Here is a 285759-nt window from a genome sequence, read left to right as displayed (position 1 = left end):
ACTTCACCCACTATGACCCACCCAAGGTCTAGCCGCTGCGCATAAGGTGCACTGTTAGGTCCATTGATCTGCTCTCTCACTTTATGCAACTGCAGTATATCTCGACCCAGGAGCAGAAGGATGGGAGCATCTGGATCCACAGGCGGAATCTTGTCTGCAACTCGCTGTAGGTGTGAGTGATGACGTGCTACCTCAGGGGACGGAATCTCTCTGCGGTCATCAGGAATCATATCACATTCAATTAATTTTGGGAGGGGGAGTCGTATTTTTCCATCCTGTGATTCAATCATGAAGTTTTTAGCTCTTCTGCCCATAGCTGTGATTACGCCAGAGCAGGTTTTCAGTGTGTATGGGTCTGATGAGGTTGTGATGTTAAAAAGATGGAAAAACTCAGATTTGGCAAGTGACTTATTACTCTGCTCGTCAAGCACTGCGTACATTTTCCTTGCATCCTCTCTTTTTCCAGCAGGATACACTATCACAGGGCTGATTTTGGAGCATGAGCATTGAATATCTACATTACCACAAATCTCTGTGCATTTGGATGTGACTGGAGTGACTACATTTTCATTCACCTCCCCGCCATCACATGTTTTGGCTTCGATGGTTTCCTTTGCAGTGGGAGGAGGGCCAGGATGTAGCGCTGAAATGTGTCTTTCACTACCACACTCCATACACTTAATTGTCTCTCTGCAGTTTTTTGCCAGATGCTGCGTTGACCCACAACACTTGAAACAAATGTGCTTTTCCTTCAGGAATGATTTCCGCTCTTCCAAAGACTTAGCTCTGAAACTCCTACATTTTCTGAGAGGGTGGGGTTTTTTATGTATGGGGCATTGCATATCAGGACTTTCCATTTTCTTCTCAACAGAGCTACTCTGGATAGTTGAGGACTCTTGTGGAATGTCAGTTTTGTGTACATTTACACTAGCTCTGCTGCCACTTTTCATGTATTTCTCAGTTTTTGAACTCTGGTTGCTGGGTGGTGTAAAGGCAAAATTAGGGTCGTTTCTTATTTTTGCCTGCTGTCTTATAAAGCTGGAGAAAAAACTGAAAGGGGGAAATGCGACTCTGTGTTCCTCCTTATATCTAGAACCCGTGCCAATCCATTTCTCTTGTAAGCTGTGACGTAGCTTGTCCACAATGGGATTTACTCCACGAGCCGTGTCCATATAAGACAAGCCTGGCAGATATCCACCTTCTTTTGCACACTCTATCTCCTGAAGAATGTCACCCAACTCTCTTAGCTTGACATTATCTTTGTTGGTAAGTTTAGGAAAATCTTTAATCTTTTTTAGCAGTGCATGTTCAACTACTTCTGGTGACCCATAACTTTCTTCTAGTCGTTGCCAGACTAAGTGGAGGGCTGCTGCAGGGTTGAACACATGCACAGAGCGAATTCTTTTAGCCTGCTCTGAAGACTCTAAACCAAGCCATTTTACTAATAAATCTATTTCTTCTCTGGCTGAAAGGTGTAGGTTATTGGTAGCACTTTGAAATGATGCCTTCCATGACCAATAATTCTCAGGAAGGTCATCGAATTTGAGAAAACCTGCACTCATCATTTCGCGACGGATTAGATACTTTGTTATTTCTTGCACACCCTGAGGCTCGGATGTGGCCTCCCTTTGAGGGTAAAAAGACTGTCCTGTTGGTCGTGGGGAGTACATTTTAACTCCTAATTCCTCCCTTTGTTGTTCTTGTTTGACATTAGTTTGTCCTTTATCAGCATCTCTGTTTTTCTCATCATGTTGGGTGGCTGCTTCATTTAAGCCCATTTTACATTGCTCAAGCGCCATCTTGTGGCAGCCTAGAGGATCAACCTTGAATGGGATTTCCCCAGAGTATGCCTTTGAATGCTGCTGGACATAGTCAGAGGTGCGCTGGGCTGAACTGATAGGTAATTCTAGTAAATCTTGACTGAGTTCACTCATTACAGATTTACCAGCTTCTTCATAGGCAGCAGCTTCTGCTGTAGCGGCAGCGACAGCTCTTTGGCTTTGTAGACTATGAAGACTTGCTTCAAGGTCGGCTTTCTGTTTCATGATGCTAGCCTCCTTTTGTGCATAAGTAAGCTGAGCACGGGCAGCCTCCGCTTTGGCACAAGCTTTTAATGCTGAAGAACTGGCTGAGGAGGCTCGACTTGACCGCCTTGACGACTGTGAATGTGCTGACTTTGAGTGGGCATCAGCACTTTGATAAGATTCTTGCTGCTTTTCCCCTCCCTCTTCCTGTTGCTGAGGGGCTGGCTGATACTGTTTGCCTGACCGTAGACTCATTGTTGCTGCATACTGTGTTATCTTGTTTAATTGTGCCCGCTGTGCTCTTGTCCTTTTACTATACTGTCTTCGCAATGAGTAGTCTTTATCCAAAGCTAGACAGTTAGCCAACAGTCTGCAGTCCTCCAATAAACACAAGGCGTAACTTTTCTTGCATGTTTAATGAAGATCCACATTTACTGTAAAACTGCGACAAAGCACAAATGCAAACAGAAATCAGAATCTGAACAATATTCATTACACTGACATAGCTATGTAAGAAATAAAAATGCTGTGTCACTAAGCAAAACAGGTCAGCTAACAGGTTGCAGCTATGCTAGTCACCAATTTAGTCACCTCAAAACAAATACACAGCAAATATATGATGCATATAGTGTAAAGAAATCGCTAACACATAATAGACAAATAGTGTCCAAGGCAACAATGTTGAAAATAAATAGCTGCAGCAGATGCCGACACATGAGCTCTCTACTCTGTCTGGTTAGCTCTGGAGGAAACTTCCTGTTTTGTAACTACTTCTGTTGAATGATCAGGAGGGGGCACTGCAGAACACAAAAAACTACTTGCACTCAAACAAAGGGCAGAATAATAAGCAAAAGGAAAAAAAAGAGAAAATAAATTAAACATAAGGAAAAGTTAAAGAAAATGAACAAAAAGCTTAACCAAATCAATAAAACAACAAACTATACACTCCTCTGGCTCAGGGTTGCTATAACACCAGCAGTCAATACATCATAAATGATGTAGACCAGGTAACAGCAGAGCAGCAGCGGAGATTGCGTCGTAACAGCAGCGAAATGGAGGAGAACAGCAGCAACACCAGGACAGCAGCCCAGGCTGGGGGGCAGCAGGATGCCGCGGGATGCAGCCAGCAAGCAGAGGTGCAGCCTCCCAGGTACCAGGAGGAGAGTTACTGTGACTGCCGCAGCCCAAACACACTGACAGCAGCGATAAATTGCCCACGCTATGAGCTTCCACCAGGCCAAAAGACAGGCTCCACTTACAGACACCGGAGGGAGGCCAAAGTCCAGCACAGCCCCACTGCAAACACTGATGGCCCTAGTTCAGCCAGCAGCTCGTCACACAAAGACAGCAGCAAGGGAATGACAGTGCAGTATTTTAATCCCAACGCCGGGCCGCAATTAGTTGAGTGCCTACAGGTGTCAGTGGGCGGTACCGGGTGGAGAAGGAGGCAAGAGAAAAAAAGAAAGAAAAATTAAAGCTGCAAGCAGCGATGAACGGGCCCTCGCGCCTCCATGCATGTCGCACCAAAACGCAATCGAAGGTCCTCTGTCAGGGGCATGTAGACGTCTTCAGATCCGGGCTGTTTTCAGACAGTGCAAGAAGGAGATAAACATCACTTCCTCTGTTCACTGTTTTGCCTGCTGCTGGGGCTGCTTCGCTGAAATTTCGTAGGGGGCGCTATTCAGCCAGTTTGCATCACTGATGGAATATTGTCATGTAGTCGTTGGTCGCAACGGTTAAAAATATTGATGAATATTAATGAAATGAAATGAACCATGTTTTAAGGTGATATAAAGCACTGATGGATGTTTTTAATTGAAATATTGGTTATTGTACAATTGACATAAAGTTTAACAATGTGCAACAATAAAAAACATTTGGATAATTTACTTCAGTACAAACCAAACCTCTCAATAGATTGTAGGTCAAACAAGTAAAAAAACAATTATCAGTGCAGAGAGAAAATATTGAAACATGATGATACAAAGCTGCATATGTAGATTAATAAGTGTTTGTTAAAGAAAGCAGAAAAATATCAATCTTATCAGTATTCAAACAAATTGGCCAAAGTGGACAGTAACTAAACAAACCTTAAAATAAGAAGATCCATTATATACATTATACATATATTCTATTAATCAACTGTAGAGCTGCAACTAATGATTATTTTCCTTAACAATTAACCTTGTTTAAACCTGATTTAGAATCATTATTTAATCTATAAAATGTCAGAAAATAGTTCATCACAACTATTGTGAACTATTCATCACAGTTTCTAGAAGTTCAAGGTGTCTTTGAATGTTTTGTCTGACCAACAGTCCAAAACCCCAAAATATTCCAGTTACCATCATATAGAGCAGAGAGTAGCAGCAAAACCTCACATTTAAAAAGATGGAGCCTGAGAATGTTTGTCTGTCAAATAATTTAAACGATTATCAATCAATCAATTAATCTCTTGTTGTTCCGTTGTCATTAAGTGTTTCAGCACTTATTACAGCCTGTAAAATATTGACACATATTCTGTTGAGTCATGGTCTCGGCCGAACTCTACAATGAAGCTTTATGACACTGTGAAATATTCACACTTTGTTTTCTGTGGTTTCACTTCAAACTGAAAGTTTTGTTTTTTTGGAAACTTTGTGTTTTTCACTAGAAATGAAACTAAAGTTCTGTGGATTTGATCAGATGTTTAAATAGAGATTTTATTTTAAATAGAAATCCTAGTTTGTATTTTTTCTCATAATAAACAAGAATGTGTTTGTATATTTACTCTCTTCAAAAACAAAGACACATTTATGACATAAAACAGGTGATTACTCTACTCAGTTTGATTGACAGGACAGACGATCAGAGGGGCAGAGTTTTAACCACCATAATTAGGACCAGGACTGAAGGATGGGTAGAGTTTCTCAGTGAAGGAGCAGCCAGTAAAGGCGTAGATAAGAACTGCAGCATCTACGTCATAAAAGGAGACCCGACCCTCCTCATAATCCACAAATACCCCCACCTTCTGAGGCTGAGACTTCAGAGAGAGACGGACTGAAGGGCCAGCAAAAGCTTTGTACTCATTTCCATTTATCAAACATATAGTCCAGTAACCATCCTGAGGTCTAGCTGTGATTTGTCCCTTTCTGTTGATCGACTCTCTGGCCACTCCTAAAGCCCATTCAGTCTTCATTTTAACCTGATTCTCAAAGTAAACTCTGCCTGAAGAGAAACTCTGCTTTCCTAAAACATTTACATAACGAGTAAATCTCTCTGGGTTGTTTGGCAGATTCTTCCTCACATCACTATCATTTACTTGTTTCTCATCATCAGACAGGATGAGATCAGGATGTGCTGTATCAGGATCAAGAGTCACATCCATTGCATACTACTGGACCCTCTTCAGCTCTACCTCAGCGAGCAGCTTCTTCATCTCTTTACTGAGCGTCTCCTCCAGCTGAGTCACAGCTCTCACCACAGTCCCCTCACATGATGGTGGACGGACGCTGACCTCTGTCCAGTCTTTGGTGGGTGGAGCAGCTTTCAGGGACGGGAAGTTTTGGAGGAGGTGGAGGTGGTCTTCAGAGCGTGAGAGCTGCTTCACCTCAGAGCTTCTCTTCATCAGCTCAGAGATTTCCTGTTCCAGCTCTTTGATGAAGTCTTCAGCCTGTTTCTCTGTCGTTCTTTGCTTCTCTTCAATCATCTCAATGAGCTCATTCAGGCTTCTCTCAACAGACTCCTTCAGAGCGGTGAAGACCTGAACACCTTCTGCTTTCTCTCTGTCTGCATCTTCCTCACTGAGGTCAACTGCATGTTTGATCTCTTGAATATTCAGTCGTCTCTTCTGGATCATCTGCTGAATTTCAGCCTCTGTCTTCCCCAGCTCTGCCTTCTTTCCTTCATATTCTTCTTTCAGAGGAACAAACTCATGTGTCTTGTGGTCTAAAACAGAGCAGAGAACACAGACACATGTCTGGTCAGTCTTACAGAACAGCTCCAGAGGTTTATCGTGCTTCATACACATCCTGTCTTCCAGGTTCCACAGCTGATGTCTTTTCAGACATGAAGATGAGGCTCCAGGTGAGTCTCACAGTAGGAGATCAGACACACCAGACAGGACTTCAGGGCCTTCAGTTCGGTTCCAGTACAGACGTCACAAGGAACTTCTCCTGGTTTGGCAGCTTGTTGCTCTGAGCTGCTGCTGCTGGCTTTTTGTTGAGCTTCCTGTCTGAACCGAGAAACCATCTCAGTGAGCAATGTGTTGATGTGAAGCTCAGGTTTTGTGTAGAAAACCTTATTACACATGGGACACAGGTACTGGACATTACTGTTACAGTGTTCAGTGATGCAGTTTTTGCAGAAGTTGTGTCCACATGGTGTGGTGACTGGATCAGTGAACACATCAGTGAGCACAGAAACTGATCTTCAGATCGCAGACAGCTGGCAGCAGACATATCTACATATGTAGTGTGAAAAAGGACACATTTTGTTTAAAATTAAATTTCCATTACTTTTTCAAAAAGGATTAAGGATAATTACTGTTGTATTAAATAGAACGTGATATTAGGTAAAGTAATTGTATTTCGTGTGTTTGTTTCTTTCTTTCTTATTATGCCGCCACTTCAGACCTAAATTTGACCAAATTTGGCAAGACCAACAAATCATATGCTGACACCCCTGACCTAAATCCAACAGGAAGTCCGCAATTAGCCTGTCAATATAAGACTTTGCCTCAATTTTGGCCCCCGAACAAACGCTATCTCCTCCGAGGGCGTTAATGGTATCGATTTCAAAATTTGATACATGACTTATGACACTGTGCTAAAGATCATATTTTTTTGTAAGAAATTTGGTTACGAATCCACTGATACAGGTTTGAAAGTGGTCAGACTTATAGTTTAGATGTCAGAAGCCTCTGTTTGACACAAAGGTCATGCCTCTCCATTGCTTTACATTGTAAGGGTGATGTGGCACTGCAACTTTCGGGGCTTAGATAAAATCCAAACCGTTCAAGTTTTTAACAGTTTTTTACAGCACAGTGTCACAAGCCATGTATCAAAGTTTGAAATCAATACCATTAACGCTCTTGGAGGAGATAGCGTTGAAAATTGAGGCAAAGCCTTATATTTACAGGCTAATTGCAGACTTCCTGTTGGATTTAGGTCAGGGGTGTCATCGTAGATCTTGATAAGACGAATAAGTCGGTTTTCGTTAGATCTCTCTACGACATTGCTACGGGTCGTGGCAGTCATTTTAGTTACATAGGTAGCGCTAGAGAGCACATTTTCGCACTTTGGGGGTTAATTTTGACATTTTATCAAATTTTTTACCAGACCTGATGTGCGTGCCAAATTTGGTGAGTTTTTGAGCATGTTTAGGGGGTCAAATTTAGGTCCGAAGTGATGGAATAATAAGAAAGAAACAAACAAACACACAAAATACAATAGTGCCTTTGCACCTTTGGTGCTCAGGCCCTAATCAAAGCTGCAAGCAGCGTTGAACGGGCCCTCATGCCTCCTTGCATGTCGGGCAGTGGCGCAATCGAAGGGCTTCTGTCACGGCATATAGATGTCTTCAGACCCAGGCTGTTTTTAGACAGTGCAAGAAGGAGATAAACATCACTTCCTTTGTCCACTGTTTTGCCTGCTGCTGGAGCTGCTTCCCTGACATTTCGTAGGGGGCGCTATTCAGCTAGTTTGCATCATTGATGGAATATTGTCATGTAGACGTGTTCAGGCTGGGACTCTTATCAAACATGTAAAGTTTGGTGCAGACTGGAGCATTTACAATAAAGTTATAGCAACTTCCTCTGTCATGGCAAAGCATCAAATCTCAACGGTGCGAGGATGAGAATTTTCTGCAGGGTGAGACATGTCTGTCTTGCTCACACCTGTGGCATCAACATTATGCAAGTTTTGGGCCCATTCACTCGAATTTCAATTAGTAAACTGAAAACTCTTGATGAGTTTGTGTGTAAAACAAATTAATTTCCTAATTTTCATCAAATCTTTTTTTAGAAAAGTAAAGACTTTTAACCCTGATGACCTGGTCAAAGTTTGATTGAAATGTGTACTGTCAGGTGTGTAGAGACAATAAGTAACTGCAGCTGGACACAGAAAAATACTCATTCAACCCCCACACCCATGCCCCCCCTCCTATTCTCTCTCTCTCCCTCTCAGTTGGAGAGGAGAATGTCACTCTTCTTGTGAAATACCTTCATAAATCCCATGACTTTGGCCAAATCTTACATTAAAAATCACATTTCATTGTAGGAAATTTCATCATGAATCCATTGATATAGGTTTGAAAGTGGTCAGACTTATAGTTCAGACGTCAGAAGCCTCAGTTTGACACAAAGTCCATGCCCATAGATTTACATTTTACATTGCAAGGTGTGATATGGCACTGCAACTTTCAGGACTTATAAAATCTAAATCGCTTGAGTTATTACAAAGTTTTTAACAACTTTTGTTCAGCACAGTCTCATAAGTCATTGATCAAAGTTTGAAACCAATACCATTAACGCCCTCGGAGGAGATAGCATTTGTTCGGGGTCCAAAATTGGTGCAAAGTCGTACTTTGATGGGCTTATTGTGGACTTCCTGTTGGATTTAGGTCAGGGCTGTCAGTGTATGATTTTGTAGGTCTTGATGAGATGAATAATTGAGTTTTGGTTCGATCTCTCTACGACATTCCTATGGGCTGTGGCGGCCATATTAGTGACATAGGTGGTGCTAGAGAGCACATTTTGGCACTTTGGGGGTTATTTTTTACATTTTATCAAATTTTTCACCAGACCTGACGTGCGTGCCAAATTTGGTGAGTTTTTGAGCATGTTTAGGGGGTCAGATTTAGGGTTTAAGTGGTGGAATAATAAAGAAGAAAGAAGAAAGAAACAAACAGAACAAATACAAGAGGATCTTTGCCCCTTTGGGGCTCAGGCCTTAAAAATATGATTTTTAATGTAAGATTTGGCCAAAGTAATGGGATTTATGAGGAGATTTCACAAGAAGACTGCTCTGAAGTTTTCCTCTCCAACTGAGAGGGAGAGAGAGAGTAGGGAAGAAAGGGGGTGTGTGCCACACACAGTGGGGGCTCTGCCTATTTTGTGAGAGGCAAGAGGGAGATCAAAATATAAAAAAGAATATTTGGTTGAAATAAACCATTACTAAATCTCAGTATTATTTACAACATATTTTTTCTCTCTTCTTTGGAAGAGACACATAAAATGATGCTCCAAGGGAGGACGGCCTCCCTAACCAATCAACAACCAGAATGCAATATTAATATCAAGTTGGTCCGATGATAGTTTCCAGAATTCATCTTCAATTCTCTCCACTGTAAGGCAAAGTAGCAGCAGTAGATAGCTCCTTGCGTTAGCCAAAGCAACAGTTAGCTTGTTGCAGCAGCCTGAAGGACTCTTTATACATCCATGGAAGGACTATTAAGGACTGTTGTTAAGCTAATGGGAGAAACGATCTGGACTGTGCAGTGCAGCAGCAGCAGGACACCGCCAGGGGGCGGCTGGAGAGAGAAGCGACAGGAAAAACAACCAGGAGAGTTAGCTTGTTTGTCATTGTTGCTAATGATATCAGATTGGTTAAGCAGCAGCCATAAAGTTCTGTTAACTAACAAACAAGATGACCAACAGCAACAAATGGATGTTGTGACATGAATACTTCATCTCCATGATAGAAAGAAGAAGACATCAGATAACGTGAGTCAGACAAGTTACAGCTTCTCTCTCTCTGTCTCTTTTGTCTGTTTGGTGGCTTGTTCAACAAGCTGCAGGACAAGATGTGTGTTCATGTTTCTAAGTTATCATCAAGTTTTGATGATGTGGACAGAAGCTGTTTCATTCACTACCATGTTTAAAGAGGAAGGTATAATGCCTCATATTGCAATAATTGAGCATTGAATATTTCATATATTTTATTTTATTTTATTTAAACATTGGACATCTTAAATGTTGTTTGTCTTGAATGTTTTCATTTAAGACCATGGGCAAAAGTTCATTGGTGTTTCGTGCTGTAAGTGTGTTACAGAATAAATAGAAAACAAAGTTTTATTTGTCTCCCCTTTTTTTGCTGATCCTAAAAATCATCCGATCCGTGACTCAAATTCGTAATATGATCCGAACCGTGAGTTTTGTGATCCGTTGCACCCCTAGTATTAACATGTCAGCTTTGTAGACTATATTTTGTATGTCATGCACATAGATAAGAGTGTGTAAGTCATGTATTTGATACATGCATTAATACTTTCTGATGTGAACCTACACTTTTAGATCTGTGAATGTTTTTAGTGTTCAGTCTTTCTAGTATTCAGCACTGATCTGTTCCTGTATCACATTATAAGCTTTGTGGTACTTTATATATTTCTGTATGCTAAGGAAATACATGGGAAACACATGTAAATCATGTGATATCTTGTCTGCTTTTGATAAGAACATAAATCTGTTGTCACAATAGAACAATACTATAAATTTGAATTTCATTTTGTTGGTAAAATCACACATCTGAACCACTCCATGGCTATAATGAGCTCTTCTTTGTTTAGAAACAATATGTATATGCTAAATGTCTTTAAAGAAGTAGCCGTTACACCAGTCAGGGGTTTTTGTTTTTAAAAGCAAATTGTTTTATTGGCATATAAAATTGCCCCCCACCCCTCTGATTTCATCAGGTGGGGAACAATGATATAGTTTGATGCGGTTTGTTGTAAGATTCCATGTTGGTTTCCCTCCTGTTCTGTTGAATCACCAGCTGCCACTGGTGTGGGGGTTGAATGCAGCTCATTTTTGTAGGATACAGCAGAAAGGTCTATATACATACAGTACATTATATACAAACTTTGTATGAAGTTTGGTGTTATTATCATTTATTTTACAATAATTGTAGGTCTTATATTTATAATTCTGTAGTGGGGATGACCTATGAGGGGAAGGGAAAAAACAGAGTGAGGGTGACAGTTTAGTGATAAAGTGCTGTAGAAAAATACCATCAAAACTAAAATTTGTAGCTCTGTACTGCAGTTTTTCCTTTATTAGGGCCCGAGCACTTAGCGGTTCGCTCACACTCTCCATTCAAATATATGAGTATTTTTCTGTGTCCAGCTGCAGTATTATTGTCTCTACACACCTGACAGTACACATGTCAATCAAACTTTGACCAGTTCATGTGGGTCAAAAGTCTTTACTTTTCTAAAAATAGAGTTGATGACAATTAGAAAATTAATTTGTTTTACACACAAACTCATCAAGAGTTTTCAATTTACTAATTAAAATTCAAGTGAATGGGCCCAAAAGTTTTTTGACACAGGTGTGAGCAAGGCAGACATGTCTCACCCTGCAGAAAATTTTCATCCTCACACCGTTGAGATTTAATGTTTCGCCGTGACAGTTGAAGTTGCTATAACTTTATTGTAAATGCTCCAGTTTACATCAAACTTTACATGTTTGATAAGAGTCCCGGCCTGAACACGTCTACATGACAATATTCCATCAGCGATGCAAACTGTAGAAGAATAGCACTGCTAACAAAGCTCTGCTAACTTGATGACAAACACCTTTTATTCTCTGCAGCTGCTTCACAATAAAAGCTGCTGCTTGTTGGTAGAAAGCTTTTAATGTGAAACAGCTACAGGAAATAGAATGCAGTGTGTCTGTAGGAAGTGATCAGTAAATAGTAATAAGACCAGGAAGGTTGGAGTGAAGCTGAACTCCAAACCACAGAGATTCAGTTACAAGTTACAAAAGTCCTGAGAACTGACACAGAGAGACTGTTTAAAAAACAATTAAAGTTGTTTCACTGAATCTGTGTAAAAACATCTTTAGTTATATTGTCACTAATTTCACAAGTGTCAGTATGAAATGAAAAGAGTGGAACTTCCTGTCTGCTGTGTTAAAGCTGGTTGTTGAAACATTAAATTTGATCAGTTGTACTCACCAGTATTTGGCAGAGACTCTGCTGTGTTGTTGAGAAAGACTTGATGAACTCAGTTTAATTTTTATTTGGACAGAAGTGGAGAGACTCGACTGCAGCTCTGCTGTCGCTCTGACAAACTTTTAGTTTCATTTGTGTAGAATGTCAGTGAACCTGTCTGTCATGTCTCTCCAGTGTTGCTCCTCCTCTTACTGCAGCTCTGATTGTGAGTTTGTTTCCTCCTTCTGATTTACATGATTATTGTGAAATATCATGGAGCACAAGTGGCAATGTAAATAACAGGTGGGAAGCAGATTCTGCTTTATAAAGGATTTCAGGTAAATATCAGCTTAGTATTTACAGTGTTTCCCCTATTATAGTACAACAAAAAACACCGCCAGGTCAAAAAATAATTTTTTAAATGCCAAATATCCATTCATTTGGAAATCAACAGTGTTTGGGAGCCTCTGAGCAGCGCTCTTTCGAAACATGAGTCAACGTCTGTGTTGTTTCCTGGGAAACTGCAGGAAGCGTAACTCCTTTTCAGGAAGGGCACATAAGTGAGTGAGTGGTTAAGCGAGAGAGCGAGTGTCAGAAAAGTGACGGTGAATACGAGGGAAGCAGTGAAAAAGGTTATCAGTAAGTTGTCAATCTGACAGTAAATGTACAGAAGAGACTACAGTATGTGAGTTAACAAATGCTGCAGCTTGTCAAGACCAAGAAAAGTCACGTGTGTTGTTTCCCCAACAGCTGGAAAAGTGAAGGGGTTAGCTCAGACTCAACCTAGAGGAAACACTGATATACATTCTGATCGGACTGTCCTAAATATTTATGGTGAGGGGTGTAACTTAAAGGACGGGTTCACTATTTTTCAAGTGTGTCTTAAACCAGCAGTCAGGTGTCCTTATGAACAGTGAAAGAGGCTTTATAGCGTCCATATCATTAATTCATCACATGGACTGTAAACCATCGTCGGCAGTGATATCTCAGAAATATAATGATTAGTTTGTAGCGCTCATATCCAAACTGACTTTACAAGGTGTGTCACAACTAAGAAAGAAATATAAGAATAAAAACATTAAACACAAATGTCATTAATCAATGTTAACTTAAAATGTGCTTTTGATTGGCATTTTACAAATATGTGTGTAAACGCCAGTGCCATGTCAGTGCAGCTGGTTATTAACCTAAACAAACAATGTTTTACTAAAAGATTCCGTTTCTCACCTTATATTTCATCTCCACCTCATCACATCACCAGATCGCTTAGGACAAACATGTGTACACCCGGTCTAAAGGATGCGTGAGGTGCCCACATTCTCATCGCACATTCTGTTCATTAATACCAGTTTATGTGCGGGAAATGGTTTATGCCTGGTTTTTGTCTGTACATATTGTTTATGCATCTGGCCCCTGCTGTTTAAGGAAATACTGAGCCTTTAAATATATACATTTGTGAATTTTTTAAAGATTTACGTCTTAGTAACAACCAACGAGCTTGGAGCTGAGAGCTACAGACAGTAGCAAGGCACGTGATGTGTGAGTGGTCCCGCCGATTCTGGTGGAGCTGGGATGGCTGTCTAGAGATCACTAGGTGTAATGTGTGGCCATGTTTGTGAGTTGGCCCAGCAGTATGTTGTATGAAATCAAAAGAGTGTAACAGTTGCAAAAAGCCCATAACAATGTAGTCGTTATCGATATGCAAATTAAAATAACCAGTTATAAGAATCCTCTCATGGTTAGTAAAACAGACTGAAAGTAGTTCAGAGATGTCTGTTAAAAATGAGGCTGTATACTTAGATATTAATCAGCAGCACCGAAGTTTGACTTTCCAGTAACATTGCCTGGTATTCAAAAGATGAATAGCTACCAAGACTCAGTTTCTTGCACTTAAAAATGTCTGAAAAAATTGCAGCCAGTCCTCCTCCTCGCTTCCCTTCATGGATTTAGTGAATAAAAGTGTAGTTCGGAGGGAATGCTTCAATTAAGAGAGAGGTCCCATCTGAATTTAAAGATGTTTCAGTGAGGAAAATTAAATCTAATTTGTGTTCAATGATAAAATCATTTAAAAAAAAAAAAAGTCTTATTAGTAAGTGCCCGGATTTTTAAGAGAGCCATGTTTAGTTTCTTTTTATGTGCATCTTATTGGCTGGGCTGCAATTTTTTAGGGGTACAAAAATCAGGTTAGACCTTCTCTTCAAATTACCTTGAGTGACAATGCATTTGGGATGAAAACTGTTTTTCTTTATCCTGGTTAAAATGGGAATGATGATGAGATTGGAGCATCTCTCAGCTGGTTTTGGGGTCCATCAGAGCGTAGGGAGGTGGCAGTAGGGACTCCCAATCGCAAGGGGGGGTTGGGGGGGGGCAGTTGGGGGTTGTGGGGCTTGCAGGGGAGGAGGTGGTTTTCTTGCTGAGACCGGAAGTGACCGTGTGTACATGCAATGGCAGGTAGTCAGTTAGAGTGACAGTTCCCGATTATATAAAACAAATTGTCAGTCAAAATTTGTGAGCCCAGGCCATTGGGGTGAATACCATCTCAACGGAAGAAAGAAGGGCGATTCCAGAAGAGATTAAAATTGTCAACAAAAGCTATTTTCTGGGTTGCACAGGTTGAGTGCAGCCTGCTGTGGAAACCTAATGTGTGGCTGAAGTGACCCACGCTGTGGTTAAGTGGAGGGAGAGGACCAGAGATGTAGAGTCGCTTACGATGGACGGAGAGTGAGTCGAGAAGTTTGCTTAAGTCGCATTTGAGCATTTCTGAGGACTGACTTGGGATGTCATTACACCCAACATGAAGGACAACATGACAGGTGAGTGGATGATCTGCTAAGATGCTGGGGTTGGTGGTGTTGGTGACGGCCTGGGACTTAGGTTGCTTTCATCGAGTGGAGCAGTTAGAGTTTTTGTAAGGAGGTAGCGGTCCATCCTGGCAGCGAACTTCACTGCAGGTGCAGCAGGAGTGCAACACCTCACCTAGGATATTGACCTAAACTGGTAAAGATAAAATTATTTTTTTCGAATTTTTGGGGGCAATTTCTGCCCCTCGATCACGGTTTTTAGAGGCATTCTGAGATTTCTTGGGGCATTTTTGCCCTTGCCCCCCGCTAATTTCCGACGCTGACTTCAACTGTAGTATGGTGTTTTGTTTGTTTGGTTGAATAACTCCACAAATTGTATATATTCCCTTTTTTATTTTTCAGAAGCTGAGAGCCTAAGGTGTTGGGGTTGGTGCTTGTAGGTGGTGGTTCCTCCTTTCTTGTGTGCTGTGTTCATCTGAGCATCCCTGGGTTTGACCCTTCACCATTGTGTGTGTGCACGTGTGATTCAGGGTGACTCTCTTCTGGATGCCTCTCCTTCTCCCCCTCCACTGGTAAGCCTCAGCTCTGAATAATTCCCCTGCCCCTTTTTAATACATCAATCAATCAATCAATCAATTTTTATTTATATAGCGCCATATCACAACAAAAGTCATCTCAAGGCACTTTTCACATAGAGCAGGTCAAGACCGTACTCTTTAATTTACAGAGACCCAACAATTCCCCCATGAGCAGCACTTGGCGACAGTGGTAAGGAAAAACTCCCCTTTAACGGGTAGAAACCTCAAGCAGAACCCGGCTCTTGGTGGGTGGCCATCTGCTTTGACCGGTTGGGTTGAGAGAGAGAAAGAGAGAGGGAAAGGGGGAGGGGGGACAGCCAGGGAAGGACGCCATCAGAACTGTGACGGACCGCGAAGGCTCGGCCCAGAAACCAGGGTTTCTGGTGAGATGAGAAAGCACAAAAAACTCCGGGGAAGAAGCAAAGTTATTGACATGCATTGATGTTACATGAATGCATACAGATGGAGAGGAGGAGAGAGGAGCTCAGTGCATCATGGGAAGTCCCCCAGCAGTCTAGGCCTATAGCAGCATAACTAAGGGCTGATCCAAGGCGAGCCTGGTCGGCCCTAACTATAAGCTTTATCAAAAAGGAAAGTTTTAAGCCTACTCTTAAACATAGAGAGGGTGTCTGCACCCCGGACCGAATCTGGTAGATGGTTCCATAGAAGAGGAGCCTGATAGCTGAAGGCTCTGCCTCCCATTCTACTTTTAAAGACTGAAGGAACCACCAGTAGGCCTGCATTCTGGGAGCGCAGTGTTCTAGCGGGATAATACAGTATTAAGAGCTCTTCAAGATATGATGGTGCCTGACCATTAAGGGCTTTGTAAGTTAGGAGAAGGATTTTAAATTCTATTCTAGATTTTACAGGAAGCCAATGTAGTGAAGCTAAAATGGGAGAAATGTGGTCTCTTTTTCTAGTTTTAGTCAGTACACGTGCAGCTGCATTCTGGACCAGCTGGAGAGTCTTTAGAGACTTGTTAGAGCAGCCTGATAATAAGGAATTGCAATAATCCAGCCTAGAAGTAACAAATGCATGAACTAGTTTTTCTGCATCTTTTATGACAGGATGTGTCTGATTTTTGCGATATTACGTAAGTGAAAAAAGGCAGTCCTTGAAATTTGTTTTATGTGAGAGTTAAAGGACATATCCTGATCAAAGATAACTCCCAGATTCCTTACGGTGGTGCTGGAGGCCAGGGTAATGCCATCCAGAGTAGCTATATCATTAGATAGTGTGTTTCTAAGGTGTTTAGGGCCAAGCACAATAACTTCAGTTTTATCTGAGTTTAGTAGTAGAAAATTGCAGGTCATCCAGGTCTTTATGTCCTTAAGGCATGCTTGGAGTTTGTTTAACTGATTGGTTTCATCTGGCTTCATTGATAAATATAATTGGGTGTCATCTGCATAACAATGAAAATTTATGGAGTGTTTCCTAATAATATTACCTAAAGGAAGCATATACTATGTGAATAGAATTGGTCCAAGTACAGAACCTTGTGGAACTCCGTGTCTAACCCTTGCCTTCACGGAGGATTCATCATTAACATGTACAAACTGAAATCGGTCTGATAAATAGGATTTAAACCAGCTTAATGCAGTTCCTTTAATGCCAATTAAATGTTCCAGTCTCTGCAAAAGGATTTGATGGTCGATTGTGTCGAATGCGGCACTAAGATCTAACAGGACAAGTATAGAGACAAATCCTGTCCGATGCAGTCAGGAGGTCATTTGTAACTTTCACCAGTGCTGTCTCTGTGCTATGATGCCTCTAAATCCTGACTGAAAATCCTCAAATAAACTATTGTTATGTAGAAAGTCACATAACTGATTAGAGACTGCTTTCTCAAGGATCTTAGATAGAAATGGAAGGTTAGATATAGGTCTATAATTGGCTAAAGCACCTGCATCGAGAGTATGCTTCTTAAGAAGAGGTTTAATTAGAGCTACTTTAAAGGACTGTTACTAAAGACAGATTGATCATATCTAGTAAAGACGTGCTAACTAAGGGTACGGCTTCCTTAAGCAACCTAGTTGGGATGGGATCTAAGAGACAGGTTGATGGTTAGCTGAACAAATCATTGAAGTTAGTTCAGGAAAGTCGACTGGAGAAAAACAGTCCAAATATATGTCAGGATTTACAGCTGTTTCTAAGGTGCCTGTGTTTGGGGAGAGAACGGTGCCTGTTGAGGGCAGGAGGTGGTTAATTTTGTCTCTAATAGTTAGAATTTTATCATTAAAGAAGCTCATAAAGTCATTACTACTGAGAGCTATAGGAATACATGGATCAATAGAGTTATGACTCTTTGTCAGCCAAAGTCCTGAAAAGGAACCTAGGGCAGTTTTTATTCTCTTCTATTAATGATGAGTAATAGGCGGCTCTGGCATTACAGAGGGTCTTCCTATATGTTTTAAGACTATCTTGCCAGACTAAGCGAGATTCTTCTACTTTGGTGGAACGCCAAACCATGTGTGGATAGTATGTTTAATGGCTAATTTACTCATTTTTGCTATTGTTAAATAAAGAATTATTGATGAATGGAACCATGTCTCCTGCTTCTTAGTATAATGAACCTGATTCCCTCTTGGGTTATTGGTACTGGTCAGAGGTAACATTTGTCCTTGGGTAAAACCCCCAGGGTGGTATTGTCTCTTACCACAATAAGATTAAATTCAAAATTACAATCAGGATAGAAACATATTAACAAGGGTAGGTGTTGTGTTTCTCAGCAGTCATATTGCACTGGACTCACCTTTGATGTTTAGGATGTAGAGGGTTTTGTCGGTCTGGATGAAGATGTAGCCAGACTGGAAGGACACCATACGACTTTCTCCAGCACTCGGTCAGGGAACTGAGCTTGCAGGTACACATACTGCTTCATGTCAGGATCTTTACTGAAGTCCCCAGCAGGGATCTGAAACCAGAGACACAAGCATTGTGTGGGGATATGCGAGGATATATTATGAGCATTATGCTAAATAAAACATGTTAGAAAATGATTTCTTCAGACTAGATGATACACCCAGACAAAGCTTTGAAATAGCAATATATTTTGGTAATGTAACCAGGTTACAGTAACAAATATTTTAGCATTTCTACATTACCTTAATTTGTCTGAGGTCCTGGAATTTGTTTGTGCTGTTAAGGGTCACAGATGTGGATACCAGCATTTTAGTTTTGGTTGGATAGTTCATTGCCCTGATTTTGACCCTGATGTCATTATCTTCTGTGCAATCTTGACACTCCACAAAGGTGTTTTTTTGTGTTCCTACTCGCAACAAGTTGGGGGCAGACATCACTTGCCTGCAGAGCAGAAGGGAGAGAAAGACCAAATGTATTAAGTGTACAGAAAGAACCACATTGCTGCTCAGGATGTACTGACTTACTGACAAGCTGAGGAACACTGACGAACACATTTACTTATAACAAAGTTTGTTTTTTATGTTGCAAATATACAGTGTTAAGGCACTGAAAGCCACACACATACTAATAATAATGGATGGTTTTAGAGCTACTATTTTGTTTTTCTCAGTGGTTGTTAGAATGTGCTTAAGTTTCATTTCCCCCAATTTGCTAAAAAAAAAAAAAAAAAAGGAAAGAAAATCATCTGCTCCATCATGGACTTCACACACAATGAGTGATCTATTGATTATCTTGACCAAGATCCAGCACTTGCTCAATAGAACATTTCATCAGTTTTCTGGACTCTGTTCGCTGTGCCTGGTAGGATGCATCACTGTGCAAATTCAAAAATACACAAAACAAACTACTGGCGTTGTTTGAAAGATCACAATACCTTGATTAATGTGACACAAACTACAAACTAATTATGTAAGACACAGGTGAAACGGAGCTGAGTTAAACTAATATTCTCAATCTTTAATGATAGCCATTTATCAATAACTCTGGTCATATATATCTGGTCTTAACTGCATTAGTACATCTTCTTAAATACTGTTACAATCTCAAAATATTAGATACAATCATCACGTCCATTCATACTTTTCGTGTTAGGTGTAATACTCTATAATAATAAATATTTAAGCAGTGTTTCAAAGTGAAATAAATTCATCAATAAGTACATCACTGCCAACAAAATAAGCATTTTCATAAGCCAATAAAGACAAAAGTCTGATATGAATTCATCCACTGAAATTATGTTTCTGGTTTTCATTTGACACTGAGATTTACAATCACTCAGACTTCTTTATACAAATGCTAGTTTTACCAAAAATCTCTTTTTTCACCGTCAATGTACAAATTTCTGTTTGGTTTCCTGGCCTTACAGAGCTCCGTCTGGCTCAGGGACCATTGATAATGCATAATTGCATACACTACATTTGATATTGGCTTATACAAATATTGGCTTCTGTCTCTTTCAGGTCGTTTCCCTTTAACTACCTCTGCCTCTTAGAACAGACATTCAAGGCAGAAGGTGTGATGGAAAGCTGGGTCTACTTACAGTGGAGATCCACCAGCCAGGGAAGTCCTGGAGAAAAAAGCCAGTAGGCCAACAGCCAGAACAGAGTCTTACACATCCTCCCACCTCATCCCATATCACTTGTTATTGCAGACTCCTGCTCTCCGGCACCCTCCTTTTATATTTACCTCCCTCCTCTTGGACCTTTGTTTCTCCTCACTACTGTTCCAGTTTATTTCAAGGTAACTGAGATGAACTCCACAGTCCTCAGTCATAACAGCAAACAGTCACCGAATGTTACTGCAACTCTGAACTCTGGTTCTGAGGTAATTTAGCCTGGCTCTGTAACACATCTTGTAATGTTAACAAACAAAAACAGAGGCTGATTTCCACAAAACTTGGCACAAACATACATGGTTTCCAGATGATGAATCAGACTGAAACTGTGAGGTTGACATTTGTTTTGAGTTAAGTGTCAACAAAGTTGGGACGGGCAGGAGTGCTTTTGGTTATTAGTAATAATTCATAATTATCATAGATAATAAAAATAATAAAATAATAAATATTTCTGAAATGATCAGAAATGTAGAAGCAAGTACAAGTGTATCTTCCTCCTTCATAAAAAATCCTGTACATTTAGAGTTTTATTTTTGTGCGTAATCTTAAAATTTACCTTTTGTCTGGTATTTTCATGCCCAGCACAGCACACATAACACAGAGATGGGAGGAGAGGCACGACAGGTGCAAGTTTAATTCAAATGAGTCAGTTGTTGCAAGTTGTTGGTATTTTGGTAGAAACTGGGTCTTAGATATTGCACTGAGAACAGGTGAGAACCAGCTGCACAGTCACTCTGCAGACAATCTGGCGATGCTGTCAAAAAGGGCCAAATAATTACTTGGAGGAAATGGACAGCCATTATGACATGACGCTTAACAGTGTAAATAAATTTAAAGGCATTGACTTGTAGATGCATTTAAATTGGCATCAAAAATAAATGTTTGATATGATTATTGCAGAAAGGTCAGTACAGCAGTCTGTACTGATCAATAAATCGAAATAGACGCTGCTACATATTGTATGAAAACCCCCATCAGTTAATAAAATTCCTGCATCTATCTGTAGGCAGCAGGACAGATATGTGTGATAGTCTGCAGCTTCCTATTTAAAAAGTGATAAAGTTTATTTATTAACTAACACACAGCCTTCTTTATCTTTATTCTACTCCACTTCTTTTGCGCATGTGCTGCTGCACCTTCCACTTTGTCCTGGTCATTGCCTTTGTGTTGTTTAGATAATTTGATAATTTCCCTAAATGACTGCAGTACCAAATAAGACTTACAATGTAGGCATACCTGATTTACTCAAGTACAGAATACTGTATGCCAACCCAGTCTCACGCCACTTTGTGAAATAGTCATTTAATCTATAGATTTGGGTACATGGACATGAATTATCCTTTTTTTTTCGGGACACTCAACACGACTTTCAAACTAATTTATTTCAATTGGAATATCTTTTGTGCTCGCTGTCAGATGGGACTCTGGAGCACAGAAGCTGTGATAGCAACTGTTAAAATGTTTTGATGGTGATAATATTACAAGTGGAATACACAGAACACACAAACTCTCTGTCTTTGAATATCTATGAATGAGCCAATGATAAGGTAGGTTTTGCCTGTGGTCAGGTGTAAAGGCACCCAGCAGTGTGTATAACTGAGGAATGTCCGCAGTTTATCTCATGGACACACATCACAACTTCCTGTAATTAAAATACTGTATATAGAGAACATAATTAACTATATAACAGATGTCATGAAGGAGCATTACTGTTGTACTCACAAACACATCATGCATAAATGGGTAAGAATGTTTCTGCTTGGCTGGAAGAACCATTGGGAATATGGAAAATGGCCATAAACATTCAGAAATAGACAAAGAAATCTATCACTACGCCTCTTTAAAGGGGACATATTATGCACATTTCCAAGTCTATATTTTTAATCTGGGACTGGTACTGGAATATCTTTGTCAATTCTGAACCACAGGCTTGGACTCAAATGCAGACACAGACTCAGTATCAGGTCAAAATCAGTCCTTTTAATCAGGAGGTCGGTACACAGGTAATCAGTCAGCGAAGCAGCAGTGTGCAATCAGAAGGCAAAAAGGCAAAAACAGGTCAGGTAACTATCAGGCTCTAAGAAACTCACATAAGGAAAAATGCTGGAACGCTGTCACAAAGGAACAAGACCAACTGGCACAGAAGGAAGGGAACACCAGGGACGCTTTTCAATTCGCTAATTCTATGCTTCCTCATGGAGGATTTTCTGAACCTGATCCAAAATATGCAAGCGGACAATGTGAACAGCCTGTGGAACAACAACAACAACCTCAACATAGAACAGACGGTCATTTGTGACCGTGTGTGAACAATGTAATATCAGTTTGATGGGTAAGTAGCTGTAACTTTGCAAACAGGCTGAAACTCTGGTTTTTGACTTTCAGGGATCATTCTTATATATGTTCACCTCATGTTTTGGAACTTTGATCATGTTTAACTTAGACATCCGACATCATAACAGTATAAAAATAACAGAAAATCACATGATATGTCTCCTTTAACGCATGTGATGCATTTAGAGTTTTCTTTTTGCCAGTGGTCTTTCAATAGCTTAAAACGCCCCCTTTATTACTACTGCAGCTATCATTAATTGATCTATACGAGCTGTCAAATATTCTGAATCAGAACAGATTTGAAATTTGCTTCACTCTACATTGTTAAACGTCCTACATATCACTCCACTGAGCTCATCATGATCAAATATAGGTATCTTTTACATTGTTTTCTGTGTAAAACATGTTTTTCTCCATACTACATACACAAAAAAAGGGCAGGTAGCTGTGAAATACAAAAAAAGTGAGAGAATTTAATCGGCTCAATATGTGCACTGATATTAAGAACACAGAAAAGGCTCAGATCAGCAGACACTCTGGATTGCTCTTCTACTGGGCTCTTCATACCATCCTAAAAGTCTCAAAGACAATCTACCAGTGGGACAATTCTTAAGCCTGAGGTGATCATGTTCCAGCCTAACTGAGTTTATCACCAAATACATGGCTAAGAAGCATGGGTATTGTCTTCTCTGTATCAATAATGTGAACATCCCATTATTGTTTTGTATGATATACAGTATTTTCCTGCTTTTTCTCTATTTCTAGAGACATGTAAGCATAAACCTCTCGATGCTGCCTGAGGAAGAACACCAAGCTTGAAACGCGTTGCAATCCAGAGCTTCTGCTGATTCATGCCTTTTCTGTTCTTTATGTATTCATGCACATGCTGAGCATATCCAGTTCTCTCACTTTTTTTCTCCTGTACTGTTTTCTGAGTATTTTCACTGACCTGTTTGGGAAGCTTTTTCCACTCTTTTCCGTTTCTGTTTGTCAGACTACATACAGTATGTCGTTTGCAGTAATGATTTGTTTTTCTTTGGAACATGAATGTCAAATGCTGAAAGTTATTTATATGCTGTATTATCGTGTGTCATGTGATCCCATGTGGGATGGACCATTTTTTATGTTATGACATGAAAAAAAGTCAGAATTAATTAAACTTCCAGTTGAACTTACCAAAGGTTATTATACAGTAACCTGACAGTAATCACTACTGTAATTTTCTACATCTATATAAAACAGACGATGGGAATAAGACCATTACATTTTAATCAACAGTGTAACATTTTAACTTTTACATCACTTATATCTTGTAGCAGTTTAAGTTTTAGACAAAACAGCTAATTTCAAAAAAACATTTTATTTCCTTGAATTTCACTACGACAGACATCCAAAGTCTTGGTACGTCACGACCAACTCCTCAATGCCCATACAGGTTGTTCTGTATTCTGCAGTCTGACACTCTGTGTCCGTAGGCCAGTACTCGATCCAGGTTCTCTCACTAAGCACATACTGATACCTGAGGAGAGCAAAGTTAAAAAACATATTGTATGTTCATGTGGTCAGCTACCTGTAGTAATCTAGATTTAACTTTTTGGATTGAAATATAAACAGATGAAAAAGCATGACTCCCTCCCTTTCATAACAGGTAATATAGCAACAAACTAAGCTGCACATGACAGGCAAACCTGATTTTGTGTGGTAAAAATGTTGAAACTGAGATGATGCTATGAGGGGGGTGCACACACACAAAGAACAAACTTACGATTGCCTCTCCTCATCTCTGTGAATATCTTCGGATATGCCCATGATAAGGAAGGTTTTGCCAATTCCCAGATTTAAAGCCTCTCTGCAGTGTAGATAACTGAGGAATGTGCGCTGGGAACCCTCAGGATTCACATCATAATGTCCTGTAATTACAATGTAGGAGAAGAGAAAGAAGATCTTTTAACAAACAACTCAATCAAAACAATAATAAAAGACAGAGTTTGATGACGTCGTGGGATTGTGGGAGTTGCTGTTTTCATTGTTAAACAACCACCTTTTGTTAAAAACAGTTCGGATTACTCCAGTGTTCATCGTTCAGCATGTTTCTACCAGGAGATGAATTATCCGCAGAGGTCTCCTCCTCTCCAAAACAAATGTACATGGGGATTAAAACGGGCAAAAACATGGAATAAAGCAGTTTCACGTAAATAAATCTTTATTTCTACGACGCTGTTCGGCGGGCACAGGACGTCAGCCGAGCTGCAGCTAACATTTGCTCAGCTTTTGTATCTGATACCTTAAAACCCAGACATCCAATGACTAAAATACTTCATCCAGTTGAAAGATATAGTTCATAATGGCCGGGATCTACAAAGTTTATTGTAAAAATGTGGCTAAATACCGAATAAAAGTCAATTTATGACAGTTTCTGGCAAACAACCACAACGCTGATGTATCATCTTGCAGGCGTGTACTCTTCAGTGGGCGCCATTGTGGCAGACAAATACAATGTCATACAATGCTGGGTATGAACCATGGGGGTGCACCAGACTATTTCTTGACCAGGACCAGTAACTTCCTGCAGTCTCCATTAGTTACCTGCCAATGCAAGCTAAACTATCCAGCTGCTGGCTGTAGCTTCCTGAGAGTGGTATCAATCATCTAATCTCACTTGGTAAGAAAGCAATTTCCCAAATATTTCCCAAAATGTCAAACTCTCCCCAAATTTCAAATATCTAAGGTAGTGGCAAAAAATTGTCACCTTCAATTTTAAGGCACTTTTGTTTCGTTTTGAAGGTTCAAAGCAGATAAATACCCACCTTCCTTGATGACTTGCAGTATCTGCATTGTATAAATGTCGGTGGACCCAACGTCTTCAAAGTTTTCCACTCTCACTTTGTAAGCTGAGGACAGACAAGTTGCAGATGTTAGCTCACATACTTACTTCCTCTATCTCCTACTAACACAAATGCAGTCCATTTACATTCTCTTACCAAAATCAATTGCGGTCGGTGTCCTCTCACATAACATAGCTGTGCGCTGATTGTTGTTGATTTTACCCTTCTTCTGCATACTGCAGTTCTCTGGACACAGACAATGGGCACAAAACAAATACACAACTTATGACCTGATTAAATAAGCACATGTGCATATCTGTGAATAAGTTGATGGGTGAGTACAGCTGCAATCAAAGTCAGAACTTAATTTTGTAAGCTCGGAGCACTGCTCTGATCCTATAGGATCCAGCAGGTGCTTGCTGATAACTACAGTAATGTGCAAAGGTTTCAGGCACTTAACATGTTTAGATTCTTATCCATCACATATTACCATCTGGGAAATTAACGGTCCCAAATTCAACCTGCAGCATGAAAATGACTCCAAACATACAGCCAGAGTCACAAAGAGCTATCTTCAGTGAAAAGAACAAGGAGTCCTGCAACAGATGGTCCCCATGGAGCCTAAAACTTTTGTACAGTATTGTATGTTACCTTCAGGTGATTTACAGTAAACCAAATTCCGGGACCATCTCCTTTGCCAGATCTTAAAGGGGTACTTTACTGATTTTATGCATATTTACACATCTGAGGTGTACTACTCAGCTTGTGAAAACACGTCATCAAGGTTTGACCATTCTTTTTAGCCATATTAGCAATGTCTGTCAGTTGGTCCACTTCTTTGGTTCAGACTGAAATATTCCAACTATTGAATGGATTGCCATGAAATTTGGCACAGACATTAATGTTGCCCTCAGAATGAATTGTAATCAGTTTGGTGATCCCCAGCAGTCTCAGCTATACTTTGTGTTTTAGTGCTTATTAGCAAATATTAATTCTAAATCGCTGCAGTTTACAGACAAAGCAGAATGATCACCCCCCCAAACCACTGATCAAAATATGCTTTACCTCTTTGAAGCACATTGTTCGTGTTGTGTTTATGTGTTTCTTTTAGAAGAATTTTCGGTGTATGGTTTGCTTAGGTATGCTTGCTGTAGACAGATTTTTTCATCCGTGAGACTTCATCCTGCTTACCTTCAGCACATATGCATACATTATTTGTGCAGAGCCTCAAAAGCTGTCCAGCTCTTCTCTCCGGATGGTAGAATTTCACACAATGTGTCTCTGCAATGAGAAAGAAAGATATTTAAAAAATGTTTTCTGCCCATTGCTGTACATCACGAAATAATCATAAAATACTTTGAAAATCTAATAATTTCTGCTTATCCATCCTGTTAATTACTCTGAATTTTTATCAGCAGCAAAGAAAAATGAAGCTCATAGAGGCAGCATACAGTATAAGTGTCTTTGAGACTCACGTTCATAGTATTCATAGACAGACACAGCAGCTGGTTGTAAGATGCCCACTTTCAGCTTCTGATGGATCCTAAAAGTGATCTCCTCTGGATGTTGGTGAGAAACCTGTGGAGAGATGTAAGACAAAGGTGAGACAGATATAAATAGAGAAAGAACAAGGCAGAAAGAAAAGGGGTAGAGGGAGGTAATACTGATGCCTTGCCTTGTCCAGGTAGATGATGAGTGAGCCTCTGTCTGACAGGACTTTGTTCATCTCATATTTTGCAATGGTGCGGGCATGTCCTCTGGACAACTACACACACAAACATACACACAAACATGATTAGACAACTTCCTGGACCATAAAACACATCTTGTTTTCCTAACCCTAAATACTGACTTTTGAACTCTATATGAGTATGTGCACATCTGTAAAGACTCTTACTAAGTCAAGGTCTTTTGTGTTAGCGGTGAAGCCTGTTAGCAAGCCAATATCCAAGATTGACATGGTTGCATCGCGCTCCTTGTCCTTAAACCTGCACACAGAAAATGGACAGAGTATTTTAAAAAAAACAGAATAAAACACATGGAGAGAATGAAAGTGAGAAAGTGAAGCTTTATTAAATATCCTTACAAGGCCCCCATGAGCTGTTTTTTTTTCACAGACAGTGGGCTCCCTTAAATGGCTACATGGCTATATTTTATATAGCACTTTTATCCTATATTTTAGGTTAACTCATTTACCTGTCAGATGGATTTTGTTTACTTTAGTTAATCATTGGTTAGGTGGCGTATTGAAAGTTCCTGTTGGTGGAAATAATATGTTAACTCTCTACCCACACTATGCGCTAAAATGTTGATGAGAGCAGACGTAGAGAAGAGTGCGCAGTGAGTGAGAAATTCTTTGGATATTAAAAAGTGTAAAAAGTTAATAAATGTGTAATGTGTGTCTTGAGGACAGCAGACAAGTGAAGTGACAGAGTGAACAATCCAGGGACCTGCGTGCCGTAGGTTAACTATTCTTTTGTAACGTCTTGGTGAGTTAATTTTTTCTGCTAAGCTAGTGTAGCTAACTCCTGTAGCTGGCATGAGACAGTCAACATGTGGTTCTGCAGGGAGAGTGTGTATGTGCAATGCAGAATTGTGTGAGCAACATCTATTACATTTTACTGCTGTGAGATATTAGTGTCGACCTTAAGTTAAAGGGAAATTTCTGTGGTGTGAAAAACCTGAGATGTAAAATGTTGCTCACCAAGTACTTTTCCACTGTGTCATAATGGTGTTAATGTGCATAACAGAATAACAATTCTAGTTTCATACTGCTAGTGTGATAAACAATTTTATTTGTGCATAAGGATACAACATAGAAGTGAAAGCACTTAGCTAAATGTTACTTCTATCATAAAAACATAAGGTGTGTCAGTCCATGGTTAACAAAAGAATAAATTCATGTGAAATGTTATTTCTAAAATGTTAAAATGGTTAAAATGTGTGATCATAATTCATGATCGATGTTAAAAAGAGGAGAAACACGGTTCATAAAAGAAGATATTGTACAGTTAAAACTATTGAACTGATTGTTATTATGTTGTAGTGGGATATTGAGAGTTTAATGATGTGTTGATTTATCATAGCCACAGATAATGGAGACATGACCGTGAGTAATTGCCCTGTTGTCATACAGGCTAGGTTATTGAGACTCCCTCAAGATACCGTGCCTTGGACCTTGGATTCTGAATTTGCTCCTTGATGAAGAAGATGGCAAGCCACTATTTGTACTTCATCAACCCGGAGGAAGACACCTTTCCTTCATCCCCTTATGTGGTGGTGTGGTGGGACTGCGATCCCTTTGCTTTTATTAGCGGGTGCACCCAGAACTATAAACTGACCTAAACACTGAATAGACTGACTACAACTAAGGACTGATGAAACTTGAACATAACAAAGAACTGAACTTTGTTACACCATAAGGGACATTGCTTTAGAGGAACTAAACACGTCTACTGTACATGGTTTATTAAAATTGGTTATTAAAGTTGAATTGCTTTAAGTTATGTCTGTTATTGGTTTTAATAGTATATTTATCTGCTGAAATATGGGTCTGTAGGAGTATTAGTACTTTGAGCAGTGAGTTGCTGAGCAAGTGAGGATGTGATGAGATGTCTCAACCCAGAATGATCATTTGGCTTTGGGTCACAGATGTGCAGAGGTCCATTTGGGCTTTTGCTGGCTTCTTGTAAAACGTGTCAGTGGGGATTCAGGCTTGAGTCTCTTGTGATCTTTTGGTTAAATGCAGAATAAACTTTCCTGATTACGCTTTGTGTTTACTCTGGCTTGAAAGAAAACTTCAAATAAAAGACTATGAAAAATATGAAAATGCAAGGTTTAATCTTAAAAAGATCGATAACTGAACATGTTTTAAAAAGGTTTAAAATATGCGCTTACTTAGAAAAAGGAAAGAGAAGTCTTAAAGGGGTAGTTTCTTACTCATGAGGAGGAGGCCAGCTCAAAGAAAAATCTCTGTGAGGCTATTTTATAAGTTTCGACAAGAGTGGAGTAGTTTTGAATGTTTTTTAAACTGAACTAAGCTGAATTACTGATGAATATTCAATTTCTTTGTTCTCAAGGCCTGCAACTTCGGAAATAAGTGAACTTTTGGAAAAAGTCTAATTCTGTGTTTTTACACGCAAAAATCACACTTCAAGTCACTATGACCAAGTATTTCACATTAAAGTTGTAAACACATTCTTTTCATAACGTTCAAGTATTTCATAATATCTTCTGATTAATAACGATCCTGCTGTAATATAATGAATAAAAGAGTTAAAGCATTAATTCTGTGAGGTGAGAAACAAATATACATTCAACATAGTTATTTCATTACTTCTGTAACAAAGCATTCAAGGTGACTTCCTAGCTAATGTGCTAATCAATATATGATTAAAGTTAGGTCATTTTCAAGTAATATTGCATAGACTATATAAACACCAACAAGTGAGATTATTCAAGCCTATATTTCTAAACTTATCAAAAAGATGACAATATGATAAAATGTAAGATGACCAACTTTTTCAACATCTCACCAATATAACATAGTGCACTTATCAAAGTTACATCATTCTTTATGAATTTTTAAGGTAAACAATTTGACAGGGCCCATATACTGATTAAACGGCTAATTTCACAGTTATTAAGGTTTGGAATATAACAGGAGTTCATTTTGCAGTGTTGCAAAGGAATGTTCCTCTTGAGATTTGTAACCTTGGGATTGTGTAGATAAAAGGGTCTGTGTCCCATTTAAGGTAGGGCTTTTTGTTTTTTCTGTGGTCCAAGTGACCTTAGGGTCAGTTTTATGCTTTTAGTTCAGGCAATAATTTCAGGATGTTCAGTCAGAAATGGTCTCTTAGGAGGTCTTTCTAAGTCTGTTGAGCATCATTGATCAACCTCCACTTAGAGGGTTACAGTGGTCAGTTCTGCAGGTGTGATAAGTTAAAAGAATGATGCACTAAAAGGGCCATACAAGCTTAAAAAGGACAGTACACTTAAAATGCTGTGATAAGGTTAAAAAGATCATAGTCATGAGAAACAATTTATAAGATGTGTTTAAAATGGGTTAAAAAAAAAAAGCAGGAATTCATTATGTCAAAAGAGGTTAAATTTTTAAAAGGTCTTTAATTAATTCATTGTTCATTTCATCCTTTATTGTCAGAGGTTCGGCTATAATGGTATTATCAGTGATCCGCAAAGTAGTCTTAATCTACTAGCGTGAGATCGATTGCTTTTGTCTCCACCCACGTATCCAGGGGAACTCGCGGTGTTTTCTTCATTCGAGTAAACGCTGTCACTGAAGAAGCATTACCGTATCACTCTTGTGATTATTTCTCCCCGTTTCAGGTATGTTGTCGGCATTTGACACTATTAAGGTGGTTGTAATAAATTTTCTAATATGTTTGAGTGTCAAGTGAATGTATGTGTAACATTTCAAGTGAGTTAAAGTAAAGTTTGCCGAGTATGGTAAAGTGTCTGGCGAGCTAGCTCCCGCTTGTTAGCAGAGTTCAACCCGTAACTACGCCAATTGCTTCCGCCATTTTGTGAATCCAGTTGTCTACATATGCAGATGTATTTTACAGTTTTTCTATATTGTCTATTTAGTAACTTTTATAAGGTTATGAGAGGTTACTGAGTTACAGCAGTATATTATTTACCAGTAACAGTAGAGAGAATAGGAATTATGTCTCAAAGAAATACTGTATATTTGTGTAACTTGAATAGGGTATGTATGCTACTGTAACCAGCCTGTTAAGCAGGGTAGCCTATGTTTATTTGTAGATTGTGTATATGTTCAATTATTCATTCGGGTAAACGCTCTCACTGAAGAAACATTACCGTATCACTCTTGTGATTATTTCTCCCCGTTTCAGGGGCGTAACACAGGCCGAGGGTTTACTCTTACCAACTTTGGAATCCAGGCAAGATTACTTTAACACAACTAAAGAACAAGCAGTTGTCAAGGCCTGCTGTGAAACTGGTTCATTGTACCTGAAGAAGGTAAAAAAAAAAAAAGTTTTTCTTTTGTTAAAAATGTTTTTTTTATGTTTTTCACTGTATCATCTTATTTTCTTACAAAAGAAAAGTTTTAATGTAAGTAATGTCCTTTACCTATCTTCAACCCCTCCCTACGAACTTAGACACTGGTCCAATATCATTTAACTACCCTGTGGTCATTAGGCGTCGCAGGGGTTACATAACCAAGCGTCCTTAGTGGTTTTGCCATAGTCTGTATCAGTTATGAGATTGGCCAGCAGCTGTCCTATGATGACATCATTGATGACTTCGCTGCTAAAACATCTAGTTTTGAAGATGATGATGATGTTAACAATGCTAAGCTAAGTCCCTTAAATTAAAATAAGTTTTTTTATGTGTAAACAGCAGCATTTGGTCCCATTTATATGCATATGGAATATTGATGGCTGAAGAGCAAAACCTCCTATCTGAAAAATGCACGTTTTTGAGAAAACTAAAAAAAAACGTGTTGTTTTTTTTCGCAGAATGTTATTTGTTAAGGACACCCAACACATAATACACTGTTTTTGTACTATATTACTGTATTATATGTTAACAATACTGTAATAACTATACAAACATACAGTAAACAATACAGTAAACAATACCACAAATCCTTAACAAATAGCATTCTGCAAGAAAACAACAAGTTTTTTTTAACCCTCCTGTTGTCTTCCTGTCAATCATGTAACTTTTGTCCTCCGGAGTCAAAATTGACCCGGGAGGACAAAAGTCCCCAAAAACACCCAAAATTCAATGAAAGTGGTGATCATTACTTTTACTTGCAAAGTGTGTGTTATGGAACCATCCATGTAATTTTCAGGCGATTAGATGAAAGAAATTCATATTTCTGATATAAAAACATTTGAAAACGGGTCAAATTTGACCCGAAGACAACAGGAGGGTTAAACAAGTTTTCTCAAAAAAGTGCATTTTTCAGATAGGAAGTTTTGCTCTTCTGCCATCGATATGATGCAGCGATGAAATATGATCCAAAATGCTAGAAATGGCCCTTGATTGCAGGCAATTAAAATTATGGTAAAACTGAGAGGAGATAAATAGAAACAGAGCAGGGAAGAAGTGAAATATTGAAGGACCATAGCTGGCTAGAAAATTATCTGTATAAAGCCATGTTACTGAAACACAAGTCAGTGTTACGTCTTGATTGTACTCACAAAACTTCTATTTTCAGCTTGTATATCTTCTCATCATCTTCCATTCTATCTGGAGGAGCAAACAGTAGATGAGCATTAGTATTTTAAATAGTTTTTCTCATTAAAGAAAGATACTTAAAGAACATAAAAAGCAACAAATAAAGACTAATATATACAGTGGATGAGACAGAGGGCATCAAATTACCTGGGAGGAGCTGCACAGACAGGTTAAACTGTTGACAGTCACTCTCCTTCTCTTTAGGTAGAACGTAATACAGTGACACCATCTGTCACATAGACAAAAGTGCATTTTAATATTGCATTCATTGTGATAAATGAAATTAAATAATCTGGAATTCCAAAGGGACACATCAATACACAACAGATGATCAGAACAAAAATATTATCTTTTACTTACTGTCAGCGTTGCTTCTCCGGTGCCCTCGGCAGTCACTTTCACATCCTGGTTTATATTATGGAACTGTTGGGATTTAAATATGCACACAAACACACACACACGGGTCAGCGGGGAAATACACACAGAAAGCAGAATGCATGATGGTATGATATGTGTGTTTGTACATGATGTGTGTGTGTCTCACTGTAGATGTTCTGGTGATATGGTAGTTGTCCTTGTTGAAGTTGAACTTGTCAGGGAATGACATGCCTGGCAATAGGATGTCCACATTCAGATCGTACTCTGGTTCTTCTGCATTTGCCCAGTACTCAGCTACAGCCTGATACACTATCATGGTAGCCTGGAGGGAAAAAGAGTGTGGGGTGGGGGTGGTTGGGGGAAAGAAACTTGAGCCCATTTGACCTGAAAAAAAAAGTGCAGTTGATGCACAAATAGTGGTATATGAATATACAGTATCAAGGTTGACAGAGAGGTCTGTGCTACCTGAGTTGATCCATAGCCTCCGCCCACTTTCTGCTGTTTGTTGAACCATCTCACAACAGGTCTGGCATCCTCAAAGGCCTTTATTAACAGAAGGCAAGAAAAGGGTCGAAATCTGTGCGATTGACTGTGTATTTGATTTTTTAAATCTTAATTCTGTTACGGTTAAATTATTTCCTGTCAGTTTCTAAAGTGAACCATAGATTGTTAGATTACCGAATCAGTTTTTCCTATTATTATTATGACACAGTCATCTTGTTGAGACTTGAAACTTGTCTGATAGAATCAATCAATCACAATAAAGCATAATGTCTCCTTTATTTTTACATTTGACATTACTGAGAGACAAATTTCACTGACTTTGGTTTCCAGTCAGGGAAACGCCTCTCTTCACCAACCATCTGCCCTTTAAGTGAGCTAATAAGAATGATGACTCTCTTGTGTGTTTTCTGTAACATGACGTGCTGGTGAAACACACATAATTGGGACGTACCCACCTTGACCTTGACCAAAGCCAGAAGAGCATAAGCTGTGGTTTCAAGGGTGTACACCTGTCCCTTAGGTACAGGCCAGTGGGATAACTCTGAAGGAGACACAGACAAATATTTTTTATTGCTGTGCTTTACCTGTGAAAAGCTTAATCAACTATTAAATCTCCAATCCCTAATCTTAAAATATCTAACCTAATCTGTGAAAAATTAAATAAAAAGCCTGACTGATGAGGCCAGTACTGACATTGATATTTGAAAGTTAAATTATCAGATATTTGTCTTTTAATATTAACACCTAACATAACCAAACATTTCTGATAAAGATCAATTAAAACTTCAAAATTCTTATATTCGTACTGAGCAGTGGCAGATTGTAACTAAGTGCATTTACTCAAGTACTGTCCATAAATACACATTTGAGGTACTTGTACATTACATTAATACTTCCATTTTATGCTACTTTGTATTTCTACTTAATGTTGTTGTTTTTATTATTGAATTATTATTATTATTTTTACTTCACTACAATTCTTTGCCTCTAATAGTTACTGGTTGCTTTTAGATTAAGATTTTACATAAAATATTATATTTTAATATTCTAACTGTTGTTTAAATTGTCTGCTCTTTTCTGTTTAAAATTTGTTATGTACTTTGTGTGAAAGGTGCTATGTAAATAAACTTTATTACTAATATTATTATAATAAAGAAACATATGATTTTATGATGACACTTATATAATATGATGCAGACTATTAATCTATGATGAGATAAACTACAACATTAAAATGTTCTTACATGTATTTGTTAGCGATAAAAACAAACAGTATAATATAGGCTACCAATAAAATATAACACTCTAAAAGAAGCCAGTCTGCATTATGAATACTTTTACTTTTACTTGAAGTGTATTTAGCTGATAATACTTCTGTACTTTAACTTAAATAACATTTGTTCTGGTGGACAATCTATGTAAATGAGATACTACAATAATTGTTGTGTGACAACACCTGGAGAAACAAAGTTGTAGAGGATCTGCCGGTTCAGTTTGCCTTCATTGGCCAGGGCATATGATGTCATGGCAACAGCATATGGGTTGGTGAGGCTAGGCAGAAGCTTTTCCAAGTAGGCAACAGCTTTGTCTATACTGTCTAGTAGACTCTGGACAGTAGAAGAAGATGAGGGAAGGAGGAAGAAGAGAATGGGAGAACAGGCAGACAGGAAAAATGAACACAAAAGGCTTTAAAGCAACTAATTCATTTTCAATATCCACTCTGTATGTTAGAGCAGTATTTGAACCTGGGACAAGACTGGATTGTTCCCTCTCTTACCATCTTCTTTGCCTTATGAGCCATACTGAGCCTAGTTACTGAGTTACTGAGTTGGTTACTGTTGGGGTGTGGGGTAATGATGTTATGCATAAACACAAGAGAAAAAGAATGAGGAGTATGTGTTTATCTGCTCTATTGTTAGCTGCAATTGTTTGCATGTCTGTCTACAGTACTATCTACACTTTGGTGACGCTTTAGATTACAGCCCACAACGTACAGCTTAATTACTCCGTAGTTACAGTGAAATCTTTTGTACTAATGGTGTACCAGTACAGTGCATACAGATACATATACGTAGGTACAGGGGAACAAGATGTGACGCTATGGAATAAGGGGGCAACAATTAAGGTACTTATAAAGAATTTAAACTGTAGTTACTTTTTAACTGCTGGGTACCTATTCTATTAGAGTACCTATTCTTCTACAGAGTTCATTATGGTTCAGCTTTTCCAACTTGCTGCCATGGCTTGCCGTGTGACCATAGCAACCACAGAAACCATAGTTAGGGAAGAGCATTGGGAAACAATACAGGAGTTGATTTTACTGGCATCAGAGTTTCCTGAATGGTACACTTATACACTTGGTTGATATTAGCAGCCTGTGGTGTAGCCTACAGGTTGGAAGGATCGGAGGCAGCTGGGAGCCATTGTGGCTGCATTCTGCCCTGCCGATTCAAAACACAGACTATCAATGTTGTTCATTTGAAAGCAACTTTATAAAACTAGGACTAACTAGCTCTACAGCAAATGTTAGATTAATTATCTACTTTGCCACAGCTGATAAATTTGCTAGCTTGCAAAACTGATGGTCACTGGCTAGAAATTCTTTTGCCTGCTTTTATCTACTTCTGTCTCATAAACTTTCTGCAAATTTTCAATCTGTCACTGTTACCATTAAGTGCATTATCCACCTGTTGTACATTTTCAATTTGTGCATAAAAAACCCTGAAATTTTGAAAGAGTTTTTACATTTGGCTGAGGTGGAAAAGATGGTATATTGATAAAATCAAGATGCAACAAAGTACAATAGCAACCTGAAGCATGTGACTTAAATGTCATTTAAGCTTCTGCTTCATTGAAGAGACAACAAATACCATGTAGACAGATGAGGGGACTATACCGTTCCCCAGATTAGTGCATGTGACAAATATAAATGCCATATTTCCATCACATTTCCACATGGTTTTCCATTGTTTGAGGTTTGACTAGCGTTCTTTCAGTTATGTCAGCTTGTTGCACCCTCATCTTCTGCAATGGTTTCATAGCATCAAACTGGAGAATTAGCACCAGTAACTTTGTATCTTGATGTGCCCGATTCCTAACATTTGAAGTCAACAGTAGTTGACGGAAACATGCATTAAGGCATGCATTCTCATCTTCTTTAGCCAATTATCTGGAAACATGATTAAAATTTGTGCTACACTGAGTATTGTAAACCACATATGTGCCATGCAAGAATGGAAAGCTTGACAGGCTTACCAACAGTAACTAGGGGAACAGGGTTTAGCTAGCGGTGAATTGCTTAATGGTGGTTTGGTGACTGCAGAAAGCTTGCTTTCACTCATCATTAATTTGTAGTCACTGAATGAAAAAATAAAACTGGTGAGGGAAAAAGATGTTTGCAGGTGAGGTACTCACATTCACTGTGGCAGCACACAGTGTGCGTGACTCCTGCATAGCAACGAGGCAGAAGGCCGTCATGGAGGCATCTGAATCTGTGCCACGCACATCACCCTACACACACAGACACACAGTTGCCAGAACCATCATCAATATCAACAGCATGAACATCTCTTTGTGCATATACTGTAAGATCATAGTGATGTGATTGTTTTTGTCTCAGTTAGCTATTTTTAGCATCAATTAAAGACTGATGTAACTGAAATCATTGCACGCACAATCATCTCTCCATAGTACACTTTTCCAACTTCTCTAAACCGGCCATCAGGTTGTTGTGTGTTGAGAATTAGAAACTTGACAGCATCACAGATCTTATCTTTTTCCATTGCCACCAGACCGTTGGCCATGGTAAAAACCTTGGTAACATATGCTGTCAGCCTTAGAGAGGAGAGGAGAGGGTGTAAAAGTTTAGTTAAATTTATTTTCACATGAAATACACCCATCCTCACAAAGTTGGAATCTCAGTTAAGTAGGATGAGCAAACATTTACATATGTGTTTATGAATGTTTTGATGCCTCACCACGTGCTACTTTGGTGATTGGTCCAAACAGCAAAAGAACCATCCGACTTACGGTAATTAAGCTCGTTCTGGTAGCCTGCACACAAACAAAACCCACAACCTTTTCACTGACTGCCATCCAATTAATCTTATCCAATGGATGACAATTTGAGAAGTCTTGTGATCCTCGTTTAAAGTGTATAAGGTCATGTTTTTTTTCTGCAATTTATTGATATCATTTCTGCCAGTCAGTAATGTAGAAATCCAACAGATAGAGGTTTTTGTGCTAACTGTTGTATCTATGTGTGCCTACCGGCTTTGATGTGTTGCAGGGCTTCACCACGTTTCTGAAAGCCCACAGTCTCCCACTGGTTGGTTTTATCCAAATATGTGGTTGCAATGACAGGCAGGGTCATGTAGATCATGTTCGCCTCTCCATTGCCTGAGGGCTGGAAAATCAGACTACCCATTGATGTCCCACTAATGGCGTTCTCCACCAGTTGACTTACTTGCTCTCTCCCTGCATGCACACAGACACACAGAAACCATAACATTATAGACTGACTGGGAGAAACAACCAAACAAACATGTAAAGGTCCTGCACAACCAGTGAAGTCATTGCCAATGAGAGGCAACAACAGTAACAGTTTACACCAGTGCAGTTTTTTGTTTGCCCATACAACATTATATCTCACCTGTCACAGAGATCTGTGTTCTAGTAGGTGTGTCTGGAACCAAATCCTTCTTAGGAATTCTACTGTTGATAATTACTTCTTGTTTACCATCTAAAGGGACACACCATGGTCAAGTTGGAGGATTAATTACCAAGTGAAGAAAACATGATATTACTAAATTATTTTGTTGCTCCTATACTGCAGCCATTTAATGGGTAAACTCATCACACAAACCTTTAGGGTCCAGAGTTATGCTTTCTTTAGATTTAACCAGTACGCCTTCAGGCTGGAGAAACAACAGGACAAACATCAGAGAAAATATTGTTGAGTAATCTTTATAGGCTGGTGTGTAGGAAAATACAATGTGGCTTTCTTGTTCAAATATTGCTCTATCTTTCTCAGTCTGTTTTTCTTATTTTCAGTTGCATTTAAAAAGACTGATATACAGAAAACAGTTGTCTTCTAGACATGCATCAAAGTCAATCGAGTGGCTAAATAGGGCAACTGTACAAACTGATTGCAACTGGTTGAAAGCCTCTTACCACCACCCGCAGCATCTTCCGGATTCCATCACTGAGATACGAGTCTTTAACAGCTGCTTTAACCTCAATTGGGTATTGTCCCTCCTTCATGGGAATAATGATAAAGGGTACAGATCGTGTCGTTTCGGGCCCAACTTTAACCTCCTGACGATACTTTCCACGCTTAGAGGCTGAACTGCACACATGCTCTGCCTCAATCAGATCCACACGCACCTTGAAAACAAGACAAAGATGGAGAAAGAAACTGAGGTATGTGCAGTTGATTGAAGATGAGGATCCCCTCCCTGAGTAGAAGATTCTGAAATACTGTATGTTGATTCTTCTGAGCATCTGCACATAATTTCTTATCACTTTCAGCAATTTCAGCCACTGTGTTTCCTTATCTATAGAATAACAACAACATTATTTTTTCTTAAAGGACCAGTGTGTAGGATTTAGTGTCATCTAGTGGTGAGGTTGCAGATCACAACTAGTTGAATATCCCTCCCGCTCTAAGTGTGTAGGAACACCTATGGTGGACACGAAACTCGCCAAAAACGCAAAAGGCCCTCTCTAGAGCCAGTGTTTGGTTTGTCTATTCTGGGCTACTGCAGAAAAAAAATGTCAGTCTCTGCAGAGGAGGACCTGCTCCCTATGTAGATATATTCCATTTCTGCTAAGCCTGTTCTGCTACTTACCACTGAATTCTACACACTGCACCTTTAAATAGGGATTTGCATGATTATTGATAATAATAATGATCAGTATTAGTTTAAGTCAGTTAACGATGAAGACCCCATTTGAAGAAAATGTCATGCTTTAAACTGTTTCCTAAAAGATCAATTTGATCTTAAGAATGGAAAGGCACACAGCAGATATTGCAGTGAGACATCACAGTTATCACAGACTGGAGAAAGGATTGCTTCTTGCTTTACTTTCATTTATTATCTCTCTTTTTTTGCCACATGTTGAATGTCAATCCAATATTTACTTGTGTTTTTGCCCTTCTGTTTGCAAACTCTCCAGAAAAATAATATGATTTCATCAGCTTCCTGAATGTCCTTAAACACCAGAGCAGAGAAACATAGACTTACTGTGAGATAGTCTGGGCTGTAGTTGTGGAGAATTGCCTGAACTTCTACCTGCTCTCCACGGACAGCAGAGTAAGGCAGCCTGAGATCAATGAAGAAATCCTTCCGGACAATTACCTCTAACGGATCGCCAACACAGATTCCTTAAAGATGGGAGGGATTAAAAGAAACACAACAAAACAAGGGATGACAGAAGGAAAAACAAGTGTGAGGGATGGAGAGACAGTACAATAGAGGGCTTTTGGCTTTAAGGTTAAAGAGGCACAATTAAAGCACAAGACAGATTTTAGTCATTGAATCCTCACCATTGGTTCTTGACAGACTAATGCCAGTCAATTCCCAGGTTGTGATTGAGTCTTGCGAATGGATATTTCTATGATAGACTACTTTGTTACTGAAACATAGAAAAGTGTTATCAGGTTGACAGGTAAAAGGTCATTTTAAATTCAAGTGGTGTCACGAAATTAGTTATCAGTATATTTGTATGTGTTTATAGATGTCAGTTGACTCACCAATTAGGTTCTTGTGGAGGGCAAGCAGGCAGTGTGATATCTAACCACAGCCAACTTTCAGGGAATTTGGTGCGAGCAATAATCTCATTGCTGTCCATGTAACTGTTGTCATCTTCCTCACCTGATGAATACATTTAAAAAGGTTACTATTTTTAACTGGGAGACGGTGATTGTTTTCCAGCTTGGTGGTTATTGGGTCGTTTCAGCTGTGCTTCTTACTTAAGCTGGATGCGACGGCTGTAGTGGCACGTCTCCTCCTGCTGGGGGTCGGACATTTCAATTCTGGAAATGCAACACAGACTAAATCTTTAAATGATGATCAGTGGCTGACTGTTGAAGTCAACTTGGAAATGTCCCAAAAACTGCGGTTCACCCAAATTACATAAAACATATTTTCTCACTTTCCCTAGTGGTATTTGGCAGGTAGTTTTGGAGCTTATGATATCTGTTGCCTATTTTTTTGCAAATTTTGTTAGTTGTGCGGAGAGCATTAAAAAATTACATTAAGAAAAAACTTACTTCAGAGTCCCTGAAACTATCTGCATGGCAAGATACCTTATCTTGGCTGACCTCCAGTGGTTTAACTTCTTGATTTCAACAATAAAGTGAAATCAATCAAATACCACAAAAGGGAAATAGCATGTAATTTGGGTGAACAAACCATGTAAAGAGCAACTTAAAACTCCCTGAAAATCGTGTCTTTGCTGACCTCTGGTGGTTTAACTTCTTCTCTTCCTGCAGTGATGCACAGGTATACTCAATGACCCAGTGATATCACTGTTGGGTGTGGCTAAAGGTGCGCATTTCTGACCACAACCAAGCTGGGTTTGGTTGGGAATGGATGAATGAGATAAGTAGGAGGAGGGAAAACAATGAGACTACATATTTAGTAGTGTCACCTTGTCTATAGGGGGTCCCAGAAGCGGTGCTGGACTCGAATAACAGCCCAGCATCGTAGAACACACTCATGCTGTCCTTCCCTCCACCTGGTGTGCAGCCTGTGTCGTACTTCTCTATTTGGTCCCACACCTGAGCAGTAAAATACAAACATACAAGGGTTAAATTAAACAGACATATCAGTAAACTCACATGACAAATTGCATGCCAAAAATCTGCTGCATGAAAATATCCTACTGGATATTATTTGAAAGCACAGACTAACACACCTGTATACTCTGTATCTATTTTTAGAGAGAGTATTTATCTGTACTTTAGAAATACTGAAAAGGGAACGTGTATGTGTTATTTATGTCTTTATGTCGAGATTTTGCAATGAATCCCCTTTCAAATAGTTTGGAAAATACAGATGGAATAAAGAAATTGCCTTTTTCTGGGTGAGGCGGTGTTTGTTGTTTAGGGCATAGACGCCTTTGTCAACTGCCACCAGTCCCACTACGGCTCCTGGGTCTCCTGTGACCTTTAGACCAAACATCCTGCGAGGCTCATAGGTTGGAGCAGGTCTTGATGATTCCAGCTTCAGCTAGATGTGAAGGAAAGGACAATGAAGGAAACATGCAGATTTGTATTTGTTAAAGCAGTTACATTAAAATATATCCTAGAAGTTAAATCAGCTTGAGTGTGGGTGGATTTTTCATTAGTTTAACTACTTCAATGTTGTGTGCCTCACCGAGCCCATGCAGGAGTCCTTGACATCCACCCAAACAGAGTCTGATACCACTTCATTGTCAACTGTATGGTAGTAGGCTATGATGCGGAATGATGGCAGCATCTCTTTGGTGATGGGCAATGACAAGGAAATCAGTATTTGTCCTTTTAACTGGTGACGGCCATGTTTCACCAGCTGACCTCTGCTTAGGATCTGAGGGCACAGATTTGAACATCAGCACTCAGCCAACATGTATGTACATATTGGCAGATTGCAGGACACAAACATTCAAGTGTGTGCACAAACACACACACACACACACACACAGGTATGAAACATTTCTCACCAGGTATGTGATGTCTTGAGTTTGCTGCCTGTTGAGGATGAGGTTGATTTTCAAGTTGTCCCCTAATTCCATCTCAGCTGTATCCACCCCTACAAAAATTACATTCTGTGATTATTACTAGACACGGCAGAGATTTTGGCACTTAGGCAGCACTGCCGCTGCCATCCACATCTTTTTTTAAAACCTCATGTTGTTTCAGGATGCTTCTTACCTATGTGGATGTAGTTATTGTTTTTGGTAGTATATGGGAGAGCTACCATGGTGGCTGATGCTTGCCTTTCAGGTAAAATGCGAGGATCGCTGGTCTTTGCCTGCGTTTGGACACGCACATAAGTAAGTGTACACGCACAGTTAAATAAATATATGCACATGAAAACAATTAAAGAAATAGCAAAAAGATTTGTACCCATAGATGAACATCAGTTGACAGAACAGAAAAGGACCTACAGATAATGGAGTGACACAGTATAATAAAGGCCGGTTATCGCTGCCAAATTCAAAGTTTTTGAGCTTGCAAATATTACGGCTTTGTCCTATTTGAGGGCTGTTTTAAATCTTGCCACTTAATTGTTTTAAATAAAAAAGTGTTCCTTTTTCTCTCCTGAGTTAAGGCACTTTAAACTGACATCCAGCATCAACTGACGCTACAACTCAACTAGTATTATCAACAGCACTAACTTCACAGATAAACCTGTGCCTGGCTTTTTGTCAGTCATCTCCCCATTGAGTTTTGCCACCAGGGGGCAGAAAAACATCAACATACACAGCCTCCACATGCGGTATTACTGGCTTATAAATTTATAATGATGATAATGATGATAATATTGATCAACTTTCATATCCAGCAGACACAGAACCACATTAGCCTTTATTTGGAGTTACATTTCTGCCCACCTGATGAATGTGAACCTAATACTCATTCTCCTTTTAGCTTAAAAGTTGTAGATTTAAGCTTCTGTTTGCCAAACCTGGCTGTAAAGACTTTCAAAACATTTTGGAGACTTACAGTGATCGTCAGTCTTGGGGCCTGTACATCTGTATTGACGACAAGCTTGGCCATGCCATTGGATGCACTGATGCCCTGCGACAGGCCTGGATCGACTACCACAACAACATGTTGTGCTGGAGTCTCATCAGGATTCAGAACTTCAATCTGCCATCCAAGACACAAACAGCTGAACAATCAGAAAAGATCTAAATATCTCTAAAAAGACACATTATTAATGGTAATGTAATGCTATTAGATTACTTTGGCTGCAAACTGCATAAGCTGGGCACTAAATATTATGACTTAATATATAGTGACCCTGTGCGTTTATTTGTGAATTTCTACTGTCTAAAGATCTGTTTTACATCATAATGATCCAGACAAATTGAAGCATTGCACTAATCAGCTACAGTTTTATGGACATTTAGGGAGCATTAAACAGCGTGTGGCTTTTGAAACAAAAAATAAGAAAGAAAACCATAATTGATGATGTGAAAGTTGGGCTCAAACAGTGACTGTATTTCAGCTGTGAAATATTTTCTGGAAAGGGTTTATTTAAAGTAGAATCATTTACCGTCACTTCAAAGGACATTCCTGGTTTGAAATATTTGGGTGTTTTCTTGAAGTGGATGGTGTAAGGTGATGTGACAATCTGGATGCCTCTCAACTCTGCCTCCACCATTTCACTACCTGTGAGATTATGCAGAAATATATGCACGTGCACCAAAAAAACTGATTACTCAAGTTTTTTTACACCTTTTTGCTTCATTCATGATTAATTGATACAGAAACAATGTAAATCCATTAAATTTATTTATTTATCCCGATATGGCATTTTTCTTTTCTTTCTTTGTCTTTCTTGTGTTGGAAATTTTTAGACGTTACTGATGGTTAATTTGAGCCCTGTTGTGCTGCTAAGTCATATGATTCTCACATGATCAAACGTACTGAACAGGCAGAAACACAGTCTCTCTTTCTTACCGCTATCTGTCAGCACGCTGACAGCTACATATATGGACTTCCCCACCAGCTCATTGATGTTTGGGAAGGTCCGTGTGATGTGCTCTCTCCTCAATTTAACCTGTCCAAGACCATTCTCGACCTAATGTGACATAATACAGAAATGCATCTTGAAATACAGTGTACAAGTATACAGTGTAATATCAGTGTACAATTGATAGGAATTTAGTTGGGTGTGTAAATTCTTATGTTAATCTGGCTTAATTCTGAACATGAATACCTCTCTCTGAATATAACAATTATAACTGACATATGGACAACAGTAAAATCCCAGACATTTTTCATGTTGTGCAGTCTTGCAGATTTTGTAGCACTGGTAAAGGCCAGATTTGGGTTTGGCCAGATGTGCTTGTGCATATGAGAGATTAGACACACAGAGTATGACAGATAGAGATGCAGCAAAAGTGTTAGTATGCACTCACCGGCACTCTCTGAAGAGAGCTGGGAAAGCTGTACTTTTGACCCTCCTGCACAACCCCAAACACTACGTAGGCTGTCCCGTCCACCTCTATACCAAACAGATACCTAAAACCACAAGAGAAGGACACATTTTAATCAATCAAATAAAACAGGAGAGAGTTAGAATAGGAACTATTACAAAGAGATTAGTCAAAACACCTTTTACTTTCTCCTCTAATCCAATCTACCAATCAAACTCATTCTCCAAATCCACAAAACAAGAACCTGCACTTACGTAGCTTTAATGTCGACGGTGAAGTCTTTGCTGTCCGCATAGAAGAAAGCCGTAAGAGGCATCAGTTTAACCTCAAAACTGGGCAGCGCTGAAAAATTGAAAACATTTTATTGGATGTCTAATCAAGTGTAAGTTGTATAGGTTTTTAAATGACAGTTCAAGTAAAGAGGGACTCACTGTATTCTTTGACCTCAAACTGTGTAGAGAAGCTCTGCTGTGGGTTGCTCCGGAACCTGGTAACCACCTTCCACAGTCCGGGACTTAACACACACACACACACACACACACGGACAAATACTTCAATAATCAAGCAAAAGATTAAAATATTAGTAGTAATAGTCCAAACCTCAGATTCAAGTTATTTATGTCTTATACAAGTTTAGATATGAACAAATGAGCTGCTGCAACACACTTTTAGTGTCCTACATTCAGGTTGGCCGACAAACTACACAATTGTTAGAAAGGTACCTTTGTTTTACCCCTGTTTAGACTGATTATTTAATAGGATTAACTGTACTATGATTCATTTACAATAAATATTCAGATTGAAATAGGCTGGATATGATAAATTACCATACAATTAAAAGGAATAATTTTGGGAAACAAACAAAATTGCCTTCTGGTGGAGAGTTACATGAGAAAATTGATACTTTACCACTCTCATATCTGTACACTAAATATAAAGTTATAGCCAGCAGCCAGTTAGCTTAGCTTAAAAGACTGGAAACAAGGGGAAACAACTAGCCTGGCACAGTCCATAGATAACAAAATTCACATGTTCACTAGCTCACTAATTAACATGTTATATCTCATGTGTTTTGTTTGTACAATAACCTAAGTCTGAAAACAATAATTTGCCTGGGGGGTTGACCATTGGGCCAGAGCATTTCTTGCCTCCATGCAATAACCTCCTGGAGTCTGCGCTGGTTGCCTGTCAATTGCTAACTTTTTCCTTTCAGACTTAATGCAAACCAGACTAGCTGTTTCACCCGGTTTCCAGTCCAAATTGTTACATGTTAAAAATGTTAAATTCCCCACTAACACCTGCCAACCACAACAGAATGTACCGTAATGCAATTAAAGTAAAATAAAATACACACCTGACAATTTCACCCAGTCTGAACTTTCCAGAGTGGATGCCTGATTCCAGAGAAACTGGATCAAATGATCTAATGAAGCCTTCAGGGCTCTAAAAATATGCAACATTGAACAATCATTAAAAGATTAAAAATGAGCCTTGTCAGTTTATACATTTATTGAAATCATTCTATATTTTCAACAAGTCCTTTGTTTACTCTCCATAAATCTGATCAGTCCTTGGACACTGTCTTAAACATTTCTTAATTTTTTTTTTGTCTACCTCTCAGGGAGAGGCTGCAACACAACCACTAGAGGGAGACATTTATTTTTATGGGTGGGACGTGTGTGGGAAGAGATGAAACAAAGGAATACAAAGGTCATTCAGGTATTTAAGAAGCATGCAGGGAGAAAAAGTGGAAAGTGAAAAAGTGAGAAATGATCTCACCTACAGTTGAACAGTGACAGCTCATTACAATATAATGTTGAATCATTACCACAGTCTCAATGACAATGTAAGTATCAACTTGGGTTGCTGTATCTCTCTCTACTGGCTTCATACTGGGCGTCACTGCAAACATCCTGTAATGTACTGAGAGACAGAGAAGAAGTCATGGTGTATCTATTTTAAGTTTTCACTTTATTATTCCACTTATGTGAAAAGAAGGGTTCATTTTACTGTAGTTTTTTCATGCAGTCACTCTTGAAAAATGAAAGATGTGCTAGTCAAACTGTGATGCTCTCAGAGATGATTGGGATTTTTAGGACGGGAATATTAGGGGGAGCATTTCCTTTCTAGCAGGTGTTTGTATTCTCTATTTATTAAATATTTTTTCTCATTGTTAAAATGTATTTATCTCTTGCTTTAAAGACCTTAAAAATTATAGTTCATCTTAAGAAGTCTATTCTTCAATTTTGAAATTGATATTGTACATTATCAACACCAGTAAAAAATGCTTTCAAAATATCCTTTATGAACACTAAAGAAGTAGTTCATAATGTTTATTGTTCAATTTTGCAACAGCTTAATACATTCTACCATCTGACATAGATTGGGTGATATATTTTCTAGGGAGATACCTTAGCATACCTACAGATATTTTCACAAGGGTAGACGTATTTCTCAGCAATGATGCAAACTTACCTTCGCTGTCGGGGGTGTAGAGGGTCTTGTCGGTCTGGATGAAGATGTAGCCAGACTGGAAGGAGACTAAGACGACTTTCTCCAGCAGATGGTCAGGGAACTGAGCTTGCAGGTACACATACTGCTTCATGTTAGGATCCTTACTGAATTCCCCAGCAGGGATCTGAAACCAGAGACATAAACATTACGTGAGGAGCAGAATCGATATGTCATGAGCATTTATAAATGCTAAATCTATTGTTTGTGGTCTTGATAGAGAAAATGATTTCTACAAATTAGGTGATGAATGCAGGCAAAATACAAAAAGTCAAGTATTGTGTAAGAGTAACATACAGTATACAGTACATACAGTATTTATTTTTACCGTAATTTGTCCGAAGCTCTGGAAGCTGTTTGCTCCATTAAGGGTCACAGATGTGATTGCCAGCATTTTGGTTTTGGTTGGATGGCTCAACACTTTGATTTCGACCCTGATGTCACCTCCGGTGCAATCTTGACACTCCACAAAGATGTTTTCTGCTGTTCCTACCCGCAACAAGTTGGGGGCAGCCATCACTTTTCTGCAGAGCAGTGGGGACAGAGAGAGAGACAGTATCACTGCACTGAATCACACTGCTGCTCAGGATGCACTGACTTACTGACAAACATGGTCTTTTTTATTGTAAGGCACTATAACCCCCACATACATGCTAATGACAATGAGGTTTGTCACTATTTAAACACAAGATTTACTGCTGTAACCCTGTGACACATGTTAATGCCTTAGTGTGGACATTTTCTTACAATATTTGTTTCATTTAAAGGACTTTTACAGACTTAAAGAGGTAGAAATGTCCAGAATTTCACATTGTTTCCATATTTTTCCTTTCTTATTTCTTTAATTGTCTTATGACCCCTCAGGTTTAATTTGGAACCACTGCTTTGCAGCCTGAGGATCATCTGATCTAGCATGGACTTCACACACAATGAATAATCTATTTATTATCTTAACTAAAATCCAGCACTGGATCAGTAAAACTGTTTGCTGTGTGTGGTGTACTGCATCACTGTGCAAACTCAGAACAAATGTGGGCCAACTTACTGGCATAATTTGAAAGACCACATTACCTTGACTTATGAAACTGTAAACTGGTCCACTGACCATTTTGTAAGACACAAGTGAAATTAGCACTATGTAAAACTGATACACGCGCAATAAGTCCTTTATATCCATACACTTTTTAAATAAATTATAAATGTAGAGAACCACTGATCTTGTTGTTGTGCTCCTTACAGTTTCAGCACAACAATTTGAATATCAGGAAGCTGAGCAAACAAACTGCATATTTTGTATTTCTGTTTTGTCTGTGTTAATTAAATCTCAGGAAGAGTGTATGAGGGCAAGCTAGGTCTACTTACAATGGAGCTCCATCAGCCAGAGAAGCCAGGGAGGCAAAGGCCAGAGAGGCCAGCAGCCACAGTGCAGTTCTACACATCCTCCTACCCGATCCTGATCTGCTGTCAATGAAGACTCTAGCTCTGCAGCACTCTCCTTCTATCCTCTCACACCTCTACCTGTCCTCACTACCGTCTCATCCGTCCCCTTCTCAAAGGTTTCTGTACACATGTGTAAACACAACATACACATGATTTCCCAGCAACAGTTGAGAAACTGCTCAGTTCTGATAAACATTGAAGGGTAAACAGAAAAAATCAATGAGGGTTTACATACTTGACTAACTTCTAAACACTGTTGATTAAACAGTTCTTTGCAGAATTAAATAAAAACAGCAATTTCACATTTCTGATGTACATTTTCTAATATGATTCCCTTGTTTTTTTCTTGCTTGTAAAATTTGAGTCACCTATGGTTATTCTCAGCCTGCTGAATAAAAACACATAAAAATTTTGAACATGCACAAACACACAGACAACTGTTGAGGTAAAAGTCTATTTGGCAGGGTTTTTTGAGTTGCAACACCAAGGAATTTTCTCCAATGACAATCTGATTCAATAATTATGATCTATCATTTTAATGTTTATTTCTTTCTTGAATTATATGATTATATATTTTTCAATAATTCAGATAATACTATCTCTCAGTGGACTTAATGATTTGCATGTTGTATATACAAATATGTCAACCATCAGAGATTTTGCCTGTTTATACAAAGACATCTACCCCTTTAATTTGGTTGGTTGTATAAAGCCAACAAGGGCAATGTGGTAAATTTATGAGCAGGATTGCTTTATGTAAATTCTGGGTTTTTCCATCATGTTGACTTGTACTCTTCATGTTGTCAGGTATTTAATTTTCTGGATTTGTCAAAAACAGACATATCTCTCAGGTATTTTATCCATGAATTTTATATATTACAACTCTTTCATCTCTATTGATTGTAACAAAACATATTTTGTCAGGAAATTGGATTTGAGACATTTTTTTTTATTAACATGTCTTTTTAAAGAACAACAACAAAAAAAATAGAACATAGCAGCAAAAAGTGTTCATGTTTAGTATTGAGGTTGCAGTGGGTGGTGGTGCTGGTGTACTGGACTGCATTATATTTCGTCCACTCCAATTACATACATGAGAGGGGCAAAATATTAGGAACACTTTTCAATATAATACAATGTCAACAAAAACTGAAAATGTATAAGCCTCATAAAAGTAGAATTTATGGCAAAGCTGTTGTATTGAATTACATTAGATTGCACTAATTAGATTGCAGCATTTTCAACAGGTATTTATCTCACTTTGCACAGGAAAACTCTTCTCGATCACCAAGGTACATTATTTAAAATCTAAATTAATTTTCATCTGAAAAACTGCCTCCAGAACGTTGTGGACACTTCTCCAAAATGGCACCACAGTGAGGCAGTTCCAGAAAATGTGGAAGTGATTTGCCACAGCGCCTGCGCAGGACCTCCAGCAGACAGTTTGATTAGCATAGTTAGTAGTTTCAGCTGTAGTACAGAAGACTCAAATCACTTCCAGTTGAATTCTCTCCAGGAAGGAGAGATTGTCATTCAGGTCCTGTCTCATTTTTCTGTGTTACTGTGAAAATTTCATTAACAATACTTCCCGTGCTTAGAAGCTGCACTGCACATATGATCTGCCTCAGTCAAACGCACCTTGAAAACAAGACAAAATGGAAAAATGGACTGATGTATGTCTTCAAAGATGAACAATCCACCAACCACAGAGTGGATCGGCTTCTGAAAGTTTCAGGAAGTCTTTGTCATTACCTGTAGAATAAGAAAAACATTATTCTTGTCTAAAATAGAGATCCAGTGTCAGTACTGACTGAAGAATGTGGCCTTAACAACTCTACTGAAAAGTCATGATATCCTGTGAGAAAGAAATAATTAATTCAATGAGTATTCCATCTAGCATTATTTGCATCCATCCTCTTTTGAGCTATCGGTTGTACGTGTTGGGTTACTTTGGGTCTAGCCTAGGCCTTGAGGTCTCACTACAGTTCTTAAGTAGAAGTAGATGTTCTCTCCTCTCCTTGAGACTCGGAGTAACTGTCTGTGTTGTTTGGGGAAGTGAAAGCCTCTCTGATAAAGGGTGAATCAGCATTGCCATGGTTACCAAGGTCGCAGGTAGATAGGTAAGTGAGTAGATTCAATGGCATAATCAGACATTCAAACCAGAGTGTGCTGACGGTGACCTGAAGTTCCATGCAATGTGACCTGAACTGACACGGGTAAAGTGCAGTTCCTTGTTTAGAAACTAGTGAACCAATTGGACTAATTTTTCATATTGTAGGCTGATCTGTTGAGGTTAAAGACTAAGAGTCAGACCTTCAGAAGGCAGAACAGGCCATCGCTCAATATCTCCACAACAGTCCGGAAGTTGATTTCATGAAAAATACGGTCTTGTTGGCCCGACAACGACTTAGCAACGTCCCAAGTTGCACTGGGTGTGTTTTAGTGAAATATGTTTGCTTGTAACACTGTGAAACCCCATACTGTATCAAGCTTAACAGTGTCTCATCGTGTCTTCACAGTGCCATACTCTGAGAGACCCAACTTGGGCCCGACATGCTGAGTGGGCCCTATCTTACACTCATTGAGCCCTATCTTACACCCGGCACAAAGCGGCACCAAGCGCAATGCAAGTGTCTTTGCTAGTTTAAGACTGACACAGTTGTCATTTTCCCATCCAGCGCCCATGTTGTTTAAATAGCAATGGCACTTGTGCCCGTCTGAGCGCCCATGGGCATGTTGGTCTTAAAATGAGGTGTGGTCAGGCGCATTGTTGGCGCATTGCTATCTTGAGGCAGCAAAGAGCAATTGTGCTTTTGACCAACAAAAACCTGGTCTAAAGTCAATGGCACAGTGTTTCACTGTTATTTTAAGGGCACATTATTAGGACAGTAATGTGCGCCTACATAGACAAGTACACAACACGCGTACACTCTGCTTGTTACACGCACAGGGATGCGCAGCAGCACACAGACATTCAAAAGATGACAAATAAAAGGATAACAGTGTGAAAGATAATTATTGTGTACATTAACATATTTTTAAAAAATACATGTCATAATGGTTAGTCATAATATTTATCAGAATTAGGTAATCACAGTAATGACAGATAAAATTGTCTCATTATTTGACCAAATCATGGCAATACATGTAGACAGACGGACGACAACGGATCAAACACAGATCGACTTTCCTGCTACATCAATAAATGAGGACATGAGGAAATAAATAAGGTGAAAACAATGATTATACCAAAGAAGGAAATAAATCTGCACAGCTCCTAGCTGCTGCCAGCAGCAGGATCAGCACCTTTGAGAGTTCATCTGTTACTCCATGACTGAACAAAATGATTTTAAAGAAACCAAAGCTGTAACTGAAAAAAAAAACTTTTTCGAAAATCAAATGAAAATAAATTTGCAACAAATTAATGAACAGGACCTTGAGCTGGTGGTCTGGGGCTGGCCACTGGAGGGTCCAGGAGCAGCAGTGTGCTCGAGCAGATCCGCTTCGTCTGCAGAGAAGCGTTCTTTCTTACTACTTGGCAAATGCGCCATTATAATAGTAATCCACCAAGCTGCAAGCACACCTGGCTTTTAAAGGGAATGGGAGATGACACTCTCATTGGTTTAATGCATGTCACGCCCAAAACACACCCATGATTAATTAGGAGATTATGGACATCCCCTTTGAACCATGCGCCTGGCGCTGTGACCATTTTTTCCGCTGTTAAAATAGCAAAAGTGGATTTGGACTCACCCTAAATGCACCATACGCTTCAGACCGTGTGCTTTAGATCGTTAAAATAGGGCCCATTGCCTACATTTGCTAAGCATGGCTTTAACACAAAATATAATTAAGTAAATGCAGTTCTACCTGTTCTCAAAAGTTACAGTGATTGTCAGTGGTTCAGAGTTTTCTTCTGTATTGATGGTAAGCCTTGCCATGCCATTGGATGCAGTAATGACCAGCACCTTGTCCGCATTCACCACCACTTCAACACCTTCTGTGGGAGTGCCATCAGGATTCACAACTTCAGTCTGCCATCCAAGACACACACAGCTAAACATTTAAAAAAAACATCCAGCTAACTAAAGACCCAGTGGATGTGAAGTTCTAGTTTTCTCAGGAAACCTATCTGTTTGAGGAGGTTTGCATTTGCATCATAAGATGCATGACAGATGCAATCATAGCAGTAATAAAATATATTATAATGAAAGTATTAAACAGTGTGTGGATTTTACTTTTGTTTGGAAAATTAACATTTTGAGAGGAGATTTATATCACTTTAAAAAATGGTACATCACTAAAATGACTCAGGCATCAAAGAAATGTCTGTTGTCAGTTATTTAAAAAATAATACTATTTTTCAGGATATAGTCCTGTGTGATTTAAAAAAAAAAAGGCAATTAATGTGTTTTAATGTATACTGTATATATTAAGTCTTTGCTTTTTTTTATCTTTCTTGTTTGGAAAATTTCAACACTCATAGTACAAATGTTTGCTGCTGAAGCAATATGATCCACACATGATCAAACACACTGAATGTACACACAGGTAGAGATTAAGTTTATTTTAATATCTAGTATTTTAAGCAGTTTTAGGCACGTTATTATTTTTGGTGCTTAATTTCAGAGTGACAACAAAATATATTAAAACTGCGTTTCACTGTAAGAGGAGAATGTAAACTGTCAAGTGAACAGAATATACATGAAAAACAAGTTAAAGGAAAGGGAAAAGGAGAACAAAGAGCTAAAACCAACTGGCACATCATCTGTTTGGTCCTGTTTTATAGGCCTGGTCAACAAAGATGATGAAAAAGTTCTGACAAATAAGGCCAAACTTGGGAAAATCAGTAGGCCTAGTCTACAAGATTTATGAGTTTGGAATTTGATTCTCAGACGTTAAAGGTTTTATATGTAGAATTATGAATTATCCTTTTTTATTGTCAATGAATGAGAGGGTAGTAATGTAATTTAAAAAACAAGACCTTCCCCAACCTCCTCGGTTGTCTGTAACAACCTTTGGACTGATTTCTATGTGAAGGACCTGGGTGGGAGCGTCAAATATCAAAATGTATTATAGTAAAAATGATTGCACAATCCCAATGGCCTACTAGTGTTAATTGCCTGATACTACCAGGAGCAAGGGGGGGTCTCAATCACAGGGGAAACTGGACGAGAGAAGGGGAGAAAGCAAATAAATAAAACACCCACGTGTTCTCAAAAACCCAAACCACTCTGTACCGTGCACCACCACCAGGGGGAAAAGATCTCATCGGCCCGGCCTAGGCCCACAGCTCCTACAGGCAGAGGCAGAGAATTAATGCAGGCACATAAGGAGGGGGAACATATAACATGAGCCGACCAACCGTTGATACATGACTTATGACACTGTGCTAAAGATCATATTTTTTTGTAGGAAATTTGGTTGCGAATCCACTGATACAGGTTTGAAAGTGGTCAGACTTATAGTTTAGATGTCAGAAGCCTCTGTTTGACACAAAGGTCATGCCTCTCCATTGCTTTACATTGTAAGGGTGATGTGGCACTGCAACTTTCGGGGCTTATATAAAATCCAAACCGTTCAAGTTTTTAACAGTTTTTTTCAGCACAGTGTCACAAGCCATGTATCAAAGTTTGAAATCAATACCATTAACGCTCTTGGAGGAGATAGCGTTTGTTCGGGGGCCAAAATTGAGGCAAAGCCTTATATTTACAGGCTAATTGCGGACTTCCTGTTGGATTTAGGTCAGGGGTGTCAGTGTAGATCTTGATAAGACGAATAAGTCAGTTTTCGTTAGATCTCTCTACGACATTGCTACGGGTCATGGCAGTCATTTTAGTTACGTAGGTAGCGCTAGAGAGCTTTTATCAAGTTTTTTACCAGACCTGATTTGCGTGCCAAATTTGGTGAGTTTTTGAGCATGTTTAGGGGGTCAAATTTAGGTCCGAAGTGGCGGAATAATAAGAAAGAAAGAAACAAACACAAAATATAATAGTGCCTTTGCACCTTCGGTGCTCAGGCCCTAATCAAAGCTGCAAGCAGCATTGAACGGGCCCTCATGCCTCCTTGCATGTCAGGCAGCGGTGCAATGGAAGGGCTTCTGTCACGGCATTTAGATGTCTTCAGACCCGGGCTGTTTTCAGACAGTGCAAGAAGGAGATAAACATCATTTCCTTTGTCCACTGTTTTGCCTGCTGCTGGGGCTGCTTCCCTGACATTTCGTAAGAGGCGCTATTCAGCTAGTTTGCATCATTGATGGAATATTGTCATGTAGACGTGTTCAGGCTGGGACTCTTATCAAACATGTAAAGTTTGGTGCAGACTGGAGCATTTACAATAAAGTTATAGCAACTTCCTCTGTCATGGCAAAGCATCAAATCTCAATGGTGCGAGGATGACAATTTTCTGCAGGGTGAGACATGTCTGTCTTGCTCACACCTGTGGCATCAACATTATGCAAGTTTTGGGCCCATTCACTCGAATTTCAATTAGTAAACTGAAAACTCTTGATGAGTTTCTGTGTAAAACAAATTAATTTCCTAATTTTCATCAAATCTATTTTTAGAAAAGTAAAGACTTTTAACCCTGATGACCTGGTCAAAGTTTGATTGAAATGTGTACTGTCAGGTGTGTAGAGACAATAAGTAACTGCAGCTGGACACAGAAAAATACTCATTCAACCCCCACACCCATGCCCCCCCTCCTATTCTCTCTCTCTCCCTCTCAGTGGAGAGGAGAATGTCACTCTTCTTGTGAAATCCCTTCATAAATCCCATGACTTTGGCCAAATCTTACATTAAAAATCAAATTTCCTTGTAGGAAATTTCATCACGAATCCATTGATATAGGTTTGAAAGTGGTCAGACTTATAGTTCAGACATCAGAAGCCTCAGTTTGACACAAAGTCCATGCCCATAGATTTACATTTTACATTGTATGGTGTGATATGGCACTGCAACTTTCAGGACTTATAAAATCTAAATCGCTTGAGTTATTACAAAGTTTTTAACAACTTTTGTTCAACACAGTGTCATAAGTCATGGATCAAAGTTTGAAACCAATACCATTAACGCCCTCGGAGGAGATAGCATTTGTTCAGGGTCCAAAATTGGTGCAAAGTCGTACTTTGATGGGCTTATTGTGGACTTCCTGTTGGATTTAGGTCAGGGCTGTCAGTGTATGATTTGTAGGTCTTGATGAGATGAATAATTGAGTTTTGGTTCGATCTCTCTACGACATTCCTATGGGCTGTGGCGGCCATATTAGTGACATAGGTGGCGCTCTCGAGCACATTTTGGCACTTGGGGGTTATTTTTTACATTTTATCAAATTTTTCACCAGACCAGATGTGCATGCCAAATTTGGTGAGTTTTTGAGCATGTTTAGGGGGTCAGATTTAGGGTTTAAGTGTAGTAATAAAGAAGAAAGAAGAAAGAAACAAACAGAACAAATACAAGAGGATCTTTGCCCCTTTGGGGCTCAGGCCCAAAAAATATGATTTTTAATGTAAGATTTGGCCAAAGTAATGGGATTTATGAGGAGATTTCACAAGAAGACTGCTCTGAAGTTTTCCTCTCCAACTGAGAGGGAGAGAGAGAGTAGTGTCCACATGGTGTGGTGACTGGATCAGTGAACACATTCAGACAGATGGAGCACAGAAACTGATCTTCAGATCGCAGACAGCTGGCAGCAGACATATCTACATATGTAGTGTGAAAAAGGACACATTTTGTTTAAAATTAAATTTCCATTACTTTTTCAAAAAGGATTAAGGATAATTAAAGCTGCAAGCAGCGTTGAACGGGCCTTCGCACCCTTGCGCACAGCGGGCCGCGGCGCAGTCACCTAAGCTTCTGGGAACCAAGAAAACATTTGGAGATGATCATTGTGAGTGTCTTTTGACACACAATACTAACCAGTGTCTCTCTGTGAGCCCACCCCTCTGTTCACAGACAATTATGGATTATGAAATCAAAATATTGTTAACCTTAATCAATAATTCAGGCACCAACTGTAGGATCTGTGAGGAACACAGTTGAGTATTTGCTATAATTATCAATTATCAATAATGATTAATTATAACAATTAATAGAATTATTAATATGAACTAGCAAATACGGAGCACCACCCGGAAACCGGGACTAATAACCGAACAAGGTAATCTCATAAATGGGAGTTCACCTAGAATGTTAATATCTGAGAGATAAACATTCAAGGGTGAACAAAGAACGGTTGAATTCAAGCTCTGACTCCTTCAATCAGCCACTTTTCACAATATGTTACCAATAATGACAAAAGAACTTCTCTTTAAAGATATAACAGTGTTTATTAAACTTAACAAAATTAACAAAGTTAACAAATGCTTCATTCAATAAATAGCTATTCTAAAATCTAATTCTACCAAACAAAACACAAACAGCTTTGCACAGGGTTGGACACTTTTGTCCGACGTTATCTGACCATCAGATGTGCAAAACGATGTCGGCGCGTGTATCTGTGCACGCGAGTGTGGTGTTAGTCACAAGAGAGGGAGGAGGGAAAGCGATCGTGAGAGAGAGAGAAGCGGTTCTTTTTCCACAGAGAGCGCACGTACGGACGGCAGTCTGTAATGCACGTTGTCTGGTTTCAGATCGACAAATCAGTTTACTTTCTCACTCACGGCAGCACAAACACAGCAGTAGTCCCGAGCGGGACAAACACAAAATAGTCTAGCGTGGTGAACACAACTAACAGGCAGCAAACAGGCAGCAGCGGAGCGTTAACTGCAGCATGACCGAAAGAAGCACAACCAGTTAGCCTCTGCTAGCCTCTCAGCTAACCCCGGCTCTCTGTTTAGATCCAAACGGAGCACCGAGTCCCGATTTGTTATTTAGGTTAAAGCGGAGAGAATCAGCGGGTCTGTCGGCCAGCTGAGTGAAGTGAAACCTGCGGAAAAAACACCGTGACCATCATGGTAAAACAGTCCGTAGAGAACTACTGTGTTCAGCTGCACAGATAGGAAATCCCTCGGCTGACAGGATGTACCACTCTGTGAGGAAAAATATTTTACCCTCCCCTTTTTGGTTTTTAACAACGGTTGGCAACCAGCATATTAGGTGCATTACTGCCACCCTCTTCCTGAGTTTTTCCCTCATATCAGCTATAGTCTTTCTTGATCATTAGTGCAATATATGATCACATGTGTAATAGTCCCCTCAGCCAAGTTAGAAAAAATATGTGCATGTATGAACAACAGCAATTGGAGAAGATGACAGTCAAAAAGTAATCATGTTAAATAATCATGATCTCAATATTGAACAAAAATGATCGTGATTATAATTTTTGCCATAATCAAGGAACCCTTAAAATCAGCAAATTGTGATTTACATACACACACACACACACACACACACACAGTTTAAATATGTATGTGATAAATTGTAAATATGTATGTAATGAATTGTTTTCTGTAAGAAACTGTTACTTGAACATTTTTCAGTGTGCTCCTAAAGTTGTATGTATGCTCCTAATTTCTTTCATTTAGGAGCACATGTACTCCTTGAAAAAAAGTAAGGATTGAACACTGCTGTCAGATGTGTAGAAACACTAAGTAAGTGGAGTGTGGCACAGTCTAAGGGCTTCTGTCACAGGCAGTAGATGTTTACTTTACCCATCCCCCCCCTCCCATTCTCTCTCTCCCTCTGAGTTGGAAGGAAGGATTTCAAAGTGATCTTCTTGTGAAATATCCTCATAAATCCCATAACTTTGGCCAAATCCTACATAAAAATCACATTTTTTGTAGGAATTTTCGTCGCGAATCCATTGATACAGGTTTGAAAGTGGTCGGACTTATAGTTTAGACGCCAGATGCCCCAGTTTGGCACAAAGTCCATGCCCAGAGATTGCCTCCCCATTGGTTTACATTGTAAGGTGTAATGTCGCACTCCAACTTTCAGGGCTTACTAAATCTAAACTGTTCGAGTTATTACAAAGTTTTTAATAACTTTTGCTCAACACAATGTGAAGTTATGTATTAAAGTTTGAAGCCGATACCATTAACGCCCTAGGAGGAGATAGTGTTTATTCAAGGTCCAAAATTGGCCAAAAATCATACTTTGAAATTGAGATTGCGGACTTCCTGTTGGATTTAGGTCAGGGCTGTCAGTGTATGATTTGTAGGTCTTGATGAGACGAATAATTGAGTTTTGGTTCGATCTCTCTACGACATTCCTACGGGCCGTGGCGGCCGTTTTAGATACATAGGTGGCGCTCTCGAGCACATTTTGGCACTTCGGGGGTTAATTTTTACATTTTATCAAATTTTTCACCAGACCTGATGTGCGTGCCAAATTTGGTGAGTTTTTGAGCATGTTTAGGGGGTCAAATTTAGAGTTAAAGTGGCGTATTAATAAAGAATAATAATAAAGAAACAAACACACGAAAAACAATAGGGTCTTCGCCCTTTGGGCTCAGGCCCTAATTACTGTTGTATTAAGTATAACGTGATATTAGGTAAAGTAATTAGGGCCTGAGCAACAGTTAGCTTGTTGCAGCAGCCTGAAGGACTCTTTATACATCCATGGAAGGACTATTAAGGACTGTTGTTAAGCTAATGGGAAAAACAATCTGGACTGTGCAGCGCAGCAGCAGCAGGACACTGCCAGGGAGCGGCTGGAGAGAGAAGCAACCGGAAAAACAACCAGGAGAGTTAGCTTGTTTGTCATTGTTGCTAATGATAACAGATTGGTTAAGCAGCAGCCATAAAGTTCTGTTAACTAACAAACAAGATGACCAACAGCAACAAATGGATGTTGTGACATGAATACTTCATCTCCATTATAGAAAGAAGAAGACATCAGATAACGTGAGTCAGACAAGTTACAGCTTCTCTCTCTCTGTCTCTTTGGTCGCTAATTTCATCTCTGATGGTTAAATGTCTCTCTGTGTGGCTGTAGTGTGAATTTATCTCCTTAACAAGAATGCAGCAGAGATATATATATATATAATGTGTTGTGGGTAGTTTGCTTGTTGAAGTTACAGTGAGCTGTCTGGACTCACTCATTCATGTGGAATTGATCCCGTTTTTAATTGAGTGGTTGTTCAGTCACCTGTTGATGTCATATGATTAGTGTGCAGGAGGTCTGGCTGCTTGCTTCTGACAGTTTCTTTAGTTCATTTTTAAGCTGAGCCGTATATTGAGTAATAAGCTTAAAGTAACTAGAATAACAAGTGTTAACTAGTGGTGTAACTGCTTGTAGTTGATCCGTGACCCGTACGGATCGCCTCCCATGGTTCAGCAGGAATATGAACTGCAGATTAATTGCAAAATTTAATGTCTCATTTAAGACAAAGTAAACAAACTGCTGTAGGTACAAGTCATGGGCAGACAGCATGTCACTAACAGGGATTTTGAAGGGTAACGATCGAACCAGCATCTAATGGGTCCAAAGTGACATCTGTAGGTATGTTTACACGCTGTTTGATGAGCTGCAGCTGAGCAGCTAATTAGCATCTAGCTGCTAACTGACGTTAGCGGTGGTTTGGTGGCTTGTTCAACAAGCTGCAGGACAAGATGTGTGTTCATGTTTCTAAGTTATCATCAAGTTTTGATGATGTGGACAGAAGCTGTTTCATTCACTACTGTGTTTAAAGAGGAAGGTATAATGCCTCATATTGCAATAATTGAGCATTCAATATTTCATATATTTTATTTTATTTAAACATTGGACATCTTAAATGTTGTTTGTCTTGAATGTTTTCATTTAAGACCATGGGCAAAAGTTCATTGGTGTTTCATGCTGTAAGTGTGTTACAGAATAAATAGAAAACAAAGTTTTATTTGTCTCCCCTTTTTTTGCTGATCCTAAAAATCATCCGATCCGTGACTCAAATTCGTAATATGATCCGAACCGTGAGTTTTGTGATCCGTTGCACCCCTAATATTAACATGTCAGCTTTGTAGACTATATTTTGTATGTCATGCACATAGAGAAGAGTGTATAAGTCATGTATTTGATACATGCATTAATACTTTCTGATGTGAACCTACACTTTTAGATCTGTGAATGTTTTTAGTGTTCAGTCTTTCTAGTATTCAGTACTGATCTGTTCCTGTATCACATTATAAGCTTTGTGGTACTTAATATATTTCTGTATACTAAGAAAATACATGGGAAACACATGCAAATTACGTGATATCTTGTCTGCTTTTGATAAGAACATAAATCTGTTGTCACAATAGAACAATACTATAAATTAGAATTTCATTTTGTTGGTAAAATCACACATCTGAACCAGTCCATGGCTAAAATGAACTCTTCTTTGTTTAGAAACAATATGTATATGCTAAATGTCTTTAAAGAAGCAGCCGTTACACCAGTCAGGGGTTTTTGTTTTTAAAAGCAAATTGTTTTACTGGCATATAAAATTGCCCCCCACCCCTCCGATTTCATCAGGTGGGGAACAATGATATAGTTTGATGAGGTTTGTTGTAAGATTCCATGTTGGTTTCCCTCCTGTTCTGTTGAGTCACCAGCTGCCACTGGTGTGGGGGTTGAATGCAGCTCATTTTTGTAGGATACAGCAGAAAGGTCTATATACATACAGTACATTATATACAAACTTTGTATGAAGTTTGGTGTTATTATCATTTATTTTATAATAATTATAGGTCTTATATTTATAATTCAGAAGTGGGGATGACCTATGAGGGGAAGGGAAAAAATGGAGTGAGAGTGACAGTTTAGTGATAAACTTTTTTTACTTTTCTAAAAATAGAGTTGATGACAATTAGAAAATTAATTTGTTTTACACACAAACTCATCAAGAGTTTTCAATTTATTAATTGAAATTCAAGTGAATGGGCCCAAAACTTTTTTGACACAGGTGTGAGCAAGGCAGACATGTCTCACCCTGCAGAAAATTTTCATCCTCACACCGTTGAGATTTAATGTTTCGCCATGACAGTTGAAGTTGCTATAACTTTATTGTAAATGCTCCAGTTTGCATCAAACTTTACATGTTTGATAAGACTCCCGGCCTGAACACGTATACATGAAAATATTCCATCAGCGATGCAAACTGTAGAAGAATAGCACTGCTAACAAAGCTCTGCTAACTTGATGACAAACACCTTTTATTACCTGCAGCTGCTTCACAATAAAAGCTGCTGCTTGTTGGTAGAAAGCTTTTAATGTGAAACAGCTACAGGAAATAGAATGCAGTGTGTCTGTAGGAAGTGATCAGTAAATAGTAATAAGACTAGGAAGGTTGGAGTGAAGCTGAACTCCAAACCACAGAGATTCAGTTACAAGTTATAAAAGTCCTGAGAACTGACACAGAGAGACTGTTTAAAAAACAATTAAAGTTGTTTCACTGAATCTGTGTAAAAACATCTTTAGTTATATTGTTACTAATTTCACAAGTGTCAGTATGAAATGAAAAGAGTGGAACTTCCTGTCTGCTGTGTTAAAGCTGGTTGTTGAAACATTAAATATGATCAGTTGTACTCACCAGTGTTTGGCAGAGACTCTGCTGTGTTGTTGAGAAAGACTTGATGAACTCAGTTTAATTTTTATTTGGACAGAAGTGGAGAGACTCGACTGCAGCTCTGCTGTCGCTCTGACAAACTTATAGTTTCATTTCTGCAGAGTGACGTTGCAGCTCTCATCCTTCCGGTGTTTCTCCTCCTCTTACTGCAGCTCTGACTGTGAGTTTGTTTCCTCCTTCTGATTTACAGGATTATTGTGAAATATCATGGAGCAAATGTGGTACCCTTTTGCAGATTACAGCTGAAGACTTTTCTGTTTCCCTTTTATTAAACCAAATTTGAAAGTTACTATCTTACACTGTACTGTAACTTTTATTCTCCTGTTTTATGTCATATTCTATTTCAGCTTTTTATTTCCAAATTTAACTTTTTTATTGTATTCAAATGTTTTTTTCATATTGCCTTGTCTTGCTTCTATTTCCTTTATCACTCTATGTAAAGCACTTTGAATTGCATTGTTGTTGAAATGTGATATACAAATAAACTTTCCTTACCTTAATGTACCTGACAGGTGGAGGAGTTAGACATGAAAAGTTGTTGCTTTGCTTAATTAGTGTGTTGAAAGTTTGAGGTTTTTCACAACGTAATTTATTTTTGTCATAAGTGTTTTGGACAGAGTAAGGCAGATTCTGCTTTCCTAAATTTTAATGGTGACGGGTAACTTAAAGGACAGATTCACAATCTTTCCAGTGTGTCAACAGTCATGTGTCCATATGAGCAGTGAAAGAGGTTTTCCTCGCTGTAATCATTCCTCCTGTTCATACTGGATATTAAAAGATCCTTCAAATGTGCTTTCAATGGAAGTGATGGAGGCCAAAATCCACAGTGTGTCCACACAGTCATTTAAAAGTCTGTGTGAAGCTTATATTCAGCTTCAGCAGTCTGAGTTAGTCATATCAAGTGGATATCTGACACATTTACAGTCTTTTTAGCATCAAATTCCCTCTTTGTGTTTCCTCGGACAGTGTTTCCCTGTTGAGCTGCAGGTGGAAGTATAGTAACAAAAAGAGGAACTTTGGCACTAAAAAGACTGTAACGTTGAAAGATATCTACTTGATTTGACTCATTTGGACGCTGAAGCTTCATATTAGCTTCAGATAAACTTTTAAATACATTTTTACACAGAAGGAGGACTGTGGATTTTGTCCCCCATCACTTCCATCGTAAGTCGGTCAGTATGACTCAATTCGCAGTCCTGAAGAAGTAACAAATGTCATGTGAATGCCTCGTTCAGAAGTAGTATGACAAAGATATTGTTTATTGTTGTTCAGCAGCATGATGCAACTTTTCTTTACAAACAATCAGAAATCAAATGAGATGGAGGTAGAGAGGTATCCAGGTATCCAGGTGAGTATGAGTTCAGTGTTTGGAGGATCCTGCAGGTTTCTGTCCGTTCAGGATCTGCTCTGCAGGACTGAAGGGGAAGTCGTACAGCGGGACGCCAAGATCCTTCAGCCTCTCCTTACAGGTGTGCAGCAGGTTGTCGTACTCCTGTAGATCACACGTTTAACCCAACATATAAAACTGAAACACAAACACATGAAAACACTCTGAGTGACTGATGACTGACCTGACTGTCTCGGGCCAAGTCGTCCTGTAAGGCCTTGATGGCGACTCTTTTTGACTCCAGTATTTCCTACAAATTAAAAACATTTTCAGAGATTTGTTCATTTCGAACACGAGTAGAGAAAATCGGCCTTACATTTAGTCTCAACACTTCTTTAGAAATGTGGAAGTATTGTGGTTAAAAAATGACACTAGAGGAAAGTTCATCCTCTGGAGCAGCAATGTGATCAGTAAAGATTGTAATATTTGTTGTGTACATGTGATGATTTTGTCCTGATGTTGCGTTGGAGAAAAGCTCAGAGTCCTTGAAACTAAGAGGCTGGTGGTTGACTGTTTGGTTCTTTAAACTGTTGGACTCTGTTGGAAACATGAATATAACATCGTACCTCGAGTTTGATTGCGGCGCTGCCGGCTGTTTGGTCGACGTTGGAGGCAGAGAGCGCGGCGTAGAGCTGAGCCTCCTTCTTCTCCAGAGTTTCTGTCAGAGCGGCCAGCTTCCTCTCCAGCAGCAGCTCCTTCAGCCCGCTCTTCTGCTGAACGTCCAGAATGAGCTGCGTCTGCTTCTGCAGCAGCTCGTCACGCTCCCGCTGAACCTGCCGGAAAAAAACATTCACATCAACAGCACGGCAGACGGCGTTCTGCTCCGACAGCTGTACGCACCGAGGAGAGACTCTAGTTACCTTTTCAAAAGCCTGAAGCAGCAGCTCGTGCTGAATGGACAGATCTCTCAGCTCCTGCTCCACAACCCTCATACGAGCTCTGCTCATCTGTCAGACACAGCAGCAGCTGTCAATACTGAAACCACATCTTTTACGACGCCTGACTTTGAGAAATTAAGATGTTTGTTTTGTCAATTAACCAAAAAAAGTCAAAGTTCACAAATGTTGTTAAAACACCAGCAGATACATGAGAACTTTGTCTAAATAAAATACAATAAAAAACTGGTAAAAACTGATTAACGAGGTAAAGAACAGCACAAATCTGAGCGAGTATTTAACAGTTTTTGACACAACAGATACATTTTGGTCAATTCCAAAAAATATGAAATTATATTGAGATACTGACTGAAACACACAGATGTGTATGTATTGACAGTGTGTGGGACCTGATTTTTTTTTTTTTTTTTTAAAGTTTTAATATATTTATCTAAACTGTCCTTTACAAACGTTCACTAGATCAACGTTCAGCTGTCACACTTAATTACTTCACAACAGAAAAGAAAACACAAATTTGTGGTAAAATTGTATAACAGCTCTTTTCACTGAGAATATTTTTACTTGTTTTTATTGTTAAACATTATTTATATTCATCACCTGTCGTTTGTGGCACTTGTGTTTTCTCTTACCTTCTATTTTTTGATTGATCTGCACCACAACATCAGCGGCGAACCTGTTTCTGCTTCTGAAATAAACGGCTGAACCTGTGATGTTGTACAGGGAAGAAGCAGCTGTGCGGCGGACTCACCGCTCGCTCGGTTCTGGCCTGGTTGTGTTCCTCCAGCTGTTTGCGGAGCTTCGGCAGCTTCTGCTCGGCTTCCCGCAGACACTCTTGCAGACGTTTGTTCTCCCGCCGAGCTGCCGACAGCTGTCTGTCCGTTCGCACCTGCTGCTGCTTCACCTCTGCGAATTCCTCCTGCCGAACGACAGAACACCCAGAACACGTCAGACGAGAGCCTGCTGGGAAATCTTTCAGTTTTTATGAGCATCTCCAATACTTTCAGTGGGATTTAAAGGGACACGCCACCAATTTAACAAAGTCTTTTTATTCATCATGGAAATATAATGTATAATGTCTTCTGTGTCTCTGGAGGAACTTTGAGACTTGTTGGAAAATATCTGATTCTTTGATCAAAAGTCGAAGCCTGTGTACGTAAAAACTACGACTCCCAAGGTGCATTTCAGCAAGAAACAGTCAGACGGAGGCTAAAGATTACGCAGCCTGCGCTGAGTCTGTAACGTCTCTCACCCTCAGCTCCTTCTGGTCTACCAGCAGTTTGTTTTGAAGAGAAGAGTAATACTCCTCAGCGCTCCTGTACTTCTTGTCGTGGTCCTCCATCAGAGTCACGATGCGTTCTCTCATTTGCTCCTCGATCTCGACGACCTCAGCTCGTCTCTTTTTGTTCTCCGCCTCGGCCATCGTCTGCATTTTCTTGTGATATTTGATCTCGATTTCTATTTGAATAAGAACAGGTGGAACATGTTTATGGAAAGTAACTAAGTACATTTACTCAAGTACAGTTTTGAGGTACTTGTACTTTACTTGAGTATTTCCATGTGATGCTACTTTCTACATTTCAGAGGGAAATATTGTACTTTCTACTCCACTACATTTATTTGACAGCTTTAGTTACTTTTCAGATGAAGATTTGACACAATGGATAATATAACAAGCTTTTAAAATACAACACATTGTTAAAGATGAAACCAGTGGTTTCCAACCTTTTTGGCTTTTGACGTCTTACAAAAAGCAGTGTGTAGTCGGGGTCACATTTCACATGTCTATGAGTTGTTAACAGCTCCACCAAATAGTGATTTTTCCCTCTAAACTTCTCACATGCTTTCATTTCAATAAATGTTCAAATGATCCAATATTTCAGCAAAAATCAAAGATTAGAGAAAAAGTCCAAAAACTGAAAACAGATTTGTGTATCAGAACTTTGTTTTTTCTTCTTTCCTCTCCCATTAATCATCTCACCACCCCTCAGATTTATCTGCTGACCCTTTGGAGGGGCCCGACCCCTAGGTTGGGAACCACTGGACTAAACTAGCTAACTGTATATAAAGTAGTGTAAACTAGCTCCACCTCCAGCAGCTACAACAGTAACATGCTGCTCTAACACTGATGCTTCACTATTAATAATCTAATGATGTCATATATAATAATATATCAGTCAGAGGGACCAAACCACTACTTTTACTGCAATACTTTAACTACATCAAGCTCATAATACTTATGTACTTTTACTGCAATACTTTAACTACATCAAGCTCATAATACTTATGTACTTTTACTGCAATACTTTAACTACATCAAGCTCATAATACTTATGTACTTTTACTGTAGGAGGATTTTACTTGTAATGGAGTATTTTTATATTGCTGTATTAGAACTTTTACTGCAGTAAAGGATCTGAGTACTTCTTCTGGTTTAGAATAATTCAACTCAGAAATGTAAATCTGGTTTATTCACCTCTGACTCTCGTGTCGTAGTCGTTTGTCAGCTCCATTAACTCCACCTGATGTTTCTATTGAGAATCAGATGATGAAACGTTTCTGCTACAGAAATAAAACAGGAGAAAAACTGCAGAACCAAAAGTGTAAAAAAAAAAAAACGAAACACACAAACAAACAAAACTCACCAGCTCGAGCTCCTTGACGCAGTTGTCGTTGTGGCGCTCCTTCTCCCTGACGTCCGCCTGCAGGCCGTGAACGTCTCTGCGCAGCTTGAGCTCCGACTGGGTTTGCTGGTTGCGGGTCAGCGCGGTCGAGGCGACGCCGTTCATCTTCAGCTCGGAGACGATGTCGTGGTGTTCGGACAGGACGTGCTTCAGCTTCTGCTTGTACACCTGAACTCCGACCATCAAATGTTGTGATTAGAAATTCATTCAACTTCAGGACGTGGTTGAACCTTTTCTAACTTAACGACAACAAAACTAAGAAACTGAACTGAACACATGAAGGATTCTGTGATGTTATTTAACAAAAGTTGAACAGTTTCATATATTGATTACAAGGATTACAGCATATTGAATGCAATAAATATATTAAAATCCTTAAGATAAATAAAATGTGTTGATATTAATGAGAATAATATATTAATTTTAACCAAATCGTCCAGCTTTGAATGACAATATTTGCCTCCTTTTCAGCTTCTGACCCCTTAAAACAAATCAGTGTCTGTTTTCAGTCTTGAGCTGATTTTTCATTTGAAATATTTTCAGAGGCCTGAAATTATGGGATTAGATTTGTTTCATAATAAGTGAAACAAACAAAAAAAAAAGAAAGTGAATAAAAATAATTTGAAGCCAAAAAAAAAAAAAAAAAAAGTTCAATAAAACTAAACAAAAGTTCTACAATATTGTTCACTTTTCTTTCACTATTCAGGATTTCTCTTTTGTTGTCACTTTTTTTCCACTTTCACAGCTTAATCTTTTAGTTTTGTTCGCTTGTTGCTCCTCCGGATCATTGACCCGTCCCTCTAGAAGTAACTTTGTGGTAGCTTTGTTTGTATCTTTGTGTCAGAACCGAAAAATTCAGCTTCAAAACTGTGAAAAGTGACAACAAAAGAGAAATCTCCAGGTACTCTGATGCAAGTTAGACACTAAAGATAGCCACCGGACCCACAGGTTAACACACGTCTCCATGGTAACAAAACCGTCTGTTGATTGAAGATGTACAATTTTTTTACTTTTTAGGATTTTTATAGTGTATCATTTTTGGTTAGAACTGAAACGATCAGTCGATAAATCAATTAGTCCATCGACAGAAAATGAATTGGCAACTATTTTGATGATCAAAAATCATTTCAGTGTTTGTCGTTTGTTGGTTGCAGCTTCTCAAATGTTTGAATCTTTTGTCACATGTGATACATGATAGTAAACTGAATGTCTTTCTTTGGGTTTTGGACTGTTGGTCAGACAAAAACAAGACATTAGTAGCATTTAGGCTGTGAGAAATTATTATAATGGCCATTTTTCAATATTGACATTTTATTGACGAAACGATTATAATTAAAAAAATAATACAAATGAATAAATTTGTCAACGGATAATTTGTGGCTTTCTAAAATGAATAAACCTGTAAAGTGTGTGTGTGTGTGTGTGTGTAGCTCACAGTGATCTCCACTCGGTGGCGCTCCTCGGCCTCCTCTCTCTCCCTGCGTCTGTTCCTAAGCTCGGCCTTCGTCTCCTCCAGGTTCCTCTTGGAGATTTCCCAGAATGCCTGGATCTTGTCCCTCTCCAGCTGGAAGTAGCTCCTCTCCTCGCGCTCCCTGTCCAGCTCCTCCCTCAGACGCACGATGTGCTCCTCCAGCTGCGGGTCACAGACACGTAACGTCAGCGGCGTGCAGCTCAGCTGAGCCGAGGAATCAGTCACACTTTATTTCTGCATTTTATCTACTGAACAAGTCCAGTCAAAATGTATTTATAGAGCACATTTAAAAACAACAGGATTTGACCAAAGAGCTTTACAGGAAAATGTAAAATACAGTTAAATAATTAAAACAGAACTAAATAAATTGATAAGTAACTGTAATAGACAAAGTTAACAATTTCATCATGCTGTTAAAAATGAGACAGACTCAAAGGTGATTCTATAAAGGAGGATCTGACGGTGACTGTTCTGACAAACTGCTCCAGTCTAGGAGCAGCGATGATGGAAAAAGCTCAGTCACCTTTTGATTTTGACGTTAAACAGAGAGAAGTGACTGATTTAGAGGATCTGAGGGGTCTGGATGTGGAATATGGACTGAGGAGATCAGAGATGTAGATGTGTGTTAATCAGATGAATGAACATACTGACATACTACACACTAAAAGAATAAGGCATGTTGTAAAAGATAAACTTGCTATATACTGTCAAATTTAGGGTTCTTTTGGTTTTTTGGGAGGTAGTTAATGTTTCTAAATGTAGGCTCCTACTCAATCTTATTTATGGTATTTATCGTATTTATTGCGTGTGTATGTATACAGGGTTTGGATGTGTGTACGTATATCTGCACCTTTTTGTGTTTTGTAGTGGGAAGGGGGCTGTGTGTAGGAGTGTGAGTAATGGCACCATATTTGTGATTTTATGTTGACTATATATAATAAAATATACTTGAAAGAGATGTAGATGTTATCTTAAAATCAGTTCTCTGGTAACCAGTGGAGGGAGGCCAGTACACCAGCAGGGTGATGTGGTCTCACTGCTGCAGGTGAGACAGGGAGGACTGACTGACTCCCACAGAAAGGGAAAAAGCAGTGAAATCGCCCTTTTTTGCTGTTTTCATAGGCAAAATAAAGGTTTCACAAATGTGAAAGTGGGCTTAAACAGAGTTAAGGCTTTCTGCTACGATGCCTAACATTTTTTTTTTTACATCTTTATTTATTTTATATTAATGCTATCTTTCCCCTTAACTTCTGCGTCGTAGCTCATTGAACAGTGTGATTGTTTTGAGGCTAACTGAGGCTAGCTGTTAGCTGTTAGCTGTTAGCTGCTAGCTGTTAGCTGTTATCCTCCAGCAGCTCTGACCTGATCCTTTGACATCTCATCCGTTGAAAGACCGTCCACCACCGCGGAGGACTTGCCCTTCACAGCCTTCTTGCTTTTAGTCTTCGGAGGCTGGACAGAAAGGAAATAAACATTTGGAAAATTTTAACAGTTTTACCGTCAGCTGGTGTCTCTCTGATGCTAAGCTACCACATGCTAACAGCACTGTGCACCGTTATTATGATTAAAACTACAGTTTACTCACCATCGTGAAACACTGCGGGGACTCAAACACGTCTGTAGCGACGATGAGCTGTGAATGTAAAACTTTTAGCTAATCTGGCTACACACAGATCCACTGCTACATGGCTAATGTAAACAAGAGGCGCTGTCATGGCAACACGATCACGTGACGCCTGACACAGTTTTTTTTTCTTCAAGTGAATCTTTATTGAATGAAATGTTGCATCATTGACATTGACACAGTAAATTAAATTCTTACTCACATTAAATGAATCTCCATTATTCATTATTCATTAATATACGAGTCGTTTTCTAAGAAAAAAAGTCCAAATTATCTGGTTCCGGCAAATGTGAATATTTTCTGGTTTCTTTAGTCTCTAAACTGAATATCTTTGGGTTGTGGACAAAACAAGACATCTGAAGACGTCATCTCGGACTTTAGGAAACATTAATCGACATTTTATAGACCAAACAACTAATCGAGAAAATAGTTGACAGATGAATTGATCATGAAAATAATTGTTAGTTGAAGCTCTAGTATGCTGGAAACTGTGATAATGTTAGATATTTTTTTTTAAATATATAAATAAATAATTAAATACTATATCTAATCAAGTTTTAAAATCAATTAAGACATTTAAAAAGTACTTCAAATTAGTGCATTTATATGAAACTAAACATAACAAAAGCTCAACACAGCAAGGGGGACGACTATGAACTGGGGACAAACCAGTAAGGAAAATATTGTTACACACAAATATAAATTTAAAAAAATATTGTTTGTATTATATTATCTAATTCAACTTTTTAAAATCACATAAATGTCACATTTTCTACCCAGCAGCTTTCTTGTTTTGCGATGTCAAGTGCAGTAACTTTATTAACTTGATATTTATCAAGAAATCCATTTTGTGTCTATGATATCACAGACACAAAGTGTACTAAAAACAAAGTAGAAGCTATATCATGAAAAAGTCATACACTTCATTGCACACATATAGTACTTTTATTTGTGTAGATCAAAACACATGTAGAGCAGTACAATCTCGTCTGGATCCATATTTACACTGTGATTGGACCGACAATTTTGTTGGTAATCATCATCGGTCATAAATTCGCTAACAGCAAAGACATTGAATAAACCTCACAGTTACGATAAATGAATGAATGAATTTACTGAGAACTACCCTCCTAAAACTCTACATTTAAGGGAGAATTGTCACAATAACACAAAATGAAAATGAGACCCATGATGAAAAAACCTTAACATTTAAAGCAGATCTAATAAAATCAACAAAACTAATCTGATAAAAACAAAAACAACACTGATGTTTTATTACACATAAAATGTACCTTTTACCACAAACTTACATTTTCTTTTTTCTCAACTGCTTCAGTATAACTTTCCAAAATTGTGACTGTCCACCAGACACTGTCATAAATTGACTTTTTATCCAGTCTTAGGCCACATTTTTAGGATTCACTTTTCAGATCTTGGTTGTTTTTAACTATTAACCGAATGAAGGAATTTAGTCATCACATGTCTCAAGTTATCAGAGAAACAAGCAAACGTTAGAAGCAGCTCAGCTAACAGCCCCTACCAGATGTCCTGTGCCCGCCCGGCAAGGAAACACTGATTTCTAACGTGAAACTGCTTTATTCAGTGTTTTTACCGGTTTTAATCACCAGGTCTGTATGTTCTGGAGAGGAGGAGACCTCTGCAGATAATTCGGCTCCCGGTAAAAACATCCTGAACAATCAAGAATGAAGACAACTCCCATGATCCCACGCTACTTCACAACGTCATCAAACTCCGTCTTTTGTTGTTGCTTTGATTAGCGGCAGAAATGACATATCATGCATCTAATTCACTCTGGCAACCAGGTACTGCCACTTTAAGAGAAACACCTGTAGGCAGACAATTAATATTAATAAGTTCATGCATGGCGTAACACTGGAGGCACACGTTTCTGTTTCTTTTTGTTGTTAGCGTGATAATTGTTAATGTGGATAATTGGAGACAGCTTGATGCTAGTAAAGCCACTTTGCCTCAACACAAAATATATGTTTAATATTGTTGTTATTGGCATAAAAAATGTTAATCATCAAAAATAAAATGCACAACAGAGCCAGTGGAAGGAAACAGAGTCCAGGATCGTAGTAGTACAGTATTTAGATCTTAGTGGAGTTGAGACTATTTGTATCTGCAGTATCTACACTCGTGACCTTTGATGAAAAAAACAACCAAAATGAGCAATAAAGAAGAAAAAACCTAAAAACGGGAATTTGTACAGCTCAGCACTTGGAGTGTAAACAGGGTCTATTTTTATCTATCAGTCTACCAAGTGTGACAGATAAAGGGGCTGAATTTCGTAATGTTGCAAGAAAACAGGGACAGTCAGCACTAATACTGAGAACTTCCTTTCTGCACTGGATATTGGGCAAGAGAATACACACACTCATCACCGCATCCGTTAGTTTTCAGCTTGTTAACAGCGGTGTACAGATTATCAGTCGGTGTTGTGGAGGTGCTTGGAGTTTCAATGATGCTTGTCCAGTAGTGCGGATATTCAACATCAGATTCCCTCCTTGGCTGCATGTTGTCGTTTTCGATCTCCTCATAAATCACCTCGGTGACAGTTTTGTCCAAGTTGGTGCTTCTCTCTGCTCTCTTTTTTGTGCAGAATCTCAGGGTTAAAATGGCCAGAAGCATCAGCGCAGCACCTATGACTGCACCAACAGGTACTTTCCAAATGTCTGAGGATTCTGTGTCTGCAGCTTTTCCCTTCTGGTCTGGTGCAAGACCAAAACCCTGTATGTCATTTATTGGTGTGACTGGTACATTTACACCTTCCGGCTGAGCATTGGGAACCACCATGTTGGGATCTGTGATCACGTGCAGATATATCTCTTTGTGATTACAGTGATACATTGCAGAATCGTAGCTTTTGACGTTAGTTATAACCAGCGAATGATCTGCAAGGGAGCCATAACGTTTGTCTGTGATGATCTCTTGGCCATTTTTGATTGTGACAAGGGTCATCTTCTTGCCATTTATGTAGCGGCTCCATGTCACATCTCCCTCAGGATGAGGACAGGGCAGCGTAGCCACTGTGTTCTGCAGCACAAACCGTTCCACAGGAGTCGCTGTAAAGTAAAAAGGCAGCAATTAGTAACACATTTAGCTTTTGGTCAACTTTTCTCCCAATAATCTTGGTTATATGTTCTTTACTTTCATACTAGCACCTAGCATATTATGCTTTTATTATGCTGGTTTTCTGTTGTGTATATCCTGTTATGATGGTGTATGTTAAACATGCTCAAAGTTCCAAAACTTGAGGTATGCAGAAATGCTGCCTGCAAGTCAAAAGTCAGGGCTTCAACCTGCTCTGAATACTTCAGTTGCAACTTGTCTTTTTTTACAACATGCGACATGTACGGATGGATTTGAGAAGTTGACATTTGGAGTAAAGAAGGAGAAAAAGAAGTGAAATCTTGTTACTATAGTTTGTTTACGTAGCCTCCGGAGCCGGAGGAAGCTTCCTGAAGCTGACCAATCAGAACAGAGTGGGCTCATCAGGAGGCGGGGCCTTAAAGAGACAGGAGCTAAAACGGCCTGTTTCAGACAGAGGCTGAACTGAGGGGCTGAAAAAAATGTAATGTTCAAACTGTAATAAATTCAAAATCTACAGTCTAGCATTTGTAGTATTCGATATTGGTATCATGCTATTGTTCTCTTTGCTAACGTAAAATAGATGAAAATTGTAAAGTGCTGTGATTCAACATGAAACAGTGACACAAGTTGCCCCCAAAAAACACAAACTGATATTTTTGAATTATGTTCACAAACAAGCAAATAAGATACAAGCTGTTAATTAGCTTTAAAGTTGATGGTGGACATATTTTTGAACCTTAGAGAGAGCCAGGCTAGCTGTTTCCACGCTTCCAGCCACATATATTATTGAAAATTATTCAAACGTTCAATTAATTAAAACAATTTTGAATTCAAAAGTCTATAATGCTGTTTGAATTACGTAGTTTTCTTTGTACCCTTAGAGGAGGCATTCTTAAAATTGCCCGGTCAGTGAGCCATTTAGCTAACGTAAAGTAGGGGAAACTAGCAAGCTGTTGAGAAGTTCTGAAAGAATGGATAAACTGTTGTTCAGAAATAGCTCTATGCTAACTAAGGACAGAGAGTGGTGTCAATCAATCAATCAATCAATCAATCAATCAATCAATCAACCAATCAACCAATCAGTCAGTCACTCAATGAAATACTCAGAATAGCACAGATAGCATGATGAAGGTAGGGGCTGTTTACCAACTTGGTAAAAAGCAACTGCCATACAGAACCACAACAACAAATCTGAGCAACTGCCTTTTAGCACCCAGAAATAAGCAGAAAAACATAAGCAGGTCTCATATTTTTTGTAAATTTTTCAACATACATGATACTCACATCTTATATAAACAACAAATCAAACATTTACATATATTCATTATATTAGACAATTTGATTTGTTATGCTTTTCTCTCAGTCTTTCGGACACAGTTGCTAAGAAAGGGGGCTATAGTATTATACCTTAACCTCCAGGTCAGAGTTCAGAGAGCCTATTAAGTAATTATATTAATGTAAATGACTCCTTCAAATTTAGTCATTTTAAAAAGTGCAGTAGTCTTGAATGGATGAAGTGAAACTGTCTCTATATTTACAGAACACGAACTCTTTGGCAACAGATATAGACACCCACTTATCACAGTATGTTGTCGACAAACACCTATTATACAAAGTACTGGATCAGACTTAATTCAGACTTTTGTCAGAAGAATAATTTTTTGAATACGTCAACATATATACAGAGACTCTGCTTATGAAAATTACTGTCAATATTTGAGCAATTGTAGATGTTATGGTTTTAAAAGGACTTCTACATCAATCTCTTTTATTACTCACATATTATTTTTGTTTGTCTTTTTTATATTTTTATGGAAATAATCAGAGAACTAGAGACGCTGTAGTAGCCGAATGGTTGCAGCTATTTCTACATAGCAGCAACGTCCCTGGTTTGACTCAGCCTGGTAATGTTCGTTGCAAAACATAGCCATCTCTCTTCCCTTTGTTTCCTGTCTGCTTCTCTACTATGAACCGTCGAATAAGACAAAAAATGTCCAAACACATATCTTTAAAAAAAAGTAATCAGAAAAATGTCTTTATAATAAAAAGATTTGTGTACCTGACTAGATAATTAAAAGGTAAATGAATGGCCTGAAGCAAAAACCAAAGCTCTATAAATGTGATGTCAATAAAAGGCTAACAAACTAGATTTTCTTACCAGAAAAGCTGTGACAGAGGAATCCAGCAAGGACACAGTAGAGGTAAAGAAACATCTCTGCAACCTGTGAACCTCGTTATGTATGTATGCAGGATGAAACACACACACACACTGTTTTTATCTTAGAGGAACTTGTGACTAATAAATGTGACTGGCAGAAATGAAACTTGTGCCAATGGCTTTTGGTGTCTACATATTACTGTGCATACATCCAATTACTTATATTTTACAAATAAATGTATTTTAAAAGAAGGCTTTGGGTTTTTTTTGTTAAGTCTGGCATTCACTGAGCATTTTTATCTGTCATCTCAGGGGGATTTTAAACATGCAACAAAAAGCTTTGGGGTTTTCTCTGCTGCTGAAATCTGTGCTAATTTACATGTCAAGTTTTAGTCAATAGCTCGCATGGATTGGACCAGTTTCTCCATTTCTTTTGCACTTTTTAACTGTGGAACAGATGGTTTGGGATGAAGCTACCATACAAGGTCAAGTTGGGTCCAAATTTATAGTGCAAATTTTAACTAAATTTCCAGAAAATCTGCAAAAGAAAAGTAAATTAATATTCCATCCACTGGGAATATTAGGATTTAGTTTATAGTTTATCACATTGATTGTGTATAAATATACATAGTGTCTCTGCTTCCTGTCGCTACGCAAAAATGAAGCCAAAATATCTCCTTTCCGGGAGCGGCCATCTTGCTTGTGTAACGTCATTTGGAGCCAGAGTCTGCACAGTAGAGTTGGACGATGGGATAATGACGGCCCACGGGAAACGCTTGAGAAAACGTTTGAGAGTGGCTGTCACAGCTGTCAATCATGACGTCACACCCCCTTTTTATATCATCAAATAACTAATTAAAAACAAACTTATCAGAAAAATGAATACTTCGACAAACATTAGCGTGATAAGAGCTACCTAAAATGACAGAAACCATCTTTGGGAAAAATTTACTTGACGTGCACTTTGATTTTTTAGTTTGGCTCATGTCCCATCTGCTAACATGGAGGGGGCGGGACTTATGATCTATACTGCAGCCGGCCACCAGGGGGCAATCCAGATGTTTTGGCTTCACTTTTGGGGAGAGTAAATGCTAGATTGGATGGGCCGGAGGCAAACTCTTGCAAGTGTGGTTAGGGTTAGGGTGGGGCAGCCTGTTTGCCAGAATAAAACGTTGGCATTGTATCTACGTTTCAACACATGAAATACGTAGCATATTAACATTTCAACAAAACGTATTATGTCAACATTTCCAAAATACGTGTCATCTCAACATTTCTAAAGGGACACAGTTCACATGTGATCTATATGAGCTGATCTTTCCTATATATGAGGAGGAGGGGCAGGTGGACGGTTAGTAAGTTTATTGTTGGCAGCAAGTTGTAAATCGGCACCTTAAAACATCATTATTCAACGGGTAGAAATGTTAATATGATACGTAGTTCACGTGTTGAAACTTATATATTCAACGTTTCTGTGGTTTGCAGAAACGTTCAATGCCAACGTTTTCTTCTGGTGACTGGGTTGGGTGAGGTGAAGGTTAAGGTTAGGGTACAAATCTTCCAAGAGTTTCACAAATCATCCTTCTGGCCCATCCAATCTAACACAGGAACAACCTTTGAGGAGCTGTCATGATGTCCTTATTTTTCTCCAGCCGTTTGCCTGAAGAGTTTGCATGATCTCCCTGTGTTTCATCCCACCATCAAAGACATTTATGTTAGCGTTAATCAAGAAGACAAAAAACATCTTAAAGGATTAATTCACAACAGTTACACATATAATAACTTCTGCTTCTGAATCTGATGGATAAAAGCTGACTAGATAGTTCTTTACTGTTTCTGGGTTATTTGGAACAAACAAAAAGAGCATTTAGTATAAGCAACTGTAAAAATATCAACAGAAACCCAAACATTTTGAACAGAAAATTCAAGGAACAACACATTAATCCTACCAAGACTGTTTAAGTGAACTCTGGGAAATGCAGTGCAAAAACACTACGACAGTTAATGCTTGTCAGCAAAAATTGAGAAAAAAATTAAATAAATAAGAGCCGCTCAGAGGACGTTGATGAACACATGTTTGCACATAACTAGTCAACTCTCAGTTTGTTGCAACAGAACATCTGTCTCACCTGTGAGTCATGAGGCTTTTCCACACAATCGGCTTGAGGTTTCTTTCTTGAGCTGCATAAATAAAACTGAATTGAATTGAAAAAAAAATAGTTTAACAAAACAATAACCCTGAAACTCCTGCAGAACATGCCATCGAGTCCTGACAGTAACAGGAAAGATCTTCTGCGGTTTAAAAGTGTTGCCCACTGAAATGTAGCTCTAATGAAAAGTTACAGCCTAATGCAGACTCTTGGGCCACGATGGCACCTGGAAAAGATCAATAATATATCAACCAGACACTTTTATACTGAGCAAAACATGGAAAGCACTTCACTCTCTTTAGTCTGCAGTAGTTAAAGGAACTCTTCAACATTTTGGGAAATATGTAAAATAACATGTTCATTTTTGTGAAATAAATTGCTCTTACAATCAGTCAACACTTTTCCCCTCACACTAATGACAACGATGTCCACACTGTTCTGAAACTTTGTCTGCATGTAAAGGACTGCAGCTTGTGCCTAAGAAAGAGGAAGTGAAAACAAAGGACTCCAAACACGGACAGAGATTTGTCTATTTTAGGCTGGACTGATGTGTCAGTGTGGGTGATAATGAACAACAAGCACCAGATCTGGTTTGATACAGGAAACTCTGGCAACAACGGAAAAAATGAGGAGCTAGAAAACAGAAGTGTTGAAATAAAGCCTGAAGTGGCAACTGTCCCACCAAGATAAGGAATAAACCAAGTTTATATAAATGCATTTCAATGAACACCATGAAAAGACTGTATCTATATATATATATACACACATACATATATATATATATATATATATATATATATATAAAGGCTCAATAATTTCATAAAACAGCTGACCTCTGTAGTTTTTAAAGGATGGGTTCAATATTTTTCAAGTGTGTCTTAAAACAACAGTCAGGAGCCCAAATGAACATTAAACCTGTTTTTCTTGCTGTAATCATTCCTCCTGTTCATACTGACCATTAGAAGATCCCTTCATAATGACCTTACAATGGAAGTGATGGGGGACAAAATCCACAGTCCTCCTTCTGTGCAAAAATGTATTTAAACGTTTATCTGAAGCTAATATGAAGCTTCAGCGTCCAAATGAGTCAAATCAAGTAGATATCTTTCAACGTTACAGTCTTTTTAGTGCCAAAGTCCCTCTTTTTGTTACTATACTTCCACCTGCAGCTCAACAGGGAAACACTGTCCGAGGAAACACAAAGAGGGAATTTGATGCTAAAAAGACTGTAAATGTGTCAGATATCCACTTGATATGACTAACTCAGACTGCTGAAGCTGAATATAAGCTTCACACAGACTTTTAAATGACTGTGTGGACACACTGTGGATTTTGGCCTCCATCACTTCCATTGAAAGCACATTTGAAGGATCTTTTAATATCCAGTATGAACAGGAGGAATGATTACAGCGAGGAAAACTTCTTTCACTGCTCATATGGACACCTGACTGTTGTTGTAAGATAGACTTGAAAGATTGTGAACCGTCCTTTAAGTTACACCCCTCACCATTAACATTTAGGACAGTCTAATTAGAATTTATATGCTTTGAGTTATTAGCTGATATTTACTTGAAATCCTTTATAAAACAGAATCTTCTCCTACTTTTAAAACTCTTTTAAAAACTGTTGAGTAAACTTGACCTTTGTCTGCTGGAAATATTGTTTTTTCCATATCCTAGAGACACTGTGTTTACATCTTTTCAATTAAAGAAAATCACTAAAATATGTTATTTGTCAAAAGGTGCCCAAACTTTTGCATACAGCTGTATATACCTATACACTACAGGATCCTTCTCACTTAAATATTTGCACATTCACTTATACAGTTTAAGGTATTATAATATATATTGCATGTAGATTATTTTAATGAATAATTTAAATAATTTAATTTCTTATTTCAGTCTTGTTTATTTCATTAAATTAGGACTTCATCTATTTTCTTCCTGTAACTTGAATTTTCCCTCCAATGAAGAATAAAGTTTTATCTAATAAAAGGTTTCTGTTACTGCAATAAAAGTTTCATAAACAGGGAAGATCATTACAGTCATCAAGATTTACTAAAACAGGTTGAGGATTCAAACCATCCAACTCCTGCTAACAAACACTTTTTAATTCTTTAAATGTTCCAAACCTCAGATTGACAGCAGAGCTGCTGACATGACGTTAGCTCTGTGGCTAACAGGGTTCACACTACAACTCCCAAACTCTCAAAGGACAGTGCTGGCAGTGTGAAGCATCACTCAGTACAGAGATGATAGATTCTACATTTATCCCTGTCAGGACTGTGGTGGTTCACCACAAAACAGTCTCAACTAATCGGCTTTACAGCAAAGGAACAAATAAGGTAGAACATGAAGCAAAATATAGAAATCGTATCTGCATGAGATAAAATAAAATCATCCTTTGGTTGTTGTCGACTGTCTTTCACCTCATTTTGTGAAGTAAACTGGAAACTGTTTGTAGAAGTTAAAAAATGTGTTTTTGAAATAACTGTTGATTTAACATCAACGTTGACCAGACGACATTTGTTGAACTCAGTTCAAGATAAAGAGAAAAAAGAGTTAATAATTACATCAAAACTGGCTGCACAGTTCAGTGTTTGTATTTTAGTCTCTTGTGGCAAAAATAAGTCTAAAATCAGGGTTTATTTGTTTTTTGATCACGTTGTGGAAAACCTCAAAATTTCAACACACATAATTAAGCTGAGCAACATCTTTTCACATGTCTTACTCCTCCCACCTGTCAGGTACTTCAGATATTTCATAATAATCCTGTTAATCAGAGGGAGGAAACAAACTCACAGTCAGAGCTGCAGTAAGAGGAGGAGCAACACCGGAAAGAGAAGAGAGCTGCAACGTCACTCTGCAGAACTGAAACTTTAAGTTTGTCAGAGCGACAGCAGAGCTGCAGTCGAGTCTCTCCACTTCTGTCCAAATAAAAATTAAACTGAGTTCATCAAGTCTTTCTCAACAACACAGCAGAGTCTCTGCCAAACACTGGTGAGTACAACTGATCATATTTAATGTTTCAACAACCAGCTTTAACACAGCAGACAGGAAGTTCCACTCTTTTCATTTCATACTGACACTTGTGAAATTAGTGACGATATAACTAAAGATGTTTTTACACAGATTCAGTGAAACAACTTTAATTGTTTTTTAAACAGTCTCTCTGTGTCAGTTCTCAGGACTTTTGTAACTTGTAACTGAATCTCTGTGGTTTGGAGTTCAGCTTCACTCCAACCTTCCTGGTCTTATTACTATTTACTGATCACTTCCTACAGACACACTGCATTCTATTTCCTGTAGCTGTTTCACATTAAAAGCTTTCTACCAACAAGCAGCAGCTTTTATTGTGAAGCAGCTGCAGGTAATAAAAGGTGTTTGTCACCAAGTTAGCAGAGCTTTGTTAGCAGTGCTATTCTTCAATAACAGTTGGTCTACACAACAAGATATGGACATATTCTGTGTTATGTTGTCAGTGGTTCATTTTCAAGATTGTATGGAAGAATAGTACAAGCAGAAACAGCCACAATGAGCTGTTAGATAAAGAGCTGCAGATGACAGTCTCTTACTGTGTTTGTGTAAACCAGCTCACATAAAACATGTCATCAAAGTAAACAACAACTTTAAACTCACCATGCAGCCTTGTGGATAACTGTTTGAGCTGCCAGCACGACTTCAATGATCACGGTTGCTCACGACTCCGTTCACGTGTTCCCATCCCGATCAATAACAGAAATATGATTCAATATTACTTTACTTAACATCACATGTTATACTTGATACAACAATAATTATCCTTATTTCTTTTTGAACAAATAATTTAAATTTATTTTGAATAAATTGTGTCTTTTGTTTTTCACACTCAGTGTGTAGATATGTCTGCTGCCAGCTGTCTGCGATCTGAAGATCAGTTTCTGTGCTGCATCTGTCTGGATGTGTTCACTGATCCAGTCACCACACCATGTGGACACAACTTCTGCAAAAATTGCATCACTGAACACTGGAACAGTAATGACCAGTACCTGTGTCCCATCTGTAAAGAGGTTTTCTACACAAGACCTAAGTTGAAAGTGAATACTTTCATCTCTGAGATGGTCTCTCAGTTCAGACAAGAAGCTCAACAGAAAGCCAGCAGCAGCAGCTCAGAGCAACAAGCTGCCAAACCAGGAGAAGTTCCCTGTGACGTCTGTACTGGAACCAAACTGAAGGCCCTGAAGTCCTGTCTGGTGTGTCTGACCTCCTACTGTGAGACTCACCTGGAGCCTCATCTGACAGCTTCACGCCTGAAAAGACATCAGCTGATGGACCCTGTGGAGAACCTGGAAGACAGGATGTGTATGAAGCACGATAAACCTCTGGAGCTGTTCTGTAAGACCGACCAGACATGTGTCTGCATGCTCTGCTCTGTTTTAAACCACAAGACACATGATGTTGTTCCTCTGGAAGAAGAATATGAAGGAAAGAAGGCAGAGCTGGGGAAGACAGAGGCTGAAATTCAGCAGATGATTCAGAAGAGACGACTGAAGATTCGAAAGATCAAACGGTCAGTCAACCTCAGTAAGAAAGATGCAAACAGAGAGAAAGCAGAAGGTGTTCAGGTCTTCACCGCTCTGAAGGAGTCTGTTGAGAGAAGCCTGAATGAGCTCATTGAGACGATTGAAGAGAAGCAAAGAACGACAGAGAAACAGGCTGAAGACTTCATCAAAGAGCTGGAACAGGAAATCTCTGAGCTGATGAAGAGAAGGTCTGAGGTGAAGCAGCTCTCACGCTCTGAAGACCACCTCCACCTCCTCCAAAACTTCCCGTCCCTGAAAGCTGCTCCACCCACCAAAGACTGGACAGAGGTCAGCGTCCGTCCACCATCATATGAGGGGACTGTGGTGAGAGCTGTGACTCAGCTGGAGGAGACGCTCAGTAAAGAGATGAAGAAGCTGCTTGCTGAGGTCGAGCTGAAGAGGGTCCAGCAGTATGCAGTGGATGTGACTCTTGATCCTAATACAGCACATCCTAAACTCATCCTGTCTGATGATGCGAAACAAGTAAACTATGGTGATGTGAAGAAGAATCTCCCAGACAACCCAAAGAGATTTTCTAATTGTCCCTGTGTTTTAGGAAAGCAGAGTTTCTCTTCAGGTAGATTTTACTTTGAGGTTCAGGTTAAAGGGAAAACTGACTGGGCTTTAGGAGTGGCCAGAGAGTCGATCAACAGGAAGGGAAAAATCACACTGAGTCCTGAGGATGGTTACTGGACTATATGGTTGAGAAATAGAAATGAGTACAAAGCTCTCGCTGGTCCTTCAGTCTGTCTCTCTCTGAAGTCTCAGCCTCAGAAGGTGGGGGTGTTTGTGGATTATAAGGAGGGTCTGATCTCCTTTTATGACGTAGATGCTGCAGCTCTTATCTACTCCTTTACTGGCTGCTCCTTCACTGAGAAACTCTACCCATACTTCAGTCCCTCTCCTAATTTTGGTGGTAAAAACTCCGCCCCTCTGAGAATCTGTACAAAGGGAACTAAGAGAAAACACAAACTAGGATTTCTATTTAAATTTAAATCTCTATTTTAACATCTGATCAAATCCACAGAACTTTAGTTTCATTTCTAGTCAAAAACACAAAGTTTCCAAAAAAAACAAAACTTTCAGTTTGAAGTGAAACCACAGAAATCAAAGTGTGAATATTTCACAGTGTCATAAAGCTTCATTGTAGAGTTCGGCTGAGACCATGACTCCACAGAATATGTGTCAATATTTTACAGGCTGTAATAAGTGCTGAAACACTTAATGACAGAACAACAGAAATGAATTGATTGATTGATAATCATTTATATTATTTGTCAGACAAACATTCTCAGGCTCCATCTTTTTAAATGTGAGGTTTTGCTGCTACTCTCTGCTCTATATGATGGTAACTGGAATATTTTTGGGTTTTGGACTGTTGGTCAGACAAAACATTCAAAGACACCTTGAACTCTTAGAAACTGTGATGAATATTTTCACTATTTTCTGACATTTTATAAAGTAAATAATGATTCAAAAACAGGTTAAAACAGGATTTATTGTTAATGAAAATAATCATTAGTTGCAGCTCTACAGTTGATTAATAGAATATATGTATAATGTGTATAAAGGATTTTCTTATTGTGGTGTATTTTCATTGAAAGTCATGGTGTGCTAACAGACAATATTAAACTTTGCAGGGTGATTCATAAACCTTATAAGAAACAACGTGTTAAAATCTTATTGATGATGTATCTGTAATCTCATAAATCACATTTAATCACGATGAAAGTATAGAAGCACAGTAAAAGAATCATAATCATACACTGGATAAATTTGAGTGTGTTTGTATTACATGTCACTTTGCTTGGGTCTGCATTAAAGTCTTCACCTTTTTTAAAAATACACTTTGGAGAAGATCAAGAAATAAGGGTGTAAAGTGGCAAGAATAACTTATAAAAAAATAAAGGCCAGGAGACAACTTAAATGGTGTAAAATGATCCCCAATAATTACATAAAAAAATGGACATAACTAGATAGAACTGAATATGCCAGTACATATCCACATCAGCTCAAAACCTTGAAATCTTGAAGAGTTTTGACCAACAACGAGCGACGAAGATAAAATATAATGGTGTAATTGGCCAAAGATAAAAGAGGATGGACAATAGGTGTGACCTATGCAGACCCAAGGGTATAAAAACTACGCCCTGAAGGCAAGAACCTTCAGAGCAACCTGGTTCATCTTGTATGCACTAATTGCTCTCCTTTTTTGCCGGCATTAAAGAACACTTGGCTGCTTGGACCTCTGACTCCTGACTTTTTATCATCAAAGAGCAGTTTTTTTGATCTGGTGTTTTCTTCAACTGTCATCCATCGATCTGACACGATATTATTTTGTCTTAGGTTTGTTTAGTTTCTGTCCACTTTGGCCAATTTGTTTCTTTGAATACGGAATAGATTGATTATGATTTCAAGAAATCTGTAAATATGTGATTGTAAAAACCTGTAAACTAAACTATGTCTGTAGTTTTAATGTAAAGCTTTAAAAACATGGCCTGAGTAAGCAGTGACTTGTTGAACACCAAACACAAAAAATAAAACCTGGTTTACAGAGAAGCTGTGTTTGTGTTTCTGTTATAGTTCATTAACAATCACAAATGTTTTTCTGCTTTCTTTACCAAACACTTATTAGTCTACATATGCAGCTTTGTATCATCATGTTTCAACATTTTCTCTCTGCACAGATTTTTTTTTTTTTTACTTAATTGACCTACAATCTATTGAGAGGTTTGTTTTCTAGAGAAGCAAATTATCCATATGTTTTTATTGTTGCACATTGCTAAACTTTATGCCAACTGTACAGTAACCAGTATTTCAACTAAAACATCCATCAGTGCTTAATGTCACCTAAGATCATGACTACTACATTTTTATTCTGTTTCATTAAACATTTAACAGTTGCGACCTGTCCCATATACCTCAATATTCTGTATATGCGTCATTTTGATTTGGTCACCCTGCAGTTCTTCTTCTTCGAAAATGTTTCTCCATAAACACAAGGCCTAAATCATTCCCATCATGCACTTTGGCAGGCCAACATGGTTCAGACACTGTGTTTGGGAGAAACAACTGAGATAAATATGATGAAGGTCACATGACAGACAAGAGTAGCTAAATCACCAGGCTGCTCCTCCCTCCAGGTCTTCATGTCACATCTCTAATACCTTAACATAACAATCTCCTTACTTAAAACAGAAAACTATATGTTCAGTTGGGGTACAATGGAGTGAAAAGCTGTCTGTCATAGAGACCTAACAGCCTTCTGCATGTCTGACCACCTTTACATCACTTCCTGTTGCACTGCGGTAACAACAACAAGCTTCTCTGTGAGCCACTGACTGTTTATGACACAGAACGACCACTAGATGGAGCACAACACAAAGGAACAATGAGCCCAAAGTTACTGTACTGTTGCCAAGCAGCAAACACTGCCGATACATGTGAGTGAACACACTGTCTGTCATGTACAGGATAACCACTCATGTTGACCAAGGAGACATTATTACTGAGAGACACCATTTCCTCCGTCTTTACCAGTTTACAAAACAAATCAACTTGTTTCAAGAAAATTCTGGAGCCACGTCTCATCTTAAGTGCAATGATCTGTCATACTCTGTCTTGTTTCTAGACAGAAGCTGATTCCTTGAAAATCCTTGAAACAAATAGCCTGCACAGGTGAAAAGTAGAATTAACCCACATTTTGTGGTCCTCTTTTTAGAAATATAAATCTTGAGAATAAAATATTGATAGTAATGAACAGGCTTAAGCCCCAACCGAGTACCAGAGGTAATTTCCTTTGTGACTACATACAACGTAACACTGAATGACCTCTGTGCACGTTCACCTATTGTACCTGCAGCCTGGAAAATTGACAGCAATTTTACAGCAGACATTTTGACATGTTAAGACAGATAAAGCACGGATGCAATTAACAACACTGATTATGACTGAATCCCATGTAGTTTTGTAATGCACTACAATAGTATAGTTCATGATGTTTCACCAGTACAGCTTTCTTGGATACCTTAATGGAACTGTGATATCATTAATGTTATCAGTTCCACCTGTTCAATTCCTGCTATATATAAGTCAAAATATCTGCTGTGAACAAGGTCTATTATAGACTGATTTAGACTGATTGATTGCCTGACACGCCTTGTCTAAAATGTCCCAAAATGGCCACCATTACACTGCCGAAATTGTTCTGGCATGGTTTGAGGAACATGACAAACAGTTCAAGGTGTTGCCCTGGTCTCTAAATTCTAATTCCCTAGATATATATATATATATATATATATATATATATATATATATATATATATCTAGGGCTCTCTGCACATCCCTAATATGTATATATGTATATATGTATGTAAACATACATATATACATATTAGGGATGTGCAGAGAGCCCAGTATTTGTATTTGTATCTGTATTTGTTGAGGCAGCAAAATTATTTGTATTTGAATAAAAGTGGAAAGAGGCTTAAAAATCCTGTTTTTGTTTTTATAACGCTTTTAATTTTAGACTTTAAACTATCTAACGTTGGAGGTCCCCACACTGGGTCTTGACCTGGAGTCTCCCAGATCATAGATTACTGAGCTGACTACTGAGTTAAAACTTTACTCATTGACTCATTGCAGACAGACCTCTACCTATTTATACATCCATAACACAGAGACAGCACACCATGTAACATGTAGAGGAACTTCAAAAGCGATTCTTGCTTTGCACTTTTCATTTATTGCCTATTTTTTACAACCTAACTTTGTGGAAAGGAAAAGGGGAGCAACAGGTTATGGAGAGTCCCTTGGGACTTACCCCTGATAGATGCAACAGCTGAGCAGAGGAGAGATACTGAGATAACGATGTAACCGACCTGCAAATTGGTATTTGACATGTTTTGTTTTTTTTCTTCCCAAAAACAAATAATTTTTAAAATATTTGTATGAAACAAATATTCGTATGAAACCCACTATTTGTGCTTTGCCGAATAATGTATTTGTATTCGGGCACACCCCTAATATACATACTCAGCCCTGTAACCACTGACTCTACATTTTATCTCATGGTCTTCTCATGAATGCAAATAATTTTGCTTTTAATTTGACAATGGTGTAATGGTTTCACCCTGAACCCTCACTAGGATAATCAAAATAATTGATAGAAATATTGATGGCCAGTGGAAAGAAACAGACTCCAGGATCAAAAGAAGTACCAACAGTGCAACTGTACAGTATTTAGAGCTTTTTGTTTTTTGTATTAATTTCTTTAATAATGAGTACAGGTTTCAGTATTTAGATCTTAATGGAGTTGACTGTTTGTATCTATAGTATCTACACCAGTGATCTATCTATCAGACTACCAAGTGCAACAGATAAAGGGGCTGAATTTTGTAACCTTGCAAAAAAACAGCGACAGTCACTACAAATACTGAGAACTTCCTTTCTGCAGTGGATTTTCAGCAAGAGAATACACACACTCCTCATTACTGCATCCGTTAGTTTTCAGCTTGTTAACAGCAGTGTACAGATTATCAGTTGGTTGTGTGGAGGTGCTCGGTGTTTCAATGTGGACATTCAACATCAGATTCCCTCCTTGGCTGCATGTTGCCGTTTTCGATCTCCTCATGAATCACCTCGTTGACAGTTTTGTCCAAGTTGGTGTTTCTCTCTGCTCTCTTTTTTGACCAGAATCTCATGGCAAAACGTACCAGTGCAGCACATATGACTGCACTAACAGGTACTTTCCAAATGTCTGAGGATTGTTGGTCTTCTGCAACTGCAGCTTTTCCCCTCTGGTCTGGTCCAAGGGAGGGCAGCGTAGCCACTATGTTCTGCAGGACAACCTGCTTCAAGGGAGCCGCTGTAAAGTAAAAAGGCAGCAATTAGTGACACATCAGTCTTTGGTAAACTTTTGTGTCAATTATATATAGTATGTTAGCTTCTTTACTTCCATACTAACACCTAGCATAAACTGTGTTAAGTGGTAGTCTCCTTTCTAACACTTAAAGGGGACATATTATGCTGTTATTATGTTGGTTTTCTGTTAGCTAAATACTGTTATGATGTCGGATATCTATTTTAAACATGGTCAAAGTTCCAAAACTTGAGGTGAATGTCTGTAGATATGCTGCCTGCAAGTCAAAAGTCAGGGTTTCAATCTGCTCGGACTGCTTCATTTGCAATGTTTTTTTCTAAATTGCCAACAAACTGACGTCAACTTGTCGCACATGCCCATAAACAGCCGTTCATTCTGTAGCCTTGGCTGCTGAGGTGGTTTCTAAGGTGTGTTCTTCACATTGTCCACACTCATATTTCAGATGTGATTCAGCTCCAACATGTATGGATGGATTTGAGAAGTTGACATTTGGAGTAAAGAAGGAGAAAAAGAAGTGAAATCCTGCTACTATAGCTTGTTTACGTAGCCTCTGGAGCTGGAGGAAGCTTCCTGAAGCTGACCAATCAGAGCAGAGTGGGCTCATCGGGAGGGGGACCTTAAAGAGACAGGAGCTAAAATGGTCTGTTTCAGACAGAGGCTGAACTGAGGGGCTGCATAAAGGACCAGTATAAGTTAAATAAGGAGTTTTTAACTGTAAATCACGCAAAGATATTCCGGTAGAGCCCCAGAATATAAATATAGAGCTGGAAATGTGCAGAATATGTCCTCTTTAAGCAGAAACTATAATTCTAGTTCTAGGCTGGATCCGATAACTCGTTCACTCATTCACTACTCCCTTTAAAATAAAAAACATCAATAGTGAGCAGAAGTGACGCACAGGTCAGGGTTTTTTAATACTTGCACCCACCTGACCCGTTATGAGAGCTAATCCACACTGCCCAACTTGCAGTAATATGCGTTAATCAACCACCCAAACCCAACCTGACCACAAACCACCGTAATGTAGAGATACAGATACATACAGACCATAACATAGTCTGTAATGGTGTCATCGGACAGGACAACCTGGCTGAATCTCTCCCACACCTTACATTTTTGGCTCACTTGGCATACAACCTTAGCGTCACCTGTCTTTTGTTGGTCTTTCCAACCAAAAAAGAAAAAAAAAAGTTTTGGTGGAGTAAACAAAAGCAACAGATACCACTAAGGGAAAAAAACTCATAGGTGAAGCTTCAACACTCTAAAACACATCCACTGACCAAAACTACAATCACAAATTGATGATAAAGCTGCGTGTGTGTGTTTGAGAGAGAAAATGACAGAAAGAGGGGGAGAGAAGGAGGAAGGTGGACTAGTAATGCACAGCCTAGTCTATTGCATGCAGTGTTTCTTAAAGTTATTAATACTTACTCAGAATGCTGCTTTGTCACTTTTTATAAAACCGATAGTTCCGGTCCTTGATTATGATTGGCTGAGCAGCGTTTGAAGCCGTTATATATATATATACAAGCAGTAATATAAAATACTCTATAAACACACACCTGTGACCGCATTACAACAGTATTACTGTGCTAAACAAATTGTTTCAAAATGTCAGATTCTGTTGTTAATTTTGATTTACTGGGTGGGCTAAGCCTGGTGGAAAGAGATGGACAGCATGGAGGAGGAAGATAAAAAAGATAGGAGACACTGAAATAAATGAGAGAGACATTTAAGAGCTGGAAAGGTCAAGAAACAATGATGATGTGGTCCTTTTGCTGTTTTCAGACCTGGTGTGCTGAGATCTGGCTATTGATTTTAAATCAATCACCAAAATGGAGCTAAACCAGGCTCCCTGTCAGTTTTATGCCCCTGTGAAAAACGGAAAAGGTAACCTCCATGGTTTCAGCAGTTATGTTGACCTACGTGCTGGACTTAACCGGTGCATAAATGATCCACCATTCAGCCGATCCTGGTGTCTGTTGAAAGAACCTGAGTTTATCACTAGCAACAACTTCAAGAAGGACATGACAAAACATCCCACCACCAAGCGTTAATGGAGGCAGACTTTCAGAAAATCAAGCACTCTCAGACACTGAATCCAAACACACTTGAGGGTCTTGTCGACAAAGTCTGGTTTGATGTGCAGTTACATATGGGATGAAGAGCTAAAGAGGGCAACCACCAACTGAAGCCCAAGTCATTTATCATCCGCCAAGACACAAACAGTCAGAAAAATGCAACGCTGTCATTCAATAAATGCAAAAAACCCCACATAGATGCCGGCAAAAAAGACAAAGAGAGCTTACGGGGATTTATGTTTGAACAGCCAGGAAACCTACTGTCGCTTTGTTGGAGAAAGTATATCTCTATCCAAAGCGGAGAGCTGTAGTAAGTACAATCTTGTTTGAATTAAGTTGCCTAGTATTTCTAACATTGCCCCATCAGTACCACGCTATCGTTGTTCTCTTTGCTGACCCAAAATTGAGGAAATTTGCTTGTTGAGTATTGTTGTTGTTCTACATTAAACAGTTACACAAGTTGGCCACAAAAAATACAGATTTATTTTTGAACTTTGGAGAGAGCCCAGCTAGCTGTTTCCCTTTGCTTCCAATCACATATTCAAAATTATTCAGACATTTGATTAATTAAATTAAATATTTGATCTATCTCTCTCTCTCTCTACATATAATAAGGCTGTTTGAGTTAGTTTGCTTTCGGAGCATTCTTAAAATGCCCTATTAGCCATTTGGCTAATGGAAGATGGGGCTAAAACTAGTAAGCTGTTCAAAAGTTCTGAAAAGAATGGATCAACAGTTGTTGAGGAATAGCACATAACTGTCCCAAAAAACACATATTGTTTTCACAATTCTGTTTGTGTACTGATGTATTAATCAGTGAGATTTAAAGGTGTTGGTAGGTGTATTTTTGAACTCTGTAGAGTGCAAAGCTAGCTGTGTCCCCCTGCTTTCCATCTTCATGCTAACTTAGGCTAGGTTAGACTCCAACTCAGAATATCACAGATGGCAGGATGAAGGTAGGGCTGTTTTCTAACTTTGTAAAACACAACTGTCATGCAGTAACATTAGCACAACACCAAATCTGAGCAACTTCCTGTTAGCAAGTCACCCCTGTGAAGCAGTGGAGGCACAAATGAGCATAAAAATGTAACTTGTGTTGCATTTGAATTCAACTGAAAGAATTAGTCCTTAGAATTTTTGTAGATTTGTCATTAATATAATGACTCCTATCTAGTGCAGACAACAAATCAAACATTAACATGTCTTGTTATATTGTCTGCATTAGACAATTTGACTTGGTATCCCCAGTCTTCAGGACACGGTTGTTAAGAAGGGTGACTATAGTATTATATCATAACTTCCAGAGTTCAGAGAGCCTATATATTAATGTAAAAGACCCCTTCAAGGTTAGTCATTTTAAACAGTGCATTAGTCTAGTGTTTAATGGATGGAGAAACACTATCTCTCCATTTACAGAACATTAACTCTTTGGCAGCAGCGACAGACATAGACGCCCACATATTATGTTATTACAAACTTATACAAAGTACCAGATCAGGATTAATTCAGCTTTTGTCACAACACAAATAAACCCAAAACTCATGAACAATAACACACTCCCAAAAAGTATCGACCAAGTTATATCCTGTATAGTGTAACTGCAAAACAATGAAAGGTAAAAAAGTAGATTCCAATAACTTATTTAGTTAATTAGTTTTTTCTCCATAACATATAACTCATATTGAAGACTTTACATAATTGGCTTGTGACTCCTAATTTTCATATAAAACTGGATCACTTTTATTTACAGTAATAATCAAGTCCTCCATAGACTCTGCTCATAAAAGTTACTGTCAATATTTGAGCAATTGTAGACGTTATGGGTTTAAAAAGACTTCTACATCAATCTCTTTTGTTACTCACAAATTATTTTTGTTTGTCTTTTTGTATGTTTATGGAAATAATCAGGAAACTAGAGCTCTTTGGTAGCCGAATGGTTACAGCTCATTCCACATAACCGCAACATTACTTGTTTGATTCAGCCTGGGGACCTTCATTGCAAGTCATACCTGTCTCTCTTCCCCTTGTTTTCTATCTGCGTCACTACTATCAACTGTCAAATAAGACAAAAATGTCCAAAAACATATCTTAAAAAAAAGAAATAATCAGAAAACTGTGTTTATGATAAAAAGATTTTTGTACCTGACTAGATAAATAAAAGGTAAATAAATGAATCTTGGCTTAAAGCAAAAACCAAAGTTCTATAAATATGATGTCAATAAAAGGCTGACAAACTAGGATTTTCTTACCAGGAGAGCTGTGACAGAGGCATCCAGCAAGGAGAAAGTAGAGGTAAAGAAACATCTCAGCAACCATAACCTCGTTATGTAAAACAGGATGACAGACACGCACTGTTTTGATCTTAGAGGAACTTGTGACTAATAAATGTGGTAGGCGGAATTTAAACGTGTTATTGGCTGTAAGTGAGATCTCATATTCACACCTAGGAGTTCTACATAGAGGATTGTTGCAAAAACTATACTATATACTATACTGACGACAATGTAGATCTTGAAAACATGGAATCACACAAAGTGCCCCCGAAATATTGACAAAGCATATTAGTCCTCATCATGACTACATATTACTGTTCACTCTGTGGGTGAGGGGGCTGTAACCTATAATACATTCAACACTTACTACAAGAGACTTACTACAAGCACACATGACTGGCCTTATCGATATGGTGTTGGTAATATGGATGATAAAATTCCTCTTAGATAATTTAAGAACAATATGGCAATAATACGGAGGGGCACTCGGTTATATAACCTACCTCTCCAAGCAAGACTGGTCAATGCTATGCATGACAGGCCTGACTATAACCTTCCATAGAGTGTATTCTACCTGACCTACACACTCAAAACAAGATACAACAACTTAAACCACAGAACAGAAGCAGCAACTGCATTCAAGATGTGAGCACACAAACTATTAACCTCTATGCTTTCAGAATGTGACATGTCCAAACTTCTGTGCACAGAATCAATTAGGAGTTTCTGCTCTGACATTTTCAGTGGCAAAAATATTCACAGTGAGAAATAGGTTAATATATTACAACACAGTTACACTGTACGGAAGCAGCTTGACATAAACAATTAGTCTACCCTGCTGCACAGACTCAGGCTGTCTCAGGGGCAGGGGTGAAAAAATATGAAGGGAACCCCCACTTCACAATGTTTATCCCCCATACAGTGCACCCCATAGGGCACATTTTTTCACTGAAAGGGCACCCAATTCTGCACTTCAGTATGTCAGACTTAAGGGAACCCTAAATTGCACTTAATCCTTTTTTTCCATTTTTTTTTTGTTCACTAGGAGGGCACCCATACAGAACCTCCAGCTTACACCATTACAACAGCATCGTAGGGCACTGCATTACATCCTCTTCGTTTAAATGGAACATCATATTATCTTGTCTTTGGGGGTTCTTAACAGGGCACTATCACATTTCTTCCACTGAAAGAGCACCATGAGAGTACTTCATTCCAGATTGTCACATATGGATGTCCTCTATAGGGCATTTCATCCTGATTTACCCATAACTAGACAGTCATTACAGAATTTTTCTATGATTTGATGGGTCTCTGTAAATTAAAGAGTACGGTCTAGACCTGCTCCATATGAAAAGTGCCCTGAGATAACTTTTGTTATGATTTAGCGCTATATAAATAAAATTGAATTGAAATGAAAAAAAAAAAGAATTTGTGGGGCAACTTAGAGGGCATTTTATTTATTAATTTATATAATCTTCTGCCAGTGCCTAAATAACATTTCAGCCTGCCAAATCCATATGAAGACCAGGTAAAATCCATTTTCGTCACTTCCGAGATGAACTTGAAAAATGAGTGTGAGAACACTTGTCAGGTAATTTAGGGCAAAACCTGTAAGATACTGCAGTTGTGCTCCTTTGCTCAATGTGTTTGACAGTGAAAGTGATTTCAATGCAATAAGAAACTGAACTGCAAAAATGGCAGCATGGTGGCTCAGAGGTTTGCACTGTTGCCTCACAGCATGAAGGTCCTGCTCGGTTCAAACCCTGGCCGTCCCAGGTCTTTCCTGTGTGGAGTTTGCATGTTCCTACTGTGTTTGCGTGGATTTCTGCCAGGTGCTCCGGTTTCTCCCACCGTCAGAGACATGTATGTTAGGGTTAGAGACCATTGCAGCATTTGTTTTGCACTTGTTGGTTTTGAAACAGATGGTTTGGGGTAAAGCTACCGTACAAGATCAACCGGGGTTTCATCCAAATTTACAGAGCAAATTTTGACCAAATTTCCAGAAAATCTGCAAAAGAAAAATTAATTAATTAATATTTGTTTCCATCTAAGGTCAATATTAGGAGTTAATTTATCAAGATAAACAGTCAGTGCCATTAAACCATTACAGAAGAAGACACGAAATGACATCATTAAAACAGCGGCAATCAAAAGCTCAAACAATGGAAAACCATGTGGAAATATGACATTTCTACTGGCCAAAATTATGCTGAAATTAATATTGCACAATTATTAATAATTGCCAACAATACTCTGCCTCACACGGGGCACCATTTTGTTGGACCTTGGCTACAAGTTTGGCTATCAGCAATAATTAATGATTATCAAAGATAATTAATGATTATCTTTGATAATCATTAATTATCTTTAAAATCAATAAAACATGATTACAACCATCACTATCAAGACATGGATTTGTCTGTTTCTGAGTCCACTGGCTTGGCAGCACTGTCCAACTGTATTCTTCAGATGTTTGACCTCTGACCAGCCGTGATACTCTTCTGATTGAGGCTGCAGTGCAAAAAAATTCAACTCCTCAAGAGGTGAGATTGTTTTTGTTGTTTTTTGCAGTCTGCAAGCTCAATATAATCTATCTATCTATCTATCTATCTATCTATCTATCTATCTATCTATCTTGTGGGTAAATGAGTCAAGTCTTATTTTCTAATCAGCACACCAGTTGCTCTACATATCTAAAACTGAACTTCCTGTCAAAGGAAATGCAATAATCCCACACACCGCCTTCTTTGCTCAACTTTATTTCCAGAGAATTATTACAACACATCTATACTTAATCTGGCTACAAAACAGTGGGGTTTAAATAAAATATAGTATTTACAATCTTCATTATGTCAGCTGTTCAGTGGCTCAGAAGGTTCTATGACTTGTCTGTGTTGGTTGGCTGGCTGATCTTTGACAAATCCCCAAATGACACGTTGGCTGAGCCTCGCTTTGCTGGTTTGGCCTAATGAAGAAAACAAAACACATCTTAAAGGATTAATTCACAACAGTTACACATAAAAATACAAAAATGTCACCTCTGCTCCTGAATCTGATGGATAAACACTGACTTGATAGCTCTTTCCTGTTTCTGAATTATTTGGAATAAACAGAAAGATAAGATCTGGGTATTTAGCATAACTATAAAAATATCAACAGAAACTGAATGGCTTCAATAGAATATTCAAGGAACAACACATTAATCCTACCCAGACTGTTAAAAAGACAAGTGAACTCTGGGAAATGCAGTGCAAAAGCACTAAGACAATTATTGCTTGGAACCAAAGTTGGAGACAAAAACAAAATAACTAAGGACTTTGTTGAACACACAACTCTCAGTTTGCTGCAACAGAACATCTGTCTCACCTGTGAGTCATGAGGCTTCCAGCCAATCATGTAGAGGATCTCAAAGGTGGCAGGTATGGAGCCGTCCTCGTTACCATACATCTCTGAAACAGTTTCAATCAAACAGAGACATAGTTTAACCAAACAATAACACCAAACTCCTGCAAAACGTGTAATCAAGTCCTGACAGTAACAGGAAAGTTCTTCTTCTGTGGTTTAACAGTGTTACCCAGTGAAATCAGGGGCCACGATGGCACCTGGGAAAGATCAATAATGTAACAACCAGACACTTTTATACTGAGCAAAACATTACATGGAAAGCACTTCACTCTGTTTAGTCTGCAGTAGTTGAATGAACTGTTCAACATTTTGGAAATATGTAAAATAACATGTTCATTTTTGCAAAATAGGTTACTTTCACAATCAGTCAACACTTTCCGCACCTTCTACATAATCCCACACTGTTCCATGTTGTTGTGAAGCTTTGTCTGTGTGTAAAGGACTGCAGCTTGTGGCTAAGAGGGAGGAAGTGATAATTACTGAGATTTATAAAACTGTGCACATGTACGAAAGCAAGCATTTTTCCCTTTATAAATCACAATCAACTTGAAAATGTGCGCACAAGGACAAACCTCATGTCCCACCTCCTACACTCCCACAATTACCCAGAAATGTTCAAAGCAAAAGACCTCATGAATATTGACGTACATGTTGTTTCTGTGGATAACGGCAGCAGTAAGTTTGAGAGGCTGATGATGGCTGCAGCAGCTGGTAATGCAGTCGGTGCAACAAACGAAACCCAAATTAAACAAAGTGTTCAGACATGGATATAGATGCCAAGAAGTGCATTGCTGCACACTTTCAGTGTATGGAAGAGTGGAGACATGGGGACACCAAAGCTCATCACTCGGTATTTATTAAGTATCTACTGTATATGGACACAGACACGACTGATGAGACCACACACTCAATATCTAAAATACAATAAACACTGCATTCATTTATATTTACTCCAAAATCCAGCATAAAGGTGTTCCTCTAATTTACACAATCCATATATGAGTGCAGGTGGTGAAGATGTGAAGATGTGCCGGTGAGGTGGCTGGAGAAGACAGAGAGTGTGTGTGGCAGCTACTGCAGTGCCATGACTTGGTTTATCATCATGGAGGAGACTGACTATATCTATAGTCTATTCACCAACAGGTGGGGCTGAATGGTGTTAAAAGCTGATGAAAAATCAACAAAAAACAGCTTTGCATGAGTTTTACTGCTCTCCAGGTGTTTGAATAAAATGTCAAGCAAGGTGGCAGTAGCATTCTTTACGCAAACTGAAAAAAAAAAAAAATTCATATCTAACAAAAGGTTTCTGTTACTGCAATAATAGTTTCTTAAACAGGGAAGATCATTACAGTCATCAAGATTTACTAAAACAGGTTGAGGATTCAAACCATCCAACTCCTGCTAACAAACACTTTTTAATTCTTTAAATGTTCCAAACCTCAGATTGACAGCAGAGCTGCTGACATGACGTTAGCTCTGTGGCTAACAGGGTTCACACTACAACTCCCAAACTCCCATAGGACAGTGCTGGCAGTGTGAAGCATCACTCAGTACAGAGATGATAGATTCTACATTTATCCCTGTCAGGACTGTGGTGGTTCACCACAAAACAGTCTGAACTAATCTGCTTTACAGCAAAGGAACAAATAAGGTAGAACATGAAGCAAAATAAAGAAATCGTAACTGTATGAAATAAAATAAAATGATTGCCTGGTTGTTGTCAAAAGTCTTTCACCTCTTTTTGTGAAGTAAACTGGAAACCGTTTGTAGAAGTTAAAAAATGTGTTTTTGAAATAACTGTTGATTTAACATCAACGTTGACCAGATGACATTTATTGAACTCGATTCAAGGAACACAGATAAAGATGTTAATAGTTACATAAAAACTTCAGCAATAAAAACTGGCTGCCTGTTATTTACAGTCTCACCTTTGCTCCATGATATTTCACAATAATCCTGTAAGTAAGATGGAGGAAAACAACTCCCAATCAGAGCTGCAGTAAGAGGAGGAGCAACACTGGAAAGATAAGAGAGCTGCAACGTCACTCTCCTGAAATAAAACTATAAGTTTGTCAGAGCGACAGCAGAGCTGCAGTCGAGTCTCTCCACTTCTGTCCAAATAAAAATTAAACTGAGTTCATCAAGTCTTTCTCAACAACACAGCAGAGTCTCTGCCAAACACTGGTGAGTACAACTGATCATATTTAATGTTTCAACAACCAGCTTTAACACAGCAGACAGGAAGTTCCACTCTTTTCATTTCATACTGACACTTGTGAAATTAGTGACAATATAACTAAAGATGTTTTTACACAGATTCAGTGAAACAACTTTAATTGTTTTTTAAACAGTCTCTCTGTGTCAGTTCTCAGGACTTTTGTAACTTGTAACTGAATCTCTGTGGTTTGGAGTTCAGCTTCACTCCAACCTTCCTGGTCTTATTACTATTTACTGATCACTTCCTACAGACACACTGCATTCTATTTCCTGTAGCTGTTTCACATTAAAAGCTTTCTACCAACAAGCAGCAGCTTTTATTGTGAAGCAGCTGGATGTAATAAAAGGTGTTTGTCACCAAGTTAGCAGAGCTTTGTTAGCAGTGCTATTCTTCAATAACAGTTGGTCTACACAACAAGATATGGACATATTCTGTGTAATTTTGTCAGTGGTTCATTTTAAAGATTGTATGGAAGAATAGTACAAGCAGAAACAGCCACAATGAGCTCTTAGATAAAGAGCTGCAGATGACAGTCTCTTACTGTGTTACTGTGTTACTGTGTTTGTGCACATAAAACACGTCATCAAAGTAAACAACAACTTTAAACTCACCATGCAGCCTTGTGGATAACTGTTTGAGCTGCCAGCACGACTTCAATGATCACAGTTGCTCACAACTCCGTTCATGTGTTCCCATCCCGATCAATAACAGAAAATATAATTCATTACTTTACCTAATATCACATGTTATACTTAATACAACAATAATTATCTTTATTTGTTTTTTAACAAATAATGAAAAAAAAATGTGTCTTTTGTTTTCACTCAGTGTGTAGATATGTCTGCTGCCAGCTGTCTGCTATCTGAAGATCAGTTTCTGTGCTGCATCTGTCTGGATGTGTTCACTGATCCAGTCACCACACCATGTGGACACAACTTCTGCAGAAACTGCATCAATGAACACTGGAACAGTAATGTCCAGTACCTGTGTCCGATGTGTAAAAAGGTTTTCTACACAAGACCTGAGCTTCACGTCAACACTTTCATCTATGAGGTTGTTTCTCAGTTCAGACAGGAAGCTCAACAGGAAGCCAGCAGCAGCAGCTCAGAGCAACAAGCTGCCAAACCAGGAGAAGTTCCCTGTGACGTCTGTACTGGAACCAAACTGAAGGCCCTGAAATCCTGTCTGGTGTGTCTGGCCTCCTACTGTGAGACTCACCTGGAGCCTCATCTGACAGCTTCACGTCTGAAAAGACATCAGCTGATGGACCCTGTGGAGAACCTGGAAGACAGGATGTGTATGAAGCACGATAAACCTCTGAAGCTGTTCTGTAAGACCGACCAGACATGTGTCTGCGTGCTCTGCTCTGCTTTAGACCACAAGACACATGAGTTTGTTCCTCTGAAAGAAGGATATGAAGGAAAGAAGGCAGAGCTGGGGAAGACAGAGGCTGAAATTCAGCAAATGATCCAGAAGAGACGACTGAAGATTCAAGAGATCAAACACTCAGTTGACCTCAGTAAGGAAGATGCAGACAGAGAGAAAGCAGAAGGTCTTCAGGTCTTCACTGCTTTGATGAAGTCTGTTGACAGAAGCCTGAATGAGCTCATTGAGACGATTGAAGAGAAGCAAAGAACGACAGAGAAACAGGCTGAAAACTTCATCAAAGAGCTGGAACAGGAAATCTCTGAGCTGAACAAGAGAAGCTCTGAGGTGAAGCAACTCTCACTCTCTGAAGACCACCTCCACCTCCTCCAAAACTTGAAAGCTGCTCCACCCACCAAGGACTGGACAGAGGTCAGCCTCTGTCCACCATCTTATTGGAAGACTGTGAAGAGAGCTGTGACTCAGCTGGAGGAGACGCTCAGTAAAGAGATGAAGAAGCTGCTTGAGGCCGAGCTGAAGAGGATCCAGCAGTATGCAGTGGATGTGACTCTTGATCCTGATACAGCATATCCCGAACTCGTCCTGTCTGATGATGGGAAACGAGTAAATCATGGTGATGTGGAGAAGAATCTTCCAGACAACCCAAAGAGATTTTCTTACTGTGCCAATGTTTTAGGAAAGCAGAGTTTCTTATCAGGCAGATTTTACTTTGAGGTTCAAGTTAAAGGGAAAACTGAATGGGAATTAGGGCTGGCCAGAGAGTCGATCAACAGGAAAGGAGAAATCACACTGAGACCTCAGGATGGTTACTGGACTATATGGTTGAGAAATGGATATGAATACAAAGCTCTCGCTGGTCCTTCAGTCAGTCTCTCTCTGAAGTCTCAGCCTCAGAAGGTGGGGGTGTTTGTGGATTATGAGGAGGGTCTGGTCTCCTTTTACGACGTAGATGCTGCAGCTCTTATCTACTCCTTTACTGGCTGCTCCTTCACTGACAAACTCTACCCATACTTCAGTCCCTGTCCTAATGATGGTGGTAAAAACTCCGCCCCTCTGATCATCTGTCCTGTCAATCAAACTGAGTAGAGTAATCACCTGTTTTATGTCATAAATGTGTCTTTGTTTTTGAAGAGAGTAAATATACAAACACATTCTGGTTTATTATGAGACACAAAGTTTCCAAAAAAAACAAAAGTTTCAGTTTGAAGTGAAACCACAGAAAACAAAGTGAATATTTCACAGACAAACATTCTCAGGCTCCATCTTTTTAAATGTGAGGTTTTGATGCTACTCTCTGCTCTGTATGATGGTAACTGGATTATTTTTGGGTTTTGGACTGTTGGTCAGACAAAACATTCAGACAACATGAGCTCCTAGTTGCAGCTCTACAGTTGATTAATAGAATATGTGTATAATGTGTATAAAGGATTTTCTTATCTTGTCTGAGGTTTGTTTAGTTTCTGTCTACTTTGGCCAAATTGCTTGTTTGAATTCTGAATAGATTGATTATGATTTAAAGAAATCTGTAAATGATTGTAAAAATCTGTAAACTAAACTATGTCTGTAGTTTTAATGTAAAGCTTTAAAAACATGGCCTGAGTAAGCAGTGACTTGTTGAACACCAAACACAAAAAATAAAAGCTGGTTTACAGAGAAGCTGTGTTTGTGTTTCTGTTACAGTTCATTAACAATCACAAATGTTTTTCTGCTTTCTTTACCAAACACTTATTAGTCTACATATGCAGCTTTGTATCATCACGTTTCAATATTTTCTCTCTGCACTGATTATTGTTTTTTACTTAATTGACCTACAATCTATTGAGAGGTTTGTTTTCTGCTGAAGTAAATTATCCAAATGTTTTCTATTGTTTCACATTGTTAAACTTTACGCCAACTGTACAGTAACCAGTATTTCAATTAAAACACTCATCAGTGCTTTATATCACCTAAAATCATGGTTCCTACATTTTTATTCTGTTTCATTAAATATTTTTACCGTTGTGACCTGTTCCACAAAAAAAAAAGGAAAATACCTCAATATTCTGCATTTGCATCATTTTGATTTGGTCACCCTGCACTTCTTCCTCTTTGAAAATGTTTCTTCATGTACACAAGGTCTTAATCATTCCCATAATGCACTTGGGCAGCCCAACATGGGTCAGACACTGTGTTTAAGGGAGACAACTGAGACAAATATGAGAGTCACATGACAGACAAGAGTAGCTAAAACACCAGGCTGCTCCTACCTCCAGGTCTTCATGTCACATCTCTAATAACTTAATAAATGGTGCCTTTATGCACAGACTAACCAGGGTTAAGACCTGGACCCCCGACCAAAGACCAGGGGCCTCACGAGATATGAAAGTTTAAGTTCTGTATACAGCAGCGTATTGATGCCACCATGACAAAAAATATTTGCTTATAAGGAAGGTTCTTGCTATAACAACTTAACATGTTATAACGAGAAATTTTTGTTTAAATAAGATTAATTAATTCCATGAAATACTGAAGTTTTGTGATATAGATAGAAGATAAAGTCATGTGTTGTCATTACAAGAAAAGTTTCTTGTAAAAAGTGAATAATCTGGTATCTACAGTAATAACATGAAAAATATCGTTATAGTGTGAGAAGGATCTTGTTAAAAAACAAGAAAAGTTTCTCGTCAACTGAACAAATATTTTATTGTCATGGTGGCAGGAATACACTCCTGTAATAATATACATGTAAATCTTTTATATTCAGTATATATATAAAATAGATTATAAAAGGTGGTGTGTATAGAAGCTCAGTGGAACCACAGATCTTTCAGGGTCGTGTGTTTCAACCTTGTTACAGGTAAGTTTAGCAGCTGGTTTTTCTCTTCTTTGAAACTTACCTTTATAAATAGCTGCTGCTGCTAATATGGTGTCTCTGTGCAGCAGTGACCTCCGGTTCCAAGCACAGTTACTCTCACCCATACCTGCAGAGTATGGAAGTGAAACTTCATATAAGTTTGCAAATTATGTTGAATAAAAGTTGTCAAATTTGGTTTAGAGTCCCAAAAACTGCACATATCCAGTTTTACTCTCATACAATCATCACTTACTACAGCCTCAACAATGACCTTACAGTTTACACAGTGTCAACAAAAACTTTATTGACTCAACTTTATTTCATAAAGGCGGGATGTACTGTAGGGCCTCTATAGTTTGTAGTAGATTGGTTTAAATTGTATAATCAGGGCCTGAGCCCCAAAGGGGCTATTGTATTTCGTGTGTTTGTTTCTTTCTTCTTCCTCTTCTTCTTTCTTTATTATTACACCACTTCAACCCTTAATTTGATCCCCTAAACATGCTCAAAAACTCACCAAATTTGGAACGCACATCAGGTCTGGTGAAAAATTTGATAAAATATAAAAATGCTCCCCCAAAGTGCCAAAATGTGCTCTATAGCGCCACCTATGTATCTAATATGGCTGCCACGGCCCGTAGGAATGTCATAGAGAGATCGAACCAAAACTCAATTATTCGTCTCATCAAGACCTACAAATCATATGCTGACACCCCTGACCTAAATCCAACAGGAAGTCTGCGATATGCCCATCAAAGTACGACTTTGTGCCAATTTTGGACCCCCAAGAAACACTATCTCCTCCTAAGGTGTTAATGGTATCGGCGTATTAATTATTATTATTAATTATCTTATAGTCAATTATAAGCTTGATTTTATGCACCTAACTGAAACCTAGCTGGACATGAATGAACACTGCGACACTTACTGAGACCTGTCCACCAGATTACAGCTTTTATCAGTCAGCGAGACAGGAAAAAAGAGGGGGTGGAATTGATACTATCTACTCATAAAAGTTCAGCTGTACAAAGGTCAACCTGGGTAAATTCCCATCCTTTGAATATCTTGCCCTTGCGCTTAAAGCTGAACCAGCTGTAGTCATTATTACAATATACAGGCCTCCGGGGCACATATCACTATTTCTCCCGGGATTCTCCGAGCGGACTACTCTTATTATCACCAAATATGACAGGATAACTTCAACATTCACATTAATAACACTGCTGACTCCAAGGCTATGGAATTAATGAAACTGTTTGAAAACCTAGCAACCTCCAGGCCTGAAAAATGAAGCCAATGCAGAAGTGCCAAAAACTGCAGTTCCTTGAATGGCCACTTGAGACTCCAAAAGCGAGTCAATCCCCATAGACCCCCATGTTAAAATGTCCAACTTTACAGCAGAAATAAACATGTTTGCAGCCTGGTACAAAAAACGGTTTAGGTCTCTGTAGCTAATTTCCTCTTTCATGACAACTGTACGGGGTGAATTTTTTTATAACTCATCCGTTTAAATTTTATTAAGCCGTAAAGTTATGCATAATGAAGGACATGGCTGCTTTGAGTGACAGGTCTGCCAGCCGCTAGGTGGCTTGTTTCAGCCATTCGGCCCGCCTCTTTGCCCATTTTTGATTGGCTGGGAGTTAGGCAGCGTCACGTACTGCCAAGATGGCGACGGCCGGAGCGGCTCGCTTTGAGCTTCAAAACCGCTCGTCCGAAACCAACGGGTGACGTCACGGTAACTACGTCCATATTTTTATACAGTATATGGTTTTAAACTAGTTCCAGACATACATTACAGGAAGGAATTTTTTATTATTCTTGGAGGACATGTATCAGAAAAATATGACATAACTTTGCCTTTGCTATTCTCACTATATTATATATATATATATATATATGTTCCCCCTAGGTGATATCATCAGAGGACATAATGTTAGCTTCCACACCTATGCCGATGATACGCTATTGTACATATCTGTTGAACCGAGCGATCCAGATGCTTTAAAAATCACTCACTGCCTGTCTGTCCGCAATCAATAGATGGATGAGTAATAACTTTTTTAAAATTAAATGAGGAGAAAACAGAAATCTTAATTAATTGGCCCCAAAGAAAAAAGGGATGAGCTCTTTAAAAGACTTGGAAACCTTTAATCAAACCAGAGGAAACAAGCCTAGGAGTTATTTTAGACTCTGACTTGAGCTTTAAGTCCCATATAAACAAAGAAATAACCGAGGTTTGACCATTCCTAACTCAGCAAGATGCTGAAAAACTAATTTATGCTTTTATCTCAAGTAGGTTGGATTACTGCAATTCACTTTTTACGGGTCTTCCTAAAAAGTCCTTTGACAGATTACAGCTTATTCAGAACTCTGCTGCTTGACTATTAACAAAAACAAACAAGAGAGAACACATCACTCCAGTTTGGGCTGAACTACACTGGCACCTTGTGTCTTCCAGAATCGATTTTAAAGTCTTTCTACTTGTTCATAAAGCTCTCAATGGGTTAGAGCCCAGTTACATCACAGACTCCCTGTTGCTTTATGTTCCTTCATAAGCCCTTAGATCAGGGGTGTCAAAAAAATCTGCGGCCCGCTATCCATTTTTTATTGGCTTGTATCAAAAGTCTAAAAATATAATGGACTATGGCCCACACATAATATTTGTGCTTGACTGTGTTGTACTTCTTAGTCTAAACACTAGTTGGAGCTACTGTCTTGAACAAGGCAGCGTCTCCACAAAGAAGAACAATCAAAGAAAAAAATTTGCTCAGGGTTACCAGAAATGGTGGAACCAAAGAGACGCAAGATTGCAAGCGAGTGCAGAAAATTTCAGACTCCGTGGAAAAATGAATATTTTTTCATAGAAACCAAGGAGGAAGTGTGTTTGTTTGATTTGCAACGAGAGTGTCGCCGTGATGAAAGAGTACAGTGTACGAAGGCATTATGAAATGAAACATCAGATTTAGCAAGCCTGCAGTAGAAGATCTACGGCTTAGATCTTCTACTGGAGATGCAGCTTTCTTCAGTTATGCTCCAAAATTTTGGAACACCTTACCTAAAGACATTAGAGAGGCAGACCTTTAAAGGACACCTAAATACATCTTCTTAATCTATGGTAATCATACCATTTCTTGTGCACCATATCCCACCATGTTTAAGACTTTTTATTCCATTTTAAGGCATTTTTGTTCTATTTCATTGATTGATTATGTGCTTTACTAAAGAATTTTAGCCGTGTTTCCTTTTTATTGATGTCCTCTATTTAATGCAAAGTGATGTTTTTTCTTGTTTGCCTCCTTTTAATCTACTTATGTTTCCTGTTTAATGTTCTTAATGTCTGTTTTTTGCTTTTTATCTCTTAACTGTAAAGCACTTTGAGCTGCATTTTGTATGAAAGGTACTATAAAAATTAAGTTGATATTATTGTTGTTGTTATTATTATCATTATTATTATTATTATTGCCTGAAATGTCCCAAAATGGCCACCGTATAGTGTAAACTTTGCAATAAAAGGTTCAGAACATATACAGCTTTGAGATCCAGCTGGACGGAAGCCCTGCAGGTGTTTGAGGACTTCAATTCAGATACTTTACGACTTGGTTTTATGGTTTAGATCAATTAAACTGAGTCACACATCGACACTGAGTATTTTATACCTTGTAAATCGGTCATGACTTCAATGATTCCCGGATAGTGAACCTGAACTTCATCAGTATCCTGGAAGAGACGGAGAGAGAGAGAGAGAGAAAGCTGGGTTTGTATTTGATGAATTTGAAAACAGATTAAACACATTAAAAAAAAAAAAAAAAAAAATCAACAAGGGTGCATTAATGTGGTCTAATATCTACAAAAACACACACATACTCCTCCGGTTTCTAGGACTCTATGTTCTAATATCTTTTCCTTTGTCTTTCTTTATAGTCTTTATTTATCTTCCAGTGTGTTTTATCCAAATAAAAGAGAACTAGAACTACAACATTTCAGAATCATAATCATATACAGCATATACAGAATGTGTCTTGGCTCCCACAAACACAACATAGAAGAATAAAAATAGAACAACATTAAGATAATATAAATAATGAAATAAGCAAAAAAAGTAATATTTAAATTGATTTTAAAAATTATTTACAGAATGGAGCAACAACAGCTTTGAAATGGGATATAAAACTGGAAAGTAAATAAATGTGATGTGTAATAAATGATTAAATTATGTAGCGGTGGAGATTGAATGTAATATAAGTAATTTGCACTACAGTGTTGGTGTGATTCTCACCACAGTGAGCAGGTTGAAGCCGGCCTGGCCCAGCAGGTTGCCCAGGTCGGTGACGGCGGTGTAGGGGGAGACGTGCGGGGAGAATCCTCCCTCCCTCTCGGTCTCGGCCAGCTGGAGGGAACATCGCAGCTCGTACAGCGTCTCCCCGCCCACCATCGCCCCGATGAACACCCCGTCCGGCTTCAGCACCTGATGGATCTGAGAGGAGGAGGCGGTTATATATATATATATATAGTATAAAGAATATGGTCTAGACCCGCTCCATGTGAAAAGTGCCCTGAGATGACTTTTGTTGTGATTTGGCGCTATATAAATAAAATTGAAAAAAATTGAATAGTAAAAACTGAGCATGCTGCGGTTTTAAATGTTCATATGAACATAAAGTTTAATTAATAATTTAAGTAATATAAGTCCACAACATCCAGTCAAGGTTTATTAAAGGGTTAATTTACTGTTTAACTACATATAAGATAAAAAGAGACAAAAACAGATGAGTACAATTAAAAGTAGAAATGATGTACAATAACTAAAATACACTAAACAAATAAAGTAGAAGAATAAAAATAGATAGTAAAATAGAGTAACAAAAAACTGAGTAAAGACTGAAGATATAATACACATTTCCACCTACAAAACATACAAAAATACACAGATTGACAACATGAAAATAAAATAACTTACTCGGCTGCAACTAATGATTATTTTCATTATAGATTAGTCTGGTTAGCTGTTGGGTCTATAAAATGTACAGCTGCAATGATAAGTTGATTAATCAATTAGTTGATCAACTGAAAGTTAATCACCAACTATTTTGATAATCAATTAATTTTTTTTAAAGAAAAAATCTCCAAATTTTCTGGTTCAGCTTCTCAAATGTGAATATTTCCTGGTTTCTTTTGGTCCTCTATGACAGTAAACTTCTTCTCTGCATTTTGGGCTTTTTGAGAAACGGTGATCGACATTTTTCACCGTTTTGTTACATTTTATAGACCAAACAACTACTGACAAAAAATGAAAATACTTGTTAGTTGGAGCCCTGATAAAATGTTGATCACTGTTTCCCAAAAAGCCCAAGATGCAACTAAACATGTCTTGTTTTGTCAACACAAGGATGTGCAGTTTACTGTCAGAGACTAAAGAAACCAGCAAATATTCACATTTGAGAAACTAGAATTAGAGAAAATTACTTAAATTGTTTAGTCATTGAAACGTTAAAAAAAAAAAGTGGAATTACTCAGAGCTCACTGTGATGTCATATGACAAGGAAAAACTTAGATTTAAATTGTCACATTTGAGAAGGTGGAACCAAAAAACATTTGGCATTTTTGCTTGAAAAATGACTAAAACAATGAATCAATTATGAAATAGTTAGATCAATTTCTGTCAATCAACTAATGAATTGATAGAAGTGCAAAGAACACATGATGTTCAGTTAGAGTAATGGTAGTAATGACAGAAAAAAGCCAACAAGAAGAGTCTAAAATGGACGAGTTATCTCCTCAAATGAAAATAAAAGACTGAAGAGTGAAAAATGTTTCCTGCTCAGACAAATCAACAGCTGAGGAAACTACAACCTCTAGTGGACGATCACCAGAAAGCAAACAATCACAGATATGAACAAAAATCACTATAACTTGTAGAAAAGAATCATTTCCTTACAGCTGAATGAACATTTCCTCATAAGAGAAGACTGGTTGCTTTATATAATCAAACGATCAGAAATGTGTCTGTCTAACAGAGTGCTTCAAAGAAATAAATATATAAAAATGTAACTACGGGGAAGGAAAAAAGCCTTTATTGAAGTGGCTAAATCATTAAAACGCCAACATGTTTTGATCACTGTAGGTCTGCGTCAGGGCTTTAAAACAGACAATGAAACAGGGTGTAGCCTCACATATATTATAGTAGCAACAGCCAACGGGAAACAATCACATGACCCAGAGAATAACATGACAGGTCAAACAAATTGAAAATAATGAAAAAAAAAACATGAGATAACACAGAATAATATGGAAAATAAGCACCTATATATAGGTTTGACATATATATATATATATATACACATATATATTGCTTGTCATAAAACAATTCAGTGTAAACAAGTATTGTAGTTTCACGCTTACATGAACTGTTATATGTGTGTTTTCTCACCTGTTTCAGAGCTCCAGGTAGGTCATTAATCCAATGCAGACTGAGAGAAGAGAAAAAGACATTAAACACAGTGTTTAGTGCTTTGTTTAGTGTCTACAAACACACCATGTGTTCACCAATCAGATACAAGTTTAAAGCCCTCTGTGTACTTCAACACCGATGAATCACGACCACATTAAATTAGGACAAACAGACGGTTACTGAGCCGACTGTCAGGACTCTTTACGCTTTATTTTGTGGCAGCTGAGTTCAGTTTAGAGACTTTAAACTTTCAAAATATGAATTAAAATGGTTTAGATGTGAGTATCTACTGATGTGTCTGTTTTTGTGGTGGTGGTGTACCGGAGTGCATTAAATTGTAGAGTGTTCTTAACAAGGTTTAAGTACAGAGACGTGACTATTAATCACCTCAAGCTGCTCATCACCAGGTCAAAGGTGTTTTCTTTAAAAGGTAGAAACTCCTCATCAGCCAGAATGCAGTGTGTCGGGATCTCACTCTGTCTTCTCTGTTTCTAGAGATCACAGCCATAAAATCATTATTATTATATGAACATAACTGTAGTAAAATCACAAGGTAACATCCAGTATTTATTATTACAATTAAATCTGTCTTATAAGCCACAAAAAACAAATAACGCTTCACTTTCCTTCTAGAGCTGAACCGATATATCGGCTCATATTAGCTTATTGCAGATATATCACTGAAGGTGTCAGATAAATGAGAAGAAAATTTAAGTTGATAAATATATGATATGAAACGGTGTCACCATTGTACAGTTTATTATTTAACTGTAAACTGTCCTGTTCAGCACATTTCACCTTATCAAAAATGTTTGTATATATCATGAATTGTATAAAAACATAAAGTAATTAGCCCAAAAGGGTACGACACCATACTGCAAAAAAACTATAATAATAAATAGATAACGGAAAAGTCAGTTTCCTCTACAGTAAATTATATATATTAAATATATATGTATATATGTGTGTATATACACATATAAATACACACACACACATACATACACACACACACACATATATATATATATATATATATATATATATATATATATATATATATATATATATATATATATATATATTTTTTTTTTTTTTTTTTTTTTTAAATATTTTTATATGTTTATATGTATGATAGTTTTTATGATGAACGCTCACCAGAGTCGTCTCTGAGATGTCTGTCAGGAACAAACGCTCCACAATTTCCTGAAACACAAACAAACAAAAAATTTGTGTCTAAATGTAAATAATTTCAAGTTTTTGACTCAATAAATGAGTTATAATAATTATTTCACAGCTAAACCAACATATAAGATCTTCAGATATTCAGACTGTACTTTGCTTAAATGCTCTGCGATGTGACTTTTTCCGCCACCGATGTCCAACGCGAGAGGAAACGTCCTGAGGAGACAGGAAGAGGAAACAGCGTTAGACGAGGAACTTTGCTTCAAACATGGAAGCAGCTTTCTCGCCGTGAACCCACCGTGCGATGTCGTAGACGCGGTCGGCCACCTGACTGCCCACCTACAAATAAACACAACACAAAATCAAAACTTTAATTAATTAATGTGAGTAGTTTCTATGGAAACGTTGTAATTCTTCTAATTACAGAAGCATTTGTTTAGCAGCTGCTGGTTTTCATGTGTCATCGTCTGCTGAACAATCACTCAACATCATTTCTTCATCAATCTTTTCAGCACTGAAAACAATGAAAACTAAGAGTAAATTAAATTAAAGAAAAGTTCCCTGTAAACCATCCAAAGCCTGCAAACCAGTTTCCTTTATGCCATCAAGTTTTCTGTCTTCCTGATTTGTCCAGTTTTTGTTTATCCGACACATTTGTTTCCTCCACAGATTCCTCTGGCTCTTGTTTTTAATCACACAGCCTTGATCATAAAAGCTTTTTACCTTTTGGATCTTGATATTTTGGGGGACTCTGTTCCTTCTCTTGTTGACAGTAACTGAAAATCACCAATTTATACTAAAAAAATTCATCAAACTGATTAAAACGTCAACAGATGATGATGAAGAAGAAGAAGAGAACAATATGTCTTCCTGGGACTATCTGAGTGTCACAACTGCAGCTGAGAGCAGAGATCAGTCCAGTAGTCCTGGTCGGTCCTGGTCAGTCTTCTTCAGCCTCAGAGGACTGACCAAGACCAACTAGGACTAACCATGACCAACCAGGACTGACCAGGACTGACCAGGACTAATCAGGACTAATCAGGACTAACCAGGACCAACCAGGACCAACCAGGACTAACCATGACCAACCAGTACTGACCAGGACCAACCAGGAATGACCAGGACTAATCAGGACTAACCAAGACCAACTAGGACTAACCATGACCAACCAGGACTGACCAGGACCAACCAGGACTAATCAGAACTAACCAGGACCAACCAGGACTAACCAGGACCAACCAGGACTAACCAGGACCAACCAGGACTGACCAGGACTAATCAGGACTAAGCAGGACCAACCAGGACCAACCAGGACTAACCATGACCAACCAGGACTGACCAGGACCGACCAGGACTAATCAGGACTAACCAGGACCAACCATGACCAACCAGGACTGACCAGGACTGACCAGGACTAACCAGGACTAACCAGGACCAACCAGGACCAACCAGGACTAACCATGACCAACCAGGACTGACCAAGACCGACCAGGACTGACCAGGACTGACCAGGACCAACTAGGACTAATCATGACCAACCAGGACTGACCAGGACCGACCACGACTGACCAGGACTAATCAGGACCAACCAGGACTAACCATGACCAACCAGGACTGACCATGACCGTCCAGGACTGACCAGGACCGACCAGGACTAATCAGAACTAACCAGGACCAACCAGGACTAACCATGACCAACCAGGACTGACCAGGACTGACCATGACCGTCCAGGACTAATCAGGACTAACCAGGACCAACCAGGACTAACCATATCCAACCAGGACTGACCAGGACCAACCAGGACTGACCATGACCATCCAGGACTAATCAGGACTAACCATGACCAACCAGGACTGACCAGGACCGACCAGGACTAATCAGGACTAACCAGGACCAACCAGGACTAACCATGACCAACCAGGACTGACCAGGACCGTCCAGGACTGACCATGACCATCCAGGACTAATCAGGACTAACCATGACCAACCAGGACTGACCAGGACCGACCAGGACTAATCAGGACTAACCAGGACCAACCAGGACTAACCATGACCAACCAGGACTGACCAGGACCGACCAAGACTGACCAGGACTAATCAGGACTAACCAAGACCAACTAGGACTAACCATGACCAACCAGGACTGACCAGGACCAACCAGGACTGACCAGGACTAACCAGGACTAACCAGGACCAACCAGGACTGACCAGGACTAATCAGGACTAACCAGGACCAACCATGGCCAACCAGGACTGACCAAGACGGACCAGGACTGACCAGGACTAACCAAGACCAACTAGGACTAATCATGACCAACCAGGACTGACCAGGACCGACCAGGACTAATCAGGACTAACCAGGACCAACCAGGACTAACCATGACCAACCAGGACTGACCATGACCATCCAGGACTAATCAGGACTAACCAGGACCAACCAGGACTAACCATGACCAACCAGGACTGACCAGGACTGTCCAGGACTGACCATGACCATCCAGGACTAATCAGGACTAACCATGACCAACCAGGACTGACCATGACCATCCAGGACTAATCAGGACTAACCATGACCAACCAGGACTGACCATGACCGTCTAGGACTAATCAGGACTAACCATGACTTGATAAAACTAGCAAAGCGCTATATGCGTGCTGTCCAGTTATAAAAGAACTTTAAACAAATTGTTCTACAGGATTCTTTAGATGGAAATGACTTCAGCGTTTGAATTCTTTATGATAAAAATGTATCGTTGGGTTTCATCCTACTTTAATCATATCATAATCAATAAATCAGGACTATAATCGTCTCATTTTCAAGTATGAACTTTGAAACCAAACTAAAAAAAATTAGAATAAATAAAACATCTGGTGACAACTCTGCAAATTCTATCTGCTGATGAAGATCAGTAGTTTTCCTGCATCAAGTTTTAACTATTAACACCTGGTTCAAACTCTTACATCATAAGAGGTTAATGACATCATGTAAGTTACACAAGTTCAATCCAGGAATTACATCAAAGATTTTTTAGAAGAAAGTGATATTTTATGTGTTTCATACTGTTATGTTTATATTTTCAACTGTTTTGATGATGTTTTGTATGTCACATGACAAATATTCAAAACAGAATGAATACAATAGTTTAAAAAGAGGTTGTTCTCTTGCAGGATTATTGGCTGACAGTCTGAACTCACCTCGTCTCTCAGGTAGTCAAACTGGTGGCTTTCCTGCAGAGCTGCCGCCCAGTTCTTCTGCCTCCTCTTCATCGTCCTGTCGAACACATTCATGGTTCCTCTGCTTGCCACTGACAGCCCTCTGCATGGCTCACACCTCGGCCCTGCCTGCAGTCTGCAGCTCCAGCTGCCTGAGGAGGCTGCAGGGGGAGATCCGGCTGTCTGCAGCCTCTGCAGGACTCTCCCGCACACTCTGCTGCTCATGGTGCTGCTTTACAGAGCAGGTCAGCAAGTCAGCTGGGGATTAAAAACACAGATACTCTAATATCTGAGCATTGTGCAACATCTGAACCGACTTCTTCCTGTCCTCCACATTGAATGACCTCAGGGAAAAGAAGGACGGAAAATGCGGAACTGGATTATGAAGGTCTGAATGAAAACTACGGAACTGGATCACAGCCTGGAACTGGACCAAACATTTAAAAACGTCAATACAAATATGTAAACCACTATAGTTACCAGTGCAGTGACTTTTGCCACCACAAATACCAATTCTAATAAAAGTAGGGCTGCAACTAACAATCATTTCAACCATTGATTACTCTTTTGATTATTTTTATTATTAATCATTTATCAGGTTAGTCTATGAAACGTCCAAAAATAGTGTTTTCAATTATGTAAAATTAAATATTCACACATTTGAGACAATGAAACCACAGAATAATCTGCACTGTTGCCCTAGAAATGACTCCAGCAATTAAAACTTTATTTAAAAAAACATAGCTGACAATTAATTTTCATTAAATTAACTGGTGAATAATTTTAGCAAAAATTAACACTAATAATCAAAAGAAGTTAAAAGTACAAAAATACAGTTATACCATCATCCATAAGTCACAAGAGAACAGTGACATTATTATTTGATTAATAGTGCTTTAAAAGTGAAGAAGACGGTTGAACTGATTTTTATCTAAATAATTTAAACCCTTTAGATACGTACAGTAGTTTGTTAGGGCTTCATATGTTGCTGTGATCTGTAATTGTACATTTATCACCTTAAATTGCAAATACAATAAAAGTAAAAGTGTCGCAACGTCCCTCTCTACAAAAATAAAACAAGAATCATATTATATAAGCTGTCAAATAAATGTAGTGGAGTAGAAAGTACAATATTTCCCTCTGAAATGTAGTGGAGTGGAAGTATAAATTAGCATCACATGGAAATACTCAAGTTAAGTACAAGTACTTTATTGTAATTTAAGTACAGTACTTGAGTAAATGTAGTTAGTTACTTTCCATCTCTGAATATTAGTTTCTTGATGTGAAAAACTCGTATTTGTGGTCAGAGACGGCTCCTGTATCCTCAGTGCGCGTTTTCTTATGTTTGTCCCTCTTCGCTTGCCTTAGCAGCAAAGGGGCGGGCAGAGAGTTAGGTCACGGAAGCGTGGCATGCCGGGAAAACACGTGTAGCAGGAGACCGGAGAGATATCGGTAAAGATTTAAGCTTAACATTTTTAAAATGTTTAAAACTGATTTTAGTGTGCTTTTTTAAGGACGTGCATGCGCAGTGTTGTGTTTGCTGTTGTCTGGTTTTCCCGCCGTTACTATATGTTTACTGTTTACATTTTGTTTACATGTGAGGCGACACAAACACTTTATAACAGTAACTTCAGGCTTAAAGGACGAGTTCACAATGTGTCTTAAAACAACAGTCAGGAGCTCAAATGAACATTAAAGCTGTTTTTCTTGCTGTAATCATTCCTCCTGTTCATACTGACCATTAGAAGATCCCTTCATAATGACCTTACAATGGAAGTGATGGGGGACAAAATCCACAGTCCTCCATCTGTGTAAAAAATATATTTAAAAGTTTATCTGAAGCTAATATGAAGCTTCAGCGTCCAAATGAGTCAAATCAAGTAGATATCTTTCAACGTTACAGTCTTTTTAGTGCCAAAGTTCCTCTTTTTGTTACTATACTTCCACCTGCAGCTCAACAGGGAAACACTGTCCGAGGAAACACAAAGAGGGAATTTGATGCTAAAAAGACTGTAAATGTGTCAGATATCCACTTGATATGACTAACTCAGACTGCTGAAGCCGAATAGAAGCTTCACATCTACTTTTAAACGTATTGAAAGCACATTTGAAGGATCTTTTCATATCCAGTATGAACAGGAGGAATGATTACAGCGAGGAAAACCTCTTTCACTGTTCATATGGACACCTGACTGCTGGTTTAAGACACACTTGAACATTCTTGAACTTGTCTTTTCAACTTTTCAGATTTACTTGGTCCTCAGGGGTGTTTAAAGCCAGATTGCTAGTTAAATCAGGTGTATTTGAGGAAATTCAAATTAATAAATAAGGTTAATAAGTCTTAACTAAATTACCATTGAAACTAATCTCTACAGTAACCTGGACTTGTTAAATGTTTAATATGTGCTGCTTTGTGGCCACAAACAATCACTTTTGTCTTTATGATGTCTGTGTTTCTGAGTCAGTTTTTGAACCAGGCTTGACTCAAGTTGCTCACATTAGCTTTATGTTGCTTTATGAAACAGATGGTTCAGTTTTTTAGGCTCATTATGAAACTCTCCTCTGAATCCAGATCCTAAAACTATTGATTTCCATTAATAATTACCGATTGATTTAATTTTTTTTTTTAATTGTCAAGAGACAAGTTGTGTGCTAAAACAGCCTAGCTGCTCACTTTCTTACTTATTTTTACTACAGTTGATAACATAATTGATAATTTTCTTGGTATAAAAAAAAAATCACCTGTCAGTTTGTCCAGTTGATGTTCATCTCATCGGCTCTATTATTGATGATGGATGTCAAACACCTTTGATTTCAGAAAATATTCAAGCAGAACTAATAGTAGTCAACACATGTTTAGTGTTACTTTAAACTCCATACTTGTTTACCAGTAAAAAAAACACAGTAATTACAGTGATGATAAATGATATTTCTTAGGCTTTCAAAAAAATCACAAAATTACAGACAAGTTTTGTGCCTTTGACACCAGTTTAAATTAGTAAAATGACCAATTCCTAAAAAGTTTGAAACATGTAGAATCTGCTGGAGGCTGACAGAAGTAAAGACATTAAAAACAATTCAGGTTATTTAGATGGTTTTCATTGAATTCCATGAAACTGTTTGGAATTAAGACACTTGTCACTGTTGTCTTTGTTGTCCACGTTAACCAATATCTTGTCTTGTTTTTCTGGCAGGTGACGCTGTGATTTTCGCCGCCATGTCGTCCAAAAAGAAGCAGGGCGCCGATGAGCGTTTCCTGCGTGTGCAGAAAGACCCTCGCTTCTGGGAAATGCCCGAGAGAGAACGCAAAATCAAGATCGACAAGCGTTTCCAGTCCATGTTTCACGACGAGCGCTTCAAGGTGAAATACACCGTCGACAAACGAGGCCGTCCCATCAACCACACCTCCACCGAGGACCTGAAGCGCTTCTACAAACTCTCCGACTCAGAGGAGGAGGAAGAAGAAGAGGAGGGGGATGTGAAGAGGAAGAAGGCGGAGGGCAAGAAGAAGAAGAAGAAAAAAGTGAAGGAGAGTCTGATGAAGGCTGATGCAGACGTGAAGAAAGGAAAAGCAGCGCAGAGCAGAGACGTTAAAGCTGAAGTGAAGCAGCCTGAACGAGGAGTCCGAGTCTTTGAAGAAGGTGAGAAGATGTTTTCATGTTCGCTGATACAGACGTGAAGAAATGATCACAGATCGACAGAATCCAAAGGGATCAATAAGAGATTGATTATTGACGTGGTTATTATTGGTTACAGTTTTGATCCAGAAGAAGGAAATGTCTCTATAAATGTTTAAATGTTTAAATTGGAGGGAGTTTAGTTTATGGACAGAAAAACTGTAATTATCGTTCAGTTCATGTGTGAATCTGATTCGGCCTCAATGAAACAGTTTATTACATTTTGATAATTGAATAAGACGTTTATCGGTTTCAGCTTCGTGAGGATTTGATGCTTTTCTTTGTTGTTTGTTTGTTTTTGGGATTTAGATTGTTGATCAGACAAACAAGACTTGTAAAGATGGATTATGGATGCACAATATTGGATTTTTTGCCGATATTCCCAATCTACAATATTGCTCAAAAAAGAGAGTAGAGCAGCAAAGATTAGTTGATTAATCGATTAGTTGCCAACTTTTACAATTTTTTTAAACGTCCAAATTCTTTGATTTCAGCTCATTAAATGTGAATATTTTCTGGTTTCTTTAGTCTTTATGACAGTAAACTGAATGTCTTTGTGTTGTGGACAAAACATTTTATGGACCAAACAACTAATCGATTAATCGATAATGAAAATAATCGTTACTTGCAGCCCTACTGCTGGGAGTTGTGAGTGAAGAATTTCTAGCCACATTTTTAAAAACCTATTAAATCTAATAGGAATACTAAACTCTGCATTTTAAGGTCTTGTAAACGCAGCTGTTCCTGTTTCAGTTGCACCTTTTGAAAAACACTGAGAACAGCTGCAGTAAAGTGTCGCTGTAATAGGAAATAAAACATTATGGAAACGACCAAACTGATCACATCGTTCCTCGTTCTTGCTGACAGACTTTTTCTTCTTCTTTTGCTCCGGCTGCAGTTATATCTTTATGATGTCAAGATGTGAATCTGAACCTTGTAGCCTCTCACTTCACTCTCTTTTTATTATTTTCCTCAGGGGAAGAAGATGAGGAAGAGGAGCAGCGTCCTGCAGAGGAAGATGACCTTGGAGACAGTGTCACAGAGGGGAGCGAGGAGGAAGATGAGGATGATGATGCAGAGGAGGAGAGCGACGCGGGGAGCGGATCGGACGAGGAGGAGGAGGAGGAGTCCGGTCTGGATTCAGGGGACGACAGCGACAGCGGGCCGGATCTGGCCAGGGGGAAGGGCAACATAGAGACCAGCTCAGACGAAGACGACGACGACGACGACGTGGACGCCATCCTGCGGAGAGAGGAAGAGGAAATCGAACACGACTGGGGAGAGCTGTGCAAAGACGCTCCGCGGAGCGACGAGGTGAGCAGAGTCTCGGTCGTGTGACACGCTGAAGTAAAAAACGTAAAACCAGTGAAACTATGTTTGTTGTTTGTGTTTCAGGTTTCTGGCCGACTGGCCGTCTGCAACATGGACTGGGACCGGATGAAGGCCAAAGATCTGCTGGCTCTGCTCAACTCCTTCACACCTAAAGGAGGAGCTGTGCTGTCTGTCAAGGTAAAGCTGCTTCTAATCTGGAGATTACCGACACTTTTCAAACATGTTTTAATATGGTGGACAGGAGACTTTTGTCTGTGTGTAAGAGAGATAAACAGCAGTGCATGCTGGGTATTGTTGTCCAGATCTACCCGTCAGAGTTTGGGAAGGAGAGGTTGATGGTGGAGGAAACGCAGGGACCTCTGGAGCTGAAAGCGCTGCCTGACGACTCCGAGGACGACACAGAAGAAGAGAAGTAAAACACGTTTCCTGTTTCCTGTTTCCAACCTGTTTAGTTTAATCTGGTTTAATGAGACTCTGGTTGGTTTTCCTGCTAACATGCTAAACAGGACTTCATCACATCACTTATCTTTCTGCTGTGACAGATACAGCTGGATGTGATCTTCCTCTGGGTCTGATGTGTGTGTGTGCGTGTCCTCTCAGGGTTTACAGGGAGAAGATGCGTGACTACCAGTTCAAACGTCTGAAGTATTTCTACGCCGTGGTGGAGTGCGATTCGACCGACACGGCCGCCAAGATCTACGAGGAGTGTGACGGCTACGAGTACGAGAGCAGCTGCTCCGTTCTGGACCTCCGGTACGAGAAAAAAACAAACAAAACATGAAAACCATTAAAATCAGTCATTTAAAACTTCCAACACTCAAACACACAGTCAGAGAGAAGAAGAGCGTTTAATCTTTGTGTCAAAACTCAAACCTCCGTCGAACAGGTTTATCCCTGATGACGTCACGTTCGACGAGGAGCCCAAAGACGTGGCGACAGACGTGAACCTGACGGCCTACACGCCCAAACTCTTCACCTCAACCGCCGCCTCCACCTCGAAGGTAAGAAGACCGATGCTTCTTATCACATATCATTAAAGATGACGGTAAAAGTCAATATAAATAGAAACTAGAGCTGCTACTAATTATTATTATTAGCAGAAGCAGAAATGAGAGAAAAACAGTTAATCAATTAATAAAATTGTTGCAGATAATTGTCTGTCAATCAATTAATTGACTGATTGTTTTAGCTTCATGATGTAAAACTGTTTCTGTCTTAAAAACATTACAAACAGTAAAAGTGAGACACTTGTTTGAACCAATCAGGTGCAGCTAACGTGGGACGAGACAGATCACGATCGCGTCACCGCCCTGAACAGGAAGTTCGACAAGAAAGAGCTGCTGGACATGGACTTCAACGCCTACCTGGCCTCCTCCAGCGAAGAAGAAGAAGAGGAGGAGGAGGGTGAAGACAGAGGGTTTGTGTTCGGAGAGGAAGACGACACAGCGGAGGGTGAGACGATAAAACTTTACTTCAGTCACACATATTGTTTTAAACCTTTTGACGAGGTTTTTAATGTTTTAGTTGTTTCTGTAGCTGAACGGACGGACGAGCCCGTCGTAGAGGAGGAGGAGAAGAAGAAGAAGAAGAAGAAAAGTGAGGAGCAGATCTCCAAGTACAGACAGCTGCTGAAAGGCATCCAGGACAAAGAGAAGAAGATCCAGGAGGACAAAAGCATGGAGATGGAGATCACCTGGGTGCCAGGTAACGTCTCCGTGATCGCCTACGTCCACAAAACAGATCATATTTACACTGTAAAATGTTATTTATTATTTCATAACAAGAGATTCTCATCGAACACGAGTTTATGGAAATAACATGAGAATATCAGTCAATATATTGTTACAATAAGTTTCAGTCAAACTTTAATATCAGATCAATAATTGAATTGTTTTGAACCAGGACCTTCAGTATTTGGTTTAAGCAGCTGAAGGTTGTTTCAGTCTGTCAGACACGTACGGTGGCCCTGAAGTGCTGCACATCACAACGACAAATGACAAAACACAAAGCTTGTTGCTGATTGGACGGACGCGCTGTCTTGTCTTTTTAACAGGAAGGAGGCGCTGTCCGCCTTCATTTGGGGTCTGTGTAGTCTCCGCCCAAAGCTGTTCAACTTGATTCATAACAGGATAAACAATCAATGTATTACTTTGTTTTTCTGTTTTTCGTGTGACGTAAAAAAAACCCCAAAAAACTCCACATGCTTTCATATAGATAGATAGATAGATGGATGGATAGATGGATGGATGGATGGATAGATAGGACAGCGTCTCCTTCCTGTTAAAAAGACAGACAGTGCATCCGTCCAATCAGCAACAAGCTCTGTTGACAGCAGACCTTTTCCAGTAGAAGTTAATGTTGTTGTGTTTTCTGCTTTTCCGGTTATGTTTTGTTATTTGTCATTGTGATTTGTACTTCAGGGCCACCGTAGACACATTTTAAATCATCATTACATTTTTTTTTTGCTGCAATATAAATATTAATATCCGACTCTGTATCAGCAGATAACAAATATTTAAGGACTCAGATCAAGATTATGACATCATGTCGGCACAATTATTGAAAGGTTTCACACTATAAACATCCTGATACATACAAACAATGTAATGATCTATAAAAAAAATACAATTAACAGTTCCTGTAAGTTTGTCACCAAACAACAGCAGAAGTTCCTGTTTTTTAATGGTTTACTTTGTTTTTAGCGACAGTTAGCAGCTGGAGAATAAAATACCTGAACAGCTACTGGATGGTTTGACATGAATCCTTCTGACTTTTCCTCCAGCGTGATTTGAACATTTATGGTTTTGAGTGAAATATCTCAACAACTGTCGGATGGATTCAAGTGATATTTTATATTTATTTTATTTATTTGTTCCCCTCAGGATGAAGGATGTTTATTTGTAAATCCTCACAGAGCTGCCAGACAAAGTCTTCATCTCGTTGTTTTATCAAATAAGTCTCGTCCACGGTGACCTCTTTGACCTCTGTGGGTTTTTACAGGCTCTATAAGGCTCTGCCAGGTATTGTGAGGTATTGCGAGCCGCAGTCAGCTGACTGTGTATTTTTATGTGCGTGCAGGACTGAAGGAGACGACGGAGCAGCTGGTGAAGAAGAAGATGGAGGGGAAGGACAAGCTGACGCCCTGGGAGGAGTTCCTGGAGAAGAAGAAAGACAAGAAGAAGAAGAAGAAAACTCAGAAAAAACAGGTGAGTCTGCAGACAAGAAGCAGCATCACAGACACCCAATTAATAATTAACAAGTGTGTTTGAACACTGAACAATATTGATTTCAGATGATCCGTAGACAGAAATATTAATCAGACATCAGAAACACTTTATATGATATATTATATATTATATATGATATATTTTGTCTTGAATCAGGGAGCTGACGAGGAAGAGCTCAGCGATGACGAGCTTCCTCCAGACGTCGACCTCAGTGACCCGTTCTTCGCTGAGGAGCTCGGTGCTACAGGTGATCAATACTTTCAGTTTATCAATCAATCAATCAGACAGTCAGTCACAGCGGTGTTGTTGTCTTTGTGTTGGATGGCAGCGTCGGTCCAAACTGAAAGATCAACAACTATCGGATACATTTTAATGACGTTATTCACAAATATTGATTCAAACATTCAGAACATGATCAAAAAAGAGAAAAAAAAACAGGATGCAAGTACTAACAGACGTCTTTTTGTGTTTCCCTGAATGTTTATAACAGCTGAACAGAGTAAAGTTAGTGTGACTCACAGATCACATGTAGATTATTTATTATCTTATATAAAAATATACTGTTTATAATATAAATAATCTCAAACATATTGGTTGAATCTAACATGCAGATTTGGTCTCTTTGGAAAGTTCACTCTGAACGTTTGGTGACAGTTTGTGTAACAAAATAATCTCAGCTCAATAGTCCACTTACTTAAGATTATTATGAGATGCAGGTGAAAGTTTCCTTAAACTTAAGTAAGAGGACCTTTGAGTTCAGGTTGTTTAGTTATGTAGTGTGTTGATCATAAAGGTTCAGTATCGTGTTTGCTGATGTGTCTGCAGACCTGAAGAAGAAACCAAAGGGGAAGAAGAAGAAGCTGGAGGAGGAAGAGGAGCGGACACCTGAGGAGGAAGAGGAGCTGGAGAGACAAAAGGTCAGAGGTCAAACCCAGCTGAGCTCATCACCGAAAAAAATCAACAAACTCAAGTTGAGCTCCAGCTACATGTTAACATCTAAACCTGTGTGTGTGTGTGTGCGTGTGTGCGTGCGTGTGTGCGTGCGTGCGTGTGTGTGTGTGCAGGCTGAGATGGCTCTGCTGATGGAGGACGACGCAGACGACGTCAAACACAAACACTTCAACTACGACAAGATCGTAGAGCAGCAGAACCTGAGCAAGAAGAAGAAGAAGAAGCTGCTGAAGAAAGGCGAAGAGCCGCAGAACGACGACTTCCAGGTGAAACTTTCAGTCTGATTTTAACTGAAAACACAAAGTTTCATTTGTGAAACTGTTCAGGTTTGGACCATTTGATCAGTATGCAAATATAAAAAAACAAACATTATTAGGTGAAGTTCATCATCCATTGGCTAAAACTAGAAGATCCACTAATTTAAAAGGTAGAGTTTCAAACATGGAGAGACGAGGAAACTCATACAGATAAACTAAACTAAACTAAAAGGGAAATTATTTATTATTTATTTATTAGGGACCGAGCCCAAAAGGCAGAAGACTACTGTAAAATAGTAGTCCTATTGTTTTTCATGTGTTTGTTTGTTTCTTTATTATTACGCCACTTAAACCCTTAATTTGACCCCCTAAACATGCACAAACTCACCTAATTTGGCACACACATCAGGTCTGGTGAAAAATTTGATAAAATGTAAAAATTAACCCCTAAAGTGCCAAAATGTGCTCTCTAGCGCCACCTATGTAACTAAAATGGCTCATAGGATTTTTCTAAAATTAAAAGTGTCAGAAAAACAAAAACAGGATTTTTAAGCCTCTTTTCACTTTTATTCAGATACAAATTCAAATACTGGACTCTCTGCACATCCCTAGTCTCTGTTCCATCAGACGACTGAAAAACACGTCTGAAACACTTCGACTAAGACGAACATGATGTCAGATTCAGTCTGATTATGAGACCGACAGTTATAAACGGCAGAACTGTTAATCGATGATGTTTACAGACATCATCAATGATCTCAAATTGACAAAAATCTAACCTGCAGGTTTGTTTTCATGGATATGATGAAAGTTGTGACTCCTTGGATGGAAGGAAGTTTAAGACGAATGAAAATGTGCATAATTTATGATTAAATTTGGGTAAAACATGCAAAACAAGTGTTTTTTTTTATTTTATTTTGATCCTATCTTCTCGTGTCTCCAGGTGGATGTTAAAGACCCTCGTTTCCAGGCCATGTTCACCTCTCACCTGTTCAACCTGGACCCGTCTCACCCGAGCTACAAGAAGACCAAAGCCACGCAGAGCATCGAGGCCGAGAAGCAGCGACGGCGAGAGGACGAGCATCGCCGCATGGAGGACGCCGTCAGCGCTCCGAAGGCCGCCGCCGCACCCACACAGGTTGCGGAGGACGCCGCGGGTAAACGGCAAAAAGACTCTGACGCTCCGCCGCCGCCTGCGGACGCCTCGGCGAAGAAAGCGATGGACCCCGGACTGTCTCTGCTCGTCAAGTCCATCAAAAGCAAAACGGAGCAGTTTCAGGCTCGGAAGAAACAGAAGCTCATGTAGGTTCAACTCAACGGACACAAACTGCTTCTTTCTAAACTCAGACTCGGTGTTGACGGTCGTTGGTCGAACTCGTCAACATTTATGTCGGACTGCAGTGCTTCTTTCTTTCTTTCTTTTTTTTTTATGTGCCGGTTTGTACAGAAAAAATCCAACAACATGATGATAAAAACAATCAGATCACGTTGAAATGTTTTATTTATTTTATTTACTGGTTCAACATAGAAATCAGTGTCAAAGAATCACAGTTTAGTTAAACAAAGATCTGCAGTTATTTAAAGGATAATTCCAGTTTATTATAACTTGTCTTATTTGTGTAGTTTGAACATGATGACAAGTTTTATTAAAGCAGAATTATCCTTTTTAAAAGTCACAGTTGTTTTTAATGATGACAGCAATTAAAAAAAAAAAATACAAATTTTTCAAACAACATTCAGGTCATAAATTGGTCCTTTTCCTGATGGATCTTCACTGAATTACAAAAATCTGATCTTGACTCATAAACACCTGATTAATGCAGATCAATATCACTGAGTATTGATCAGCTACATTGAGTCAAAGGCACTTAATCACCTGATATCTGAACTGTGTCGTCTATACAGTTATTAACACCTACAGAGCAGCAGCTTAGTGACTCATTTAATTTACATGAATTAATAACGGACTCAACGGTGTTTGTGTGTGTGTTTGTGTGTGTGTGTGTATGTATGTTTGTGTGTATGAGGGGGAAAACTCGTACTGAGGAAAGCTAATGTTCTCCAAAATGCTGTAAAACATGAAACAAACTAAGGAGCCACTTATTTTCCTTCACAGGTTGAAGTTTTGTACCCTGTGTCTCTCTGGATTAATGAGCACAAAGTATTTACGAAACCCTTCGTCTTGCAAAGCTAATTATTATGTTATTAAATTCAAAATGCACCTTAATGCCTGACTATAAGACTACGAGACAACTCCAGTGTCTGCGCGATGCAGCGTCCGGGTGCTGAACATGTTATTAACTAATGAATAACAATATGTTATTTATGCCATTTGTTAAATCAGAATCATAGAAGATAAAAATCTCAATTCTCACAGTCTTGCAACCCAAACAAAATGCTTCCTTAAAAATATTCTTTTACTTAAAGGAACAAGTCCAACGCTTCTATTTCCAATTAGATTCTGTGTCTCAGGCTTTTACCAACAAACGTGCTGAACGTGTTTCCTTCCTCACAAAACTTTTGCAAAAGCAGATTTTTACACATATTTTGTAGCTTTCATTGAATTATTGTTTTCTTACTGATATAAAAACTGTCGACAGGAAGATGTTCTATTTAAAAACTCCACAGAGAAGCTTTACAGTGGGGCTGTAGTCTGCTGGTCGATTAGTTGGTCGATATGCTCTCGTTCGACTAAATTCTCATTGGTCGAATAATCTCCGTGTTATTTTCATAAGGAGAAAAGTGCTACATCAACAGCTTTCCAGGATTGATCCATTATTTCCTGCGGCGGGAGGGACAGACTAACAAATTACCTGTGAAAACAACGGGGGTGTATTCAAAACACCCCCGTTGTTTTCACAACTTTGAACTCGCCCAACCTAACGGAGACTGCTGGGTCTAACTGTACTCAACGTTTACTGAACGTTTACTGAATCTGTGTTTCTCCATCTTAACACAAAGAGAACTCCCGCCAGGACAAAAAATATTTATTATTTGATATCCGAATGAATATCCATTCATTTGAAAATCGACAGCGTTTGGGAGTCTCTGTGCAGCGCTGTTCACGTACGTGAGTCAACCTCTGTCGTTGCCTGGGAAACCACTGGTCGCGCGGCTCCGTTAAGGAGTATGTTTGCGTAGCGAGCGGGAAAGAGTGAGGGACAGAGAAGTGACGGTGGATACGAGCGGAGCAGAGGAAAAGGTTAGTAGTAAGTTGTCAGTCTGGCAGTAAATGTACAGTACAGACTACAGTGTTTCAGTTAATAAATGCTAAAAAGTCACGTCTGTTGTTTCCCCAAATGCTGGAAAAGTAAAGGAGGTTAGCTCCAAAGTTAGCAACAATGGGTTAGCATAACCTGAAGACACGAAACAGAAATGTGTGGCTTCAGGTAGTGTATCTCATGTAGCTCTTTGTTTTTGCTCTGCATGTCGTACAAACATGTGACTGACAGTGTGACTGCGTTCAATCACACTGCAGCCTGTAAACAACATCACAGAAATATTAAAAGGCTCTAAGAAGTCAGATTATTGGAGCGATTTTTAGAGATGAAATGACTCGTCAGACGGAGCTTTTACAGATTACCTCTCCGGTCTGAAAGGGGCTTCTAATCACAGTAACAGTGTTGGTTTGTGGTCGGTTCTTATGGTCCGGGGTATTCAAAGACAGCAGCGGCTCCCATCCCAGTCCCGATGCACATGGACACGACGCCGTACGCCCTACAGACGACATTCAGGGCAGGAAAACACAAGCAAAAAAGGGACAATAAGAACTTGTTTTTCCACACACACGTCTCAGTAAGAAGTGAGGTAAAAACGAACCTCCTGCCTCGGCGTCTGAGCTCGTTGAGCAGCGTCACCACCTGACGAGCTCCGGTGCAGCCCAGAGGATGACCCAGAGCGATGGCGCCGCCGTTAGGATTCACCTTCTCCATCGGGATCCCCAACTTCTCCACACAGTACACGGCCTGAGTAAGTGGTAAAGGTTCAGTTCACCCACATCTCCAAGAAACGTCTTCACACACTCAGAGGAAAAGTTTGTTTTTCCAGAGACTAAAGTCACCCCGTTGAGTTACTGGTTCTCTAGTTGCACTACGGAGCTTTTACTCTATAGTTCATTATCTGTTCATACAGCAGCCTCCACTCATGGGCGTCAACTAATGATCGTTTTCATCATCCATTAATCTGTTGATTATTTTCTCTATTAATTGATTGGTTGTTTGGTCCAAAAACTAAATTATGAAAATGTCAATCACTGTTTCCAAAAGTCCAAGATGACGTCTTCAAATGTCTTATTATTATTCAGTTTACTGTCACAGAGACTAAAGAAACCAGAAAATATTCACATCTGAGAAGCTGGAATCAGAGAATTTGGACTTTTTTTCCTTAAAAAAAATGACTCAAAAAAATTAATCGATTATCAAAATAGTTGGTGTTAATTGTTGGCAACTAATTGATTAATTGACTAATCGTTGCAGCTTTAGTGTCCACAGGAGTTGTTGACAAATATACAGATATCTGCAATAACTAAATTATAGTGTTATAAATGCTAAATGGGGGAAAATAGTGAAATAATAATGTGTTACCACATGGACAAATAAACAGTTTAAGGTGAAATGACCCTTTAACAGACGTCCATACAGAGAAAAACGTGACATTTCTGTTGTATCATCACAAACAACCTGAGCTTCTGCGGATCTCACCTGACTGGCAAAGGCCTCGTTGATTTCAAACACGTCAATATCAGCAACAGTGAGTCCTGAAGGAGAAACAGACAGACTCTGAGACGATGAAATGCTTATTACACTAAATAAAACTGCTGGATGGATGAACTGTGGAGACTTTTTGTTACGTCTCAGGCTCTAAACTGTCAGACTTTACTCAACATTCAGTCAGTTATCAATCATTATACATCATTATGTAGCGATTGTATGAAATATAATAATGACATTTATGTTCGATGCAGTTCACTGTTTTCACTGTTCTGCATAAGAACAAAGAAAACTCTTCAAACATTCAAAACAACACTAAACTATGTCCCAAATCCAGAATCCAAACTAATTCTGAGTATTAATTAAGTGTGTTCAATCTAGAAAACATGATAAAATTCAGTTTACTCAACCCAGACAGCACGCAGACTAAATGTGGTCTATTTAGTTTGCCGTGTAAGGACACTACTGTCCCAAACTGCAACACACAGCAGAAACAGACGAGGGGAAAACTGCACGTTTACGGAGCAGTGTCACGCGACTGGTGGCGTCCTGAAGAAAACGGACGAGGACGAGGTGACATCATATCATCTGTCTGAGGTCACAGATGATATGACGTCTGTCACGGGAAGTTTCGTGTTATTTACGCTTGTGTAGTCGGCTTCATTTGTTACCTACTAACTGCAAAAACAGAACATTCTAATTTTATTTTTGTGAAAAACAAAGATAGACTTTATCAGGGATAGAATGATAAACGATTTCTATATACACGTACACATAGAAGCAGTATGTAGTGTGGATTTGATGGATCCACGCTACGCTAGCTGCTCTGAGGCTGCACCTAAAGCTAAATGCTAACACATCTTAGCTGCTAATTAGCACTAAAATGAATTACAGACTTACTTTTACACATATTTTATTATAAAATTAAAATTGAGACCTGTTGTGGCACAAGAGGACAAGTCAGAGGATCACCAAAGTTATTACGATTCGTCCTCTGGGGAACATGAACATTGGTACCAAACTAAATCAATCCAGTCGTTGTTGTTAACGCGGCTAAAACCTCAGCTGGGGCGTAAAGTATACGTTACCCCTGCAGCCTCCGCAACGTAGGGTTCAGGTCATGATATTGTCTGTATTTTGAACGTAAAATAAAACAAATATTTAAAATAAAATAAAAACTTTACCGGTCAATAGTTTTCTTTGTTTGATACGTCAGGGATTTTTGGTCCAATTAAAACATTAGGCGGGAAATTCAAATCAGTACAGCTCAGTGACAGCATGGGTACCACTGTCAGAGACACTTAGAAAATGAAACAAAAACATCAAAGCGGTGCCCAAAAACGGCACAACAAGGAAAAATCAGTGGCATTTTTCTGCCAAACTTACGAAAATCACGACTATGACTGGAACGGTAAATCCTGTCAGACGTGAAGAAGGATGCAGTCTGTTAACAGGTGGGTTCCTGCATAGCTGACAGTGGTTAGCTACTATACAGTTATCGACCATTTTGGCAACAGCCTTATTGTGACGTTAGTTAGCCTGTATGTTATGCTGAGTTTTTTTCCAGAATAATATAATGTTATAAGGCTTTTATATAGCCGAACCTACGGGGAATTCGTCTTTAGGCACAAAAACGGCTATAGCCCACATACAGAGAAAAATATAGCTACTGCCACACAAGTGTCATAAATACAGGATAGGCTATTTCATAAATAAAAACACAAGCTATAATAAAAATGTTAACGGAATGTTCAGCTTCAGCACCAGGACAGGGAGAGCACATAAAGGCGCAAATTGCTTATAAAAGGGAAAAGCTTGTTCTTTCCTAACAGTACAGCTCTGTAATACTGTAGTACTCTGTAGTACTGAGTATTTGATTATTAAATCCTGCACTCTGCGACAATGTGTAATGGGGTCACATGCGCAGGACCATGGACAGGTCCTGTATCTTGCCTCAACCCCCGCACGGTTACGTTACGGCGCTGAACCTCAGTAACTTGTTTTAATTATAATTTGGGTGGAATCGTTACTTCGGTCGACAAAATTGGATTTAATCCCATTTAATGAATACATTAAATTATTGCCCAGCTGGAGGTTAAACCATATAAAAATAAATCACACACACATCTTACCGGCCTGCTGCAGAGCTGCTGGGATGGCGAACGCCGGCCCGATACCCATGACATCAGGAGGGACCCCCACCACCGCGCTGCCCCTCAGGACTCCCAGCACCGGCAGACCCAGAGCCTCGACTGCGGACCTGCGACCAATCAGCACGGCTGCTGCTCCGTCACTCACCTGACTGGAGTTACCTGAGACACAATAACATGTTTGTGTGAGTCATTCAGACTCATCGGTTCACCTGTTGCTTACAGCTGGAGGCTCACCCGCCGTGGTCGTCCCGTCAGGTTTGAAGGCCGGCCGGAGTTTGTTCAGTCCCGCCAATGTCGTTCCCGGTCGGATCCCGTCATCCTTAGCGACCGTCACGTCGCGCTCTTTACCCTCGTCGTCCACCAACTTAGTGGTGACCGGAACGATCTCCTGGTCGAACAGACCCGTGTTCTGCGCCTGCGCTGCTCTGTAGGAGGAAGAACCAGGCTGATAAACATGTTGGTGCTCGAGATGAAACGATTAGTCAATTAATCAATCAATCAAATCAACAGAGAAGTCGGTCATTTTTAAGCAAAAATGCCAAAAGATTTGCACGTTTCCGCTTTTCAAATGTGATGATTTTATGTTTTTCTTTGTCATACATGACAAAATACATGACTGAATATCTTGGAATGTTTTTCAGATCAGCTCAGTTTCTTGGGGTTTTTTGTGTGTTTTTTTTTAATTTTATTTATTTTTTATTTGGGTTATAGTGTCATGCAACAAAAAAAAAGTCATTATTTCATGAAAAAGCTCTCACATTATATAATAAAGCTTATTTAAATAGCACTTAAAAAGTTCTTTCCAAAGAGCAGGCATTAGGCAATAAAATAAGTGAAAGCTGTGAAACTTCTTGATCAAATATTTAGAATATGGGACCAAAAAAAGGATGTTTTATTACAACTTATTAAAAATAAAGAGAATGTTCTTGTTTAAACCAGAAATTGAGCTTTTTTTTTTGTCATTTTGGCAGCAATAAGCTGCCGTACACAGACAGACGTTAATGTCTTGACATTTACGTAAAAAAAAAAAACAAACAAACTACGTAATTACTTTTGGTGCGAACTGAGAGCGAAGGCATCCTGTTTCTCTCTGGAGATCCCGAATCTCTCCGCAACGTTCTCTGAGGTGATGCTGCAAAAACAAAAACACACACAGTTATTGATCCTGTCATATAAACACAAATCTGATCACAGTGAACAGCTGTACGGAGCTCGTCTAAAGAATTGAAATGAGCAAAGCAGTCTGGTCTATCGAGGTGTTTTAGTGGAGGATTATACATTAATTTCAAAAAGCTAACTGTATTAGATTTTGGAATTATAAAAGAAATTATGACCATACAACAAATTTTATTACACCAAAAATTTTGGGTGAGATGTTACAAATTGTGGGATTCTGACAAATTTTGACGTAATAAATGTTGCTTTTACACATCTTCTAATGATCATAATCAATTGAAAGTTAATCAAAATCTGGAATTATAACAAAATACATTTTGAGAGTGTTGTAACAGATTTCGGGCTAATTTGAGATTTTGGGTTGAACTTCCAACATAATTTCAAACAAATTTGATGCTTAGAATACAGTTTAAGATTAAACAAATGTTGATTTTTTTGGATTCTGGTAACACAATCTGAGGTCATACATTTTGTGTTTGCATTAAGAAATTTGGGGATTATAACAAATACATTTGGGATCCATAACAAAATTTGGGATTGTACTCAATTTGAGGTTTATCAACATTTGGAATTATAAATATATTTTGGGGTAAAATAAAGTAAAATATATATATATATATTTTGAGTGCTATAAAATGTTTGGAATTATAAACAGGTTTTAGGGATAAAACTGTTTTGGAATTACAGAACATTTTTGTAAAATGTAAAGACATTTTAGGGGAAGTACAACAAAATTTGGAATTATACCCAAAAGAGGGGAATAAACAAAATGTATGATTATTTAACAGAGTTTGGAATAATAAATGTTGGGGTTGCTATGACACATTTTGAAATACTAAATAGATCAATTTTGGGGCTAACCAATTGGAGGTTAATTTAAATTTGGGATTAATTACATTTTGTTAATGTTATAACAAATTTGGGGATTACAACACATTTTGGGGCTGCAGTAACACATTTCAGGATAAATGTTTTGTCATCATATAAATATATTTTAGGGCTGTATGGCAACATTTGGGAATATAACCAGTTGGAGGTTTCACACATTTTGGGATTATAAAGAAGATATTTGAGGGTGTTATAACAAATTTGAGGAGAAATTGGGTTGACAGATAACACAAAATTATAGTTTTATAACAAATTTATGGATTATAAATAACATTTTGAGAACAATCTGCCAGATTTGGGGGCACAAGAACAAATTTTGTGATTAAGACAAATAATTTTGTGGTGGTGTGACATTGAATTCTGGCATCATAGCATCAGATTAATTCCCCGAGTTAAAGTAGACATGATATCTACAGTTGTGTGAGCAGCAGTCTCACCCCATCGGGATGATGCAGTCTCTGGCCTTGTCGTTGTCCATCAGCCTGGAGCTCAGATCTCCAGGGTTTCCCATTGAACGCAACGACATGCTCTCGACTCTGACAGACAGAAACACATAAACAGTCACCTGACACCATTTTTACATTTTTAATGTGTATTAGTAGTAATAGTAGTAGTAATTTATTTGAACAAACTTCTCAGAATCACTCCTAGGAATCGCGCTGAAAGTTAATTTAGGACTAAATAAATCCTTCCTCAGAGTATGAAATGTTCCACTCTTACTTTCAGTGAGGAGAAGGAGGACTCAGAGAGTGAGACGTCACCACAAAATAAAATCTTATGATCTTTCAATACGCTTGTTCTCATCAAGATTTTATAAAACATCTGTCTTCTAACTGAATATCTCTGCCTGTACGACGTCTCCTGGAAACTCAGGATAGTTAGGAACAGGTTAGGACACTTCTGCAGCTCCTAAATATTGACTGAGACAGAAGTGATTTCCAAAGTTAAGAAAGTTGATAAAATACTTTTACTCCTCGTCCTAAAAGTGGGACCAAAAACGTGTCACTCTGAGAAGTTTTGGCCACTTATGAGTGATTTTGTTTGATGTTCTGTAAGTTTTATACTCAAAGAAACTTTATTTCACTTAAGCTTTTACAGCTGAAATTACAAATAAACCTTAAACTTCATGACTGATATCTGAGTCCAGATGTCGCAGATGTTGACTGACTTACCCACAGGCGAGTCCCAGATCAATGGACCTGCTCCTGATGGCTCCTGCAGAGACGGGGTTACAAACAGAGGGCTGTGTTACGTACACGCTGTTTATTTTGTGTGTTTTTAAATTTATAAAATCATAACAGAAGCATTCAGATTTACCTGCTATGTTAAACAGAGCCTGCAGGCCGGAGGAGCACTGCCTGTTGACGGTGTAGACGGGAACCGTCTCTGGAAACCCACTGAAATCAACACAGAGCAGTGAGACACACTGAGGCTGAATGACAGAGGTGTGAAGTAATGATTAGTAATCTGACCTGAGGAAGTGTGCCACTCTGGCCATCAGAGCACCGGCGCCGGGCTGCAACACGTTACCTGCAGCCAGAAACACACAGGGCAGAACAACAGTGAATTTAAACGAAGAACTACGTCAAAACATCTGATTTACAGACAGAGATTAATTAACTGATTTCCTGCAGGAACAGGAGAATCAGTCTAGGACTTAAATTAATCCTTCAATTAATTAATCTACCAATTATTTTCTTTCAAGGTTAGAAAATGGTGGAAAGTGTTTTTTATATTTTCCAACAGTCTTCAAATGTTTTGTTTTATCCGACCAACAGTCCAAAACTCAAAGATATTCAGTTTACTGTCATGTTTGACAAAGAAAAGCATCAAATTCTCACATTTGAGCAGCTGAAACCAGCAAATATTTGGCATTTTTACTTTAAAAAAAAGGAATAAAAGTGAATATTCAATTATAAAATTAGTTGCTCGAGTTTGTTTTGAGCACAGAATCATCAATCAGCTGCACTCTGTCCATCCACAGGTGTCCCACAAGGATCTATCCTGGGCCCATTGCTGTTTACATTATATATCAATGATTTGTCATCTGCACGTCCTTATACCAGCATCCAAGTGTATGCAGATGACACTGTAATTTATGTACATGGTAGCAATATGACACAAACACCATGGTTCATGTAACAGCATGGTTAAAGCAATGCTGTTTGTAACTAAACATGTCCAAAACTGTGTCAAGTCAAGACAAGCAAGTCAAGAGTTGAGCATATGTCTTTGCATCAGAGGGAGAGGCTACAGAGGAAGAACACATGGGCACCTGATTATTGCTTTAAAGGCAACATAACATGCTTTTTGTGAGAGATGACGTCAGCTCATCGAGCATGCCCATGAACTTGCATCTGTTCTGTAGGAGGTCGTTCACGTTGTTCACTCTCATATTTCAGATCTGGTTCAGCTCCAACATGTACGGATGGATTTGAGAAGTTGACATTTGGAGTAAAGAAGGAGAAAAAGAAGTGAAATCCTGCTACTATAGATTGTTTACGTAGCCTCCGGAGCCGGAGGAAGCTTCCTGAAGCTGACCAATCAGAACAGAGTTGGCTCATCAGGAGGCGGGGCCTTAAAGAGACAGGAGCTAAAACGTCCTGTTTCAGACAGAGGCTGAACTGAGGGGCTGCATAAAGGACCAGTAGAAGATAAATAAGGAGTTTTTAACTGGAAATCATGTAAAGATATTCCAGTAGAGCCCCAGAATGTAAATATAGAGCTGGAAATGTGCAGAGTATGTCCTCTTTAAGACAGACTTGAAAATTGTGAAACTGTCCTTTAAACCACAAGTTTTAAAAAGCTTTTGTTGGTTTTGGTTTGTTTGAAAACCAATTATTGATTAATGCGTCATGTGTTTTATGTGCTGAAACTGCTGAGAAATGAATCCATGCTTTTGTTTCATTGCAACTAGATTATTACTGTAACTCTTTATAATCTTGCCTCAGTCAAGGAACTGTAGCTCGTCTCCAGATGGTTCAAAATGTTGCAGCTCGTCTTCTTACAAAGACAAAGCACAGGGAGCAGTTTACTCCACTGGCTGCTAGTAGAGTTTAGTTATCATCTATCAGGCTCTACATGGTGCAGCCAGGGTACATTTCTGAATGGTTGTGTTCTTAAAGTAATTTAAAGTCTCTCAGGTCAGCTTAGCAGAGTCTACTAGATGTTCCAAGAGGTTGATTTAAGATGAAGGGAGACCATATTTGACCCTAAACTTTGGATTACCTCTTACTATTAGATTATCCAGCTCAAACCCACTTATATTCCCTCCCTTTTTAAACTAATGTTTGCTGTTTTGTAAATTCTATTTAACTGGTCATTAACTTGAGGGTTTTTTTTTTAAATTGTCAAATAGAAGAGATTATGTAATAGATGACATAAGAGCTGAAGGTCTTGTCTCACCCACACAAATGTCTCCCAGCTTGTCGGGTGATAGTCCAACATCTGTGAGCACAGCTGTCATCACTGCACTCAGCAGCTCGTCAGGTGTGGTGTCCTGAAACATCACATTCATATATGTTTAAAATTCTCTGTCGCTCAAAGTTACTACAGTTCAGCAGCTTCTTTCTTTAGTTTTCAGTGTCTAAACTCCCTCACAGTTGGCTACTACAGTAAAAGTACATAAGTATCATGAACTTGATGTAGTTAAAGTATTGCAGTAAAAGTACATAAGTATCATGAACTTGATGTAGTTAAAGTATTGCAGTAAAAGTACATAAGTATTATGAGCTTGATGTAGTTAAAGTATTGCAGTAAAAGTACATAAGTATTATGAGCTTGATGTAGTTAAAGTATTGCAGTAAAAGTACATAAGTATTATGAGCTTGATGTAGTTAAAGTATTGCAGTAAAAGTAGTGGTTTGGTCCCTCTGACTGATATATTATTATATATGATAGGTCCAGATAGTCCAGTGGTTCCCAACCTAGGGGTCATGGCCCCTCCAAAGGGTCAGCAGATAAATCTGAGGGGTGGTGAGATGATTAATGGGAGAGGAAAGAAGAAAAAACAAAGTTCTGATACACAAATCTGTTTTCAGTTTTTGGACTTTTTCTCTAATCTTTGATTTTTGCTGAAATATTGGATCATTTGAACATTTATTGAAATGAAAGCATGTGAGAAGTTTAGAGGGAAAAATCACTATTTGGTGGAGCTGTTAACAACTCATAGACATGTGAAATGTGACCCCGACTACACACTGCTTTTTGTAAGACGTCAAAAGACAAAAAGGTTGGAAACCACTGGTTTCATCTTTAACAATGTGTTGTATTTTAAAAGCTTGTTATATTATCCATTGTGTCAAATCTTCATCTGAAAAGTAACTAAAGCTGTCAAATAAATGTAGTGGAGTAGAAAGTACAATATTTCCCTCTGAAATGTAGAAAGTAGCATCACATGGAAATACTCAAGTAAAGTACAAGTACCTCAAAACTGTACTTGAGTAAATGTACTTTGCTACCTTGAACGCGCCTCTCTTCGCCCTCCCTACAGCCGTCCTCCGGCCGTGAACCAGCACCACGTCCTCCGGGCTGTTGGCCGCTGCGGCTCCGCACTCCGCGCTGCTTAAACTCCGCCTGTCAGAAGAACCAGCGGGAGACAAATGTCCCGAAATAATCTTTAATCTGTGCATTATGACGACAAAACAGCCGAGTTCAAGTCTGTAAAGAGACACAGCTGGTCTACTGTGAACTGTCAAACTGCAGCACTTCCTTCTTTATATAAACAGGACGGAAAGAGAAGCGGGACAAACTACAGCGGGCTGTATTGTCGCGTTTTTATTTTCACAAATTTAAAGACAAAAAATGTTTTCCAATACATTTAATGAGATTATTCGCCAAAATCAATACACATAGTCGCAAATATTGAAAAAACTCTTGAACTATTGAATCTTCTGCAAACAGCGTTTAAAACTTTGTAATACATAATTATTTTATTCTACATTACTGTTTAACAGTAAAATAATACATATTGGCAATTTACCTTTATTTTTTCTAATTTTTCTATATTTCTATATATTTTGTATTCATTGAAACTATTAAATGAAGTTGTAAACATATATTGTTTGACAAATAAATATAGTAGATATCTTATAGAGCTGTATTATCATTTTCTCAGTCAAACAGTTTTTTAAAATAAATATCAATAAATCAAATTCAAATATCCAGTGTGGGTCAGACCCAAGTCATTATAGACGGTCTATATATTACTGTTTAATAATAATAATAGTAATGTTATCAACCATTTACCTTTTTGTATATATTTATATCTACATATTTCATATATTAATTGAAACTATCAAATCAAAGTTGTATAAATATATAAAATTGTTTCCTCAGCGTTTTAATCATCATGAACACACGGTCATTATTTTTATTTATTGATCCATTTTTTTCTCTTATTTATTTCTTCTGTGTGCAATGCTGTTGTGTTTTTATGATTTTATCCCATTTTTATTTATTTTATTCTACACTTTTATTAATTTTCCCCTCGATCCTCATAACTAAATCTGTTTTTATTTGATTGTATATCTCAGTCTCTGTTCAACACTTTGACAAATTTTGTTTTTAAATCTGCTTTTTAAGTAAATTGACTTCACTAATAAAAAAATATCTTAAACACATATATTATCATAATTTTTTAAACTTAAATATCCGGTACACATGTCAGGCTGAAGTCGTCATGGTTTCAATTCACCATCCAGCAGATCAGCTGAGTTTTAACAACAGTCTCGTACTTGTTTCACAATCGGAAAAAGAATTTGGACGAATCGATTGAACCTTTTATTTCCAAATTTGTCACAACAACACATTCATAAGGCCACTGTCACCGACTCACTGCACATTCTGGTTGGAATCAGACAACAGGAAACAAAGACATCCAAAAATATGATTTTCTCCATATAGAATTATATAAAACTGCTTTTTTTGTTTTTTCCCTCCATTTTCAAAGAGATTAGATGAAGTAGTGCTTCAGGACACGGAAATATATTTACACAACTGAGACAATAATGACAAAAAAAAAAAAAAAAAAGATGTCGAAAGAAAAGCATAGGAACTGCTGAACATCTGTATCTGTGGGAGTGAAATAAGATGAATACTGTTCTTTAAATACAAACACAAAAACAGACGTACAGTCACACATAAAAATCCTTTCAGACAACCTGCAACGCTGCAGGCTGAACAGGTACATTTCAGGTGGATTATGGGTAAAACGGCCTCTTTAAAGTCGCCACATTTCATCAAAAAGAAAAAAAAACCCCAAGAAAGTAGTGTATAAACCGGAGTAACAGACAGGAGTGTAATATAAAACTCATTATTCAGCTTTAAATACTAAAACCTTTGACAGTAAACACCTGCGCGCGCACACACACACACACGCAGGGTAAAAATAATAATAGTGCTTCGTTCTGTTTTAAAGTCCTTCAGTTCTTCAGAAACAGCAGGAATGTGTTCAACTCTCTAAACGTCGTCACAGAAGGAAAAATCTGCACGTTTCTTTAAGGCAAGAAACTGAAAACCCCGTTCCTGTCTCGGAGAGAGAAGCCTTCAGAGGACGACGACAGTACATGAAACACCCAAACAGCTCAGGGTGAGTTCTTTATTTTATTTTATTATACTGTATGTGTTTATACTTCATGATTTAAACGCATTAAAATGCACGTTTACTGTAACTCAACGTACATTTTAATGTAAAGCACACTGATTTTAGTTGTAGTGAAATGTGCTTTATAAATAAAATTGTCTTGCCTGTAATTACAGCACATAAAGACATGATTAGTCAGTTAATTGATGAAATCTGATACTTGATTACGACTGTTTGAAGACGTCAGTTGGCCTCAAAAAACATAACTGACAGATAAATTTCCCCCCGAATTCGTTCAGAGACGTTCGCACAGCTGCTTTCTATACTTGTAAAGATTTGGGGTATAATGTTACAGGATTATTAGTGCTTTAATTTTTTTCTTATTGTCAACAAATCTCATGTTTCAACAATAAACTGATCTACTAACGAGTATCGTCTGTGATACATCTTATTCCTCTGTGTTGCAGACGTCCGTTATTGTTCATAAAATGATTAAAAACACGTCAATGAGCCACACGGCTGACTGAAATACTCACTACAGCACCAAATGTGGATTCATCCAAAAAAGTCCCAAGCAGCTGTTTTAGTAAACCTTTCTTAAAATTGAAACTATATATTTGTGCGGTGTTTATAAAGATTTACATCTTCAGTAGGAACCGGTGAGCTTGTAGTTGAGAATCACAGACGTAGAAGAGAAGACAGAAAATACTGAGACACCAACACATTGTTGAGATCTGCTGACAGTAAGAGAATTGTAGTGATACTCTCTGCAACGTGTTTACATGAACTCCCAACTTTAACTGTAACCAAGAGAAACAATGTTGACTAAAACTCAGAACAGCTGCTGCAAAAAAAAAGACAAAAAAACAACAACACAGGTGATGAAGGAATGTGAGGATTCAGCTTGTGTTCACTGTAATTGACTCTCGTGGTTTCAGTCAAACTGTCATCATGTCTCGGAGGCTCGGCAGAGTCCCTCCCTCTTCAAACAGCTTCCTGAGAACTCGTCTCCACGGTTTCAGATATAAAGTCTTCATGGCAGTGAAGCGGGAATCTCTGCGGCGAGTTTCCTCCGGGCCGGGCTCAGGCGTAGAAGATGAGTTCGGGGATCTGTCCTCCCTGCACTCCGGTGCCGTTGGTGCTGTCTGAGGAGCACTGGAACTGGAAGGTCACTTTCCCACACTGCACCTCTGTCATGCCCTCCTGGCCGAAGTAGCTGAGCTCGTTGCCGTCCAGCACCACGCTGGCGGTGTAGAAGGTGTCCGGCTCGATCTGCACCGGGTACTCGAAAAAGACGGGGAAGGTGCTGCTGGAGCCGTCTGAGAAGTACTTGATGATCCTCTGGGCCATCGGCACGCCCTGCCGCTTCAGCTCGATCTTGGCGTTGTACTCGGCCGAGCCGCAGCTGGAGCCGTACAGGCCGAAGCCGGCGATGAAGACGCGTTTGTCCACGGCGAACTGGATGCTGTCGCAGCGGCCTCGGTAACGCCACTGGTTGCTCCTGTAGGCGCAGGACTGGAAGCGGTGGCAGCGCTGCGGCGCCAGGCCTTTACGCGGTTTGGTGCAGAACAGCAGGTCAGGCTTCTTGGCGGCCGTGTACCACAGGAAGATGTCGTTGGTCTCGTTGAGCGTCAGCACACCGGACTGCGCCGCTCCGTTGGCGAAGTCCTCCAGCGCCATGGTGGGGATGCGGATCAGGTAGATGGCCTTCCCCAGCACCAGACGCTTGTTCTCGATGGTCGGTGTCAGGTCTTGTCGTTGGCACTCGGCCTCGGCCCAGTTCAGCGCCGCCTCGAACACCACCATCTCTTTGGCGTTAAGCGTCTCCCGCCGCAGGATGCTCTCCAGCGTCTGCGTGTCGATGTCGCAGAAGCCCTCGGAGCGCAGCGCCAGCTCAGCCTGGGCGTCGATCACCTCCCAGCAGCGCTGCGTCAGGTCGGGCTCCTCGAACAGGCAGCTCTGGGACAGCAGCACGCAGGCGTTCTTGGCGCTCAGGCTGGTTTCCAGGAAGTTGACGCAGGCACGGGCCAGGTGAGGCACGATGTACTTTTTGGCAGCGTAGAGGGTGGCCAGCACCGTGTCCGCACACAGGTCGATCTCGTCACAGTAGATGTACCTGCGACGTAGAAACAGACTCTCAGAAGTTCTGCATATTTCTACAAAAGTAAATCGCAACACATTTTATTGGCTGCAGCTTAACTGCCCTGTTGTGCTAAATGTGACATCAAAGCCCATAAAACCTGAATGAATCAGAGGTCGACATACTTCAGCATGGCGAGGAACGACGGCGGCTCCACGTCAGGGATCCGGATCTCCTCCTGATCCTCGGCCAGTTCTCCGTAGAACATGGCGTGGAACACGGAGCTGCCGACAGCCAGGACGTACTGCCGAGCAGAGCGACGACACGGAACACGTTCAGAAACAATATCAACACTCGCTGCTTTATACTTTTACAGATTTCAAACTACAAACAGACATCTCACTCTGATAAAGATTTCCCCTGAATGATTTTAATGGGATTTAATTATTTTACTGCAATACAACAGATATTATAAAAACAAACTTTTTACTTCAGAAACTTCTAAATGCACTTTGTAATTGTTTTGTAATGTGCAAATTTCTATAATTTTTATACAAGTGGTTGTGATTTCTAATAACGTTTTTGGTTTTTCTTATGATTACAACTTAAAATTGTATTTTCTTCTTTTTATTACACCAAACCCTGCAGCAGTAAGAACAACCTGGATCTCAGGGACCAGACTGATCCTGGTTTTACCTTGTGTCCCGGCACTCGCTGCGTCCCGCCGGGCGGCCCGACCACAAAGTGAACATCTGCCATCATCTCATTGTTGAACATGACTGAATTCCTGCAAACACACAGAATTGACAGACAGTTGTTGTCTCTCATGTCATAATGTACTTTCTACTCCACTACATTTATTTGACAGCTTTAGTTACTTTTCAGATGAAGATTTGACACAATGGATAATATAACAAGCTTTTAAAATACAACACATTGTTAAAGATGAAACCAGTGGTTTCCAACCTTTTTGGCTTTTGACGTCTTACAAAAAGCAGTGTGTAGTCGGGGTCACATTTCACATGTCTATGAGTTGTTAACAGCTCCACCAAATAGTGATTTTTCCCTCTAAACTTCTCACATGCTTTCATTTCAATAAATGTTCAAATGATCCAATATTTCAGCAAAAATCAAAGATTAGAGAAAAAGTCCAAAAACTGAAAACAGATTTGTGTATCAACTTTGTTTTTTCTTCTTTCCTCTCCCATTAACCATCTCACCACCCCTCAGATTTATCTGCTGACCCTTTGGAAGGGCCCGACCCCTAGGTTGGGAACCAGTGGACTAAACTAGCTAACTGTATATAAAGTAGTGTAAACTAGCTCCACCTCCAGCAGCTACAACAGTAACATGCTGCTCTAACACTGATGCTTCACTATTAATAATCTAATGATGTCATATATAATAATATATCAGTCAGAGGGACCAAACCACTACTTTTACTGCAATACTTTAACTACATCAAGCTCATAATACTTATATATAAAATACTGCACTTTTACTTAATTAGTATTTTTCATGCAGAACTTTTACTTGTACTTGAGTTTTTTTACATTGCTGTATTAGTACTTTTACTTCTGAATACTTCTTCCACCTCTGTGAGACACTGACCTCTCCCGGATGGTCGGGTACAGGCCCTGCCAGTTGCAGCAGCCCTGTGCGGCGGCGGTGTTGTTGTTGGTCCGGTTCTGCTGCTGGTACTGCTGGATGGAGGGGAGCAGCTTCTTACTGGGGAACAGCTCTGCTGCCATTATCCTCCCCTCAGACTGCAGGCCGGGTCATAGCAGCTGCTGAACCGGACTGAACCTGCTGCTGGTGGATGAGGAGTGACCGGCAGGCTCCGGAGAGGACTGCCGAGAAACACATTTTACAATCAAACACTGGGAAAAAAAAGCATCAAACTACATTTATAATCCGGAGATATGACGCTGGGGATGAGCTAACATTAGCTAAACTAGCCTCACAACGTCAAAGTTCAGAAACGTTACATCAATTAAACCTTAAAACACTAAATATCTTCCCTTTGAGCTGTGTAAGTTAGGCAGACAAACACTAACAAATAAATAAAAGTGAACTAATCAGTGTCCAAACCCCGGGGGGATGATTTTAATGTTAACTTTAGCATGTCTGTGCTAGTTAGTGAGCTAACTGACTAAAAGGTTCACCGCTCAGTTTGTCGGTTTATTTCTCGGTCTATTTGATAAATAACTCGGTTTCCACTCACTTTAGTGTTGTGCAGAAGTGTTTGTGATCATATCTTCTCTCCACGTGAAGCAGTTTTTAGTTGTTAAAGACAACAGACTGGCGGCTCAGCTTTGTTTACAGTAGCTAGCAGCTTCTTCTGCTAATGTTTACAGCAGAGAGAACTAATCAACAGCTCAGTGGCGCCACCTGCAGGACATATATATGCAACTACACCACAACTGTAGCTGAAGGTAACTGCTTATTATGTTGTATTACATAGATAGATAGATAGATAGATAGATAGATAGATAGATAGATAGATAGATAGATAGATTTAAAGACACACTTTTCTTCTGTTTCTGCTGCTGTGTGATGCTGCAGGTGTTGAATAAAGTCAAAGGAAAGAATTTGACGCACGGCCAACTGTGAACAGCAAACAGAACATCATTATTGATGTTTATGTAAAATCCCAGATACATTCAGTCACAGTTGAACAACATTATTGTAAGATTCAGACATTAATCCAACATGTTTCAGACCTGCCAGTCACATTAATAGCTGTATATTGATCAATATTTCAGCAGATTATGTAATAGATGCAAAATACTGGAGAAGTAACTCAGTAACTGAGGCGTTTGTGCTCTCTGCAGTTTTCAATATGGACCAACCTCTGTGCTGAAATGTGGACTAAAGCCTGAAACACTGGAAACAGCTCCACTCACTGTATAGAGCAACTTTACTGCCTTTAATACATCCATGACATGTATGCGTCTTGTTATGTTCAGCACTGTATTCCCCCAAATTAGCTTTCTTTGAGCTCTGGGGGGAATTAGATGTCGTGTCAATCAAAACAATCATGATATATAATGACCATACCCTCTGAAACATGATTTCATTTGAACTACAGTCCCACCACAGCAGAAACTATAAGGGCGTCTCCCCATGTGGACGGATAACCAGTCAAGAGGCTGGATCTAAAAACAATACTAAGAAAAAAATACAGACCGAGACACTTCTTTTTAAAAGTTTAATAAAGTTTAAATTGTAGGGTTATTAGTAATTTCATCAGCGTGTTAGTATAAATATGTTAACTTCACTAGATCATTCTCTCTCATTTACCAAATAAATATCTGTATTCATTTGTTGTGAAGGAACACGGTTGTTTACTGATACTGACCCTGTTCAGCTGTAAAATGGTTTAGTGACACAGCTTCTGTATGTGATCTAAATGTGTAAAGATTAACTGATTAAGTATATGAATTGTTCATATTCAAATTCAGTCTAGATACAGATTTGGTATCTTTGCAAACTTTTAGATGTTCACTAGATTTTAAAGCTCTGGTGGTTTGAACAGAGTTTCTCTTCACATGTGTTTTTCATGATGGATCCATCACTATTAAAGAGGTTAATGAATGAATAGTGGGAGGATATTGAAGCAGTAAAAAGACGAGTAAAATGTAAATATCTGCTATATATATATGCTATTATGCTATAATGAATCATAAATGAATGACCACATTAATCATATCCTGTTGAAAACACGTTGAACATGTACATCTTTTAACATGAATGACAGCAAATCTTTTAAAAATGTATCAGTTTATCAATGTTTGATGTGTTTTTATGTCTCTAATCCACTGACTGCTGTGTCAGTATTGTATTATCAATACTTTGCTGTATATTTGCACAGTGGATGTAAAATGTAAAGATGAATTTCATAAGTATTTGCATTGCTGCAAAAAATAGATCAGGCAGTTTGATTGACAGGACAGATGATCAGAGGGGCGGAGTTTTTACCACCATCATTACTACGGGGACAGAAGTATGGGTAGAGTTTGTCAGTGAAGGAGCAGCCAGTAAAGGAGTAGATAAGAGCTGCAGCATCTACATCATAAAAGGAGACCAGACCCTCCTCATAATCCACAAACACCCCCACCTTCTGAAGCTGAGACTTCAGAGAGAGACAGACTAGAGGACCAGCAAAAGCTTTGTACTCATTTCCATTTCTCAAACATATAGTCCAGAAACCATTCTGAGGTCTCAGTGTGATTGTTCCCTTCCTGTTGATGGACTCTCTGGCCACTCCTAAAGTCCATTCAGTCTTCTCTTTAACCTGAACCTCAAAGTAAAATCTGCCTGAAGAGAAACTCTGCTTTCCTAAAACACAGGGACCAAGAGAAAATTTCTCTGGGTTGTCTGGAAGATTCTTCCTTTTATAACCATGATTCACTTGTTTTCCATCACGAGACAGGATGAGATCAGGATGTGCTGTATCAGGATCAAGAGTCACATCCACTGCATACTGCTGGACGCTCTTCAGCTCAGCTTTAACCAGCTTCTTCATCTCTTTACTGAGCGTCTCCTCCAGCTGAGTCACAGCTCTCACCACAGTCCCCTCATATGATGGTGGACAGATGCTGACCTCTGTCCAGTCTTTGGTGGGTGGAGCAGCTTTCAGGGACGGGAAGTTTTGGAGGAGGTGGAGGTGGTCTTCAGAGCATGAGAGCTGCTTCACCTCAGAGCTTCTCTTCTTCAGCTCAGAGATTTCCTGTTTCAGCTCTTTGATGAAGTCTTCAGCCTGTTTCTCTGTCGTTCTTTGCTTCTTTTCAGTCGTCTTAATGAGCTCATTCAGGCTTCTCTCAAGAGACTCATTCAGAGCGGTGAAGACCTGAACACCTTCTGCTTTCTCTCTGTTTGCATCTTTCTTACTGAGGTTGACTGACCGTTTGATCTTTCGAATCTTCATTCGTCTCTTCTGAATCATCTGCTGAATTTCAGCCTCTGTCTTCCCCAGCTCTGCCTTCTTTCCTTCATATTCTTCTTCCAGAGGAACAAACTCATGTGTCTTGTGGTCTAAAACAGAGCAGAGCACGCAGACACATGTCTGGTCGGTCTTACAGAACAGCTCCAGAGGTTTATCGTGTTTCATACACATCCTGTCTTCCAGGTTCTCCACAGGGTCCATCAGCTGATGTCTTTTCAGGCGTGAAGCTGTCAGATGCGGCTCCAGGTGAGTCTCACAGTAGGAGGTCAGACACACCAGACAGGACTTCAGGGCCTTCAGTTTGGTTCCAGTACAGATGTCACAGGGAACTTCTCCTGGTTTGGCAGCTTGTTGCTCTGAGCTGCTGCTGCTGGCTTTCTGTTGAGCTTCCTGTCTGAACTGAGAAACCATCTCAGAGATGAAAGTATTCACCTTCAACTTAGGTCTTGTTTTGAAAACCTCTTTACACATCGGACACGAGTATTGGACATTACTGTTCCAGTGTTCAGTGATGCAGTTTTTGCAGAAGTTGTGTCCACATGGTGTGCTGACTGGATCAGTGAACACATCCAGACAGATGGAGCACAGAAACTGATCTTCAGATCGCAGACAGCTGGCAGCAGACATATCTACACACTGAGAAGACAGGTGAAAATGTGAAAAAAACTTTATTTTGTTCAACTTCAATTTAGAATACTGACCTTAATGTTTTTGTATTTTAATTGATGTCAAGTTGCTGCTGTAACACTGATGTCTCTAATGTTTCAAACATTAATGTCTGAGGGACTGAACTGGAAGAACGTTGTATTTGTGACTTCTAGCTGGTTGCCACTGTGGCTGTTGGGTCAACAACCTTCCAGATGTTTCACACAAAAAGACAGCAGGCAGTGTGGAGGCTAAATAGTTATTAATTAATAAAATGCTTTATTGCTATTTCTGTGACACTTGTGGTCCTCCATACCTGACTGTTGTTTTAAGACAGACTTGAGAAATAGTGAACCCGTCCTTTAATGCAGAGAGCTTCTTTGCTTCATTAATGAATAGTTAGTCTAATGATCATATCAGCAATAATTATTTGGAAATGGACAGAAGAAATGAGTTTAACAAGAAAATAATTTGAACAAAAGTTAAAACTTGCATAAAGATAATGATCCAACAGGAGCAGCAGCCCCTCACAACAAGAACTAATGAACTAATGTATCAATTTATGCCTCAATTTTCTAAATCAGTGTTAATAATGATGATAATTAATATATTTCAGCTTTAAAATAAATGTGCCCAAAGTCAGATGACAGTACAATAAATTTATTTGACTTATGTTTATTCAACAGTTGTGAGTTTAAAATGAAAAGTGTAAATTCCTGTTTGAGAAGAACTGTAAGTTTTCTGTTAATTCTGGTTGTTGAAACACAGTAAATATTATCAGCTGTACTCACCGGTGTTTGAGTCAGTTGTTGAGAAAGAAGTGAAGAACTCGGTTTAATTTTTCTTCAGACAGAGACAGAAACAGTTGTGTCGACTGCAGCTCCTCGTGTTTCTGACAAACTGTCAGTTTCATTTGACGAATGTGACGTTGACGTTTCCTCTTTGCAGTGTTGCTCCACCTCTTACTGCAGCTTGTTTGTGAGGTTTCGTTTCCTCCTTCAGCTTTAGACACGATCATAGTTAAACACATCTGGCACAAGATGAGTTTAATCTTTGGGAAACATTTGACCTCTGTCATCTTCTTTTTTCTGCAGTTTATTGCAGCTCACAGAATAGTTGGGGGGTGGAACACAAAACACAAACCTCAGTGACTTTAAGAGGAAGACTATGATAGTGAAATAAAACACCTCCACAAACAGTTTCTTCTTCTGCACAGGATTTAACTGCAGTGATACTGTATAGCAGAGTAGTTTCATTTATCACATAATGTGTTTTCATTCACTTTCCAGCCAGGGAAAGATCCCAGTAAAAAAGAAAAAGCACATCACCATCATGATATACAACATATTCCTTTATTGTTGTTACCAATAAATCTGTCACTCTCCCATTTTCAAACTCAAGAAATAATAAAAGAACAATGAAAAAAAAGAAAACAACAACTTTGTGTACTTTATGTACATCCAGATGAGCTCCTATAATCTCTCTTTAATAGTTTCACTTTACACATTAAGGGGCAATAATAATCATTTACAGGCAAACTGGACCTGACAACAGTTTTCAGGTTTCAGTTCTGGTTTTTGGCGACAAAATGTGATTTGAAGAAAAGTTTCTGTGTGACACAGTTGAGCTGCCTCCATCAGTACTGACTAGTGTTACTGTGTTTGTATGAGTTGCTCCAAAAGGTTTAATAATCAGATTCTGGAGTGAAAATGGTGAAGGATGAGGAGATCATAATATTGGTAAATGCACTTGTTCTATTGTTCTGAAAGTGAAACAAAAAAAGACGACGTTAATGTGTCATTTATGGTTTTCTGTTCTGTTCTTGGTTCATTTTTTGTCATTTTAATTGTAAAAAATATACTGAAATCAAAAGTCACTTTTATTTTCTTCACATTTAAGCTGCTGTAAACTGTAATTTGCAAACAAAAGTGCAGAAAGCTGTCGAGGTTCTGCTAAATATTTTCATTATCGACTCGTCGTTATTCACTTTGACTGGAAAATGTCAGAAAATAGGAGAAAATAATTTCCCGCAGCCCATCAAGACGTCTTTAAATGTCTTTTTTTATTTGACCAACAATTCAAAACCCGCAGATTCAGCGTCTGCTTGAGATCCGTCGTCACAGGTTGCAGTTCACTAAAGAGTTTCTTCTTTCTCGCATTTGAACAGTTTTTAGAGGCCTGAAGAGATAAAACCGTCCAATATTTCAATATATGAAAAAGCAGAGAACATTAAGAATGAATATATATGTTGTTTTTTTTTCTTATTTCCACTCTTGTTAATCATCTTTTCTATTTCCGAACATCTACTGCAGATAGTTTTCCAGTTTTCATTTGTCACACAAGTCTAAATACGAGTTCTTCTTTTCATTAAAGACAAAAAGCAGAAAGTTTGAACTGTTGAACGTTTGTTTAATCTCTGGTTCAGTTCACTGCAGCTGCTGGAGGAGCTTCGGTTTGTCTTATTGTTTGTGATTGACAGGAGGTGGAATTTTTAAATATAAAATTATTTATATCTGACATGGCAGACGTGCGTACAAAGAGCCAGAATTAAAGATACAATAATTAAAAACTCTCCTTCACATTGGAGCAGGAACGGTTCACTCCAGGTGTTTGGATTCACCTGAGCTGAATCTAAAACACCCAAACAACTAAACTCCATCCATTTTTTTAATGTAATTTAAAGGAAAGCAGACTTTGAAATGTAGCTGCTAACTCGCTGTGTGTGTTTGTTGTTGGATAAATAATGTTTGATCATTCGGCTAACACAGAAGTGTGAAAATATCCCTTAATATCCCCTTTACTCCAGAATAATAAATAGATCTGATTTAATACTTAAAACGGTACACATATCTAGTTCCCCTTTTTACAGTTTTGCAAATCACCTTAAAGCAAAGCCAAACAACAAAACAACCTTTGCAATTGAAAGTTTCCTTCTATTCCAGGTAATCATCTTCAGCCATTTTGAGATGATGTTTTGGTAAAAAGCAACAAATATATAATGTAGTGCTGAGAGGTGAAGTCATGTATACACACTTTTTTATAACACCAGCAGAAACCTAAAGGAATAACTTCACTTTTCAAGTAAAACAGAGAACACGTCTTTAAAAAAAATATCTACCTGTATCTTACAATCTGTCACCGAACACAAAGAGTCATTTAAAAAACTAGTAATCGCTCCAAATAATAATAATAATAATAATTACACAAAATACAATATTTCCAGGCATTCAGCATATAAAGCAGAAACAAGTCAGACGGGGAGCTTGTGTGCAGTTTTGGGACTCAACAGGAGTTTTTTTTTTTTCACAATAAAATGAGCTAATTAGCAACAGCAACTGTCAGGTTTAGTAGGAAGCATCTTGTCGCTAAAGACGACACTTGGTTGAATCTTTTGGCATTTTAGAGTCGTAATAAATACTTTTAGTGGTCGAAGTAAAACAAATAAATGAGAAAAGCTTCACTGCAGATTATTTTTGCTGCAGTTCGTCAGGATTTCCAACTATAAATATACAATAAAAAGCAGCAGGGTTTCACATCGAGCCTCGTCAAGACAACAATCAAAACTACACAATCAGAGGAGATTCAATCCTGAACATTTTTACATCCCTGCAAGGAAAAAAAAAAATCCACCTGACACTGGTTGGCCAAGATTTCAAACCTGAAATGTTTCTGTCATTTCAGAATAGTTTAAAAAATGGTCTCAGTGGGGATTTTACTCTGAAATATGCAGATGTGTTTACAGGTGGAGGCTCGGTGTATATTACACTTATCACTGACAACATGTCACAGCAGCGTCTCCAGACACACTGAAGGTGTTCATCTCAAAATGACACAGATATTTTGTAAGAAAAGAGAAAATAGTGTTAATTTTCTTTCAGTATGGGGTTGAAAATAGATAATGAGTGAGTTTGTAGTGTTCAGGTGGAAATAAAGACTCAAATAAACTTGTCTTGACTTTAAAAAAACCTGCAGCAGCACAGTATTCCCAAACTAAAAGAATTACTCAGCCAGCTCTGCTACACCTAAACTCACCTTTCACCACATTTAAAAAAAAAAAAATCTTAATTATCTCAGTACGTATTAGACACATCACTGCTGCCAGCATTAATGGATGCGACACCACAACTAGTGTATTTGAAGCCAAGAGACGTAAACTCCCAGTTAATTCACTGAATCAGTTATTCAGAAACTGGATTCAGAATTTTTTTTCTCGAAGCTCAACAATGTATGAAAAATATAGAAAGATGTCTGAAACCAGAGGATATTAAAAAAAAAAAGTCCAATCAGGACGGTTGTGATGAGCCACAAATGTTGGAAATGAAACTTGACTGTGTTGGTAATCATGTTCATTTAAATCACCATCATAAGCTTTGGTTTGAGAAGATTAACAAGTATTGTGTGTGTATCAAAGCCTGATATCTTATTCCTTTGTCCGTTGTTGTCTAAAAACTGTGTCTAATGTTAGTTTGTTTAGAAACGGCTCTAAAGACTAATAACAGCGTCACGTTTTCAGTCTCTGGAGAGTAGTTCTGTGTAAGGCAGGCACTACTGAGCATGTGCAGGAACGCTGTTCTGCTTATGGAGCTTCGCTAGCTTGTTGTGCTACATATCACAACCTCTTGAGTTTTTTTTACAATGTAGTTGTACAATACGGTCCTGCACATGCTCAATTGCGTCTGCTGTACACAGAACTACTCTGCAGAGACTGAAAACCCAGTGCAGCGGTGTGACTCATTCATGTGTTTTCAATAGTTTCTGGACAACAATGGAGGAATAAGACATATCAGGCTTTGATACACACACAATACTTGTTAGTAGATCAGTTCGTTGTTGGTTTGGATCCAAACATGAAGATTTGTTGACAATAAGAAAAATATAGAAAATCACCAGTCTCATCCTCTAAAAATGGATCTGCAACAATAGAGGACTATACAGGAAATTGTTGTGGAGGAGAATTTTGTCCAAAAGTGCGGCTACAACAGCCTCTTTCTGCAAGTAAAGGCCTGGTAACAGAAGCATTTACAACAGCGACATTTCAGACCAATGACCACGGTTAGTGGACTCACTTGTGGAGCTTTCACCTATAGCTCAACTCTGACAACCTTTGAGGGAGCAGAGAGTTAATTTCTGACTCTGCTTCAGTATAAACTTCTCCACAAAGCAGACGCAGTATGGTCTGAAGTCATCAAGAGACACGAGTCAATGTTATGAATATGTTCTCCTGAATAGACAGTGTTTGTCTGGCAAGTAGTCATTTTTACAGAAAAACACCTGCCACAACCTATTTTGGGAGGATGTGGGATTTTTGATGTCACTTTCTGGTCAGACTTGGTACCAAGAGTTAATTTCATATCATTTAGCAGACGTCACAGTGTTCAAAACATCTAAAAGCATCTTATTTTAGATTTAAATTTGTCAGGTGTCGGAGATCTGACCTCCAGAGGGATGAATCTCTGCCGTCATGTTGTCATTCGCTCTCAAAAATCAAACTCTTCTTCTTCAGGTTACATGAAAAACTTGGGACAGGAAATAATAAAAATCACACCAAATTAATTTAAAAGCAAAAGTCCTGTGCAGTCGGACGTCATCTTGAGGTGAAATATTAGTGCTCATTTTAGTTTGGATCATAAATGTGGGGTCTCCTTCTCCTTCTAGTCTCCTTCTTCACATGTTGGATGAAACATATTCGGTTTGTTAATTTGCTGTTTGGAGGGAAAAAAAAAAATCAAACTGGCTCCCACAACTTCTGATCAATTCAAAATCAATTTTCCTCAACACTTAAAAGAATTTATGTTCTGAAGAAAAAAGGCACATTATTATGACAAATATTTCAAAGCAATATGTCGACAGGATGTTTACGGGAGTGTTCGGGGTTAATGAGGAGAGTTTGTATGTTTACCTGTTAAAGAAAAAGAAAATAGATTCCAGCTTTAGTAAAGTGTACCGAGGGTTCCTGTTTTTTATTAATTTCTTTTGCCTTTTCCCCGTTTTGCTCTCATTTATCGTCTCATCCAGAGGTTTGTTTGTTTCGGGACCCAGGCCAGCCCGAGTCCAGAGGGTGTGGGGGGTGGGGACGAATATTTGACAAATCTTTAATGAGCAGTCAGGGTCACTGTCACCAGCTGACCACCTGATGATTCCTCCTGCTTCGGAAACAAACTCCTCCATTTGTCCAAAAAACACCAAAACAAACCCCGCCCTCTTCCATCACAGCGTCTCCTTTACTTGACGCTCGAGTCCGACAGTCAGCTGCAGACCGGTGTCGGGTCATACGAAGACCTTGGCAAGTGCGTCTGCCCCGGCGCTGCCGATGTAGCACTTAGTGGGGTGGAACGCCACGTCGTGGATGGACTCCTCAAACTTCTTGCGGTGGGCGGTGAACTCCTGGATGCATGTCTTGCTCTCCATGTTCCACAGACGGATCGAGCAGTCGTGGCCTGTGAGGAAGAAGAGAGGAAGTCAGTGAGGACGGAGGAAGAGCATTTTGTCTCTATCAGGTTAACTGTAAACACGCTCACATCAGACTTATAAAGTACATTTCCATCCACCTGAGCTCTTAATTTGCGCATAAAATATACATGAGATCACATTTAGTAAACCCCAAAATAATGTCAATAATGTGCTCTTTTTTTAAAATATATTGTTAATAGTTTTTTATTATGAAAAGGAAGAAAAAAGGTCTTTTGGAAAATATCAGAAATGCTCCTTTTTGTCTCAGCCTGCTCAGGGGCGTGTCGGTGTCTGTGTTTGATCGACAGCAGCTAGCAGGTGTGTGTGTCGGTGTCTGTATTTGATCGACAGCACCTGAGAGGTGTGTGTGTCGGTGTCTGTGTTTGATCGACAGCAGCTAGCAGGTGTGTGTGTCGGTGTCTGTATTTGATTGACAGCACCTGAGAGGTGTGTGTGTCGGTGTCTGTGTTTGATCGACAGCAGCTGGCAGGTGTGTGTGTCGGTGTCTGTGTTTGATCGACAGCAGCTGGGAGGTGTGTGTGTCGGTGTCTGTGTTTGATCGACAGCAGCTGGCGGGTGTGTGTGTCGGCGTCTGTGTTTGATTAACGGTATTTAATTGAACTGATGTAAAACTAGGGGGCGCCATCATGAAATTAAAGAATTTAAAATATACATTTTTCCCTTTTGGTTTCTGACTTTTCCTCAAAGGAGAACACAGGACAAATGATTTACAGAGCAGAAATGTTGCTGCAGAGGACAAAAAAAAGATATTTCATTTAATAATTTCGTATATATATATATATCTTTTAACACCTGACAGAACAAAGGCCTAAATATGGCAAAAAAGAGAGAGGTCTTGTTTAGCTGAGATGAAAACTTTGGTGTCGATAATGTGAAGCAGATGCTTCCAGTGTAGATGTAGTTTTGGTGTGTTGCTGCCACCTACTATTACATTTCTCTGCTATCTCAGAGGACCAAAAAACAAGAATTAAAAAGGGCAGCAGACAAATACATTAGAGATACAGGAATCCAATCTGTGGGAATGATATTGGAGCCAATACTGACTTTATTAATAAGATTATATATTAGACTGAATACAGTTCATTTGCTGCTGTTCAGTTCATAGTAACGTGTAAATCTACTGCTGCTAATCTTCACTACCTGCATGTACTTCACAATACAGTAAATGCATTTTAATGTGAAAGCGGTGGTAGGCCTTTACTGTCAATCTGGACGTTTTGTGAGTAACATTTGCAGGTGGAAGATCAGGAGTTTTTATCGAGTGTCAGGAAAAATTCAGTTAAAGCAAAGAAGTGGTCACCTGTGGTCACATGACCGATAATCACAATGTTCAAGACATCGGTCACCGAAAATGTTTTACTTACTTCCAGACATGAGGTACAGTCCATTTGGATCCACAGCGAGACTTGTGACGGAGTCCAGGTGGGCGACCATTGAGTGAATCAGTTTACCTGCAAATTCAGAATAGATTAAAAAAAATCAGCCATTTAATCAGTTTTGGTAAAAGTCTTTAAGGACCAAATATGCTGAGTCATTTCTTACTGAGAAGACTTATTTTAAGGATCAGTCTGGTGATTTTCTATATTTTTCTTATTGTCAACAAATCTCATGTTTGGATCCAAACCAACAATGAACTGATCTTCTAACAAGTATTGTGTGTGCATCAAAGCCTGATATATCTGATTCCTCCATTTTTGTCCAGAAACTATTGAAAACACATGAATGAGTCACACCGCTGCACTGGGTGACATGTTCCTTCATCATGAAGAGTTTTGTCACGTTAGTTTGTTTAGAAACGGCTCCAAAGAGTAAATATAGTGATAAGATACCTGTAGTGATCCTCAAGACTGAGGTTCCTAGTAAGGCAGACCCCATTGCGCATAAGCAAAAAGTGGTTCCATTTACAGCTTCACTAGCTTGTTGTGCTACATATCTCAACCTCTTGTCTTAATACTACATTATAAATTTATCAAAGAACTTCAGTAGAAAGTCAAGAGGTTGTGACATGTAACACATCAAGCTAGCAAAGTATAATAGTACTATCTTCACTATCACGACTATCATCATAGTAGTACTATATCACAATATTTACTCTTTGGAGCCGTTTCTAAACAAACTAACGTGACCAAACTCTTCATGATGAAGGAACATGTCACCCAGAGCAGCGATGTGACTCACTGATGTGTTTTTAATAGTTTCTGGACAACAACGGAGGAATAAGATATATCAGGCTTTGATACACACACAATACTTGTCAGTAGATCAGTTCATTGTTGGTTTGGATTCAAACATGAGATTTAGCTTTATCTTTTAAATGTGGTTCTAACAGATGTGACGGTTGGTGTGATGCTTCACTCCTCCTCAGTGTGTCTACCTGTGTTATTATCGAAGAACTGGATGTGCCGGTCCTCCTGGGCTGTGATGGTGATTGGCAGCGTGGGATGACTCAGCACTTTGTTGATCTTGCAGGGAGCTTCTGCGTGGAGGCGGACGTGAGAAGAACAACATTATCGTTTAAAACCCACAATCTTCAGTCCATCAGCGAGGACTGCAGGCACTTAGTGAGAGACTGAAAGCATCGAGGCAACAAGCTGTTTCTCAACTGTCAGAACCAACCAGCACGATGGGTGAAATTTACAAAAGGCCTGTTAAATAACTGTAATAATTATATTTTAATTATATTTTTGAGTGAAAACGTCTCAGGTAGGAGTCAGGTCTGTCAAGGAGGATAAAGGATATTTATGCAGGTGACACAGCAGAGAGGTAGTGCACATAAAAAGAGGATTTTAGATTGAAATATAACTTTATTGAACCCCAGAGAAACAAGTTTGGTCGCCTATGCACAATAACAGAAGATACACAAGTTAAACAAGCCGACAACATATGAAACACATACAGTAACACGCAAACTAACACATAATCCAAGAGGACATTAATGTAGCTCCCGAACCCATCTAGTCAATAAACTAATAAACTATATATATATATAAATATATATATATATATATGTAATACAATCAATCAATTAATATATAAGAAGCCAACTGTCACGCACTTAAAAACATGAGCAGTAATACAGGCTGTAAATATGAAATAAAACCTTTAAAATCAATTGAAATTCAATTAAAATTAACCAATCAAATGTTTTGTGGAGACTAATATTACATGCATTCAATATCTGGGTCTGGATAAATATTTCCAATACCACAACAAACCCCAAAGCTTTGGCATCTATACCAAAATATATATCGTCTTAACTACTTACTTTGCTGCGTAAAAACACAGTTTCCTCCCAAGATATTTCTCCTTTTTAAAGGATTAAAAATAATTCTGCTGCTCCGGCTCACAATTACTATGGTCGCTAGATGGCAGCTGTCACTCAAACACAACTTTATGTTGTTTTTAGGCGACTAAAATTACGACCTGTTGTGTCGTTTTTCCTGGGAGGTCAGTCAATCAGTGAGTATGTTAACAAGATCAGGTATCCGATAAACATTTGCCAAATTTAAGTACTTGACAGGTGTTGATATTTGGTCTTATTGACACAATTCAGTCACTACTATAAAAGTAAGAAAATTAGTATCTTTTAAATATAAAAGCAATTAAACAGCCAGAGATGAGAAGTCTGCTGTTTAATTTACTGACCAACGTGAAGCGAACAAATCAAACAGGTACTAAATATTCTCTCCCTGAGAATCGAGGTCACCTTGTTTGGGTCTGTGATTGGTTGACTAACCTGGCGGGCCGGCGGACTCCAGCTTCAGGACGAGCTGCTGCGTCTCCATGTTGAAGAGTCCGATGTGGCCGGTGGTGAATGACGTCACCATGTGAGCCGGCTCGCTGCTCACCACGTCCACCGAGGTCGGCACGCCGAGCTCTGAGAGACATCAGACAGCAGAGACTCATCAGAGGTCAGACGGTTACTGGTTAAACATCACCGACCGTCAATGGAAACAAAACTATTAAAGACACAGAGGATATCCCAAAACAACTGTATCCAAGGAAGACTGAAGAGACTAAAGGAGGAAAATATCTAACAAACAAGACCTACAAGAAATGTGTCAAGCCGATGCTCGATTGATCAGAAAATTAGTGAATCTTCTGGTGATCGGACAGAAAACATGTTGAATTTTCAAGCATGCATCGAATTTCCCTGCTGGTGATATAAGAATAAGATGCTTAAATAGCATTTGGCTTAAAGTAAGGCTAACATGCTATAATTAACACGCATGTTAACATGCTGAGTCTCAGAATGTAATGTTTAGTGTGTTAGCTGTTTATACACTAAATGTTATCAGGCTAACATGGAGCATGCGCAGTTTAGCATTAGCAGAGCTAAGGCCAAGTAGACTTCAGTCATCCTTATTTGATGTCTCCTATGAACTGAAGTGTTGGACAAATGGACATATAGACCTGTTGTTATTGATGCCGAAGGAAAAGTCAGATGATGACCAAAATCTTTATGATTCATCCTCTGAGGAACATAAATGTCTGAACCCAAACTGATGTCAATCCATCTGATACTGTACATACTCTATACAGTTATCCATAATGGCTGCTACAGGCGGTTAGTTTCTGTGTTGACTTTCATTCAGACTCAAACAAAAGTTTGAAATGATTCATGTAAAAATCATGTTTATTTGGAAAGATGTTGCCCTGATGTACAACGTTTTGTGCGCTAAATGTGTTTTTGTGTGTTTCCCAAATCTCTATAACAGAGCTGGAGAGAGCGAAGTTAGCATGACACATAGAGCCACAATGGCCTCATTTATGGGAAATACATCGAACCCGGAATTTCCCTTTAAGTGTCGGACTCACAGACTGGCTGATGTGAACAAAAACAGTTGCTGAGTCAGATTTTTAAAAGCTGGACTGTTGAGACTCCTCTGATAACGATCAGGATGTAGGACTGAACGTTTCTCACCTCCTCGCTCGTTGAAAACAGCGAGAGACGGCGAGGTGTCGGCGGCGTTCCAGAGCCGGACCGTTCCATCGGCCGAGCAGGAGAGGAGGCGGTGGTGGGCGGAGCTGTAGACCACACCCCACACCAAGTCTGTGTGACCGCAGAGCGCCCCCCGCAGGACTGACGGCTCTGCCGCAAACATGAGAGAGAGAAGACTGATTAAAATACATTTTCTGCAACAGATTTTGGACACCAGGTGGCGCCAAAGTCTTCACATTTTACCCTTGAAATGGGCTTCAGGGGAATAATAAAACAAACAAAACACATGATGTAGTTTTGATGGGACTAACTGGAACGTACCATATGAGTCGTAGGGGTCGATGTTGGGGTTCGGGGTGTTCCAGCTCTGAATGGTACCGTCCACCCCCCCACTGAAGCACTGCTCACCGCTCGAGCTCATAGTGACACACAGGACAGCACCGCTGCACAGCAGAAAATCATAATTTAATAACTTATCAACTTTGTGTAACTTCCTGTTATGCCTTAAATACCCCGAAGGTCCAAATCCAACACGCTGACTGTCTCTTGGAGTTCTCTTTGAATGCAATTTCACTTAAAAAGCCTTAAAATGAGACGGTTATGGAACAGGATTAAAGCGACATGAGAAGTATGACTGGACTTTTAGGATTAATCTCACAATTATTCTGATATTAAGCCAGAATCATGACTTTTACAAAAGGTTGTGTAGGAATTTTTTTTCCAAACTACTTTTGTTTTTCCTCACAATAATGTTTTTGTTACCTCACATTAAGTCTCGTATTCCCTCTGATTCACAGAGGAAGGCTGAGCTTTAACAGTAGCAAAGAGCACAGATTCATAATATAATATAATATTATTACATTATTCCTCTGCTTGTTGTGACCGCAGTGTGAGAGGGTCATTGCTGTGGTTTATGAATACCACAGCAATGACACATTAGTTTTTAATGGGTGTGACACTAACTACATGCATGCGTGTGTGTGTGTGTGTGTGTATGTGTGTGTGTGTGTGTGTGGGTTTGTGCAGTGGATTAATGCTGTTGTGCTGGCCGAGTATTGAGGTGAAGCTTTTTTGATAATCAATTAATAGTTTTGAGTCATTTTTCTAAAGAAAGAATTAAGAAATAATGTCCAAGTTCTCTGATTCCAGCTTCTTAAATGGGAATATTTTTTTTTTAAATCTTTGAATATCTTTGGGTTGCAGACTGGGACAAAACTGGAAAACAGTAACCAACATTTTTCACCATCTTCTTACATTTCATAAACCAAACAATTCATCAATGAATTGAGAAAATAATCAGCAGGTTAATTAATAATGTTTGTTGCAGCCCTCGTCTGGATTTATGATGCTTCCTCTGCTAACGTTAGTACCCCAGAAGCTGTAAAGAGTAGAGTAGACACGTCCACAGTCACAGCTGGTGGATGTTTACTGTCAGAGCTCCGCCTTTCAATGAGTAATAAATTCACAATGTGAAGTCTCACATCATCTCTCCGTTCTGTAGTTTCTGCAGAGCCTTAATCTAAACTGAGGGATCAGGTTGGTGTTACTCGGAGATTCTGACGTAATATATTCTGGTGTTGAGCTCAGTTTCTGGCCCATAATTTCAAAACCAAAACAAAAAACAACAAAAACAACTGTTTTTTAGAATATAAATAAGACATCAGAATACATCCCTACACCACAGAGCAGTGAAAACACATTGATTTGACTGCTGGATAAAGTCCAGCAGTGCTGAGAATAAATATTTATTTCCAAGCAGCCTTCCAAACAAACAGGTAAACAGGAACTCACCTGTGAGCTCTGAATGTGTAGATGGGCTCCACATCTAAAGCTGCACATCTGGAATATTAAAGCAGAGAACAACAGTTTTCATCGTCTAACATTTGATAGATAATGTCTCACTGTATCTACCGGGAACAGCAGGGAATTATGTTGTTTATGCTGCTGGGAGGTTTTAACTGTGAAACAAGGAACCAGTGCTGAGGTCATGAAGTCATGACATCACTTCCTGTTCCACTAGCTTCTGTAACTCAACCAAGCGGCAACCTCCGGCGCTGTAAAATGAAGCCAATGTGAAAGAGCCAGAAACTGCAGTTCCTTGAACGACCACTTGAGGCTCCAAAAGCGAGTCAATCCCCATAGACCTCCATGTTAAAATGCCCAACTTTACAGCAGAAATAAACATGTTTACAGCCTGGTACAAACAACGGTTTTTCGTCTCTGTAGCTAATTTCCTCTTTCATGACAACTGTACGGGGGATGAATTTTTTTATAACTCACCCGTTTAAGTTTTATTAAGCTGTAAAGTTCTGCATAATGAAGGACATGGCTGCTTTGAGTGACAGGTCCGCCAGCCGCTGGGTGGCTTGTTTCAGCCATTCGGCCCGCCTCTTTGGCCATTTCTGATTGGCTGGGAGTTAGGCAGTGTCACACACTGCCAAGATGGCGACGGCCGGAGCGGCTCACTTTGAGCTTCAAAACCGCTCTTCAGAAACCAACGAGTGACGTCACGGTAACAACGTCCATATTTTATACAGTCTATGAACTCAACACCATCTCTCATTCAGCGTTTCTTTCATCGGTGTTTCTTGACTTTACTTTATGTGTTCTAACAACTCGGCTCTGCTTTTAAAGCTTGAAACATTTGTGGCTTTAACTTTAAAAGTTAAATAAAGAATATTTTTTTAAAAAACTACAGCTGAAAGTTTATCGTCATGGCAGCGTGGCTACGTCCTCACAGTTTGGTTTCATCCATAAAATCGCTCGTAAATTCTGGAGTTATTTTTCCAAACTTTTTAGCTGTAATCTCTGCTGTCATGAAAAGTAAAAATAGCATTCCTCTGTTCTGCTGTCATTACAGACGTCTCAACTAACCAGACACTCAACACATGGACAGATATTTAATAAACAATGATATCAGATATTTTTTTTAATTACCCTCGTTATCTAAACAGGAAGTGAAAAACACATTTTCAGCTCTTAGTTTTTTAGATCTCAACGGGATTTTGAATTTGAGGTTTTGCTACTTCTGGAGCAGAATCAACAGCAAATGAAAACAGGAGCAGATCCAGGAGGCATTTTACTAAAATATGATGGACTATACTAAACTGGATATTAGAAATAAAGGTTCATCTTTAATATAAAGCTGTTTTAAATAAAGGCCTGTATCTCTCTGCAGTTGAGGTTTATAATAAAGGATTAACGGTTTATGAATGAATACAGTGATATTTGAAAGCCTCACTTCTTGGCGGGCGCCGTCTTCTGGAGGTTCCACAGTTTGAGGGTGTGATCCTCGGAGGCGGTGACCAGGACGGGCTCCACCGGGTGGAACGCCAGGCCGCGGACCGAGTCGAAGTGGCTCCTCAGGGTGAACTTCGGGTTCCACGTCTTCCTCAGCGCGTCTTTGTTGTTGGTGATCTGAAGCAGGGAAGGTTCTCATTAGGCTTTCTGATGAGTTACTTTACTGCACACAAGTCTCGACTGTTGCCTTTAAAGCAGCGTTACACAGTTCTCTACACTGGTGGATCTCAGAGGCAGCGAACCAAATTATACCAAAGACAGATGAGCAGAATCATCAACATTTGGATTTTCACATGACTGTGATTTCTTAATTTATTGTCTGTAGAGACAAAGAGGAGGAATGCGTCACTTAACAGTAAAAACTACCAGTAAAAATAACAAAAACCACACCAGACTAAACCAAAAAAGAAAAAAGAAATCACAACCAGAAATGTGTCCTGCGATTACACAAAGAGAAATTTCAACAAAAACAAAACAAAAATGAAACTGAAATTTTACACCTGACATTTTCTAACAGAAAATCAGTTTAGTTCAATTCAAAACACTTTATTTGTCCCCGAGGAGACATGTAGAGAAGCACAGTCAACAAGAAAAAACTAAAATGGAAAAAACTGGAAAAATAAAAAGCGAAAAAAAAACAAACAAACCTAAAACTGACTGTCATGGCAGCTTCTCAGTTCAATTTGTCAGGTTTCATTTGACTTCAAGTTTTGAGAGGATAATAAAGAGTGAAGTGTTTTTATGTCTCAAATCTGCTGAAAGGCTGCGTTCAGTCTGACTGAAAACGGGTCGTCTGTCAAAACTTTTGAACCTCGAGTTTCGGCATCCAACACGGGACTGAAGGAGCAATTAAAAATCTGTGTAAGTGCACATTGCTTGTATTTCTTTTTTTTTTTTACCAACATTCTTTTTATTGTTTTCACAACATAACAAAGAAATATCAAGTAATACAATTACATACATTGAACGAACATGTCAACCCCCCACCCCCCACATTATTCCAGGTCTTGGTTGGGGGTCAGGATCATGCTTTATAGTCCGTTACCTTGTGTAAAAAAGGAAGAAAAAAAGAAATATATTTCTACAGTATTATTTACTGCAAAGAGTCACGTTTCACATGTCTCCAGGTTCTTCCATCACACCTGACAAGTCTGTTCTTGATACATAGTGAATGAAAAGGTCCCAGATCTGCTGAATATGATGTTGTTGATGTTTTATGGAAAAGGTAAAGTTATGGAACGCTCAGACAACCACCTGCTTATACTTGGTCTCCTGGTGTTTTTCCCTGAGAGAGCTATTTACTCTTTTTGCCATTAACACACTTAAGTCTACAAATATTCATTGATTCTTTTTAAGTTTCAAATTATCCGGATGTAAACGTAATATAAACAGCTGCGGAATTAAGGGTACTTGAATCTGTAAAGTATTTTGAGTACATTGTTTCACTTCTTGCCAGAATTTTTGTATTTCTGTACATTACCAAGTACAATGGAAAAAAAGTACCTTTTTCCTTCTCCCATTTAATACAAATATCAGGTAAAGTGCTGTTATATCTGTTTAGCTTATCTGGAGTTATATATGTTCACATCAACCAGTTATATTGTAGCAATTTCAGGCGGATGTTAGTGGTTCTCGATTGTGCTTTAGTGAATGTCTCTTCCCACTTCTCTATTGGGATGTCTTCCTGTAGGTCCTCCTCCATGCCTCCAGACGTCCTGCAGATGTTTCTGTACTTCCATCTACCAGGCATTTAGAAATTTTAGAAATTAAACCCCTCTCTACGCAATTCATGCTCATTAATTGTTCTACGGTTGACATTTCTGGGGTGCATAATGTTTGATTTTGGCTGTATTTTATTTTGTAATGTGAACGCCACATTCCTACTGTTTATCTTGCGAGTGTCCCAATAACAGGTGTGCAGGCTGTGCAGTGTTTGTAGTCTGATAAACTTTCTCTAACTGGTCTCCATGGATCATATTTCATGGCGTCGCTGAACACCGTCTGGGCTGTTTTCCTTCTCAGCACCCACTAGAGTGACATCCTGCGTGTCGGTTTAACTCACATCAAAAGCCAGGCTGTCGGCCTCGTTGGCGACGGTCAGTCCGGCCAGTTCTCCCAGTCCGAGCTCGTTGGAAACCGCCTCGTCCACTCTGCCCAGTATGAACGACTTCCCCGATGACGGCAGGAAGGTCATGGCCTCTACGGAGACAAAACAGTCAGCAGGGTTAAAAAATGTAAGTGTTCAGACCTCAAATGAGTAAATTAACTAGCGAATCAGGAGCAGGTTACCTTCTTCTGGGCGTCCCACTTCATGCTCATTGAGTCTGGGCACACTGGGCCGGGAGGGGGGCGTCACAGGGGGCTGCATGGAGGGAAGCTCCACAACCTCCCGCAGGTTGGCCAGCATGTCCTGGAGCTTAGACCGGTTTGGTCCTGGAGGAGGAGGACGAGGAAGAGGAAGAGGAGGAAGAAAGTGACGCAACAACAAGGAGAAGATGCGAGATGAAGACAAAAAATCAGAGGAGGAAACAGAAACACGGAGGCAGGAGAGAGGAGTTTGGGAGAGAGATGGAAAACAGACAATCAGCAAAATGAAGGCAAAGGAAGATTAAAGAGTTTATACTGTCACAAAAAAATACAATTAAATCTGAATCGAACAGCATGAAGGATGGAAATAAAGCATTAGATGGATGCAGCAGCAGCAGCAGCAGCAGCAGCAGCAGCAGCAGCAGCTCTAAAAGCTTCCAGAGGATCCAATAGAAAGAAAGATAAAATAAAGCCAGAAGAATAAAAAGCGACAGAAATAAGAAGAATATCTGCAGAAACAAATGAAATGTAGAAGAGGCAGCTGCAGAATTCATCAACATACAGACACGAAGAAACAAACAGGGATGAACTGATGTTGTTACTGGTTATTAACTGGATTCATCAGCATCAGAAAACTGCATGACAACAGAGTAAAGCAGATCCCTCTAATGGTGATAAACACATTGAACCTCAATTTAAATTAATGGTTCAATAATGGATTAGAGTGAAGGATGTATTTAATATTGACAACATATATGTGATTTTTGGGGAAAGTGATTAAAGTCGGTGCGTTCCTTTGGGAGGTTTGGGGGAAACGTGCAGAGATTCAGGAAATCAACAGGAAGTTAAAAAAAGAGGTGAAGATTAAAAAGAAAAACGTCGGAGGAATAAAAGAAAGGAGGAGTGGAGTATGGTAACCATCAATAGAAAAAAAAAGACAAAGAAGATGGGAGCGATGTCCGCTGTGGTGCAAACACTCAAAACACTAAACCTCTGATATACAGAAAGGACGAGATGACAAGACGGAGTGGAGTTAGAGAAACGTCCAGGATTGATTCTCATATAATTTCCCATTATTGTTATTATTTTAAAGGATCAGTCTGGTGATTTTCTACATTTTTCTCCTTCTCAACAAATCTCATGTTTGGATCCAAACCAACAATGAACTGATCTACTAACAAGTATTGTGTGTGTATCAAAGCCTGATGTATCTGATTCCTCCGTTGTTGTCCAGAAACTATTAAAAACACATCAGTAAGTCACACTGCTGCACATGTTCCTTCATTATGAAGAGTTTGGTCACGTTAGTTTGTTTAGAAACGGCTCCAAAGACTAATAACAATGATCAGGTTTTCAGTCTCTGGAGAGTAGTTCTGTGTAAAGCTTGAATTTGTACTGAGAAACTTACAATGTAGTACAAAGTCCAGAGGTTGTGATATGTAGCACAACAAGCTAGCAAAGCTGTAAACCGTGGCTGTATGAAGAGAACTGGATACAGCGTTGGAGGCGGGGCCCCGTTCATTCCTATGAAAGTTGCTCAGTGGCGCATGAAGCAAACAAACAAAAAAAAAATTGACTTCCTGGTGTGAAAGTACCCGGATCTTCCGCGTTGTGCAGCCCGTAGAGCATGCGCATAGTTTCACTGGCCGAGTCGACTACTTCCAGTTTAGCCCTCCAGCTAACTTGAATGGGGATAAAACAATTCAATCATGCTTGTAGGCTTTTGAAATGTGATCGGACCGAACAGATTTAATTCTGATAGTGAGATGAGTCATTTCATGGGGGATGTGACGCTCAGAAAAATTTATCCGCTGATTTACAGACGTCTCTTTCACAATGTAAGTCTATGGGTTTAAGTCTTTTTGGGCCAGTGTGCATCACGTGACGTTGTAATTACACGGTTTGGCCGCTATGTCAAATTGGCTTCAAAGCCTGGCGCTCTTCCTGTATCCACATTCAGAACCACATTCCCGCACACGCTCAGTTGTATCTGCCTTACACAGAACTACTCTCCAGAGACTGAAAACATGATGCTGTTATTAGTCTTTAGAGCCGTTTCTAAACAAACTAACGTGACCAAACTTCATGATGAAGGAACATGTCACCCACTGCAGCGAAGTGGCTCACTGACGTGTTTTTAATAGTTTCTGGACGACAACAGAGGAATAAGATATATCAGGCTTTGATACACACACAATACGTGTGTGTACTAGTAGATCAGTTCATTGGTGGTTTGGATCCAAACATGAGATTTGTTGACAAGAAGAAAAATATAGAAAATAGCCAGCTTTATCTGTAAATAGTACACTGATATTGGTGATATAACAAAAATTGCTCATAAACTTAACTACACTACTGTCATTATTATAGTAAAAGGTGCAGTTGTATCCTGAGTTGCAATGTGATCGTTCCGCCGGACTGACTGAGAGGAAATTAAACCGAGTGAGAAAATAACAGGTATAAACTAAAGAAGAGTCAGAGGAACAATGAAAGAGAGTTGGGAGAAACAGGATGAACCACAGGCCCGGTGCTGGACTTACTCTTCACCCCCTTCTTGCCCTTGCGTTCCTTCCTGTACTGCTCCTTGAGCTGGGCTATCAGTCCCTGGTCCACATCCCAGGCCAGTTCACCCAGAGGAGACTGCTCTTCCTTTTCTACAGGCCAGTAGGAGGAGGAGGAGGAGGAGGAGGAGGAGGAGGAGGGTGGGGTAGAAACCTGTGATAAGTGTCTGGATGCACTACATATCCAACAACTTTACTTTGACAAAACTACAGAGTCACATGGGATGAGGAGGAAGGTTTTTAAGGATTTTTTAAGAGAATTTCCCTCAAATTCTCCTCTACTGTCAAACAAACAGGTATGAAACAGTGAATGTGTGAAACACAAATGAACACAAAAGATCCAACAAACATAAATGGAGAATAACTGAGTTCACATGAAGCTGAAACAATTCTTGATGGTTCTCAGCGGTTCTGAAAGTGAAATGTTAATGCAGACGAGAGACGAGTCACAAAACACTTTTTAACTGTGAAGAAAACATTTCACAAAGATGATCATGACTCATGAGAGAAAGTTCTGAACACACAAATATTTTTAAGTCTCTGTGGTAACAGCAGAGGTGTCAAAACCATAAACGGTCCAGAACTCAAATACTTGACTTACAGTCAAAGTAATAAAACCACTACAAGGACACATGGAGTCATAAATGTCTCTGATTAGTGCCTAAAAACAGCTCAGCCAACATCATCCAACCGTGAAGCTGCAGCAGGTTCAGACCTGCAGGTAAAGACCAAGCGGCAACCTCTGGGGCTGTAAAACGAAGCCAAAAACTGCAGTTCCTTGAACGACCACTTGAGGCTCCAAAAGCGAGTCAATCCCCATAGACCCCCATGTTAAAATGCCCAACTTTATAGCAGAAATAAACATGTTTACAGCCTGGTACAAACAACGGTTTTGGTCTCTGTAGCTAATTTCCTCTTTCATGACAACTGTACGGGGGTGAATTTTTTTATAACTCACCCGTTTAAATTTTATTAAGCCGTAAAGTTCTGCATAATGAAGGACATGGCTGCTTTGAGTGACAGGTCCGCCAGCCGCTAGGTGGCTTGTTTCAGCCATTCGGCCCGCCTCTTTGCCCATTTTTGATTGGCTGGGAGTTAGGCAGCGTCACGTAATGCTAAGATGGCGACGCTCTTCAGAAACCAACGGGTGACGTCACGGTAACTACGTCCATATTTTTATACAGTCTATGGTAAAGATATGTTGATGTCGCCTCCTACAGGCACAGACAGTAACAGCAGCTGGGTTTTTGAAGCTTGTTGCCAGCAAAGTTTTAAATCTTCATGTCTGCAGCTCTGCCAGCTGTCAGTCTGTTGGTCGGTTCACCGCTTTAGTCCAGACTGAAATATGCTGCTCATTTCTGTGAAAGTTGCTGGTGGCACATGAAGCCAAAAACTCATGTTTCTGATCGTTGGGCCCATGGAGCATGCTCAGTAGAGACTTCCTGTTGGCTCTCCGCTCACTTGAAGGGGGATAAAATGATTCAATCACTTCTAGACTTTCCAAACGTTATTGGACTGAATGGATCAAAGTCTTCAGTCATTTCACTCAGACACTTTCATTCACTTTTTTTCAGCTGCTCCTTTTCCAATGATTGTGTGTGTGGGGAAGAAATACTTTTACAATTACAATTTACAATTTCATTTAGCAGACGCTTTTATCCAAAGCGATGTGCATGTTTGGGCCGGTGTGCATCATGTGATGAACCCGGACGTTGTATTTACAGTTTGGCCACTATGTCAAATTGGCTTCACAGCCCAGCGCTGATCCTGAGGGAACTGGGTGTTACAAGTGGGTTATCTGGTGTAGAACTGGTCTGAAGAGGACCAATCAGCTCCTCCTTGTGAAGAATCAAAAGTAAGAGCACATATCTGCCAAATTGTAGTTTCTTGATTTTCCTGCAGTCATAAATGACGTTGATAAAAATAAACCTGGTCTTTTGTCGGTCAAAGGTCACATGAGCAGATCACTGTGGGGGAGTTTACAGGAACGACTGCAGCCATGATAACAGCGTGCTGAAAGAAAGGATCTCATCATCCGTCCTGGTAGCCCGGGGCGACTGATGCGTCGGGTTGTGGAGGTGGCGTGGGTTCAAGAAAAAAAAAGGCTTCAGAGTCAGAAATGACAAATCTGTTTCGTAACAGACGGCACGCAGCCAAACAGACTGTTTTTAAATGTCCTTTGTTACGTGTGCACTCGGCTGGTTTATTAGCAGAGTCTGTGAAGGTAAAATAAAATGATACAGCTTTTAAAAAAAAAAGAGAAATCTACAAATCAAAATGCTAAATCTTCCCTCTTTTGCCAAATGCACAGACTCAGTTCAAGGCCTCGGTGTGTGTGTGTGTGTGTGTGTGTGTGTGTGTGTCGTGCTGTACTGAGTCAGCACTCCTTTACAACTACAGTATCTGGACTGTGAAGTGTTGAATCACGAACTGCGTGGGGATGCTTTTTGTCATTGGCCCCGACGACACTGAATGTGTTGCTAGGTAACAGTAGAAAAAAAAGGGGGTTTTGTGTAAACTGTGGGGGCAGCCGGGTCACCAGCTGGGAAGAGAGTTTTACATATATACAGCACAGGATCGGCCTTGTTCTGCCATTCAGATCCGTCGGTTTTATTTCTTTTAAAATATTTAGCTTTGTTGTATTTGACCTTCACAGACTGAGTTCTCTCTTCTATTTCTTTTCTACAGATGACTGGCAGGACTTTGCCACCAATGAGATTTCAGAAACCTGCTTTTCTTCTTGTTCCTTCAGCTGGATGTTGTTTCCTCACCTTAAATCTAAAAGTTAAACACGTGAACCTACGAGCGGGATTTGTTCCATGTTCGGTTTGGTCCACTCACCCCACTCTCCGCTGTCCTCTCCGCTCCTGTCAGGTGATCCGTCCAGTTCGTCCGGACTGGCCAAGAAATCGAAACCCTTCAGGGCCTCCTCTGTGTCGGGGTCGTCGCTGAGGTCAGAGGTCGTGGAAGACGGAGTAGACGACTGCTTCTTCCTCACCATCTGTGAGGGAGAGTTATAAAATAAAAAAAAAAGCGATTTAAACTTGCGGCTCAGACAGAAAATTCAGGTTGTGTTTGGTCGTCTAACAGAGTTTTTACAGATTCACCGTCTCCCTGTAGCAGCAACTTTCAGATTTAAGAGTGTGAGCTCACATACTGTAGCAGACATAACTGTAAATATAAATATGACCAACCAGGACTTTAACACCTGGACGGCTTTTAACCTTTGGCCAAAACACAAAGACTGTTTCTAGTTTGACCTACTGAGGTTCAGAAGCATTTTATCAAGACTTCTGTCCAAGAGGAAAACACAGAAATTATCTTGACGACCTTTCTGATTTTTTAAAAATCTAAAAATCTGAAATAAGCTTTCATTGATCCGTGAGTGGAAAACCAGATGTTACAGCAGCACATGAATGAAATCAATTGAAATTAGAAATAAAATAAATCAGAGGCGACATTATAAAAGTTATACACGACATACATATTACAATACTTTAGAATATATAAGTGAATTGTGCAAATATTTGTGCAAAAGAAGTCCAGTAGTGCAACTTTGTGTGTGAAGTATATATATAATATAAGTATAAAGGTGTGAAAAATAATGTACATAATAATAATATAATAAAGAATATAATGTTATATATATATATAAAAGGTGCAGGTACACAGACTGTGGTAAAAATACAATACAATTAAGTATATAATATAATAGAAATAGAAGAGAATAAAATACTCTGTTATGTGTTATATAACATATAATCATATAAAGAGCAAAATAATAGTAATGTAATAGTATTATAGTGTTGTTATAAAGTTATTTAGTTTAGTTTTAGTTGTTGTAGAGTTCTTCTTCCCCCACATAGTCAAACAAATGCAAGTGTGCAGCTGTAAATAAACCAGAGTGTGTGTGTGTTCATGTCTTACTGCAGCCAGATCCAGGATGGTTTTATCCCGTCCTTCGCTGTCCTCCTCCTCGTCCTCGTCGCTGAATTCTGCTGCGGCGCTTTCTATGAACTTAAAGGCCTCCAACACGGTGGCCGAGTCCGACATGTCCGGTTTACTGGAGGAGAGAGACGAGCAGCTTATATTACCTAAGAGTTCTGTAGAATCATCTAAATAAACTTTAATTCTGTTATATGATTACTGTCTCATCTCGTACCTGACCATGCCGCTGTCCTTCAGAGAGGAGGGTTCGGTGCCGTTGACCATCGGTTCGGTTTTCTTCTCTGAAGGTTTCTCTCCTGAGTCTCCGGTCAGACCCAGCAGTGCCCTCACCCTCTGAGACTTCACATCCAGGATGGTGTCGGTGTATCCCACCTCCTGCAGGTACCTGAGAGGGGAGCAGGAGACGGGAGACGGGTCAGAGGAGGCGCAGGAGGCAATGAGAGCCTCTGGAAGAGAAGCAACAACCGAGGTTTGACCACCATCTTCTCTCTCTATCTTACTCCTCCGTTGTTGTCCAGAAACCATTAAAAACACGTCGGTGAGTCACATCACTGCACTGGGTGTCACGTTCCTTCATCATGGAGAGTTTGGTCACGTTAGTTTGTTTAGAAACAGCTCCAAAGACTAATAACAGCGATTTTCAGTCTCCAGAGAGCAGTTCAGTGTAAGGCAGACACAACTGAGCATGTGCAGGAATGTGGTTCTGTTTACAGCTTTGCTAGCTTGTTGTGCTACATATCACAACCTCTGGACTTTGTACTACATTGTAAGTTTCTCAGTACAAATTCAAGCCTTACACAGAACTACTCTCCAGAGACTGAAAACCTGATCACTGTTACTAGTCTATTATTAGAAGAGATTTCTTATAAAAGTGAAATCCTTCAATTAGAGTAGTTTTGTCTGTTTTCTCATCTCTTACAGCGTTTCTTGGCTGTTTGACAGATGATTCAGATGATTGTTTCTGCAGTAAAGTTGTTGTTTTCACGTCGTACAAGCCTTCAGAAACTCCTGCAGGTTAAACTGAGCTAATCAAACACTTTGAGTGCTGACTGACTCTAACAGACTCACTATAAGCAGACTGGAAGAAACTCGCCAGTCAAGCAACCCATAATGCATCGCTCTCTGTGGGGGCGGGTGTCACAGTGATGCTCTCTCCTTTCAGAAAATGATCTCTGATGTTGTGAACGCGTTAATTTTGTCTCGTCCACAAAATAAGATGACCCCACTTTTTAAAATGCAATTTTCAGAATAAAACACCGTCTTCTATTCGGACTAATACGTTAACTTTTGTACTTTAATCAAACACTTTGTTTTATTTTGAAAATATACTATCAGTGGCATCCTGAAAGATAACAAAAATGTGAGTTCTCAGCTGTATATTTCATTCTTTAAACATTTTATTACCTGAATTTCATATTCATAAATGCAAATTTACTGGTAAAGTTACAAAGTCACATAAATGTCACTTTGGCACAATGACTGAAATGATGCTGATATTTGAATAATATGTTTTTACCATCGTGGGTGTTTAGGAAAATTTGCTGCTCATTTATTTTATATTCATGTAGTATTTGTACTGCAGCAGCAGCAGCTCTCCAAAAATAAACATAGAACATATTAAATTAAGCAGAGATTCTGCTTTTCTTAATGTATTAACAAAGGACGTCAAAACCCGAAGAATGTAAAAATTATAAAAACTTTTATTTTGTTTAAAATATCTATAAAAATGTCAAGCTAGCCTAAAATTAGAGCCGCAATTAGTCGATTTATCAATCAGTTGCCAACTATTAAATTAATCACCAACTACTTTGATAATCAATTAATTGTTTTGAGTGATTCTAGCTTCTCAAATGTGAATATTTTCTGGTTTCTTTAATCCTCTGTGACTAAAACAACACAGTTTAAGTTGCATCTTGGAATTTTGGAAACACAGATCGATATTTTTCACCGTTTTCTGACATTTTATGGACCAAACAAGTAATCAATTAATGGAGAAAATAACTGTCAGATGCAACTTCATACAGTAAATGCAGAGTCTTTGTTCTCTGAGTCCGTTCAGTCCCTTCTGTGTTATTTGTCTTATATCTTTATCAAACTATACAGGAAAAAGCAATAAAGTTGGCTACAAAAAACAACTTTAATAAATCAATAATCTACACAATAATCTACAGTCTCAATAAATCTCCACACAGGAAGTGACAAAGAACTTAACGAGAGATAATAAGATACTTTAAAACTTCACCTGAACACTCAACACAATCCAAACATTCAGTCAATAAACCCACAAACACTCGGAGGCCTGATATCTTCATTCTGTTGTTGCAGCGGTGCCTTGCTGTACCGCCGAGCTCCACAACAACACAATTACATCCACGAAGCAGCTTCCTTAAAGAGCAACGCCACCCATGTTTGTGAACATGAACATGAAGCTAAAACTGGAGGAAAGAATCCGCTTCTGCTCAGCGGACGATAGATCAGCTGCAGATTTGTTGAGTTTTCTTGATTTTTGTTGACTTGTATGATTTCTAGCACACAAATGAGGTTTGAACTCAGCACTTAATTAACTCAAAACAAATCAGATTAACATTTTTGTGGCTGCAAAAAAAGTCAAAGCTCCGTTATTTAGCTGCTGATTTTAAGTCTTTTCTGGCTGATTTTGAGCTTTGGTTCAACATGATGCAAACTCACAAATGCTCCATCGTAACATAGAGAGATAAAGTTCTTTTTAAATGTGCAGAATTTCCCTTTAACCTACCTCGTATCAGAAGAAGTTTATCTGTACTTTACCTCCTCGCTTCGGGGGGAACCGGAGAAGCAGAGAAGCGCTCAGACTGGCGAGCAGCGTTTTATCAAGTGGTTTTATCCTCAGTGGACCGAAGTTTAATGTGAAAGCATCTAGTGTGTTTGTTCATAGAGAGAGAGAGAGAGAGAGAGAGAGAGAGACAGAGGGAGGAAGGTCGGCCTCCCTCCCTCTGTACCAGCCTCTCCGATCGCAGGAGGCCTCGACGGCTCCACACAATCCTCCATTCACTGTCAGCACACAGACACACTCGCTGTCAAACACACACACACACATTCAGAAAATAAATAATATATGAGCAGACACACAAATGTCCTCACACACACAGTTACTAGAGTCGCAACTAACCGTTATTTTCATTATCGATTAATCTGTCAGTTATTTTCTTGATTAATTGATTAGTTGTTTGGTCCATAAAATGTCCTTGAATGTCTTGTTTTGTCCACAAAGACATTCAGTTTACTGTCATAGAAACCAGAAAATATTCACATTTAAGAGGCTGAAATCAGAGAATTTTGACTTTTTTTACTTTAAAAAATCGATTATCAACATAGTTGGCGATTAATTTAATAAGAGGGCAAGTAATCGATTAATCGACTAATCGCTGCAGCTCTAAAAGCAGTAATGGACAACATGAGACAGAAAACACAGAAAGTCTCACAAACACACAAATGTAAACATTTTTCTAACAAAAAGACAAGATCTGCTCATCTTTGTATTTGTTATGTACAGTGTTGGGTGTAACGCGTTACTGTAATCACACTACATTCGTCTGTAACGCAGTAATGTAACGCGTTACTGTAATCACACTACATTCGTCTGTAACGCAGTAATGTAACGTGTTACTGTTCCTACATTCAGTAATAACAGTGGAGTTACTGATCAAAACATTCTGTTGTTACTTGCGCAACACGAGTTCTTCAATTATCTGCATTAAAAAATAATCAAAGGTGCCTTTCATGCTCGCTTGCAGAACAATCGCCTGACCTCTCACTTTGACTTGAGTTATGAACACACGTGTGTTGGAGAAAAGACAGAGATGGCAGAGCGGTCTACAGCGCGGTGGTGGAGGGATGCACACTACTTCAAATTTTTTTACGCGAAAGGACAAGAATGTGACGATAAACTGTGCTGTGAACACAACATCACACAGCAGCACCTGCAAAGGCAACATGCTAACACAAAGCTAGTAGCCAAAGACTCCCGGACCCCAAACAAGCAGCCAAAGCTTGATTCCTAACAGATAACGTTAACTAAAGCAGAGACGAACAGGCCTGCAGCATCGTACACAGTAGAGGAAATGCTGACTGTTTCTACGGGGGGATCTCCGTCTTTCAGAAACATACTCAGCAAAATACCGATAACAGACGTCCATCATCATCAGACAGGAAATCTTCTTCTGTATGTCCTCCTTATTAAGACAAGGATTTGTTCTGATATGTGGGCGTATGTAAGGTTTAACGTTATATTGGTAACTGGCAATTACACCACAACGCACCTCAGACGTTGTTGCGGAGTAATGCAAAAGTAATGTAACGAGTAGTGAGATTAATTACCTTTCACAGGGAGTAATTAAGTAAAGTAATGAATTACTCTTTAAAAAAGTAAGGAGTGATGTGTATTACATCACGACCCCAACATTATGTATAAAAAGCAGCACACTGGTGGACGTCGTTGTCTTCTTACACAAAACAGATCAATATTTCAGCCACTTGTCAATGAAGTTGGAAGATGTTTATTTATCTTAGTATCAGCTGTTCACCTGCCATCAGCCTTTTCCTAATTATTAGTGTGTTCAGGGCTGCAACTTATTTTCATTATCAATTAATCTGTTGATTATTTTCTTGATCAATAGATTAGTTGCTTGGTCTATAAACCCTAAACTGTCTTGTTTTGCCCACAACACAAGATATTCAGTTTACTGTCATCAAGACTAAAGAAACCAGAAAATATTCACTTTTAACAAGCTGGAAACAGAGCTCTCAGCTCTGGAGTTAAATACAGCAAAGTCAGCTAAACTTCTGTTTAAAGAGATGCGTTACAGCGTCTGTAGGTCTTCTCCTCTACTGTCCCGTGTGTTTGACTCTTCAGCTGACAGCAGCCAATCAGGAGAGAGATGCTCCAGGCTGCGCTTGGATTTTATAACTGAACTAACGACCAGGAAGCACTTTTTATTCCTCTGACTGTGTGGAAATCTGATGTTTTCACATCACAAATGATAAACAACATTTAAAACATACATACAGGTAAAACATGTAGCTCTTATATCAGTTTAGTGCAGGGCGGCTGCTCTGCAGGTGCGCTTGATTTTACTGTAACTGCAGTAACCGGGCGGAGACATGAATAATATTTCTCATATGAGGCTGTACTGAAGAAAGAAACCAATAGTAATCTAAGCTGCAAGCAGCGTTGAACGGGCCCTCGCACCTCTGCGCACGTCCGACCGCGGCACAGTCGAAGGTCTTCTGTGACGGGCATGTAGATGTCATCAGACCCGGCTGTTTGCAGACAGTGCAAGAAGGAGATAAACATCACTTCCTTTGTCCACTATTTTTCCTGCTGCTGGGGCTACTTCACTGAAATTTTGTAGGTGGCGCTATTCACCCAGTTTGCATCACTGATGGAATATTGTCATGTAGACGTGTTCAGGCCGGGACTCTTATCAAACATGTAAAGTCTGGTGCAGACTGGAGCATTTACAATAAAGTTATAGCAACTTCCTCTGTCATGGCGAAACATCAAATCTCACCGGTGTGAGAATTTTCTGCAGGATGAGACATGAGACAAGTTTTGGGCCCATTCACTTGAATTTCAATTAGTAAATTGAAAACTCTTGATGAGTTTGTGTGTAAAACAAATTAATTTCCTAATTTTCATCAAGTTTATTTTTTAGAAAAGTAAAGACTTTTGACCCACATGACCTGGTCAAAGTGTGATTGACATGTGTACTGTCAGGTGTGTAGAGACAATAAGTAACTGCAGCTGGACACAGATAAATACTCATATATTTGAATGGAGAGTGTGAGTGAACCGCTAGGTGCTCGGGCCCTAATAAAGGCAAAACTGCAGTACAGAGCTACAAATTTTAGTTTTGATGGTATTTTTCTACAGCACTTTATCACTAAACTGTCACTCTCACTCCATTTTTTCCCTTCCCCTCATAGGTCATCCCCACCACTGAATTATAAATATAAGACCTATAATTATTGTAAAATAAATGATAATAACACCAAACTTCATACAAAGTTTGTATATAATGTACTGTATGTATATAGACCTTTCTGCTGTATCCTACAAAAATGAGTTGCATTCAACCCCCACACCAGTGGCAGCTGGTGACTCAAAACATTGGGGAGGACAGGAGGAAAACCAACATACTGCATCAAACTATATCATTGTCCCCCACCTGATGAAATCAGAGGGGTGGGGGGCAATTTTATATGCCAATAATGTTTAGTATGTCGGCCCATAAGAACCACATATATGTAACGAGGTAAATACAGAGAATATGTTACTTTTCCTTCTGAGTCGACGCATCGGTCTGACGTAGCGACTATGAGTCGGGAACAACGCTGCCAGAAATGATTTGAAACTCTGACAAAAAATAAATAAAAACATAAAAGTTGCATCATCTGTGTGAGAACATGAATCAATGTGATGGATCACCTCTGCAGGTCGATTATCAGAGTGATGAAGTGAAACAGCGATCGATCACAGAACTGATGATTTAGAAAACATCAGCAGGAACGAACAGCTGGAAACATGAAAAAACACTGATGCTAATTATGTTTATACATATATAAACAATATGTTGGAAATTAGGTTTTCACACACACACACACACACACACACACACACGCAGACAGGAAAGGAAACACACACCGGCTCCAACTGGTCACAGTGGATTAGTGTTTGATTCCCATTAAAAGTGTTAATCTCCTTTAAGAAGATTGACTCTGCTGCTTTCTGCTTTTTTGTTCTGAGACACTTAAACACACACATACTGCTGTCCCATGACACTGTGAAAACCTGAATTAGGGTGTGTGTGTGTGTGTGTGTGTGTGTGTGTGTGTGTGTGTGTGTGTGTGTGTGTGTGTTCATGTGTGTAAACTCACTGTCTGAGCAGCTGGCGTCCTTGTTTCCAGCTGAGCTGATGGCTGCTGTTGGGAGGACTGGGAGCCTCACTGTCATTCCCCTCATCTGAAACACACACACACAGAGAGAGAGAATGAATTACTAACATGTTTCTGTTCATCCATTCATTATTTTCCCAAAGCGACGTAGTCCAGAGGTCCTTCTCCCCGGCTACAGCTCCTCCTGGGATCCCAGATGGGATCCACGGGGAGGCGTCGCGATCAGGTGATGAACATGAAGCAGCAGCTGATCAGTGTTTTTCCATCTGTTTTAATGAATATTCTCATTTTGCTCTCAAAGAACTGAGACAAGTTTTACTGCTCGGCTGACGAGGAAACGTAAACAGACTGAGTGAATAAATGAATCATGTGACTCGAACGTCACTGAAGAGCTGAAAACATCAGATGTGTGCGGAGCGATGATGAGGAGGCTGTAACCTTCCTCACATCAGTACATGAAACTAACAGAAACGTCATATTTCCATCATGTTTTCCATCGTTTGAGCTTTGACCGTCGCTCTTTTTAATGACGTCGTCTCGTTGTTTCCTCTTCTTCTTCTGCGACGGTTTAACGGCAGCGACTGGAGGATCAGCGCCACCTGCTGTTTATCTGCTGATGTTCATTTTAACTGGTGAAAGTGACTATCTGTGAACAAAATGCTGCACTATAATAAATAATCATTCAAAGCAACATATTATTATACCGTATGTAATAAATGAAAACGTTCAGCAGGAGAGAAACGTCTTACCTGAATCATAACTAGGAGGTTTAATCTCCCCTTGGTTCAGTTCTGTCCCATATTTCAGTTTATGATATTTGGCCCTGAGGATGAACACACACACACACACACACACACACACACACACACACACACACACACACACACGTATAACATGGTTATCACAATGTCTGATAAGGTCTTATTAGTTTAGTTAAATCATTCTTATTGAATTATGTCTTTTTGGAATAAATATTATCGATCTTTATGTCGACATACATGTCTTTAACCTAAAATAGCTTAAAGATGTCACATTACTGCTGATTATTATCTATAAAAACACAACAAACAGCCACCAGATTCATTTAATTTCAGCTCAACATGAGACTTGAAACCTGCAGCAGAGACACAGTCAACATTAATTGATAAAGTATCTGATATACAGCTGAGTAAACGCTGAATGTGAAGGATTATTATATTTATCTGCAGCAAGTTTCAAGTCTCAGCAAGTTCATTTATAACAGCAATGATGGAAATTGATCAAAAGTGGCTTAAAGAATGTTGCAGTGACATAAAGATTTGTGACTAATGGACTAATGTATCTATAAAGTATCAATAACCTCCCTCCAGACCTGTCAATCAAACACTCAGACGACAAAAACCGTGTGAAATCCGTCACCAGATTAAACGATTTATGACTAATAATCAGGATAAACTGATCGGATTTATCAATCAGAGTCACTTTGATTATTAAAGCAGAGAATCATAATAATATCAACATGTCACATTTCTCACTTTGTACATCTGAACATTTAACCAATAAATCATTTTCATATTGATGAACGTTGTTCTACTTTTATGTCCTTTTTTTTTTTTTTTCATCATCTTACTAACCTTTCATTCCTGATGCCACTTCATGACCTCATCTATAGAAATAATGTTTTCATTTATGTATTTTATGTGTCTGGATATAAAACAACACAGTTTAAATCAATAAACTAAGCAGCTTCACATTGTCAGGACATTTTTTAGGAGAGAAAAATAAAACTCTAAAAAGTGAAAACATTGTGAGCGTGATGAGATTTTTGGTAATGAAGTACATTTTCAAGGGAGACAACATGTTTCTGATGTGAAGAGATTTTTCTCAAGTGAGGACATTTTATTTTGAAAGTGAGGGAGCAAGAGAACATTTCTAAAGTGAGGACATTTTATTTTGAAAGTGAGGGAGCAAGAGAACATCTCTCAAGTGAGGACATTTTATTTTGAAACTGAGGGAGCAAGAGAACATTTCTAAAGTGAGGACATTTTATTTTGAAAGTGAGGGAGCAAGAGAACATTTCTCAAGTGAGGACATTTTATTTTGAAAGTGAGGGAGCAAGAGAACATTTCTAAAGTGAGGACATTTTATTTTGAAAGTGAGGGAGCAAGAGAACATTTCTCAAGTGAGGACATTTTATTTTGAAAGTGAGGGAGCAAGAGAACATCTCTCAAGTGAGGACATTTTATTTTGAAACTGAGGGAGCAAGAGAACATTTCTAAAGTGAGGACATTTTATTTTGAAAGTGAGGGAGCAAGAGAACATTTCTAAATTGAGGACATTTTATTTTGAAAGTGAGGGAGCAAGAGAACATTTCTAAAGTGAAGACATCTTGTTTTTGGAAAGACTTTTGTTATTATTTGCTTCAGGTGAAGGTTGAGTTCTACTGCAGGGATTGTCCTCACAGGTCTGCTGTACTAACCTCTCCTGTTTGAGGGCGTACTCCAGCATCTTGATCCGCCTCACCAGGTCCTTCTTCAGGTTCTCCTGACCTCGTCTCTCCCCCTGCAGGAAGGCGATCTGAGCCTGGAGGGAACACAGGAAACACTGGATGATGACTGATGATTTGAACTTTACTCTCCGCTGTGTTTTCTATTAAATGGATGCATTTACACTATATAGCAGCTTTTATCCAAAGCGCTTTACAATGTTTCTGCTGCTCACACACACACACACACACCGGCAGCAGCAGGCGACCACACAGGGTTCTGGTTCAGTCGAACCATCGACCTTCAGATTAGTGGACGACCTGCTCTGCCCCCAAAACTATTAACCACTGATTTACTTTAACGTGTGTGTGTGGATAAAAACAGCAACACACAAACCAACAGACGGTGTGGATGAGATTAACGGAGTCTCTCGGGGGGGTCGATAAAAGCATCTAATCTCCATTAAACACGATGAAGTCTGAAAACACCTGACAGTCGTTTATCTGTGAGGCTCCGTGTTTCAACATTCAGCACATTCAGCTGTTGTGATCTTTGTAATTATTAGTCTTGATGATCCTCTGTGCGTTCTCCTCTTCATCTGCTCTGCGACCGTCTAATTCCCCCGCAGAGATCATTAAACTTTCATCGAGTCTAATTCTGTTTTCGTTAAACTCGGTCCCACCGAGGATCCAACTGGGAGGCGGCGTGTGGATTTAGGAAAGTGATGTGTGGTTTCTCTGAGGGGGGGAAGTGCTGCGAAGGACCATGAAGGCTGAAATAACTCTCAAACACACACACACACACACACACACACACACACACACACACACACACACACACACACTGATCCATAGCAGAAAACAACATTAACATTTTTTTTGCTTTGAAATGTAATTTAAGGTTAAATCCCCATGAGAAGGTCAAATAACATGAAATTAACAGACAATTTAACAAATAAATATATGATAATTATAATAACAAAAATAATGAAACAAACATGGCTCTCACAAAATCCAAAACCTTTACATCTCTTTTACAAGCTTCATCTGCACAAGACTGACAAGATATTAATCACTGAAAAACTAAATAAAATTGTCCAGCTACAAATTAAAACAGTTGAAAGATCATTAAGAGAGAAACAATAAATGAAGGTAAATACAGTCAAAAACAAAAACATATGATGTAAACAAGCAAAGAAGTCTTGAAGTCAGAAACAGATCTGAGTGAGTGAATGATTCCAGTCTGATGGAGATTTAAATCTAAAAGCACGTCTTCCAATTTCTATTGAAATTATAGACACAAAGTCTGATGATCTGAATGGTTTAAATGGATCTAAATGGATCTAAATGGATCTAAATGGATCTAGGGACTCTTGTAAGCATGAAGGATGGTAAAAGTAAATACATTTAAAAAGAAAAAGCACTCAATGAAAAATGTCTCCTGGAGTTTAATGGGAACCAGTTTGAAACAATGACGAGTCGCCTCTAAAAACAAATCCACTGACTGAACTGGCAGCCATGATGATGATGAAGATGATGATGATGATGATGATGATGATATGCTGAACAGAATATTCATTTTGCTTCATTTTTTTTTATTTTTAGTTTTATTTTAAGTTCATTTCATCATATTTAAACTCCAAATTCATTCAGATTAAGACATTATGATTTTTTCTGTTAAGAAAAGTCAAAAAAAGAAAATTGGTGAATTCCACATGTTCTCTAAAATCACTCATACGTGTCTCTTTAGAATGATCTTGCTTCTTGCATGAAGGAAGATGCAGTTTTATTATATTTCTATATTTAAAAATAAAGACTTTGACAAAACTTTCACTGAATCAGGACTCGACCCAGAGACTGACAGGAGATTCTAAAAGTTTACTATAACCGTCGCTCCACATCCTGGCGGTCAGGAGGTCATCAGGTTGTGGCGGCGTGGTGTTCCTATTCAAGAGGACGAGGGTCCCAAAGCCTCCTGGGAAATGAGGACAAGCTGTCTGAGTGTCTAAACGCTGATGGGACTGTTGGGAGACTTGTGACCGACTAACGTTGTGCGACTCTGCGTCTGATCCGTCTTAACGTCTCCTCTCAGACGTCGTACCTGGTTGGACACGAGGTGGCGGCTCGGCGGCGTGGGAACAGACGACATGTGACCGACCCCGGGGGTTGAGGTCACATAATGTGGGTAGAAAAAGATGAACACAGCAGGGAAAACTTACTAAAAAAGGTCTTTCAAGCAGCATCTGAAGGTTGTTGTTTGGTCAGACGAAGGTCGTTGAAGGTCATCAAGCTGAGAGATATATTCATATCATATAAATGTGCTTAAATGTTGTCGTTTTGTGCTCTTAAAAGACGGTTCAAGCTCTTCCCACGCTGCAGGACATCTACAGCAGCAGCAGGGTGAGACTGAGAGCCCAAAATATCACAAGAGACACTTCACAACCCAACAATGGAGGGTTTGGACTGCTGAGGTCTGGCAGACGCCTCCGCAGTCACATGACTGAAGAGGAGTTTCTATCCTCAGGCCAACTGGATCCTCAACACACACACACTTCACTTCAACAAAAACTTCCACACACACAGACACTTTTACCTGCACACCAGGTTATTTAACTATAAACACTGGTAGATTCTGGGACTGGTAAGATTTGTATGTATATACAGTAGTTTTTAGCAGATTAGTGTATTAACTGATAATATTGTTGATCCCTTGGATATTCCTGCACAGTAACTGAGGATCCTCTTCACTCCTCTGCATGTATGACTTTGTATCTCTGTGCATGTGACTAATAAAGCTTTTTGAATCCTTGAACCATGACTGTTGGTTTGCGCTATTGTTTACAGTGTGTTTGGGAGCTGCAGGGAATCAGCTGTTACCCTGCTGGATCGATGCCATCAGCGCTGACATCATACCCTAACCCCCCCCCCCCCACCCCACCTTTATTCCCCTCTTACCCTCACATATGTTTGCTATGAGGTCTCATATTAAATATAACACCTGACCTGGTTTTTACAGCGACTGTACACACAAACACACACAAACTCTTGGAGCCAGCATGAAAGCTGCATCACTGCACACGTTGCCTCCTGTTCTTTCACTCTTTTATGCAAAATACTGCAAAGTATTCAAGGTGCAATAAACAATATTAAGTTACTTTTTTCTACTAACACTCAATTAAATCATTCCTGCAGGGAATAACCAGCCAGTCTGCTGCTCTGTGAAAAATATGTTCTGCTGCTTTTAGTTAATCGCTTTGCTCTAATAACAGTAAAAAAAACAACAAATAAACAAACAGAAAAAAAAAGGTAAAACCAAAACAATGCTGCCTCGTTTAAAACCGATCTGCTCAGGAGCTAACACAAGCTACAATATGCTACCTGTCAATCAATACTTTAGTGATCCTCCAACCATTCATCTAGCGCCATCATCAGGTCGACACTGATTTATGATCAAATACCTGCAAAACTACAGACATTCCCATCAGCCACAGCTGTACTTTGTGTTTAGTGCAAATGTTAGCATGCTACAACACTAGTAAAAATTTTAATTCATCTGCATGTTAGCATTGCTACTGTGGGCATAGTGCCAATGCTAAAGTTAGCATTTAGCCCACCACTGTACGTTACGGAGCTGTTAGCATGACTATAGATACGTTAGCGACACCACAACCACATAACATGTAAAACACGTTAAAGGACTTTCATCCGCACACATCAGGATTCACTTCTGTCTGTTTCCCACCAGTGATATGAGTCAAATCACCGAAAACTTTTACATCCCAATTATAGCTGCAGTACTTCTGTCTCTGTGTGTAGTTTGTATTACAGGCATCAATCAACACGTAATGACAACACAATGGTGAGTGTTGCACTTTAGTCTTGTTCCAGCTTCTTCTGTCCATAAACCAGCTAATATACTGTAATAAAATGTAAAGTAATAAGAAATACTGATTTAAAGTACTGACTGTTGGAGAAATTATGTTCGTCATGATAAAGAAAAAATATTTTACTTCTTGAATCTACTTGAATCAGAATGTGGTCTGTTGCGTCGTCTCTCTGATATTGCAGAAATGATCGAACCAGTTTGGAAATAAATCAATCTGTGATTCATTGTTTTGTTTTGAGCAGAGTGGACGATGCAGGCTGCTGCTCACACACACACACACACACACACACACTCTGAGGAGGAAGTAGGACACCCGGCCCTTCATCCATGTCAAACACACATGATAAGTGGGTCGCTCCACACTCGAGGCCACTGCGTCTGCATTTCACTGAGATGATGACAGTAAACGTCATTCTGAAAATGAGACGACGATGTTTGAAAACTGTCGGAGTGACAGGAAACGCTTCATCACACAGAACCGAAGCTGAACATGATTCCTGTTAAAACACAAACATTCTGCATCTATTTCCTGATTCTGTTGGTGCAGAACTGTTTAGTCTCTAAAGGCTTTCTGCCTTAATGATTGTTCAAAATCAATAGTGATTGATTACATCACCAATAGCTGATTTTGGACAGCTGTTGATGTGTTTAAGGACAATCTGATGTCTGATATTTGAGTCAATTATCAAACATTTTTCACCATTAGAGCAGCTTTGGTCCAAACTGAAAAATCTCAACAACTATTGGACAGATTATCATGAAAACTTGTAGATATTCATGTTCCCCCGAGAATGAATCCTACTGACTGTGATGATGCTCTGACTCCTCTAGTGTCATTTCTGTTTTTTTATTGAAACATCTAGACATCTATTAGATGGATTTCTGCGACATTTGGTCCCCAGACGATGACCTTGAATAACTTTGATTTCCTGACTTTTCATGTAGCGTCATCATCAAAATTTGAATCCGTCCTTTACTTTGGTTTATGACTAAATACCTTGTAAAAATTAGACTTGCTAAACATCAACATGCTAGTATTATCATTGTGAGCATGTTCACATGCTGACGTTAGCCCTTAGCTCAAAGCACCACTATGCTTAAGTGTAGCCTCACAGAGCTGCTAGCATGGCTCTTGTTTTCACATAAGAAATGATCAAATAGATATGATAATCTTCATAGTGTTTCTTATAGTCTGTTCTGCATTTTTTAACAAAGTACAATAGCTCATCAATGCAGTTTCTGCACACAATCATCAAAAAGTGTGTCCTCTAAGAAGTACAGAAATCAGCTGTTTTAGGGAATTACTCAGCCTTTTAAAAATGGCTACGAAACCGGTGCAATAATTTACTGACTATTGACATGGAACAGGAGTCCACAGGCTGTTGGTCCAGACTGGTTTTCCATCCCGATAGTAGTTTGTTTTATTTGGGCCTGAGCCCAAAGGGCTTGTTTCTTTCTTTATTATTACGGGACATCAGATCTAAATTTGACCCCTTAAACATGCTCAAAAACTCACCAAATTTGGCACGCACATCAGGTCTGGTAAAAAATTTGATAAAATGTAAAAATTAACCCCTAAAGTGCCAAAATGTGCTCTCTAGCGCCACCTATGTAACTAAAATGGCCACCACGGCCCATAGGAATGTCGTAGAGAGATCAAACCAAAACCAACTTATTCGTCTAAAATTGCCCCCCACCCCTCCGATATCATCAGGTGGGGGACAATGATATAGTTTGATGCAGTATGTTGGTTTTCCTCCTGTCCTCTCCAATTTTTTGAGTCACCAGCCGCCACTGGTGTGGGGGTTGAATGCAGCTCATTTTTGTAGGATACAGCAGAAAGGCCTATATACATACAGTACATTATATACAAACTTTGTATGAAGTTTGGTGTTATTATCATTTATTTTACAATAATTATAGGTCTTATATGTATAATTCAGTAGTGGGGATGACCTATGAGGGGAAGGGGAAAATGGAGTGAGAGTGACAGTTTAGTGATAAAGTGCTGTAGAAAAATACCATCCAACTAAAATTTGTAGCTCTGTACTGCAGTTTTTCCTTTATTAAGGCCCGAGCACCTAGCGGTTCACTCACACTCTCCATTCAAATATATGAGTATTTTTCTGTGTCCAGCTGCAGTTACTTATTGTCTCTACACATCTGACAGGACACATGTTAATCAAACTTTGACCAGGTCTTTACTTTTCTAAAAATGGACTTGATGACAATTAGGAAATCAATTTGTTTTACACACAAACTCATCAAGAGTTTTCAATTTACACAGGTGTGAGCAAGACAGACATGTCTCACCCTGCAGAAAATTCTCATCCTCACACCGTTGAGATTTGATGTTTTGCCATGACAAAGGAAGTTGCTATAACTTTATTGTAAATGCTCCAGTCTGCACCAAACTTTACATGTTTGATAAGAGTCCCGGCCTGAACACGTCTGGCATGACAATATTCAACCAGTTATGCAAACTAGCTGAATAGCGCCCCCTACGAAATTTCAGAAAAGCAGCCCCAGCAGCAGGCAAAACAGTGAACAAAGGAAGTGATGTTTATCTCCTTCTTGCACTGTCTGAAAACAGCCCGGGTCTGAAGACATCTACATGCGCGTCACAGAAGACCTTCGATTGCGCCACAGCCCGACGTGCGTAAAGGTGCGAGGGCCCGTTCAATGCTGCTTGCAGCTTTAATTGGTATGGAATTAGTTTACAGAATTTATTGCCGAATCTCTTTTAATTGAAATATTGGTTACTGTACAGTTTGCATAAAGTTTAACAATGTGCAACAAACAAACATTTGGATAATTTACTTCAGTAGAAAACAAACCTCTCAATAGATTGTAGGTCAATTAAATAAAAACAATAATCAGTGCAGAGAGAAAATATTGAAACATGATGATACAAAGCTGCATATGTAGACTAATAAGTGTTTGGTAAAGAAAGCAGAAAAACATTTGTGATTGTTAATGAACTGTAACAGAAACACAAACACAGCTTCTCTGTAAACCAGCTTTTATTTTTTGTGTTTGGTGTTCAACAAGTCACTGCTTACTCAGGCCATGTTTTTAAAGCTTTACATTAAAACTACAGATAATTTAATGTACAGGTTTTTACAATCACATATTTACAGATTTCTTTAAATCATAATCAATCTATTCAATATTCAAACAAACAAATTGGCCAAAGTGGACAGAAACTAAACAAACCTCAGACAAGATAAGAAAATCCTTTATACATATTATACACATATTCTATTAATCAACTGTAGAGCTGCAACTAATGATTATTTTCATTAACAATTAACCTTTTTTAACCTGTTTTTGATTCATTATTTACTTTATAAAATGTCAGAAAATAGTGAAAATATTCATCACAGTTTCTAAGAGTTCAAGGTGTCTTTTTGGAAACTTTTTGTTTTTTAGTAGAAAAGAAACTAAAGTTCTGTGGATTTGATCAGATGTTTAAATAGAGATTTAATTTTAGATAGAAATCCTAGTTTGTGTTTTTTCTCATAATAAACAAGAATGTGTTTGTTTATTTACTCTCTTCAAAAACAAAGACACATTTATGACATAAAACAGGTGATTACTCTACTCAGTTTGATTGACAGAACAGATGATCAGAGGGGCGGAGTTTTTACCACCATAATTAAGACCAGGATTGAAGTATGGGTAGAGTTTCTTAGTGAAGGAGCAGCCAGTAAAGGAGTAGATAAGAGCTGCAGCATCTACGTCATAAAAGGAGACCAGACCCTCCTCATAATCCACAAACACCCCCACCTTCTGAAGCTGAGACTTCAGAGAGAGAATGACTGCAGGGCCAGCACAAGCTTCATACTCATTTCCATTTCTCAACCATATAGTCCAGTAACCATCCTGAGGTCTCAGTTTGATTTGTCCCTTCCTGTTGATGGACTCTCTGGCCACTCCTAAATCCCAGTCAGTCTTCCTTTTAACCTGAACCTCAAAGTAAAATCTGCCTGAAGAGAAACTCTGCTTTCCTAAAACGTTAGCACAACGCATAAATCTCTTTGGGCTGTCTGGGAGATTCTTCTTCACATCACCACAGTTCACTTGTTTCTCATCATCAGACAGGATGAGTTTAGGATGTGCTGTATCAGGATCAAGAGTCACATCCACTGCATACTGCTGGACCCTCTTCAGCTCGACCTCAGCGAGCAGCTTCTTCATCTCTTTACTGAGTGTCTCCTCCAGCTGAGTCACAGCTCTCACCACAGTCCCCTCATATGATGGACGGACGCTGACCTCTGTCCAGTCTTTGGTGGGTGGAGCAGCTTTCAGGGACAGGAAGTTTTGGAGGAGGTGGAGGTGGTCTTCAGAGCGTGAGAGCTTCTCCACCTCAGACCTTCTCTTCATCAGCTCAGAGATTTCCTGTTCCAGCTCTTTGATGAAGTCTTCAGCCTGTTTCTCTGTAGTTCTTTGCTTCTCTTCAATCGTCTCAATGAGCTCATTCAGGCTTCTCTCAACAGACTCCTTCAGAGCGGTGAAGACCTGAACACCTTCTGCTTTCTCTCTGTCTGCATCTTCCTTACTGAGGTCGACCGACTCTTTGATCTCTTGAATCTTCAGTCGTCTCTTCTGGATCATCTGCTGAATTTCAGCCTCTGTCTTCCCCAGCTCTGCCTTCTTTCCTTCATATTCTTCTTTCAGAGGAACAACATCATGTGTCTTGATGTCTAAAACAGAGCAGAGCATGCAGACACATGTCTGGTCAGTCTTACAGAACAGCTCCAGAGGTTTATCGTGCTTCATACATATCCTGTCTTCCAGGTTCTCCACAGGGTCCATCAGCTGATGTCTTTTCAGACCTGAAACTGTCAGATGAGGCTCCAGGTGAGTCTCACAGTAGGAGGTCAGACACACCAGACAGGACTTCAGGGCCTTCAGTTTGGTTCCAGTACAGACGTCACAGGGAACTTCTCCTGGTTTGGCAGCTTGTTGCTCTGAGCTGCTGCTGCTGGCTTTCTGTTGAGCCTCCTGTCTGAACTGAGAAACAACCTGAGAGAGCAATGTGTTGACTTGCAGCTCAAGTTTTGTGTAGAAAACCTCTTTACAGATGGGACACAGGTACTGGTCATTACCATTCCAGTGTTCATTGATGCATTTTTTGCAGAAGTTGTGTCCACATGGTGTGGTGACTGGATCAGTGAACACATCCCGACAGATGGAGCACAGAAACTGATCTTCAGATCGCAGACAGCTGGCAGCAGACATATCTACACACTGAGTGTGAAAAACAAAAGACACAATTTACTTGAAATTCAATTTCAATTCTTTGTTCAAATAGAAATAAGGATAATTATTGTTGTATTAAGTATAACATGTGATATTTGGTAAAGTAATATTGAATTATATTTCCCTGTTATCGATCGGGATGGGAACACATGAACGGAGTCGTGAGCAATCGTGATCATTTAAGTCGTGCTGGTAGCTCAAACAGTTATCCACAAGGCTGCATGGTGAGTTTAAAGTTGTTGTTTACTTTGATGACGTGTTTTATGTGAGCTGGTTTACACAAACACAGTAAGAGACTGTCATCTGCAGCTCTTTATCTAACAGCTCATTGTGGCTGTTTCTGCTTGTACTATTCTTCCATACAATCTTTAAAATGAACCACTGACAACATAACACAGAATATGTCCAGATCTTGTTGTGTAGACCAACTGTTATTGAAGAATAGCACTGCTAACAAAGCTCTGCTAACTTGGTGACAAACACCTTTTATTACCTGCAGCTGCTTCACAGTAAAAGCTGCTGCTTGTTGGTAGAAAGCTTTTAATGTGAAAGAGCTACAGGAAATAGAATGCAGTGTGTCTGTAGGAAGTGATCAGTAAATAGTAATAAGACCAGGAAGGTTGGAGTGAAGCTGAACTCCAAACCACAGAGATTCAGTTACAAGTTACAAAAGTCCTGAGAACTGACACAGAGAGACTGTTTAAAAAACAATTAAAGTTGTTTCACTGAATCTGTGTAAAAACATCTTTAGTTATATTGTCACTAATTTCACAAGTGTCAGTATGAAATGAAAAGAGTGGAACTTCCTGTCTGCTGTGTTAAAGCTGGTTGTTGAAACATTAAATATGATCAGTTGTACTCACCAGTGTTTGGCAGAGACTCTGCTGTGTTGTTGAGAAAGACTTGATGAACTCAGTTTAATTTGTATTTGGACAGAAGTGGAGAGACTCGACTGCAGCTCTGCTGTCGCTCTGACAAACTTAAAGTTTCATTTCTGCAGAGTGACGTTGCAGCTCTCTTATCTTTCCAGTGTTGCTCCTCCTCTTACTGCAGCTCTGACTGTGAGTTTGTTTCCTCCTTCTGACTTACAGCATTATTATGAAATATCATGGAGCAAAGGTGAGACTGTACCTGACAGGTGGGAGGAGTAAGACATGTGAAAAGATGTTGCTCAGCTTAATTATGTGTGTTGAAAGTTTGAGGTTTTTCACAACGTGATCAAAAAACACACAAACCCTGATTTTAGATTTACTTTCGTCACAAGAGATTAAAAGTTTTGGACAGACAAACACTGAACTGTGCAGCCAGTTTTTCATGTAACTATTAACTTCTTTTTCTCTTTATCTTGAACTGAGTTCAACAAATGTCGTCTGGTCAACGTTGATGTTAAATCAACAGTTATTTCAAAAACACATTTTCAACTTTTACCTTTTACACTTTACTTCAGCAAACACAGAAAGAGGTGAAAGACGGTTGACAACAAACAAAGGATCATTTTATTTTATCTCATTCAGATATGATTTCTATCTCCTAATGGTCAGTATGAACAGGAGGAATGATTACATCAAGAACAACATGTTTCAATGTTCATTTGGGCTCCTGACTGTTGTTTTAAGACACACTTAAAAAAATCGAGAAGCTGTCCTTTAAGCAGCTGGTGAAATAGTGACTTTCAGATTTATAAATAGAAATCAATCAATAAATCAATAAATATAAAAGATCCTGAAATGAACTCAAAACACTGTTAGCCTGGAAGGAAATTCATCTAAAAACGGATGATTAGAGATCAGGGAGGCAGAGTGATGCAGCCAAACAGAGGATATAACTTTAGACTTTTCCAATGTGGACATGACAGAATAAGTCTAATGGAGCCTGAAGCATCAATACTGTTGCTATGGTTACCTGCAGTGTAATATACCTTTAGAAAATTGGTTAAACTGTAAACAGAGGTGTGTTCATAGTAACACACAGTCACAGAAAGAAATTAAACTCTTCAATTGACACAATCAATTAATTTATCTACATTTCAAATACAACAATCCTTTTCCTCTTCCTGTCTGAAAGTGCTGTGCTTTATTGAGAATAGTTTCATCAAAACAGATTTTCATTGGTAGCTTTAAACCAAATGATGTATTTTTTTCAGCTGATTTAAGGTCACTGAATCTGTAACATCAAACTTCACCGTGTTGCAGCTGTAAAGACGAGCAGTTCGAACATCTGCAGTGACTACATCGTCTGTTGCCATGGCGTCTGAACTAGGTGGGATGGGTGATGTTTAACGGGGTTTTGTGTAGGAAGGCATCAGTGGTGCGTCGGCGGCGTCTTTCCTCATAATTATGGATTTTACTGACAAGTCTGAATGTCATGTTTCAGCAGCGGCGTGTAAATGCCTCACAGCGAGGAGAGAAACAAATCCATAGCTGAGGTCAATGCTGTGGTACATCTGTATAATCACAAGACCTCAAACTGCTGCTTTTATTCTCAGGTTCAATTGTGTTGCTTTTCACTCTGGTTTCCACTCCAGTCCAGTTAGGCCACAAACAGGGGCGGACAAATGTGGAGGGGGGGGGGGGCCAATGAGTGGGACTTCTTTTTTTGTTCCATTTTAACATTTTTTTCATTCCACTAGAGTAGCTTTGCATGACTCACAGTTCAAAAAACTCCTTATTTATCTCATACTGGCCCTTAATGCAGTCCCTCAGTTCAGCCTCTGTCTCTAACAGGCAGTTTTAGCTCCTGTCTCTTTAAGGTCCCCCTCCCGGTGAGCCCACTCTGTTCTGATTGGCCTGCCTTCTAAAAGCCTGCCGAGGGGAGAGTCGTGTTAAGTTACCGCCGATGCAAACCCAACATTTCCTGCTTTACTGCTTGGATTATTATAAGCAGTAGATAGATATTAAAGATATTAGAAGCTTTTAAATGACTAAATAACAGGAGACCTTTATTGTGAAGAATTTACAGGAAATGAAATGTGTTCCTCACTGAATTAGCGGAGCTTTGTTAGCGGTGCTAAAAACCAGTCGACACAACAACATGTTGAGATATTTGGATCAGGGAGGAATAATACAAGTAGAAACAGCCACAGTGATGATGATGTTTGATGAAGAGCTGCAGACGACTAGCACACCTCCAACAGGCAAACAACTCATTTTTACTTTTACTTGGAGTCATGGCTTGGCGTGTCTACCCCCAAAACAATGGAAATATGCAGTAATGTTAGCGGAGCAGAGCAGGGAACTGGTGTCACCAGCCAACTTCGGCTCAGGCCGAAAGTAGAAAAAAAACGTTGGAAACTGAGCGTCTCATATCTCATGTTCATGTAAACAAGTACAACAATCAATCTTAATGTGTCAACTTGTGCTTTGAGGAAATGTGAGGGGCATTTTTTACCATTTTGGACATTTTTTTTTTTAGACTAAATGTTTAATTGAGAAAATCATTAGTTGCAGTGCTGGTGGTGAGCAGTAAACTCAAACTCCGGGCTTGAAAAAGTCCTTTCTTCCTCTTCTGTTTATTCAAAACTAACCACAGATATAAAACACACCACATCCTGTGTGTCCAGAAAGATCTGCCAGATAGAGCAACAGATGGAAAATCTTTATTAACTGTAAAAAGGTTGTTATTCCTCTGCTGAATCGGCAGGTAGGACCTCCACTCAGAGCTGCCTTTACACTAAATGCAGGAAAAACTATAACCCACTTGTTAAAAATTACCATCAGACTTTTTATCCTTTTTAGAGGAGAGTCAGTGCTCTACATCTGATCACAGCGGGAGCAGCGAAAAGAAACTGCTCTGATTCATAAAAGCTGCACAGAAAAAAAGCTCTTCTTAACTTATAATAATGCTTCTAAAAAGGTTTTAAATTAATATTTTTATGGTTCTGATTCACCAGAATGTTTAATATCACTTTGTGCTGGCAGCTGCAGACATATTTTCAAACTGAGCAGGTACTTGATGATGTAACATAACTTAAAATGAATCCAGTAAAAACAACACATGGCTCAACACCTCTCGTCAGCTGGTTGACTGTTCTTTGTCCTTGTTCTGCCTACGTGAAGCAGCATTACTCTGAATTCTCTAAACAGTGTTCAGGACCTTTATGTACCTCAGTAACAGAAAAAAAAACAGCTTTTAAGTTCTAATTTCCTGTTTTCCTCAGTTAATACAAACTCAACACTTCTCCATGTAGTGTTCATTTTGTCAGCTATTCTTTTTAATTTGTCCTGCATCAAACTAACGTCCTCGTTAGTTTTTTATCATATTTATCAACCTCATCCTTCTTTTTTAAGTCAAGCTTTAGTTGACTAAACGTCTGGACATTTTAGTCTCATCTAAGTCAAAGAAAACTGTTATTATTTCAGTTTTATTCAATGAAAACTTGATGTTTTAGTCTCTTTTAGCCATCCGATTGTGTTGAACATTTCAGTCAATCTAGTCGAACCAAAAACGTCTTCAAATGTCTTGTTTTGTCTAATCAACAAGAAATCATGTAAATCCTCATTAGAGAAGCTGAAACCAGCAAATATATGGACATTTTCTCTTATAAAATGACTAAAATGATTATTTATTCATCAAAATAGTTGGCAATTCATTATCTGCCGATCAACTAATCAATTAATCAGCTAACTGTTGAAGCTCTACTGTCAGCAACAAGTCCACATGTAACTGAAATGATCCTGATATTATAGATATTTCACAGATTCTGTATCTGTGTTGAGCTTAAACTCACTGGTTGACTTTCTGTTTGTTCACTATAATAAAACATTTGGAGCAGACTGTCGGGTTTAATCTATAGAAAGTGAACATTTCATCCTGATAATCATGATTTCCTCCGTCTCTTCCTCACTGAGCCGCCGTCTGCCTGCTGTGAAGGATGTCGCGCTACAGAGTCTTACTTTGTGTTCTTGAAGATAACGGGGATTACAGTCCACAGGAAGATTAAAGTGTGTCAGCGTTCAGCTGCCCTCGATACAGGAAACAGCACACAGACAGGAAGTACAGCTCTCGTTAGAGTCAAGACCTTTTCAGACGTGAAGTACCTAATTTTTCTGGCTTCACCTGTGTGTTAAACTGATGCTTTTTGTCATTCAGACACACAAGACTTTTACATTAATGTTCGTTACAGCTTTATTCAGACATGACGGGACATTTACAAGAAAGAGACACTAATGTTTGCACGACATTTAGTGAGCAGCACAGAGTTAAAAATGTTATAAAAGGAAAAAGACAGTTCCTAGTAGCATCACTGATGGATTTTAAAACCTATTTTGCTGTTTAAGTCTTGATGAATGATGAAAATGTCTTTCTCATACCAGTTTCATCATTTAACATTATTAGAGAGCAAATTCTGTAGAGTCGGTTAATTATTACAATTAGTCCACTGACTGGAAATTAATCACCAACTACTGATTTATTCTTTTAATCATCTTTCAGGCAACAATATCAAACATTCAGTTCAGCTTCTCACTTGTGAGGATTTTATGTTTTTTTTTTGTCATATTTGTTAGTAAACTCTTCAAAAATCTTCAGGTTTTGGACTGTTGGTTGAATGAAATGAGCAGTTTGACTACATTAAAATGATTATGAGCACTTTTCACTATTTTATGACATTTGGAAGACAATAAAATGTATCAATTATTCAAGAGAAAATTATGAGAAGATTAATAGATAATTAAAACAGTCGTTAGTTGCAGCTTCTGCCTGTTTTATAAAGTCAAAGCGCTGCATGACCAGACGTTCAGTTTCATCACTGTTGGCTCAACTGCTGCATGTAAAGCTGGATATTCATTTATTCATTCACGCAGCTGTTATGAATGAAAACATAAAATACAGAGAACTGATCAGATTGTCCTCGTTGCATCGCTATAAACTGATCTGATATGAGAAGAATCTCCTCAACAACTTCATATAATTGAACTATTTTTATTTTCTTTGTGGATAAGAGATGAAGAGATAATAAATGATGTATTTAATCTCAAAAGTGTCAAAAATGTTTAAGGTCTGATCTTATGTAAAAGGGCGTTTATTCAGACATGAAGCCGACATGTTGAACTACCTTCAGATTAATGTAAAGGGCTGCATGTCTGAAGAAAGATACTATATATACTACTGTTATACTGTAAATAATACTGTTATACTGTAAATAATACTGTTATACTGTGCATAATACCGTTATACTGTATATAATACCGTTATACTGTATATAATACCGTTATACTGTGTATACTACTGTTATACTGTATATAATACCGTTATACTGTGTATACTACTGTTATACTGTAAATAATACTGTTATACTGTATGTAATACCGTTATACTGTATATAATACCGTTATACTGTGTATAATACCGTTATACTGTGTATAATACCGTTATACTGTATATAATACCGTTATACCGTATATAATACTGTTATACTGTATATACTACTTATGCTCTTAACGTCTCTGTTTTATCTGTGTTTATTTCATATTTTGAGGCTCTAAGTTTCCAGAGTCGGGATGAAGATAAAGGCCATAACTTGCAGAATGAGGAATTATTGAGGTAGATTTGATTTCTGTATAAAATCGATATCCACTGCTGTGTATTCCCACACATTATAAACCACTGAGGAGCTGCTGCTGCTGCTGCTGCTGCTGCAGTCGGTATCTTCACCTCCATCCTGCTGGACGGGCAGCGTGGGACGACACGCAGCCGAGCAGCTCATCACAAAGAACAAATCACTACAGTGACTAATATGATCTATAAATCTTCAACAGCTGCTGCTTCATCATCCAAGACGTTTTGGTGGAAGATGTTTGGAGTTTGGAGAATTCCTGTCAGGTAGATGAACAGTCAGTAACTGTTCATCTACCTGACTGGTGTGTGATTATTACACCAGTAAATAAATGTTTTATGATGTGACAACTCTGTGGTCGTCAGGGTTTAAAAAAAACTATGTTGACTCTCACTTAGAAACCAGAAACTAACCGTGATGAAGTCTGGACGGACGATGGAAGAGACATCAAAACTTGTTCTCCTTCTTTGAGTCATAACTCAAATATGAACACAAAGACATGAAACACAGATTTATAGATTTAATATGATTTATGCTTCCCGAGGATACCATTATATCTGATGTGCATCGAAAATAAACATCCATAAATCTGCTTAGAAACCACAGAAACTCTCCGACTCTCCTTATAACTGCAGAACTTACCTGAGAACCATCATGTTTTAAAGTTTGAGAAAGTTGTGTTACACTGCAAACAGGAGCTGCTAACAGCTGATTCAGCAGACTTTTAATGGAGACAGTTTGCCAAAATGTGAATAAATATCGGCAAAAAAAGCATCTCAAGTGCTAAATCACTGAATTGATGGCAACGTTATGGGAACTCCCCAAATCAAAGTAAGAGAGGGAGCAAAGAATATTAACAGGAGTGAAAACATCCATTAATATGAACCTTTTTCATGCTGCACTATCAATATTTATTAGGGACTAAGCCCAAAAGGCAGAGGACTACTGTAAAACAGTAGTCCTCACCTAAGGGCGAGGACCCTATTGTTTTTCGTGTTTGTTTGTTTGTTTGTTTGTTTGTTTGTTTGTTTGTTTCTTTATTATTATGCCACTTAAACCCTAAATTTGATCCCCTAAACATGCTCAAAAACTCACCAAATTTGGCACACACATCAGGTCTGGTGAAAAACTTGATAAAATGTAAAAATGAACCCCTAAAGTGCCAAAATGTGCTCTCTAGCACCACCTATGTAACAAAAATGGCCGCCACGGCCCGTAGGAATGTCGTAGAGAGATCAAACCAAAACTCAATTATTTCACTCATCAAGACCTACGAATCATATGCTGACACCCCTGACCTAAATCCAACAGGAAGTCCACAATCAGCCTTTCAAAATAAGACTTTGCCCCAATTTTGGACCCCAAACAAACGCTATCTCTTCCAAGGGCATTAATGTTATCGGCTTCAAACTTTAATAGATGACTTATGACACTGTGCTGAAAAAAAGTTGTTAAAAACTCGAACGGTTTGGATTTTTATAAGCCCTGAAAGTTGCAGTGCCACATCACCCTTGCAATGTAAAACAATGGGGAGGCAATCTATGGGCATGAACTTTGTGTCAAACAGAGCCTTCTGATGTCTAAACTATAAGTCTGACCACTTTCAAACCTGTATCAATGGATTCGCCACGAAATTTTCTACTAAAAAATGATTTTTAATGTAAGATTTGGCCAAAGTCATGGGATTTATGAGGAGATTTCACAAGAAGCGTACTCTAAAATCCTCCTCTCCAACTGCTCCTGGTGATGTCACTCCCTCAGTGCTGTGAAACATTCCGCAATACACACTCATTATAAAATCACAGGAGGAGCAAGAAAAGACTTTAAAACTCACACTCTAATATCTCAAAAACAATAAAAGATAGAAAAAACATGTAAATTCAAGATTTGTAGGTCAAAGTCTCGTGACTCATTTAAAGTTCAAATGAAGTCTGTATCTAAAACTATGTGGAAGCAGTAAATGTTCAAAAAGATGTGGGTTCGCTCACACTCTCCATTCAAATCAAACTTTGACCAGGTCATGTGGGTTAAAAGTCTTTACTTTTCTAAAAATAGACTTGATGAAAATTAGAAAAATAATTTGTTTTACACACAAACTCATCAAGAGTTTTCAATTTACTAATTGAAATTCAAGTGAATGGGCCCAAAACAGACATGTCTCACCCTGCAGAAAATTCTCATCCTGTCAATCAGTCTTTCAAAATAAAAGCACACCACACTTGTAAGAAATATCCCTCATTTTTAAAAAGCAAAATGATCTGATCCCGACGGGCCAGAGTGCGAGGTCCCGACCAACGCTGCTTGCAGCTTTAATTATGATTGATGCTCAGAATCTCCTTTATCCATTCAAATTTGTCCTGTGTTGAAAACCAGTTGACATACTGACAAAAAACTCAATTATCGCAATATCAAATTGTTCCGGGGAGTGTTGGTTTGTCTGATTGGGGGCTACAGTGTCAGACTTTGAGAGCCCTGCTCTATAATAACATGTCTGCACTGTACACTGTATTACCATTGCAACAACCATTAGCTGTTTCCAACAGGTTTCATGTCTCTGCAGGCTGGTTTTCATTGAGTGAATCTCAAGATTGACTGTATGATTTGGACGCTGGTCAGCAGCGATTTATAGTACGTGTCATCTGCTGGAAATGAGCTAAAACATCAAAATTTGACTTTTAAATGTGAGTTTCTTTTAAACTTCAACAGCAGAGGTCACACGGTTGCTGTTTTCACTTCATAATACAGTCACTCCAGCCTCTGTAACCTCATTTAACCACCTTCCAAACCCCCTAATACCACCACCTCAAACCACATAATATGCCTGATGACTTCGTATGACCCCCCTCGCCGAAGCCGCATTAGCATTGCGGCAAACGGCTGCAATATTTTGGGACACAAAGAAGAGTCCTGTGGGAGGGGGGGATTTCCCGCCGTCTAAATCTGGAGCAGCGAGGGGATTATTCTTCCGGGGAGCCGGAGAGGAGGAGATGAAGAGACGGAAAGATGAGAGGGAGAGCGTGGAGGGGAGGATAAGCTGCTGGGCGAGGGGGCAGACGGAGGGCTAGTGGGGGTCGGGGGGGGGGGCAGGTCTGGCTGATACACTCAGAGAGCTCAGTCTTTGCTCTCGGGGACGAACTGTCACATCCACAATACCATTTCACTGATAAGGCTTTCGGTAGGAGCTGCCGATGGCCAATAAGCATTTAATCAGAAACAAGCAGTAAACAGCTTTTAAGTTGATGTGTTGAACTTGTTAGCAAACAGTTGCTTTTATTTCCACATCCAGCAGTTACGGAGCAACATTATCATTCATTTGGAGTCGTGTTTCTGTCCACCTGGTGAATGTGAGTCCAATATTCACTCTCTTTTAGCTCTGTTTTTACTCTCCACCAACTCCTGAGGGAGCTGCTTAATGCTCCACTATGTTCACCAGCTTGTCTACAGCTAACTGTGTCTGTTTTGCTGAGCTGGTAGTGTACAGCAGCCCAAAACGACGCTATGAGACGCTGAGAGTGAACCGGAACAGTAAAGTTGCAGCCGGACAGATAATCAATGAGCTGAAACTCACTATAAAGCTCCGTAAAGCCGAGAGGAGCTGCAGAGTCTCTGATAATTCTCTGTAGGTTCATCACTACGAGACACAACTCTTTGGTACATTTTTTATAATGCTGTCTTGGACGCGCACCACATGTTTTCCATCACATGCTCACAATCCAGGCACGCTACATACAAGGAAAAAGGACTGAAGAAGGGATAAAAAGATCAGTAGTGTAGGTGTCTGGTTAGTTATCAGGTAATCAATAGTCACACCCATCCAGACTGTAAACACCACCTTCTATCTGCTCCGTTTCTTTATAACTGACCTCTTGCTGATCCCAGCTGGTCCATCTGTTCAGCACAACATTACATCCAACTCGGCTCCTCCAACAATAATCTGGGTGTTATGATTGATGAGAAACTAACTCTCACAAGTAAATTCATGTCAGGTGTTCCAGTGTAACTAAGGAAGCCCCATCAGGAGGATTATGGCTAAAATAACATCATAATTGCTGTTATTAAGTTAGGGGTTAGGGGTTAGGGGTTAGGGGTTAGGGGTTAGGCATATTGACCTCTCACTGAAAGGGCAAAGGTCAGACTACTGTACACCATCATGTGTTAGTAGTTTGCTGTACAGCCAACATACATCACATCAGTGCACCATGGAAACAAAACCTTCATCAAAACAGATGCTAGGTCACCATGGCAACCTGAGATCCCTGTTTGCTAGAGCAGAGAGAGAGAGAGAGAACTGTACAGATGCAGCTGAATGACATGAAAACTACAGATGTCATTTGAATCTTTAAGTTTAACATGTTGGAGAGTTTGAGATGTTAAAGTAGAGAAAGAAAGCTCATACACTTTCACTTCTCTACTTGTGCTTTAGTGAGTATTTCTGACGGTGTGTGTGTGTGTGTGTGTGTGTGTGTGGGACTGAATCAACATAGACTACAGTGTGTATGTTCATGGTGATGAAGGAACACGTCACCCAGTGCAGCGTTGTGGTTGTTTTAATAGTTTTTGGACGACGATCGCTCGACAACGTTGGAGCACAAACTAAATCAGATTTAGCTTGTAGTGTAAAAAGACTCTAATATGTCATTCAGTGTTAACTGAGTTACAATAAGTCCAATTATGAGCTTAAGAAGAGAACGCTGGCCTCGGTTAAGGCGTTTAAATGACAGTTGGATTTATTGCAGAATGGCTTTTATGTGGTTTTTATTGAATTATCTGAGTCGAGTTAAATGACAGACGCAGTACGTCTCCCGACAGTCTCTAGTTTCCCTGGAGGTGTTTTCCATCACGCAGGGAACCACAGAGGTATAAAATATTAAGATTATCATGAGGAGGATGAAAACAAAGCTCATCACCATGTCGCTTCCCTTCTTTCTTCATTTCTATTTTGCAAAAAAAAAAAAAAGAGATTTGGCACATCCGGGCTTCCCACACCGCCGCCGCCACTGCTGCTGCTGGCATCACGATGACGCCAGACTCCACCGCTCTGCCTTTACAATGGAGGAGAAAAGACGAACGGAAAGGAAAGGAGGAGGAGGAGGAGGAGGAGGAGGAGGAGGAGGAAGGGAGGGAGGTGTAAATGAGACAGAGGATGATGGGGAGGAAGTCTTCTGATATGATGCCCAGAGGAAAAGAGATCAAGCCGGAGTCAGAGATGGGAAGAGAGAAGAAGAAGAAGGGAAGAACAGGGAATAACGGCGGAGCCCGAGTGACAAAGCCGCTTGCCCTCTCGCTTCTTCTTCTTCCCCCTCGGGGAGAGTCGACGACAAGCTCTGAAGACGACGAGACTTTAATTAGAACAACATAAAGAGCCGAGAGGAAGAGGAGGAGGAGGAAGAATAAAGAAACGGAAGAAGCTTCATCTGTTTCTACAAAAGGAAAAAACCACCTCGAGTCAGTTCTCATAGTTAGATAGTAACTAAACTAACTGCAACAATTAACAATTATTATACTAATTATACTATTTTGATAATTAAATCATTGTTATTTATTAAAGCAAATGTTTTGATTTAACGCTCAGGTATGACAATTTCTTTGACGTACCTGAGCGTTAGATAGAACTGATAGTGAATATGGAACCACTGACTCTCCCACTCCACTATTCTCTGACATTTTATTTTATTCCATTAATTGAGAAAATAATCAGCAGATGAACTGATTATGAAAACAGTTGCAGCCCGAAACTAAACCCTTGAATCATCCTCATCACAAACATCCACAATAAATATCATGGGAACCTGTAACGTAGCTGTTGAGTTCATAATAACTTGTATCTTAACAATGTCAGACAAATAACATGAAGATTTGGAGGCTTGAACTGGTTTTGACGGGCTGTGACAGGAGTTGAGACCTGACATGAACGACTCGGACTTTCCCAAATAACTTGAGACTTAACGTGTCTCGAAGAACTTAGAATCTGCTGATACATCAGAGAGCAAAACATCACCTGAGAGCTCTTCATATATCTCCTCCAGAGGAAGATGATCCTCTCGTCTGGCTCTGTTATTCATGGACCGGAGCCTCGACCCCCTCGGGAACTGGAGGAAATTGGCTGTTTTTTGGTCGTACTGGAGGTTTAGTGCAGAGCCGCGGTAAGAAACAGAGATTTATGAGTATCAGACTCTGGCTGGCTGCAGAGGTAAACACAAGACTTTACCTTCATATCTGCTCCGCCGAGGATGAAGGAGGATAAGAAGAGGAATGAAGACTCTTCCTCAGGGAACATTTATGTTTTGTCTCATTTTTACTGTACACACTGTTCTCAATACATGAACATCAAATAAATAACAGGAAAGAGGAAATAAACTCCACATGTAAAGACCAGTTCAGACGGTAAGATGGTTTCTTAAACTAAACAGCCACGTTTAAAGAAAAATTCTAATTTTTTTTAACCAAAATTTTTCAACAACACTATTTTATAGGAGAGCAAGAGTTCCTCAGTGACATATAATAATAATAATAATAATAATAATAATAATAATAATAATAATAATAAGAGGAAGACAAACAAGCCGAGCAACGAGCCAGAAGTCAGACGAAAACAACAGAAATCCTCCTCAACTCTGTAACCGATTGTATAAAATAAATTAAAAACTACACTTAAAATATTAATTATTATATTAATAAGTTTCAGCCTCATGTTACCTGTAGAAGAACATGTCCAGGTTGGCTGAAACCAAGCGGCAACCTCCGGGGCTGTAAAATGAAGCCAGAAACTGCAGTTCCTTGAACGACCACTTGAGGCTCTAAAAGCGAGTCAATCCCCATAGACCCCCATAGACCTCCATAGACCCCCATGTTAAAATGTCCAACTTTACAGCAGAAATAAACATGTTTACAGTCTGGTACAAACAACGGTTTTGGTCTCTGTAGCTAATTTCCTCTTTCATGACAACTGTACGGGGGGTGAATGTTTTTATAACTCACCCGTTTAAATTTCATTAAGCCGTAAAGTTCTGCATAATGAAGGACATGGCTGCTTTGAGTGACAGGTCCGCCAGCTGCTAAGTGGCTTGTTTCAGCCGTTCGGCCCGCCTCTTTGCCCATTTTTGATTGGCTGGGAGTTAGGCAGCGTCACGCACTGCCAAGATGGCGACGGCCGGAGCGGCTCGCTTTGAGCTTCAAAACTGCTCTTCAGAAACCAACGGGTGACGTCACAGCGACTACGTCCATATTTTTATACAGTCTATGGCCGAAACTAACGATTATTTCATTTATTTATTAATCTACTTAATTGATCGACGAATCGTTTTGTCTTTAAAATGTCAGGAAATAGTGAGAATGCCTCTTATATTATCCTTAAAATCAAATGTAGCATCTTTAAATAGCTTGTTTTACAGTTATCAGTTTATTATCACATTAGACAAAGAAACGCAGCAAAACCTCAGGAGTGAGAAGCAGATGTTTGAACGATTAGTCAATCAACTAATCGATTAATTGACTAATCGTTGCAGCTCTCGTATCCAGTACAGAACCACACAACCAGGTTTATAAATTGAAAAAGAAAAAAAAACCATTTGGATTTTTATGTTCTGTTTAAGTATCGTAAGAGAAAAAGAGAGAAATGTGTGTTTGAACTTTCCTCCTTGACTCTGAGCAGAAACCTGCTGCTGTTATTATCCAATATTATCACCGTCATTATCTCTTCTCATAAACACCCTCATTAAATCAATCTAATTTCAGCACCCAGTGTACCAACACACACACACACACACACACACGCACACACACACACACACACACACACACACACACACACACACACACACACACACACACACACACACACACACACACACAGGAATTCACTGGGTGTGTTTGTGTTTTTCCCAGATTCCACCTACGCTTGACACTTATAATGGTGTGTGTGTGTGTGTGTGTGTGTGTGTGTGTGTGTGTGTGTGTGTGTGTGTGTGTGTGTGTGTGTGTGTGTGTGTGACTCCCACTACTTCACAGTGTTTTACCTCCAACATGATGGAGGTCAAAGGTCATAAAGGCCAGAAGATGATGATGATGATGATGATGATGTTGTGTTACATTATCTACAAGCTCTGGCAGCAGAATAAACAAAAAAAAAAATCACCTCATGTTTTGGTCTTTTAGATGCAAATGATGGAAGTTTGCAGTAAACAGTTCAAAGATAAATAATAATGTTGAATTAAGTCGTTTTAAAGTATTTTTATTAATAAATGTCTGGAGGGAAACATTTAAAGATGTTTTGGTAGCGCAGAGTTGCAGTAATCTGATAATAAAAATGTTCCAATGTCTCATTTTGATGATGTTGTTTACGTGACCTCGTTAAAATACGATAATTATAATAAATATAAAAATAAAATACAGCCGACGTTAAGTACAAGTACAGATATGCCAACATCAGATTTTCACAATAATTGTGGCCATAAATATCACAGTAAACTGTATTATGACGATAATCATCAAATATGCCTCTAATACGACTATTAGAGCTCCGATATAGTTCAATTACTTTAAACTATAATCAGCTTGGATTGAATCAGACTCAACAAACTGAACAATCAACACTAAAAACACTAAAAACACTAAAAACACTAAAAACAAACAAGCCAGTTGGTTGTTTACAGTTTAAATGTCTTTAGATGCAGCTCAATGACAAACTTCTCTGGAGTCATTAATATTTAATATTTGAATTAAGAAATAACTTATTTTAGTCACACTTATTATTAAAGAAGTACAAAATATCAAATCCTAATCGCAGCTGAATGGAGGATTATTACACATGTGGTTGTAAAACATAAAGTTATTCATCTATTACTGTTTGTAGCAATAATAAATGTCCATTTCTCTATTTTCCATGTTTTCTGCTGTAAGTTAAACAACCACTAATTGTGTTTTTACCCACAAACTTATGAAGGAGGGTCAATACTGACACTAACGAGCACTAATGAAGGACGCTGCTGATTACACACTGATCAGATGTTTGTGTGCTGCCTTCAGGTCAAAGCTTTACAAAAAAAAAAGAAAGAAAGAAAGAAAGAAGGAAAGAAAGCTCTCGTCTTTCCAGCCACGTCGACTTTAACCTCCTCTGGATGGAACGAACCTTCAGAAAAACCACAGCAGAGATGCAGGTCAAACTGGGAATCAGGTCATCTGTCTGTCTGAATCAGTCGTCAGTGTCGCAGCGGTTTTGGAGAGTCTGACCGCCGCCGCTGCTGCTGCTGCTGCTGCTGCTGCTGCTGCTGCTGCTGTGATTCCCTTCAAGACATCCTGCCAACTAACACTAAATGTCAAATCAGATCCGCGACCTTCCAGACGACCCCGCCGGGCGCCGCGAGCGGGACATGATTCACAACCGCAAAGACGTGTCGCCTTACGAGCGCCGTTATCCAGAGACGCGCTGGCGGAGAGCGTTACAGACTCTCTTTAGTTTTGTTTTATTCTAATTAAATATGAGTCATGTCTGTTTCCTCTGATGTTTTATGAGTCTTTATGGTTTTATGCTTCTCTGGTAAAGTTCAATTATTCAAAAGCAACAAAGAGTTAATGGGTCAAATATTTGACTGTTTTTAGAACAGGAGATGCATCTCTGTGTGAGACGCATTCTTTAACATTGGTGCCAATATGATAATAATAAGAATACAAAATGTTTTATTATATTTCCCTTTTTTTCATTTGACAAAACGTCTCAGTGCATCACAGGACAAGAACTTTGAGTTTGAGTGTTATTTTTAGTTATTTTTCTTGAGATTTCTACACAAATCAGACGTGCGAGAAGACTTGTATAAACTGAAACTTCTGCACTCTGATTGGCTGGAAGGTTTGGATGAACTTTTAGTTACCGGGCAGTAAAACCAGACACCTGTTACGCAGGTATTTGCATTTCTAAATCAACGCACCAGTGTCAAACTGTAGGTAACGATCAGCATCAGAGAGGCTTAACTGACAACAACAAAGACAAGCAAAGAAAGATGAAACGTGAATCTGGACGTCTAAATCGGTAGGAGGAGGAAAAGAGAGGAGATGCAACCACACCTGAACAGAAAATAAAGAGATGAGGAGCGTCTGTGTCGTCTCTTCTGCTTTTAGTTAACGAGTCAACCTGAAGAAGCTGGATGTGAAACACACCGTTCACTCCAGGAATAACTTTCTCTACTCTCAAGCATAAACTTCTGATCTGTTTTGACCCTGCTATCATTACCAGATATCAGTATCAGCTGCAGTACTGCGCTATCAGTCAGGCTGCGGTGTAACCTGTAGTGTTTTTGTGTGTGTGTGTGTGTGTGTGTGTGTGTGTGTGTGCAGGGCCCGGTTCACGTCAGGCTGAAGGGGGGAGAGTGTGTTCATGTCAGGGAGAAATCTTGGCCGACTGCCTGGTGAAACAAAGCCTGGTTACGGCGCTGAGGCGTGGCTCGGAGTGGCATTCACGTCCAACCGCTCTGAAAAACAAGCAGGTGTGCATGCCATTCCTTATAGGGCAGCTTCACACCGACAGACAAAAAAAAAAAAAAAAGACAAGGAGGAAGAGTGTGAAAGAAGACGAAGGAACGAGCTGGGTCACAGAAACCCGGGCCGGGCTGCAGGCTGCAGTAACACTTGTCATGCGTGTAACTTCAGCCTCCAGCTGCATTATTCAGACACAAAGCACTGGAGAGGTGCTGCTCCCAACATACACATCAAAGTCTCTGTGAGGAGCAGGGTGTTATGGGTAGTCGCAGAGGAGCGGACGCCTGCAAACTTCGACATCAAGCGAGTTCATTGACAGTTTCTGTTCCTTTTGGAGCATAAAAAGAAGCAGACATGTAAACGTCTGTGAGCGACCTCCAGGGAAACGTGAGATTGAAACGTTAGTTTGAAGATGTTTTCTGCAGAGACGTGACGCTGTGTGCAGCTGCGTTATCTCACTTGTACTATAAGATAGAATGAGCTTCATAATTAAAACGTTTTAATTGGGAGCCTGTCGGTGTTGCAGATGTTTCTTAATTCTAATTGACAGGTTGTGTTAACATGAGAAGAAGTCTGGAAGGATGTATCATGTGGTTCTGATATCACCAACATGACGGCAGAACAGTCAGCTGTCACAACTAAAATCCGCTCCGATCCGAGTGTGAACGAGACGCACACGGCAGAACACTAAGAAGAAGGAAGCTGGAGACTGCTAAGTACGGCAACACCACTTGGTCAAACTATTAACATACAAGATTAAATAATTCTGCCAGTTACTGCGAGTTATTTTGTTTATGAATCAATCGATAAATATCACTATATTGACAAAGTGTCTGTTCTGTATCATTGTATCAGTTTGTTTCTTCATTACAGGTTTTAGGTTTCTCCAGTAACAACAGACACCTTAAACCAAAATGCACAATAGACGAACACTTACCAAATTTCAACCAAACAGAACAGAACTCGTGTGTGATACTCCCCAAACTGGTAACCAGGTAGGCAAACCAAGTGCCTACAAACAAATTGACAAACCCCCCCATCATCACAGGAGGTAGCAAAAACAAAAGCAGGCCAAATTACCACAGAGGCTACATTTCATCTTACCAAAGCGGTTCATTTGATCCTGGACGAGCCCCCAATATGTCACAACCCGGCTCAAGGCTGGACATAGGAGGGGAGACCACACATGAGTTATAACTAAAAATAGATTTATTGTACATAACTTAAAGATAAATGAAACTTAAAATGAAGCTTAAATGGAAGCTGGAGGCAGTCCAGGTGAGCTGAATCCTCCTGACGACACCCGACTCCGCCCACCAGGCTCCTGCAGGTAAGAGTCTGTTCGGAGAGCGTCGTCACACTGTCCAGGTCGTCTCCTCTGAGGACATCATGCTGACTCAGCTGGAATATCTCCATCATGTTTCCTCTATATGCTTTCAAGCTTCTAAACAATGCACGTAATGATCATGACGAGCACAAACCATGCACACTTCCTCTGGTTGGAGTTGGCGGTGAGAGAACGGGTACATTTACAGGCTAGTTTCAGTTGTTCGGCTCTATTGTGTCACATGCAGACACCGTTTCTGTCTCCTGCAGAATAAACAGACAAATAAGCGGTGACACTAACTACCCACTAACTATGTGTAATGTCTGTGCAGAGCTGCAGAAGCTGTACAAACACTGTGAACAAGCAGATATGAATTAATCCTCTGCACACAAACGTTACAAAGACACATGACGATGAGCAGCAGAGCCACGAGCAGATGAGCACATCTGTCTGCCTCTCTGCGAGGGGAAAATATCACTTAATTAGTGAAGGAAATGGGCTGCGAGAACAAGGCAGCGGAAAGATAAGAGCGGGAGAATTACTCGCCGCTCCGGCGGTGATGATGATGATGATGATGCACGTGCTGCAGAGGCGTCACATCACATCCTTCGCTGTGCATTTACAGCCAAACACATGTACCACGACTGTCACATTAAAACTGACCTTCTACACAAAGCGGCTGGTGTGTGTGTGTGTGTTTTGCACTTCAGAGCTGCAACGATTAGTTGACTGACAGAAAATAAAGTGTGAACTAATTTGATGATCTAATTATTGTTTCAGTCTTTTTTTTTTTAAATCAAAAATGACCCAAATTTGCTGGTTGCAGCTTCTCAAATGTGAGAATTTGAATTTCTCACTATTTTCTGACATTTATAAAGATAAAGTGATTCATTGATTCATTCAGAAAACCATCAGCAGATTAACTGATAATGAAAATGATCATTAGTTGCAGTTCCACACACGTACATGAGCCTTTACGCCATAACTATACGTGCGCTCTTACACCCCGGTGGAGGTGATATCAGCTAGTTAAAGCTTATCAGAGTGTCTCTGTTACCAAAAAGTAGTAACCAAACATGGCGTCTGTGGTGTATTTACTGCCCAGAATAAAGAAAAAAGAAAAGCCAGAACATGTGATGTGAGATTTTTGAGTCACTCGTTGAGGACAGATGGAGACTTCCTGTCTGAATGAAGAGGAGACAAAGTTCAGCTGGAGCTTCGTCAAACTCATCAGCATCATTGTTTTGAGTGGAAGTGAGCCAGAAAGAAACAGGTCAGCGTTTTCTTCTTGTTCAGACAATACAACATCCTCTGTCCTTAGACAATCAAATCAGGAAAAACTCACAAAAAAAACCCCTCAGGAAGAAGAGGAGGAGGAGGAGGAGGAGGAGGAGGAGGAGGAGGAGGGATCCCTCTTCCAGGACACTCTAAAAAAATCTTAAAAACATAGTAATAACTGTAAAAGTGCACAACGGTTGAACTGTTACCGTCCAGTGTGTTTAATCACAGGTACATCAGCACTGAGCATCTTCCAGTCGACTCTCAGTCAAACCTCACTGAATAAATGAAGATGAACAGATCAACCAACAAAAACTGTTTTCATGCGACAAAGAGAAGCAGCAAATCTTCACGATCAAGAAGCTGGAAACGATGAATGTTGATTCATTTTCTGTTGATCGACTAATCAATTAATGGATTAGTTGTTTCAGTTCTGACAAAAAAGCTGTGTGGAAACTTTACTAATTAAGTTTTAGAAGGACTGTGTGGAGCGACGACTGCGACGGCCTTCGTTTTAAAATGCATTTATTGTGAAGTGTGAGCAGGAAGCGTTGGTGTGATATCGGCAGCTTTACGTCTCCATCCATCCTCTCGTCGGCGTGTTGGTGTTCGGCCGGCCGTCGTCCTCTCGGTGGTGTATTTATAGCCGAGGCCGGAGAGGAAGGAAGCCGAGCGGCAAACATCCTTCTGAGCTGCAGCGCTGTGACCGTGTGACCCGCTAACAGAGCTCACGCATGACTTCACCTCGACGTCACGTCCCAGCAGCCCCCCGGGAACAAAAAATGCTTTTATATTTGGGTGTAATTGACCGACAGTAATGCCCATAAAGATGGTTATTTGGAGATTTAACCAGAGTTCACCAGAGTGTTCAGGGAGAGCTGGTCATCTGTTATGATACACACACAAAAATAAGGGTTTTTAAAGGGTTTGTTGGGCCAAAGAAAAGAATAAATCATGAATAGGTAGAGCAATGAAGCCTAATGCTGAGCTCTACTGCTGCCTAATGCTGAGCTCTACTGCTGCCTGATTCTGAGCTCTACTGCTGCCTAATAATGAGCTCTACTGCTGCCAGATACTGAGCTCTACTGCTGCCAGATACTGAGCTCTACTGCTGCCTGATTCTGAGCTCTAATGCTGCCTGATAATGAGCTCTACTGCTGCCTGATAATGAGCTCTAATGCTGCCTGATAATGAGCTCTACTGCTGCCAGATACTGAGCTCTACTGCTGCCTGATAATGAGCTCTACTGCTGCCTAATAATGAGCTCTACTGCCGCAGATACTGTGCTCTACTGTTGCCAAATACTGAGCTCTACTGCTGCCTAATAATGAGCTCTACTGCCGCAGATACTGAGCTCTACTGTTGCCTGATAATGAGCTCTACTACCGCCAGAAACTGAACTCTATTGCCACCTGATAATGAGCTCTATTGCTGCCAGATACTGAGCTCTACTGCTGCCAGATACTGAGCTCTACTGCCCCCTAATAATGAGCTCTATTGCCGCCAGATACTGAGCTCTGCTGCTGCCAGATACTGAGCTCTACTGCCTCCTAATAATAAGCTCTACTGCTGCAGATACTGAGCTCTACTGCTGCCTAATAATGAGCTCTACTGTTGCCAGATACTGAGCTCTACTGCTGCCTGATAATGAGCTCTACTTCCGCAGATACTGAGCCCTACTGCCACCTAATAATGAGCTCTACTGCCACCTAATAATGAGCTCTACTGCCGCAGATACTGAGCTCTACTGCCACCTAATAATGAGCTCTACTGCCATCTAATAATGAGCTCTACTGCCGCCTAATAATGAGCTCTACTGCCGCAGATACTGAGCTCTGCTGCTGCCAGATACTGAGCTCTACTGCCACCTAATAATGAGCTCTACTGCCACCTAATAATGAGCTCTGCTGCTGCCAGATACTGAGCTCTCCTGCCATCTAATAATGAGCTCTACTGCCACAGATACTGAGCTCTACTGCCACCTAATAATGAGCTCTACTGCCACCTAATAATGAGCTCTACTGCTGCCAGATAGTGAGCTCTACTGCCATCTAATAATGAAGTTATTTTAAACATCAATAAGTCTGATTAGTGACATTGATGTCAGCCTACAATCATATATGAGCATGTATGCACCTCCTCCCCTCTCTTCAGGAAACGTTCTACACAGAAGACTTTGTTTTCGTATAACACACACTGAGTAATCTCTCCCATCTTGTGTGCCAGCTTCCTCTGTTTCCTCTTCCTCTTCCCTGCAGAGGATTACCTCAGAGGAAGTGACAGTGACATGCAGTCCGTCTGCAGCGGAGCATTCAAACAACACGGCTGCAGAACAAATGGATTTGCAGCTGAAATTGGTTTCCAGCACCATCAGCTGCAGGAGGAGGAGGAGGATGAGGAGATGGAGGAGGAAGAAGAGGAGGAGGGGTTGTCAGCTCCGTCCCGCTCTGATCGGCTCGGAGCTCAATGGGAAGGAAAATTAAAAATCAAGGAGTACAAGAGAGCAGCAGTTTCACAATGTATCTGCTCTGTGGAGCTCGTCTCCCATCTTCTGTAATACAAAACAGCTCAAACAGCCAGAAGACGCTGCGCTGTGATTGGCTGGGACGTTGTAATGAAGGTAAATGGTGCACAAATGCCACATAGAGCCACACGTCATTACCTCACAGGAAGTGATTTCCTTTATGGATGTACTGTCATCACACCACAGGTCGGCTGATGACTCTAACTTATGTAATATAACAGACAGAGAGCTTGAATGCACACAGAGCAGAAGCATCTGATTGGTCGAACACTCTGCAACACCTGCACTGGGTTTGGAGGGACAAGTTTCTGAGCGACGTCATCAGTGAGCAGGGGACAAAAAACAAACCAGAATGACTGAGAACTTATGAGAAGATCAAGATGTAAAGTTGTTTTTGTGCTGGAGGGAAAAAACGTTCATTTATCTCCAGAAGTTGGATGATTTTACACTGAAACTGCAGGAAGAAACATTTGTCTTAAGTTCAGACAGTTTGTGTTTAAGGCTGTTTAATGACACTGTCAGACTCTGTGATCAATACTTTGGTGATCACTTCGACGTGTAGTTTCAGTGTTTCTGTGTAATCTGAAGGCTTCAGATGGAAAATGCTTCACGTTGTTACATTTAGAACTTTTCAGAGAAAAAAAGCCCAACAGTTGTGCAGAGTCATGATCCTGTAGCTGATCAATAATACTGATTAAATCCTGTATTGACAGTTTCTTATGTTTGAATCTTTGCCTATATTCACTCAGCCCAATTTCATGCTAGCGCTTATATTTTTTCCTTTTTTTTATGCTAATGATGAAAAATGCTAACATTACTTTTTTTATGTTTAATGATAACGTTTTCTTAACTTTGAATCATAATGTTATTTAAAATTTTAATGATAATGTTATTTTTTATGTTACTGTTACTTCTATATTTTTTAAGCTAACGTTATTACGTTACAGCCAACTTTGTGTATTCTGTGTTAGTGTGACACATAGGATGTTTATATCTAATTGCCCACATACTCACATGTGTTATTTTATATATGTATGCACTTTATTGTTGCATGTTTACAGACACCCCCCATTCAATTTCAAGCATTTCTAATTTGAGTATAAAAGGCAGGTATATGCCTGCAGGTATATAAGCTGCAGGTTTGCGCTGCGTTCTTCAGTTAGCGGTTAACACCTGAACCAGTAAAGCCACTGAGGACCAGCCGACTCACTATCATGTTTTCCATTTATTCTTTCAGGTGGGTAAATGTCACATAAGCATTGATACAGTTTGTCAGTAACGAAAGTTCTCTATTTGTGTGCCGTTATGCTTTGTAGCATATGTTGTTTGTAGTTTTTAGAGGTGTTTGTACTAGCTTGGTATGTGCAGGGTTTAATGTTGGAGTGTTCTGTAGTGTATATTTTCTTTGTTTTTATTTGTTTTCTCCTAACGGTTAACAGAATGTAGACAGAGCCAGAGCCCGCAGAGCCAGTTTACTGTTGCCATGGTAACCAGGCAGCTTACAGGTTATTATATGTCATCTGACTATACAGCAAGGAATCCTTGTCTATCTGTATGTATGTATGTCCTTTGCGTATCACGGGAACTGTTCGTCTGATCTACTTCATACCTGGCAGGTGTATTGCTGAGGACCAAAGGGAGTGCAGTGTAGAATTTGGTGCAATTCGGACGCACGACATGATCAGTATTAATAAACTTTGAATAAACAAGCGATCAGTGAGCCGCTCAACTCTGCCGCAGTGGGGCGGGGCTTCTGGGCTCTGCGACTGTGTGAGCGACAGACAGACAGCGGTGGAAAACTTTCTCTGAGAGAAAGACCGTGAATGACAGAAATACAACGTTGTTTTCTGATTGTTTCACAGCGGTTACGTTCTACAGCACAAATAAACAACCATCAAACACTCAACAGATTTACTGCACAGAAAGACACTCCAAGTTTCTGTTTCATTTTCCTCCTCTGCAGTTCTCCTTTTCAATCATTCATCACATCCAACTAATGCAGCAGTAAATACAAAGAACGACAGAACAAACCTGTGAGAGAGAGAGACTGAGAGAGAGAGTGGTGGAAAGCTCTCTCTGAAACAGAAACCCTGTGATTGAGATAAATGACTGACCAGTCAGAGGTCTGCAGTGTTTTCACAACACCTTTTAGTATCAGCTCAGCTCCACAAAGAGAAAAGTAGACAGCGAAAACAGCTTTTAATCAAGAACGGACAGACTCTGAGGCTGCTTCCAACTGGCATTTCAAAACCAGTATCTCTCATAAGCACAAATCTTCTGAGCAAATATACCCACTCGAATGATCCCAACTGAAGCCACAGAAAATAAACGTCCTAAGAGCCCAATATGATTGATCCGCTTTATTATGTTATGTATTTTCTTTTTAAATGCAGCCGTCATGACATCATGGAAACATGTTTTCTACTCCTCTGCTGCCCACACTGCCTTGATTTTGTCACTAATTTAGATGTTGGTGGTAAATAAGCCAAAATAAGTTTATCTATTCACATAAGAACCACTATTAATATCCTGTAAAATATACTCTGATAATGTGTCTGTATTACAGTTCCATCACATCGTTCTGCAAAAATAAATCTAGATCAACATAAACCAGATAATTCTCATTTTGTTAATTCTCTACAGCTGTTCGTTAGGTAGATTTAATCATGGCTACAGGATGGTCCTTCTCAAAATCAGGTACATTTTATGTGATTAGTGGTGTTTTATAAGCGGCTCTCTGAACCAGGTTAACTGTCCTGCAGAGACTGACAGGAAAACACTGGACACCGTCAGCAGACCGCCTCCAGTTGGCTCCTAAAATGAAGTTACAGCTGATACAACAGCAGACCCAACATTTCGTGACTCAACCAGATCACGCAGTACATCACTGTGAGTCCATTATCGGACAGATCACAACGACTGACGTGCAGTCTGACATTTAGGTGTGTGTGTGGGGGGTGGGGGGCATCATGTCAGTCTCTGAGCTCTGGGTGGTCCAGGCACTCTTGTTCTTCTAAATAAATTCTTGGTTAAGGAGAAATTAAGTGATGCCGGGAAAAAAAAACCCCAAACCAAAATCAGGCACTTACTGATAGCCGCAAACGGATTTGTCCGATAATGGATCTAATAGCTTGTATACAGGGTTTTCTGCGCTGCACAGGTAACCGATAAGCGACGTAGCTTGGCTTAGTTTTATTAATTATACAAATATAAGCTAACATCATATTATCATACAACAACCGACATTCACCACACAACAAAAGTGGAAACACTGAAATCTCAACCACATCTAACCTGGTTAGCAAGTAGCCCGATATGAGCTCAGTCAACACAACATCACGCAAACATGCCTGTAAATATTTGGCATTTCTACGTCTTCTTACTTGACATTAAACCAACAGACCTCAGGAAGACTATTCAACACCTTTTCTGGAACCATTCAGGCCTTCCCTTAAATTCGGCATCTAATAATTAGCAAATCAGCTTATATGTCAATAACATTTTACATTTCAGTATAAATGTGCGTCATATTCAGCGTACAGACAAACACATCACAGGAGACGGCAGCAAATAGTGTAAAGCATCCCCCAAAAGTACCAATGTTACTGAAAGACGTGTTTTTTAGAGGAAAACACCAATGCCGAATTTTAAAAATGATCTTTTCCTTTCAAAATAAGTTGTATTTCTCACTTTATCTGGCACATATATTCGCCGATAAGCGATGACATAATGAATTTCCACATTTTTCAGTGCGGTTTGGCGCAGCGTTTTCCCCCGTTGGAGACCAAAGAAACCCTCCGTGATTGCTTACCTGCAGCTCGGCCCGCTCCACCTCCCACTGCGCCCTCTCCACCTCGAAGCGGGCCCACTCATGCTGGAGAAAGTGTAAAATCCCCGGGATGCTGTACTGAGCCCTGGCCGCCTCTCCGCCGCCGACGTCGCCAGTCTGCGGAGCTTTAATATTCCCACCGCCGGGTAGGAAGACACCGGGGCCCGCCTGCTCGTCCATGGCCGGACCGGTGCAGCTCTGGCTCGGGTCCGCTGCTCTCAACCGTGTCGGTGAAATATCCTCAGGAAGGAAATATAGTCCATCAACAGTCCGACTGCTGTCTGAACCAGCTGTCAGACGGTCAGACAACCGTCCAGCTACCGGAAACAACAGATACAAGGCTTCCGGTCTGGACTTTCAAAACACAACCAACAAAGACGGGTACAGTGTGGCAGTGGTTCTCAAAGTGTGGTCCGGAGACCCCAACGGTCCTTCAGGGGGTTTCAGGGGACCCCAGCAAAAAGGGGAATAATTTATTTTCACTATGTTTTCATCCACAAGGAACACAATGACAGAGTGTCTGACTATTGTGGCTTTAATGCACTTTCACAAAACTTACATACATTTAATTACATAAAACATCTAAAATTAAAAATTCTCATCAGATGGGGGTCTCTGGTCTAATTTGTGTCAGCTTAGGGGTCCTTGATGTGAAAAAGTTTTAGAACCACCACAATATGATACCAGTATGTACCAAAGTGGAAATAATTAATTTATATTTGGAGAATCTGTGGTAAATTAAGACTCATGTAATGATATTTATTTCAAAATCTCGTTATTATTTATATTAGTTTAGTATTTTTTTTCCTTTGCTCTTAAAGAATGGATTCAAAATTGTTCAAGTGTGTCTTAAACCAACAGTCAGGAGCCCAAATGAACATTAAAGCTGTTTTTCTTGCTGTAATCATTCCTCCTGTTCATACTGACCATTAGAAGATCCCTTCATAATGACCTTACAATGGAAGTGATGGAGGACAAAATCCACAGTCCTCCTTCTGTGCAAAACTGTATTTAAAAGTTTATCTGAAGCTAATATGAAGCTTCAGCGTCCAAATGAGTCAAATCAAGTAGATATCTTTCAACGTTACAGTCTTTTTAGTGCCAAAGTTCCTCTTTTTGTTACTATACTTCCACCTGCAGCTCAACAGGGAAACACTGTCCGAGGAAACACAAAGAGGGAATTTGATGCTAAAAAGACTGTAAATGTGTCAGATATCCACTTGATATGACTAACTCAGACTGCTGAAGCTGAATAGAAGCTTCACAGAGACTTTTAAATGACTGTGTGGACACACTGTGGATTTTGGTGATTTTTGGTTGTTTTAAGACAGTACTATCATCTCAGTACAGAGATGATAGATTCTACATTTATCCCTGTCAGGACTGTGGTGGTTCACCACAAAACAGTCTCAACTAATCGGCTTTACAGCAAAGGAACAAATAAGGTAGAACATGAAGCAAAATATAGAAATCGTATCTGCATGAGATAAAATAAAATCATCCTTTGGTTGTTGTCGACTGTCTTTCACCTCTTTCTGTGTTTGCTGAAGTAAAGTATAGAAGTAAAAGTGGAAAATGTGTTTTTGAAATAACTGTTGATTTAACATCAACGTTGACCAGACGACATTTGTTGAACTCAGTTCAAGATAAAGAGAAAAAGAGTTAATAATTACATCAAAACTGGCTGCACAGTTCAGTGTTTGTATTTTAGTCTCTTGTCGCAAAAATAAGTCTAAAATCAGGGTTTATTTGTTTTTTGATCATCTTGTGGAAAACCTCAAACTTTCAACACACATAATTAAGCTGAGCAACATCTTTTCACATGTCTTACTCCTCCCACCTGTCAGGTACTTCAGATATTTCATAATAATCCTGTTAATCAGAGGGAGGAAACAAACTCACAGTCAGAGCTGCAGTAAGAGGAGGAGCAACACTAGAAAGATAAGAGAGCTGCAACGTCACTCTGCAGAAATGAAACTATAAGTTTGTCAGAGCGACAGCAGAGCTGCAGTCGAGTCTCTCCACTTCTGTCCAAATAAAAATTAAACTGAGTTCATCAAGTCTTTCTCAACAACACAGCAGAGTCTCTGCCAAACACTGGTGAGTACAACTGATCATATTTAATGTTTCAACAACCAGCTTTAACACAGCAGACAGGAAGTTCCACTCTTTTCATTTCATACTGACACTTGTGAAATTAGTGACAATATAACTAAAGATGTTTTTACACAGATTCAGTGAAACAACTTTAATTGTTTTTTAAACAGTCTCTCTGTGTCAGTTCTCAGGACTTTTGTAACTTGTAACTGAATCTCTGTGGTTTGGAGTTCAGCTTCACTCCAACCTTCCTGGTCTTATTACTATTTACTGATCACTTCCTACAGACACACTGCATTCTATTTCCTGTAGCTGTTTCACATTAAAAGCTTTCTACCAACAAGCAGCAGCTTTTATTGTGAAGCAGCTGGAGGTATTAAAAGGTGTTTGTCACCAAGTTAGCAGAGTTTTGTTAGCAGTGCTATTCTTCAATAACAGTTGGTCTACACAACAAGATATGGACATATTCTGTGTTATGTTGTCAGTGGTTCATTTTAAAGATTGTATGGAAGAATAGTACAAGCAGAAACAGCCACAATGAGCTGTTAGATAAAGAGCTGCAGATGACAGTCTCTTACTGTGTTTGTACAAACCAGCTCACATAAAACACGTCATCAAAGTAAACAACAACTTTAAACTCACCATGCAGCCTTGTGGATAACTGTTTGAGCTGCCAGCACGACTTCAATGATCACGGTTGCTCACGACTCCGTTCACGTGTTCCCATCCCGATCAATAACAGAAATATAATTCAATATTACTTTACCTAATATCACATGTTATACTTAATACAACAATAATTATCTTTATTTCTTTTTGAACAAATAATTGAAATTTAATTTAAAAACAAATTGTGTCTTTTGTTTTTCACACTCAGTGTGTAGATATGTCTGCTGCCAGCTGTCTGCGATCTGAAGATCAGTTTCTGTGCTCCATCTGTCTGGATGTGTTCACTGATCCAGTCAGCACATCATGTGGACACAACTTCTGCAAAAACTGCATCACTGAACACTGGAACAGTAATGACCAGTACCTGTGTCCAATGTGTAAAAAGGTTTTCAACACAAGACCTGAGCTTCACGTCAACACTTTCATCTCTGAGATGGTTTCTCAGTTCAGACAGGAAGCTCAACAGAAAGCCAGCAGCAGCAGCTCAGAGCAACAAGCTGCCAAACCAGGAGAAGTTCCCTGTGACGTCTGTACTGGAACCAAACTGAAGGCCCTGAAGTCCTGTCTGGTGTGTCTGGCCTCCTACTGTGAGACTCACCTGGAGCCTCATCTGACAGCTTCACGTCTGAAAAGACATCAGCTGATGGACCCTGTGGAGAACCTGGAAGACAGGATGTGTATGAAGCACGATAAACCTCTGGAGCTGTTCTGTAAGACCGACCAGACATGTGTCTGCATGCTCTGCTCTGTTTTAGACCACAAGACACATGATGTTGTTCCTCTGAAAGAAGAATATGAAGGAAAGAAGGCAGAGCTGGGGAAGACAGAGGCTGAAATTCAGCAGATGATCCAGAAGAGACGACTGAAGATTCAAGAGATCAAACACTCAGTCGACCTCAGTAAGAAAGATGCAGATAGAGAGAAAGCAGAAGGTGTTCAGGTCTTCATCGCTCTGAAGGAGTCTGTTGAGAGAAGCCTGAATGAGCTCATTGAGACGATTGAAGAGAAGCAAAGAACGACAGAGAAACAGGCTGAAGACTTCATCAAAGAGCTGGAACAGGAAATCTCTGAGCTGATGAAGAGAAGCTCTGAGGTGAAGCAGCTCTCACACTCTGAAGACCACCTCCACCTCCTCCAAAACTTCCCGTCCGTGAAAGCTGCTCCACCCACCAAAGACTGGACAGAGGTCAGCGTCTGTCCACCATCATATGAGGGGACTGTGGTGAGAACTGTGGAGAAGCTCAGTAAAGAGATGAAGAAGCTGCTTGAGGCTGAGCTGAAGAGGGTCCAGCAGTATGCAGTGGATGTGACTCTTGATCCTGATACAGCACATCCTCATCTCATCCTGTCTGATGATGGAAAACAAGTAAATTGTGGTGATGTGGAGAAGAATCTTCCAGACAACCCAAAGAGATTTTCTCCTGGTCCCTGTGTTTTAGGAAAGCAGAGTTTCTCTTCAGGCAGATTTTACTTTGAGGTTCAGGTTAAAGAGAAGACTAAATGGGATTTAGGAGTGGCCAGAGAGTCCATCAACAGGAAGAGAGAAATCACACTGAGACCTCTGGATGGTTACTGGACTATATGGTTGAGAAATGGAAATGAGTACAGTGCTTGTAATAACCCTCCAGTCATTCTCTCTCTGAAGTCTCAGCTTCAGAAGGTGGGGGTGTTTGTGGATTATGAGGAGGGTCTGGTCTCCTTTTATGACGTAGATGCTGCAGCTCTTATCTACTCCTTTACTGGCTGCTCCTTCACTGAGAAACTCTACCCATACTTCTGTCCCTGTAATAATGATGGTGGTAAAAACTCTGCCCCTCTGATCATCTGTCCTGTCAATCAAACTGAGTAGAGTAATCACCTGTTTTATGTCATAAATGTGTCTTTGTTTTTGAAGAGAGTAAATAAACAAACACATTCTTGTTTATTATGAGAAAAAACACAAACTAGGATTTCTATCTAAAATTAAATCTCTATTTAAACATCTGATCAAATCCACAGAACTTTAGTTTCATTTCTAGTCAAAAACACAAAGTTTCCAAAAAAAACAAAACTTTCAGTTTGAAGTGAAACCACAGAAAACAAAGTGTGAATATTTCACAGTGTCATAAAGCTTCATTGTAGAGTTCAGCTGAGACCATGACTCCACAGAATATGTGTCAATATTTTACAGGCTGTAATAAGTGCTGAAACACTTAATGACAGAATGACAGAAATGAATTGATTGATTGATGATCATTTAAATTATTTGTCAGACAAACATTCTCAGGCTCCATCTTTTTAAATGTGAGGTTTTGCTGCTACTCTCTGCTCTATATGATGGTAACTGGAATAATTTTGGGTTTTGGACTGTTGGTCAGACAAAACATTCAAAGACACCTTGAACTCTTAGAAACTGTGATGAATATTTTCACTATTTTCTGACATTTTATAAAATAAATAATGATTCAAAAACAAGTTAAAACAAGGTAAATTGTTAATAAAAATAATCATTAGTTGCAGCTCTACAGTTGATTAATAGTATATATGTATAATGTGTATAATTGATTTTCTAATAATTCATTGAGGTTTGTTTAGTTTCTGTCCACTTTGGCTGATTTGTTTTTTGAATACTGATAAGATTGATTATGATTTAAAGAAATCTGTAAATATGTGATTGTAAAAACCTGTAAACTAAACTATGTCTGTAGTTTTAATGTAAAGCTTTAAAAATATGGCCTGAGTAAGCAGTGACTTGTTGAACACAAAAAATAAAACCTGGTTTACAGAGAAGCTGTGTTTGTGTTTCTGTTACAGTTCATTAACAATCACAAATGTTTTTCTGCTTTCTTTACCAAACACTTATTAGTCTATGTAATGGCAATTTTCATTTTTCAATGTCCTTTCTTTTCCTATTTTTCCAGTTTGCCATTAATACACAGGTAAGTTAGGTTAGGAGTGATCTTACACAGATTCAAAAACAGATTTTCTTGTCGGTTGGCTGCCGTTTAGTTTGTTGTTTTATTGAAGTATTTGTACAAGTCATGAACATACCAGGTTTCTGTCCTGCTAGCTGTAGTGTGTGTCTGTTACTAGTCTGGTAAGAACTGTCTGGTCTGGTAAGACCTGTATTTGCTCCCTGTGCTCAGCCTGTCTCTTCCACGGATTCACCAGCTGAGAAGCAGAATGCAACAAGCATCTCTTTCTTCATGGACTGGTAACAACTGGGCATAGCCTAGCAATGTAGTATAGCATAACATGGCTAAGCAAGACTGTTCAACGTAATCAATGTACCGTACACGTATTGATTTGGCTAATGTTATTCAGTGAACTATTGTTGTGATGTCCTTGTTGTTCATAGTCAGATTATAGCATAGCCACACCGCTAGGTTAATGTTAGCATGCTTAACACATGTTACATCCAGTAACTAGGCCTTGCATGCAACTAACCTCTTCATAACCTGGCACATTTAGCCTACACCAATTGGCCTTGAATAGAGAACCACATAGTTAAGAGGTTTAAAACCTAGCTTTTCAAACTTTGGTTCAGGCAGCACATGTGGTTCAAGACACCACGTGGTCTGGCCTTTTATCTATGTAGTTCCCTCTGTTGGCCATATTGTCTGCATGTCATGTGCTCAGTCACCACGTGACTTCAGCCATCCTACCATTGTCTTCCACACACATACCCACCCACACACACACACACACACACACACACACATTTGTATGTAAGTATACTTAACTAGATTAATATTATGTGTTTTGCTCTTTACCTTTTTGTTTAATAAATGCTTTTGGATATACCTGTTGTCTGTTTTAATGTTGCACAAGAATGAGTTTTGCCAACCTCTGCTCTGGAAAGAACTCCAAAATCCTTCCACCATAACTAGCTATTGATATGATAATTTTGTTTATAGTTATTAAGTTAATTGTTAATCAAAGTTCCAAATTGATAGATTAATACACTTTGAGACTGAATTGGCTATCTTTTTCCCTGACTCCAGGCTGGTGCCCTGTTATTATTAATTTGTATTAATAATTTTATTGATTTTAATAATTAATAATTATCTTGATAATCATTAATTATTGCTGATAGCCAAAATTTTGGTAATGGGTCGATCATTCAAGATTGCTTCAACTTCACAAATTTAAGTTTGCAATCCTTCATCATCCAAAACTTGTTGCTTAAGAACAGAGCGCAGCACATTTCGAACCATGCGGCTCAGTCGCTCCCAAACACCACCGTGATGGGATCCTGTACCTCTTTATCCCTCACTGAAGCATAGCACTCTGGATTTTGTCATGATTCAAGCCACTGAGTGCTTCTCTTAATTCTCTTTCCACTCCGATAAAATTTATGCCATTGTCTGATCTTAAAGATGAATCTTCCTAATGCATGGATACAGGAGTCTGTGTCAAGTGTATATGCAACTTCAAAATGTACTACCCTGCTTGCCATGCAGGTGAAGATTACACCGTATCTTTTCACAAGACTTCGTCCTCTCTTGATCTCTATAGGACCGAAGTAATCCACTCCTACGTCTGTAAATGGAGGCTTGTCTGGTAAAATCCTCTCCAGGGGCAAGTCTGCCATTTTTTGTTCTCGAACTCTGCCCCGCTGTCGTTTACACACAACACAGTCTGTAATGACCTGTCTTGCAGGAGACTTAGCTTTGATAATCCAGTATTTCTTACGGAGGCGAGACAGCATATAATTTCTTCCTCCATGTCTGAGTTGTTCATGAATATGTCGTAACAATAGTGTGGATATGTGAAGGTCCTTCGAGAGAATAATTGGATGCTTGGCCTCCTCTGGCATCGCTAGTCTATTCAGGCAACCACCTACTCTCAAAAGTCCATCATCCAGCACTGGATCCAGTTTGTACAAATGACTGCTTCTTTTGACGCCATGTTTACCAGCTTCTAGTACAAGCAGTTCTTCTTTGAATCTTTGTCTTTGACTGAAAGAGATGATGGCGCTTTCTGCTTGGACAAGATCTTCAGGACATAAACACTGTCCACAGAGTGTTGTTTTAAAGACTTGCATCTCTTTTTCAAAGCTCCTGTACTTTCATCTGGTATTCAACAAGATCTTGCTGCACATGACTATCGGGCCACCACAGGAATCACAGATAGTCACAATACTTTTCTGATACTCTGACTTGATGAAAAATTGCTTGATGTCAGCCATCAAAGCAACCGGCTCTTGTCTGAATCTGATGAGAACTCCAATGAGTGAGTTGGTAAGGTCTGGACCCTGCAGAAGTTGGCAGTTAAGTCATGTTCCTTTAAAGACTGCACCACAGTCAAACACTACCCTTAAGGTTCCTTTCTTTGAGTGATACACTCCGTGATGTGGGATGTACCAGAGTTCTCCATAGCTTCAATTCAGCTGGTCGACTGGTACCACTTCAGCATAACCATTGACAATCAACTCACGGTTCCGATTCGTAATCATGGATTTGAGTCACGGATCGGATCATTTTTAGGATCAGCAAAAAAAGGGGAGAGACAAATAAAACTCTGTTTTCCATTTATTCTGTAACACACTTACAGCAAGAAACAGCAATGAACTTTTGCCCATGGTCTTAAATGAAAACTTTCAAGACAAACAACATTTAAGATGTCCAATATTTAAATAAAATAAAATAAAATATATGAAATATTCAATGCTCAATTATTGTTAAATTAAATTGCAATATGAAGCATGATACCTTCCTCTTTTAAACACGGTAGTGAATGAAACAACAGTCTGTGTCCACATCATCAAAACTTGATGATAACTTAGAAACATGAACACACGTCTTGTCCAGCAGCTTGTTGAACGAGCCATCAAACAAACATTGACCACTAACATCAGTTAGCAGCTACATAGCTAATTAGCTGCTTAGCTGCATCACATCAAACAGAGTGTAAACATACCCCACATGTCACTTCCGACCCGTTAGATGCTGCTTCGATCGTTACCCTTCAAAATCCCTGTTAGTGACACGCTGTCTGCCCATGTCTTGCACTTACAGCAGTTTGTTTACCTTGTCTTAAATGAGACATTAAATTTTGCAATTAATCCACAGTTCATATGCCTGCCGAACCGTGGGGGGCGATCCCTACGGATCACAGATCAACTACGATCAGTTGCACCCCTAGTTAACACTTGTTATTCTAGTCACTTTAAGCATATTACTCAATATACGACTCAGCTTAATAACGAACTAAAGAAACTGTCAGAAGCAAGCAGCCAGACCTCCTGCACACTCATTCACTAATCACAAAACATCAACAGGTGACTGAACAACCATTCAATTAAAAATGGGATCAATTCCACATGAATGAGTGAGTCCAAGCAGCTCACTGTAACTTCAACAAGCAAACTACCCACAACACATTATATGATCTCTGCTGCATTCTTGTTCAGGAGATAAATTCACACAACAGCCACAGAGACATTTAACCATCAGAGATTAAATTAGCGACCAAAGAGACAGAGAGAGAGAAGCTGTATATGACTCACGTTATCTGATGTCTTCTTCTTTCTTTCATGGAGATGAAGTATTCATGTCATAACATCCATTTGTGGCTGTTAGTCATCTTGTTTGTTAATTAACAGAACTTTGTGGCTGCTGGTTAACCAGTCTGATATCATTAGCAACAATGACAAACAAGCTAACTCTCCTGGTTGTTTCTCCGGTTGCTTCTCTCTGCAGCCTCCCCGGTGGCGTCCTGCTGCTGCTGCACTGCACAGTCCAGATCATTTCTTCCATTAGCTTACCAACAGTCCTTAACAGTCCTTCCATGGATGTATAAAGAGTCCTTCAGGCTGCTACAACAAGCCAGCTGTTGCATTGGCTAACGCAAGGAGCTATCCACTGCTGCTACTCTGCCTTACAGTGGAGAGAATTGAAGATGAATTCTGGAAACTATCATTGGTCAAATTTAGGTCTGAAGTGGTGGAATAATAAGAAAGAAACAAACAAACACATGAAATACAATAGTGCCTTCACACCTTCAGTGCTCAGGCCCTAACAAGAACTTTGCGAATTTCCTTTCATTAGGGACCGAGCCCAAAAGGAAGAGGACCCTATTGTTTTTCGTGTGTGTGTTTGTTTGTTTGTTTGTTTGTTTGTTTCTTTCTTTCTTTCTTTCTTTCTTTCTTTATTATTATGCCACTTAAACCCTAAATTTGACCCCCTAAACATGCTCAAACTCACCAAATTTGGCACACACATCAGGTGTCATGAAAAATTTGCTAAAATGTAAAAATCAACCCCCAAAGTGTCAAAATGTGCTTTGTAGCGCCACCTATGTAACTAATATGGCCGCCACAGCCCGTAGGAATGTCGTAGAGAGATCAAACCAAAACTCAATTATTTGTCTAATCAAGACCTACAAATCATATGCTGACACCCCTGACCTAAATCCAACAGGAAGTCTGTAATTAGCCTTTCAAAATAAGACTTTGCCCCAATTTAGGCCCCCATACAAAAGCTATCTCTTCCGAGGGCGTTAAAGGTATCGGCTTTAAACTTAAATACATGACTTGTGACACTGGGCTGAAAAATAGTTTTTAAAAACTTTGTAATAACTCGAACGCTGGAAGTTGCAGTGCCACCTCACCCTTACAATGTAAAACAATGGGGGGGCAATCTATTGGCATGAACTTTGTGTCAAACAGAGGCTTCTGATGTCTAAACTATAAGTCTGACCACTTTCAAACCTGTATCAATGGATTCACCATGAAATTTCCTACTAAAAATATGATTTTTAATGTAAGATTTGGCCAAAGTCATGGGATTTATGAGGAGATTTCAGAAAAAGCGTACTCTAAAATCCTCCTCTCCAACTGCTCCTGGTGATGTCACTCCCTCAGTGCTGTGAAACATTCCGCAATACACACTCATTATAAAATCACAGGAGGAGCAAGAAAAGACTTTAAAACTCACCCTCTAATATCTCAAAAACAATATAAGAAAGAAAAAACATGTAAATTCAAGATTTGTAGGTCAACGTCTCATGACTCATTTAAAGTTCAAATGAAGTTTGTATCTAAAACTATGTGGAAGCATTAAATGTTCAAAAAGGTGTGGGTTCGCTCACACTCTCCATTCAAATCAAATTTTGACCAGGTCATGTGGGTTAAAAGTCTCTCCTTTTCTAAAAACAGACTTGATGAAAATTAGAAAAATAATTTGTTTTACACACAAACTCATCAAGAGTTTTCAATTTACTAATTGAAATTCAAGTGAATGGGCCCAAAACTTGCATAATTTTGATGACACAGATGTAAGCAAGACAGACATGTCTCACCCTGCAGAAAATTCTCATCCTGTCATTCAAACTTTCAAAATAAAAGCACACCACACTTGTAAGAAATATCCCTCATTTTTAAAAAGCAAAATGATCTGATTCCGACGGGCCAGAGTGCGAGGTCCCAACCAACGCTGCTTGCAGCTTTAATTCCATTTGTTGTCAAATTTTCTCGTACCAAAATGTTCTTTGAGCAAATCTTTTGCTCTTTGATAGCCCTTGGCTGGGGGCAGATGTTGACAACTGCACTAAGTCAACAAAAGTCTTTTGGATGCCCTCTTGTATATTGCTCTAGAAAATGCAGGGAGTCACTGTAGTCATCACTCTTTTTTTCCACTTCTCTCTCAAATGCCCTGATGAAAACTTTGTACTAAAGGACTCTTGGTGGTAAAGTAGAAGATAGATTTTGTTGAGCCAGGAGAGCAGTGATGTCATTTTGCCTCTGTATTAGGTTACACATATCATCTTGGTTACCATCATTCAATACAGGGGTGTAGTGCGAACATGCCCCTGCATACCTGGCTGCATATGACTCATATGTACATTTTGCCTTTGAGGAGAGTGTTGTATTAGATGGGTCATATCATGAGGTCGAACAGATGGTCCATGAGCTGTTTCTTTTGGTCTAACAACCTGTTGCCGGGAAGAAGAGTCAGTTTCCTTCAACACATTCTGTCTTTGCTGCACTTGGTCCGGTAAATATTCATTTGCTTGTGGATTTAATTTAGCTGATGTTTCATTTCTTGCAGTTCCTTTTCTCAAATTAGAGTTCATCCCATCAGAAACTCTAGAGCTGCTTCTTGTTCCAATGACCTCAAGTATGTTGATTTTTGCATTGGTTGCTGCCAGTTCAGTTTCTAGTTCCAGTTGCTCTTTCTTTCTTTTCAATTGTTCTTCTTGTGTCTTAAGCTCATGTTTTTTCTTCAGGGCAGCGACACGTTCCATGAGAGCAGCCTTTTCTGCCTGAGCCTTAATGCGAGCAGAGGATGTTGAAGATGCACGTAATGAAGAATTGGATTTGTGCTTTGATTTAGGTTTTGAGGCATTTGAAACGCTGTCATCAGGTCCAATGTCATCTGAATTTACTACACTTTGTAGTATGACACTTTCAGCAATGGAGTGTGCAATTTGCTGTCCAGCCTCAGGTAACCACACCTTTACATCTTGTATAAACCCATTAAAGATTTCCATTTTTTGTTGAAACCACTGATTTTGCTTTTCAAGTTCATCTTCAGGCAGTGGTAAATTCACCAGTGATTCATGGTTTTCCTTGACTTCACCAAAGAGCTTGATTAATTGAAACAAATTAGATTGTACTTCTCTTGCATTTTCCTTTGATTTCATGAGCTCTTTCAGAATTTCCATTAACTTGTTAGCTTGTTTACATTTCCTGTTTCTTGTCTTCTGACAATTTGCAGTGAACAATTCCAAGCCTTTGGCAATGTGTTTGATAACTCTTTTTTCCTTTTCAACATCGTCATCTTGTGACTGAGCATCAGACTTAACAACAGACATATTTGTCCACTGTCCCTTTAAGACTTGTTGACGAAAGCCGAATGCCGGCACAATGTTTCACACAGCTGATCGATGTGCAATTGTAGCTTTCAGTCTTCAGTCAACCAACTCCATTATAATAGCCGTTTTCCAATACAGCTTCACATATAGCTTCTCCAATAAAGCTTAATGCTTGCACATACATACTCACTCAGTTTGATGAAGATGTCCATCTGGTTGGGAATGGCGGCGTCCTCTTTGTTGTTCCGCAAGACAATGTTCAGTCCGTCTGAATGAATCACAAGCTCCAGTTTAACTTGGAGAGACAGTTCTTAGGTGTGATGGCAATTTTCATTTTTCAATGTCCTTTCATTTCCTATTTTTCCAGTTTGCCATTAATACACAGGTAGGTTAGGTTAGGAGTGATCTTCCACAGATTCAGAAACAGATTTTCCAGTCAGTTGGCTGCCGTTTAGTTTGTTGTTTTATTGAAGTATTTGTACATGTCATGAACATACCAGGTTTCTGTCCTGCCAGCTGTAGTGTGTGTCTGTTACCGGTCAGGTAAGAACTGTATGTGCTCCCCCTGCCTGTGCCTATTGTTTCCTGTCACCTATGCCCCTACATATTCAGCCCTGTGCATCTAATGACCGCCACCCAGTGTCCAAAGTAATACTATAAGTTATAACTAAACAAATGATATGCCAACAATCAACATAAATGGCTCCTACAGTCTACATATGCAGCTTTGTATCATCATTTTCAATATTTTCTTTCTGCACTGTAGGGTAAAGTCCCTGCATGTTTCGAAAGCAGACAGCATAAGCCTAAAACAACAGACCAGCTCTTTCTTCAACATCCCAGGAATGCTGTCCAATAATATATAAGTGAGAGTCCCAAACTCCTCACTGACCAGACCATCTAAACAACCTGCTGCAAACAGAAAGGATCAGATAAGGAACCCCCCATCTCCTGTATGGTCACCAAACCAGACCACTGACCCTTAGATTTTGTCTAAGGTCAATTATTGTTGTGTGCTTATGTGTGTATATCACAGTATGTGTTGTTATGTACTTTAGTTAGAATTTTACTCTACTGCCTTTAAGCCAAGAAATGTACCACTAACATAATCCCATCATCCATGATAACAATATCATGTTTAGTACCATTCTGCTTGTTTCACTTTCACAATACTAAAGCTACTATCGAAATTGCAAAATTAGGAATCATGCAATTGTTGAATTGTGAATGCATTGTTGAATTGTGAATCCCAGGGGTTGCGAACTCTGCAACCCCTGGGATTGGCTATGATGCACCTTCTGGGCAGGCAGACAGAAACTTTAAAACAGGGTCTTATCTGAGACTCTATGCTGTTTTTTTTTTAAAACTGCATCTTTGGGCTGCTGCTTGCTTTTGTCTTTGTCTTCTTGCTTTCCGCCATGCTGGTTGAGAGCCTGCATTTTGCTGGTCTGAAAATGTGACTCAGAACAACAGGAGGTGAAACATCAGAATGTAGAGTCATGAGTTGAGGATCAAACCGAGGAGAGCATGAGAGCATAAACCAGGAGCTCTCTTCCAATGGAAACTTTTCAAGTCCAGACCAGCCAACTCATTCATCATTACAAGATCCAGATTCCAGTTCCTCACCCCAGCACATCAGACACCATTCTCTGCAAGAAGCCACCCCAGAGAGCAAGCAAGTATTTGTACAAAATCTTAATGAACTTACTTGAACCCTGGTGCTTTCATGATTTGTCATTTCAATTGGCAATTCAGAACTAAGTTGTTGTACCGTTGATTTGACTCACTGCTTCTCAGGTAACAGTCATCTCATCTGTTTATCAGGTCTCTCATACCAACTACACAATAGATAACTCTGCATCATGCATTCAAATCATTCACTAGCCACAGCCTCGTGTACCAGTTTCAGTCACTTAACCTTAAAAGACCTATACCTTTGCAAAATCATAATTAAGATTAATAACAATCACAATTCTAATTGATCTCTCTTGTGTGGCCAACAAGGAGGACTACTTCCCTGTTCTTATACCGACTCTAATTTGAGTTATGTCACTGGACGAATAACTTCATGTTGGAGTTCTGCACAATAATACTTCATAATTTCCCTATAAAGTCATAAAAATATTTGAGTTCACAAATTCCTACACCCAAAAACTGCACATATCCAGTTTCACTCTCATACAATCATCACTTGCTACAGCCTCAAAAATGACCTTACAGTTAACACAGTGTCAACAAAAACTTTATTTCATAAAGGTAGGATGTACTGTAGGCCTCTATAGTTTGTAGTAGATTGGTTTAAATTGTATAATAATATACTCATATACTTGCAACTGAGTGTAGTTTCCAAATCTGTTCAGTGCTACTTAGAAGTGAATTTCATCCCAAATTACCAAATTCAAAAAAACAAAAGTGTTTCTGGATGAACACAGCTGGAATTTAGAGCTGGAAATTATGAAAAAAGCAAATAGAAATAATTAGTAGAGTACACTGAGATAAGAAAGGATCAGATTATACAACTAAACCTGATTTGTATTTAACTAAGTCTTAATTAAGACTGAGCTCTGCTGTCTATGTTCTGCAGAGATGGTATTTAAAGTATTTTAAATATGATTGTGATAAGGTTTGCAAACAAAATAGTTTTGTTTTATCTCATAAAAATCGTTAGACACTAATGTGGCTAAAGATTGCAAAAAAAAGTTCTAGAATGACATGTTTTAACAACTTAGATGGTTTGTAATTTAATTTGGTTGAAACATTTATCTGATGAATTGTAATGACTTTAGTAATCCCTTGAATTTTTGTCTCACGTCATCAACAGGTCAGAATTACTCCTTTTCCAAAACTTCAGTTCATGACAAGATACGTCTAAAATAAAGACTGAATTCCAGTCAGCTGTAGGTTAGACTGACTTGTTAAAGGTCAGCGTAACTTACAGTTCACATGCTAACTGCATGTTAACTATTCTTAAACAAGCAGGTTATTGCAGTATTGCTGCTACAGCCTCCATTGTTTTCAAAGTAAATATGAGAGCAGCACTTTTTGTTACTATACTTCCACCTGCAGCTCAACAGGGAAACACTGTCCGAGGAAACACAAAGAGGGAATTTGATGCTAAAAAGACTGTAAATGTGTCAGATATCCACTTGATATGACTAACTCAGACTGCTGAAGCTGAATATAAGCTTCACATCAACTTTTAAATGACTGTGTGGACACACTGTGGATTTTGGCCTCCATTTCTTCCATTGAAAGCACATTTGAAGGATCTTTTAATATCCAGTATGAACAGGAGGAATGATTTCAGCGAGGAAAACCTCTTTCACTGTTCATATGGACACCTGACTGCTGTTGTAAGACACACTTGAAAAATTGCGAACCGTTCTTTAAGTTACACCCCTCACCATTAACATTCAGGACAGTCCAATCAGAATTCATACACTTTGAGTTATCAGCGGATATTTACCTGAAATCCTTCATAAAGCAACTTTTAAAACTCTTTTACAACCTGTTGATTAAACTTGACTTTTGTTTGCTGAAAATATTGTTTTTCTCCATATCCTATATAAACTGTGTTTACATATTTTCAATTAAAAAAACACTAAAATATGTTATTTGTCAAGTGGTGTCCAAACTTTTGCATACAGCTGTATATACCTATACACTACAGGATCCTTTCTGCTTAAATATTTGCACGTTCACTTACACAGTTTAAGGTATTGTAATATATATTGTATGTAGATAATTTTAATAAATATTTTAACAAATTTAATTTCTTATTTCAGTCTCATTTATTTTATTAAAATAGGACTTCATCTATTTTCTTGCTGTAACTTGAATTTTCCCTCCAATGAACAATAAAATTTTATCTAATAAAAGGTTTCTGTTACTGCAATAAAAGTTTCTTAAACAGGGAAGATCATTACAGTCATCAAGATTTACTAAAACAGGTTGAGGATTCAAACCATCCAACTCCTGCTAACAAACACTTTTTAATTCTTTAAATGTTCCAAACATCAGATTGACAGCAGAGCTGCTGACATGACGTTAGCTCTGTGGCTAACAGGGTTCACACTACAACTCCCAAACTCCCAAAGGGCAGTGCTGGCAGTGTGAAGCATCACTCAGTACAGAGATGATAGATTCTACATTTATCCCTGTCAGGACTGTGGTGGTTCACCACAAAACAGTCTCAACTAATCGGCTTTACAGCAAAGGAACAAATAAGGTAGAACATGAAGCAAAATATAGAAATCGTATCTGCATGAGATAAAATAAAATGATCCTTTATTTGTTGTCGACTGTCTTTCACCTCATTTTGTGAAGTAAACTGGAAACTGTTTGTAGAAGTTAAAAAATGTGTTTTTGAAATAACTGTTGATTTAACATCAATGTTGACCAGACGACATTTGTTGAACTCAGTTCAAGATAAAGAGAAAAAAGAGTTAATAATTACATCAAAACTGGCTGCACAGTTCAGTGTTTGTATTTTAGTCTCTTGTGGCAAAAATAAGTCTAAAATCAGGGTTTATTTGTTTTTTGATCACGTTGTGGAAAACCTCAAACTTTCAACACACATAATTAAGCTAAGCAACATCTTTTCACATGTCTTACTCCTCCCACCTGTCAGGTACAGTCTCACCTTTGCTCCATGATATTTCACAATAATGCTGTAAGTCAGAAGGAGGAAACAAACTCACAGTCAGAGCTGCAGTAAGAGGAGGAGCAACACTGGAAAGATAAGACAGCTGCAACGTCACTCTGCAGAAATAAAACTAAAAGTTTGTCAGAGTGACAGCAGAGCTGCAGTCGAGTCTCTCCACTTCTGTCCAAATAAAAATTAAACTGAGTTCATCAAGTCTTTCTCAACAACACAGCAGAGTCTTTGCCAAACACTGGTGAGTACAACTGATCATATTTAATGTTTCAACAACCAGCTTTAACACAGCAGACAGGAAGTTCCACTCTTTTCATTTCATACTGACACTTGTGAAATTAGTGACAATATAACTAAAGATGTTTTTACACAGATTCAGTGAAACAACTTTAATTGTTTTTTAAACAGTCTCTCTGTGTCAGTTCTCAGGACTTTTGTAACTTGTAACTGAATCTCTGTGGTTTGGAGTTCAGCTTCACTCCAACCTTCCTGGTCTTATTACTATTTACTGATCACTTCCTACAGACACACTGCATTCTATTTCCTGTAGCTGTTTCACATTAAAAGCTTTCTACCAACAAGCAGCAGCTTTTATTGTGAAGCAGCTGCAGGTAATAAAAGGTGTTTGTCACCAAGTTAGCAGAGCTTTGTTAGCAGTGCTATTCTTCAATAACAGTTGGTCTACACAACAAGATATGGACATATTCTGTGTTATGTTGTCAGTGGTTCATTTTAAAGATTGTATGGAAGAATAGTACAAGCAGAAACAGCCACAATGAGCTGTTAGATAAAGAGCTGCAGATGACAGTCTCTTACTGTGTTTGTGTAAACCAGCTCACATAAAACACGTCATCAAAGTAAACAACGACTTTAAACTCACCATGCAGCCTTGTGGATAACTGTTTGAGCTGCCAGCATGACTTCAATGATCACGGTTGCTCACGACTCCGTTCAGGTGTTCCCATCCCGATCAATAACAGAAATATAATTCAATATTACTTTACCTAATATCACATGTTATACTTAATACAACAGTAATTATCTTTATTTCTTTTTGAACAAATAATTGAAATTTAATTTTAAACAAATTGTGTCCTTTGTTTTTCACACTCAGTGTGTAGATATGTCTGCTGCCAGCTGTCTGCGATCTGAAGATCAGTTTCTGTGCTGCATCTGTCTGGATGTGTTCACTGATCCAGTCACCACACCATGTGGACACAACTTCTGCAAAAACTGCATCACTGAACACTGGAACAGTAATGTCCAGTACCTGTGTCCCATCTGTAAAGAGGTTTTCTACACAAGACCTAAGTTGAAGGTGAATACTTTATTCTCTGAGATGGTTTCTCAGTTCAGACAGGAAGCTCAACAGAAAGCCAGCAGCAGCAGCTCAGAGCAACAAGCTGCCAAACCAGGAGAAGTTCCCTGTGACGTCTGTACTGGAACCAAACTGAAGGCCCTGAAGTCCTGTCTGGTGTGTCTGACCTCCTACTGTGAGACTCACCTGGAGCCTCATCTGACAGCTTCACGTCTGAAAAGACATCAGCTGATTGACCCTGTGGAGAACCTGGAAGACAGGACGTGTATGAAGCACGATAAACCTCTGGAGCTGTTCTGTAAGACCGACCAGACATGTGTCTGCATGCTCTGCTCTATTTTAGACCACAAGACACATGAGTTTGTTCCTCTGAAAGAAGAATATGAAGGAAAGAAGGCAGAGCTGGGGAAGACAGAGGCTGAAATTCAGCAGATGATCCAGAAGAGACGACTGAAGATTCAAGAGATCAAACACTCTGTTGACCTCGGTAAGGAGGATGCAGACAGAGAGAAAGCAGAAGGTGTTCAGGTCTTCACCGCTCTGATGAAGTCTGTTGAGAGAAGCCTGAATGAGCTCATTGAGACGATTGAAGAGAAGCAAAGAACGACAGAGAAACAGGCTGAAGACTTCATCAAAGAGCTGGAACAGGAAATCTCTGAGCTGATGAAGAGAAGCTCTGAGGTGGAGAAGCTCTCACGCTCTGAAGACCACCTCCACCTCCTCCAAAACTTCCCGTCCCTGAAAGCTGCTCTACCCACCAAAGACTGGACAGAGGTCAGCGTCCGTCCACCATCATATGAGAGGACTGTGGTGAGAGCTGTGACTCAGCTGGAGAAGACGCTCAGTAAAGAGATGAAGAAGCTGGTTGAGGCTGAGCTGAAGAGGGTCCAGCAGTATGCAGTGGATGTGACTTTTGATCCTGATACAGCACATCCTAAACTCATCCTGTCTGATGATGGAAAACAAGTAAATGATAGTGATGTGAAGAAGAATTTCCCAGACAACCCAAAGAGATTTTCCTATTGTCCCGGTGTTTTAGGAAAGCAGAGTTTCTCTTCAGGCAGATTTTACTTTGAGGTTCAGGTTAAAAGGAAGACTGAATGGGCTTTAGGAGTGGCCAGAGAGTCCATCAACAGGAAGGGAAAAATCACACTGAGCCCTGAGGATGGTTACTGGACTATATGGTTGAGAAATGGAAATGAGTATGAAGCTTGTAATGACCCTTCAGTCCGTCTCTCTCTGAAGTCTCAGCTTCAGAAGGTGGGGGTGTTTGTGGATTATGAGGAGGGTCTGGTCTCCTTTTATGACGTAGATGCTGCAGCTCTTATCTACTCCTTTACTGGCTGCTCCTTCACTGAGAAACTCTACCCATTCTTCAGTCCTGGTCTTAATTATGGTGGTAAAAACTCTGCCCCTCTGATCATCTGTCCTGTCAATCAAACTGAGTAGAGTAATCACCTGTTTTATGTCATAAATGTGTCTTTATTTTTGAAGAGAGTAAATAAACAAACACATTCTTGTTTATTATGAGAAAAAACACAAACTAGGATTTCTATCTAAAATTAAATCTCTATTTAAACATCTGATCAAATCCACAGAACTTTAGTTTCATTTCTAGTCAAAAACACAAAGTTTCCAAAAAAACAAAACTTTCAGTTTGAAGTGAAACCACAGAAAACAAAGTGTGAATATTTCACAGTGTCATAAAGCTTCATTGTAGAGTTCGGCTGAGACCATGACTCCACAGAATATGTGTCAATATTTTACAGGCTGTAATAAGTGCTGAAACACTTAATGACAGAACAACAGAAATGAATTGATTGATTGATAATCGTTTAAATTATTTGTCAGACAAACATTCTCAGGCTCCATCTTTTTAAATGTGAGGTTTTGCTGCTACTCTCTGCTCTATATGATGGTAACTGGAATATTTTTGGGTTTTGGACTGTTGGTCAGACAAAACATTCAAAGACACCTTGAACTCTTAGAAACTGTGATGAATATTTTCACTATTTTCTGACATTTTATAGATTAAACAATGGTTCAAAAACAGGTTAAAACAAGGTTATTTATTAATGAAAATAATCATTAGTTGCAGCTCTACAGTTGATTAATAGAATACATGTATAATGTGTATAAAGGATTTTCTTATCTTGTCTGAGGTTTGTTTAGTTTCTGTCCACTTTGGCCAATTTGTTTGTTTGAATATTGAATAGATTGATTATGATTTAAAGAAGTCTGTAAATATGTGATTGTAAAAACCTGTAAACTAAACTATGTCTGTGGTTTTAATGTAAAGCTTTAAAAACATGGCCTGAGTAAGCAGTGACTTGTTGAACACCAAACACAAAAAATAAAAGCTGGTTTACAGAGAAGCTGTGTTTGTGTTTCTGTTACAGTTCATTAACAATCACAAATGTTTTTCTGCTTTCTTTACCAAACACTTATTAGTCTACATATGCAGCTTTGTATCATCACGTTTCAATATTTTCTCTCTGCACTGATTATTGTTTTTTACTTAATTGACCTACAATCTATTGAGAGGTTTGTTTTCTACTGAAGTAAATTATCCAAATGTTTTTTATTGTTGCACATTGTTGAACTTCATGTCAACTGTACAGTAACCAATATTTCAAGTAAAAGAGATTCAACAATAAAACCTGCAAACTCGTTCTGTACCAATAGAACAAACTACTATCAGCACAGAAAACCAGTCTGGACCAACAGCCTGTGGACTCCTGTTCCATGTCACTAGTCAGTAAATTATTGCACCGTTTCGTAGCCATTTTTAAAAGGTTCAGTAATTCCCTAAAACAGCTGATTTCTGTAGTTTTTAAAGGATGGGTTCACAATTGTTCAAATGTGTCTTAAAGCAAAAATCAGGAGCCCAAATGAACATTAAACATGTTTTTCTTGCTGTAATCATTCCTCCTGTTCATACTGACCATTAGAAGATCCCTTCATAATGACCTTACAATGTAAGTGATGGGGGACAAAATCCACAGTCATTTTTGTCTCAGCTAGGTGGGGTGTGTCTGTGTCTGTGTTTGATTGACAGCAGCTGGGGGGGCGTGTCGGTGTCTGTGTTTGACTGACAGCAGGTGGCAGGCTACCAGTGTTACACCATATGAATGGAAAGTAAACAAACTGCTGTAGCTACAAGTCATGCACAGACAGCGTGTCGCTAACAGGGATTTTGAAGAGCAACAACCAAACCAGCATCTAACAGGTCTGAAGCGACATTTGCAGGTATGTTTACATGCTGTTTAATGTGCTGCAGCTGAGCAGCTAATTAGCTATCTAGCTGCTAACTGATGTTAGCGGTACACTTTTCCCTGGTGAATGTTTGTTGGTGGCTCATTCAACAAGCTGCAGGACAAGATGTTTGTAAGTTAGATAAGAAGGAGACTTAAGCAGGAAAGCTAATGTGGGTTCAGAGTCTGTGGCTCTTGTGTTGTGTAGCAGGATGCTATCAGGCTCAGTGTGACCGTCTGCTCTGACTGTGATAGAACGACACATTATCACTTTATGCAAGATTTGATTTGCTGTGTTGAAATAAGGTCTCCAGCTGACAGATAATGGGAGGGTATCTAATTGAAATAATGTAAAACTAGGGGGAACCACGATGCAATCAAACAATTTAAAATATACATTTATCCGTCTTTGGTCTCTTTCTCAGGAAAGGGATTTACAGAGCAGATAAGTTGCTGTAGCAGACAAAAATAGGCAATTTAATGTCAGTTGGACTTTAAGCCAAATATACAAAGACACTACCATTATTTACCAAGTATGTCCCCATTTTGAGTGTATCAAATGCTTCAAAACAGTAAACAAACGTCAACACAAACGTCTCATATTGATTCAGTGTTATAGAAAGCTTTATCTGGTAATGTGATATCAACAAACAGGCTGCAGTCCTCACTCAGCTGTAAACTGCTTTAGGGTCCCAGCATTACTGCTGTCGGCCCTTCTATGAGGCCTCTTGTCTCTGCTCGGTCTGGAGCTCCGCTGCTCCTCTAACCTGATTAATCCGCAGATGATTCACGCTGTGACTGCGGCCATGTGCTAATCAGCTGATGCGCCGCAGCCGCCTCTCCTCTCTATTTAACTCCCGCTCTGCTCTCTGCAAACACATGTTCAAGCAGCTCTCCATCACACACACACACTCTCTCACTCATACTCACACACACACATACACACACAGCATGCCTCCGTTTGACAAAACCCATCCGCAGAGCAAACCCTTCAAACTGAGGAAGAGCTTCGGTAAACCTTTCAAACACGTCAAAGATGGAGGAAAAGTCGCTTAGAAACTAAAAAAATAAATTAAACTGTTTTGCTCTTTCTGTGCAGCTACGAGGAAACAAGAAGTGGCAGGAATAAGGTCCAAATTCCCCAACAAAATCCCGGTAAGTTTGTGACAGAAATGATTCATAATTCATCATGAAATGTGTTTTTATTTTTTTATTTTAACCTCATCTGTCTGCTGCTGCTGCTGCTTCAGGTGATAATTGAACGCTACGAAAGGGAAAAGTTTCTTCCTCCGCTGGATAAAACCAAGTTCCTGGTGCCGCATGAACTCACCATGACTCAGTTTGTCACCATCATCAGGTACAAATTCATCTCACCGTGTTTATAAGTGCAACCCGAAGTGTTCAAATATATCAAATATGTCAGGCGGAATATCAGAGAAACTGTTTAAAAATGATACTGAAGATGTTTCGACTATTTGCTGAATGATGCAACCGAAGAAAACATGTCTCAGGTTTGAATATTTCAGTTTAAATATGTAGTTGTGATTTGTATGAAAAATTGCGTTTTCTGACTTAAAACTTTTTAAAGGGGGAAATTAGCATTAAACCTGGTTTTAAAGGTAAATCTAAATCCTTCTGTCTTCTAAAATTATTGAAAAAAATCCAACATGCTAAGTAGGGCTGCAGCTAATTTTATATTTTCTTGATTGATCAATTAGTAGTTTGGTCCATAAAATGTCAGAAAACTGTGAGAAATGTCATCGATGTTTCCGACAACCCAGATGCAACCTGAAGATCCTCAGTTTACTGTCAGAGGACTAAAACCAGAAAATATATATTTTTAAGAAGCTCAAATGTGTTTTTTAAATGACTCCAAACGATAACTTGATAATCAGAATAGTTAATGATTAGTTTTCTGTTGATCGATTAGTCGTTGCAGCTTTGATTCCAGACATGCTGTACTGTGGCAGAAGTGAAACTCAGACTTACTGGAAAAGATCTGTTGATCAGGTGATTATTTATTTATTTTTAAATGTAGGGACCGGTCTATTTTCTGGAAATGATTAAGAAATATTAAACTTCACCCACATTCATAAATTCTATCTGACTTTCAGTCTTTTGACACTTCAGATTTGTTACTTCCTCTCAGATTCTCTTGTCATGATTACTCAGCAGAAACTGTCCACACATTACAAACTGTTATGTAACGGATACGTGTCACACAAATCTGTTTAGGAAACGACTAATAAGACGACATCTGAGCTCCCCCCCCCCAAATCAACATTTTGAGAGAATATTTTCTCTAATTTGTGAGCTCCACCTCATCAGTCTGCTTTATGTGAAGTCTTATGAGTCTGTAGTTCGTCCGTCACGTGGTGATTCGTTGCAGAACAGCTGCTGACGACTGGACACGCTCACTTCAGACGTTTTCCTTGTCATCTGAATTAACAGGAACGTTTTCATCTCTGCTGCCGTCATTCCACCAGAGAAACCTTTTTAAAGTACTGTCAATATGTCACGCAGCCTTTTTTCAAAAAAGAAGTCAGGCTTTAAATCATTTTTATTAATACTTCACATTCCCTTTACGATGTCGGCCTAGAGGACGGCTCTCACTAATACACGTTAAATTCACTTAAAGAATCACTTTTCTCACTTTGTTTTTAGTTACATCTCTTCATGCAAATAGTTAGTTAGTCCAGTTTTAAAGATTTCAGCCTCCATTCAATTCAACAGCAACATGTTTCTATAATATTCTGGATAATCCAAAGACTATGAAGTCAACAGTTTCATCAGATCTTTTTTCTTAAGTATGAAGCAACTTTAAAACTGTTCAGTGTGTTTCTGGCAAAACGACATAAAACATTTTGTAAATACTGTCAGCAGAGAGCAGAGACAGAAATAACCAGTAAAATTGCAAAACTCAATACTAGAAGTGAGAATTTGTTTTTGTGTTTTTTTTCATGAACTAAACTTTTGAAAGATCTTTGTTTTATTAATCTTAAGAGCAGACTGAAGACTGGAACCGACTTTACTTTGTTCTGATCAGTTTCACATCTTTGACCCTGAAGTTAATCAGCACCTATTGATTTAAGTGATTTTCTCCCAGATCGTCTGTATTTAAGTTGACTGTAAACAGTCACTTTCACTCCAGATCTCTGAAGTTCTTCATTTCATCTTTGTCATCGTTACACAGCAGGAAGTCAGCAGTTCAGTTTCTCTGCTTCAGTGGTCAGATGAGTGTTAATTATCTTAAACAGGAAGTAGATTGTTGCACAACAATCAAGATGTTTATTTTTTTAAACTCCTTAAACTTTAAATTCCAATGACTGATTTATTAAACCACATTTAAACTTCCATGATGTAACGAGGCTGCAGCTGCATCAGAGTCTTAAAGCTCAACAGACAAGACTTCAGCTGTTCACAGATTTCACACCACATACTGATACTGAACAGTTCGTACTGTATATTTTCACAGCTGGTATCCAAGAAGTCCATGAGACTGATTCATTTCAGAGTTAATAAATTAGGTAAAACTTGAAATAAGGGCTGGATATCAAACCTCAGTACATATCTGGTACAGATGGAAATGTGTCCAACTGTCAAGTGTTGGAAAGTTGTTATTGAACGTCTTGTTCATGTTTGGTCTTTTATACTTTTTATACTACACGTCCTGTTTTGCATCTAGACTTTATTTCACTTTGGCAAAGACGACGTTTAACATTTAAAAACTTTCAAATGCATAAAAATCTTTTTGGTGTCGGTACTGAAACACTATAAAAGTTCAAATGATACACGGCCTGAAGGACAAAGCAGATATTTTGACCAGTCAAAGCAGGATAAACATAGATGCAATTAATAACATTAACAACGACCTGAATCCCATTTTAGTTTCCCAAACTGACCCTCGTACAGCGTGTGATGGTTCAGGTCTGCGAGGCGACGCTTTAATGGAACTGAAACATGGTTAATGTTAGTTTTTCCTGCTATAGAAAGTCAACATGTCTGCTGTGAGAGTTGAAGTTAAGATTCAGCTCAGTTTAACCAGCAGTTGAGATCATTTTATCAAAGATTTCTCTCCCACACTTGAGTTACTTTAAGTGTTGTTTTATTTCAACACCCTGCTGAAGCCTTCCAACTGAAACGTGTTGCTAACAGTCATGTAAAATCATTCTAAGACTCTGATTTATTTTTCCTCTTGTTTTCAATCCGGTGACCTCAAACAGCAGCTTTTTGTCCACTGAGTGACTTTACTAAGCAAAGACACTCCAGATCTTTCCCTTTCACCATCCTCTGTCCACACACCTGTAACTCAGGCGTCTTGAGCTACTTTAAATGTGTTTTGTATTTTATTCCAACACCCTGATGAAGGGTTTTTATTGTCCCCAGTCATCGTGGTTCTTGACTCCGAGGGCTGAGTGATTTTTAGAGAAGTACTTTTTGTCCTCTTGAGATTAATCTCAGTTTAACCTGAAGTTGAGTCTATTTTGTCACACAGATGTTTTTCTAAACACTTACTGCCAGTTTTGTTTTGAGCTGTCTGTGGAGCCATTTAGAAATAGTGCCTCATTTTCACTGTGCAATGCATTGTGGGGATAATACTCTGCATTCTGACATTTTTGTGTGTAGGTTTGTCATTTTTTCCATAGTGAACACACACATACTTGGAGCTGCTCAGAGTTATGATTGGAATTTGCAGCCAGCTGAAGTCTCCAGCTGCTGCAGCGCCTCCTTTAAATACCAGACGACAATAGTTGCTGCACATTTCTGCTGACCAGCGTCTCATTAAGAGCAGCAGGTATGTGAAGCAGCTAACAGACAGACAGCCTGCCGGACGACTCATGACTTCTTCTTCTTTTTGTCTTTTGTCTCGTGTCAGGAACCGCATGGCTCTGCTCCCCACTCAGGCTTTCTACCTGCTCATCAACAACAGCGGACTGGCCAGCATGTCGCTCACCATGGCTCAGGTTTACAAAGACCACCAGGACGAGGACGGCTTCCTCTACATGACCTACGCCTCGCAGGAGATATTCGGACACTAACGAACGTTCACCGCTTTAGGTTTTATTCAATGACGAAGGCTGCTGGCCTCTTAACTCAGCTGTAAATAGAAAAAAAAATATTCTGTATATATTGTAATATTTGTTTGTGTAAGATGAATTTTAATTAATCTGTGTGGATCCAATAAATCTTATGTATAAATAATGAATCTGTGCCGTCTGATGGTTCAGATTAACTTTCTATCAAACAAAAAAATTGAGACGAATTTTAATAGTTTTTACAGTTAAGTTGTATTTCTGAAGCTATTTTCAGTCCAGTTAGTATAAAGTCAGCTTAGAGTCACATCTACTACTTGTACACAAATGGTCACATATGACCTTATTGATCCCTGCTGTACATGTTACTGTAGACCTGAAATAATAAGTTGATAGAAGAAAGGTTTGATAACTGACAGTTTTTGAGCAAAACTGTCCAAAATTCTCTGGTAGCAGCTTCTCATGTGTGAATATTTGCTGTTTTTATCATGGTGAACTGAACATCTTCATGTTTCTGACAGTTGTTCAGTCAGAACGAGTCATCTGAATGTAACTCAGGATTCAGGGAATAATGATCATGATGATTTTCACTATTGTCTGATATTTTATACACTGATCCATCAAATCCAGTTAGCTGTCAGATTTTGTTTCACTATTTTTTTCATTGTTTGAATTAGAGCTGCAATAATTGGTCAATTATTAGTCGATTGTCAGAAAATTAATTAATTCTAACAAAAAAAAGCCAAAATTCTCTGGTTTGAGCTTCTGAAATGAAAATATTAGTAAACTGAATATCTTTGGGTTGTGGACAAAACAAGACATCTTAGGTTGCATTTTTTTGGGAAACAGTGATTGACATTTTTCACCATTTTCAGATATTTTAAAGACCAAATATCTAATCGATTAACCGAGACAATAATCAACAGATTATTAAATAATGAAACCAATTGTTCATTGCAGCCTTAGTGTGAATCAGATGCAGGTTAATCTACAGTATCGTCCTCTGAGCTGCTCTCTGTCCACTAGATGGCAGCATAGATGCATCAAACTGAAGCTGGAGTCACTGAATCTCCTTCAGTTTATAGTTGTTTGTTCATTTCTTTGGGTTGAAAAAGACATAAAAACAAAACATCTTTATACCAGTTTCATTATGTGTCCTGGTGGACGATCTGAGAATTCATTGAAGACAAAAACAGACTTTTACAGTTTAAACACAAACCTGATGTCAGATTGTTTTTTTCAGAAAAGGTTTTTTGCCTTTGAAGAAACTTCCAAAGAAGAACATAAAAGCGTCTTTGTTGGTCTCTGATACTATGAACCTCGTTCATAGTAAACCTGCTGGAACCTGGTGTGGCTGCATCAGCTCAGAATAATTAATTATCAGCTGATCAGAACATTGATCAGTGTCATGATAATGAACATCATGTCTGAGTCTCTACATTAACTACAGTCCAGTCTGAACGCTGACAGCTTTAACTTTACTTCATTTTAACGTTTTTAACATAGAAGTTTTGTGTCAAGTTGGCGACTTTTTAAAGTTTTTGCAGATTCTCCCTTCAGTACGGTGGCCCAGAGGTGCAAAACACAACATTTCAGGAATGTTAAAAGAAAAAATAAAGCAAAGAACTTTAATAGATAAAAACTAACATAAAAATGCACATAAGATCAACAAATATAAAACCTCAGATGAGCGATGCTACGATTATTGTGGCCAAATATATCACAGTAAACGGTTTTATCATGATAATCGTCAAACTTTACTGAAATACAACTAATTAGTGCTAAAAAGTACAGTAGCAGTTAAAAGTTTGGACACATTTTCAAGATCAAATTAATGGGAAAGTGTGTTAAATTACACTTTACAAATTACACTTTGCATGACATATTTTTATTCTGTTCAATTACAAAGTAAAGATTCCTTCAGTTCTTGTGCTATAATGCAAAAAAAAGACTTTTTCAAACATAAATCTGATGAAAGGACGGCGTTCTGTCTCTGCTCACTTCAGCCAGTTTTGTCTGTTGAGGAAAATGTCTTCCAGTGATTAAGACTTTACCACATTTCATCACAAATGTCATTAGAGGAGTTGGCGTTAGTGGTTTTGTGGATCTCAGTGGCTCCTTTAGAGTTGCAGAGATAGTTTTGATGATAGTTTACACTCCATTAGCTGTAATGAAATTAACAAAACTGATTACGTCCACTTAATCTCCAGCAGCTGCCTCACTGAGGAGGAAACAGTCTCTCAGTTTAACACAACTTCATGGTTTTACAGGATTCACCTGTGAGTGTTCAGGCCTCAGTCAGCCTCTTTAAAGCTAAAAGTCATTTTTATTAGGAAATCAGTGATTTTTGTTTTGACTACATATGTATTTGTTTCAATGTGTGAGACAATTTATGAGTAATTTACGAGGTTCACAAATGCTTTTTCCAACCCGCAAACATTTATCAACCAATTTGAACAAATGTAAAACAAAACAAAACAAAAAAAATAACTTGAATAATTTTTCCGCATACATACACTCACCGGTCACTTTATTAGGAACACCTGTGTAATATAAAGTAATCTAATACAACAATAAATCCTACTTCATGAAGCTTTTACATTGTCAGTTTTTGTTGACATTGTCAGAAAGGTGATAATCGTACTTTATATTTATTAATAAGGTCGTAGTGGGTGGTGGTGGTGAACTGGAGTGAATTACAGTGAATGGTGTTCCTATTATAATGTCTACTCCAATTTGAGAGAGGCGAAATATTAGGAACACTTTCTAAATATAATTCACTCCAGTAAACCATCCACTACGACCTCAATAATAAACATAAAGTAGAATCATCACCTTCAAGCTTCATAAAAGTATCATTTATGTTGGAGCTGTTGTATTAGATTCATTAGATTGAACAGGTGTTTCTAATAAAACGGTCGCTGAGTGGATGTTTCTAACTTCAAGTTCGTTAATCTAATATTTGCTTTTGAAAAGCTTCCTGAGCATAAAAATGTCTTCGATCATAAATTCATCATGTTTATGACTTTCTTAATCTCTTAGTAACTACAAACTGGTTTCAAACCAGTGACTTAATAAAGCAGGTTGCAGCATTAAAACTTAACAAATATCATAACTTGAACAATAAACAATCTCATAGTGTAAACAGGAAGCATCACGAGCTTTAACATAACTTCCACAAAATGAATCCTTTGTGACTTTACGTATGTCTATCTGCAGAATAAGTTGTATTCATGCAGTTTTCAGTGAGATTATTAATTAAACTAACCAACGTTGGGAGTCAGCTTTTATTTCTTAAAATAATTCTACCGATCTACAAGTAAACACATACGCAAAGTAACTTATCTTTGTTTTTTTCTGATGTAATATTTGACAGCAGGATTAGAAGAAGTCATATAAAGGTTGAACACAGATATACATCCTGCTGTGGAGCAGATGAACTGATGGATTTATGTCAGAAGGTTTCGGTTTTGTTTTGTTTTTGAGAGAAACTTTTTGTTTAATGGAGTCAGAGGTTCTGCTTAATGTCCTGCAGCAGTCAGCCGGTGACCGCGGATCCTCTGGGAAGCCAATCGCTGCAGTTAATGAAGCCTGTTGTTGTGCAGCTGTAATGGTCCCAGCTTCACACAGACTCATTATGCCTATCTGGATGTTCCCTCATTTGGTCTCATTTGGGAAATGGGGTTTTTGTCTTACTCATCAATTAACAGTGTTGGGAGTTTAGAGGGGAGCAAAAACTTGTACATTAGAAACTTTTATTCTTTCACTTTAATTTCTAAAGTCAGCGAAGCTTCCAGACCATGAATCTAATTTCCTTAAAACACTCCAGTTATCCTCTAACTTGTGTTATTATCTATTGGCTGCAAACTTTAATACAAAGGACATGACAGTATGTTTAATACTGTCAGAGGTCACATGATAATGACAATACAGTTAATGTAATTAATTCAATTAACAAGAATAAAGCTTATTAGACACAGGTGTAGTGACTTGATTTTGACAAAACAAAAAAAACCTAAGCCACAGTGAGGACTTGTGCTTAAGATGTATTTATTTACCACCATGTACCATTACAGCCTTTGCTACACGCACACTTACACCAATAACTTGCATGAAAACAAACAAAAAAAGGCTTAAAGATTAGCCTCTAAACGGCGGTCAAAAAACTGTGTGCTTCTCCCGGTGAGCAGCACACCTGAGGAGTAATTACCTCTTCTTCTACATATGCATTTCCATATGCTGCTGTCCAACACGCCACCTACCACTGTGGCAAGCAGGGAATGACCTTAACACACACACATAGATACAAATGGCTCTAACAACAGGAATAGTTCAACATTTTGAGAAATAAGTTATTTCTGAGAGTGAGAAGATCGATATCTGGAGTCAGGATGTGGTTAGCCTTAGCATAACTTAGCATAAAGACTCAAAGCAGCGGGAAACAGCTAGCATGGCTCTCGCTAAATGCACTAGAAACTGAAGAATGCAAAAACAAAACAAGCTAAAAACATTTCATTTTAGACAAATAAAAATATAAATAAATAATCTTTAAAATGTTTATAAAGCACTACATTAAAACCAGGTCATTTGAGTTGTTTGATTCGTTTCACAGTGAATTTAAAAAATGCTACAGGCTAATAAACAAATCTTTGTTGTTGTTTTATTAAAGTTGATATTGAAAATATTGCAACATCACTGAAGAAGACGTCAGATCGGACAAAAAGAAGAAGATGTAAACTGTGATGAGTGTTAACTACGGACTTTACTGTTTACCTTCATTTTCAGGTAAAGATGTTTTTTTTTGCGTCGTGTCTGATTGTCTGACTTTCTACTTTTTAGTGATGTCTCGTATTCACAGATTTCAGATATGAACTTGCTGATTATAATGTTGTTATTGATAGAAATGATGATAAAACTACTAAAACACACGTTATAAGTAGAATTATACTTGAAGTAAATAAACAGTATTTGATCATTTTAACTGGTATTTGACTGAAGTCCAGTTGGAACAGATCAGATAGTAAAATCCAGGGTAAACAGAGTAAATAGTCTCCAGAACTCGCCTCAGTTTACTTTCAGGGAGTAAAAGTGACTCCGTCCTTATTGATATTCACCCAACATTTAAGCCACACTTGATGAGCCATTTACGGACATAAAATATCCCATTTAACCTGCGTGTTCATTAAAAGTTCATGTGCTCCCTTCACAGCCCTGCAGCAGGAATGAGGTTTAAATATTCATGATCCCACCGACAGACTCGCTCACCTCCACCAAACCAGACTCTGTCCTTGTTTGGCCTCAGCGTCTCTCCTCCTCGCCTGCCGACGTCACTCGGCTGTCTGGGTTGCAGCAGAGGTCAGAAAGTTGCAGATTCAAACCTGCGGGCTGCTGAGGAAAGTTTTTGGGGGTTTTGATTGTGAAATACTTTCCAGGTTGTCGTCCCCGATCCTCAAAAACTCTCACTCATCATTTGAAACCATGTCTACATTAAACCGCGTGAAAGTGATGCGTCCAAAGCAGGAGTTTCAGTTCATTCCTCGTTAAAGCGCCAAAACAGGTAATTCTCCTCCTACTGGGCATGTGCGGAGGACAGACGAACAAGTCAGCTGCAGAAAACCAGAGAGAGTTACGTTTAACTCTAAACAAGAGAACAACACTCACATGAAGCCGTCCGCCATTGTTGTTTCTTCTTCCAATGAAACGCGGCGCTACTGCCACCACCATGACAGCATTTCTACAAAGCTCTGTTTTCCCCGTACACAATACAACGCCAAGCCGGCGGTTTCACATCTACACACTCTGGAGGCTCTCAAGGAAAAGCTCCGTTTTCAGAGGAGAAAAACGCTGTTTTAGTCTGGATGGAGGAAAGAAAACGAACATGGTCACCATCGGTTTGAAAAGGGCACAAACACAAAGCAAAAATACAGACAAAAAGAAAACACAAAGGGCTGCGTTGGTGTTAGCGTGTTGCTACAGGTACAGTACAGGTGTGAAGATGAAATAGAATTCAGGAAGTCCAGAACAGAGTTTGAAGATGTCGTGGAAAAATCCTCAGATGGGCCAATAAGTCTTCAGATTACTCACGACTCAACACAAAACTCAAAAACTCATAAGAAAGAGAGAGACTCAAAAAAATACACTGGAAGCTGGTAGAGTTCAATGTGAAGAGGTTTACTGTGCATTTAAAAAGATACGGAGCGAACCGAGGCCTCCTTGTCCCGAGACAAAAGAAAAAACCTGATGCAAAATCATAAAATCTCATATTATATACTTTTCAAAACCCCTCCTATTGTGGGGCTTAGTTTCTAGTCTCCACCTCATTTTTAATTAAATTCAGCCATCTGGTCATTATTTCTGAGATTCATAAGTGACCTTGACGCTTTGGTGATAATACAAGTGTGACTTATCTTAGCGATTACTGTCTCAGCATCTTCCACCTTTTTCTCACACTAAAAATGGACCCGACAGCCTTTAACCATTTCACACAGAAAACCAAATTGCTATATCACATATTAGCCTTATTGCTAACTTCCATGGGAACTGTCTCTTATTGGCTTACTGCTATCTTTGCACTCTCACTGGCACATTCGTCATGAGAAGGCAGTTTTCCACCACAAAGGTTTATCAGACACCAAAACACTGAGCGGATGTTTATAATTCTACAATATGAGACATTAAATTACATCCAGAGCATTTGATAATGATACGTTAGCTTTTTATAAATGTGTCTGTGCTGTCTGCATGTTTTCACAGGTTATCAGCTGTTTTGTTGCTGCTTCTTCTTCTCACTGGATTGTAGATGAATTTATTCCAGGAAGCGCTAACGTCAGATAATGTTATTGCCCAACTCTGTCTCCTGTAGATGCAGAGGGAGGGTCTCTGGCACAACTTCACCTACTTCCAAGGTGCACGGAGAAGGGAAAGAAGTCTAGAGAGATGAGACCTCCAGCAACACTTGTAGTATGAAGAACAACTTTATTAGTTAACCGACGCATTTCGGCTTGTGGCCTTCATCAGGGTCATCATCAAACACATTACACCATTTAAATAAAGTAAGTTGGGTATGAAAAAAGGTTAAAAAAAAAATATATAAAGGACAACCAATCATATACATCCAGACACATATCAGCCAATGGGGCGTCTACAAAGATGGGTTGGATATATTGGTCATGTGGCTTCAGGCCAATCGTTGTCCAAGAAGGGACATGGGTGACGCCATATTTGGTCCATTGTGGTGTATTTTCAATGGGAGTCATAGTGTGCTAACAGACAATATTAAGCTATGCAGGGTGATTTGTAAACATTATAAGAAATAAGTGGTAGTGTGTTGAATTCTTATTGATGATGTATTTGTAATCTCACAAATCATATTTAATCATGAAGAAGTGCGGTAAAAGAATCACAAGTCATACACTGGATAAAGTTGTTTGTATTACATGATGCTTTGCTCGGGTTTGCATTAAAGTCTTCACCTTTTTTTAAAAATACACTCTAGAGGAGATCAAGAAATAAGGGTGTAAAATGGCAAGAATAACTTATAAAAAATAAAAGCCAGGAGACAATTTGGCAATAATGGTGTAAAATGATCCCCAGATGCATATCCAGTTCAGCTTAAAACCTATCTTGGAGAGTTTTGACCAACAACGAGTGAGGAAGATAAATTATAATGGTGTAATTGGCTAAGGATAAAAAGGATGGACCACAGGTGTGACCTATAGATATAACAACCTACGCCCTGGAGGCCAGAACCCTCAGAGCCACCTGGTTCATCTTGTATACACTGTTTGCTCTCCTTTTTTTGCCGGCATTAAAGAACACTTTGCTGCTTTTTTATCATCTAAGAGTAGTTTTTTTGACCTTGTGTTTTTCCAACTGCAATCCATCAATTTGACACGACACCATTAACTATAAAGGTGCAACTAGGGGTTTTTTGTTAATCCAAAAATGTGCCTATTAGATGTGACATACATTAGAAACACTTTGATTAGGATAATAACAATAATAATAATAGTAGTAATAGTAAAGATAAAAGGCTTTATAAAGTGCTGTGTATAGAGAGAGCAGAAAGATGCGTAATACAACAATATAAATTGATAAAACTCTCCTGGAAGTTACATTTATATACAACTAAATAATTTCCCCTATTATGTTGTGTTGGTAAACATAATCGTTACCTGGATGATGTTCACAGGTAACGTTTATGAGGTTTATGACATTTTGACAACGTTTAGACAACAGAAGGTCTTTGGTTCATGTTGTGAAGGATGATGGTTTCAGTTAAATGTTCATAAACATGTCGAGCTTCAAGTCACTGCAGACTTTTTTCTGTATTAATCTTTATCTTTCCCTGTCGTTAAACTGAGTCTGAACTCAACCAGATAAAGTTTCATGCTGCTGTAGTTTCTATCAGCTGATATTTTACTACAAGATCGGATATTTTGGTGGGAAAAAAAGAACTCATACATTCAGTATCAACATTTTTGCAACTTGCCAAAAAAACTTTAATCAACATTTTCTCATTATGTTGAGAGAAAACATGATTCAGCCAATTTTACATCTATAGTTAAATGTATTTGCTGTTGCAGTTTAGTAGTTTTTGGGTGTAATTTGTAGGGATACAGGGTTGGACTGACAGAGCTTCTTGTTTACAGCAGAGCAGCAGGTCAAACACCTAAATCAACTTCTGAAACGAGAGATGTGATTGGCTGCTGCTGCTGGAGGAGACTGTTTTACTCATCAGGAGCTGCGAGCGTTCGATTCCACAGATGCTGCAGCGTGTTTACAGTTTTACAGGCTCACGTACTAAAGTCCACATCTTGAAAACTCTTCACAAAGTCAACTTGACCAACTTGACGCTGCCAGTTAATTTTACACACAAAAGCAAAAAACATCCTTCATCCAACAGACACGAACACAACAACTCATCTGTCAATCAAACACCGACAACAGGCAGCACATGAGGATCTTTTTATGCCCGTGTCTCTGAAGTTACATCACTGTTTTATTGTGTTTATGTAGTTTTTAATGGTTGATAGTGTGTAAATGTGTATATAGTGTAAATACAGTCAGATGTGTAGCTCTCTATAGAACGTACTACTTTATTTCTGACAGCACGTCTTGTGTCTTTTGGTTGAATATAGATGTATTTCAGTGAATACATGTTAGTGTTTGAACATAAACTGAAGAGTTTGGAATTGAAGACTATTGAACCTTATGGACTTAATGAAACACAGGATTTGGGTTTCGGGAGATTCGGGAGATATGTAAATATTAACTTGTATTTCTCTCCACAGACTATTTGGACTCTTAGGGAGAGATGAACCACTAGATCCTCATTTAGTGATGTAGAGGGACAGCTGTAGGACCTGTAGTCCATTCTGCTTCTCATCTCATCTAATTCAGTCAGTTGTTTACAGGATGTAATGAAGTTTAATTATATAAAATGGTGTAATTCTTGTAACTTTGTGCAACATTAATCACGTCATGTTTTTTTGTAATATGTATATTTTCATTTTCGTGCCCTTTGTAAAATGTTGTGACTGTGATAATTAAGTCATGTGACTCAGATGTATTTATCACACCCGTGAGTACTCAGCAGTCGTACTGAGCGAACCTGAAGAAGCTGCAGGCGAAACACGTTGTTCGCTCTTATTAAAGTCACAGTAAAGTCATTACAGTGTGTTAATGTTGATTTTCACCTTATATGTTCCTGCGACCGACCAGCACCTGACTGAAAATACCGGCTGTGCACGAGGATTTATGTCCTTTTATGTCAAATGTTTTGTTGCTTGTTTGTGTTTGTAAAGTATTGAGGACATTTGAAGGCTGTAGTCACTGAACGCTTTCTGTGTGAATAGTATAATGATATAATAATCTAATTTTTGTCATAGTTTTAATTGATGAAATTAACACTGCAGGGGGCGTCATTATGTTGATTGGTTAGACTGTGTGTGTGTGTGTGTGTGTGTGTGTGTGTGTGTGTGTGTATGTGTGTGACAGCTTTGAGGAAGACTTCCTGCAGTGTGTCAGAGCTCCGTCTTCAAATCTCAATCTGTTTTCTGTTGAGACGACACACACACACACACACACACACACACACACACACACACACACACACACACACACTTCAGTGACAGTGTGAACATCTAATGTGTTTTATGAAGAATCAACACTTTTCTTTTTAATTTGTGTCAGTTAATTAATGATAGAAAACACAGATTTAAAGAGACAACAGTCACGTGTTTGACATCAAGATCATTATTATTTTCAATTTATTGTTACTGTAAAAGTGTTTTCATACACAGTATTTATTATATATTCCTAAATGTTATCAGAGACATTTAAAAGAGAAAATAGGTGACAATATATCAGCAGATGTTATTTCATAAATATCTTCAAATATATTTTGTCAAATAGAGCAATAGAGTTGTAGATCAAATATAATTATAGTCAACAGTATGTTAAATTAAACAACAAAGAATGTAAAAAATATAAAAAATACAGAAGAAAATACAGAAAAAAACCCAACAAATGCCAAAACATAATAATCAAAATTTTGACATCGCTATATATTTTATTTATTAAATCTGATCTTTAGAGGTTTTCTTCATCATGCAAGTATGTTAACGTACATATATTTAAGTTTTATTTAAATTAAAAGCTTGTTTTTTTTCCTGTAAACCCCTCCGGTGGTGAACCGTCTCCTCTCTGTTCTCCTGCAGGTTTGGCTGCAGCTCCTCGCTGCCGCTGCAGGGGGCGCTGTGGCTCCAGGCAGCAGACGGCGGTCCCAGCATGCTCTCTGTCTGGCTGTCTGAGTGAGCGGCTCTCTATGACATCACATTACTGTAGAGTCTCTCAGGAAAACTCAGTTTACACACTGAGAGGAAGTGACCTCCAAAAATTCAACCGGCTACAACAAGCTCTTCACATTTTTTATATTTTGACATCAACGTGACGTTTCAGGTGTTTAACCGGAGCTTTCAGTCAGAGCTCGAGCCTCTAAAAAATATTTAAACAGAGAGTCAGCTGTTTGCTGCCAAACACTGACTGACTGTGACTGTCTGGAAAAATGACTACATGAGGCACTCTGAAAGGAATGGCTCAACATACTTGGAGATACAGTTATATGCTTTAATGAGATGGATATTAATCTGGTGTCTGTGTGAGTCAGGATGTGGTTAGCCTAGCTTAGCATGAAGACTGTAAGCAGGGGGAAACTGCTAGCTTGGGTCTATGCAGCTAAAAGGTGCATCTACCAACATCTCTAAAGCTCACTAAGTAAAGAGGACATAACGTGCTGCTTGTGATTTATATGATGTCGGATGTTAAACATGGTCAACAAGTCTGAAGGCTCAGTTTGCAAAGTTACCTCTACTTCCTCCCTGTGATGACATCAGATCATCCACACTGTCATTGTGTTATGTTATTATATATGTATATGTTATATATTCTTTACTTCTGTACTAACACCTAGCATACACTGTGTGAGGTGATAGTCTCCTTTCTAACACTTAAAGGGGACATATTATGCTTTTATTATGTTGGTTTTCTGTTGTTTATGTCCTGTTATGATGGTGAATGTTAAACATGTTGAAAGTTCGATAACTTGAGGTATGTAGAAATGCTGCCTGCAAGTCAACAGTCAGGGCTTCAACCCGCCCTGAACGCTTCGTTTAAGACTTCGCACATGCCCATAAACAGCTGTCTGTCCTGTAGTATTGGTTACTAAGGCTGTTGCTAAGGTGGTTGCTAAGGTGTTTCCATGTGTCATTCACGTTGTCCACTCTCATATTTTGGACCTGATTCAGCTCCAACATGTACAGATGTAATTGAGAAGTTTCTATTTCGAGTATAGAACAAGAAAAAGAAGCAAAATCTGACTACTACAGTTTGTTTACGTAGCCTCCGGAGCCGGAGGAAGCTTCCTGAAGCTGACCAATCAGAACAGAGTGGGCTCATCAGGAGGCGGGGCCTTAAAGAGACAGGAGCTAAAACAGCCTGTTTCAGACAGAGGCTGAACTGAGGGGCTGCATAAAGGACCAGTAGAAGATAAATAAGGAGTTTTTAACTGGAAATCATGCAAAGATATTCCAGTAGAGCCCCAGAATATAAATATAGAGCTGGAAATGTGCATATCACACATATCTTAACACATTAACACACACTTCACACATATCTTTGTACACATAGAGAAGTAAGGAAGAGTTATTTATGTCTTGTTGAACTACAGTTGTGCAGCTTCCCTGAAGTCTAGTTGTCACCTTGTGCCTGTAAGTAAGTAAAGCTTTATTTTTGAAGCACTTTATAAAACCAGGGTTTCAAACTGCTTCACAAAGAGCGACCCCTGTCTCTTAGAATATACGATACTAAATCACATTGCAAGGAGAAATGTGATAGCTGGCTGGATTATGTTCACAGGCAATGTTTTTGAATGAATGAAGCACTGCATTAATCTAATGTACCAAAGTCACAGTGAAGTGCGGTCAGTCTCTGGAGAGCAGTTCTGTGTAAAGCAGAGGTCACTGCCTGTTTATGGATTCACTACATATCACAACCTTTCGACTTTGTACTTAAGTTCTTTGAGAAATGAATAATGTCTGTGTTGGATCTGATCAATATAACGAGTACGTCTGATGCACAAGGAGGACTGATGGGATGTGATGTATTCAGAGGAGGAAATACGACGTGCTGAGACGTGCTGAGAGGGAGAGACTGCCATCGACAGCAGGACGCAAGATCTGAAGGGAAAATTTATGTTGTTTATATAATCATATGGTTGTATGAACACTAACTTCATACGTTTCATAAGTTGAAAAGACATCATACAAACGACGTTCCTGCACATGCTCAGTGGCATCTGCCTTACACAGAACTACTCTCTGGAGACTGAAAATCGCTGTTATTAGTCTTTGGAGCCGTTTCTAAACAGGTGTTCAGTCTCCGGAGAGTAGTTCTGTGTAAGGCTGGACTTTGTACTGAGAAACTCACAATGTAGTACAAAGTCGAGATTGTGATATGTAGCACAACAAGCTAGCAAAGCTGTAAACAGAACCACATTCTCACACATGCTCAGTTGTGTCTGCCTTACACAGAACTACTCTCCAGAGACTGAAAACGTGATGCTGTGGCTCAGGAGGTACAGCGGGTCGTCCACTAATCGGAAGATCGGCGGTTCGATTCCCGGCTCCTCCAGTCCACATGCTGATGTGTCCGATGTGTCCATTAGTGTATGAATGTGTGTGAATGGGTGAATGTGATTCGTAGTGTAAAAAAGCGCTTTGAGTGGTCGGAAGACTAGAAAGGCGCTATACAAGTCCATTTACCGTTAGTGTTTGGAGACGTTTCTAAACAAACTAAGATGACCAAACTCTTCATGATGAAGGAACATGTCACCCAGTGCAGCGGTGTGACTCACTGATGTGTTTTTAATAGTTTCTGGAGAACAACGGAGGAATAAGATATATCAGGCTTTGATACACACACAATACTTGTTAGTAGATCAGTTCATTGTTGGTTTGGATCCAAACATGAGATTTGTTGACAAAAAGAAAAACAAAGAAAATCAGCAGCTTTAATCAGTACGTTGTTTCATCACTGAGGTTAAATCTGCCAGTTTTAAATCTGAATGTGTAACGAAACAATAATCTTTGTTCGTCACAGCCTTTTAAAACTTTTTAAAACATGATTCCGTCTCTAATTTATTCTTTCTGAGTTCATGTGGGGAAATTCTCAGATGATGAAAGCCTTTGTCCTCTTTTCCTCTCTCCCTCTCTCTCTCTCTCTCTCTCTGTTTCCTGTTTACATGTCAGAGAGCTGACCAGCGCCCGGCGAGAGAAGAGCATCGATGATGCAATCTGACCTCCGTGACTCTCGCTCATTCATGTTTGTTTCACACACGCCTCCTTCCTGTTAAAGCTCCGATTCAACCGCTGCATCCACACGAGACAGACAGCAGAGAGTATATTTCATTCATTTCATTTAAATTAAACTTCATTTCAGTTATATTAAATCTGATTTATTATTTATTAATTTTAAATGTTATTTTTAAAAATGTACTAATCTTAATATTTTTTATGTTTCCTTGAGTCTTATTATAGAAAACTATTTATATATTGGTTCTATCCTCATAGTCACATTATTATTTGTGTTAATTAGTAAATCACACACACGATAAACATGTTTATTTATTTGTTGCTCTTTTTTTTTGCAAACTTCAGCTGATGTTTAAGAATAATAATATCATTTTTTTTAAAGGTTATATGTTAAATCTGCTGTTGTAGTGATGTTTGAAACACTTTTCTATTGTGTTAATTGTTAATTATTAAATGTTGCCTTTATAAAAATACAAATAAAGAAAATATATGTGTATTTGACAGTAGAGCGCAGTTTTTGGCACATTTATTAGATCAAATACTTACTGCTAATACTCAAAATTAAGACCTTAAAGGTTGTGACAGGATGGAAATGTGCAGTAAACAGACTGAGCAGCTCTGTGAGGCTCTCTGAAGGTTAGTGGTGTCTCTTCATGTGGTGTAGTGCAGGGGAGGCCACTGGTAATAGTGAGGAGGAGGAGGAGGAGGAGGTTGTAGGTGTGAGGGCGTGTGCTGCTGGGACGAAGGCAGTCATCTCATCATTAGCATGAACCTTCTATTAGTCCTCTCAGCGTTCCTCTCTCTCTCTATCTGTGACTTCATCCAGGCATCACGATGATCTTCCTCTTGCTGTTGATGCAGCTGCTCCGCTCGCATGAATCCGATCGTTCTGTTTCTTTTGCATGTTTATAAAAGCGCCAATCATGCTGCTCACATCGGTCGCTGCCTTCCTCTTCCTCTCCTCCTCCGTCCGGTGCATTTATGAACATCTCACACACTCAGCGCTCGTGGTATAGCTGGACACAATTTTTCATGCTGTAGCGACATGTATGTTAGTAACACTGTCAGCCAACTGTGTGTGTGTGTGTGTGTGTGTGTGTGTGTGTGTGTGTGTCTGCTTTGTGCTGTGGGCTGAGTGGGCGTTTTCCATTTGAAAAACCCGTAAAGGAAAACAGGTGGTTTAAGTAAAAGTAGCGATACAACACTGTGAAAATACTCCACTAATAGTCCTGCATTCAACCACTTCCTTAAGTAAAAGTATGAAACTAGAATCAACATTTGCAAAGTGAAAAGTAACTAAAGCTGTCAGATAAATGTGGTGAAGTAAAAAGTACAATACACAAGTAAAGTACAAGTACCTTGAATTTGTACTAGGTGCAGTACTTGAGTAAATGACTCCATTGAGTTTCACTGCAACATATTGATATTTTGACTCTTCTTTGGCTGACAGGTACGTGCCACTGCTGGATGAACTGGCATCGATTTAAGGCCGATTGTTCTCTCCAAAGCACACATGAAGCGTGGCTGTGGATATCGATGGCCAAAGCGCAAAAAACCTCCTATCTGTAGAATTTTCTGGAAGGCTGCTCATCTTCAGTCTGTCTGCAAGATTAATCCCGCCCTTCATTGTGACAGAAAAGTCACCTGACGAAAACCTCCAATCAGGTTCGCTGGGAACATGTTGAGGTACAAAACCTCCAAGACCGAGCTCAGTTCTGACCCTGGTATACTACAATGTAGTAACTATTACACTGGCCCATCTTTTTACATGAAAACAAACTTAATTTTACTATTAATTTAATTGTAATTATTAACTTCATTTAGAGCATCGTTATGTTGAACCTCTTCCAACTTGCAACATCTGCAAAATGATCCAGGAAAAGTGGGGAAAAACCTCCTATCTGCACTTTGCGAGGCATTAATACCTAGTTGGTATCGTTAACACATAATAGATTATGTATTGAGTATCCTTAACAAATAGCATTCTGGAAGAAAATAATACGTTTTTTATAGTTTTCTCAAAAAAAGTGCATTTTTCAGATTGGAAGTTTTGCTCTTCAGCCATTGATATGTCTTCATAAAATCATGGATTATGAATAAAACAGACCGAGGAGCGACCGGGCCTCCTCCCAACTATAGTTTGTGTTCATTTTTAAACACATTTCACCACAAAATCCACCCATAATCCCCTCCAGGTGTCATGAGAATATCATGGATGCCAACGTTACTGGTGGACTAACTGGTCCCATCTTGATGGGATGGTGGTGATGATGTTGACGGTGTTACAGGCGGTGGTGTGATGGGTTGTGACTCAGTGATATTAGGCTCATTTATTGGTTTTTTTGGACACTTGTTGGTGTCCACTGCATCGCACCACGGAAATCTTTCTAGCATTGCAGCCTCATTTTCTTTAGTTTGTCACGGCATCGTTCTGTTGTTCTGTTGCACCCACACACATGTAAACACTCTCAAATGATTCCATAAATCTTTGCATTTTTGTGTGTCATGTCCAGTTGTGATTGTATGTTTTTGTCTGCCCAAATTTCAAGCTAGCATTTAATTTCTTCAGTAGACCAGAGAGATCCTTTAACGGCCATGTTTGAACCGGACGGTTGAATAATAACAACGTCGTGTCCTAAATGTTAACAGTAGTTTTCACATCGATGCAAACCAAAACCGAGTACAAATGAGCCGTACTCGAGACCGCCTCGTCAAGTGGACTGTACGGTTCACATCGTTCATACTAATCAAACTTTGCAGTCAACCGTACGGGGAACCAGGCTCGGGTCCCTGATGTAAAAGCCTCCTGAGTGAGTCGGATTATTGTCGCAATATTTCACCGAGCTTAATGTTACTTGATAAATTAAACTCCTCCGGTCGGACAACGAGCGCCCCGCCCTCTGCAATCCCATCAGGCATTGTGAGAGCTCGACTAATCCGTCCCCGTGAGCCCCGACAGGAACAAACCGTACACAGATATTAAATACATATATGACCAAACACACACACACACACGTCTAAGACATTCACACGTGTCTGCACGCTGTGTGTGTGTGTGTGTGTGTGTGTGTGTATGGACGCGTCACGCCACTCAGCGGCTGTGCGGGCATGTTTATTTTTCAAAAAGCATCGTCCGTGCGAAGAAGAGAAGAGGAGGCAGCATCTGAAAGACTTTCTCCGTTTGATGTCTTTATCTGAGAAGTCACGCTGAGCTTTGAAGTTTTCCCCCGACTGCGGCCATGTTTGCTTTACAAATGAGACAGCTGAACCTTTTCACCCTGCAGCAGCGGACCTCTCTTCTTCTTCTTCTTCTTCTTCTTCCTCCTCTTCTTCTTCTTCTTCTTCTTCTTCCTCTTCTTCTTCTTCTTCTTCTTCTTCTTCTTCTTCTTCTTCCTCTCTTGCTTTATAGTTTTCTGATTTTCACCAGAAAGGAAGCAGTGTGGTGTAGTACTGACAGCTCAGCTGCTTAAAATGTTCTGTCCACCTTATACAAACAGGGTGGACTAAATAATAGAAACACCTTTCAGACAAACTGACATTCACCTCAAACCTGCTGACAAAAATCTAAGAAATACTCGCTCAATCTGCAGCTCCTCTCGCCTTTACGGAGCTTTATAGTGAGTTTCAGCTCGTTGTTTATCTGTCCGGCTGCAACTTTACTGTTCTGGTTCACTCTCAGTGCTCTCATAGCGTCGCTGTACACTACCTGCTCAGCACCAAACAGACACAGTTAGCTGTAGACTAGCTGGTGAACATAGTGGAGCATTTAGCAGCTCCCTCAGAGATTAAAAACAGAGCTAAAAGAGAGTGAATATTGGACGACTCCATATGAATGATAATGTTGCTCCGTAACTGCTGGATGTGGAAACAAGTTCAATATATCAGTTTAAAAGATGATGAGATGTTGTGTTCTACTTGTTTCTGATGGAAACTAGTGGACAAAACATCAGTTATTGCAGGTTTAAAAATATATTTTTTTTAAATATATATTGTATATAAAAATATACAATATTTGCTCTGAGTATGAAGTACAAATACCTTAAAATTGTACTTTAAGTACCTTACTTAAGTAAATGTACCAAGTATTGATCAGCAGATGTGTTGTGATCTGTTTACAGAAACTGGACTAACTGGTCTTTGAACGCATCGTTACTGTGTGTCTTCACTCCGTCCACCTGTCTGATGTTTGATGATGTAACCTGCAGACTGAGATGACATTGATCAGTCTGAGTGATGTCACACACACACACACACACACACACACACACTCCGCCTCCACCCTGCTGGACTCGTCTTGTGTTTGTCTCGACAGTTTGATCTGTCGCTAGGCGGAACCCTCAGAGTTCACTGTTTTCCTTCTCTGTGATTTATGAGAAACGCTGATTAACTCTGACCGGAGTTTCATTTCACATCTGTGTTTTTGATTTGTTGTTGGACTGGACGGACAAACGAATAAAAAACACTAGTATGATTTAAGACGATACAGCGAACAACCAGGTCAACTAGGTGTAGGACTTTTATTAGGTGTGCAATCACCGAGGTTCTGGAGCCACATACAGTATTGCAGCATCACCAGAGGACACCTGCACTATGATCTTTGGTTGTGATCCAACATACCGTCTTTGCACAGACCTTGGAAAAAGTAATGATTTTTGGCCCCATAGGAAAACAATGGAAAACATGGCTGCAGAAAACTTTCTCATCCAATATCTCAAAAACTATAAAAGCTAAAGTCATCAAACTTGGTGCACAGAGTCTCTGCAAGTTATGGATGATTTAGCATTTTTTGGTTAATATCTTACTTCCAGCTGTTTCTTACTTCTGTGTAGAGATCTTTCCCATTGTCTCTTTGGATAGAAGCGTTTGTCAAATGATAAAATGAGAACATAAACATGTAGAAAGAAAAGTTTTTTAGTGGATTCATTGGATCCTGATGAGGATTTCTGCCATGTTTTAGAATTTTTAGGCAAAACATATTTTTCACTTTTTCCTCCATATTTCATCTAATTGTCTCAAAAACTCGTAGATACGATATTTAGAGGATCCAGGACATCGATCAGATGATGCATCACGTCTGTGAGCTGGTGGATCATCTGAAATCTTATATATTCACTTATATATTTACTTGGATTCATCATTAATGATCAATTCTTGATATTGTGCCAAAAATATTCCCAGTTTACCATCTTTACATGCTTTGATTATGATTTCCATGGAGCGATCTGTTTTGATGTAGTTTGATCTATTATAACTTCTCCTATGAAGATATATTTTATATTAATACAGCTGCCCGCAGGAGGAGTTGTAGTTATTGATTAACACTAATAACACATCTGCTTACAGCTACATTATATTGTGTTATAAACATGTATTAAATGTTTGTATAAATGATTATAAATGATAAATAGTTTTACCTGTTATATTTCTCAAGTGTTCCTGTTATTTTGTCCCTGCACTGCATATTAAACATAATATATATTTTTGTTTGTTATGTATTCCAGATGAAAATATCATTTCAGAGATGGAGAGTATGATGCTTTAAAATAAATACATTTTCACCTTTGTGATTGTTTGTTTCATGTCCGAAAACATCGTAGATCATTTTTTGTTTCCCAAGAACACATTAAAAGATATTTTTCTTTATTTTTATATGAAAATGTTTCAAGCTGGAGGCAAAATTTGGGCTCGAAACATATTTGTTCAATACAAGACAATTTGTTCGGAGCAGCTTTGCTGTGCACACAACACAATAACATACAAACAAACAAATAAATAATACAACATACAACACACAGAAGGAATAAAACATCAGGAAGCTGTATGTGGAATAAAAAAAATCCATAAATATGATCAATAAATAAGCTTGACAGACACAATAAGAAGCAACGATGATGATGCTGAGACCTGCAGAGCATTCAGAGGGAGTCACATGTTCTACACATGAAAACATCATGTTCTTCAGAAGCTTCTCCTCTTCATTCATCGAGTTTAAACTTCGTCTTCGTCACTTATCGGACGTTTTTCTGTTTCTGCAGCTGCGATGACCTGATTCCTCAGTTTCACCCTTCAAACCGTTTTTCAGACGGTCTTTCATCAGAGTTGTGATGTTTACTTTGACTTTCCAGACGACTGCTTGGCCCGAACCGAAAATCTATTGATCGACTCCAGACTGTACAGATCTGAGCTGCCAGACTTTAAAAACCAGAACCGAGAGACGTGATCACATCCCTCCTGTTTTCTCCTTTTCACCAGCTCTCACTATGTTTCAGAACTGACTTTACGAGCCGGTTCGTAGTGAATCTGTTCCAGAGTCTGAGTCACTGACCTCTTATAAAACATTATTGTTAAAACAAACTTTTATCTGAGAGTTTTTCCTGATTTTACTAGTTTTATTTCAAGTGTCTTTTATTTCTTATATTACTGGAATTGTTTTTTATCAAGTTTTAAAAAATCTATTGATTTTATAATTTATCAAATTAATTTTTAATTTGCTGCCTCATATAAAGAACTTTGTAAGGAGGGTTTTATAAATAAATATAATACATACACATAAATATAAATATCCTTCTTCTTCTTCACTGGGAATCATTTCCTAACGAGGTTTGTCCTGCAGTCATCTAACGAGTTCATTAGCCTAACGAGCAGGTCATTGTTCTCTATGTTTATATATTAAAAACCAAACATTTAAACTCTGATGTTCACAGCTGGTGACTCCTGAGTCTCTCTGTGATCTGAAAACAATACGGTCCGACAGAAAACTCCTCGCATCCTCGTTGTCATGGCAACACGCCGCCCCGTGTCAAATCTGGGGTTGCCAGGTAACAGGCGGGACGGACGATGAGAGCGTGGGTGCGTGAAGGTCATGTGGTGAAGAGGAGGAGGTGGAGAGAGGTGAGGAACCACTTCATGAAACCAAACCGACACTGGAGAGAGAGATTTAGACCTTTGAGTGACCATAAAATACTTGTTAGCACCAGAGAAGAAGAGTAAAGGTTTCGGACGACACATTTAGACTCGTTAGAGACTGTTTAACGCATCAGTCTGCAAATAGTTTTATGCACTGGATGATCTTTTCACATTGAAGTTATTGTGTTACTTCTTGGTCACAAGAGGAATGTACAACAATTAAACCTCTTCTGATGATTTATAATTGAACAGTTGACATTCTGGACAGGAAACCGATAGTTTTGATCGTTTTATTAAATTTTCTAACCTTAAACACATCTTTAACTGCCTAAATAACCAGACTGCTCAGTGTTCAGGGACCTGCTGGTGTAAGGAGCCCTTTAGTAAAACTCAGTTCATTCTCGTCATGACCTTTGTAACGGTGTCACGCTCAGAACAAACTGCATTTAAAATATCTAAAATATCAGTATAATGTTTGTCTAAGAGATGTAATTTATATTATAGCCTCTGGGAGATGCTACTTTTATCTTTCTGTTCATAAACGGATCCATTGCAGCTTTAAAAAAAGAGTCTGTTGTTGCGAACCTCAAAAGAATCCGGTTGTGTTGAGGTTGAGCTGCTGCTGCTGCTATTTATAAAACAGAGACAGAAACACTGCAGGTCATTAAACTGGACGACACCTGGTCAGAGTCGCTGTTACAGCGTTCACATCACGTCAGACGGACCAGAAATAACAGCCTGTTCAAAAAAAAAAAACCCAGAAAACTTTAAAGTGCTTAAATGTTGGATGTGAGATTTCACATTAACGTCCACATGAATCTATGTAAACAGAGTCTGAACCAGCTGATCCAGATACGCGGTTTGATCATGTGACTCCAGAACGACTAATCTGGCGCTTCTATCGGCAGTAATCAGCATCATCTGTCTGTAATTTACCAAACCGTTACACATCACTGTTAAACAATAATGATGTTTGATGATGTGACAACGTTGTCTTTGAGGTCTGGTTAGGTTTATATATATATATACGACATCTGAACTGCATCACTGCTCCGGGTCATAATTACTACGACCGCTAGATGGCATCTGTCACTCAAATACTGTATATCTATACTTATTTAACTGCATTTTACACTCAAAACTACTCTGATCAATAGTTTTTATGCTCAAGTTTGTGAGTAAAAGTGAACTTTTATCTTCTACTTAAGTACAGTACAGTTAGATAAATATGTGTCCTGATCTTTCAGCCGTTAAGACATTAACACATGCCGCGCAAACATTCCTGTGAGGTCAAAGTTAGCTTTGACTTTTAGTTTCCAGCTGACACAACAGACATCTGATTTCATAAGAATATTTCCTCCAGAGAAGAAGCCTGCGGGCTCTCTCTCTGACAGACTACACCCACCACCACCACCACCACGATGAGCTCACAGTTTACAAACCGGCTGCTAACAAACTGCATCATCTGTGAGTGTCGGCGTGTGTTGTTGCTTTGTGTAGAGCAGTCCGGGGGGGGGCGGGAGGGGGGGCGGAGGGGGGGAGAAAGTCTCCTTGGCGAGTCACTGCTGGTTCAACCACATTTCACTGTGTTGGCAAACAGAAGCAGAACCTGCTCAGGCTGATGTCGCAACACCCAGAATACTTCCCTTACAGAGTGCTGTCAGCAGCTTTTCACCAACTGTGCGATTACACAGGCATGTAGAGCATGTATGCAAATCATGTTCAGTGTGCAGAGCTGGTGTTAACCCTTCACTACCTGCTGGGTCAACCAGCTAAAGAAAAATGTGGATTAATTGCTGCGTCTCAAATCGCATATTTCTGTACTTACACTTAACATTTTGAGTTCATAAGTGTGTTCACGCTTATAAGTGCACTGTGAGTACCCAGATGGTGCACTAAAAAATGGTCAGAAAGTTGAGCGTGGAACTATGGACGCTTCTCACCCTCGATGGTCGCCATCTTGGCTACGTAGCAGAAGGGGAGGGGCCACTTTTCAAACTGGAAATGGCGGCCGGGTACGTTGTAACTACAGTGAACATCACCACATTATACAAATGGAAGTTATACATGTGTTTTTTAGCACTAAGCAGTTTGTAATGATTTGGTAGCGCGAACGATAGCGCGAATGCTAACGCTAGCTGATGCTAATTTGCGATCGTCATCTCCGGTAAGTGCACAACAGCTGTGTTTGATTTCAGACGACACTATCTTGTCTGTTTCCATCCACTCCTGATGTGTGAATATCAGCAGATAAACAGCAGGTGGCGCTAATTCTCCAATCGGTGCCATTAAACCGTCGCAGAAGAAGAAGATGAAGTCATTAGAAAGAGCGGCAGTCAAAGTTCAAACGATGGAAAACATGATGGAAATGTGACATTTCTGTTTGTTTCATGTATCGATGTGAGGAAGGTTACAGTCTCCTCATCGTCATCACTCCACACAGATCTGATGTTTTCGGCTCTTCAGTGACGCTGAAGTCACATGATTCATTTATTCACTCAGTCTGTTTACATTTGTTTTTTTTTTATCCACACAGCTGCTGTTCCATCTCAGACAACAGGAAACACTTTATTAATACAGAAATTATAATTATGTATAAAAACAGTTAATGAGATGTTGCACTGAGACATATTTAAATGGTGGACTTGTTAATACACAGTAGATGCTCCAGCAGCTGCCTCTATGTGGAGTTTGTATGCTCTTATTTTGAAATGCTTGACTCACCTCCCTGAAGCGAAGCCATGCAAGGTGCTTTTCCATCCACCTCTTTTTATTCATAAAAGCAAATGTAAACAGAGACAAAAACATCAGATCTGACAGCTGTTTGTCTTGATGAACCAGCTCCTGATATTAGTGGATGGAAACATGCATTCTCTTTTGCAGATTTTCTTGAAATTCAGTTAAATTTCTCTGTAAATTTGGATGGAAACCTGGCTACAGCCTCAGGAAACTTCTCCCCAAGCTCAGTAGGTTTCCTCTGCTGCTCCAGTTTCCTCCCACACATCCATGTTTTGTTTTGGGCCCTTTAGCAACATAATAATGTCCTCAGAGATGGAGTCAAGAAGGGGCCACTAGAGGAGGACGAGCTTCCTCAGAGATGTTAATAAAGTGTTAAAATAGCACCAAATAACACCAAACCACACCTGCCTGTCCTGTTCTTCCGCCTACCCTTTCACTGATTCACATAACGTAATGCTGCTCCATTAGCATTCAGGTGTGAGCATGTTGAACACACACACACACACACACACACACACACACACACACACACACAATCCGGTCATTGTGCGGCTCTCTCGCTCGGCCGCTTTAAGAAGAGCAGCGATCCGATTCCAGGCACGTCGTCCTGCGTGGCGGATGAATGGCCGGCCTTGTTGGACGCAGCCACAGGAGAGGGATAATGGAGAGATGTGATGTGTGTGTGTGTGTGTGTGTGTGTTTGTGTGAATATGAGTAAAATAGTAAAAGTGCGTTGGCCTTTTTCATATGAGTGACGACTCAGGAGGGGGATGTGGAGACTATGTGACCTTTCTCTCACCCACATGGACTGTTGGTACACCAAGAACAAGTGTGTGTGTGTGTGTGTGTGTGTTTATGACTTGCATGTAATTAGGAAGTTTGAGTGTGTGTGTTTTCCGGAGGCGGAGGAGGCAGGAGGAGCTGCGGCACGCTGAACATTTAGTGTCAACATTGAAATATTTTTGTGTTTGTGTTTTCTTTAAACATTCACCTGTTTTGAACAAGACTGTGTTACATAAACAGACTGACAGGTAGGGCTCCTGTAATCTGATAATTAGCTGCTACTTCCATATTCATGAGTAAATGTGGCAGCAGAACAACAGATCTTTGTCTGATTTTCTGCTTTATTTTACAAATAATTTGTGTGTAACACTGTACTGGTCTGGTGTTTAGTAGGTTGAAGGTTTAAATAATCTGTGAAGTTAATGATGCTGTGGCATGAGCGTAAAAATGCTCACAGCACCTCTCTGAACTTTGACTTTGTCTATATTTATATTCTGGGGCTCTACTGGAATAAAAACTCCTTATTTATCTTCTACTGGTCCTTTATGCAGTCCCTCAGTTCAGCCTCTGTCTGAAACAGGCCGTTTTAGCTCCTGTCTCTTTAAGGCCCCGCCTCCTGATGAACCCACTCTGTTCTGATTGGTCAGCTTCAGGAAGCTTCCTCCGGCTCCGGAGGCTACGTAAACAAACTATAGTAGCAGGATTTCACTTCTTTTTCTCCTTCTTTACTCCAAATGTCAACTTCTCAAATCCATCCGTACATGTTGGACAACGTGAACGACACATGGAAACACCTTAGCAACCACCTTAGCAACCAAGGCTACAGAGCGGATGGCCATTTGTGCTTTAACTATAGTATTATCTATCATAAAGTGTAAGGTCTTTTTCAAATACTTAAATGCCACTTTTTTGTTATATTACCATTGACATAAACAGAACAATAACTAATGTACTCATGTCATATTTAATACATATATATCATTATTTAAACCTTCATGGTGTCCTCATATGCACCAGCGTTCGTGAGAATTTTGCTCTTGTACTTTTGGTTTTGGAAAGATACTGCTTACAGTCGCAGTGCAGCTGCAACGCTTCAAAATCATACAAACATCTTTTACTCATGTCGTTTCTGTTTCACACATACATTCTTCATCCCGCAAACACATCTGATAACACAGAAAAATAATAGCTTTTAATCTGATTATAGCAGTGATGCCAGGAAAGCAGAGTAAAGATTCATATCTGATTGTTGACACAGCAGCTGCTGATGAAGTCTTTACAACCATCTGAAGTTGAGTGACACACTTTCTCAAAGTATGATTACACAATCCAGACCTACTGTGGTTTGTTACGCTGATTAAATCTCTCAACCACCAGGATGTTTGCAAACATAACCACAAGCTTCTGTTCACATCAAACCAGTTTCCTGCTCAGTGTGAGAGTTGATGATCAGACTCTCTGCTCACTGAGTTCCATGGAAAAAAATCATTAAGAAGAGGAGGAGGAGAAGAAGAAGTCTTATGTCACTGAAAACCCCTCGGGACAGTCTGTTCCCATCAGTCATCTCTCTGAATCCTCACCCGCTGAGAGGCGGTTACCGTGGCAACAGCTGCGAGTGTCATCCTCTCCTCTCAAGACAGGTTTGACAGAAGAAGAGGCCTGAAGCATCGGCCGGCGTCACTTCCTGTCCAGCCTCCGTAACTCAATTAGCGTTTCCTTCATCAGCGTGTTTCTTCTCTTTCTCTGCATATTCTGAGACAACTCAGCTACACTACAGCAGCTGCTTTTAAGAAAGTTAAAGGATTCATGTTTGGATCCAAACCAACAATGAACTGATCTACTAACAAGTATTGTGTTTGTATCAAAGCCTGATATATTTTATTAAAAACACGTCAGTGAGTCACATCGCTGCACTGGGTCACATGTTCCTTCATCATGAAGAGTTTGGTCACGTTAGTTTGTTTAGAAACGGCTCTAAAGACGAATAACAGCGTCACGTTTTCAGTCTCCAGAGAGTAGTTCTGTGTAAGGCAGACGCTACTGAGCATGTGCAGGAACACAGTTCTGTTTACAGCTTTGCTAGCTTGTTATACTACATATCACAACCTCTGGACTTTGTACTACATTGTACTTTGTAAAGAACTTCAGTATAAATTTCAATCTACTCGCATCAGAGGAAGCTGGAATATAGTTGCACTTTTTATCTGTAGAGACCAACGTGTTAAATTGCCATTAGATAACAGTTTTTGACATTTGGTTACCTGCACGGTTCAAAACCTTTCAGTCGACCCAACAGCAACAATCATGGATCAAACTGTGACAGAAAGCGTTCAGTGACTACAACCTTCACATGTCCTCAATACTTCTCTCACTCAAACACAAACAAGCAACAAAACATTTGACATGTTTACATCCTCACTTCCAAACTCTTCAGTTTATGTTCAAACACTAACATGTATTCATACTGAGATACATCTATATTCAACCAAAGAACAAGACGTGCTGTCAGAAATAAAGTAGTACGTTCTATAGAGAGCCACACATCTGACTGTATTTACACTATAAACACATTTATACACTATCAACAATTAAAACCACATAAACACAATAAAACAGTGATGTAACTTCACAGACATGGATATAAAAAGATCCTCATGTGCTTCCTGTTGTTGGGAGTTTGATTGACAGATGAGTTGTTGTGTTCATGTCTGCTGGAAGGATTTTGCTTTTTTTGTGTGTAAAATGAGCTGCTGTGTCAGCAGTGTGTTGGTCAACTTGACTGTGTGACGAGTTTTCAAGATGTGGACTAGTGGTATTACAGTGTGTGTGTGTGTGTGTGTGTGTGTGTGTGTGTGTGTTGTGCTCTTTGGCTTGCACAGCCACACTCTCATTGGAATGCGAGTGCATATCTCGCTCTGCAGCTCGCCCTCCCCTCCTGACACACACACACACACACATTCATACACGTCCTCCCTCCTCTGAGAGTCGTGTCAAAAATAGCTCCGCAGCTACAAGTTGTTCTCAGGCTCGGCCTCTCAGGACCCCTCCTCCTCCCCCCTCCTCCTCCTCCTCTCTGTGTTGATGATGTAACGTCCTCGTCAGCTCCGTGGCTTCAATTTGTCGCTCTTTGTTCGAGCAGGAAGGAGAAAAATGTCCGTTAAAGGCCACCGTAGTCTGTGCCTGTTGGTTTTGTTGTGATTCCTCCTCCTTTTATTTCCCCCCCTGAAGCGAACATGAAACAGGCCTCCCTCTTTAATCCCCATCACATTTCCTCTCTCTGTGTGTCCCCCCTCCCCAACCCCCCACCCCCCACCCCCCCTCCCCCTCCCGTCCTTTTTTCCGCTCGCTCTGTCGTCCACGGTGACGTCCCCTCAGGCTGCTGCTGGTTTCCATTACTGCTGATGACAAGGCCAGAGTGTGTATGTGTGTGTACAGTACAGTAAAATGATTTTAAATGTGAGTGAGGTCCCCCGACATCACACACAAAACACAACAACTTGTCCTGCTCATCGGATCTGCAGAGAGGAAGTGTGTGTGTGTGTTTATTGTGAGGTAACATCCACACTGACAGGACTGTCTTCAAGCATATTGTTTCCCATCCAGCAGCAACAGCAGCTGTAGTGGTGCTGAAACAAAGCATTCACATGGTTTCTCTTGCATAAATTCTCTCTGCGCGTGTTTAACATCACGTACAGCGTGACTAAATGACTAACTTCACTTCACACTTATAGAAAAAACTGTCAAACAGCTTCCCTGGGAAAGTCCATGACAAAAATAGAAAGTAAAGCCCAAGGAAGTGCAACGGATACACTTCATAAAATAAGACAACTGCTGGATTTCCTGTAAGCGTTTCATAAAAGCGAAATTTACTGATTTACACAATCACATAAAAACCTACAGATAACATAACAGCAATACTTACAGTCCAGGTCATGTGTTCACTTTTTCATAAAAGCATGAAACTGGGCACACTTGTACAGTTTGGGGCCCTGAACATTTTCAGAAATGAAGCCATTGCAAAAACACCTCGTGGTGGCCATGGCGACCAATTTACTTTCTGCTATGACCTAGTTATGTATATTGCATCATATCTCCTGAACCAAACATGATAACACAGAAAAGGTGACGTCTACCCCCATGTTATGATGGTCAAGGATTACAATGATACCATACACAACATCATTAACTGTTCAGGTGAATCCTTATAGTCCTTCTGTTATAAGGCCAAATGGTGCAAATTCTATAAAAAAGTGTGGATGTTAAAGGGTTAACTATTCACCTGAACAGTTAATGATGTTGTATATGGTGTTATTGTAATCCTTGACCATCATAACATGGGGGTAGACGTCACCTTTTCTGTGTTATCATGTTTGGTTCCTAATGTTGTTATGGTGGAAAGCAAAACGGCTGCCAGCCAAATTAGGCCATTTCTGAAAATGTTCAGGGCCCCATACTGTACAAGTTTGCCAAGTTTCATGCTTTTATGAAAAAGTGAACACAATTTTCACATATCACCTGGACTATTAAGGAACATTTAGGAAACATGACCGTCTGCGCTTCAATGCATATGATTTTACCAGGATGTACGACGCAACAACAGCGTTCATCTCGTAATTCTGAGTTTCTCCACTTATAAATAGCGTTGACGTCGACATTCAAGTTGTAATTAGAGCTGAAGAACTCTGACAAACATCATCAATCATCTGTAGCTGAAGCAACACGTTACAGTAGACGTGTGAGAAGTTGTTTGACATGAAGCTTTAGGTTGTATTTCAGTGCAACAACAGGTGAAACAGTGACTTGAAGAAAAAGTGAGTGTTTGCATACACACCCACATGTATGCAAAACCACAAACACAAACACACACCTACATGTGTTCGCTGCTGACGTCTTGTGTTTTGTCCTGCCTGCCTCTCTTGTTCTGACCTATTTGTGTGTCCGTGAACTATGTGGGCTCGCTTCATAAACACGCTGTAACAGGAGGGCGTGGCCGATTGGGCGCGCCGACCAGAGAGCGACCGCAGGGCAGGCTGGTGATTGAGGCACATGATGGGAAATGCAGAGAAGCCACGGGCGCGGCTGAAATCTGCTCCTTAAATATAGACCTAACAGTGTGAAGACGACTGCGGAGGCTGCTTGTTTACATTGAACATCAGAAGAAGAAGAAGAAGAAGAAGAAGAAGCACTCGCAGACCACAATGTTGTTTATTCAATCACTGAAGTCCAGAAGTGTCTGAATAGCAGAACTCTGCAGATGGAAACCACCAACAAAGTAGCACAGAGTGAAATTTGTTTTCTTTTAAAGTCATGGAAGTGCTCAGATTTATAGAAACTTCTCACCAAAGTGGAAACCTTGTAGAGAAACAGCAAACTATGGGCACTTAGAATCAAGTGAGTAATAAACGCAATGAAAACAAACATGAAGCTGCTCTTATGTGAAATTTAAAGTCTCTCTCATAGCAGCCAAAGTATCAAACAAAGCTCAGATGAACCCAGAATGATGTGCAAGAGTTTGTTTCTCTGATTTCACCTTAAATCTCAGTTTAACACGTGAACCTACCAGCAGGATTTATGACATCACAGCTAGTTTGGAGCCAATCGTGGTCCAGTATGTGGAAACTTGAAGCCTCCAGTGAACACTGAGGAGACATCTGGTGTGATTCTGGATTTTTACACGATGGAGAGTTTTTAACAGAGTATTTTATATGTCTTAAAACATGTCCAGAGTAGATTAAGATAGACGGACAGATACACTTTAAAACAGACTGCACAGTTAGTTTATGCTGATTGTTTTTGGTCTGAAGGCGGGAAATTAATCACCAACATAACTGTACAACCAACTATCATCACTGCATGTTGATAGAAACACAAAAACATTTTAATTAAGCAAGATAATTCATCATATTAAATAGTTTTGCACCTTCTTTTTTAAATGTTTGGTTAAAGTTGTTGGTGTGACGCTGATCTGAAAACTTCTTGTTGAGGCGTTTAAAGACACTCGGACATCTGAGATTTAAGAGTTATTTTAAATGTCTTTTAAACGGTGCCTGTGTTTGTATATTGTTTATCTTTCCAACAACAACATTCATCAGTAAAATGATTTTAGGGAGCTAAATGAAGGCATCAACACAGAAAGTTTTTCTGCATTTCTACATGATGACAGTTGTGAAGTGTGAGGAGTTTTTCTTCATTCTGTATTTACGTTTCAATTATTTCTTTAATTGATCTCCTCGATGTTACTGAACACAGAAACTCTCCTAGATAATTAAGATCTTACAGGTAGGGATGCACGATATTATCGGCACGTCATCGGAATCGGCATCTGACAGGATGTACCACTCTGTTGGGGGGAAAAAAAAACTTCTTCTTTTTGGTTTATAACGGCGGTTGGCAACCAGCGTATTAGGTGCATTAGCGCCACCTTCTGCTCCGGAGTGTGAACCAGAGATTAAATCCTACACATTAATCCTGTCTGTCTAATAAACTCAATGAAAACTCTACTGCTGCTCCCACTTGGCAGCTTCATTAAAGTTTTAATGCTGAGCTCCTGAACTCCAGTCTTCCTCAGTTCTTCCTTCATATATTGTCTTTCTTGATCATATTTAGTACAATCTATGATTGCATGTGTAATACTGTAAAAAAATATGTGCATATATGTATATATAAATGACAAATATATATAAATATGTGCACAATGAGTTGGAAATATCGACATATCGGATATCGGCAAAAAATCCAATATCGTGCATCCTTACTTACAGGTTTATTGTTCCGCTGCTGTTGCTATGGAGAAGAAGCCATGTGTGCGTTTCAGAGCATAATGAATTCAAAACGCGTCGTCGCTTAAGTTGTAAACAAAACGTGTCGCCATGGTTACTGAATTCACTCAAAGTGACCCAGATATTAAAAGCGAACTGATTTAATCTGCAGGTAATAAAATCAGTTTTCTCATCACTTCATGTGACATGTGACCGAATTTAAGCTCCGTGATTGGCTGTTTCTTACTGAAATATACAAGAATCAGATATTTTCTAACGCAGTCGTTCATCTTTTATACGGATGATTTAACCAGGAGAGTTTTCATGTTCATCCGAACTGTAGAAGAGTCACAAAATGAACAAGATTTTTTACAATCAGGTGTCTGAAACAGCTCCTCCCTCCTCACAACTCTGCAGCACAATACGAGAAAAAGGTGAGTGAACGTCGACTGTGATGGATGATCCCTCTGCGAGTTTATTGTCATATAAAATGAAGAGAAACAGCTGCTTGGAAACGAGTCTGAAAGCTGAGAGCGTTTTATAAAAAGCTCTGCAGATACTGTTTGTAAAGTGTTCAGGGTTTGTAGTTAATCAGCTAAAATATGCAAAACTGTCGATATGCTCCTTTAAACTTCTCCGTCTTGCTCCATTTCACATCAGCCTGGCTCAGTGGCTGACTGGCTGAATAATGCATTGTGGGTAATAGGAGCTCTGTGGTATTTCCATTGAAGCAGAAAGTTCCCCATCTTCCTCACACACACACACACACACACACACACACACACACACACACACACACACACAGCTAACAACTCTCCTGGCGCAGCTCGCCGGCGGATAATCAAGAGGAAAAGCATCAGCGAGCCGACTGTGTGAGGTTCACTGAGATCAAGGGATGAATTTAAAAAAAAAAAAAATCTGAATCTCTTCGCCGTGTTTGAAGGAGCCAAAAGCAAGAAAGATGTCTGACGACCACAGACTGGCGCACGTTTATCTGCTCACACTGGTGAAAATATCAACTACTCAGAAATAAGAAATAAGAAATAAGACGTGTTTCCAGCTCAAATCACAACCGGATGTCAACGCTGAAACCCTCCCGACTGTTAACTATACATATAAAACTCACGTTGACGTTATATCTATTATTTCTGACTCCAAAAAAGGGAGGATTCAATGAGACTTCTCCTAATGAAAGATGTAAAATAAGAAAGAAAAAGACAGATAAAAGAGCAACATACTCCACTGACGAGCTTTAGTTGCCTAAATTAAACCAGAAACTCTTACCTCAAAGTTTTTCACTTCATGATTTCCCTAAATTCCCCCCAAAAAAGTCACTCATCAGCTCCCGGAGAACATGTCTAGACTTGTATTCATGCTTTGTTTACATGTAAGCAGAAGAACAAAGCACCGTGTGATTGTCAGTTAAACCGTCTTGTGCTGTTTGACCTCCTTCAGCTGCTGTTTGATTCCAGGAGAAAGACGAACGCAGGAAAATATGAAGTGAGTCACATTTTTTTCCTCCGTTTAACCAAAACATGCAGTTCAAGCAGTCAGTCAGTCAGCAGGACTCAGTGGAAACTGCAGCTTTTTGTTCCTGCACGTCGGCCAAGTGGGTCACACATGGAACGTTTACAGGACAGTCTTGACAGTTTCCATCCCTTTAATTTTTCTACATATTTGGCCAAAAAAAAACTCTCTGAAGGATCTTTCACTCACAGTCACACAGCAGAGAAAATAACTTGAGAGCTCAGCAAAAGACAAACCAGCAGAGAGAAAACACACACACACACAGTCTCTTACAGTAAGGTCTGATCATATCAGCTCTCAAAACAATTTCACAACAAAATCAAATCATTTCAGTGGAATCGCAGCAGATGTTCACGCTAAGTTGTTACTTGAGTGTGGTCTCGGTCTGAAGAGGTTTTTAATGATCTTGGGGGAGTCTAGACTTAGACTTGACTCAGTCTCTGTCATAACTCTTCAAGTGTGTCTTAAAACAACAGTCAGGAGCCCAAATGACCAGTGAAACCTGTTTTTCTTGCTGTAATCATTCCTCTTGTTCATACTGACCATTAGAAGACCTGTAAATGTGTCAGATATCCACTTGATATGACTAACTCAGACTGATGAAGCTGAATAGAAGCTTCACATCAACTTTTAAATGACTGTGTGGACACACTGTGGATTTTGGCCTCCATCACTGACATTAAAAGCACATTTGAAGGATCTTTTAATATCCAGTATGAACAGGAGGAATGATTACAGCGAGGAAAACCTCTTTCACTGTTCATATGGACTCCTGACTGCTGGTTTAAGACACATTTGAACCATTGTAAACTTGTCCTTTAAATCTCTGGTTTCTCTTCTCTGTGCTGCTGTTTCTGTCTCTGAAATCAAAATAATGTGTTTAATTAACACACAACAAACCTTGCAGCATGTATTATTCCAGTGTATTCCTGCACAGAGGGGGGGGGGGGGGGGGGGGGGGTTAATTTCTGCCTCGGGGGCTTCCGAGCAAGTTAATCCGGCTGAGCAACCCGAATAACCAACTGCTCTAAACTGCTGACTAGCCTCTTTATTTTAGGATTATAAACTGTAGCTCAACCCTCTGCTGCTCGCTTCATGCTGAGTCAGAAACTTGACGGTTACGAATCACCTTTACAGGCTGAATTTGGGGTCTCTGGTTGTTTTCTCCAGATGTTTTCTGCACAGTTTGGAAGATGGGCGCAACAGGCCGAGAGGTTTGGAAGAACAATTCAAACAAGACAAAGAGTCAACAGCTATGCTACTTAGGCAAAGCTTAATGCTAACACATCATATTTTAGCATGTTAACATTTACTAATCAGCAGTAAACAAAACTACAGCTGACCAGATGGTGGCGCTAGATTACAAGTCAAAGAATCACCAAATTCATTACAACTCATCTGGACGTTGATATGAATATTGGCGCCAAATTTCATTTCAATCCATCCAACAGTTTCAGAGACATTTCATTTGAAACCTGTCAGTATCATAGTGGCGTTAAAAGAAAATTCAAAGGATCATGAAACTCAGGAGGATTCATCTTCTGATGACCATTAAGATCTTTACAAAATGTCACAGCAATCCAGCCGATAGTTGTGGAGATATTATCCCGCACAGCCTCGCTGTTAGCATGCTAAAGATAGTGACGGTTATCTGTTGGATTGTGGCATGAAGTGGACTGAAACCTCATTTAGCTGCTTTACACGCCATCCACCACCTCCACCTTCACATTTTCAGTTCACACTTTTTTATGTTAAAGTGGCTAGTAATTAATATTTTCAATAACTCCACAGTCTGATCTATACAGTGAGTAATGTGTTGGTTGTGGCTCGTAGTGATGAACCTACAGAGAATTATCAGAGACTCTGCAGCTCCTCTCGGCTTTACGGAGCTTTATAGTGAGTTTCAGCTCATTGTTTATCTGTCTGACTGCAACTTTACTGTTCCGGTTCACTCTCAGCGTCTCATAGCGTCGTTTTCAGAGAAAAAGCTGTAAAAAGCCACTGTACACTACCTGCTCAGCACCAAACAGACACAGTTAGCTGTAGACTAGCTGGTGAACATAGTGGAGCATTTAGCAGCTAAAGAGCCAGATATTTCCATGGATGTATAAAGAGAACTGGATACAGGAAGAGCGCCAGGCTTTGAAGCAAATTTGACATAGCGGCCAAACCGTCACGTGACGCACACTGACCCAAAAAGACTTTTTCTCATAGACTTACATCGTGAAAGAGACGTCTGTAAATCAGCGGATTAATTTTTCTGAGCGTCACAACCGCCACGAAATGACTCGTCTCACTATCAGAATTAAATCCGTTCGGTCCGATCACATTTCAGAAGCCTAGAAGAGCCGCATGATTGAATTGTTTCATCCCCATTCAAGTTAGCCGGAGGGCTAAAGTGGAAGTAGCCGACTCGGCCAGCGAACGTCACTAGTGCGCATGCTCTATGGGCCGCACTATGTGGAAGATCCGGGTACTTTCACACCAGGAAGTCGATTTTTTTTTTGCTTCATGCGCCACTGGGCAACTTTCATAGGAATGAACGGGGCCCCGCCTCCGACGCTGTATCCAGTTCTCTTTATACATCCATGGATATTTCCCTCAGGAGTTGATAGAGAGTAAAAACAGAGCTAAAAGAGAGTGAATATCGGACTTACATTCACCAGGTGGACAGAAACACGACTCCACATGAATGATAATGTGATGGAAACTAGTGGACAAAACATCAGTTTAATGCAGCTTTAAGAATAAACTACTTAATGTAACTTGTGACCTGCTGTCGTAATTCCAACGTAATTCTCTGGATACGAGGAGTGAATAAACATCCCTGTCTGTTAAAAAGAGAGGAATGAAGCTAATTTGGTTTATCAAATGCATTTAGAAAGAAACTTAATACTGTCACAATTAGATCACATTTCATCCTGAGGAGCCTTCAATCCATCCAGTTGTTGTTTAACTATTTCAGCCGACAGACTGATACTGTCGTCCATAAATATCTTTATTAATATTTAGATTTAAGGGATTGAGAATGTAGGTAACTGAGCAAAAATCATCTTGTTGTTTCCTCTCCTCCGACCTGCTGACGAGGTTCCTTCTCTCTGACGCTGAGCTGCATCTGAGCGCCACGTATTTTTGTTTTTTTGTTTTTTTTTGGTTTTTTTTCCTCAGCAACTGGATCCTGTGAGAGAAGCCGAGCCGTCGTTTCACATGGTGTCGGGTCTCCACCATATTGAATCCGAATGGGAACGGCAGTGTTGGTTTACGCTCCTTCCTTCAATAGCGGTGGGACAATGGGAGCGGGACAGGCGAGAGGCCCGGACCGCCCTGGACACACACACACACACACACACACACACACACACACAGGCCAGACAGACAGACAGAGCATTGAAGAGGATGAGGATCCATCAGAAAGCAGCGCCGGTTACAGGGAGAGTCTCGGGTTCGGTGTCTGGAGAAAAAAAAGACTCCTGGTCGGTAACAGTAGACAGGAAGCTTTGTGGAACGTGCGACGTCTTTATGCATCAGAACAAACTGCTGCAGTGTGGAGCTGCAGGAAGGTCGACGTCTGACAAGTTCACAGAAAACTGAAATGGGAATGTTGTGCCACCATGACAAAAACATACATTCATTTTATAATCTTTATCATGATATCGAGAAGAGAAAAAACACTTGTTATATTATGCAGCAGCTCATGAAGAAAGTATGATATTAACTGCAACTGGATGACAGACGGGTAGAAACAGGATGAAATAAAGGAACTTTTATCGTAATATTCTAGAGATAATTACTGTGAGTTTCACTGTTAATGAGAACCTGCTAAAATATACAGACTGACACAGTTTATGTCCAGATTTAATATTTTAGATACATTTCAAGTATTTGTTCCACAGCAGCCTGAACTAGACGGGGTTGTTTTACGTTATTGTCTAGTCTGCGTCTCTATCGTAGAAAGAACGAAGCCCGTGTTTGTCACAATAAAAGCATCTACTATTACAAGAAAAAATTACCATTATAACGAATTTCATAATAAGATAGTACATTATGAATTATGTTATAATAACAAGAAGATAATACATTTTAACGCCAAAACTTTCTCGTTATAATGTGATAATTTTTCCTGTTATAACGAGAAAAGGTTTCTCGTTATAACGAGCGATACGCTGCCATAAAGTGTCTCAATGTAATGAGTTGATTTGATTCATAAATGCTGTAAATGCAACCTGATCTACCAGATTCTTGCAAACTGTTCAATGGTCATTTTTTAACATCTTTCTTTCTAATGTCTGTATTGTGCAAGTTACGGTTTAAAATAGACTAAGAGTTTCATGCTAGAGTCTCTGCACAGGAGTGTTTTATAGGCTAACATGCTAACGTGATGTTTTGCAGGTATAACGTTAACTGTAACTGAGTTTAGCATGCTAACGTTTGCTAATTAGCGCTAAATACAAAGTACAGCTGAGGCTGAAGGGAACGTCATGGTGTTTGGTTTGCAGGTATTTGGTCATAAAGCAAAGTATTGGATACATTTAGAAATAAAAGTTTTAGGGCTGAAATGATTAATCAATTAATCGAGTTGTTGATCAACAGAAGAATTATTCACCAACTATTTTGATAATCAATTAAATGTTTGAGTCATTGTTCAAGTAAAAACGTCTCTTTTTCAGGTGCAGTTGTTGGTTTTAATATCTTCAGTTTATGGATTTGCTGCTTATGTCTGTTTTTATATCATTGTAAACTGAATATTTCTGGGGTTTTGCTGTTGGTTGGACAAAACTAATCCATTAATTGAGAAAATAATCACTAACTGCAGCCTTAAAAAGTTTTTACAATTCATCCTCTGGAGAACATGAATGTGTTACCAAATTTCACGGCAGTCCATCCAATAGTTGTTGAGATATTTCGATAAAAGTCAAAAGTCATTAAGTGGTTTGGGAAACGTTGTGTTAGTTAAACTTCCTGTAAAAACTGCATTTTGGTTTGGTTGGTCAGGTGAGTAATAAACAATCCAGACATGAGTTTCTGATGTTTTTCTGGCTTTGCAGTGAGCGCAGATACAGATCGGTGTAGGGAAGACGGATACGAGCAGGGAGAAGTGGTGATGACCTCTTTCTCCGTTGCCTTTTTCCTGTAATTGTCCACCATTGATTAAAGACAGAAACCTCTGAGTGAACAAACCAAGGTGGAGGAGGAGGAGCAGCTGGTCACCTGCTGTCAGGGTGGCAATGGCAGGAAATCCACCATAAACACTCGCTCTGTTTTCAGCGGCGGCTTCGCTCGGTGCTTCTCATCCCAGAGGACCTCCAGACTGATTGGAAAAAGCTTTTTTTCCAGATGCTTCAAACAAACCATTCATCCCGACAACAATGAGGTCATCCACTATTCTGGCTCTCCAAACAGGAATCCCTAAACAAAGTTTGGTTGGTTCATGTTTGGCCGCAGCGTTGTGTGTGTTCACTGGTGTGTGAACTATTATGGAAGGACATGAATGGGAGTTTGTAAATTGGACGGCGATGGCCCTCCACCTCCCCCCGCTGAAGTGACATCAGCCGAGAGCAGGAAGGCTTTGAAACCGAGCGAGGACAGAGAGGACATTTAGCTCCCTGGTTTTTAAAAAAAAACATCTTACTGCAATCTGGGTGTTTTTCTCCTAAATATAAAGTTTCCATGGACACTGAGTGCCTCCTTAACATCAGGCCTTTTAAACTTTTTAAAGCTACACTGCTCTGTTTACAATGTACGACTGAAAAAAAGGGGGAAAAAAATCTTTCCTTTAATTCCTCCATTTGTTTTTCTCCCAGAATTTCAGTCAAGGAGAAACATTTCTACAAGCCGTCTGCAGAGACACTCGCTGCTAAGATAATAATTCATTTATTGATCAATTAATCATAGTGAATAAACAGTGATGAATATGCTGTTATTGCAGCAGAGTTCAGCAAAACATGACCAGACTTGTTTTTATTTGTGGCTACATGCTAAATGTTGTACAGCTTCCCAAAACAGAGAAGATGTGTGTGTTTATTGATGTTGTTGTTGTTGTTGTGAGACCAAAAAATATAAAGAAAGATACTCTTTGTGCAAAGAGTTTGGAGGCTCGTGTGTAGTTTTATTGCTTTTCCAAACACAAAATAGAGTAAACATGAGGAATGAATGAACTGTGTCAGTCTGCTGTAACGTTAGCATGTCTGTCCTGTTACCTACAGTAATAACTGGTCTTTGCATCATTGTGTATTATGCAGCGCTTTGTACAGGTTTCTCTTTCTTTCTTTTTCTTATAAGTCAGTTAACATTAAAAACTTTAACCTTAAAAAAGAGGCAAAGATTTCAACCAACTCACAGATTTAAAATGAATCAGCTACTAAGCTACAGCTGATGAAATGTTGTCCTGTCAGTTAGCGTCACCGATTAAAAGAAGAATATCATTTTGGTCTAAACTGCATACAGAGCTGAAGTCTTCCTGTCTTCATGAAAACATGAAACATATTCCTGGAGTTTATTTTCAATATTCTCAGACAGAAGCTACTGTCAGAAATTTAAACCTTTATTATTTTAACAAAGTTAAAAAAACATTTTCGTTGTGTGCACAGCTCCCATTAAAAGAACTACTAATGCAGCAGTGCAGATACTTACATCACCATAACTTGGTTTCGTCCATATCTATAAAACTCCCCGACGCTTCCTCCTGCATCACTGTTGCTGTTTGTATCTGTAATCTGAGCTGTGTAAAGACGTCTAACAGTCCTGCTGTAATTACAGACACGACTGAACTCACCGCCGCCCTGCGCTCGCTCATGGACTCGTCTCCTCTGTCGAGCCATGATGTTTTGCAAACATTCATGTCATATCAGAGTAACTGTAAGTTTCTGACTTGTAAATATTGTTCACATCAACCTCCAAGTTATAATTATAAGTGGGAAACTCCTGAAAGCTCCGATATATCCGATTTGGTGCTCAATAATACGGAAGTGCCTGAAAACCCATCAGATATGGACGCCTCCCGTCAACCACAGTCAACTTCATTAAACCCAAATTTATTGGATATAATATTTTTGTCAATGCTCAGTATTTTAAACCCTCATACGACCAACTCAGTTATCAAAAAACCTTCCTGAGTTGTCGGATGATGTAAACACTCAGGTCCTTCCCGACCATCCAACGCAACATTAGCCTGTGAGCATCTATCGCTTATGGGAAACAATGTTCATCACAGGCCGCTCAAAAACATAAATATTGAATGGTATTTAAAAAAACCTCCCATTCTTATCTAAACATAAGCAAGTGACATGATGTACTGTTGAGAAAGGTTCTGATCCAAGGTTTTTATTTATTAGCAGAAGATTTTTTTTTACTTCTGGAAGAGAACCTGGAAGTTCTGGTTTCACTTTGACTCTCTATAGAGTTGCATCTATCTCACATCAGCTCTTTTGTATCTCCAGATGAAGACCACATTTCCCATCAGCCCCGTTATTTCCTGACGAACATAAGTTGTTTCTTTGACCGTCAACCTTTCAGTGCTTCCAGACTGGTTGCTGCTAGATCGGATGAGCTGGAGGGATCATTTGCGACACGCTGGCAAGATTTTAACCTAAACCGTAACCTCGCGAGAGTTCGTCCCTCCGTCCCATCCAACCTAGCATTTACCTTCCTGAATCCTCAGCAGGAAGTCTGAAAGATGTAAAACAGCGCCCTCTCTCTGCTCTGTCTTGTAAAGCAGTCTGCAGGATTTCCCTCCAAAATCTGAGCTGCCGGATTAGCTATGACATAATTTGTTTATGATGATATCTAAATGGTGATCTGATCAATGGTGATGTGGAAACACTTGATGAATCACCTTAATTTGCCTTCAGTTTCCTCATCGTCTCATTGCCTCTGTCCTATTAATAGCTCACTGCTGAGTACAGTTCAACAGTTAGGAAAACAGTGACTAACACATAATTGCCTGGCCCAGCTCTCTGGAAATCTGGTGACACATGAAAGCCTTTCCCGCGGCGGGCATTCACCCATAACCCCTTGCTCTTGGCATGATAACAGTGTTTACCGCTGATGTCATGCAATGAGGCGACAACTCATCGTCACTGGGGTCGGTGGCCCGAGAAGCTGCGTGGTGGCGGTTAAAGGTTCATTTGCGAAACACCGTTTCAAGGAAGAAATGTAATATAATAGTTTATTAATTAATGAATAACTTGTTTCACCAGAAAAAATAGTAAGAACTGTTCATACTGAGTGAGTCTAATCTGCTTTAGTTTAGCTTTAAGGTTAAACAAGTAAACCAACATAATCTCAACAGCTATTGGCCAGATTTTAATTAAATTTACTCAGAGGACCTTTGTTCTAGTTCCAATTATATTAAAATCTAATGGGCAGATTATAATAATATAATTAAATGTCTTGATCACATTCCCAAGAAGACGAACTCTTGTTTAAGCGGGTGTTATGGATGCCGTAGCGTCCAGGTGGCGCTATAGAGGCTTTTAGACTTGACTTTCCTCACTTTGCATGTTTCTCGTCAGCTGCTTTCTCTGCCAAGTCTCCCCATAATGTTTGTGATATATATATCAGTATATATCTTTAGCTCATAATTTGAAAACAGGAGCTGTGTTGTTGTCATGTGTAAATATGAGCGGATCACCAGGACATGTGGAGGCCCTTTATTATTCAATCTGTATACGGCCCCTCTCGGCCAAATCATGCAAGACTATAAAACTGCTTATTAAAGCTATGCAGATGACACACAAATGTTACTGTTGTTACTGTTTTGATCCTTTACTGTGTCTTCAGAGAAAACACAACCACACAGAAACACTGTGCTAGCTAGTTTACAGCTAAAGTACAGTTGGTATTTTGGCTGTTTGGGGTGAATAAACACGAACGATCCAGTGGTCAAATATGTGTCACCGATGTGAGATGAAAATTTGCTTCTTTCTGTCTGAACACACAGTTAAACTCACTGTGAACTCAGTGAAAGTCTAAAGAATTCTGTATGAATTAATTTAGTGTTTCCATGTGCTGTAGTTTCACTTTCTCAGATAAAATAGTTTCTCAGGTTTCCAGTTCAGTGAGCTCTGAGTCACCATGTTCCAGCGAGGAGGTTTTTATTGTCCTCTGCTGATCTTCAAGGAACAGACCATTCATATTTGTTCTTGGCTCTCGGCCCTCATTGTAGTGAAGACGGAGGAGGTTTGTTTTGGCAGGGCGACTCAAACATTTTGGCCTCCTACCAAGCAGCTCTCACCTCATCTGCTGTGCTCCAATCGCCTGCTTCACCTGGTTCTGTGCTGAAGGAAACAGGAAGTCAGACAGGTCAGGACCAAGGTCAGTCACAGCGGTCACTATATGCTCACCGACAAGACTTTAAAAGTGCTGCGTTTCAAAATGACACGCAATAAATTGCACATACAAAGCAGTATGCAAAGTTAAAGATTCATTTTTTTCAAAGTAAAAGGATTTTTTTTTGTTTGTTACTCACCACAAACTAACATCCTGTCAATCACCCTGAAAGCCATAGAAACCAGGTAACGGCAAACTAAACACACCAGTAAACACTGCTAGCACCCTAGCAACGTAGCAGTCAACCATCTAGTAAACAAATGTGACACATCATCAACTAGTTATCATTCATCTGCCACATCCTTAACACTTAGCGGTGTCTCAACAGATAGCAACACTTTATCTTCCTCTTTGAAAAGGCCAAGTGGTGACTAATGTGTGTAGCAACAAGTCCCAATTACACAAATTGGGAGTTTAAGTCAGAATAATTGTTGTGATGTGTTTTCAGCAACATTAAATAGCAGTTAAGTTAATGAGACTCTTCCTGGTTTGAAGTCTGGACTTGTGCAGCTTCACATTGTTGTTTAACAGAATGAGGGCAGGTTTCCTGTCTGGATGCCTCGGGTGTCAGCGGCTGATGAACGAGCAACATGTTTGGAAACTAACTCTTGGTGTGCAGTGAGGTCATGTGGTTCCTCTGCCAAGTCAGCAGTCAGCCGGCTGATTCGGCCTCGTCCTCGCCGTGAAAAACGCCGCTCGCTGATGAGATCAGAGGTTACATAACCCGAGTCATCACTTGATCTCCTCTGTGAAGTGAGATGACACTGCGGCTCGTCGCCAAGCAGAGTGACAATACAGAGCGGTTAATGCTGACAGCAGAGAGGAAAACCTCCCTCCTCCTCCTCCTCCTCCTCTGAAGCTGAAAACACTAATCCTCTCTGTCTCTCTGTTCACCTCGCCTCCTCTCTGTCCTGCTTTCTTTCTCTTTTTATAGTCAGGATTCAACCAGCGCCAACACCCCGCTGATGAACTCAGTGCGTCCTGTTTTCTTTTATCTGTAAGGCTGTATTATCTTTTTACAGTGCGTCATCACACTGACTTTATTGCATTATTTTATTCACATTTCAGTCAGCATTTGGTGTCTTTTAGACTTTGAGATTTGGACTAGACGTTAAAATCCTGCAGGCATAAACAGTGATTGAAACTCGCCGCTGTTACATGTGAAACATTTGTGAAAACTTGTGTGCAAATCTCATCACACCTTGTTGCATCAGCAGTGGAAAGTAAATTTACTCAAATCTGTGGTTAAGTACAATTTTGTGGTACTTGTGCTTTACTTTTATTCTTCTACTCCACTGCATTTATCTGACAGGTGAAGTCACCAGTTATTTTCCAAGATAAGACATTGCATTAAAACCTATATAATAAGCTTATGAATTACAACACATTGTTAAAGATTAAACCAGTAATTTCCAATGTTTTTGGCTTGTGACCCCTTGTAAAAAAGCAGTTGTGTCATCTTTGTCATTTTTCAGATGTCTCTTAGTTGTTAGTAGTTCTAAACTTCAAACACATGGTTTAATTTCAGTATATGTTCAAATTATCCAGAATTTCACTAAAAAGCAAAGAGAACAAACCAACAATGAATTATTGGAACAATTGAACAATGAAGTTATTGCCAAAGCATTAATATATCAGAATATAAGAAATATACTTTAAACAGAATGATCCATGAGGACATACAGTATACACACAAACACAACTCTCTCTCTCTCTCTTTGCCTCCTCCAATCAGAGCACTGAGTCATGGGGTTGCACAATAGCCAAGCTGCGTAATCACATAACGCCGGCTTATCTGTCTCGCCAAGGGCACCCAGTGTACTCTGACCCACTGTGTGTGTGTGTGTGTGTGTGTGTGTGTGTGTGTGTGTGTGTGTGCAGAGTTAAGCAGTCTGAGTGCAGATGCATTAGGAGGAAGTGAAGTGGAGTGAAAAACAGGCTGTAGAGGTGCCGTAGAGCAGGTATACCATCAAATCAGATCACATCCAGGTAGACAGTAAAACATATCAGACTGGTAGAGAACAAGCACATAAACCTTGATGTTTAGAGGCTGGAGCACTTTGACGGTTCTGCAGCGCTGATTTTATTTCTTAAGCTGACATTTCGGCAACATTTTGCCTTCTTCAGAACCTGCAAGACAAAACTAAATCACATATCTGTATATAAGAAGCTTCCAGAGCAGCCATATGTTCAAGCCATCATGTTCAACATTATGATCCTGTATGAATGAATCACTGAATTTTTATTTTCACGTCGTATCATCAAAAATGATCCATGGGATTATATGACATGAAATAATACAACATATAAATAACAATTCATGTATATATACATTTTTCATTGCTTTCAGAAGTTATGTCCCCTCATTGGCTCATATTTAAGACATTTTAGACATCTGTCCAACGCTTTAGTGCAGAGACATTTATCTCGATTACCTTTAACTGTGGATATTCCTGCTCTCCGGAGGATGAACCTTCTGTAATTGTCTGTAACAGACATGGACATTCAGCAGGACAAAGCCCAAAGTCTCCCCAGGAGGGCGCCGGAGAACCCGACCTCCTCAACTGCAACAGCCACGGCTTGAAATTGAAGCCAATGTGGAAGTCCCTTAAAGTGCGACACTGATGGTCTCTAGATGCTGGCTCCAATAGACTCCCAATCAAAAAGCATCAACTTCTCAAGCGGTTATGGTCTCAGTCTCTAAATTCTGGCCCTCTAATAAGTGTGCTGGTGGTCATTTTGGAAATTATTGCTGCTATAATAAGATACAGTATAAAGATGAATAGTGGCTTTGATGTCCGCCATGTGGTTGTTGATTGACAGCTGTGATTGACAGTTCTGGCTCCGGGACTCACACTGAATCAGACTATTGTTGCAATATTTCACTAAATTTAATGTTACTTGATAACGATACCTGCCATGTTAGCGCTCTGTGTTCCCAGTAAGCTAGCGTTAGCTTCGGTCTGAGGTAGCGGGGCATGTTTCCAGAACGTGGAAGGCAACACCCCACACTCCTTATCTGGAAGGTCCTGACTCCAAACGGAAAAGGTGGCACCGACCATAATCTGCAACTCTGGGCTTTGAACTGGAAACCAACTGGTGACGCTACAACACAATCACATCCGCCTATCGTACGTATGCAAAAGCACCCCTGGGAACATCCGACCACACATCGATCCACTTGGTTCCTACTTGCAACCAAAACTGTTAAAAACTGGTCAAATGATACAACTGAAACACTAAGAGGCTGCTTTGAATGAGTCATGTGAAAACCTGGATGAATACACAGACACAGTGACATCATACATGGACTTTTGCAAGAACATCTGTATACCTATTAAATCTGTGGCGTAATTTGGTAACAATAATAAACCCTGGTTCTCACGCAATCTAATTGAATTGAGAAAGAAAAATACTGCATTCAAGAGTGGGGACATGGAAAAATACAAAGCAGTGAAATATAAACTCAGATCTGCAATAAGGAAAGCATAAAACATCTTATGCCCAAAAAACTGGAGAACAAATTTGTCACAAACTACTTAAAGGCAAAATGGAAAAGTCACCTGTTCCCACTGATGCAGATGCCGAACTACCAGACAGGTCGACCTTTCCCAACCTCTCGCC

General features: G+C 39.3%; 15 protein-coding genes and 2 long non-coding RNA genes across 22 annotated transcripts; 7 read left to right on the top strand and 10 right to left on the bottom strand.

Moving 5' to 3' along the window:
• Window positions 1–23434: 23434 nt before the first annotated feature.
• Window positions 23435–48779, bottom strand: LOC121906912 (complement C3-like). 2 transcript variants are annotated; one of them, XM_042426138.1, is made up of 42 exons: window positions 48144–48779; window positions 47095–47305; window positions 46746–46908; window positions 46099–46193; window positions 45625–45713; window positions 44702–44784; window positions 44525–44612; window positions 44253–44355; window positions 43792–43912; window positions 43385–43500; window positions 42829–42975; window positions 42034–42133; window positions 41823–41911; window positions 41498–41689; window positions 41195–41350; window positions 40770–40899; window positions 40090–40152; window positions 39871–39991; window positions 39664–39752; window positions 39362–39501; window positions 38289–38501; window positions 37981–38032; window positions 37768–37857; window positions 37386–37592; window positions 37094–37169; window positions 36791–36950; window positions 36531–36626; window positions 34573–34723; window positions 33572–33657; window positions 33078–33155; window positions 32779–32934; window positions 32595–32657; window positions 32382–32463; window positions 32198–32246; window positions 26905–26995; window positions 26683–26772; window positions 26483–26585; window positions 26199–26288; window positions 25164–25253; window positions 24990–25073; window positions 23948–24092; window positions 23435–23701 (listed from the first exon to the last, which is right to left on the bottom strand). In XM_042426138.1, exons 1-42 carry the CDS (start codon window positions 48218–48220, stop codon window positions 23560–23562), a joined length of 4767 nt encoding a protein of 1588 aa, XP_042282072.1. In that variant the 5' UTR covers window positions 48221–48779; the 3' UTR covers window positions 23435–23559. The 2 variants fall into 2 exon arrangements, with proteins under 2 accessions (XP_042282072.1, XP_042282082.1); XM_042426148.1 differs by having other exon boundaries at window positions 47110–47305.
• A 14207-nt stretch (window positions 48780–62986) lies between these two features.
• LOC121913314 (dynein regulatory complex subunit 4-like) lies at window positions 62987–69928 on the bottom strand. The gene is made up of 11 exons (XM_042436001.1): window positions 69769–69928; window positions 69546–69635; window positions 68148–68345; window positions 66674–66880; window positions 66505–66559; window positions 65281–65486; window positions 64780–64947; window positions 63996–64082; window positions 63702–63908; window positions 63320–63385; window positions 62987–63240 (listed from the first exon to the last, which is right to left on the bottom strand). Exons 1-11 carry the CDS (start codon window positions 69769–69771, stop codon window positions 63109–63111), a joined length of 1419 nt encoding a protein of 472 aa, XP_042291935.1. The 5' UTR covers window positions 69772–69928; the 3' UTR covers window positions 62987–63108.
• An 814-nt stretch (window positions 69929–70742) lies between these two features.
• On the bottom strand, window positions 70743–75360 carry LOC121883443. Its single transcript, XM_042391724.1, has 2 exons — window positions 75080–75360; window positions 70743–72893 (listed from the first exon to the last, which is right to left on the bottom strand). The coding sequence occupies exons 1-2, from the start codon at window positions 75132–75134 to the stop codon at window positions 72151–72153; spliced, it is 798 nt and encodes a 265-aa protein (XP_042247658.1). The 5' UTR covers window positions 75135–75360; the 3' UTR covers window positions 70743–72150.
• Window positions 75361–81109: 5749 nt separating this feature from the next.
• On the top strand, window positions 81110–83292 carry LOC121882625 (E3 ubiquitin-protein ligase TRIM39-like). Its single transcript, XM_042390995.1, has one exon. It carries the CDS (start codon window positions 81110–81112, stop codon window positions 82796–82798), a length of 1689 nt encoding a protein of 562 aa, XP_042246929.1. The 3' UTR covers window positions 82799–83292.
• An 11478-nt stretch (window positions 83293–94770) lies between these two features.
• On the bottom strand, window positions 94771–113076 carry ndufaf5 (NADH:ubiquinone oxidoreductase complex assembly factor 5). Its single transcript, XM_042391009.1, has 11 exons — window positions 112697–113076; window positions 109799–109839; window positions 109653–109716; window positions 109474–109521; window positions 108703–108806; window positions 108295–108334; window positions 106144–106341; window positions 105524–105584; window positions 101914–101997; window positions 95395–95477; window positions 94771–94993 (listed from the first exon to the last, which is right to left on the bottom strand). Exons 1-11 carry the CDS (start codon window positions 112937–112939, stop codon window positions 94907–94909), a joined length of 1053 nt encoding a protein of 350 aa, XP_042246943.1. The 5' UTR covers window positions 112940–113076; the 3' UTR covers window positions 94771–94906.
• LOC121882630 (E3 ubiquitin-protein ligase TRIM21-like) lies at window positions 98489–100574 on the top strand. The gene has a single exon (XM_042391003.1). It carries the CDS (start codon window positions 98489–98491, stop codon window positions 100121–100123), a length of 1635 nt encoding a protein of 544 aa, XP_042246937.1. The 3' UTR covers window positions 100124–100574.
• Window positions 113077–114083: 1007 nt separating the features above from the next.
• Window positions 114084–123636, top strand: esf1 (ESF1, nucleolar pre-rRNA processing protein, homolog (S. cerevisiae)). 2 transcript variants are annotated; one of them, XM_042398470.1, is made up of 14 exons: window positions 114084–114166; window positions 115909–116355; window positions 117368–117705; window positions 117787–117900; window positions 118026–118135; window positions 118324–118476; window positions 118610–118724; window positions 118989–119175; window positions 119260–119427; window positions 120802–120929; window positions 121107–121197; window positions 121776–121867; window positions 122015–122167; window positions 123102–123636. In XM_042398470.1, exons 2-14 carry the CDS (start codon window positions 115932–115934, stop codon window positions 123462–123464), a joined length of 2436 nt encoding a protein of 811 aa, XP_042254404.1. In that variant the 5' UTR covers window positions 114084–114166; window positions 115909–115931; the 3' UTR covers window positions 123465–123636. The 2 variants fall into 2 exon arrangements, with proteins under 2 accessions (XP_042254404.1, XP_042254396.1); XM_042398462.1 differs by having other exon boundaries at window positions 119248–119427.
• Window positions 123637–125449: 1813 nt separating this feature from the next.
• On the bottom strand, window positions 125450–136052 carry acaa1 (acetyl-CoA acyltransferase 1). Of its 2 annotated transcripts, XM_042399575.1 has the most exons (12): window positions 135545–136052; window positions 134490–134583; window positions 132557–132614; window positions 132402–132481; window positions 132257–132299; window positions 131522–131620; window positions 130072–130152; window positions 129255–129445; window positions 129000–129179; window positions 126859–126914; window positions 125978–126123; window positions 125450–125875 (listed from the first exon to the last, which is right to left on the bottom strand). In XM_042399575.1, the coding sequence occupies exons 1-12, from the start codon at window positions 135713–135715 to the stop codon at window positions 125800–125802; spliced, it is 1275 nt and encodes a 424-aa protein (XP_042255509.1). In that variant the 5' UTR covers window positions 135716–136052; the 3' UTR covers window positions 125450–125799. The 2 variants fall into 2 exon arrangements, with proteins under 2 accessions (XP_042255509.1, XP_042255517.1); XM_042399583.1 differs by lacking the exon at window positions 135545–136052 and having other exon boundaries at window positions 134494–134579.
• Window positions 136053–136852: 800 nt separating this feature from the next.
• btbd3a (BTB (POZ) domain containing 3a) lies at window positions 136853–142151 on the bottom strand. Its single transcript, XM_042436025.1, has 5 exons — window positions 141972–142151; window positions 141359–141597; window positions 140444–140534; window positions 139933–140051; window positions 136853–139783 (listed from the first exon to the last, which is right to left on the bottom strand). The coding sequence occupies exons 2-5, from the start codon at window positions 141496–141498 to the stop codon at window positions 138751–138753; spliced, it is 1383 nt and encodes a 460-aa protein (XP_042291959.1). The 5' UTR covers window positions 141499–141597; window positions 141972–142151; the 3' UTR covers window positions 136853–138750.
• A 153-nt stretch (window positions 142152–142304) lies between these two features.
• Window positions 142305–149801, bottom strand: LOC121913323 (zinc finger protein RFP-like). Its single transcript, XM_042436012.1, has one exon. The coding sequence runs from the start codon at window positions 145320–145322 to the stop codon at window positions 143679–143681; it is 1644 nt and encodes a 547-aa protein (XP_042291946.1). The 5' UTR covers window positions 145323–149801; the 3' UTR covers window positions 142305–143678.
• Window positions 149802–150155: 354 nt separating this feature from the next.
• Window positions 150156–213735, bottom strand: strn (striatin, calmodulin binding protein). Of its 3 annotated transcripts, none has more exons than XM_042390559.1 (18): window positions 213381–213734; window positions 178261–178364; window positions 176552–176625; window positions 175785–175869; window positions 169084–169254; window positions 168849–168984; window positions 167763–167922; window positions 164901–165014; window positions 162343–162486; window positions 162116–162252; window positions 159995–160170; window positions 158545–158592; window positions 157075–157196; window positions 156736–156903; window positions 155548–155688; window positions 154186–154287; window positions 153176–153262; window positions 150156–151777 (listed from the first exon to the last, which is right to left on the bottom strand). In XM_042390559.1, exons 1-18 carry the CDS (start codon window positions 213576–213578, stop codon window positions 151608–151610), a joined length of 2337 nt encoding a protein of 778 aa, XP_042246493.1. In that variant the 5' UTR covers window positions 213579–213734; the 3' UTR covers window positions 150156–151607. The 3 variants fall into 3 exon arrangements, with proteins under 3 accessions (XP_042246493.1, XP_042246511.1, XP_042246501.1); XM_042390577.1 differs by lacking the exon at window positions 213381–213734 and adding an exon at window positions 178664–178947; XM_042390567.1 differs by lacking the exon at window positions 164901–165014 and having other exon boundaries at window positions 213381–213735.
• Window positions 185275–187396, bottom strand: LOC121882369 (zinc-binding protein A33-like). Its single transcript, XM_042390590.1, has one exon. The coding sequence runs from the start codon at window positions 187394–187396 to the stop codon at window positions 185753–185755; it is 1644 nt and encodes a 547-aa protein (XP_042246524.1). The 3' UTR covers window positions 185275–185752.
• A 2646-nt stretch (window positions 213736–216381) lies between the features above and the next one.
• On the top strand, window positions 216382–218641 carry LOC121888492 (E3 ubiquitin-protein ligase TRIM21-like). Its single transcript, XM_042400038.1, has one exon. The coding sequence runs from the start codon at window positions 216382–216384 to the stop codon at window positions 218011–218013; it is 1632 nt and encodes a 543-aa protein (XP_042255972.1). The 3' UTR covers window positions 218014–218641.
• Window positions 218642–231742: 13101 nt separating this feature from the next.
• LOC121888484 (E3 ubiquitin-protein ligase TRIM21-like) lies at window positions 231743–233422 on the top strand. Its single transcript, XM_042400026.1, has one exon. The coding sequence runs from the start codon at window positions 231743–231745 to the stop codon at window positions 233384–233386; it is 1644 nt and encodes a 547-aa protein (XP_042255960.1). The 3' UTR covers window positions 233387–233422.
• A 2625-nt stretch (window positions 233423–236047) lies between these two features.
• On the top strand, window positions 236048–240397 carry map1lc3c (microtubule-associated protein 1 light chain 3 gamma). Its single transcript, XM_042423866.1, has 4 exons — window positions 236048–236203; window positions 236291–236346; window positions 236442–236548; window positions 240068–240397. The coding sequence occupies exons 1-4, from the start codon at window positions 236071–236073 to the stop codon at window positions 240228–240230; spliced, it is 459 nt and encodes a 152-aa protein (XP_042279800.1). The 5' UTR covers window positions 236048–236070; the 3' UTR covers window positions 240231–240397.
• Window positions 240398–272018: 31621 nt separating this feature from the next.
• LOC121911631 lies at window positions 272019–278752 on the top strand. The gene is made up of 2 exons (XR_006099916.1): window positions 272019–272781; window positions 277854–278752. It is a non-coding gene; the product is annotated as an uncharacterized LOC121911631 (long non-coding RNA).
• A 644-nt stretch (window positions 278753–279396) lies between these two features.
• LOC121911626 lies at window positions 279397–285688 on the bottom strand. The gene is made up of 3 exons (XR_006099915.1): window positions 284571–285688; window positions 282275–284265; window positions 279397–282083 (listed from the first exon to the last, which is right to left on the bottom strand). It is a non-coding gene; the product is annotated as an uncharacterized LOC121911626 (long non-coding RNA).
• Window positions 285689–285759: the final 71 nt, after the last annotated feature.

This window comes from Thunnus maccoyii, chromosome 2 (genome assembly GCF_910596095.1).
Source record: "Thunnus maccoyii chromosome 2, fThuMac1.1, whole genome shotgun sequence".
Taxonomy (NCBI): domain Eukaryota; kingdom Metazoa; phylum Chordata; class Actinopteri; order Scombriformes; family Scombridae; genus Thunnus; species Thunnus maccoyii.
Note: the sequence above shows the minus strand (reverse complement) of the source record. Positions and strands in the feature narration are given on the sequence as shown.

Excerpts from the sequence above, each read along its gene's own strand:
- LOC121906912 (XM_042426138.1), bottom strand. The coding sequence starts at position 48,220 with ATGTGTAGAACTGCACTGTGGCTGCTGGCCTCTCTGGCCTTTGCCTCC. Across the intron at positions 44,785-45,624 it reads AGACTGGGTGAAATTGTCAG|TCCCGGACTGTGGAAGGTGG; the intron begins GTGTGTATTTTA and ends GTGTGTGTTAAG. Across the intron at positions 44,356-44,524 it reads ACCGTCGACATTAAAGCTAC|GTATCTGTTTGGTATAGAGG; the intron begins GTAAGTGCAGGT and ends TTGTGGTTTTAG.
- LOC121913314 (XM_042436001.1), bottom strand. Across the intron at positions 66,560-66,673 it reads GCGTCAAGGAGCTCGAGCTG|AAACATCAGGTGGAGTTAAT; the intron begins GTGAGTTTTGTT and ends GATTCTCAATAG. Across the intron at positions 63,241-63,319 it reads ACTTGGCCCGAGACAGTCAG|GAGTACGACAACCTGCTGCA; the intron begins GTCAGTCATCAG and ends TGTGATCTACAG.
- LOC121883443 (XM_042391724.1), bottom strand. The coding sequence starts at position 75,134 with ATGTTTCTTTACCTCTACTGTGTCCTTGCTGGATTCCTCTGTCACAGC. Across the intron at positions 72,894-75,079 it reads CCTCTGTCACAGCTTTTCTG|CGACTCCTGTGGAACGGTTT; the intron begins GTAAGAAAATCT and ends TTTACTTTACAG.
- LOC121882625 (XM_042390995.1), top strand. The coding sequence starts at position 81,110 with ATGTCTGCTGCCAGCTGTCTGCGATCTGAAGATCAGTTTCTGTGCTGC.
- LOC121882630 (XM_042391003.1), top strand. The coding sequence starts at position 98,489 with ATGTCTGCTGCCAGCTGTCTGCTATCTGAAGATCAGTTTCTGTGCTGC.
- ndufaf5 (XM_042391009.1), bottom strand. The coding sequence starts at position 112,939 with ATGAGCAGCAGAGTGTGCGGGAGAGTCCTGCAGAGGCTGCAGACAGCC. Across the intron at positions 109,522-109,652 it reads TCGCAGAGCATTTAAGCAAA|GAAATTGTGGAGCGTTTGTT; the intron begins GTACAGTCTGAA and ends TTTGTGTTTCAG. Across the intron at positions 105,585-106,143 it reads GCTTCAACCTGCTCACTGTG|GATACTGATGAAGTTCAGGT; the intron begins GTGAGAATCACA and ends CGTCTCTTCCAG.
- esf1 (XM_042398462.1), top strand. The coding sequence starts at position 115,932 with ATGTCGTCCAAAAAGAAGCAGGGCGCCGATGAGCGTTTCCTGCGTGTG. Across the intron at positions 118,136-118,323 it reads GACGACACAGAAGAAGAGAA|GGTTTACAGGGAGAAGATGC; the intron begins GTAAAACACGTT and ends GTGTCCTCTCAG. Across the intron at positions 121,868-122,014 it reads AGGAGCTGGAGAGACAAAAG|GCTGAGATGGCTCTGCTGAT; the intron begins GTCAGAGGTCAA and ends GTGTGTGTGCAG.
- acaa1 (XM_042399575.1), bottom strand. The coding sequence starts at position 135,715 with ATGCACAGATTAAAGATTATTTCGGGACATTTGTCTCCCGCTGGTTCT. Across the intron at positions 129,180-129,254 it reads TGACGGGACGACCACGGCGG|GTAACTCCAGTCAGGTGAGT; the intron begins GTGAGCCTCCAG and ends ATTGTGTCTCAG. Across the intron at positions 126,915-128,999 it reads AGCAGCTCTGCAGCAGGCCG|GACTCACTGTTGCTGATATT; the intron begins GTAAGATGTGTG and ends TTTCTCCTTCAG.
- btbd3a (XM_042436025.1), bottom strand. The coding sequence starts at position 141,498 with ATGGCAGCAGAGCTGTTCCCCAGTAAGAAGCTGCTCCCCTCCATCCAG. Across the intron at positions 140,052-140,443 it reads AGCGAGTGCCGGGACACAAG|TACGTCCTGGCTGTCGGCAG; the intron begins GTAAAACCAGGA and ends TCTGCTCGGCAG. Across the intron at positions 139,784-139,932 it reads TCGTTCCTCGCCATGCTGAA|GTACATCTACTGTGACGAGA; the intron begins GTATGTCGACCT and ends TCTACGTCGCAG.
- LOC121913323 (XM_042436012.1), bottom strand. The coding sequence starts at position 145,322 with ATGTCTGCTGCCAGCTGTCTGCGATCTGAAGATCAGTTTCTGTGCTCC.
- LOC121882369 (XM_042390590.1), bottom strand. The coding sequence starts at position 187,396 with ATGTCTGCTGCCAGCTGTCTGCGATCTGAAGATCAGTTTCTGTGCTCC.
- strn (XM_042390559.1), bottom strand. The coding sequence starts at position 213,578 with ATGGACGAGCAGGCGGGCCCCGGTGTCTTCCTACCCGGCGGTGGGAAT. Across the intron at positions 176,626-178,260 it reads TACGCCCTCAAACAGGAGAG|GGCCAAATATCATAAACTGA; the intron begins GTTAGTACAGCA and ends GTTCATCCTCAG. Across the intron at positions 162,253-162,342 it reads AGTGGGACGCCCAGAAGAAG|AGGCCATGACCTTCCTGCCG; the intron begins GTAACCTGCTCC and ends TTGTCTCCGTAG.
- LOC121888492 (XM_042400038.1), top strand. The coding sequence starts at position 216,382 with ATGTCTGCTGCCAGCTGTCTGCGATCTGAAGATCAGTTTCTGTGCTCC.
- LOC121888484 (XM_042400026.1), top strand. The coding sequence starts at position 231,743 with ATGTCTGCTGCCAGCTGTCTGCGATCTGAAGATCAGTTTCTGTGCTGC.
- map1lc3c (XM_042423866.1), top strand. The coding sequence starts at position 236,071 with ATGTTCAAGCAGCTCTCCATCACACACACACACTCTCTCACTCATACT. Across the intron at positions 236,347-236,441 it reads AATTCCCCAACAAAATCCCG|GTGATAATTGAACGCTACGA; the intron begins GTAAGTTTGTGA and ends CTGCTGCTTCAG. Across the intron at positions 236,549-240,067 it reads CAGTTTGTCACCATCATCAG|GAACCGCATGGCTCTGCTCC; the intron begins GTACAAATTCAT and ends GTCTCGTGTCAG.